We start from the raw sequence: 261,739 nt of genomic DNA on the forward strand, positions 1-261,739 counted from the left end.
TTTTTAACGACTGCTTCTGTGGTGGTGCTCTTCATTTTGTGGACCTCTAGCCAATTGGAATAGGCATCCACAGTTATAAGAAATGTATGCCCCTTGGTAGGTCCCGCAAAATCGATGTGGATACGGGACCAGGGACCCTGGGGTGTTTCCCATTCAGTTGGCGGGGCTTTTGGTGGAGCTGAGCGAGTTTCCTGACACTTGCTGCAAGTGGCCACCCAAGTTTCTATTTGCTTATCTATACCTGGCCACCAAGCGTAGCTCCTCGCTAGTGCCTTCATGCGCACGATGCCAGGATGTCCGTCGTGCAATAGTTTCAGAACTTTATGCTGTAGTCGCTCCGGAATGACGACTCTGTCTCCCCACAAGACGCATCCTCTTTGTGAGAAAAGCTCTGTCTGTCGGTTTTTGAACGGTTTGAAGGTGTTGTTGGGTTCGTTGTCAGGCCAGCCTCTTTCCACCCAGCTGAGAACTCATGCCAAACAAGGATCCTTCCTTGTTTCCGAGGCGATGTCTTGTGCAGTCAGTGGTGGTGAAGGAAGGGTTTCGATTTGTAGCGTAGCTAGGGTTGGAGCTGGGTCGTCTATGACTTTGGGTAGCGGCGAGCGGCTCAAAGCGTCAGCGTGGGGAATGTCTTTCCCCGGGCGGTGCAGCAGTTGGTAATCGTATGCGGCTAAAAATTCTGACCAACGTGTCATTCTTGGCGATAAGATGTGGGGCGTTGGTTTGTCTCCCACTAAAATGCCAAGTAATGGTTTGTGATCGGTAATTATGGAAAAGGGTCTTCCATATACATACTCATGGAATCGTTTGATCGCAGCCACAATAGCGAGAGCCTCTTTATCAAGTTGGCTATAGTTTCTTTCGGTTTTAGATAAAGTTCTTGAAAAAAATGCAATAGGTGCCTCAGTACCGTTTGGCAGGACATGGCTCAGGATGGCTCCTACCCCAAACGGTGAGGCATCGCAGGTGACAGTTAAGGGTAAGGTCTCGTTATATTGTATCAATACAGCATCTGAAGTTAAAAGGTCTTTTACTTGCTGAAAAGCTCGCTCTTCCCGATGTCCCCAGACCCAGGAAGCCTTCTTGTCGAGGAGCCTATGCAGGGGTTCAGCAACAGTCGCCTTCTGGGGCAAGAAGATGTTATAAAAGTTAATGAGTCCCAGGAAGGCTTGGAGGTCTGTTTTATTTCTAGGTCTTGGGGCGTTTTTTATAGCAGTCAGTTTTTTCTCAGTAGGGTGAATTCCCCGTTTGTCAAGAAGGTACCCCAGGAATTCAACCCTCTCCGTACATAGTTGGCACTTGTCCTTCTTGACCTTCAGGCCAGCGTCTTTAAATTTCTGGAGAACCATTCTGAGTCGCTTTTTCTAATAGGTTTCTAGTGGGGGCAGCTATCAAGACATCATCGAAGTAGGGCACGACCCCTTTTATGCCTTGTAGCAATATTTCCATCAAACTCTGGAAAATGCCAGGTGCTACACTCACTCCGAATTGAAGTCTATTACACTTGAAGGCACCTCTGTGCGTGACTATAGTTTGGGCCTCTGCAGTCTGTGCATCTACGGGCAACTGCTGGTACGCCTGAGCTAAGTCCAATTTTGCGAATATTTTTCCACCTCCCAGGGAATGAAGAAGGTGTTGGACCACAGGTACAGGGTAAGCGTTCTGCTGGAGCGCGTGATTTAGGGTGGCCCGGTAATCCCCACAAATTCTCAAAGATCCGTCAGGTTTTATGGGGGTTACGATTGGGGTCTCCCATCGGGCGTGGTCAATCGGTTCCAACACGCCCTGGGCTATTAATTTGTCCAATTGTTCATCAATCTTTGGCTTGAGTGCAAAGGGCACTCGACGAGGCTTAAGGCGAATGGGCACAACATCAAGGCTGAGGTTAAATGATATGGGGGATCCGTTGTACTTGCCTAGCTTCTCGGTGAACACGTCCTGGAATTCCTGGACGAGGGCCGCTTCCCAGCCATCACTTTCGGTCTGGTTGATGCCAGCTAGTTCAATTCCTAATGGCGCGAACCACTGCAAACCTAGAAGGCTGGGCCGATCTCGATCGACGACGGTCAGAGGTAGGGTTGCGGTGTGGTCTTTGAAGGATACTCGGACGTGGCTGGAACCGGCAACTGGAATTCTGTTTCCTTGGTAGTCTTTCAATATGATTTTTTGAGTGCTGAGGTCCTGGCGACGGATGTCAGGCATCAGCTGTTTGAAGGTTTTTCCAGGAGACCATGGATAGGGACGACCCGGAGTCGACCTCCATGACACATGGTCGATTCTCAATGGTGACCTTCACTCGGATTTTCCTTGCATCAAGGGATGAAGCGTGGCCGATGGTGATGGTCTGATGTGCCTCTTCTCGTCTGGATGAAGTGGCAGGTGCTCGATTTCTGTAGTAGTGGTTCCATTGATTGCTTGGGCGGTCCCGATTTACTGGTGGGGTGCCTGTTGTCTGTCGGAAATTATTTTCTCTTCTGGATGGGCTGGACCCTCGCTTGCTTCTGCAGACCTTTTCGATGTGGCCCCTCTTTCCACAGGAACGGCAGAGTGCGTCTAGGAATTTGCAGTTTGATCGCGGGTGATTTCCCCCGCATCCAGCACATTGACAGGGAGGCTTGTGATTTCGCTGGTCTCGCTGGTCGCGTTCTTACCTGAGTCTGTTGACCTCCTCTTCCTCGCTTTCTGATGAGGATTCGAGGTCTTCATGGTGGGTGGTCGTTGTGTGCCTCTCGGAGAAAGGCGTAGTGTCACTGGCGAGTTGGTGGTGCGGTGCGTTCGCTCGGCGCATTCGAGCGGCTGACTTCCTGGTTGCTTCTGCTGCAGTAGCATCGGCAATGACATCTGCGAGGGCGATGTCTCCCTTCGCCATGATCTTGCTCTGGGTCGTGGGGTCTTTTAGGCCCAGAACAATTCGATCTCTCATGGCTTCCTCGAGATTTGCGAAGCCACAGAGTCCCCCCAGGTTCCTGAGGTCAGCGATGAAGTCTCCAACACTTTCGCTTTCCTGTTGGTCCCTCTGGTAAAACTCGTGTCTCCTGATGAGTGTTGGCACTGCCGGTGCATAATGGGCCCGGAGGATTGGGGCGAGGTTGTCCCAGTCCATTGTCTTGACTTCTGCTGGTTTCGCAAGTGCTTTCGCCATCTTAAAAACGGCGGGCCTGCAATGGGTCAGGAACACAGCTCGTTTCTTGCCAGGCGTAGCATCTTTCAGATTGTTGGTCTCCAGGAACATCTGGAACCTGTCCATATACGAGTCCCAGTCTTCGTTAGCCAGGTCAAATGGAGCGGGTGGTATAGTGCTGCTGGTCATTCTGCCACTTCTTGGTGCGCTCTCAGCCACGTGCTCTGTTAGCGTTCGGTGAGTGTTCAGTCAGCTCTATCGTCTCCGCATCCCACCCTCGTCACCAGTGTTAGGTCTGGGAACGTGGGTGCAAGAACGGAGACGAGGCATCGAAATAGTGACTCCAACTCTTTATTAGTGACTTCAGAACAGAGAGCAAAAGACTTGGGCAGCAGCAGCTCCTTTTATAGAGCTGGCTGCTGTCACAACAACCAATGATTTGAGTTTGCCGCGCTGGTAGCGTCCAATCATTGGCTGTCAGCCAATCAGATCAGCCAGAACGACCAATCACGATCCGCTGTTCGCGGGCCAATCAGAAGTGCAGGATTACGAGCCTGCCGTGGAAGCAAAACTATTTAGGATTTTGAACTAACGCGTTTGCTTAGTTCGTAACAACACCCTTCTCCAAACCCATGCTTTCTGGGTGAATTGAATTACAACCCCAGTCACATCTAGCAGAGATGTAACTGATGGGATCTATAAATAAATAAAACCGGAAAGGCATCATGCAGGGTCCCTGATATTGAGAAAATTTAAAAAATACAGTAAAAGCACAAAATGTTCAGTATTTTTGCCTGTAGGATTCAGCAGTACTTAAGAACATCCCAGCAGTTTATCTAAAACCTGAAGAAGTTCAGATATCTAAAATTCTATAGTAAAAAACAACAACTTCGTTTTATGCTGAAGTCATGGAACATGGTTCTCACACAATGGCTAATGATAGGAATTGGAATCCAAGACAGTGGAAATAATTATACTGAGAATTTTCACTAATGCTTTTTACCACTACGTTAGGGCAGAACTTGGTTGTTTCTCCTATACACCCATCTTTAGAAAGACTTTCAGAAAGCCTGCAACATGGTCAGGTGCTGGTCTATGGGAGTTTTGCCTGGTGAAATGCAAAGCAACCCACCTATTTCCCAGAGATCTTTGTCTGAGCACAACTATCCTTTAAGTTGCAGGCTTCAGCTCCCCCCAATTCAACTGCAAAAGGGCCTTGATTTCTCATGTTTGAGAAATGCTGCAAGAAACATAGAAATCAAAGTGTTCTGAGGCATTTGTGATGACGCGCAGCTTTCTCCTACCTTTCCATCCCAAGTGGGAAGGGAGAATATTTTTCTCAGTTTCCATGACAACAGTGTCTCCTCTGTCTCTTATTAGATGCCATCAGCTGTTTAATTTTTTAAACCAATCAGAGAAGCCTTTAGAGGGTTACCGGTTTCTGCGGCCATTCCCACTCCAAGGGTTACTTGAGGCATCTGCCACAAACGAGAGACTGAAAACCTTAAAAGGGCTTTTATTTTCCTATAGTTTGACATCATTTTATTACTATTAATAAACCTGCTATTAATAAACCTTGAGGAGGCCTTTTTGAAGAGTAACGTTTGCTACCAGAGCTCATCTGCTTTAAAAATACATCAGTAGCAAACTTTTTGGGAGAGTTCATATTTAATGTTTGATTTTACTATGAATTCAATTTGAATTTTGATAAAAGGGGTTTTTGTTAATCTTTTTGGGTAAAGTTTGGGTAATACCTTTGCAAGTATAGGACAAAAATTGTAAAATAGTATGTTTGTAACATTAAAACTGTTCCATGTATTTTCAACTAGAGTGGAATAGCTTATGTAAAAACAAATACAATATCCAGTGGGAAGCCTATGAAAATTAGAGATCAATATTACAAGCTTAGAAGGAGGCTAATTTTAACTAAATAGGATGACCTCTCAGCCATTCTGTTATCAGTAGCTGAAAGGATCAATGGGTCTTAGCTAACATACAACTTATGAATATACAATTATAAATATAGGAAAAATAGGACGAGCTGGCCTATAGTAATTTAAATTCAGTGGAGTCATCAATACTAAAAAAAATATGCATGTTAATAGCTAGATCAAATTTTGCTAATTAATGTAGTGCCACAGTTCTGACAGTCTCTTTAAGTTAGCTGCAAAATTGCAAAATTTAATATATAAGTAGTTGCAATAATTATAAGAGTGCAACTGAAATGTTTTTGTAGAAAAAACAGAAGATTTCTAGACATAATATTTAGTGATACCTAAAAACAGTAACTCTAGGAAAAATGATCATTCAGAATCTCTGTATTGGGAAATGTTATTTCATAAGATACGCCTCTATATCAAGAAAAAATGACAGGATTTTATTTCTTTCAGTAAAAAAAAGTATTTCCATCTAAAAAAAGTATTTCCATCTAAAATAATGTCTTAATTTAAAAACTGTCACAAAATAGCAGTAACAGCACTGTATTTATCACAAGCGCTACAACTTTTGACACGTTCTTATCACAAAATGCCAAAATCCAAATACTTGAAGGGAGACTTTGCCAGCCAACTTGGATGTCTTTGAGTGTTATGCTTGGAAAATTCTCTACATATTGTCCTGAAAAGGTATTTATAAAATGCATTAATTAAACAGCAAAAGTTAACAAGTTAGACTTTTTTTCTGCCTCAAGTAAAAAAATGATTTCCCCCCAAAAAAAACATGACATTCCTCTAGGCAAGACCTTCAAAAGTTTTACTACTCTTATTAAAATTAACTTCAGTGAGTGAATGAAATAGGATCAGCGCTGTTCCCATAATCACTTGAGTACGAGCTGCATGCTGGTTATCTTAAAAATCAAGGACATGTTAGGAAAGCAGATGCTGACAGTGTACAAACTTTAGAATCCAAGCATGCACAAATGCAGCCGCTTGGATGTTTTATAAGCTTTAATGACAATACTGGATCCTCAGCCAAAGATTTAAAAACAGGAAATGAGAACCCTTTCAGTTACCTTTAATCTTCATATGTGTGGCTTTGTCTCCCCCCCCCCCCCTTTCTTTTGCTTTAGTTGCTTTTGCAGTTTTTATTATATTCACACAGTTAATCCCTTCATTCTGCTCTTGTTCATCATTTGGAAATTATCCCCAAAGACAAAACCACAGCCCTAACCCAGATTGTATGTCTTGTGTCAAAGGTACTGTAAAATCACTGAAAAGGGGGAAATCTGTGGGGTCCTAGTGCTCATTTTGTCTTGCAAATTATGTGACAGTTATTTAGAGCTGAGGTGATTTCTCTGAAATAGCTCTACCCATCTCCATAGACATGGAAGATTCTTAGACATTATGGACACAATGCAGCTGAAGTTTATCCCTGGTTTTATGGGTAAAATAAATATGTTAAACTCTTCCAGTTAGAGCAATTGGAATTTGTTTAAATGATGAGGGTCCTTTGCTCAAAGCCACTTTTATGGCAATTTCCCTTATTTTATTTCCATAACAACAATCCTGCAAAGGAGCCTTGACTGAGCAAGAATAATCAGTCCAAAGTCTCCCAATATACTTCCATGGCTGAGGAATGGACCTGAAGCTTTTCTTACTCAATTCTATAACAGCTTTAACAGATGTTATGCTTGTGCTTCTGTGTGCTGAAGCACTTTTTTGAAGTTAAACCAAAAGTGGTGTGATTGTAGGATTTATATGAAAGAGGTGTTTAAAATATATTGGAAAATGTATTCTTTGGGCAACTTATGTCTAGTTAGCTGGTTGCATTTTGTTCATGAGAAAGAAGACCTGAATAAAAGCTGAAGCCATCATGTGTACCACCTCTTTATCCAGTGCTGTGCCATGGCACAGATGGCACTTCACAGTTGGTGCACTGTCAGAAGATGTCACTAGTGATCCTCCGCAAATGAGACTATGATTTTACCATAGATAAAAAGCATCGGTGACTACAGCTGTGTTCTGTCACTTGTACATAGGAGCTTCCTTCCTGAACTGTTTTTATCCCTTTAAATAGAGAAGATGGCCTTGTATTTTCAGGCTTGCTATCACTAGATATTTGGGACTGCAACTTTCAAAATTCTGAGTGTGGAGGCCATTTCATGATTTTAAAGCATCGGTCATGATTTAATTGACTATCTTTGTACTTATTTTCAAGAACATTTAAATCACCTCTCAGGTTTTTTTTTCATTTGGGCCCAAAAATATCTTGGAGAACTCTATCAAGAACCTTCAGAACCAGTATAAGAGGAACACTGCCATTTTCTGAAGTTTACCCATCTAGCATGTATTTATTTATTTTATTTATATGTTGCTCATCTCACTATCAAAGCAACTCTGGGTGGTTTACAATGCACTCTGACAAATATTAAAATTCTAGAAATGAAAAATTTATTTCAATTAAAACCAACACTCATGGATTCCTATCTCGTTGGCATGCCAGCTTTTGTTCAGATGTCTCAAGAATCTTTCACTGCCTACTGTGGATCAAACATCAGGACAACCTTATCTGTCCCAGTGTGGACTCTTCTGTTTTACTGATAAGGTTAATTTTTTTTTTATAGAAATAAGGGGGAAAGCCCTCAGAAGTTATTTCTGATAATACTTTATCTATTAAATGCCTGTCAATATAACCACTTATCCTGAATACATGCTGCATAAAAGTTCAATATCACCACTGAGACAATACAACATTCTTTCAGAAAATTCATGTGAATTTACCACTTAATCTGAAAAACAACACACAGATCTGGCTTGTGTTTGTACCTTTGAGGTATATGGAAATCAGATAATGCTGTTTAGTTTCCACAACAAAGTAATAAATATTTCTACCTACTGCTTATTAAAGGCATAACTTTGGTAGCCTGCAGAAAAGTTAGCAATTTAATGTACAGCAGTATTTCTTTGGATATCATAACATATAGGTTTGGTTACTTTTCTATCTCTCTTGATTAACCCAAACAGAATTGTAATAGACCTTAGTTCAAGAGTCCCCAACCCCAAGTCCATGGACTGGCACCAGTCCGCAGCATGCTAGAAACTGGTCCCGTAAACAAGTGAAGCCCCATTCATGAGTTCCAGGCAGCACATGAAATCACTCTGCCTCTGGTCTGTGGAAAAATCTCTCTCCATGGAACCGGGGCCTGGTGCCCAAAAGGTTGGGGGCCGCTGCTTTAGTTGACTACAATATTACCCTTGCCACTCATTTAAATGTGTAGATAAGATAATGTGAATATTAAGTTCTTCAAAGCATCTGAAATAAAAAGTAAAAAGAGAAAAACATTTATATTAATGCAGAATAGGAAATTCTGAGTCCTAACTTATTCAAGCACTATTGTGAGTTTTACTATATTTTGGCTCGCAGCAATATCAATTGCAGTAATGTAGGCCTTTCTTTGAAGCCATTTATGTATAAGATAGCAATAGCAATAGCACTTAGACTTATATACCGCTTCACAATGCTTTGCATCCTTCTCTAAGTGGTTTACAGAGTCAGCATATTCCAACTATCTGGGTCCTTATTTCACCAAGCTTGGAAGGATGAAAGGCTGAGTCAACCATGAGAATCAAATTGCCAAACTGCAGTCAGCTGGCAGTCAGCAGAAGTAGCCCTCAGTACTGCATTCTAAGCACTGTGCCACCAAGGCCCATAAGATTGTAAATTTACCCTGCAAATTTAACCAAATATATAATAATAGATTAGTGACCAAAGCAAGATGGTGCAGTGATAAATCTTAGGTTTGATGTTGAAGTCCTGGATTTAAATTGTTCCTTAATAATAATAAAAAAAACATTAGCTGTCTTTGAATCAATCATTGGATCAGTTCCTTCCTTGTGATAGGCATAATCTCTATGATTATAATAGAGTATGTTATAGCAGCTCAGCTATTTTGATTGATTTTCTGTTTTATAATTTGAATGTCATAACAATCTAATTACCAGTGAATTGTTCAGTCTACCATGGTTAAGCAAACCATGATTTAATTCAAAGTGTTATCTCAGTCATGTCTCCCCTCTTAAACTTCCTCCTAAGGCAGCTGAGATGATAAATGTAATATTGCAAAACTCCTTACAAATAGGGTTCTTCAAACTTTTTATAAATGACTGGATAAAGAAACAGAGGTAATGCTCATCAATCTCTAGATGGCACATAATTGGGAGATGCATTTAATACCCTAGAAGAGAGAAATGAAATTCAAAACAATCTTGATAGACTGGAGAAATGAGATGATAAACATAGAATGTAATTTAGCAGGGATCAAGCATTGGCATCTGTTCGTAACCATAAGGTTGCCAAAACCACAGAGCAACATATTATGACATAACAGGGCAAGTCCATCTTTCTTTTCATACTTACATTGCAGCACGACATCCTTTGTCAGAGTTTTTATCACAACATCATATTTTGTTACTCCCCACCCTTGCACATGGCTATAGAGACAATGACAATGTTCTTCATTTAGGTAACAGAAATCTAAAATAAGATGGAAATAGAATATTGGCTAGGTTTAATACTTTTGAAAAAGAACCTAGAATAATAATCAACAATAAATTGAATATAACTCACCTGTACATACAAAGTAAGTGTGATTTTAGGCATTTTCACATCGTGGGATGTAATCATTCCATTTTATTCTGCTTTTGATGAAAATGTTAATCTAATATTATGTCTACTTCTAAGTACCACCCTTTTAGAAGGATCAGGAATGTCCACAAGGACAGAGAGAGTGTAAAAAAATTCAAGTTGGTGGCCACAACATCATGATTTAAGCTCTGTTTTATATGAATTGTGGCCTTCACTTTATTTAGTATACAGGTGAAACTCGAAAAATTAGAATATCATGCAAAAGTTCATTTATTTCAGTAATGCAACTTAAAAGGTGAAACTAATATATGAGATAGACTCGTTCCATGCAGAGCAAGATAGTTCAAGCCGTGATTTGTCATAATTGTGATGATTATGGCTTACAGCTCATGAAAACCCCAAATCCACAATCTGAGAAAATTAGAATATTACATGCAATCAATAAAACAAGGATTGTATATAGAACAATATCGGACCTCTGAAAAGTATAAGCATGCATATGTACTCAGTACTTGGTTTGGGCCCCTTTTACAGCAATTACTGCCTCAATGCGGCGTGGCAGCCTGTGGCACTGCTGAGGTGTTATGGAAGACCAGGATGCTTCAATAGCAGCCTTCAGCTCTTCTGCATTGTTCGGTCTTGTGTCTCTCATCTTTCTCTTGCCAATGCCCCATAGATTCTCTATGGCAGGGGTCCCCAACCACCGGGCCCCGGACCGGTACTGGTCCGTGGAACATTTTCTACCAGGCCACCGGTTTGCTGGGCGCCGCCATCTTGTTTCGATGAGAAAGTGCTTCGGGTGAGCTTTTCCGGTTGGAAAGCGGCGTTTGGGTCCTGAAGGAATCCTCGCGCCTTAGTTTCATCAAAGGGGGGGCAGCTTCGAACGAAACTAAGGTGCGAGGATTCTTTCAGCACCCAAGGCAAGGCAAGCCAAGCGACTGTCCCGAAGCCGTCCCGAAGCCCATCGACAAAGGTACAAAGGAGGAGTTGAAGGTGGCGGGGAGAAGCGGGGGACGGCTGGCTGGCTGGTCGCTCGGCTTGCCTTGCCTTGTCATGCGTGCTGATGCTGGTACCGGGCCATGGATCATTTTGTGATGCCGGTACCGGGCCGTGGCACAAAAAAGGTTGGGGGCCACTGCTCTATGGAGTTCAGGTTAGGCGAGTTTGCTGGCCAATCAAGCACAGTAATCCCACGGTCATTGAACCAGGTTTGGGTGCTTTTGGCAGTGTGGGCAGGTGCCAAGTCCTGCTGGAAAATGAAGTCAGCATCCCCATAAAGCTCGTCTGCGGAAGGAAGCATGAAGTGCTCCAAAATCTCCTGGTAGATGGCTACATTGACCCTAGACTTAATGAAGCACAGTGGACCAACACCAGCAGATGACAAGCCTCCCCAAATCAACACAGACTGTAGAAACTTCACACTGACTTCAAGCATCTTGCAGTGTGTGCCTCTCCATTCTTCCTCCAGACTCTGGGTCCTTGGTTTCCAAATGAGATGCAAAAGTTGCTCTCATCAGAAAAGAGAACTTTGTACCACTGAGCAACAGACTAATTCTGTTTTTCTTTAGCCCAGGTAAGACGTTTCTGACATTGTTTGTTGTTCAGGAGTGGCTTGACAAGAAGAATATGACATTTGAAGCCCATGTCCAGGATCTGTCTCTGTGTGGTGGCTCTTGATGCATTGACTCCAGCCTCAGTCCACTCCTTGTGAAAGTCCCCAACACTTTTGAATGGCCTTTTCCTGACAAACCTCTCCAGGCTATGGTCATCCCTGCTGCTTGTACACATTTTTCTTCAACACTTTTCCCTTCCACATAACTTTCTATTAATGTGCTTTGATACAGCACTTTGGAAACATCCAACTTCTTTTGCAATTACCTTTTGAGGCTTTCCCTCCTTATGGAGGGTGTCAATGATGGTTTTCTGCACAACTGTCAGGTCAGCAGTCTTTCCCATGATTGTGATTCCTACTGAACCAGACTGAGAGACCATTTAAAGGCTCAGGAACCATTTGCAGGTGTTATGGCTTAATTAGCTGATTAGAGTGGGACACTTTGAACCTAGAATATTGAACCTTTTCACAATATTCTAATTTTCTGAGATTGTGGATTTGGGGTTTTCAAGAGCTGTAAGCCATAATCATCACAATTATGACACATCACGGCTTGAACTATCTTGCTTTGCATGTAATGAGTCTATCTCATATATTAGGTTCACTTTTTAAGTTGCATTACTGAAATAAATGAACTTTTGCATGATATTCTAATTTTTTGAGTTTCACCTGTACGTATGTATGTATTTATTCATATATATTGTTTTGCTTGCTTATAAGATGCATATGGCAATACATCTCTGGGTCACTTACACCTTGAGTTTTAGACAAGCTTCTTCCCCAGACAGGGATTCGGACAAACTTGAGAAGACTGTAAGAGATATGCAAGCATTTTTCAAATATGAAAGAATGACCTACAGAAGATCAAGATCTGTTTCTGATTACTCCAGAGTGTACGTTACGAAATATTAGAATCATATTGCAAGACTGCAGATTCCAACTGTGTTCAAAAAAACATTCCTAATTATAAGAACAATTAAAGAGTACAGGTAGTCCCTTCTTAATGATCACAAAAGGGGCTGGCAATTCCATTGTTAAGCAATGCAATTGTTCAGTAAGACATTATGGAACTGCCCTTCTTAGTGACTGCTGTTCTGGCAGTCCCTGTTACCATTATTAAGTGAACCAGTAGAGGAGCCATCACAATCCAAGCCATTCCCAGCATGGTCCCTCCCAAGTCTTCCAAAGTAAAGGGCTGCCCTCTTTTCAACTCCCCACAACCACTTATCTGCATCCCTCGTGTTTGCCCTCTTGGTTTCCTTGCATAGTGGCAATGGAGGCCCAGGTCCTGTGGCAGTCTCAACTCACTGCTGTAATCCCTAGATATCTACTAGAGCTTCATCACTGCTGCCAAGGAGTGCCAATCAAGCTTCACACTGCAGACAGCTTCCCCAGCATGCATTGAGAAGCTCCAGTGGTCCAGCCCCACAGGCAAAGCCCCAGTCACTCCACCACCATGATGCAAAGCAGCAGACATAGAAACGAATAAGAACAGCTATTGGTTACTTTCCCCTTTCTTAAATTATTTTAGCTACAATGCTACTAGTTGCAATATGAAAAACAGATGCCTGATTTCTTATTTACCTCAAAGCCGCTTTTACATATAGAATGCTATGAACATTTTCCTGAAAAGAGATTTCATTTATAGTAGCTCAACAGTACTTTCTTCCAAATTAATTCACACAGGGCTGCGTACTTAGAGGGGTAATTTTCCATAATCCTTCTAAAGAAAGGGATTAAAGGCTCTTTAGAGGAAGAACTGCTACTCATGAATTATAAACATAGGTATAGTTCATAAATCACACAATGCCATGATGTGGTTTACTTGATGATGACCTAGTACAATATGTGAACTCAACTATTGTATCTTTTAAACAATACTGTATGGTTTATTGTTAGATGTAAAGCCAACCAGTATGCTTACTGGTTAAAACAAATCATACTTTAGTTAGTGTGCAAATGCTGCCACGCTGTGTTTTATAACTTTGCATATTATTTCAAAATCTATAATTCATGTTCAACCAGATATGGTAATACATCAAGTGAAATAGGCAAAGTTTCTCTGAAACATTTTTCAAATCTTCAAAAACATTTGTCTATGGCAGGGCTGTCAAACTTGCAGCCCACGGGCCAGATGTGTCACACGCTGGCCACGCCCACACTCAGTTTAGCAAAGGGGGGAAAGGCACAATCTACATCACGTGATGATGCCGTGATGTCGTGAGTTTGATACCACCAGTCTATAGGTATTGAAACTGAAAAACCCCTCTCACAGCTGATACAATCTAATCTAGAAGAAATAAAGCAGTTGGTCACAAATGCTTATTGTCCACAAGTTCTCCTTACACTGACTATAGTGCTGGATCACATAAAATACCGCTCTGGTCCAACATTGTGATCACACAAAAATGTCTGAAAAGCCCAGCAGGAAATGACATTAGGACTATGTCTTCCTTCCATGGCTATTAAGATCAAATGGGCAGGTACTAATAAAGATTTTCCTTGATATAGGCTGATTAAAGAAGATACACTGAGGAAGTCAGCAGAAAAACTCTGCAGATGACAAAGTTAGGGAATGAATTACTAATAAATGAGACTTATTTATTTCAGAAGATCTGAAATTGTTATTCCTACCACCTGCCAAAATGTATGTCTACCTAATTAGTCTCCCATTTGACACTTATATGTACAGAAATCCATTTTGCTTGATGTGTTATTATTCAAACTCAGCTGAGCCCATTGACAGAGGGAGATTACGCATCTATAAAGCCTAATGAAGTTGCTGTTTCTATTAAATTCGGAATCACCTTTTCATGTTAGCCTCTACAAAGCAGAAACTGATAATTTTATCAGTCCTGCTTTTCCTTATTAAAGTTATCTTAAAAATAAAGCTTACAGACTAGCTCATTAATAATACACAGTACAACTAATGATGCAGTTAACTAGAATATGTGTTCCCTCCACCTCCATCCTCAAATGTAGTCCCACTAAAGTGTTTATCCTTGTAAACTGGTTTTCTGCTGGTGTCAAATCTTTCCCACCCTTACAGTTAAATACTCAAAGCTCCAGGACTGATCTTGAGCATTGCCAGGCAGTTGAAGAAAAGTTTAGACTTAAAAGAACTCAAGGCATTACAGAATGTAACCTATGGTCACAAGCCACAGTCATCCCCATCTTCAAAAAGGGAGACCCAAGCCTAGTTGAAAATTACAGACCAATCTCCTTATGCTGCGTCACCTGTAAAGTCATGGAATCAATTATTAACCAATCCATCATCCTCCACTTAGAGACAAACAACCTACTCTCCAATAAACAATTTGGTTTCAGAAAAAAACTATCCTGTAATCTGCAACTCTTACACTGCAAAAACATATGGACGACACAACTCAACCAGGGCAAAGCAATAGACGCAATCTACATAGACTTCTGTAAAGCCTTTGATTCAGTGGTACACGACAAACTACTCCTAAAAATAAAATCCTATGGTATCTCTGGACAACTGAATAACTGGATAGAAGCATTCCTGGCAAACAGACAACAAATGGTCAAAATTGGGAGCGTCCTATCAAATTCTGTACCTGTCAAAAGTGGTGTCCCCCAAGGCAGTGTTCTAGGACCAACTCTCTTCATACTCTACATAAATGACCTCTGTGATCATATCAAGAGCAATTGCGTTCTTTTCGCTGATGATGTAAAGCTGTTCAATACCACAGACAATACTGCTACCATACAAAAAGATCTTGACTATGTATCAGAATGGTCAAACAAATGGCAACTTCAAATCTCAACAAATAAATGCTCTGTCTTACATATTGGCAAAAAAAAATCAGAAAATAAAATACAAGCTGAATAGTCAAGATCTTGTTGATGACCCAAGCTCTGTAAAGGACCTTGGAATACTCACCTCTAATGATCTAAGTGCTAGAGCCCACTGCAACTACATAGCCAAAAAGGCATTAAGAGTTGTTAACCTAATCCTACGTAGCTTTTTCTCTGGCAATATCACACTACTAACCAGAGCATACAAAACATTTGCTAGACCAATACTCGAATACAGTTCATCAGTCTGGAACCCACATTACGTATCTGATATTAGCACAATTGAGAAAGTCCAGAAATATTTCACAAGAAGAGTTCTCCACTCCTCTACTCGTTGTAGAATACCTTATGCCACCAGACTTGAAATTCTAGAACTAGAAAACCTTGAATTACGCCGTCTTCGGTCTGATTTAAGCATGGTATATAAAATCATACATTGCAATGTCCTACCTGTCAATGAATACTTCAGCTTCAACTGTTGTGAATCAATAAAAGTGAATAACCTAAATGCAAATTAGGGGTTGAAAACCTGCACGCTTGATTGGTCCTTATACAACAACTTGGGATTGGGCCAGAACCAGTCCCTGATTGGCCACTTTTTGGGACTGTTCTTATTGGTTAGTAGTTTGAACTGATTGCACATTTTCATTGGTTAATAAGGCAGCAGCTAACCCTATAAAAGGGTTACTGCTGCCCATAGCATTGCTCTGTTCCATTCTGATTCCTGTTATTATTAAAGAGTTGAAGTCACTGGTCAGATGTCTGGTCTCCTTATTCTCCAAACTTAACATTGGCGACGAGGATGGGATTTGGAGACCGAAGAGCTGACTAAACCTACAGAGCAACCTACAGAGCACGTGGTTGATCACGCACCATCAACGGCAACATGGCCAGCGGTGTCGTACCACCCGCTCCATTCGACCCAGAAACCGAAGACTGGGAGTCATACATGGATAGGTTCCAGATGTTTCTGGAGACCAACAACCTAAAAAATGCAACAGCGGGGAAAAAAAGAGCTATCTTTCTAACTCACTGCGGGCCGACTGTGTTTAAGATGGCAAAGTCACTTGCCAGGCCAGCAGAGGTAAAAGAGATGGACTGGGACATCCTCGAGCCTTTACTACGGGCTCACTATGCACCTACGGTGCCAACCCTCGTCAGAAGACACGAATATTACCGGAGGGACCAACAGAAAGGTGAAAGCCTTGCCGATTACATCGCGGACCTCCAAAACCTGGGAGGCCTCTGCGGATTCGCAAATTTAGAAGAAGCTCTCCGGGACCGCCTGGTTCTGGGCCTAGAAGACGGCGCTATCCAGAGCAAAATTATGGCTAAGGGGGACATCAGCCTCACCGATGCCCTTAAAGAAGCCTTGGCAGCGGAGGCGACAAAGAAGTCGGCAGCCCAAATGCGCCGCACCAACGCACCGCTACATAAACTCGCCAATGATGCCTCGCCTTGCTCAGAGAGACACCCGGTATCAACTCACCACAAAGACCTAGAGTCCCCGTCCGACAGCGATGAGGAAGAGGTCAACCGACTTCGAACGGAGAGAGACCAGTCCACACAACACTCGTTTCGACCGTGTGCCGGCTGTGGAGCAAATCACCCACGATCCGGCTGCAAATTCCTTGACGCACTTTGCCGCCATTGCGGGAGACGTGGTCACATCGCAAAGGTTTGCAGGAGCAAACAGAACTCCAAACCCCGACAGGCCGAATTCCAGTCTTCCGGATTCTTCGGCACACACCGAGAAAAATTGAACCACTCCTACAGAAACAAGCCGTCCACCACTTCCACCAGGCGTGAAGAAACCAGACGGGAAGAGACCCACCAAACAATCACCATAGGCCACGCTACAGCCCTTGATGCCGGGAAAATCCGAGTAAAAGTCGACATCGAAAACAAACCTTGCGTGATGGAGGTAGACTCGGGATCTTCCCTCTCGATGGTGTCGTGGAAAATGCTCCAACAGCTTATCCCGACGATTCGCTGCCAAGACCTTAACCCTCAAAGGGTTATACTCAAAGACTATCAGGGCAACCGAATTCCCGTCGTCGGGTCCCGCAGATTCCAGGTCTCATTCAAGGACCGCACCGTCGCACTACCACTGACTGTCGTGGATCGAGACAGGCCTAGTCTTCTGGGCCTTCAATGGTTCAGGCCGCTCGGAATCACGGTAGCCGGAGTCCACAAGGCCGAAAGCATCGATTGGGAAGAAGCACTCCTGCAAGAATTCCAAGACATTTTCGCGAACGGACTAGGCAAGTATAAGGGGACCCCAATCTCGTTTAACTTGAACCCTGAAATAGCACCCATCCGCCTTAAGCCGCGTCGGGTGCCGTTCGCCTTAAAGCCTAAAATCGACGAACAACTCGATAAGCTGATAGCGCAGGGCGTACTGGAACCCACCGACCACGCCCGTTGGGAAACCCCGATAGTGACGCCTATCAAGCCTGATGGGTCCCTAAGAATTTGCGGAGACTACCGGGCCACATTAAACCACGCACTGCAGCAAAGTGCTTATCCAGTACCGGTAGTGCAACATTTACTCCATTCCCTGGGCGGCGGGAAAGTTTCGCCAAACTAGATCTAGCCCAGGCGTATCAACAATTGCCTGTAGACCCAACCACAGCCGAGGCGCAAACGATCGTAACACATAGGGGCGCATTTAAATGCAACCGGCTCCAATTCGGGGTAAGCGTCGCCCCTGGAATCTTCCAGAGTTTAATGGAAAGGTTGTTACAAGGGATAAAAGGCGTTGTCCCATATTTCGACGATGTACTCATCGCCGCACCTAACAAAGACATCCTAGAAAAACGACTCAGAGAGGTTTTACGAAGATTCCAAAATGCAGGCCTCAGAGTAAAAAAAGATAAATGCCAGTTATGTACCGAAAAAGTAGAATTTTTGGGATATCTCCTGGACAGCCAAGGAATTCATCCCACCGAAGACAAATTACGAGCAATTAAAAAGGCACCCACTCCAAGGAACAAGGCAGACCTACAGGCGTTCCTTGGACTTATCAATTTCTATAATGTGTTTTTACCCCACAAAGCAACAGTAGCTGAACCATTGCATAGACTATTAGACAAAAAAGCAACGTGGGTTTGGGGACAACGGGAACAACATGCTTTCCAACAAGTAAAGAAATTGCTAACTTCTGATTCAGTACTTATGCAGTACAATGAGACTCTGCCACTCACTATCACGTGTGATGCATCACCTTTTGGGGTTGGGGCAATTCTGGCCCACGTGTTACCGAACGGAGCGGAGGCCCCCATCGCATTTTTTTTGCGAACCTTAGCTAAAGCTGAACGAAATTATAGTCAGCTGGACAAAGAAGCTTTAGCTATTGTTGCTGCAGTTAAAAGATTTCACGAATATGTTTATGGCCGTGTGTTTACAATAATCACTGATCATAAACCGCTACTGGGGATCATTGCGGGTAATAAACCAACCCCGTATATATTGTCCCCCAGAATGACCCGTTGGTCTGAATTCCTGGCGGCCTACAACTACACCTTGCAACACCGCCCGGGGAAATCGATTCTCCATGCCAATGCATTGAGCAGAACACCGCCCCCAGACGCTGTTGTGGATCCAGCCCCAACCCTCTCAACACTACAGATTGAAGCTCTACATACACCACCATTGACGGCTAGAGACATTGCTTTTGAAACGAAACGTGACCCAGTTCTGCAACACATACTACGCTGGGTTGAACGGGGGTGGCCGACGGACCAAATTGCACCTGAATGGGCGCCTTTCAAAGCCCGCCAAACCGAGCTGTTTTCCCAAAAGGCTGTATCTTGTGGGGCGATCGAGTCGTAATCCCTGGCAAATTGCAACAGACTGTGTTGGCGGTATTGCATGAGGGACATCCGGGCATTGTGCGGATGAAATCACTCGCACGCAGCTATGCTTGGTGGCCGGGAATCGACAAAAGAATTGAGGCCTGGGTCGCTACGTGCCAACGTTGCCAGGACGTCAGCAACGCCCCACCTAAAGCAACCCCAACCGAATGGGAACGCCGAGGGACCGTGGTCCCGTATTCATATTGACTTTGCGGGGCCTACCAAAGGTCACACTTTCCTGATTACTGTCGACGCCTATTCTAACTGGCTCGAGATTCATCGAATGCACACAACTACAACTGACTCAGTTATTAATAAATTAAACAGACTATTTGCCACACACGGGTTTCCAGACGTGTTGGTCTCGGACAATGGCCCACAGTTCACTGCATTGCCCTTTGAACAATATCTTGCTGATCGGGGCATCCGCCATGCGCTAACCTCGCCCGCGCACCCTGCGGCGAATGGACGGGCAGAACGCATGGTACAATTTGTGAAAAAGACCCTGCACAAAATGGAATTTGGCAACATCGACGAGAAAATCAATCGCATTCTCTTATTGCAGCACATCACGCCCCACAGCGTGACCAACAAAACACCCGCTGAACTTCTTATGGGGCGGAAAATACGATCGCACCTTGACCGGCTCCACCCCGCTTTCGCACCGGAAAAACCTTTCGGCTCCAGCAGCAAATGCCGGGAATTTAAGGTAGGCGATTTAATCTTTGCCAAAAACTTTTCCGGCGACCCGTTATGGATACCCGCAACCGTTACCCACCTCACCGGGCCTAGATCTTACCGCCTGCTAACAGACGATTGGAGGGTGTGGAAACGCCACATAGACCAGCTCCGATCGAGATTACCACCCAGCGGCCATGACTTCCCCGGTTCACCAACTCAAGGGGGAGGGAGTATCGAGGGAATTGACTTTGATACAACTAATAGCAGGTCAACGGGAGCCCTACAGCCCAGCGAAGCACCGGAACGAGAAGCGGGGAGGGAGTTGACACCTTCAGGGAACTTTAATACGGGGGAAAACGAACTGCAAAACCCCGAAGAAACACACAGTAGCAGAGACAACCACAGTGAATGCAGCACGGAATCGCCGTGCAGCGAAATAGAATTTAACAAAGGTCATCCAAACGCTCCACCGGAACCGGACATTAGACAAAACCGGTGGAGCCTCGGAAATCATCCAGGCAGACCAAACGGCCTGCCTATCTTGAGGATTTTATTACAGCTCCCTCAAACGGAACCCAAGGGGGAGGGGTGTTGTGAATCAATAAAAGTGAATAACCTAAATGCAAATTAGGGGTTGAAAACCTGCACACTTGATTGGTCCTTATACAACAACTTGGGATTGGGCCAGAACCAGTCCCTGATTGGCCACTTTTTGGGACTGTTCTTATTGGTTAGTAGTTTGAACTGATTGCACATTTTCATTGGTTAATAAGGCAGCAGCTAACCCTATAAAAGGGTTACTGCTGCCCATAGCATTGCTCTGTTCCATTCTAATTCCTGTTATTATTAAAGAGTTGAAGTCACTGGTCAGATGTCTGGTCTCCTTATTCTCCAAACTTAACATCAACCATAACAACACAAGAGCACACAATAGATACAAACTCAAAGTTAACCGCACCAAACTTGATTGCAGGAAATACGACTTCAGCAATAGAGTGGTCAATGTCTGGAATACTCTACCCGACTCTGTAGTTTCTTCCCCAAACCCCAAAAACTTTAACCTTAGACTGTCTACTATTGACCTCACCCCTTTCCTAAGAGGTCTGTAGGGGGCGTGCATAAGCGCACCAATGTGCCTACCGTCCCTGTCCTATTGTTTCTCTTATTCTTCTTTTATTTTTCTTATATGTACCCATTTCATGTATTCACAACTATGTATACACTTATACTTATTATCTTGTAAACAATTGGCAAATCAAATAAATAAATAAATAAATAAATAGAATGGGTGAGACGATTATACATTTCTAGAGTAAGCACCTCTGTCTTCCTTTCAGCTACTTCCATTTCTTTGTGGCTGCCAGTATAAGTGCAAATTCAGGTCCTTTCCTAACTAGCAGCTCCTCTGTCCTGGATTCTTCCAGTGCAGTCCATTGATGCTTTAATTATGCAGCCTTCCTGCCAAAAAGCCATCAAATGGGATGTTTCTTTATGTTTATGATTTATACAGAACACAACTGGAGAGTTTGAGATGACAATATATATTTATTGCTTTCCCGACTTTTCTCATTCTCTCTCTTCTTGCTTTTGATTTTTTTTTATAACACTTGAACACGGGATCTGGAAACATTTGCCCCCTTCCTGTCTGGATTGCTGAAAGCAGTTCCAATTATCCAGAATAATAAAATCTCAGTCTTCTAGGCTGTTTGCCACCATGCTAATGGTAATGACAAAAATAAAACAGGTGGCTTGCTATAAGTTGTAACCCAATAGGTAGTTCAACCCTCATGTGTAATCAGGCCTCAGGATGTGTAACTACTAAGAATAGAATAGAATAGAATAGAATAGAATAGAATAGAATAGAATAGAATAGAATAGAATAGAATAGAATAGAATAGAATAGAATAGAATTCTTTATTGGCCAAGTGTGATTGGACACACAAGGAATTTGTCTTGGTGTAACTATAAGAATCATGTCCTCTTTCCCACTGTATGTCCACCTCCACTTATCTCTCTGCTGTTTTTATTTTCTCCTGGGTTGATATTTAGGCAGTAAGCACTTGGGAAATACTAAACAGGAGTAAAATAGATAAATATATCCCTAGGATATCCCAAAGGTGCTTTTTCAGGTGGCAACTGGACTTTCTTGTTTTTTCTTTGAAGATGTTTCTCTTCTCATCCAAGAAGCTTCTTCAGCTCTGACAGGATCCTGAAGAAGCTTCTTGGATGAGAAGCGAAACGTTTTTCAAAGAAAAAACAAGGAAGTCCAGTTGCCACCTGAAAAAGCACCTTTGGTACAATCATGACCTGGATGACTGAGAATGTCTACAGACTTTTATCCCAGGATAGCATTACTTTCAGTCTGAAAAACACTCAAAACCATTTTAAGCAAAATAGGCTTGTCATAGCTTATATCCATGTGTATCTACCATGGTCCCACTCCAAAAAGTGGTCAGAGTGCATAATTAGAGGCCCATCCTTTTTCTGCAAATATTGAGGGGTTTTTTTGTGACATTCATTCATTCATCCATCCATCCATCCATCCTTCATTCATTCATTTAGTTCACAATATGAAAACTGTGGATCCAGTTTGAATATGCACAAGTGGTCCCTTTTTAGTTATATATTTTTAACTAGTGTGGCTATATTGGGCTCTGCCCAGCATCATGTAGTGGTGAGTTGGACAAGTTTATAAATGCTTTAAATGAATAAATGGACTACATCCACTAAAGTATTTTGTAAGAAATTATTCTGCTCACCCCTGAAGCTTGCTGTTTAAAAACACAATCAAATTTCTGTTGCCTCAGGGTAAAACACTCACTCTCACTCATTTATTTATTCAATATTTAAATCACACCTGCACACTTATACTGGCCTTCAAAGTAGATTATGCAGCTACAATTAATGACATAGTACATTAAAGCAGCAAAGCAGAAACAATAGCCATTAAAGCAATGAATGATTAAATAATGGATAAAAGTATAGTAATCATAAATTAAAATCCATGGAAAGGTTTGTGAGTTGGTGAAAAAAATGTTAAAAATAGAAACAAAAGCATGTTATAGTTTTGTGTCAAGAATTTTCATAGAATGGGTGAACCCAACTAGCACAGGTAAGAGTCTTTCTTAAGAATTACCTCATGGTGATAAGCTAGTTTCACCCAATTAGTCATGAGGAAACGGGCAGGGTTTTTGGAGCTGTAAATTCAGTTATCTGCATTTTAAATCCATGATCCTTAAGAGCTCTCAGGAGATGATATGTGGTTGGGTCCACACAGTTGTGAATGCTTCTTTACAGGAGGAAATGGTTCTACCCAACTTGAAAAAGCAATCATCTGCCTCCTTACTGAAACCTATGGATCCGGACAATATTTGCCCAGTCTCAAACCTTTCCTTTCTAAGAAAGGTTGTTGAATAGAAGGTAGCCTTACAGTTCCAACAGATAATCCGGACCCTTTTCATTCCAGATTTAGTCCTGGTAATATTACTGAAGCAATACTGATCATATTTGTCAATAATCTTTGGTGAGCTTGGGATGGGGGCAGTATATGCAACCTGGTCCTCCTTAGTCTCACAACAGTTTTCAACATCATTGTGGTATACTTCTAGGCTCATGGAGGTACAAGTAGGCCACTGTATTGCAGTAGGTGGGGACATATTAAGCCTTAGGATCAGGGGTGGGATTCTATGGGTTCTGTCCAGCTCTGTAGAACCGGTAGCTCTGAAGAGCAGCAGACATAGAACTGGTTCTATACCTGCTGCTGTTTTGGTTCACCTGCCCGCCCTGGCTCTTACTTAACCATTATTTCCTGGTTTTTCAACCTCAGCTGCTTTGTGCGGCACAGCTGTGGTTGAAAAAGCAGGAAAAAAGTGCTTTTACAACTGCTGCGCACTCACGCACAGTGCTGCTCAGCTGGCCAGGCAGCAAGCCGACAACGATTCACACACCAGTCAGATCCCACCCCTGCTTAGGGTCCTGCTTTATAAGGCACTTAAGGTTTCTGTTCTCTCCCCACTTCTATGTAGCATTTACAGGAAGTTGCTAGATGAGGTCCTCTTTTGACACATAGCAAGGTACTGTATCATCAATACACTGGTGATATCTGGCTGTATATTACTCCCCTGTATGTTTCTGACTGTAAAAATCGACAAGATTGAAAAACGCTATATTACTGCATCTTTTTAGAATCTCAGAAAGAAGCATCTTCTATTATCTGTTCTTTGAAAATTCTAGGAAAATTCCAAGACCTGAACCTGAAACTTATATTATGTAAAGCACTTATCAGGGTTGGAAAGATTTGTGGTGCCTCAAAAACTCCTACAACCATTTTTTGGTAATAGTTAATAACAGAAAAGAAATCAATATGTAAATCTGCTTCTTGCAGCTTTGTGCAATTGGAATGTTTTAGGCTACAACTCCCAGGAGAAGCTTGGCTGTTGTCAGATTAGGAAAGATTTTATGTCTTTGTCATACTAAGTTCTGTCTTTAAAATGACGTATTCCATATTAACAATGTGCATTATATCCATACATCCTACCTTTTGACTGACTGTTAATTCAGAGCTTCTGGCTAAAACAACTGTTCTAGCTGTTTGCTTTCTTCCATATTTCCTGTCATTTGTATCAACTTGCTTAACGAGAACATCTGAAGAACTAAAAAATGTACAAAATCTTCATCATCAGCCAAATAATGATTTTACCTACTTGTTAATTTAGACATACAAGGCATAACTGGGTGGATCACAACAACAGTGACAGGAACATTTTAAAAAACCACTCAAAACCAATATCACGTCATAACAATGGATTTAGGGTCCCTCATTTAAATGCTATGCAAACATTAAATGTGCCTGCTTCATAATCACAAAGTTATATTACTTCCAGTCAGATTGCTTCAACTCTCCATAGACTTTTGACTGTCTCTCATGGATTGAAAATTGATCTAATTTTACAATTAGATTCAGAATAAAAAATGCAATTGAAAGCATCTCATACAAAATATTTATATTTGTAGCAATGGAACTGGTCTGTAAAGCAGTTTTTCTGACTACAATTTCTCTTGTTTAGTGGAAACAGGATAATAAAAGTTTGAGCAAACGATCCATTTCAAACTACATTTCTCAAATTGTCTTTGATCTCAAATTCCCCAAATGTTCATGGAACCGTCAGGTGTTTTATTTCTGAAGTATTAATTCAGAAGAACCTACTTCCACCTGGCATCTTCCAGCTGTACAGGTAGTCTTCGACTTACAAGTAACCTTTCGGAGTTACAACGGCACTGAAAAAAGTGACTTACAGCCATTTTTCACACTTATGACCATTGCAGCATGCCCATAGTCGTGTGATTTACATTTGGATGCTTGGCAACTGGTTCATATTTATAACAGTTGCAGTGTCCTGAGATTATGTAATCACCTTTTGCGATCTGACAAGCAGAGTCATTGGGAAAGCCAGGTTCTCTTAACAATGGTGTTACTATTTTAACAACTGCAGTGATTCACTTACCAAATATGGCAAGAAAAGTTCTAAAATGGGGCAAAACTCACTTAAAAAATTTCTCACTTAGCAACATAAATTTTTGGCTCAATTTTGGGCGTACATCAAGGACTATCTTTATTGGGACTACAGCTCCGATACTTCACAGTTAGCATGACCTGAAAAGCACCAGAGTAGGGAAGGTTGCCAATGAAGAATAAATACACTTTTATCTACTTGGGCTGTTAGCTTTTATTTTCCTTCTCTAAGTTGCTATAAATATTTTCATTGGGCCATTCAGTTTTGTTGTTTTATTGTGAGATTGTTACTGCTTTACCACAGGTCATATACAGCACAGCAGAATGCAGGCTGCAACATTTCATTAGGGAAAAAAAATCAAATGAATTTCAGAAACAACCGCATCCAACAACCTGCGTTAGCTTTGTCTGCTGGGAGACATTAAAAAAAACAATTCAGAGATTCTCCAAGGTGCTGGAGCTCAAAGCATTGCATGGCTAGCCGAGGTTAAAGAGCAGCGGCATTTCTTGGTTTTGTGAAAGAGCAAAGAGTAAATTAACCAGGCTCTACTGTATATTCTTAGCTCTTTCTGCTGGGAATTATGCACTTAACTCCCATTAACACTCTTCAGCATGGAGATGATACCATTTCCCTTAGTCTCAATCACTGTCAGTAGATTCCCTGCGGGGAGATGATGATAGGTTTGAATAAAAGAAAACAGGAATCTGAAGAGGGAGAGCCTTTTGTATCAAGAGAGAGAAATGAAAGGGGAAGCGAGAGCAAGGGAACCAGAGCATCCTCTTGAACAGAGAACACAGCGGAAAAACCACTTGTCATGCTGCTGCACTAAACAAATTACACATCTTTATTTCCAAGGCAACTGAGCAGCATGTTTCCAAGAAATACCATCAAAGGAAAATGGATGAGATCAAATTTGCTTCTAGGGTCAAGAGAGAGATGAACTAGACTGGGCTTTCCTTCCTGTTTTCATTGACTCATATTACAACATTCAGGGTTGTACTCTAAACTCCAGCAAATCATTATTAGTTCTGTACATGACATGGTAATGTCTATCATTGTGCAACTGGGGAGGGGTGTGTGTGTGTGTGTGTGTGTGTGTGTGTAGGTGGAACTCGGCATTGCAGATGTGCTCTGAACACAAATATGCATTGCCTGGAAATGTTGCCTGTTCTTCTGAAAACAGAGTCTCTACAAAAATGGAGAAATTAAATGGAGATAGAGGGCAAGTTTCACTTATAGAAGCTGTGCAGGTATTCTGTAAGATCTCCCCCATTGCAGATACTTGGCTTTGGGCCAAGGTAGCTCTAAAACTAAATGCTTTGTATAGTCAGCAAGTGCAAGGCATATTTCAAAAGCCTTTTGAAGTGTTGAACAGAAAATACCCAGTATGGAACTATGACTGAAGAGTCCCAATAAGGACAAAACTAGTTCAGTAGGGCCTTCTACAGTCAGTAGATAATATAACATCTAAAGTTTCACTTGTATTTAAAGGTAGTTATCTAACTTCTAATTTGCCCATCAGAATGCATTTCAGGAATTCTCTTGTGTTTGTCACTGGAAGAACACATATATGTTAAGATATTTAGTTAAGATAAGAGAAAATCAACTTTTTAGTTATCTCTATGGATGTCAAGAAAACAAGGGTATTCCAAGGATCTTGGATACCTGATTATTTCTAACATCCTCTCTCACTGACTGTTTAATTTTGTGAAATTTAAATGCAGGTATACTGAAGTTAAATCCATTTCTTTGCTAAGATACTTGAGAATAACTTGATATAAAATTAATTACTGGAAGTAATTTAGTTGAATTTTAAAGACTATGAAATAGAATTTATCTTCAGTGAATCAGCTAAGCAGAAAATAGAGGACAGCTGTAGGACTTGGAAATCTTCAAGACCATTTTGCTATATTATTAGTCTCTTCAGCAAACTTGAATATGACAATTCTTCTCTTTCATTAGAGAATTAGTTCATCTAGGTGAAATTTTGCATTTCTATAAATAGTAATAAAATGTAAGAACACCTTTTAAATTCTGCTCTATAATTCCAATGGGTCTTGATCTTTTTGATGTTGGCAGCCATTTTGTAATAATTTTACATATTTTGAATAATCAACTCTTCTTAATCAGAATGTTATTCTAAGCTTCTTATTGCTTAGGAGATGGAAAAGTAGTGGGCTAAATGCTTCTAAATAAATTTAGACATAAAGGTAGAGAATTTCATTTTAATTTTTTTTTTTTTTGTTAAAAAGCTATCTAGTAATAGAAATGATAATAGCCTAAGAATGTGGAGAGCTATGGTAAGGCAGAAATGATAATTCTGGGCCAAATGGCTACAAAACATTCTTCCGATTACATACACATATTGTGTTCCTTCAGAGGTGTGATATCGTGGTTCTTCAGTGAAAGGCTGCCTATGAACTATGAAGTTAGCTGGTGGCCAAGATCTTTCTACAAGAGTTGTTTAATTCATCTTGCTGTAGCTCAATGGGCTGCTAATTTGAAGAGAAACATTCTTAAATCTCAGGTGTGAGTATGATGCTACCAGACAGTAAACAGTTTAGGAGGAAAAGGATTTGAAGAGTATGAGCTTATTGCTTTTAGAAGTTATTGTTGCCTTTTGTTGCCTTTTAAATGAAACTTGGCTGTTGTATTTGCATCAGAAAAAGAATCTTCTCTGAAGCATTCATTGTAAGCTGTTTGGCAGTTTTGTTCAGGTCGGTCACCAGTTCTTTGTTTTCTTTGTTGTAGTTTTACCACAGAGGAGAGAATAGCTTCTCTGCAGGAAAAAGTGCTTTGCCAGGATGCTAAGGAGGAACAGATGCAGCTCACCTAGTTTTTGTAACCCTATCCTCACTTCTGCAGAGAACATCCTACATCAACCCAAATAAACATGTGAAGTCAAAACTGTTGACTGTCGGAGAAGTAAAGACTGTTTTTTTTTTGAGCCTATTTAATGCTTTCAAAGATTTGCTTTCTTAAAAAAAATTGTTTATTTAAATATTTTAATGAAATTGTAAATACGTAGTTTCATGCACACATTTGGCATTAAGGGTTGATAGAGGCAATACAAGAAAGTTACATTTATGCATTTAATCACTGGTTTGAAACATTCCATCTTAAATGTGTTGGTCATTTTCTTGTTTTCATATGATCAAATGGAATTCTTCAAATTGTATACTTCACAGGTGTCAAACTCGTGGCATCACATTGCCGTCATTTTCCCTTCACAGAGCTGGGGTGGGCGTGGCCTGTGAATGATGCATCCAGCCCATGGGATGCCAGTTTGATATCCCTGGACTATACTTTGTAAAATTCACAACATTCAAATAAGTGCTGCCACAACTAAGTTCATTATAGACCTTAATAACATTCACAATATAATGCTTCTGTACCATATCTGTGAATATGCACATCTGTGCCTCATATATGTAAACTTTACAAACGTGTGAAGGATCCAGTATTGATATAGTTCTCTCCCAAGGCTGGATATTCTCATATCCAGATAATGTGAATAACAGGTGTATTCAAATTATTCAGATATTTATTATACTAAAAAATTAGTAATAGAAAAAGTGGGTAAAGTGTCCTAACAACATGGCAAGCTGTTACTAGCAACTTGGGTTTCAGATTACTTTTTTTTTCTTTTCCTATTCAATATCTAGTTTTGGAATTGAAAAATGGGCTTATCATAACCACAAGAAATTCTAAATGAACGATGAGAAGGGCACAGAAGTGATTGTGGAGCTGTCATTGTGTATTTTAAAGACAACATTGAATCCAATGAACAAGAACTCTGAATTAAGGCAACATCTCCCCAGAATGTTGGGTAAGGGTTTATAGCAGTGTTTCAAAGACATTGGAGAACATTTGTGGTGTCATTTTTTTTGGAAAGATTTGTTCATTGGAGTGGCAACAAAAGGGCTGTTTGTATCATGCCTGCCACCCAACACTTGGACCAGTTTTCCTGGATTCATGTGTTTATGTCAGGTGATATTCAGCAGGTTCTGTCCAGTTCTGGAGAACCGGTAGCGGAAATTTTGAGTAGTTCAGAGAACCAGCAAATACCACCTCTGACTGGAGATTTTACAGCATCCTTCCCCTGCCACGCCCACTAAGCCATGCCCACAGAACCGGTAGTAAAAAAAATTGAATTCCACCACTGGTTTATGTCTATTCCAGATAACTGCATTAAACTGCTTTATTACAATGTAGCATGTTATTAAATGAACTGGTTACTTTCTAAATGGCTATTTTTAAATATAGTATGTTATGCTTATATTAAATGATCCTTTGTGATGCATATATTTTAGTGGTTTCATTATTAATATGTCTCATTCTTATGTATTAAAAAAATCCTGGTGGCTGTTGTGAACTGATTCTAGATATTCTGTTTCATGAAGCAAGATGTTCTTGTATTTATTTCGAAGCATTATAAAGAAACTTGTGGGTCTGACACCCTTTAGCTTTACAGAAGGCAAAAAACCCGACAATGTTATTCAGCATTATCTTAGCCATTTATTTTTGTCTGTACATTTTTTTCTATTTGTTAGCTATGGCAGAAAAGTGTTTTCTTTAGAAGAGAATCCATATTTCTGTTAGCTTCTTATTATAATTCTTAACAATCATTCATTTAAAAAACTATGTCCCTGTTTCATTTGAAGTTCCAAATGTTGGTGCTTGTTTACGCTCCCTCTCTATTACCTCTAGATAGTTTTTTATTGCCTAATATTTTCTCACTTGAAAGATACTCTGTATACTTAATTCCTTGATAAACAAAATACATTTTTCTTAATTCTTTTCCTAAATAGTATCACTTCCTAAAATTATTCTGATGGAGATATTGTCTTATTTAAATCAGAATGATAATTTGCCACATGTGGAAAACAGTGGTTAGGTTCACCACTGCACCATGGTTTATTTTGTAAGTCACAATTGATTAGGTTCCAGCAACATGCTAAGATACAAATAATGATTTACAAATCTCAATGACTGGATTCACACTACACATTAAGTCACAAATGAAAGAGTCACATTAAGCTTTGGTTCATCAAGGCCATTACAAAAGCCAAACATAGCACAGCTAGCTTTAAGTATTGCAGTTCAGTGTGCTATATTTGATTTTATCTCTTGAGGAGGCCCATTTAATCTATTATAGGTTATACTTCTTACATAGATAGATAACCACCAGTCAATTCCAGAAGAAAACTCTAGCCTTCCAGTTCACAGTGACCTCTAAAGCATTTGATCTAAGTACTGCATTTAAACCATTTTATTTTTATCCTGTTAGTTTTCCCTTCTTTCTTGTTCCTCTCTCCCCATTCCAATTCTTCTTCACCCTATGCCTTCAATTGGCTTCTTTATGGATGTCACAGAAGAAATTGTTTCCAAATTAAACATTATTACAACCTGATAGTTTTGAAGTTTTGATTTTTCAACGTTGCAGAAATTAAGTATTGCCCAAAAGGAATGTAAAATGGGAACAAGGAAGGCCACATGGGGACTTGGAAAATTTGCTCCTTGATTTATTTCTTTTTGTTCCTTTATTTCTCTCTCTTTCCAAAATGGATTCCAGAAAGTCTGGCTGATGGTCTTGAAGAATTCCAGAACAGTTTGTCCTTCTTTGACCCAGTTTGACCGAAAGGAAGAATTTGGCTCCAAGGTTTTTGTCGCTAACCCTTCTTCTGCCCAATGCTGATACCTGCAATGAAACTTCCTAAGAACTGGGCAACTTAGCACAGGAAGCTATTGTTTAAATTATTCACTATTATCCTTCAGATTCTTAGAGAAATATAGATAGCAATATCTACTAAAGCTATCTACAGTCCCCCTATTAAACCTGCAGTCATCAATATATTTAGGAGACAGTCTATCAGAGGACATTTTCCTAGGAATAGAGTTTATATTTGCCTAATTTCAGTGCACAGGCAGTTTCAAAAAGAGAGCAAGTGAAAAAGTTGGTCAAACTAAAGCTTGTGCAACACACAGAGCTTTCTCCTATGCTTCCAACAAGGATAATACCTGGTGGCTCTTGTTTCATCAATATGACCCCATTTAGCATGGCATTCTCAACTGGGTTATAGGGGAGGTGGCAGGCCATAGGAACAGTTAATCCCCATTAAATAATCTAATTAATTATTCCCAAAGTGACCTGATCTCATTTGAGACCAAATTCCCTCTCTGCATCATGCAGACTTCTCTGAAAGTCTACTCTATGGAAACAATGCTCTCTAGCCTTCTATCACTATGGCTGTTTTAATTTTCCCATAGCTATATAAGAAAATGAAAAAGAAACAAATCTGTGTGATAGGTAGGCACCCCTGAACCTGTCTATGATGGCTCTGACCTCACTGCAACTCTCTGGATTTTAAAAGCTTATTAAAGAAGCAGAAAGGATGGAAAAAAGGGATATCCAGGAAAACTAAAACCTGGGCACTGGTCAACCAACCAAACCATATTATACAAATTGAGCTGTGTGGTGCTAGCTCATCCAGATGTGATGGCATTGTTGAGTAAACATGGTCAACAGTTTGGCTTACCCAATGGCTAGATTTGTGTAACATGCTAGATGCAAAATATGGTTGTCGTGTTATGTCTCAGTGTGTTGCGTAACTTGTAGTCAGAGTGAATAGTTCATGATTCAATGTGTTATGTGAACCCAACCAATTAAATTAATCCAACAAACCATGACTGACCCATATTGTACAAACACAAATCATTACTTTAAGATATTATGAAATTATGTCTACCTCTCCTCTCCGTTTCTCATTAAGGGAACATCACAACTGGGGGGAAAAGAAGATATTTACATGTGACAGCCACTGTAGAGTCACATACATGTGGACAACTTTTCTTAACTAATTTATGCATACCAAGTTGCTGTGAACAATCATTAAGAAAAAGAAGATAATACAGTGGCCTACAATAAAGCTACAGCATGGAATGAACCTGAACATCTAAAACAGTGGTAGTCAACCTGGTCCCTACCACCCACTAGTGGGCATTCCAGCTTTCATGGTGGGCAGTAGGGGTTTTGTCCCCTACTTTATAAATCACCATTACTGTGGAACTGGTGGGCGATTAGAGAAAAGTTTACTTCTAACAGAGATACAAAAGTGGGCAGTAGATATAAAAATGTTGATTACCCCTGATCTAAAACATGACAGGAAAGAATTTAAATCATGTATGAGATAATTTACTCAGATTTAAAAAAAAAACAGATTCCTTTTGGGTTTTCTTTCTTAAGGTAATAATACTGTCAAACAATCATTAACTGTAAAAATCTTCTGTTGACTCAGGTAATTATCATTACACAATTGATCAGGACAACTTTTAAAAGCAGACAAAAAGCACAATCTGTCATTGAGATAATTTTATCTGTATCTTTATTAAAAATGCCTCCAGAGTGATGCCTCTTACCCCAGCATATTCAGTGGAAGGTTGAAACTGAGTCAAATGATTCACGTTGCGTCTATTTATGCATGTGAGAAGCCCAATTTTAAGGATAGGAAAAGGACAGTAACAGAAATCCCATTTGTTGAATTATTGGGAAGTATTATTATGAGTTGTAGAGGGTGCTTAGCTAAACATTACTAAAACTGACTATTTAATTACATTTTTATGCCACCCATGACTCCTCTACAAGGTGACTGGGCAGCTTATTTACATATCATCCTACCTATATAAAAATCTTGCAGGTAAATCCAAACTTTTTTTTTTGAGGCAAGGAAAAATATCATGTCAACTGCTATGGCATGAGTAAATTATACAGTGTTTTGTCATCTATTCAGTCCTGGGGAACACCCCTGCCAACTCACTCCCACTACCTTCTTTGAAACCTCTTCATCCAAGAATACTTGAAAAGATGGATGAGAGAGAGTGACTTTGGAATCTGGCTTCACAGATAATTTTCTACTTTGTTGTCCAGACCTTTCACCTCAGAGCTAGAATTTATCATTTGATTGTTCAAAGCAAACATTCCCCAAGGCTGAATTTTACTTATTGCTTCATTCTATAAATCTGGGAAAGTATAGCTCTTAATGGAAGAAGAAGACCAAGAAGAATGTTGTGCTTAACAACATCTAACAAAGTGGTCAGAAGGATCTCACTCTCTGTAATTAACTCTATTTGCCCTAAAAATCAAGGTTTTAAAAAACAAATAATATGTAACTAGCTAAAAAGTTCACATGACATAGTAAACCACAAACTGCCCAATCTATCATGATGTATGAATATTGCCTTATACCCTTTGAACTCAGAAAACTGAGTTGAGTAGAACATATGTGAGCTAATCATGGATACCATGTAAACAAAGTCATTACTTAGACTGATTTTTAAATTTATATTTGTAATCTTTTGCCTGTGAATTGCCTTGTCTTCTTATTTTCCTTTCCCAAAATACATTTCTTTTTTACCTAGAAATTTGACTACTTTGTTTTAAACTGGGAATTTTTCAATAAACCTTTCTCACTTGCAAGACTGTATGGTTGCACGGCTACCTCTTGTGTTCACAAGGTTTTGTTCTATATTTCTGGTTTTAGGCAGGAAGATCTAAAGGAGTTTTTTGTTTTCTAGAGCAAAAATGAAGGTAGAAGCCGTGAACAGAAGGACTAAATATTCTCCAATTGGATGGATCAAGACATTCAGTATTTTCAACCTATCTGGTGCCACCCTGTCATTATTATTGATGCACCTATGACCATCACAGTGTCCCCACTGGTCATGTGATTAAAATTCAAATGCTTGACACTAGTTTGTATTTACAACAATAGCAGTCACATGATCACCATTTATGATCTTCCTGAAGGCTTCTGTCAACAAGTCAATGGGGGAAGTTAGGTTTGCTTAATGACAATTGATTCATTTAATGACCACAGTGAAAAAAGTCATAAAATTTAATGATCGCTTTGCTTATCAACTGAGGTTTTGTCCCAGTTGTCGCTTTAAGTTGAGGACTATTTGTAACAGTTCCAGGATGGACTGTGATGGTCACATAGAAAATAGACAGAGTCTTGACAAATATATAGGAAATATGGTAGAGGCTATAACTCATAAAGCATATTTTACATACAGAAGAACCAGTTTGGTCTACTGGTTAACTATTGGCCTAGAAACCAAAAGACTGTGAGTTCTAGTCCTGCCTTAGACATAAAAAAAACCTAGCTGGTATACTTTGAGGTCATCACCTCCTTTCAGCCCAGCTGAGCTCATAGGGTTATTGTTATTGTAGGGAAAATAGGAGGATGAAGTAGCATTGGTATATTTGCTGCCTTGTGTTACATATGAAAAAGGTGGAATAAAAATCTAAAGAAGGAGTTCAGATTCAATCACTGCCATTTCCAGGTATGCATGAAAAGAAATCTACCTTAAATTCTGTCATTGCCAACAGTGCTCTCTATCTTTCTACATTGCATGTCCAAGTCAATGTCAGGAATAAAATCAATGGACTGAAAAATAAACCCTCTGATTTTTATTCATATGAGCTAAAGTTATGTGGCCCAACAAATCTGATGCAATCCCCAGGAGGCCAAATGGAAATTTTATACAGAAAACCTCAGATGGCCAGCTGAATGATATGAAAGGTTTCCTCGATTTCTGATTATCCCACGAGAAAGCTCTTGTTCTGCCAAGCCATTTTCCCAGTCTTTTAATGCTACCTTATAAATCAAGTTTTGTGCAGAGTGCATAATCTTACCTTGTAATATGCTGCTGGAAATGAATCAAGCCCCATTCAATAAAAGGCAGCAAAATAGATAACAAAAAGAGCTGGCAGATCATGGGGGGAAACAAATCTGCCATTCCCTTTAAAAGACAAATGTTCTGACTTGGTAACAAATTGGCTACTTTATTTTCGTTGGGAAATTGAAATTGCAGATTCCTCTGCACTTGTAGTATACCTTTATAATTAATAGTTATTGCTATACCTTGTATGTATGTGCCTCCAAGTCAGTTTCTGGCTCCCGACAACTGCCTGGACTAATACCTGCAGGTTTCTTGGCAAGGTTGTTTGGAAATGGTTTGCCATTGCCTCCTCTCTATGGCTGAAAGAGATTGACTGGCCCAAGGTTACCTAGGGGGCTTTGTGCCTAAGACAGAAGTAAAATTCACAGTTTCCCACAGTCTCTTCTAGCCCGGTGCTTTAACCACTACACCAAACTGATTCTCTATTGCTATATTTATCTTCCATTAATTTGCTTCTATAAAGTCAACTAAGTCAGCATAATATTAATGGCTGTCATTAACTTTTGTTTTATCAGATATGATGATAGCCACACATCTGTAGATGAAGCTGACAGCACAAACAGCACAAAAGTAACACCCATATCTCTATTGGGTAACTTAGTATTTTAGAATTAAATCAGAAAAAGAGAAATGTCCTTGTCTGGCTTCTGTATATCATATAGAATTTCATATATTGTTTTATCCTGCCTTTCCCCCTAACTCTATACCATAATTCCTTCCATTTAGCATTGTTTTATCTCAAAAAATGATGAACTAACAGTGAAAAGGTAATATGACATCAATAATGTTGATATCAATAATGTGGTTGCTATGTTGACCAACATGGTACTACGAGTAGAAACTCTGAAGAGGAACTTTCTGAGGAGAAGCATAGTAGCCACAAAAAGCTTCAATAGCACTTTTTCTATTACAATAGACAGGTGAGCCAAGCATTTTTATTTTAAAAATTGCATCAACTGTAATAGGATAGAAATAAGCCCAGCTAAGCTACTTAACCCCAGATGGATTTCTAGCTTTGTCAATAAGCTCTGCCAGTTTAAGTATATACTGCTCTACCTTAAGGATGTAATTTTCTGCTTCCTCAGATTTATGCTCTCTGATAGCAATTCCAGATCTGGTCTGCAAAGTCCAGATGACCATTCAAAAGGCAGAAAACTCTTCGCTGCTAGTGGCTGTCTGGATTTTTGCAGCCCAGATTTAGTAACCCTGGTGATAGCTTTCCTATTTATCCCCTCTTCCACTTGTATATCTTGAACAAATAGATTTTTATACAAGTCCCTTGTACTTCGAAGATATTGTTTATGTAAAGCAGCCCTGGGGTATAAAACAATCTACTGTAGTGACTGAGCAGGAGTTTTACCTGTTTTGGAGTGGCTAAATAGGAAAAAAACAGCGAGCAAACAAAATATCCACTTCCAAGCCTGTTGCTCCTGTTGATGTAATGACAGCTGAATCGTGCATTATTTCCTGAGCACACCCCTGGGAGACTTGTGTTCAGATGAAAAGGCAGAAAGGAGCTTCCAATGCGCTGCCATCTGTGACTGTCACACTATAGCTACAACCAGCAGCCATGGTTTGGCAAGAGGCTAAAGGATATCAACCAGGAAAACAAGAGCTTGTTGTAAAATAAAAACATTTTGGATTTATTATATACCTCTTTGTAAACATATATAAGAAACCTGGTATCACCTTAAATTATATATTAAAAGAAACCCTGCAATGCTTCTATGCCCTGGGATTTTTAAATTACTTCTATCAGCAGGCATCATTACATAACCATAACACCACTGAAAAGATGAACATTTTGTTTCATGTTGACTGAAAATTAAAATGAAATGATGAAAAGGTTAAATCCAAATGCAAAATAGATTGTAGGATGCATTGATGTAGACACAATATTCAAGGGGATAACAATCGGGTATAATTGAAATTTGGTAGGAATGGAGAATGTTGTGAAACATGAGTCTCATTTCCACTAAAAATTCAGTTGATTACATTTACCACAAACATCAAATATAAACTTGATGGTTAAAGTTATTGTTGCTAATAATGTGCCTGAAACCTATCATTCTGTTCTTGAAAATGTTAATGGTCTGATGGATTAAACTGAGAGTTAATAGGGAGAGGCCTATTAAAAGAAAGATAGCAGAGCCGCACTGAAGGCTCCGGATTCCTGTTTGAGATCTGAAATACAGTATGTCCATCAAAGATCTTAGATTTGTAACATTATTATTTAGTGTTATAGCATTAGAACATTTCTGAACTAAAAGCTGAGGCAACACATTGGAAAACTACAGATTGTGTTTTGGTTTCAGTTTATGCAAAAGCATGAAGGAAAATGCAAACAATTAACATTATCATTAGATTCTAACTTGTGGTAGTCTAGTAGGATGTGGCTGTACCTGTAATCATAAGTGAATGCAGCAAAAGTCCTTCTAATCCTCTTTTTCCAAGAACAGTTGTCCATAGCCAGTCTTATTAAGGAGATCAATAGGCTTAATTGAACTTATCCAGGAGACAGTTTCAAAGACTCCCATTGGTTAGTATGTGAAGCTCACTTGAAGAGTTGCCTTAATTTAGTCTCCAACCCTGACCAGGACAAGGATATAAAAGTCCAAACATTTTATCTTGGCTCTAGTTCCATCTGACCTTTTTTTTTTTTTTTTTTGCCGTCCTCCTTCTTCTGGACAAGTGGATCCAGAGATCTGGATCACAACTTTATAGACTCTTAACTCTTTCCACACTTCCTATTACTTTCAAATTTTATTTTCTTAGTTTGCTATTATGCTTCAGTTATTTCAGCATCAAGTTCTATCCTATTTGTGTTTAGCAAAATGTAGCAATAGCTTGCCTTCAGTTTTTCAAATGAAGTTATGTACAGAAGAAAGTCACATATCAGAAGTTTATTTTGCATGGCTTGATTGGATTTTGAAAATGCAGAGACAGGAGAAAGTAACAGAGAATTTCCACTTCAAGATCTGAAATGTGAGTAGAGAAGAAAAGGGAGAAGTATCATTTAACCAGCTCTGCTACAGATCCAACTTGCAGTTTACTTTGGTATTAGTAGTTTTGTCACTTGTATTACTTTTGATTTATCTCAAATGCTAATTTAATAGTTCCTTTTATTGATCCCCATGTAATCAGATAAGAGCTACAATGCTATCAGCTCCTACATAATATGTGTAACAAGTCATTAAATGTGAGTCATAAGATTGTATCAAGATTGTCTTTTCTTGAAGAATACATCCAACGCTGAATCTGTAAGGCGTGTTTCGATTACATGGCTGGTGGTGGAGATCGCAACAACTACTGTTTTCCTGACAAAATTACAAAAGTAGATTTGTAGAAGTGTGTTGCAAGCTCCATCCCTTTGGAATGTGTGCATGATGTTGTGATACTTGTTTAGAAAACAAAATGTTGCACTGTGATGTCTCTGTTGACCTAGCCCACTTCTCCCCCTCTGAATGCTGCTGGGGGCTGAAGATTTTGGACCATACTACTAGTAGTACATACTAGTTCAAGGAAACAAGGCCAAATTTGCAGAGCGCTATGTTTCCTTGAGCTTGTTACAATTGTCCAAGGCATAATTTGGTCCTTAGTAAGGTAAACTGTATTTAAGCAGGTGTCTTGGAATTGTTGCATATCATCTTCTCTCATATCTTGTAAAAACTATTAAGATTAAGGGATGAATAAAATGCTAAATATAATTATCTTTATTGCCAGTATTAAGGTGAGCACCACCGTTTATAAAGTCAAGGTGGATAAGATATACACCAAAGGGGAGGTAGCAATTACTTGAGAAAATACCAATTATTATTAGAAGTATCACCCCAAAAAACAGAGTAAAACCCATGCCTCAATTTTGGAGCAAGACAGAAGGTAAATATTTGTCGGGGTTCACATAGCACAACCTAGTTTCTCAATTAAACCACTTTCTGGGTTTGTATTATATATTTAATAAAATAAATAGCTGGTAACAACAGATAACTAAGCTAGTAAATAAGTGCAACATCTTGTATACCTATAGTTCCTACAAAAAGATTTTTTAAAAAATTTGATTTGGTTAAGTGTACTCTACAAAATTGGTGTGCACAGAGCATGGGCAGGCATCATTAAATTCCTTAATGCATGTTTCCAGATATCCATATTGCAATTTTCTATTGCAGTCCCAATTGTAAATACTATTTTGGACTGTACTTACTATTATTACTGTATTTTTTTCATGCAAATCTATGTATAATTTACTAGTCATTAATAGCAATGTTTTAACAGATCAGTTTTTTCCTATTTAGATTTGTGCTTCTATAAACATACACTTACAAAATCATTAAAACTATTAGGTTAATATTTAGTCAATCAGTCAGTCAATCAATCAAATTATATTTTAGTTTCTAACCGGCATAAATTATAACATAAAATATTGTTTTCATATAGTCATAGCTACAAAATTTGTCACAGAATTATCAGCTATGGCTTAAAACAATCTTTGTTTATAGATTGCACAAAACTGACTATAACTTTAAGTCATATTACCATAAAATATAGGTACTACAGTATGGCTATAAAGCTAAAATTTATCATAGTAAAATTATAAAACATTATAAAATGGATTAAAACCAAATTAAAATACTAACCAATTAAATTAAACTGTGATTTTGTTATTTCAGAATGTTAATATTATCCAAGAAACTCTAAAGCTATGAATACATGAAAACAATATTTTTCATGCTGTAACCAAGAACATGGTAATGTTGTGAAAGAAGCATTATCCAGAAGCAATCTGTAGCTATAAAATTGATCTGTACAGCTTGGTAAGAGATCTATGTACTACTGATATATAGAATTTATGAATTTATCGTTTGATGGTTTCAATCTGTCCATCATCGTAAAAGCAAAATTATTTCCTCAAAGGAATCCTTCTATAGCTTCCCCATAGGACAGAAAACTGAAGGAAAATGTATGCAGGTACTATAGTACAGTACTGCATATTTCTTTAAAAAAAAAATTTATTGAATATAAAATTAAAATAAACAAACAAACACATACACAACATAGAAAAATACAGAAAACAAAAAAAATGAATAAAAGGCAATTCCATTATCAACAGTTTGTGGTTCCTTATTTGTTATCATTTGTTATCATTATTGGTGTCATATTTACAATTAAATCTTAATGCGGATATATAGTTACTAACTCCTACTGTACTGTATATTTCAGCTAATAGAAAGATTTAGAACCCTAGCAAGGTCAGATTGTCTTCCTATATCCACTATAAACAGCTTCAAAAGATTTATCAGTGGCTCTACTGTTGGTAATGGTGCCTCTAGAATCACTTCTAGAATCCATCTACGGTACACTCCCAAAGGCCATAAGATATAATAAACTCACTTTTGCAATGAGTTTGCAATTATATACCACATGTGTGGTACCAGATAACAGAGATAACAGATAATCAGAGTTGGAAGGGACCTTGTAGGTCATCTAGTCCAACCCCCCGCTGCCCAAGCAGGAGACCCTACACCATTTCTGAGAAATGGCAGTCCAATCTCTTCTTGAAAGTCTTAAGTGATATATAAAGCACTTGGCTAAAGGAGAAGCAACCTTCTCTAAAGCTAGTTTTGCTCTTCAAAATGTACTTGTTCTAGCCTGTCTTTCCATCTCCAGTATGAGTGCCTAGCATAAAATATCTTGACTGTATTTAGCAAGGCATCCCTCCTATCTTTTAAAATAATGATGGAAATGATTGCTAAATTCATTTAGCAGGGGTTTGTATATGCTTATTAATGTTTATAAACAAGTAAGCTAAGATTGAAGTTTATCATGCTGAGGTTTGGGTTGGTTTGATTTTTCTCCTGCTCAGGTACAATTACCTCATTTCTGAGAGTCTTTCCAGGCCTTAGCCAAAAATCAATTTTTTAACCTTTGCAGTCATTCCTGGTAGCTAATCAGACAAAGTCTTTAAATCCTGCTTGCGACAGTCATAAGCCAAGACTTCATCCCTTTAGAATTCACTGAAATATCATTCTTCTAAAATACTTGTTCCACTGCCTTGGACCATAATTAGGGGAGCCCACAGTTAAATGCCAAAATGAGGTCAATGCCCAATTGTTCTTCAATTGTTTCTCTTCTGTCTTTGAAGCAGTTATTTATATGAAGGTGTGGGGGTTTTTTTTGTTTAATAAGACATTATCTTAATGTCCATTTTCTGTGCATTCAACCTTGCAATAAGCTTTTTTTTTCTTGTTCCAAGTAACCATTTGAAATCAAACCACAATTTACAGAAATGACATTTGTCAGTTCAGATGAACAGAATTTACACTGGTTAAACGCTTTTGTAATTTCCACACTACTTACTGCAGCTCTCTTTGTTGTAAGTAAGAAATTCAACTAACAGCAAGTAAAGATGAAAACAGAAAATATGTTTTCTGAAGCAGGATTATTTTTATCAAAATAATTCTTTAATAGTTCTTTAATAATTCTTTTAGTTCTTTTATGAAAGAACAATTTCATATGTTGGTCTCTTCCTGATGGAAAAATGGGTAAAGACTTCAGCATAATCTTGTTGGTCAAAATGTTTGAAATGAAAAATGCCTGGGAATATATAGCTGCTGAACTAAGGAGAAATTCAAAAGCAATCTAAAAAGCAAGTTTCTACAATATAAATAATAACATTCATTGTGCACCTAGCCCCAAAGGTAAATTCAGACAAGTGGTCATTTTCAAGAGATATATATAAGTTGGAAATTAAACCTGCTAACCATATGGGCCAAATAGAAATTTGCTTAAACCCATTTTTTGTCTTTTGAACACAGCATAAATGGTCGTGCAAGGGCTTCAGGAACTAGCAGACAAAACCAATGATGTGCATATAAATTATCATCAGGATCCATCTGTCCTGAATCACTGAAATCTCCACCTACTACAGTATACACTTTGAAGGAACTTTAGTTCAAAGCTTCCCAATTCAGTTTCTTGACATATTATTTGCACCAGAGATATGTATATTGATGATAATTAGAAGGATACAATTTCTGAAGTGGTATACCCCATAGTGTATTGTGTAAATGAGAACAATCTTGGTGTTGTGACATGCAGAGTGGTAGAGATAAAAAGACTTCAGCTGCCTTAAAAGTTCTTCTTCACATTCTACTTCTGCACCAAATATATATGCACTGTTAAAGAAAGGGTCTTAAAATGTGCAATCTTATTGCACTAATTAACATTCTATCTGGGTATCAGTATAATGCACAGGTGGAAATTAGATTTTTAGTAAGGAGACCAAAGTGACACCATGTCATACAATTTTTTTCTACAGTGGGCCTGGAAACATTGAATATTATTTCAACATTTAAATTGTACCTGATGCTCAATCTATTTGGAGAAAAAATGTTTCAAACTAATTAGCAGATTAGCTACTTGGTGGAGGTGAATACAATATACTTCACTTTAAGTAGCTTAACATGGAAATAGAAATGTCTTGATGTGGCTGAAACATCTTTCTTTGAGCCGTCTATGTTCCAAGATCATTGCTACAGACTTGTATCAGAAGAAATATAAAAACAAACTCAATACAGTAAAACGAGCTACTGTACATAAGAATGTGTGGTAAAACAAGAGGATAGGTCAAGAATGCATGGATGCTGAACGAATGCAGATTGAATTTAAAACCAAAGGACATATATGGAGGCACAATGAAATAGATCAGATAGAGGAAATCATGGAGTGCAGAACAAGTATACAAAGTAAAAATGAATGGATTGAAAAGGAGAGTAAAACTCAGAAATTTATAGCCATATTAATTTTATGATATCCCAAACAAGTGGCAAGATGTTTAAAGAACTAAAGGCCAAGTATGAAGAATTGTATGAAGTGGTGCAAGCAAAGTTGGAAAGATGTGAGATATAGAGCAAAACTGATGGTGACCAATTTTTTTTATCATTTTTATTAGTATTTCTGACTTCGTGTCTTATGTTTGCAGAACATTATTTATCCTGAAAGGGAATAACTTGACCAGTATCTATTAATGAAGAACTGATTTGCTTTTTGCTTCTTTTCTTTTCCGTTGTGCATTTTGCTTTGTGGATGTCTAAGTCTGATGGCTGCTTTTCCCTCCAAGTATGGCAACGATCTGAGGAGAAAATAATCAGGATAACAATACATTAAATAATTATAAAGAACAGGATTTCCTTATGCTTTACTAGGATTTTTTCTATATCAGAGCACTGCTGTATGGAGGGATGTAAAGCTCTTGAACATTGTGCCTCATTGTTTCAAACTTTTGAGACATCTGTTTCCCCTAAATAAATATTTTGATGTTTCTTTCATAATCTAAGAACTAGGCTAAGACCTAATCTCATTGATTTAATGACTATCTCCTTTTGTTAACTGAAACTGTCTCCTTGGCACATTATAAATAGCCTGCTGTGTGCAACCATCTTGTACTGATTAAAACATTCTGTATGATGCTCTGCCTTTCTGCCATGGTTCCAAACAGAGAAAAGCCACAGAGGCCAAGAAGCCAAATGGCTGTTGCCTGTTCTCTACACTTCACTGGGTGAGCCACTGCTTTCAACAAGTGCCAATAAAACCCAGAAGGGAGGCAGGTAGCAGGTGTCCAAAGTATACAAAAACTCCTGGCAAAGAAGAACAAACAGGAAAGGTCTTTGTCAGAAATTTGTTTACCTCTGTTTATAGATACTGATGCACTTTTTTTGGCCCCATTCTTGAAGGCACAGGGCATGGGGTCCATGTTCATTGTTAACACATGGCTTCATATCTGGACGCCTTATCCAAAGATCAAGGAGATGGGATTTTCTTCTTAAAGAGAGAGGGGATTCAAGGCACCTGCCCCATGTGGAGCAGTTTTAGTGGAAGTATAATTTAAAGTTTGAAATTATTAGTTGGAAATGTCTCATTCAAAACAGTGGTAAAGCTAATCATTCAAAATACAATGTCACAGTTACTTCGGTATTACAATATTAAATTCCCAGTTACTGGGCAGTTGACCTCAATGGACAAAAAGAAACAGAGGAGAAAATAGAGGAAAGAATGTAGGATGAGTGTTCAAGGGAATATTGCGCCAGTGCCCCTCAGAATTGTGAAAAGGCTACCCAGAAGGATGTAAGAGATTATGTTTAACTAGGTCAGTTTCTAATCCTAAGGCTGTCAAACTCCCGGCCTGTGGGCTGGACATGTCATGCGCTGGCCACGGCCGGTTTAGCGAAGGGGGGGGAAATTCCTGATATGTCATATGATGCTACCATGACGATGTGAGTTTGACACCCTTGCTAAAGATTATATTTCAAGTTATTTTCCAAGTGGTTTGCTAACAGAATTTAACACCAAATTTCATTGTCACCAGCATTGGCAAGAACATTTGGTGGCAAATGTGGGGAGGAATGGAGGTGTGGTGAGTACCACAATTTAGATAAGCTAAGTGTGATCCATATTTAGCCCAACAAGCTGGAGGTTGTATCAGTTTCCCCACAACCTGACTGCCTTTCAGAGGTGATATCCAACTCCCAGAATTCCCTAGTCTACAACAAATCTGACATATCTGTAGGACAGACAGACTGGGAGAATTATGTTCCTCAAGAGCATCTTCTAACAACTGATTTCAAACAGCTTCAATAAATAGTGTGTTTGTAATTTGTGCTAGAAAAAGCAGGGAGGAGAAGGTATCTAACTTTTCCTTCTGTTAGTTCTGCACTCTAACTTCTCAAGGCTTTTCAGAAAGGAAACAGGCCCTCGGAATGTAGTGCAAAAATTTATATGGAATATTTAGTTCAGATTTTACTTTTTTGCTATTCTTTGGTTATGTTACTTTTCTGACAAAAATGCAACAGTTATCAAATGCTCATGTCATGAATCAGAGGAGGAAAAGCTCTAACTTTGGCAAAATAAATATTCCTGTTTCTGAGATTTGTGAAAAAGGGCAGCATTTTGAATTGTGCATGAATTAAAAGGGATAAAATTTAAACAAAGTTGATCCCTTCTTTTAGAAAAAGTCATTGTTTCTAGGGAAGCTGCAGTCCACATATCTGGGAGCTGTTCTTAAGTAAAAGGAAAACTTCTTTAGGTCAAATTGAAGTTCCATCTAATCTTTTTTATTCATATAACACAGCTTCCATTACTGCTTAGGGTTGGAATGCACAGACCTAACAGATTAATGCGTTTCCTCTCCATAATTTATGTAATGGCAAGCTGAAGCATTAACCTCCCCATGACAGTTTCTCTGAAATTCCAAAGTTGTGAATGCATTGAACGTGCAAGGAAACAGAAAAAGAATTAAACAAATCAAAAGTGAAGTATTTGCCTAATTAAGTCAGAAAAGATTATCCAGCGCCATGTTTATTCAGAAATAAGGACAATTTAGTTTAATGGAATACATACACACATACATACCATACATACATACACACACACACACACACACACACAATTTCAATATCTGTAGTTCTTGCAAATAATTTAATAAACACATTTAAAAACTTTCCTCAAGTATAAGCCTTTGTTTCTCTGGAAATGGGGGAAACATGTCTCCCATTCCCAAATAGGATGGGATCAAACTTCTAGGTTCCCTGTTTTACATTGAAAAGGTTGGGTTATAAGAGGCAATGCCAGTTCTCATAAGCCTTGCAGATGCTTAGGAGATTTATGTTACCTTGAACATCTTTAAATCCATTACCAAAGTGAATACTGACACATACACACACCCATATGGAGTATGGCTATTCATATGTTGCCCAAAGCCTGGCATATCTCTCAAGTTGATAGGTGATGCATAAGCCAGAACTACATGCTTAGTGTTTCAGGAAGGAGGTTGATTCAACTCTATACACAACTATTTGCCTATTATTCATCCTTAATAATTGCTTTATGCCTGAGACGATGACATTAACAGATTTGTCGAGCTTAGAATGTATTGATCTAAGTATATATGAATATATTTTATATCACTATTTTAATTTTATTCAAAAAAAGTTAAAATACAAAACTCCAAAAAATTTTTTTTAAAAAGAGAAAAAGCACAGAACAAACAAGAAAAAGATACATTAAGAAACCCCAGCAGATATAAACATTTTATCCCTCCTAATTTAATACTCTTAATATTATTACAATATTGGTTTTGCACTCCTTGGAACTACTAATTCTGACCAACTTGTAAAAAAATTATTACAGCATCTTATCTATACCATATTGTCCCAAGAGTTAAGAGTAATTTGGATCTAAATCCACATTTGTTTCTTAATATCATCTCTTAATTGTTGTCTGATTAAACAAATAAATTCAATCCTTAGTATCAGTCTATCTTCCCAACAAGGTCCAGATGAAAGTGGTTTCTGATTACTTTACTTTATTGTCATTGCACCTCATACAACGAAATCAAAAACCATCTTTAGTGCACATCATGACCATGAAAATAAACACAAACACACATCCTTCACACTCCATACATTGAACCGAAAACCCCCAACACTGCACTATACAGTAGAATTCAAAAAAGCTACTGCCCTGGGATAGAAGCTGTTTTTCAGTCTATTTGTCCTTGTTTTTATTATTCTGTACTGTCTGCCAGATGGTAATAGTTCAAAAAAAGGGTTCCCAGAATGAGATGGATCTTTGAGAATGTTTTGAACTTTCTTAAGGCAGAGGGAGCTATAAAGCTCTTCCAAAGAGGGGAGAGGGCAACCAATGATCTTCTGGGCAATGACGTTAACCCTCTGGAGTGCTTTCCTGTCTGCCACTGTGCAACTGGCAAACCATACAGAAGTGCAGTAAGTTAAAATACTCTCTATGGTGTGTAGTGGTAGAAAGTCACCAGCAGTTTTTCATTCAGTTGTTGTTTCCTGAGAAGTCTCAGGTAGTATAATCTCTGCTGGGCCCTTTTGACCAATGCTGCAATGTGAGCACCCCAGGTCAGGTCCTCTTTTAGGGTAACACTCAGAAACTTAAAACTGGCTACTTGCTCCACTCGATCTCCATTGATAAGGTTGTAAATTAAATGTGATAAATTCTTTTCCTAACTTTGTCCAGTCCTCCTGGAGAAAACCAGTTTGTTATTTCCTTCATTCATGCTTCTGCTTTGGGAAAGAGTAGTGGCTTGAATTTCAGAGAGGCATAGCTAATCAACTCAGTTAATTCTGAGTCTATATAATCTATATCTCTTTCCAATGGATTTCCTTCATTCATGCTTCTACTTTGGGAAAAGAGTACTGGCTTGAATTTCAGAGAGGCATAGCTAATCAACTCAGTTAATTCTGAGTCTATATAATCTATATCTCTTTCCAATGGGCCTGAGCTTTCAGGTCACATTCCTTTTGTGAATTTTGTGGACAACTCACATGTTCTCTCACATGTTCTACTTAAAATAAACAAGAATTGGTTTAACATCAGTGGATGTTCTGTCAGAGGTCAATGCCAGAGTCCCCAGAAAGACTGATAGAAAATAGTCCTCAACTTATGCTCAAAATTTATGTTGTTAAGTGAGAGATTTGTTAAGTGAGTTTTGCCCCATTTTACAACCTTTCTTGCCATAGTTGTTAAGAGAATCAGTGCAGTTAATGTTAGTAACCTGGCTGTCAAGTGAATCTGACTTCCCCATTGGCTTTGCTTGTCAGAAAGTCGTAAAAGGTGATCACATGACCTTGGGACATAGGAACGGTCATAAGTATGAATCAGCTGCCAAGCATCTGAATTTTGATCTCATGATCACGGGGATGCTGCAAAGATTGTAACTGTGAAAAACAGTCATAAGTCACTTTTTTCAGTGCTGTTGCAACTTTGGACAGTCACTAAACAAACTGTTATAAGTCGAGGACTATGAAAGTTAAAATCACATCTAGGTGTATGAAATTGCAAATATGCCATAGCACAACCCATTAGTACCTTGGGTAGATAATTGTGTGACAAACTGATCATAACAATTTTGGAAAGAGCTATAGTTTCAAGGATATATAGAATATCTGGTGCCAAGTCATTAATTAATGAATTTCACAGGTTTTCATACTGCTCTAATCTGTTAATTCTGAGTAGCTTGAAGTTTGACAATTACAGTTAAAAAACCTCCAGTGAAACAACAACAAAATGACAGTACTTCTGCAGGAGAACAGCCCCCCCCCCCCTCAGTTTATTGTTATTGGCATTCTTTTGGCATAGGAAAGCCCGTCTTTCTTGGAACCATTGAATTCAGGTTCCACATAGAGTAGGCAGCCATTGAAGGTAACAATCAGTATCATGTCTTCACCTAAGAAGAGATTGACCACAAGGGCACCTCCTAAATAAATTGAACTTGTTACTATGGTAGTGCAGCTGCTTCATTTCAATCCAGTTGAAACTTTTGGGTGGTCTTCAAGAACAGGCCCGCAAAGATTAAATTGAAGTAGCCAAATGTGGGATTTTTAAGGATGGGACTTAAAAAAAAAATTTCTGCTTTTTTCCTTTCCCAGAATTTAAACATATTTTTGTAAGTGGTACTGAATAGTTTCTCCAAGGTCATCTCTGTAGCTGCCTATAATACAAGACCAACATCTAATGCAAATTGTGTTCCTCCTCCTCTTATTTTGAAAGCAGGAAAAATAAAGTGGAAAAACTGCCAACCACTATGTCTCCACAAAGCAGATAATATTTAAAAACTCGACCCTATTCCACAGCATACTACAAAAAAGTAAAGGACAGATTATAGGGCAGCAGTACTATATTTTATATATTTCTCATGCTTCAGTTGGCACATACTTAAGAGTCCCAATGAGATGGGAAATAGGGAGAAAGCACTTTGCATACAAAAGGAGCTTTAGCACAAACCAACCTGACCTCACAACATACATAAGAATTGGAGCATGATGCTGATATTTCTCTGACTAGAATTCCAAAGAAATCCTTGCCTCGGGGTGTCAGAAAGCAACAGCTAGCATCACTCCACAAGCAGGGCAAAAGAGCTTCACAGCGATAAGGAGAGCTGAACTATTTCCTGTGATGCAAACTTATTCTCAGCTGTTCACTCACATCCACCAGATTAACAACAAGGGTTGACTTTTTCTGTGATCACATGATACACGGACATTGCCTGGTGGCATTTTCAGGGATTTGTAGGCAGTTTTTAACGCCATTAAAATTTGCTGCAGTACATGCTCATCCCCTCTCTTCCTTCACCAAGAACTTTCATATTGCTGTAGCTTAGCTCTAGGATTATCACAATGTGGGGAAAAACATTTCTCTCCCAGTCTTATTATTTGGTTCTTTATTGGTTTATAAGATTGAAACTTAACAGACACTAGTCAACTTACAAAATTCACAAAAAATAACTCGATCAATCCTGTCATTAATTAAAATAGTAAAGGCCTAAATGTAATCCCCTGAGTTAGGTACAAAAATTAATAAGCTAAGATTTGTTTGCTATGTCATTACTGGTTATAATAATTAATCTCCAAAGTAGCTGATGCAGATGGTAAAGAGTGTTAACGTTTTCATTTTTTAAAAAAAAGATTTGAAACTGTGACAGAAGAGACAGGCTCTCTTCCCAATAGCTTTTCATTATCTCATCACAATGAAATCATCATTGCTGTACAGAAAGTATTACATATTAGAACAATTACTTCTGTTACAACAGTTTACATCAGTGTTTTTCAAACTTAGCAACTTGAAGAAGTGTGGACTTCAATGCCCAGGTTCTTTGTTACCTTAGCCAGTTGGCTCAAAGATTGCTTTGCTGTGCTCTTACGGATTGCCTAAAAAATTAATTGATTTCTGATGTCCAATTGCAAAGGAAGAAGCAACTCCTAACTGCAGATAGCAGAGAATTGGCTGAATGGTAAATTAATTTAATATTTTTACTATGAAGGTTGTTTTTGTCCTTAGCTGGTGGCCAGAAGAGCACACTGGGGGAAGGTAACTGTTCTATATTAACATACTCCAAACCCTGAATCCTGATTGGTCCACACGGACCGCAACCTGATTGGACAACTAAACGGCCGTGATTGGCGCACTAAGAATCAACCGCGATTGGCCGAGCCGATCACGGGAGATTCAAAGCCCTGTCATTGGCTGCCGAGCCGCGAGCAATCCCTATATGAAGGGTTGCCGCGGATCGCAGGTCTTGTACAGAACTGTATACTGAATAAAGAGCTGAATGATCACTTTTGGTCTCGCGTCTCTGTGGGGACCGATCTACCCGATTTAACAGTAACGCTTCTATTAATAAAATAGGTAACAAATAAGGATATTCAGAACCTTAGAGGAGAAGAAAAAGAAATAAGCTACAAGGAATGAAACTGTCAGATTAAGTGTATGGGTATCAGCTGTTTGGGCCCCAGGATTTTTCTGAGTTTCTCATCCACTTTGCCCTACTATATTGCCTTCTTTTGCAGCCAGTTTTCCAAACTGTAGGGAGAATGTTGCCATCTCTCTACTGCCACCTAAAAGTCATTTAGAATTTTGCAGTATGGATAAGATAGTCTTAGAATTTGATAGGCTCAGCAACTCAAAACCTAACAGTAAATTTATGCTAATCTTGAACATCAAATATTAAGCAACTCTAACCCTTCATCTCTATTTCCTTCCTTCCTTCCTAGATTTTGCCCCAGCAACTCAGAACCCAGAAGAATTCAACTGGTGACAAGCAATTCAGAATTCAACTGGTGACATTACACCTCAGCACTACAAACTCAACTGAGTGCCAATTTGCTTCTTGGTCCAATGCAAAGTGCTGGTTTTAACCTTTAAAGTCCTTCATGTCATGGGACTGAAGTTACCTGGGATCGCCTCTCCCCAATTACACAGCCTGTCCCACTAAATCTCAGAGAGTAGTCATATAGTACCATTGGCTAGGCCCCTTCATTTGATAAGACCCAAGAGACATTCTTTCTCTACCATGACACCTGTCTTCTGGAAAATTCTTTCCCTCAGAATTAAATTAGCCCCATCCTTTATGATATTCTGTAAAGGTCTCAAGTCATAAAAAGAAATTTGCTAAGATGGATCCATTGTTGAGGTAGCTTTTTTTTATCCTTGCAGTTTTTATTGTTCACTTTTGTACCTATTAATAAGGTATTTTATATTGTACCATTTGTTTTATTTATTCTTCTTATTTCATCACTGAGTCACTTTCAGTAAGATGGATGCCTATAAAATTTTGATAAATTAATACATACCAGAAAAGAGACTGCATCACTTGTGGTTGGTCTTGTTTTTTCTGCATATTTTAGCAACATACAGTAACTGACACAGAAGAAAATAAATGTACTTTTCTGGAACACATTTCTGTCTCTATGCTAAAACATGGCTATCGTATTTTAGTTTCTACTGACATCCACTAAATTCATGGAAGACAGCATACATGAGTGTATTTAACAAGAATGACAGGTTTCCCTGCAGCTACTTCTGCCTTCACCTATGAAAGTCAAGCCTAAAATTACTGATCCTAACAGATTAAAGGCCAGCAACTCTTTGCAACTTAAAAGTAACCACCACGAGGGAGGAAGGCACCAGCCTCTATAGTTTGGCAGAATATAAATGACTCTTTCTGAAAAGCTTTTGTACGTTTATGTAACGAGCATATACAGTCTGCCTCTTTTTATTCCTCAGTTAATAAACTAAGCTGGCAAACTGAAGAAAGATTCAGGTAAAGTGCAGGGCAGTTGAATTATGGCAGTTGGTCCACATCTCTTAAGGTTCCAAGTTTGAAAATTCCTGCCTCTGAGGACACAAATTCTACCATTTGTGAGCAGTTATGAAAAGTCAAAATGTAGAAAATAAGAATGGATTGTATCTGTTTTGGGATCAGCCTCTAAAGTACCATAGTAGTTCCTCTCTGGCTTGTACTAACTGTCAACAGTGATTTGATAGTAATATGTTTACTAAAAATTAGCATATAACAGTTGTGTGTGTCCAGATCTTGAAGAAAGTCCCAAAACACAGTGGAGATGAAGGTACAATTGTAAGTTGTTATATTTGCTAGTGTCTGTCTTCTAGTGGTTAATAGAAAGTATAGCATTTTATGAGAAAAAACTGTAACCCCTCCTCAAGTGGATTGGTCTTGAGACCTCTAGTGTTAAGACTGAGACAAACGTGTTCTAAATCTGATCTTTGTAGCATCTTTTTTATTAGTGTTTTGTGGTTACGATATGAGATGTGGAGGATTCTTCTCAAGCAGTGTTGTTGGAAAACATTTAACTGTTTAATCATCTTGGCTGTACACTTCCATGTTTCATATATTGCAGTTGGTATAACAACATTCTTGAAGAGATTTATCTTTGTGGTAATACTTATAGCTGCCATAGAGGCAGTAGGAGAGAGAAATTGTCAGGATGTTTGAAGTTGTACATCTTAGCAACAATGCAAACATGGTGAATAGGGTTTTAAAATGGCAATGAATGTCTGAAAGCTAGTAAGACCAACATCATTCTGGACAGTGAAACCAAACTATGTTTGCAAAACCCAACATCACTGCCTGCCAGATGGCAGTATTTAAGGAACTGGTTCAAGTAGAGGAAACATTTATTAAATTGGACTAGAATGACTGGTTGATACCTATTGTCCTTGTTCAGAACAAAAATGAAATTGTGAAGGACTGCAGAGAATTTAAAATTATTATTAACCTTGTGCTTTGAGTAGAATGCTATTCATTATCTTAGACTGAGGAGAACAAATTAGATCTGGCATAGGCTTACTTTATAGAGGGAACTGGTAATAGCACACAGAGGGTTACACTGATGGGATTGCAGATATGGGAAATGGCAGAACCTGGCTGGGGCTTTTAAGAATCAGTAAATTCTTAATTTATTAGATGTATTAGTTATGACTGAAAGTATTTGCCTAATTTGGAAATAATACTTCATTCATGAGTTGAAAAGGAGGAGGAGGAGAAGGAGGAAGAGGAGGAGGAGGAGGAGGAGGAGGAGGAGGAGGAGGAGGAGGAGGAGGAGGAGGAGGAGGAGGAGGAGGAGGAGGAGGAGGAGGAGGAGGAGGAGGAGGAGGAAAAGTAGTAGTAATAGTAGTAGTAGCCCCCATTGCTGGAGACTGAGTCACTGATTCCTTCTATCAGGGGCAGTAGAAGAAGTATAGGATTGGCAGGTTACAGGGATGAGACAATGAGCAAACAGAGAGTTAATGGGGGATGTTGATAGAGTTGATTCAGCAAGCTTGTTCAAAGGGGGACCCTTAACAATTTTTTCTTTTTACAGTGTGAACTAGCTGATTTGAAAGTCTGAGAAGGCAATGACAAAGGGAAAAAAAACTGGACAGAGTTCTGTAATTATGACTTGTAAAGCTTGAGGCATGACTGAAAACCTGCTGTATTTTATTATTGATCCATTTATTCAACAAATGTGTATTTATAGCTGATGTGGACTTGCAGTTGTGTTTAAAGAAACAGCCAGAATATTGGTCACATTTCACCTAGTGCCATAGCATGGTCATCTATCAGAAACAATGGAAGGATTACTGCAGGGGATGCTAGAGGAGTAAAATCTCCCTAAGGAGGAAATTTAAACAAAGGAGTAAAATTCAAACCATGGATGGGAATGACAACCAGAAGTAAAAGTAATATTCAGCACAACTGCTTTCAAGCATTTGCAAAACAAAAACCACCAGACTCCAAGTCTCCAGGGTGTGGAAAGAGATAAAAGGAAACAGGATTTCATGACCTTAAAAATCAGAGTAGAGAAATTCATGCCCTTCAAGAGATTGAAGAGAAGAGTCATGGTCGGTGATAGCCCACTACAGTACTATGAAGAAGTGAAACAAATATATGCCCCAAGATCTGGCTTGTCAGGGGCATTGTCTGCAAGAAATATGGATCAAGTAAATGACAAATAACTGTCATGATTTATCAGATGCACTCTTCACATCAAGTATATTTTAATATGATTCCTGTATTTAGTATGGGATTGGACCCTTCCAACCATATAATTTAAGTTTTTAAAAAACCCAGGGTAGATATAATTGATTCATAGAACTATCAATAGACTGTGGATCGATTCACTTTGATGTTACAAGCCCATCCTTAAATATCTCCTGAGCAATGCTAAATAAATCATAGGAAGTGTATTTGTTTAGCCTGTAAACTTTCTTTTGGCTTATAGAAATTCTTTATATTTGTTGACCAATGAAAAACCTGCCAGTTAGTTAATTAGATTGAACTTCATATCCCATTAAGGGATGTTGTTGTTGTTAAAATCTGACTCAGAAGGATGTGATTAACAAGCAAATTGGATTGAAAATGAGACGTCTTTTGTTAGTTCAGCATGCAAATGGATTCATGAAAGGATTTATTAGGTCATATCCTTATAACACAAATGCAGAACTAGCTATTTATTTATTTACCTATCAAATTTAGATCCTGCCCTTCTCACTTTCACTCATATAACTTGATATTGTCATTTTAATCAGATAGAAGAATTAATGTTCTCAAGACTGCCAATGCCTCAGTTAGCAACTCTAACCAATGAAGCTTATTATTTAGCGAATACAAGTCGTAGAATGATTTAATTAGGTAAGAAGCACCTGAAAAGGCATCTGATATCATTAACAGCTACTGATATTTGGAATAACTATTTTTTTTATGTCAGGAGGTTGTCTACATCAGAAACTGACTAGAAAACCTATTGATGCAAAATCAATGAGTTTTATTATGAGTTCTATATTATTGCTGATCTCTTTAAACCAGTATAATAATTTCTCCAGAGCTGTATCTGACCCTGGATCATGGATAGGACAACTAACATGAAAGCCAGTGAGGTTATTTTTCTTGCGCAGCAACTGGTGAAAATGACTTATGGTGGAAGTCGAGAAGAGAGTGCAACTGAAGGGAGTGCAAGGAAGGTAGGTCAAGACCAATTCTAGTGGTGTTGGTCTTGACCTATCTCAACTACCCTCGTCCCTCTCTCTTCAGGGATTCTTCCCACAGAATAATTGCATTGCAAAGGCTATGTGGATACATGGACCATGTTTATGTATTGGAAGAAGGAGACATTCTAGCTGAATAAATTTCTGGGTTTATTCTGCCCCCCCCCCCCTTTACTAGCATTTCTTTATTTGATTTCATTAGGTTTTTCATATATGAAAGGAATGGAAGATTTGTAATTGTTTTTATGAACATTATTCATATGTCTCATTTCATAGAGCAAAAAGTGTTGTCCTTCTGTTACTTCAGTCTGGCAGCAAACAAAATGTTATCCTAAAGCAAGCATCCTAAAGACAACCTTCAAATTATACTAGCAACTTTGACAACCTTCAAATTACATTATCAACTTTTGACAGTAGAGAGGCTCAAACTTTCACAGGATATTTTCTTGCTTTTCTGACACACAAAATGCCATGTGAGCTCTAAAACAAGTCCTAGGATAGCTTTAACATACTTTAAAAGGACAAATACAAAGACAAAAATTAAACACCCCTCCAAACTGGGTAAAATTAGAAAGAAGCCATCCTCTTTCCCACCCCTGAAGAAAACTTTTGGCACTGTCTCTAGCCTCCACCTTAATGTCACTAGATTTTCTGCTCTTTTTGTAATTTCAAGTAAATATCCAAAATACTTCCTTGCTATTTCAGCAAATAAAAATTGACTAAAAGATATGTTTTCATAGAGAAATAGCTTTGCAGTCAAGCTTAGAATCTATGCTTTTTGCTTTTGCAAAGTCAAGAAATCTTTCCTTTAATACAACCCAGAACTATCAGGTTTCACCAAGAGATTTATAGAATTCTCATTAACTGAGATTTCCTGTAGGAATCCTGCTAGGATTACCTGTGCTTACCAGTAAATCACTTGCTCCATTTGGTAGATTGAATTCAAAGAATAAAGATCCTCCCAAGAGATAAGATTTTATCACAGTGTTTTATTATCTGATATAGGTCTGAATAATAAATAGAATTTTTCTTTGAGTGAGATGAGCAATCTTTAAATTTGACAAATAAATACACTGATTGCAGTCCATCAATCATATATGACAGGCTTTAAAACAATAAATAAACACCTCTGGTTTCTGAGATCTGTCTGTGATTGAGAAATGATTGAAATCATATCAAAGAACTGTCTTAAGTCAGATCCAGTCCTATACAATTAAGTTTTGCAATTAGCCAGACCCTCCTTCAAGTCCTGCTATGCTGACTCATCAGGACAAGAGGGGGATTCTTGGAAGAGATTAATAAAGGATGCCAGGAGTATATAATTCTCGGCAGGGCCACCCAAGTCATGAAGTCTCAGCTGATCAGATAAAACAAGCCCTGGAGGTGCCTGATTGCTGTAGTCACAATAGCAAAGGCATCATTTCATACTGTGCAGGAGAAGACAATGCTCCACTCTTGCATTTTACTAAATAAATTTCATGGATGGAAAATATACAATAGTGTTGGATGACAGGCCCCTCAACTCAGATGCACTTAACATGCTGCTGAGGAAAAGGATCTTTGGCCTGATATAATTTAACAATAAAAGTACTGTATAAATTATAAAGAGAGGGAAATAATAGTAAGAGGAAAAAGAGAGAAGAAATATATAACTATTTTCAGTTGTAGGTATGTGAGTGCACAGTGGGACTAAGAAGTTTGTGAATCTTTTGAATATTCAATATTTCTACATAAATATATGATTTAAAATGTGATATGTTGTCCCCACATGTTACGTTGTTCAAGAAATATCCTTCTGGGTTCAGTTCCAAGTGGGGAAAAAGACACTGGAAACATGGAGGCTATTTGGAAAGATGGTTTAATGGTGGACAGCAGGACCACATGGCTTGGAGCTCCAAAGTGAAAAAGAAAGGATGATCACATACTTCAAGGTGAGAAGGTCAAGAAGGGAAGACCAAGATGCTGAGAGACCCTTATATAACCTCTGTTGGGCCCCACCTTAGTGTTTCCTGTTCCTGTGTAAGAAATATATCCCACTGGCTGTCAGTCTTAGCTAACTTTGTAGGCTTTGTCTGGACCACATGGCTTCACCTGAGTGTTGGCTGATACAATCTTCCCAGGCCAGGTGGTGAGATGGGTAGACCCTTTATTATGTAGAATACTCTTGGCCTAAGCCTTAATGGCCCATTAGCAAAGGTGTGGGGGGGTGAGTTTCTGCTTTTCTGAGTTTCTACTTTACTCTTTTTAGGGGAAATATTCTGCCTTTTTAATATTTCCTAGGATATTTCATTTTTCTAGGAGAGGGGTGAGTGCTAACTTCCTACAATGTATTGAGAAAAATTATCCAAAACTAAAATAAATAAATAAAATGGCTTTGATTCATTTTTAAAACTGGGTTCTCAATATTTAGTTTTAGAACTTGTGTGGAGGGTTCACAAACCTTAAAACACCATTCTATATAAGGAGTAAATTTCGATGAGTTCTTAGGACTTACTCCAATGCACACATGTATAGAACTGCAACTATATAGCACAACACAAAGGTTATAGCACAGCACAAAGCTTGGGAGTTGTGCCAAAGAATAACATTAACAGTGCTTCTGAATATATCTAGCATGCCAAAAAATAAATACAACCCCCTGCATGTTTTATGTTAGGATAGAATTCCCAGAACCAAAACAACAGTAGGAGTGATTTTGGGGCCACACTAAAACCCTGATCTTATCTTCAAGGTTAGACGTAATGACTATATATTACATTTGCTATCAGAAGCAAGCTGCTGCTGCTAGATAACAATTGCTAGGAACACAAGGAAACACAAGTGTGGAACGGTAGTTGTATTCCTGTGTCACTTGTAGGCATCCTAAAGACATTTTGCTGGTCACCATGAAAAGAGATTATAGAACAGGGGTCTTCAAACTTGACAGTTTTAAGACTTGTGGCTTTCAACTCCCAGAATTTCTCCTCCAGTCATGTTAGCTCAGGAATTCTGGGAGTTGAAGTCCACAAGTTTTAAACTTGCCAAGTTTGAAGACTCTTGTAGAACGTGTCCAATACGGGTGCTCTTATATTCCCATAAAATATTTTTATTTATTTTTAGAAACATATTGTAGCATTTTTTTCAATGACAATTTATGAGTCTTTTTTAATAGGCAGTATAATTCATGTTTGTACCTGAAATCTGGCAATGGGTGTTCAAATCTCTTAGTAGCTATTCAGATATTTAGTGGCCATTAACTAACTTGCCTGATATTGTAAGGATAAAAGAGGGGGGGGGGATCTACATATGCCAATCTAGCGTTCCTTGAAAAAGAAATCATATTTATGATGTTAGAAGTTCAAAATTAAGTTTAATAAGTGTGTAGTCTAGTTTTAGGGTTGCATATCCTTCAAAAGCAGTTTGGAAGAAGTGCTTCAGAATGCAGAATATCACAGGAAGAACATTTCTTTAAAGTGGGAATGCGAAAAAAATGCGTTTTTTAAAGACCTACTGAGCAAACACACTTCCAAATAATTTTCAAAAACATGCACAGCTCTATCCAGCATATTAATCTCAGCAGAAATCTTGGCTATGTTCTCATATTGCCATATTACCATATTAAATCATGGTATTGTTTTTTTAAGTTTTAGTTCAGTCTAATTTGTAACTGAGACTCTACTGCTTGTATGTGCCGTTATGGAAAAAGCTGTTAAGAAAACTATCATGAGACAGATTGTTTTCTTTTTATAATAAATACTTAATAAATAAATATGATTATGCTTTCATCTAGCTGCAGTGAAACTATCTTGATGTTAGATTATGAATATTTGGTTTTGACATAATCCTACATCATGGCTATATAATAAGGGAGAATCTAATCTGAAAATCCAAGCCAAGGTATTTTGCAAAAAATATATATAGCACCAGGTCGTCTGCAGAGAATGTTTTTGAACAATTTATTATTCAGGCTATGTTAGTGCTCATTTAATTATTCATTTTGTTTATTTATAGTGGAGCTATTACAGATAATATGGTGAAAATCCCCAGCAACCTCAAACACCAGATGTTAGTTTTCTATCTGAAGTCCCGTAAGGCAAATCTAAGCACCAGCAAGAGAACTTTAAAATAAGCCCAATTACTTTTATGCTAGCATGTTAATTTGCCTAAAAGAAAATAAAGCAAAGAAGCAACAAGCCTGTAATCAGTGCTCGCTCCTTCCTCCCTTCCTTCCCTTCCCTTCCCTTCCCTTCCTTCGCACATAAAAACATAGGAAAGGGTCTTATTCTAAGCAAAATGTTGGCCTCATAACCACGAACGGCAGAAAGTGTCAATTTGGTGCCCTCCATATATTTTGGAGTCTAACACTCATCGGCTTCTACCAGTATGGCCAATAGCAAAGGCAATTATCCAAAATATCTGGAGGATTCCAAGTGGCTTACTACTAATTTAGTAGTAGCTCACCAAAATGACTGGCAAAAATCTTTCCCAGGGTTACCTGGGATTACAGTGACTTCTTTTTTCTATACCTTGTTAAATCTTATGAGAGACATTGAACAGAAATCTTGAATGAACCTCTGAAATCCAGGTATGGATAGATTTATTGAACAGAAGAACAAGTCCCAATTCACTAATAGCAGTGGGATTCATATCACTTGAGTTTCAGGAAGGTTGAGATTTTCTCAGTGGGTTTAAGATATTTTTCCATTCCTTGGCTGAAAAGATTATTGCAAAGAATTGTCTTGTTTGGCTACATTCAAATCATAGTTTGAGGCTCTTGATAAGTAAAATGAAAGTTCTCAATAATCTGTATTTAGTATAGACATGTGACATGAATCCTGAAAAAATGCTGAAAGCTTTATAGATTGGCTAAATTTATACAAGCATATTCTGAATATACTTTGATCAAGTGCTAATTACACGAGCATGCTAGCTCGTTCAGATTAAACTGGCATTTTCCCAAAAATCTGCTTTGTTGTGATTGATGAATCTTCCTAATATGTGGTTTCATATTAGAATCAGTAACAGTGGTGGTATTCAGCAGGTTCTGACCAGTTCTGAAGAACCAGTAGTTCGGAAAACCGGTAGTGGAAATTTTGAGTAGTTTGCAATTCCACCTCTGACTGTCCCCGTCCCCATCTATTCTCTGCCTCCTGAGTCCCAGCTGATCGGCTGGGTGTTATTTTGTTGCCCTGCACAGGAGAACGGAGCTGGAAATCAGGTTAGTGGGGTGGGGAGGGAATGGAGATTTTACAGTATCCTTCCCCTGACATGCCCACCAAGCCACACCCATCAAGCCATGCCCATAGAACCAGTAGTAAACATTTTTGAATCCCACCACTGGTCAGTAACCAGCAACACATAGACTTTTTATATATTCCTACAGGGTAAGCTTACCATTCTTATCCATTTGGAAAATATTTTCATAGATATGGCATTAGGCATACTAAATAAATCATATTAAGCAATTCAGAATTAGAAATATGACAGAAATAAATAAAGATCTTAAGAATTTTTTAAATAAAACTTTTACTGCATAACATTATTTACATAATAAAATAGAATTTCTAGACACACATATCACAGTAGTAAAAAGATAAACATAAAAAGCTTTCAGAAGATTCTGAAGCAGCATGTGATTACTTTTTTTTCTTTTGAGAAAATTGGTGGGTTTTTCTCATGAAAAAAGAAATCAGTATGACAACCAAATCTCTCCATATTGTCCCTTACGTTATTGCTACATTTTCATCCAATTGCAAGTAATGGGTAGCTTGAAAAAGCCTCTGATTATCTCTTCACAAGCAAAATATTATGAAGTTCAGCTTCTCCCATTTTAGTCAGTTTTAAAATAGTATATTTTTCCTAAATTCCACAACAAGATTTCTGAAACTAAGGTTTTGAGTTTTCTTCCTTCTTCCCAATAAAAAACCTAGCACCTAAAAAACTTTATAAATACTATGTGATTAGATATACCGATATTAAGTAATACAATTACATCAATTTTGTACATATTTTAATTGTAAGCATCTATTATTTAAATTAATTGACAATTTGTACTGATATATAATTTACACATGCTTAAAGTTAAATCAAGTGATTATATCTCATTGCCTCATTCTTTTTATTAATCCAGATACAACAAAAATAGACAATTTCACCAGTTTGTATTAAGTTCCAGTATAAATAACATTTCTTTGAACCTCTTTAGCCATTGCCTTATTGGTGGAATGTCTTATATTATCAGCCTTGTAACCAACTGCTTATGCTAGCAACTTTTAACAAATTAATACCATTCCTTGAATACCTGGCTTTTAATGAAACCTAAGCCAACAATGAATAGATCACTTTAAAATATATCCCACTAATATTTTCTACCATTATTTCCTCATAGAGCCTTAAAAACAATTTTCACTCAAATGTTTATAATCTGTACATGGATTTATATATATTACCCACATTTTAAAATCCTTTTAGTCAAATAGATTGAATATTGATACTTTTTCATACTATTTCATACTATAGAACTACTTTTGAGGCAAAAATAAGTTGATAAAATGGTTCTTTAGATTTAAACATGTGAATTATAAGGGAGCATACATATACCTACTGGAAAGCTGGTTTGATATAGTGGTTAAGGCACCAGGCTAGGAAATAGGAGACTATGACTTCAAGTCCCCACCTTAGATGTGAAACCAGCTAGGTGGCTTTGGGCCAGTTATTCTCTTTCAGCCCCAGGAAGAAGCCAATGGCAAACCATTCCAAAATTTTGTCAAGAAAATGTGACATTATGGGAGTTGAAGTTCACAGATTGTACAGGGGTCATAGTTCCCTGCTCCTGCACTAATCTATGAGGTCGCCAGGAATCCAGACAACAAAAAAATCCCTTTCTTCTAGTTACATTTTTAAGACTTCACTGAAATCAACATAAATGCATTTCCCATTTTTGTTGATATATTTATAGTGTTGGTTGTATTCTTTAAATAATGTGTAAACTTTATCTAATAAACCTTATTTAGGGGACACTAACTTTCAAATAATTTCCTAGAATTGTAGGTTAAAGTATTACTAATTAACAACTTGTCTGCTCTTATGAAATTAATCATTGCAATTTGCATCCATTTATTATTTCCTGCGCTCAGTGGAAAATAAAGTTTCCAAACTTTTATATTTGCACTCTTAAAACATAAGCATTTATGAAGATTCTAGATATCATTCCACACATCTAGAAGGATGCCCCAGACCGGGGAAAGGTGATCTAGCTTCTATCTCTGTTATAAAATATTACACACATTGACTTATTTGTTAAACAAATTTAAATGGCTGTCCAATACACACATGGCTACCATAGATAACTTAACACGTTCAAGGTTCATGGTATAAACCACCACCACCCAAATTAATCCTGTGAACTAATTTCATTATAAGCTGTTTAGGATAGTATTTATTTTCATGATTGCTCCTTGCCACATTGTTTCCTGACTCTCTTCTGATCTAATTCATTTTGGAGGAATTTTCCATAGTGAAGACCAGAGTGAAAAATGCAGGAATGGCAAAACATAGTTTTCAATCAAGTTTAAACTAAGGATAGAGTAATAGTTTCATGTTTTCTCTTTCTTCTATGAAATGTAAATAGCAATTCACTTAAATCCATATTTAGTAATAAGTATGACCACTGTTACAATTGGAAGAATTTTATAATTAAAGAAGCCAAAATAAGAATGCATTAAAACACTACAGAATGATATGGAAATAAAGGCAGACAAAAATAAGGATTTGCACAACCTTTCAACTGACAAGAAATTGTTTTCTTCTTGCAATTAGTGGAATTAGTACCCAGAAGCATCAGCATAGTATAGGCACTAATCTGTTTTCATCTAAGTCCCAGGTCAGCAGCAGAAACTACTACTGGCATCTTTCAACCTTGGAAATATTTAAGCACAATTTCTAGAATCCTTCATGTATCCTTCCCACCGGTGGAGGGGGAAGCACTATGCAACTAGTATCTGCTCGCAAGCACAGCAAAATCCATGCGCAATTGTTAAATCAGTTGTCATCCAGCAAGCGGCATGTGATCTAGAGGCATCAGACACAATCAGCGCTATCACGCAGATCATGGCTTCGGAGTCTCCTCATGGTGATATGGGCTGCAAACAAATTTAATAAATAAATAAATGAGTAGACGGATTTTGAAACTTCCTCCATGTTGTTTCCTTGATAATTATCTTCTGACACATCCCCTTCAGCAGACAAGTGGTGAAGGGAGAAGGTGTTAGGAAGTGAGAATTACAGGTCCTGGCATCACTGTTCTTCACATGCCCTCAGACATGTGAAGAGAGTGCACTAATCTCCCTATCACTAGCACTTCCCAAAATGCAGGACCCAGACAGTTAAACTGCTAATTCATGCTGAGCTGTTAGAGGCGATTACTGTAGTGCAGACGACATGAACAACAGACAAGATCTGCAATGTTTAGGCCGGTTTCTCTGGACAACCAAATCTTAATCAGATGGCTTTATAGTCACACACAGTTTGCAAACATGGGAAAGTAGCCTGTCAGGTACAAATTGCTAGCACTGACTCATAGATTTCAACTGTTTGTGCAGGCAGCTCTTCATTTGGAAGGAAGTAAAACCAGGATCATCTCCATTGGCACTAAGTTTGCCACTGACACTTTTACAGAAAAGTGCTGAAAGACTGCTATCTCCACTGGAGTCCAAAGGAGAAGTATACATTAGACAGGCACCAGATCATCTACTACACGGACACCTGATTTTCTGAAGGCTGTCCCCCTGGAATTCTGCCAACCTGCTCAAGCAACTGGTTAATCATGACACAAGGCACGGTTGTTCTCCCCTCAATCAGAAGATGAGACCTATTGCCGAGCTGGTTTCTTAGGCCATTCTTTGTGATAAATGTAACTGCAGGGAATCATGCTGAACTAGGTTATGCTCTTGGTTATTTTTAAGAACACTTCGGAAATTAACTCCAGCAGAAAGTGAGCTCTCAAGAATGGCAGAGGCTTGGCAGGCTGACTTCACACTGGACTCAAACAGTGGCTAAAATGTCCCAAGGGTGCTTTTTCAAGAGGCAACTGGACTTTCTGGTTTTCTTTTGAAGATGTTTCGCTTCTCATCCAAGAAGCGAAACGTCTTCAAAGAAAAACCAGAAATTCCAATTGCCTTGTGAAAAAGCAACTTTGGGACAACCATGACCTGGATATCTGAGAATCTCCATAGACAGTGGCTAAAATACTTGAGCGCCATGCTAGCATGTAATAGAATTGGAAGGGATTGCAAGATTCATCTAGTTTAATCCTTTTCAGGAAAAAAACAATTAAACAATTAACTATGATTTAAGCCTCACCTATTAAAAATCTCTCAAGATCGAGAAGCCACAACTTCTACAGGTTCTGCTATTATACAGGTTATACCTTCACATATGGGCAATGATGATATTGATAATGTCAAACTCTTGATAGTCCAAATCAAGATACTAAGAGGTTTCTTTAAACAGATTTATTCAAAATGGGAGGATTAGGTTGTAGAAATCCTGTCAATATTTTAACTGTTAGGATCCAATTTATCTCCAAATTTATTAGGGCGGTCTTTTTACAAGTTTCCTTGGTAACAATCCTTTGTACAAGTGATGCAGCTATCCATTTTTTTAGATAAGAAAATAATACGGTCAAGAGACCATTGGGAGATGGGCACTGCAGAAATATGAAAAATAAATAAATATATGTAGTTGTTCTTGAACTTGTACTATTTCCAAATTACCTGTTTCCCAGACACCAACAAACCATAACAGTGAGACCTAGAGGTAAGGTCAAACAGGGTGTGCAGGCTCTGAGGTTACACGCACTCATATGACACATGGACATGCAGCATGAAGACATCTATCCAACAGCAGTCCACATAGCCAGGAAGAGGAAACCAGCTTTCCATTGCCCAGTTGCCTGTCTGCTTGAGAAATAAGCTACTGCTGGAGGGGTTTTGTGTGAATTCATGTGCAGAAGCTAAATTTTGGTGGGAAGATTAATATGCTACCTTCAAAAGAAAAGCAGGTGCTGGATGCAAAATTAAAGATATTTCTGCTCATGCAACTCTACCGTGACTATATTCCCACACACAAAGGATGCGAATACAGAAAAGTTCTAGCAGTACGTTGTTTCAGGTTGTTCAGAGTGCACAATGCACTCAGTATGTGCGCATTATTCAAAGTGCATAATATTCGGTATCTATGCCCTTGGTTTCTAATGCTGAGATTTAAACACAGCAAGTGTCCCTAAACAGGAACAGCCAAGAGCATGCAGAGTGGATGTGCACATGTACATTCAGCAAGCAGTCACCACTATCATATCCAAGGCATTTCCTGATGATGGCTGTTTTGCATTCATTGATTCTGGGAGGCATGGCTTTCAGGCTGTTGCTTATTCAACACAATTTGTGTGTTGCATTCTCTTGTTTCGGCTCTTTTGTCTGTGGAAAATTCAAAGCACGTTTAAAAATACAAATATTTGTATTAGGTGGCCTGCTAACTGCTAATTCATGGTCAGAGCATTCTTTTCATACTGTTATGCAATGTTGATTCAGCCCATAGGGCTCACAGGCTTGAGCTAGGTTCTTTTTTTCACGCTGCAGTTCTCTTTTAGCAATTCAAGTGAAATATCCAGCCACAGAAAAGGTAATGATTGTATTTTGACTGAAAGAGTTGTCTTGTGGGATATAAAAAAAAATCAACCAACCAACCAACCCATTCATCCAGAGCCAAGCAGTTTCTCTTCACATTTCTTTCAATTAAAATAGCAATGGCCAGATCAAACAGTTGCTTCTAAGAGACAAAAGCTAAGATTATCAGATATGGACTACAAAATCTGGATGACCAGTAGATGGCAACAAGGAGCTAAGAGTTTTCTTATCTCTGCTATTATCCTACTGGTTGTCCAGATTTTGCAGGCTAGCAGTCCATTCTGCATCCCATTGTTTCCTCTTTACAGAACATCTAGAACCAATCCCACTTCCAGATTATTTAACTCAGAATAGAAAAACTGGATTTAGTTTGTCCAGACTGTGATCGGCCTTCATGGAAATGACAGAATTCTGGGAATGAAGTGTTCAAATAAATTGGGTTTTTTCATTTAATTAAGCAGTCTTTCATTATTTTTCCTTTTCCATGTTCATGCAGTTGTATCAATTAATTTTGCATAAATATTGAGGAAGAAGAACCAAAACTAAAGAAGTAATTAAACAAAGTCAATACATGTCATGGAAGTTTGAATGGATAGGATTTCTCTGTTTCCTTGGATCCTGTGTAGATTTGTAATGCTGAAGAAAAAATGTTTTGCAGCTTTTGGAAACGGCAGTTCTTTTGCAAATTTGTAACAAATTGAACTTCAGGTAAGATGAGACAAATTTTCTTGTCCATACTTCATTGCTGATTCAAATTCATTGAAGCTAATACGGCCATCAGAATCCTGATCAACCTCCCTATAAAAGAAAAACATTTGGATACTTTATTAAAGAAATAGTTCTATATTTTATAGCATGAAAGTATGTTGATTCTGTAAGGCAAAGACTAATATCTAATTGACAAATATCTAAGGCCAGCACTTCAAATGCACAAAAGGACTTTTACAATTAAACGTCCTCTTTCCTTTCATCTACAATATGTCTTTGAATCTATTCCAGAATGCTATTTGGAAACAACTGAATTTCCAGTTCAAGGTAGGTGGATATTTTCCGATAAAACTATTAATCCTTAATCCTATAGTGTTAAGCATATAGGGTGCTATGTACATTGTCAAATGCTCAGGTAATGAATATATTATCTAAACTCAGAACAGTGTATACAACATTTGCAACTTTTAAATATAGCTAGTTAATTATAGGGAAATGCCTAAAAACTGGGTATCTGAAAGCAAAGGCTGTTCATGCAGCCTTTGGAAGCTCCTTTAGGGTTTTTTAAAGATTTTTTTTTAACCCTGCCTTTAATATTTTTTATAAATAAGTCAAGGTGGCAAATATATTTCATACTTATGAATGAAGACAAATATATGTGTCCCAGGATATTATTGCAAGATCCATCCCAGTTCCGATCACTAGAACCAAAGGTTTATTCCTCCAAGCTTTCGGGCTCATGCTGGAGCCTGAAAGAGAACAACTCTCTCTCCAGAATGTATGCACTGGGCTGAACCATTGCTGAAGATAAAGTCCTTGGTGCTCTCTGATAACAACTCTCTGGTTGTTTTCTTGCAGATGTTTCATTACCCAAACTAGAAAACATCATCAGTGCTGGTAGGTCTCAATCTATATTCTAGTGTAGTGATGGCTAACTTCTTCCATGTTGCGTGCCACAAGTGCACCCATGATGCAATGTGAGTGTGACTCTTCCCACCCCCTGCGCATGCACGCAGGACCCCCCTGCACCACACACCTCTGCACATGCGTACGCAACCCCCCCACACGCCGCATGCCTCTGCGCATGCGCTCATGTCTTCTACACGTGTCTCCCCCTGTGCATGCGTGGCAGATACCTGATAACCATCTGGCTGGTGAGGGCACGCGCGCATACGCAGTGGGGCTCTTCCAGGTGACCTCTTGCGTGCTGGCAGAAGTGGCTCTGCATGCCACTTCCGGCACACGTGCCATAGGTTCGCCATCATGGTCCTAGTGGCTTGCCCTGTCAGTGTTGGTGGGAGTGGTTTTGGGAGGTTCTTTGGTTGAGCTGTTTACTATTAGCTTGTTTGGTAGATCCTTGATTGGGGTATTGTTTAGTTCTTGATTGCTGGTTTGATGTTAATCTTGGTGTTCTGGTCATCTGGGTGTTGATTACTGATGGAGAGATGTTTTAGTCTTTTTGTTCCTTTTTCAGCTTGTTGATTATCTCCCTTGAATGTAGATGCTATTTATGTCTATGTGCCAGTTATAACTGATATGTCAGAGTGCCAGACTTCCAGGAATTCTCTAGTGTTTTTTGACTTGGTTTGGTCTAGGATGGTCAGAGTTTTCCAGTTTTCCAATACTATTTATTTGACTATTTTCTATTACAATTTTTAATTGCTATATTGATGGTGGCCAGTAAAAGTCAAAATGGATTTTTGCATTGATCTAGCACAGGTCACACAATACTGTTAAATAAAAATAATGCATCATTAGAATGTGTCCAAGAATGAACACTTACAACTGTTCATCTTGTAAGTTGCTCTACTTTGCTCATTGTTGACTGTTTGTGAAACCAATTATTTTGTTGTTGCTGTGTATCTTTATTTTTCATTGTGAATTATTATGCTGATGTTAGTAACTGTATTCATCACCCAGAGTATGTGCTTCAAACAAACAGCCAGATAAATTGAATAAAATATAAATAAATAAATATTCTGAATGTGTGAGTTTTCAAGTATTATCTAGTTCAAATGAATAACTATGATGAAAATGACATGTTTCATTTAAATGTATCTTTGAAGTAGGAGAAATATTTATCTCTTTGATTCAGTAAATATAAATCAATAGTCCAGAATAACTGCTGTTTATTATTCATCAAATTTTTCTAGTAATTTTAAAAACTATTTATTTTGTGCCACTCAGCACCTAAGGCTAATCTTTTACTAGAATGATAGATGTAATTAGTGCACAACTTAACTCAATGCAGAATATAAATTACACTCTTATTATATTAGGTAATTAAAGCATCCTGAATCACTTCCTACCCTGCCTGGCTGCATAAAGCCACCTCTCCAACTGGAATTTTAAAATCTCAGTGTATTGTCTAAACAGCATAAATAATTACTTTTAGTATGCTCTCTCCAGTTTCTTGATTAATTAAAATGCATATATTATAAATGTTGCAATTGTTCCCCCTCCAATTAATAACCCAATTTCTAATGCAACACATTCTCTTACTCAGTTTTCAGTGCTCTCTTTCCAGATAACATTTTGGATATTTCAGACATTTCTTTAGCTGCTGATCTACCGGATAATTCACTGATACCTGGAAATCCAAGTCAGGTGACAGAAATTGGCAGAAACAGCACAAGAGTGTTTTATGCATACAGAATGAACCACAGAATTTGCCTACCACCAAGTCAGATAATTGGTTGCCAGTATTGTCAGATGAAAGCAATTTTAAGCATGCATCTTCCGCAGCCCTATTTGAAGAACCTGGAGAATTCAAACTATAATTTCCTCCTTGCACAGTTGCAGCTGATCTGTTTACTAGGAAACATATTCAGCTTGCAACCATCATTTTGGTTGTTTTCATTCACTGAACAGAACAAACACTGTTGCATCTAAGGGTTGCTATGTTTTACACCAGGGCTGTCAAATTCGCAGCCTATGGGCGGATGTGTCATGAGCTGGCCATGCCTACCAGTTTAGCAAAGGGGGAAAATAGATTAGATGACCTTTTAAAATTCTCTTCTTCCATAACATACCAGGAAATAGTTGTATTATAATGCCAAATGGCACAATTGTAATTTTACAATACTGCTACCTATTGTTTAAGATTCTGGAAATCTCCTTCAGGAACAAAGGAAATATTTTAATGTTTATCCATATACTTATATTGCTAGTTAGAAATTTCAGGGAAATCAACATGCTGTACAGTGTAAGATGACATCAGTCATTTGTCTGTATCATGTCAAGAAGCAGTCTCAGTTCAGAAGTTGGTCATAGTCAGTGGGTATCCATAGACCATCCTTGCGCTGATCATTCTTGCAATATTTTATTCTGCCTGAATGTGTAGTTCTGCCTGAATATGTAGTCGTTGCTCCATGGATGAATTTGCAATCATGGCATGACTGAGAGGAGGGATGAAAGTAATTTTTTTTGTTGTTTTCAACTAACCATGATTTTTTATATGGAAATAAGGTCAAACTGTGATGTGTTCACCATGTTTTATCCAATTAGCAGGAAATACAAATACAAGTTTTGTGATCATTATATTACAATATAGAGGAAAGATACAAAATGCATCCTACTGCCAGTAGTGTTAATTTCACTCTAAAACAGGGGTGTCAAACTCACATCATCACAGCAGTGTCAACGTGATGTATTGGGACTTTTTCATTGTTCTTTCCAAGCAGATAAATGTACAATTCTTTTTCTACTTGATAATGGTGCATTTTGCCGGCTATTATTATTATATCATCAGCAAATATTGATTATTCTTTTGAACTACCAGCAAATAATAAAACAAATAATGCCATAAAGATAGAGGGAGTATGGGTGCAGAAAGCCAAGATTTTCCATTAAATTTCACCATTTGTGAAACTGAACTTCACCATTAATAAAATTCAACCATTAGATATAATTGAACTTCCCTATTCAAAGAAGGATCACAATCTGGGATCCCTCTTGGATTCACAGCTTCTGCTAGAAAGGCAATTCAAGACTATGGCTAGGAGAGCCTTTGTAGTTTTGTAGATATCTATTGTAGCCATTTCTAATCCAGGAGGCTCTTTTGACAATCACTCATGCCTTTGTCACTTTATGCTAAATATACCACAACTCATTCTACATAAGGCTGCCTTTAAATTCCTTTTAGAAGATATAGCTGGTCCTCAATGCAGTTTCATGAGTACTAATAGAAATATAACCCATATTACCCATCTAACACTACTACTTTGGAAGTTTTACTGGTTTCCCAGTACAATTCAAGGTGCTGGTTGTCACATTTAAATGTCAGGACCTAGGTATCTTTGAGACCACTTTCTCTGAGTGGAACCTGCCTGTCTAGTAAGATCTATCATGTAAGGCAGGGGTCCCCAACCACGGTCCGCGGACCGGTCCGTCCGTGGAACAAATCCTACCGGGCGCTGGTTTGCTGGCGCCGCCATCTTGTTTTGATGAAAAAGTGCTTCCGGTGAGCTTTTCCGGGTAGAAAGCTCACCGGAAGCACTTTTTCATCAAAACAAGATGGCGGCGCCAGCTGATGCCGGCACCGGCCGCGGCGCCCAGCTGATGCCGGTACCGGGCCGCGCATAAAAAAGGTTGGGGACCACTGATGTAAGGCACTGAAGGCTCCCCAGTCTACGGGAATGTTCTCCATAAAAAGGGGATGACTTCCTTCTCCAAGAGCAGCATTCTACTGGAGATAATGGGGAAGCAATAACATATCATTGCTCTGTTGGAGAAGGATATCAAGACTTGGCCTTCTGAAGAGCCTTTGGGAATTAAGTGAGCAACTGAATTGCTTCTGAAGTAGTATTGCCATGTGATTGTTGAGTATTTTAAGTAATATCTCTGTGTGGTAGATTCTGATTTTTTTGTTATGTCACTAGTGGTTTTTTATTTAACTATATTTTAACCCTCCTAATGTAATGAGGAATATACAGCCACCAAGATTCACTTTTAATTTATAAGATATAATAATTATAAGATATAATAAATAATTAAAAAAAATAAAAGACTTATGAACTCTGTTTCTATTGGCTCTGATAAGGTTCTAAACTATTTATCAACCACTTTTTAAGAACTATTTTAACACAATTCTTACAGCACAACAATTCTTGGAAGGCACTCTACCTGGATGACTGAGAATCTTCACACACACACACACACACACACACACACACACACACATACAGGGGGGAAGGTGGAGATGGAGATTGTTTGGGCTGAAATCTTGAAAGAAAAATATATTTTCTCTCTGCAATTTAAAAGGCAAATAGCTTACTTTGTTTAAATACTGAAGGAAAAAAGGGAAGAACTCACAACAGAATGCAGTGCAAATAATTAAGAACGTAAAACCATTCTTGCTTACTTTAATATTCTTAATAAAAGTACTGTATAAACAAGAACTGAACTGGTAATGAATTTATAACAAATCATAGGAACACCCAGGGCTCTTCAGTCATGTTTTGTTTTCTGCACACTTATTCCCACACCCTCATACCTCTTTTACTGGCAATATGCCCTATAGCTATGTATTATTTATTATTTATTTAGAAAGCCCTGTACCACTCATCCAGGTACATTGAAAAACTGGTCCCAAATGAGAACAATTAAAAGCAGTTTATGATAAACTTAAAAAACCATCAATTTATATTGAATTACATAAATAATCCAATAAAAGCTTCTAAAAATAAAATGCTTAAAAGCATAAATGGCTTAAAAGCTGTTGAAACAGGGGAGGGGGGGGGGAATGCCAGATCTGTAGGCGCACCACTTTAATGAGTGCCTAAAAGACAGGATAAATCTTAAATCACTGCCTGAAGGTTCAATGTCAACAACATCAGAATTCGGATGGCATGCCACAATATTGGGATGGCGTGCCAAAGTAACTATTATATAATTTAAGTAGTAATATTTCTTCTTGGAGAATGTATGTTTTCAGATGTCACTCAATGACCACCCTCATGTTTTATCCTTTGTTTAAGCCTTTTAAGCATGCCAGGAAGAGAATGAAAGCCAGGCAAAAGAAGAATGCCACAGAAGGTAATTTTAATACCGGGATTATGGGAGTTGTTAGTATAACGTTTAATACTAAATAGAAGTTGGGGAAAATACCAGCTTGTAATTTTATAATAATATTTATGACAGACATATAGCAATACCACTTAGACCAGGGGTGTCAAACTCGTGTTGTTACGGCGGCGTCACATAATGTATCAGGACTTTCCCCCCCTTTGCTAAATCAGGCGGGGGCAGGACCAGCCTGTGACACATCTGGCCTGCAGGCCATGAGTTTGACACCCTTGACTTAGACTAATATATCACTCCATAATGCCGGGTCCTTATTTTACTGACCTAAGAAGGAGGGAAGGCTGAGTCAATCTTGTGCCCTGTCAGGATCTAACTCCTGGATGTGAATAGAGATAGTGTGCAATACTGCATCATTCTAACTATATGCCAGGAGGGCCCCTGTGATTGGTGTGTGTGTGTTTGTGTGTGTGTATGGAGGGAGGGAGGGAGGGAGAGAGATTATAAAATGCATATTTTTATAAGTTTAAATTGGAAGCTATTATTGCAGGACTACTGAATTGTCAACCTGACTGAACACTTCGTACAAAGAGTGTTGTTTGGGGATGAAATGACCAACCGATATTTCAAGGATGGCAGCTTTTTCAGTAATCTGTATTTTTGTCTAATAAATCAGTCACTGCTATTTATTTCTAATACTTGTATCTTTGTTGATGAGCTTCCTGCAGTGCTCTGCAATTTACTCAGATACATGAGTATTAATTTCATTTTTAAAAATACATATAAAGAAAACCAAATAAATACTTAACAAATGTGGAACAGCTACAAAAAAGATCGTTATGGTTTTTAGAATAATGTAGTATAGACCTAATGACAATCAAACCTGTTATTTTGAGAGGACAAAGTATCAAGGAAACATTTTAATTGCAATAATATAATCAAGATCTGATGTAGATACTCTCTAAAATAGTCTGAAGTGCTCTCGTTTTTCAATGGCAAATTATTTTAAAGTGATGTGATTAAATAAGAAAGGCAATGTATTGTACTGAAGAAAAGAGTTCAAAGATTTAATAGAAATGGTTACTTTTTATTGGAAATTCTTTATTTCTTTTATATAATAGGATCCATATTCAAATAATGTGATTAATGAAAGCAATATTTTATTACTTCTGGGCAATCAGTTTAAATAAAAATAAGGAACTAAGAAGACTCATCTCATTGAGGGCTGGGATACTCATGTAACATTTTTATATAAAAACTCATATGCATATATGTCTTCTATTAAATTACAAGTAGACTTCAACCTATGACTTTAATGGAGCCTACCTGTAAGTCATATGTCATAAAGACCAATCCAATTTTTGTGGTGGTCATTGGGTGAATATCACTGTGGTTGTTAAGTGAATCCACAGTCATTAAACAAACAAATGGTTTTCTTCATGTACATATCCAGCACTTTTTCATCCTATGTAATCAAAGACCTAGACCACTTAGCAACGTGCATTTCTTCATTTACTCTTCCCTTCTAAGAACAAACTGGAGGACCATCTTAACTCTAAAATGATAATATGGTTCGCTAATTCTTGTAAAAGCAATCTTGCCACTACATCATGGGTGTCAAACTCGATCGCGTCACGTGACGTATTGCAATGTTTTTTGCCTTGCAGACTTGAGGTGGGTGGGGCCTGTGTCTGACGCATCTGGCCCACGGGCTGCCAGTTTGACGCTCTTGCACTACATTATCTTGCGGATGTTCAAAGCAGAAGAGGGTTATTATACTGAATTTTCTTGCATCCTGGTTCCCTTGTCTTCCAATGTTAATGATTTATCAGATCAACTATTCCTGTGAAATATAATACTAGGTAGAAAATTACATTCCTTCTTACATTTGTTGATACAATGAATGTTAGAATCAAGTTATAGAAATATATTTTATAAAACAAAATGCTACATTTTGTGATGACCCAGGGCAAGGCACAGAGGCAACACAGCCAGCTGATAGTTCGAATTCCCCTTTATTGCTCCAACTTTCCCCCAAAGGCTGCCATCAGGAAGAGGCGGTCCTTGCTTGTCGCCTGAACTCTATCGCTCCTCATCTCCACTGCTTCCCATTCCTTCTCCCCTCTCTCGGTCATCCTGTTTGTTCTTCCCTGCTGGCAAGCCATCCCAGGCCCGAGGGATGCCTTGTCTTGCTCCTCCCCGTCCTCCTCCAGAGCCAACGAGGCTGCCCCGCAACCTTCTTCGGCCCCAGCTCTGGCTCATCCTCCTCCGCTGATTCAAGCTCCAATGGGGCCATGACACATTTATAGTTATTAACAAAAACCAATACTTATGAGGTCAAAATAGATATGTTCACATCTAGATTTTCTTAGAGAATATTATTTCCTTCCCTCAATGAGTGATCCCCCTTAACTGTTTAAGTATGAAAACTCACTTAAAAGGTTTCAAATAGCTAGATAGATATAGATTGCTATCATAGCTGCCTTCTTAGTAGGAACAGATGGAGCAACAGAACTTTATATTCAGCATATGCAATTGCATAAAATATGAAGCTTTTAAAACACTGATGTGCTCTAATGTTTATTAACAGAAAAATGTGCTACACAGCTACAAATCAGAAAACAGAAATTGTACTATATTAATCTACACTTTCAACATCTGCTTAACTACTGATTAAATTATGTCAGCTTTGTTCTCAATACAACACTAATAGAGACAAATACAAATTTATGGATGCTTTTCCTCTATTAAAAAAAAGCATATCCACTCAAGCTTTTTCAAATTCCATTAATTTCATTAGAAAGCAATGGATATTCTGGGCACTTTGTCACAAAAATCTAAATCACTTAATAAGAGTTAGGATTTCTCTGGATACCTTTTTGTAGTTGTGCTCATTGAAATATTCAGCTTTACAAAACAGTCATAGCAGACTGGATTGCATCAACCAAGGATAATATCAAAATTAAATGAAGTCATAGCAGAGCTCTATACTGAACTACTGAGGTTACATTTGGAATACTGTGTCCAGTTCTGGTCACCATAATACAAAATGGTGCTGAGGCCCTTGAAAGAGAGCAGAGAGGAGCAACTGAGGGAAGACATGATAGCATGACAGCAGCAATATTTGAAGGGCTGTCACAGAGAAGACAGCATCAATTTATTCTCAATAACACCTGAGGGTAGAGCAAGAAGCAATAATTGGAATCTTATTTGAAGAAGGTCCAATTTGGAAATAAGGAGGAACTTCTTAACAATTAGATTCCCAGAGTTGTGGGTGCTCCATTGCTGGAGGTTTTCAAGACAAAAATTAGACCACTATTTGTCTGAGATGGTTTGAGGACTCCTGCACTGGGCACAGGATTGGACAAGAAGATCTCCAAGGTCCCTTCCAACTCCATGAATGATTCTATGATTATTGATAGTGTATTAATCCTAAATGAATTAGCTATTTGTGAACATATAAGTTCATTTTTGCTTAGTTTCAGTTAAACAATTTGAAAGAACAAATTTCTTTAGGTGAAGCTGGTGGGGATTTTATTATGAGAAACTAGAAAGTGTAAACCTTAACTAAGAATGTTTATTATATATATATCTCCTATCTTTCATTCAATTGCTGTCATTTAAAACAAATTTAGATTGTTTAAAAACATCATTTTTCAGGGAAATATTGGCAATATATTTTTTCATCACAAACTGCCCCAATAGTTATGAATATCAGTTTAAACCCTGAATATTTTGCTCATTGCTAAAATCTCATTTACTAACTATGAAAGTGCCTATTATTGATGCTAAATAGAACACACATACACACAGAATTTATAAAGTAAAACATAAAATTTACAACAATTTTATGCTAATATAAAACCATGTGAAAGAGTTATTTTATAACTGTACAAACAAAACTTCTACAAATTCAATACTTTTTAACATCAAAGCAAGAATAAGTCAATAATACACACACATATACTTTCAATTCACAATATTTATATATTTCATAGTTTCTCATAATGTGAGAGAAATAGGTGGTTAATTATTATTGTCATTATCAGAGTATTTTATACAATCATCATACAGAAAAAAGTATTTTTCTCCCTTATTTTCATCATCTTTCAATTTATATGTTAATTTTTCCATTATCACACTAGACCATAAGTTATCATACCAATTTTTCTTATATGCCTTCCAGATGTTTCCAATATTTTGCTATTATTAATCTAGCTGCCATTCATAAAAAAATTAATAGTCCTTTGCATTTCAGATTTGTATTGTTTTTTATATATATATATATATATATATATATATATATATATATATATATATATATATATATATATATATATATATATATATACTACTAAAATGTGTCTGTAAGCTTTAACTGGGCATCATAGAGCAACTACTTTTGAACCAAGGTACCCCAAATGGGCTAACTTACAGAATGCACCCAAAATCTGACAACCCAGACTCTCATGGGATTCAAATTTGGCAAATTTGTGCTTGTTTCAGTGTTGCTGCACCACCACCAGGAGATTAAATACACTTGTCTCACCCTGGCCATCAAGAGGCTGAGCAAGCCAGTCCCTCCTCTGACCACTGGAGATCAAGTAGAGTAGTCCCACCCTAGCTCTCTGGAGGTTGGGTAGATTGGTCCCACCATTAGCTGCCAAAAGACAATCAGTTGCAGTCAAACCAGCAGGAAGTCAGAAATTGGAAGTTGCTCCTGGTCCCACTGCTTTTTTTGGGGGGAAGGGGCCTTGGTCATTCTGTTTCTCTGTTTAGGCAAGGAAATATCTCTGAAATGATGACCCAGTGGGTCACAGATTCTCTATTCACAATGGTAAAAGGCATGAATGATTCCTCTATTCTTTAATTACAACTAATGCAATTTCCTGAAATATCATGTGCTAAAATTTACTAACTTTTGACTTGGAATGGAATGTATGAATGGCCTGGGAAAAAGAGAGGAGATACTGTCTAAGAAATAATCAGACAAGTGAGGCAGGAGCAGGGGTGGGATTCTACAGGTTCGCACCTATTCTCTAGAACCGGTTGTTAACATTCTAAGCAGTTCGGAGAGCCGGTTGTTAGAAAAAATTACTGGCCTAATCCTGTAAGGAAGGCAGGAAGGAAACATTCTGGTGTTGCTTACAGAAACTGCCTCTCTGTTAACCCTTATTACATTCTTGGCAGGACTAGACTTCCTGTCTCTGGAACTTCTCTGGAGGTTTTTTTTCCTCCTTTGCTGGTAATTTGCTTGTGTGGAGTGACCATTCAAAGTTACAATGGCACTGAAAAAAGTGCCTTATGACCATTTTTCACACTTACAACTGTTGCAGCATCCCCACAGTCATGAGAGGCCAGCGAGGAAATGCATGCCTCAATGTGAGTGATGTTGAGTTGGCCAGTAAAAATATTTGCATCCCATCCCTGCTATTAAATGACCTGCAAGCTCCTGCCTTTTTGTCTGTCTCGCTTATTATTAATAATATTGTATTATCAATCTCTTGGCAATAAATTTCACATGTAAATTGACCCTCTAATTATTTATTCTTTTTGCTGCATAGGAGAAGAAACTTTCAATAATATTCTTTCTGTTTTTTGTAATCTTGCTTTTTCTACATAATTTTCCCATTTAAATTTGCCTCAGCTTTTCAGATGTGGGCCTTCATTCTTCATATTTTTTAATCTTGACTTTTTCTTATTTTTATTGCTGGAGATTATTTATGTATACAAAATAGTAGCCAGTTTGTATCATCATCTGATGACAATAAATTTTAATGCAGATGGTTCTCTAAATAGCTTTCTCTTTATATAAAGGAAGATAAAATACATTGTCCAAAGATAGTATAATAAAATAAATAAAATACTCTCATGCTGAGTATCACAAATACTAAAAAAATGCTTCACTTTTGAATTTGACAATGACTGCTATCTTTTCCCTAACAATATTTCCACAGAATGAAAGCAAATGTCTGATGCACATCAGCGTTTTTAAAAAGATATATTATAAACAAAACTAACTGTATTGACTAAATGAAAACATAACCTTTCAGTCTATATTTTATTATTCCATTACTGTTTCTTTTTACAATTTTATTTTCATCCATGATTGAAAACATTTTAAACCTCACAATCAAAGCCAATGAATGAACAAGAGACAAAAATAAAAGCAGACAGCCAATCAATATTATCAACAAGGAGACTATATTCCTTGAAATAAAAATGTGAGGTAGCTGTTCATATTTGTTGAGTTTTCTTGCTGTTTTCATTTGTATACCTAGCAACAGACTATCAGAAAATTAACAAACAGTGATATTTTGATACTGTGAAATAAGTTGCAAAACTGTACCAAAATGCTTTTCCAAAAGATTAGACTTTCTTGGGTTTTTTTTCATTTCGCTTTTCATCCAAGAAATTTACTCCCCAACATTCAGTCAGAACTGTAGAAGCAAGATGTTTTTAAGGGGGGGAAATGCCTGACATTTCCAAAGTTCAATATTAATGTGGATGTTTGACCAACATTATCAAATTTAGGCTCTCTCAGTGTTTCTCAATCTTAGCAACTTTAAGATGTGTGGACCAATTCATAGATTTCCCTATGAATGGTGAATTCTGCGAGCTGAAGTCTACATATCTAGAAGTAGCTAAGGCTAAGAAACACTGGCCTACCCCCAAAAATTATCTGTTATGATATCCCCACCTAGTGGAACTGCAATTACCTATTTTCAAATAGTTGCTTGAAAAGCAAATGGATGTGCAATGTGCAAAATGGTAAAGCAATCAGATGCGTCTTTCCTACAACTTTCAGGAGCAAAGACTCATGCCCTCGGCCTTTTCTGTGCTTAAATCACTTTTCTTTGTAACGATTTCTTTGAGTCTAGAGAAAGCAATGCTATGTCAGATTCTGCCCATGGTGTTTTCTTTAAAATTACATTTTTAAAATATTCAAAATGTATTTAAGGTATTTTTCATATCATTCTATTTCTCAACAATAATAAAATACTGCTTTGATTGAGATGCTAGGGAAGGCTAAGGCAATCAATAATTTAGGTTATTGTTTCTACACTGAACTGAAATGTTTAAATGGCTGCATTTTATTGAGGATGAGACTGCGTATGTTTGCATTTTATTTTTATATGTGCTCACTACAGGTGATGTGATTATGAAACACTGCAGCCATGCTTTTAAAAAATAACCTGAACAAATAATTTTTACTAGTCAATTTCAAGGAAGAATGGTTTCTTACAATTTCCAGAACATCAAAACAACTACCAATATTTTCTATCAAACACTTTCATATCTGTTACTCAGCAACAAGATCATAATTAAGTAGGATAATTTTTTCACAGGTAATAGATAACAGATAATCAGAGTTGGAAGGGACCTTGTAGGTCATCTAGTCCAGGGGTCCCCAACCGCCGGTCCGCGGACCGATACCGGTCCGCGGAACAACTCTTACCGGGCCGCTGGTTGCTGGGCGCCGCCATCTTTTTGGTAAAAGTGCTTCCGGTGAGCTTTTCCGGTAGAAAGCTCACCGGAAGCACTTTTTCATCAAAGATGGCGGCGCGCCTCGTGAGCTTTTCCGGGTAGAAAGCCATTTCTACCTGAAAAAGCTCACCGGAGCGCTGCGCCGCCATCTTTTGACGAAAAAGTGCTTCCGTGAGGTCATCGGAAGCACTTTTTCGCCAAAAAGATGGTGGCGCCCAGTTGATGCCGGACCGGGCCGCGGCGCCCAGCTGATGCCGGTACTGGGCCGCGGCGTCAAAAAGGTTGGGGATCCCTGATCTAGTCCAATCCCCAGCCCAAGCGGGAGACCCTATACCATTTCTGACAAATGGCAATCCAATCTCTTCTTGAAAGTCTCAAGTGATGGTACTCCCACAACTTCCGAGGGCAAGCTGTTTCACTGATTGATTGTTCTCACTGTCAGAAAGTTTCTCCTTATTTCCAGGTTAAATCTCTCCTTGTTCAGTTTCCATCCATTATTCCTTGTCTGACCTACAGGCGCTTTAGAAAATAGCTTGACCCCTTCCTCTCTGTGGCAGCCCCTCAAATATTGGAAGACTGCTATCATGTCTCCCCTGGTCCTTCTCTTTACTAGACTAGCCAAGCCGAGTTCCTGCAACCGTTCGTTGTATGTTTTAGCTTCCAGTCCCCTAATCATCCTGGTTGCTCTTCTCTGTACTTTTTCTAGAGTCCCAACATCTTTTTTATAATGTGGTGAACAAAACTGGATGCAGTATTCTAGGTGTGGTCTTACTAAGGCTTTATAGAGTGGTATTAGTACTTCCCTTGATCTTGATTGTATCCCTCTGTTAATACAATTTAGGATTGCATTAGCTTTTTTGGCTGCTGCTGTTGCACACTGCTGGCTTATATTTAGCTGGTTGTCCACTAAGACTCCAAGATTCCTCTCACAGCTACTGCTATTGAGCCTGGTTTCACCCAGTCTATATGTGTATTTTTGGTTTTTCTTGCAGGACTTTACTTTTCTCTATATTGAATTTCATTTTATTAGATATGGCCCAGTGTTCTAGTCTGTCAAGATCCATTTGGATCTTGAGCCTATCTTCTTGCCAGCTTAGTATCATCTGCAAATTTGGTAAGTTCCCCTTCTATTCCCTCATCTAAGTCGTTAATGAAGATATTGAAGAGTACTGGGCCTAAGACGGAACCTTGTGGCACCCCACTGCTTACTTCCCTCCATGTAGACTTAGACCCATTAAGGACTACTCGTTGAGTACGGTTTGCCAGGCAGTTGCGAGTCCATCTAGAGGTGGTGCTATCTATTCCACTTTTTTCTAGTTTACTAAGAAGTAGGTTGTGGTCTACTTTGTCGAATGCCTCACTGAAATCTAAATATATTATGTCCACAGTATTTTGCTGGTCTACTAATTTAGTCACTGTGTTGAAGAATGAAATAAGATTGGTTTGGCATGATCTGTTTTTAACAAACCCGTGCTGACTGCTAGTTATTACTTTACTTGTTTCTAGATGTTGGCAGATTTGTTTATTATCTTTTCCAGTATCTTCCCAGGTATTGATGTTAGGCTGATTGGTCTATAGTTTCCTGGGTCTGTTTTTTTTTCTCCTTTTTTGAAGATGGGAACCACATCAGCTCTTTTCCAGTCCTCTAGTAGTTCCCCGGTACTCCATGATTTTTGAAAGATATGGTGCAGTGGTTCTGAGATGACCTCTGCCAGCTCCTTTAAAACTCTGGGATGTAATCCATCAGGCCCCGGTGATTTGTTTTCATCAGGATCAGACAGGTGTTCTCTTATTATTTTTTTGTTTATTTTAACTTTTATTTCTGGTCTGTCTTTTACAGTTATGTTTTTGGTGGGTTGAGCTATAGTTTCTTTTTGCGTGAAGACAGAGGCAAAGAATGAGTTAAGCAGTTCTGCTTTCTCTCTGTTGCCTGTTACTTCCTTGCCATCTTCTCTCAGTGGACCAACTGTTTCCTTGATTTTTTTCTTGTTATTTATATGAAGAAACTTTTTTTTATTATCTTTGACTTTTGTTGCAAGTCTTTGTTCGTTCTGAGCCTTTGCTATCCTGACTTCGTCTTTGCAGATTCTGGCTATCTGCTGATATTCTTCCTTAGTTGTATGTCCTTCTTTCCATTTTTTGTACTTGTCCTTTTTTTCTTTCAATTTGCCAGAGAGATCTTTGTGCAGCCATGCTGGTTTCTTCTTGGATTTCTTGTTTTTCTTTCTCAGTGGTATTGAGCTGGTCTGGACTTCTATGATCATACTTTTCAGAGTTTCCCAAGATTCTTGAGTTGTTTTCCCCTTTAGGATTTTCATCCATGGAATCTTTCCCAAGTTTTCCCAAGTTTATTGAAATCAGCTCTTTTAAAATCCAAGACTCTGGTGTCATTATGTTCTGTTGCTTGTGTTTGTGTTATGTTGAATTCTAGTATGGCATGGTCGCTCTCACCCAAGGTTCCTGCAGTTTCAACTCCCTCTATCACATCTTCTCTGTTTGTAAGAATTAATTCCAGTATGGCTGTCCCTCTAGTTTCACCCTGTACCTTTTGGACAACAAAGTTGTCAGCCAGGTTGGTTAGGCACTTATTTGATTTCTCACTTGGTGTAGAATTAGTTTTCCAATTGATATCAGGATAACTGAAGTCTCCCATTACTATTGTTGTGTGTTTCCTGCATATGTTTGTTAGTTGGCTGGCAAAGGGACATCTATATTTTCTGCTTGATTGGGTGGCCTATAATATACACCTATGGCCATGTCATTCTTTTTTTCTTTTATATTGACCTATATGCATTCTAGGAGGTTTTCATCTTTGGTTTCATGCATTTCTGTAGCAATATAGTGATCCTTTACATACAGTGCAGCTCCACCTCCTCTTTTATGAGGTCTGGTTTTTTTGAATAGTTTGTATCCTTCTACCAGTATGTTCCAGTCATGGGTTTCATCCCACTAAGTTTCTGTTATTCCAACTATATCATATTTACCTTCATGTATTCGTAGTTCGAGTTCACCCTGTTTGTTCCCTAGACTTTGCACATTTGTATATAGGCACTTGAGATGTTTATGTCTGACACTGTGTTTACTGTCTACATAATCTGTGTTGTGCCTGTCTGCCCCTACTTTCTTGCCACCTGTTTGATTAGTGCACATGGTATGGCACTCACTATTAAATGCTTGGTTTTGGTTGGCATCAAGGTTGATAATCTTACCTGCACAAACATCTATTTTGCATGCACTGGTATCCTTATTAGTTTTAGGTTGCTGGGGACAGAAATGTTCTGAATCCATTAATTCTCTGTCCCCACTGTTCAGTTTAAATGTTTATCCAGGAAATCTGTGACTTTAATGCCAAGTAACTCAGTCCCTTTCTTTGATGGATGCAAACCATCTCTTTTGTACAGTTTTTCATTGGACCAGCTACAGACATCATGACTAATAAAACCAAAGCCTTCCCTTTTACATCACTCCTTTAGCCACACATTAAACTTTGCTACACACTGCCCTTTCCCTTTTTGTTCCTTATATACTGGTAGAACCTCCGAAAAGATAAGCCTACAACCCATATTACTAAGTTCATACCCGAAACTCTGGAAGTCTTTCTGAACAGAAAGTACATCCTTCTGGGATAGATCATTTGTACCAAGATGTATAATAGTATCAACATCACAGTCCTTGCTGGCATTCTTGATTATCTTAAGAATACGCTTCTTGTCTCTGCTGGCAGTAGCACCTGACCTCTTTCAAAACCTCAGTATCCTTTCCTAAATTTACATCCCTTACAATTGAGTCCCCAACCAGAAGGTGGCTTCTCTTTTTGGATGTCTTGCTCTTCTTGTGTGACTGGTGCGTAATACCTGATTCACACTTTCTCCTTTCCAAAGTAAGTTCTTCTTCTATGACCATGATCCCCGGCTTACTTGAGCTATCATTATCACAGCTACCTTGACCTGTCACTTTAGTGTCCCTATTAAGGTCAGCAAGGGCACTGTATCTGTTATGCTGGGAAACAGCAAAAGCTTTGCATTTATGGTCCACAGCTCTCACCCTGTCAGATCCTACGGTTGTCCATACTGCCCTTTTCCTGTAGGATATTTGTGGTAGTGGGGGCTGGTAGCACGGCAGCTCAATAGATGGCTGGGTTGGACACCTAATTTCTGCTTGGAGAGCACAGATTAGAGATTCTAGATAGGTAATCTGTCCATGTAGACTGGTAATCTTTTTACAAAGAGGACAGTATCCAAGTTTGAAAAGAGTACTGCGAAAGACAGCTGTAAAACAAATATTACACTGAACTAAGCCGGTCATTTTGAAATAAAATAAAATCACAATCTCAAGCGCACTTACCCTAAATGTCTTATTGGTATTCTTGGTTTATAGAAAGCCACTATCTTTCTCCTTTCTACTCACCCTCTGCTTCCTTCACAAGAAGCCAGCAGCTCCTCCCACAACCTCTGGGAATTTGAAATGCAATGGAAGCAATTCAAACTGCCTCTTTCTTTTCTACTCACCCTCTGCTTCCTTCACAAGCAGCCAGCACCTCCTCCCACAACTTCTGGGAATTTGAAATGCAATGGAAGCAATCAAACTGCCTCTTTCTTTTCTACTCACCCTCTTCTTCCTTCATAAGCAGCCAGCAACTCCTCCCACAACCTCTGGGAATTTGAAATGCAATGGAAGCTTCTTCAATACTGAAGAAGCTTCCTGAGTGAGAAGTGAAGTGTTGGAACAACCATGACTTGGATGATTAAAAATCTCCACAGACAAAATACTGGTTTCTACCATCATTTTATGCTGGATTTCAATTCAATATCTTTAGCCGTTGGTTATCACAAAACTATATGTCTTTCAACCTAACAAGTTATCATGGTACCTGTCAAGAATGCTCTTATCTTCTTCAATTTTCAATTTGGTTTTTTAACTGGCTTCAACTTTTAGGCAGTGCCAAGATTTTAAGACTGTGGCGGTATTTAATATTGAATGTAAATTGTTCTTATATGCTGATGAGATGACTATCCTTGAATGTAATGTCATTACTAAAACTTATTGAAGTTGCATAATATGGTTTATAATCTTGCTATTCCATAACTAGAATAAGTCTAATTGGCTGCCTTTGGGATCCACTGTATCTATAGTCTACTGAAAGAGATTGGTTGCTAATGCTGCATGGATAGATTTCGGTTTATGTTATTCTTAAAGTAAATTACGATATGTTAAGTTAAATATATCTAAATATATACAGGCAATTTCAATAGACATAAATGGATTGCTAAAATATCCACTAAGTCTCTAGGGCAAGATTAATATACTGTATATTTTAAGAAGGATTCCAGTGTTAATCCCTTATTCGATATTCTACACGGATAGATAAATTAATGAGCATTTTTTTATGGCAAGCAAAAGCCTCTCAAACATCTTTTTTTATGATGAAGATGATATAATTTACCTAATTTCAATTGTATCACTGGGCTTTTATTTTAACATCTATGTTTTTTCTAGAACGAGACTTTATATGAAAATTTATCTCTCTTGGAGTTTAAATAATACCTAGAAATCTTAGTAGGTTTTACACTCCAGAAACATTAAAAAGAATTTTTACCTCCAGCCTTTAATATGAGGCAATTACATTTTAATCCCAACTCATATGATAAAACTAATATTATTGAATAAGCCATTTGTGAAAATAGTGGAAAACATGCACTGACTTGAAATGTTTGCAAAATAAGGGACGAATACTTTAAACAAGCTAATTGGTTGTTTTAAAGACTTTAAGAGATTACTATTTAAATATGATTTACTTATAACATGTGACAATTCAACAGGCGCATTGTTTGAATTGAAACAAATCCAATTTTATAAGGAATTAAAAAATTAAATGAAACTTAGAATTAGTTATATAACTACATTTTAGAATGTAGAATTGGAATACCTGGTTCTGGAGATCCATTTATTTTTATTTATTTTATTTATTTATTTATTTGATTTGCCAAAGGGTTGTCAAAGGGTTAAAATTATAAAAAAATCTTCTTATGATTTCAATATGAAATTAATTCATCAGAAAATGTTCATGTTTACTTTTTAAAAGGCTGCAGTTTAGAATTTTTGTGCTGATGCTATAAGAAATGTGAAAGCTCTTTAACTCATATAATGTAGTCTTATTTGGTTTTACAATTCAGTCCAGGTTTTACGGCTGTAGCTCCCCAAAGCTTATGCCTTAAAAGTCTTAAGTCTTAAAAGATGTTACCAACTCCTTCTGGATTATAGAAACCAGAATATCTAAAAATCAGTCCCTCCATCCCACGGATAATAGGATCCAAAATAACAGGAAACTTTTGATTTCCATTTTGGAAACTTTTTTATTCCATACCTCTACTTTTAACACCTGCTAGCTATGATGACCTATTAATACACAGGTCATTTTTTAAATTACTTTTTAGTCATTAATTCATATTTTTACTGCTTGTTGCTAAGAAACATGTATAACATTAAGATGAATGAAACTATATCTTAGGTACTTAGACACATCTCAGATACTTCCCATCTCCCATATGTACCATTTTATTGCAATTTCTTTTAACTTTCTCTTTTTTAATACTGTTTAAAAATATTTTGAGAAATATACCACTAATCAACATACATGAATCACTGAATATGAAACTACTAGCTCGATACTCGTGCTTCACTACGAAACTATGTGGTCGGGCTTAGTTTTTGGGGAGGAAAATAAGGGGGAGGAGGAAATTCTGCCTTGTCTACCAGCATCCATTGGTATTCATCTGGCTAGCATCCTGTCAGTATGTGAGAAAGTTGAGGGCTGTTTGTAAATTGAAACAGTATTTGCTATGTGAGCAAGGAGACAACAAAGAGCCTGGCCGTAGCTTAGCTCAATTGTTCTGTACTAAAGCTGGTTGGTGCTGAGACACTAAATTGAAACTGAAACTCCTCTGCTTGTGTTTTGCATTTGGAACAGATTTCTTTTCAGGTGAGGAGGGGGAGTAGAATTCCTTAGCATCAGAGTGTGTTAATAATAATATACGAAATATTAATGCTCTGATGGTCATTTCGAAAAATCCTTTCTTAGTGAGCACCTAGAAGCCAAGAGGAACATACGTGCTAATTTTCCATTTTTCAGGCTTTACGGTTCTGGAGATTTTGTGATGATGCGTGAGTGATATTTCACTTATATATATATATATAGATTTGATACTATAAAAGAGTACCTGAAGTGCTCTTTGAATATTTATATTCAAGTATTTTCACAAATAAGTGTTTTCTTATCTTGACAAAAGCTTAGGTTGTAGTGCAACACAGCCATCACTTACTTTTGACAACTGCTTGTCTAGCTTGATGTTTAAGGTGTTGTCCAAATTGTTTGTTCTTATATATATCCATACTAGCTGTATAATGTAGCTCTTCTGGATTATACCCTTTATGAAGTAACAGCTGAGCATCTGTAATACAATCTCCCTGATTTTAGCAGTTGCTTCCCCCAGAAAAATCCTTTGGAAATAAATATACAGTCTGCAACTTCATCAGACTGGTTTAAAGAAGACAGAACTTGTCCATTAAATTGACCAGTCCAAAAAATATCAATTTGTTTGTGAATTCTCATCCTTATAAACCCATGATGGCGAATCTATGGCACGTGTGCCGGAAATGGCACGTAATGCCACTTCTGTCGGCACGCAAGAGGTCGCCCGGAAGAGCCCCATTGCGCATGCACGTGCATCCCCCACCAGTCAGCTGATTGTCGGGTATTTGCTGCACATGCGTGGGGGGAGACGCACACGTGGGAGATGCGTGCACATGCGCAGAAGTACACGGTGCACATGCAGGGGGTTGTGTGTGCATGCGCAGGGAGCAGAGTTACGTGTACATTGCATCATGGGTGCAGGCATGCGAGCACGCGCACACGAGTGCACTTTTGGCATGCAAAGTGGAAAAGGTTAGTCATCATAGTTATAAACCAGTGAGCTACTTTACTTTTAACATTAACATTTACTAATATAACACTTCTCTATTCTCCAAGTATTGGTTTGGGAGTGAAAATAGCACTATTCCTACACAACAAACACCAATTTGGTTGGGGTACTGCTATGATGAAACATTAGTAAAAATACAATAAAAAAGGAAAACGAAGGAGAGAAACGTCAAAAGCCAAACTGTAAGGGATAGCCAACTGTAAGGGATAGCCAACCAAAATATGGCAATGGAGATGAATTATGAAATTATAAAAATATCTAGCTCTCTAGAAAACTCTATAATGATGGGAAAGATGGAAGAAAAATCGATCAGCAGCCAGATGGATTAGTCCATTACAGCTGTGATATGTGAATAATTTCAAGACCTGAAGAACAATATCAGATGCAGAGTCATAGAGAAAATGTGTCTATTGTGGTCAGAGCCAACACTGATTTGGTGGCACAATCAACCAACCAACCAACCAACCAACCAATCAATCAATTCATTCAAAATATACAGGTAGTCCCTGACAATGCTTTATCAAACTCAAGTTTCAAACTTGCCTCTTCAGCCTGTTATTTACAGTTACCTGTAACAGGGCCTTCTGGTTGGAACAAAATAGGATAGATGGGAGTTGAATGGTTCCGATTTCTATTTGTTATTGTTTACATTTTGTCCTTTTCAATGAACTCTTGATCTTTAAAATGCTTTTTTATTTTGAATAAAAAAGATAAACCCTGGCAAACTTGTAATAGAAGGCTTTTATCTAGAATATTAGGCCACAATCGTTCTGATACAGATGAGGACAAGTAATGCAGTACCACTGTCTATTGAAAAACCAAGATGCATTTCAGTCACATAAACCAAAAGACAAAAGATTCAATACCTAAGTATTAAAAATCGGAACCAACAAATAGAAATCGGAACCATTCAACTCCCACCTATCCTATTTTGCTCCAACCAGAAGGCCCTGTTACAGATAACTGTAAATAACAGGCTGGAGTGGCAAGGTTGAAACTTGAGTTTGATAAAACATGTTCAGGGATTACCTGTATATTTTGAATGAATTCAGTCACATAAACAAAAGTCACATAAACCAAAGGACAAAAGATTCAATACCTAAGTTTTGGGGTATGGTGGGAGGGGCTTATCTGCTTTTGACTATTTATAGAGAAGTCAGTGGATCTACTTTTGACTAAAAAAAAACTTTGAAAACATAAAGGAACACCAAAATAAAGCTTTGAAAATATCTAAAAGTAAATTCAATTAATATAATTGTTACATGACTAAAATCATATTTAATATTTTAAAAACGTATGAAGCATTCTAATGATGTGAATAAATTGCACACACTGCATTTTGCACTGCACACATTGCAATAACAAAATGAACTAAAATCAATACACGGTTTGAAATTGACTGGATATATGTAATCCCCCATATATTGTTTTCTAGAAAAAAAAGCAGAAAAAGCTTCCCTATTTCCCAGCTTCTTGTCTGTTGTACTTCCTTACAGGAATAGGGAAAGACTTTTTACCTGGAATTCTAAAAATTAATGTGAGCCAAATTCTGCAGTGACAAATAATTCTTTTCATAGTAAGGAATGAGAATATTTTATTTATTTGGGGGCACAGATGAACTTTGGCCTATTAAAATACATTTCAATTCTACAGAATAAGTATAAAATACAAGAATTACACAATACTTTAAAACACGCATTAAATTAAAACAATATGCGATAAATCAGCACATAGGTGAAATATGTAAGCCATTAGAGATTATTTTGCAAAGATTAAGCTATGTGAATATTGCTTAAGAAAGAAGATCATTGAAAAGCTGCTGCAGAAATCACCAAAACTGGAATTACATTGCACTGTGTACCACGTTCCCATGGCAACTAGCCATAGGAAGATTAATGTTTCATATTCACTCTGCAGTATATGCCTAAATAAAAATTTCATAGACAGCACAAGATCTTCGCTGAAGGTATCCACACAAAATCTGATTATTTTCATATTTTTTATCTAATTTCAGGTCATTTTGAATGGGAACAGATAAAGACAATGTGCCTCCAAGTGTGTGATCCTATTCATCTAAGCATGTTAACTTAAAATGAGAAACAAAATAGCTTCTGTTCAAATGTTATCTTGCATATCCGGATCAGAAATCCCCACAAAAGCAGCAATAGCTAACAATCTGCATTTGCTTCATGGCATATGCGGCATACATAGGAATTGTTATGGTGTGAAACTTAGGTTCTTACAGAGTACCCAACTACATAGTTTTTAAAGAAAGGAATTCATTATTGAGGGGTCCTTGGTGCTTTCTCTTGTTTTCTTGCAGATATTTCATTACCCAAACTAGGTAACATCATCAGTGCAAGTTTGTTACTCGTCATGAATGCCAAAACATAAGTTTACTTCAATGGATTAAAAAAAAGGAGTAGTAATACCAAAAATCTGCTTCTGCAAATGTTTATACAAAAGACAGCCTGAATTTTAAAACTGGTTAAATAAAAAGAACTTTAAGATAGAATGTGTGTATGTATTGTGTGTTTTTTCTTTGTTTAAGATAAAATAACCTTTATTGCCACTTTTTTTCTGTGAACACACTGGCACATATTAAAAAATGAAATTCTGACGCCTGCTCTCAAAAGAAAATATACTATACTGTATATAATGCTTAGTTTTCCTATTTTGTCAATTTAGGATTGCCATCTTCCAGCTGTAAGTATCTACAAGAAACATACTCATACTCAGGTATTTGTCTATCACCCAGCATACATGCAAGAGAGCTTTCTGAAAAAAGGAAAATATTAATGTTAATTTAAATATGTAAATTTTCTGTAAAATATTTACAGAAAATATTTAAATTAATTGCCTATCATATGTAAATTTTGTTTATTGCTCAGGCGCATATTCACATATAAACTATTTCCCCTTACATATATATATACACACAGTATACACACACACACACATTTATATATACATAGACACACACCATCTTTTATTAAAAGAAGGTGCAGAAAAGACTGTAATGAGTTGAGAAAAGGAAGCTGAATTAGAAAAGAAAAAAAACAAGACAGAGATGAACTGAAGGATGAAATAGCTGAACATGGGAAGATGGGACATTTGTGCTAGGCTCATCAAGCATAAAACCATGAATGCTTACTCCACCCAAATTCCTACTGAGCGCAACGGTTCATTTTTCTAGGTTAGTGTGCATACTTTGCTGCTATACTTAGGATGGAATTGCTTAGACCAGCTCATTTAATGTGATAACAGTGGAAGAAATCTTTGCTGAACAGGAGAAAGAGCTCTTCCTAGTTTGCAAGGCATATATTTTTGTTGCGCTGTTAAAACAAACACTCTAGAATAGTGGTTCTCAACCTGTGGTCTGCAGGCCCCTGGGGGCCCGTGATGTATTTACAGGGGCTCCGCAAAGACTTGAAGAAATGTGATGATTTAAATCTTGAGTTAAGCCTTGGTAGTCCGTGGCCATGCTCCGTGGCCACAAAAGGTATTTAAAGGAGATCCACGATGAAGAAAAAGTTGAGAACCACTACTTAAGGTGCATATGCATACCTGCCATTGAGCAAGAGGGGTAGAAGCCAGTGCCATTATATCTGCCTGAGAACAAGGACACATAATGTGCCAAGTCCAGCCACTTATTTATCTGCAGCTTAGTGACTCCATCCCTCATTTGCACCGTTTGTTTGGCTCTATTTTGCAAATATTAAAAGAAAAATCTTGGGTTCTTTTACAGGAATCAAGATACTTGTGATTACTAAAATGCAGAAGAGAAATCAAATATTTATATATTGCTACGAATCCTCTCCACTTATGTCTTATGGCAAGCACAAAGAGAAGAAACATGCTGACTGGAAAGGTATCTTGGCATTTATTGTAAGCTAGCCAAAGGGAAGGAAGTAGCAATTGAGACAGGCAATTCTGTTACTAAAACACATGGTTGTAAAGTGAAACAGCAAGTGAGTTGCTTAAATTAAGGCATCAGTTCCAAGTGCAGTTGTTAAAATAGATCACTGCAGTTAAGTGTAATGTCACAGGACCACAATTTGTAACTTCCTGCCAGCTTCCCTATTGACTGCATTTGCTGACTGTGAAGGTCAGAAATAGTGATCACGTGAGCACAACATGTTGTGGGCATTGTAAACGCATGCCGGTTATCAGACACCCAAATCATGATGACATGACCTCAGAGACACTGCAAGGGCCCCAAGCTTGAGGACCAGCCTTTTTCAGTGCCACTGTACCTTTGAATGGTCACTGAATGAGCAGTCAGTAATAAGGACTACTTGTAAATAACTTGGAGAGATACAACTTCTTACAGCCTGTTTCCTCACTGGAAGAACATTGATGGTTGTGGTAGCAATTACCCTTATTCCATGGACCAGAGGTGAGAAAAGTACATCATGATGTTTTGGAAAGATACACAACCAGGGAATTCCATGTACTCAGAGAGCTCAAGAACCATGGACACAGATCAGAGGTACACTTGAGTTCTTAACACTATTTACAGTAAATTGATTATACGATACAAATTTGAACAGGGATATAAACTGAAACCTGTGGATTTTGTTGGTCCAATGCAAAATTTCAACACTTGTAAGACCCGCCTCAATGATTTCAATTATTCTCGACAGGACAAATAATGCATGAACAGATCACTAGAATCCTGCACAAATTTTGTTTGCAAAATCATTATGACTATTGGAGGCCAGCAAGCAGGTACTGAAACAAAGTATGTTATGGACTTCTATCAGTTAAAGAAAGTTAAAGAGTTTGGAATTTGTGTACCATTCCAGTGTTGTGGTTTTTGCTTCATTTTACAGTGACAGTTTTGATATGTGTTTAGAACCTGTATCAAGAGGTAGACTAAAGAAAACCTGAAGTGAATTGATATTGTTATAATGATTAAATATATTTGATGAACTATGGCAACGAAGATTTACTTCTCACAAGTTATAGCATTACCTGTATACTAAGTTGTTGTTAATGTCATTGTTAATATGAAAAAAATAAGAATTTAATTTTAAAAAGCAGTATCTAAAAAAAATCTAAGATAAGTACCGCATTGTGAAATAATTTACATTTCTTCCACTGATTCTCTTTAAAAAGCTATTTAGCACCACCACATGGTTCAAGTGATATATTGTCAATTTAAATACATTTTGCTGTTCCACATGCACTGTTAAGATCAATGTACATATTAAAACTTATGTTTACCTATACACATCATCTACAACCCTGCTGTTCTTGAATGAAATTAAACAATTGTTTACAGAAAATTGTTTAAAGAAACACTGTGTTTTGACAAAGCATGTTTACAGGTCACATAAAACTGAAATAGAGAAGTTCATATAGTAAGGCTGTGGAAAAGCCACTGAATCATTTTATAATTAAACCATTAGCTTCTAAGTAGCCAACTCTGCCTTGTGTGAGTCTGGGGAACTGCCCAATTCATTTGAATTCTGAAAAATGAATTAAAACAAGGAATCCCTCCCTCATCACATCCTATATAATATGGGATGCCTAACAGATGTCTACCTCCACCCGTAACTTATTTGTGTTTTTAAATCAGGATGGAATAAAATCTGCAAGAAAGTTATCTATCAGGAGAGAGGAAGCATCTGAAATGTTGTTGAAAGTGTTGCATAGATTTTGAAGTTACTGCAGTGACAGCCTGTCAGACAACTTCCAGAGCATTCCCAAAGCCCCCCATTACCTTTTGCCAAAGTTATTTGACTGCACTTCTTGCACTCAACATCTTCTTGATCTCTTTGGAAACTATTTGTAATAGGGTAATAGAGAAAATAAGAGAGGAGGATAAAATATATGCAAGTGCATGCTGGGAAGAGAGCAGGGACAGAATACAGAGATCTGATTATTTTGCGGGAAAGTACTATACAATGCCTGCAATAGACCAGACCAGACCATGCAATTTTTCAGAGCATCTCAAATAATTCAATTCATCCTACCTGAATGCTTCAACAATGATCCTTTCTGGTAACTTTGGTGCAACAATACTGAAAGCTTTTTTGAAATCTTCAAATGATAAAAATCCTCTACCTTGTTGAAAATAAAACAGAAAAGGGAATACAGGTTGAAAGATACTTAGATGTACATTCATAAACCAAGACTGAAAACTGCAATTATTGATCCACAAGAAATGAAAAGCTTCATAATATTTTGGAAAAAAATAATGTAAGCTTATGGTTTTTTAATAACATTTGTTAATCAAAAAAAGTGCTCTCACAGTCCTTCTGATTTTACATTTTAATTGGATAATATTATTTCTAACCTTGGTAAACTCTGAAGCATCTGGCTCATTAACTAAAGGCAAATATAGAGTCTTGAAAAATCAGACTGGAGAGAATTATGTCCAATCTGTCCACAAGATAGAACAAGTAGTCCTTGCTTAATGGTGGTAATTGGGACAAGAAACTCTGCAGCTAAGCAATGTGGTTGTAAAATGCAATGTCATGTGACCATGCCAACATAACAGCAGTTGTGGTAGTCCCAGTAGCGATCATTAGGTAAATCCTGTGGTCATATGATCACCATTTGTGACCTCTACCCAGTTTGCCCATTGACTTTACTTGTCAGAAGGCAGTGAAGGTTACAAATGATGATCTTGTGATTGTGGTATGCTGTGATGTCATAATTGCAAGACACTTAGTGCCCAAATCACAATCAGGTGATCAAGGAGGTGTTGCGACTGCCACAACTACAAGGACCTGTCATATATTGCCCTGGATCCATGCCATTAACTTTGAACAGATTACCTGTAAGTGCTTTAAATCCCACCCAAATAAGCCCAAAATGCAATTTGCCTTCAATAATTGCCTTGTAATGATATTGATGACAGAAGGAAAAAGATTTTTATGCTGCCCTAACCTGTACAGAAAAAAGGATATAATTAAAATATAATAGCAAAACATTTTATCAATCAGATATTCAAATAAAGTTATTCCACATTGTGGGAAAACTTACATTGTCTGTCAAAAGACATGAATAACCGTCTTATTTCACTATGGTAAAAGTGTACAACCTTCTTTGTAGTCATAAGATTTAAAAATTCTTCAAGTGATAAACCTAAAAAATAGGGTTATGGTTAGGCATGTATCCACAGAAGTAAATAATTATTCTTTCAACAGATAAAATTCAAACAGTCTATGTAATCTTCATGAATTTTTTATTTATTTATAAAATTTAGTTGCTGCCCATTGTGTGGTTCAGGCAACTAAACATTCATTTCAACTTATTCCCCATTGTGTACACAGGATTAATGCATCACAATGTATAGAAATATAAATATATATGTATATAAATTTAGATAAACTAAATACTAATATATTGACTATGTGTATCTTTTCCAAAATAAGTGTTTCATATATTTGCTAAAGAATACTATTTATCAGATACCTATGTATAACAGCAATGCAAACTAACTTTATTATAAAATATGCAAGTATAGAATGGATATTCTTAATTTAAACAAACATTTTTATAAAATTAATAATTAGTCATTAATACATTGTAGCAAGGTTTGTGAGCAAACCAAAATTAGTTATTACAATTAACCATAAACAGGAAAATTGATTCCTTTTTCTAATGATAAGAATATATTGACTCAAAGTTGTTACTACAAGCTCTCACTTCCCTTCTAGAAAACTTAAGTGCCCCCACACCCGGTATGTTACAAGAAAAATGGGACCAAAAATCCTATAATAATCTGAAGGTGAAAGTTAGTAGGAAGATTTAATCAAAATAAAATAAAATGTAAAAATTAGCTTTAATTGAATAAAATGTGGGTTAGTGGACACTTTTAATAAATTCAGCTTAAAAGTAGGAAGTCATAAATATATTTTGCAGCACACAAGAAATATGGACTGAACTGTTATCCATCCATCTATCCATCTTAAAATTCTGAACCAAAACCATTAGTTTCATTTCCATATTAGTTTATTTCAGCCAATTAGAACCATCACATATAATTATTGTTTCACTAAACTGTTAGTAATGTTATTCCCACAATTAATTTATAGAAAGGTCATATTTACAAATATACTTCTGATTTCCAGGATTTATAATATTACTGTGGATATTAAAGTAAACTATTTTTCTATTATGAAGTAAACTAATGCTAAAATGAATTGCAGCTGACTGATATTTCAGAATGAACCTTAGATAAAGAAAAATTATTTTGCTAGCTAAACTATATTTTAATCTCATGAATTTAATATAGGGCAGAAATATATAAGTAAGAGCTTTTTGTGCTAATTACTATCATTAAGCAAAAAATAATTAGGACCATTTTTAAGGTTGCAGCATAGAAGATTTATTCAAGCCTATACACAAGAATCTAATCAACTAACGGTCAGCAGTAAATTGGCATTAGGTAAGGGTCAACAGAATTCAAGGGGAGACTGGACTTGGATCTCTTGTGACAATGCAAGGACTCTAAACTAATGATGTGTTTAACTCTGCCCCTCCCCCAGCTTTGCATGTTCTTTCCGACACACATTTACTTGTTTGTTTATTTGATTTTAACCCAAATTTCTTACTTCTTTATTTTCTTCACTTAAATATTTGTAAATCAATTTAATAATTTATTGAAATCTGAAGAAAAGAACCACTTTTGGAGCAGATTTACCCTTCACTATTGCAGGGCCTTCTTCCCAGTATGCTCAGGACACTAGGAAATAATCTTGAACAGATCTGGGAAATATAGAGACAGCATAAAGACAAGAATTCCTGTTGCTTTACAATATTAGGTTTGGCTCATAGTCTGAAGCTGTAATTGCACAAAGGTACCTATGTGCAATTTCTCCACCTTCCATATTTTTAATGTAAATTATCACAACTAAAAATAAACAAAATGAATATTTGCAAGTTGATGTCCAAAATGGGTTTCAAAACAAAATAAGTACATCAACTTTTAAACTCTCTAGTTTTTGATTAAGCTCTTATCATCAGTGCATAGTAATAGATTTTCATGTTTATATAATACCAAATGGATTTTGTTTCACAGCCATAACTGAATCCACTTCTACCTAAAATAGAAAAAATAGCATAATCAACAAAAAATCCCTTAAATGCTCACATATAAACCAATTCCTCAGAATTATTAGGATAAATACATAATTATCTAATTATTCCACTTTAATTTTTGATCCACTTCTTGTTTTCCCCACAATCATCCTGTAAAAACTCAACATTAAGAGCAAGATCAATCAAAGTTTAAAAGCCTTAACATCTGTAGATTTTAATTGAAAAGTCAAACACATAAATTTATAAAACCAAAATGAATAAAATTTGAAAGTACTTAACTGGGCAGTAATACTGGTAACAATGTCTCTAATAACATATGTTAAAGAGTAGATTAAGAAGCCATTGTATTAAATTCTAAGTCAGGGCCGTCAAACTTGTGGCCCATGGGCCGGATGTGTCACACCCTGGCCACACCCACGCCCAGTTTAAGGGGGGGAAAGTTGCGATATGTCACATGATGATGACGTGACGACACGAGTTTGACACCCCTGCTCTAAGAGAATCAATTTTTCAAATATCAAAATTAAAATTGTTTTTCTCAAGAAGTAATCTGATATAACTAAAATGAAGTTTAAAACTTTTCCAGGCTCAATGCACCCACTGAAATGAAATGAACCTAATCTAGTCATGACCAAATAAATGCCAATTCAACATATTAAATCAAACTGTTTTAACTGTGGATTTAAAAATCAGTGGTGTTGGAATTAGCATGTTAAACTAGTAGTTCTCAACCTTTTCTTCATCACAGACCCCCTTTAAATATCTCTTAGCCACAGATCACCAAGACTTAAGATTTAAATCATAACATTTCTTCAAGCCTTCGCAGACCTCCTATGATGACATCACAGCCCCCCAGGGGTCTGCGCACCACAGGTTGAGAATCACTATGTCAAACAAAAATAACGTAAGAACCAAACTAAGTTAATTCAGATATAATCTGTAATTCAAATTCCTCATACAATACTGAATTATTAGCAACATTACTAAATGTCATTGAACATGGCTTATAATTTTTGAGGGCAATCAACTATTTGCTATACATCATAGCTATACAATAGCATATACTTTTCATCTAGGTTCCGTTAGTTAGGTAGAATCTATGCGATGTGTTTTCCCTGTTGCTGCTCCTGTCCTCTAAAACAATAACTTTGGATTTGTTAGGCTCCAACCCTGCTGATCTTTCAGAAAAACACTAAAGACTGTTTTTTTCCCTGAAGAATTGGGTCTGGGAGTGATATGACCTGTTGGATGACATTTCCTGACACTTTATGCCTATATACATTTCTGTTGTGGATTTTGTTTTCTTGTGTGTTTTGCTGAGTTACTATTGTCCAATATATGCTGACCTGACATGGGCAGCATGGGCAATTATACAAATTAAGTACCTGTATTTTTTGCACTATAAGATGCACTTCCCCCCCGCAAAAAAGTGGGTAGAAATGTCTGTGCGTCTTATAGAGCTAATGTTGCCAAAGCCCCGCCCACCCACCGGCCCCCACCCACCGGCCCCCACCCTTCGGCCTCTGCCTCCCAGCAGTTTGCCTCCTTTCAGCAAACAGCAAGCAGCCTGGTCATCTTTAGCACATCCTGATTTAATATGGGCAGCTGATTGGCACCCATCACCACTGTCGCTGCCCATCACTGATGCTGCCTATCACTGCCTCCGTGTTTCCTGTTTTCGGCCTCCACATGCCCCATTTTCAGCCTCCATGTATCCCATTTTTGGCTCGTTTCCCGCCACCTGGAATGGGCCAAAAATGGGGCATGTGGAGGTGGCGATAGGTGCTGGCGATCCCTGCAGCCGGGAACAGGTGATCAGCGGTATTCCAGACAGCCGATCCAGCTGCCGATCAGCTGCTCGTGCTATATCAGGCTGTGCTGTAGCTGACCAGGTTGTTTGCTGTTTGATGCAAGGAGGCAAATTGCTAGGAGGCAGAGGCAGATTTTTTTTTTTCTTGTTTTCCTCCCCAAAATCTTGATGCGTCTTATGGGCTGGAGCATCTTATAGTGCAAAAAATATGGTAAATAAATAATTCAGAAGTGACAATGGGCATTCAAACAGTATAGTAAAACAACATAAACTCAAGAGCGGCAAAAGTTCCATGTTTGAGCTGAAGTGAAACAATACAAATATTAAATGAATAAATATTAAATCAACATTAAAATCTATGTTGTCATTCTCTTCTAACATCGAAGAAACAATAGTTTCAATAAAAATGAAAACTCCAATTACTCCTATTTTATTTGATTATTGCTGTAGTTTATACTAATACACTGAGGTTTGATTTGCTAAGATCTATTACAATATAAGCTTTTAGCATTATCTCCTCAGAATTTTGATCAACCCTAAGTTAGTCCCAAACCACAGGTCTTCTCACTGACTTTTTGAATTTGGGAGTGATTTCTGTTTTCTTCACCCCACCCCCCCCACCCCCCCATGAATTGTACTTTCAATACTCCTCCAAACTAGTTCTCAGCTCATGAATGACACAATACTAGGATTCAGTTGGGAATCCCAATATTAGAATTCAATCACTGTTGTCTAGTCAATGTAATTGAAAATAACCTAGCTTGAGATTGGACTTTAAATCTAGTAAAAGACAAATGCTTACAATAGTAGTCTAAGATATTTTCCCATTGGCTGAAACCATCAGATATTTAGTCTTTTAAATTTATATACAGGAGTGAATACGAATCACACAGCAAGAACATTTTTCTCTTATCACAATTTGTCTCATGATTACTGATATTTGCACTCAACACTGTAATATATTTGTCAGCATAACTGTCTTTTCATTTAACACAGAGGGAAAAATCCTGTGTACTTATAGTGACAGCAGTGGAATAAAAGCCAAACAAAACTAAATCTACCACAGATGATATTGCAGTAAAGCTAAATGGTATTTTAAAGTATAGAAGCAGTCTGTCTATGGGGATTTTAAGTCATCCAGGTCTCACAGGTGCTTTTTCAAAAGGCACCTGGGCTGTTTTTTTCTTAAGGAAAAAGAAGACGTTTCACTTCTCATCCAAGAAGCTTCATCAGTAGTTTTCTTCTTTTTTCTCAAGAAAAAAAGAGTCAAATTGCCTTTTGAAAAAAGCACCTTTGATACAGAAACAATCCTTTTGATCTGTAAACCAGATTGCTTCCACCACATTTGAGAAGCAGGGAAGTGCCTCTTTACTGTTTGCGGTGCTGTATCCAGTTTGTGTTCTCTCCCTACTAAAAAGTTTATAATAAGAGCTACTGGGAACACCTCCCTAGCTTTTGGAGGCTGAAGCTTAGAACAAGGGAAAACGAGAAACTTATCTGCAATATCTCAAAAAGATAGCAAGAGCCAAATGTTTTATATTTTTTAATAATTCTGAAAAAAATGTTCTTTGAAAACTTCATATTAATAGAGATTATTTAATGTCTTGTATTCAGGATATTGAAACAATAAGCCAATCCTCAATCTATGAAATAAATGGTACCTTTGAGGGCTTATAGCCAAATAGCATCACTATAGCAACTTTATAGTCTTCTCGGTTTAAGTATCCTTTGTTGTTTTCATCACATGCCTCAAAAGCCTAAAAAAAAATAGATAGTAGACATTTAAAAGCTCACTTATCTTGATGTATATTAGAGCTGTGAAAATCCTTCAAAATGTGCTTCAGAACATACAATAACATGGAGTTAAAAATTTTAAATCAACAAAGTCTTTTTACAGCCTTAGTAACTGCTTCAGAAGCTGTTCCTAATTCTATCTTTATGTTTGTGTATGAAAGCAACATAGTTATTTCACCATAATTTTAAATTAATTTATTTGTAAAGGAAATGGTTAGTTTGCAAGACAGTTTTATGACTGTTTTGCAAACTTAAACAGCTCCAATTTAAAATTGGAAATTATATTGTCTGTAATGTATAATGCTATGTATATATTAGATCAGGGATCGCCAACCTTGTGGACCTCAGGGACCACCAAACTCATAATTTTAAATCCCACAGACCAGAGACCCTGGGAAAATCCCCAAAAAAGTCTGCAGGAAAATTCCCCACCCCTTTTCCTACCGATCGATCATTCTTTATTTGGGATCGCAGGATACCGTCTCCAGCTCTGTTCTCAGGGGAAGAAAGAGAGAGACTTTTGGCTTCATGCAAGGAAAGCAGCAGAAGCAACAGAAGTCTTTCTTTCTCTCCCACAAACTCCACCAGAAATGAGTCTTTGTGAGACTTGTCACGCCAGCAGAGCCTCTTGGAGCAGATTCCTTGCAGGGTCCCAAAGACTCATTTCTGCTGGAGTTTGGGGGAGAAAAAGAAAGACTTTTGCTGCTTTCCTTGCATGCAGCCAAAAGCAGAAGAAGCGAAAAGAAGCAGCCCGGTGGCCAGGCCAGGTACGTAGGGCAAATAGGGCAAGTTCTTCCCCTCCGTCCTTTCTCCCCTTCCCTCACTACCTCGTGTTGTTTGCAATGCAATGCAAGCCTTGTGTTCCCGTGGGTCATTTGGGTGGCACAGCCTTATGCTCCCGTGCAGCCTGGATTAATTGCTTTGGGGGGTGCTTTGATGGGTGCCATTTCTCTGCGGACCACCAAAATTTTCTCACAGACCACCAGTGGTCTCCAGCCCACTGGTTGGTGACCACTATATTAGACAACCCCTGTTCTGTAGGTCATTGTTTCAGAGATATTTCCTTATCCAAACAGAGAAACAAATGACTGTGGGGTGTGCAAAAAAAAAAACCACAGCAAAGTTATAATCAGAAGCCAACATGGGTTTGTCAAAAACAGATCATGCCTTTATCAGATATACAATAATCTAGACACAGTAAAACAATTACTTATGAATGTTTAACAAATGGCCCAACACAGAGGTACATATGACATAACTGGCCAGCCCAGTGCCCAACTGTTTACCTCTTTTCTGCCTCTTCCTACTCTTGAACTCCCTTTCTAACTCTCTTGTCTTCTACACTTGAGACTATTTTTAATAAAGCCAATGATGCAGTGAATTTGGCAATTCCAACCATTTAAGACCAATAAAAAAGAATTTATAATGCTCACAGTTTGAATATCTTTCCTCAAAAAATGTTCCTATTTTTTTTCAGCAGCTGCTAAAATAGTCACAAAATAAGAAAATGTCAAAACAATCCTTAATTGGATAATAGTACTAATGCAGTTCAGAAATACTTTGATATTCTTTGAATGTATATGAAAGAGATTAGAGAAAATACACATGAATCTAATACTATATTTCTCATTAAATAAAGATCTCAGCCTCTTTTAGTTACAGAATCATGCAGCAACATGTCTTTAAAATAACCCAAAGAGAAAAGAAAAATGACAAATTGCCTACTGATGATCACTAGAACCACTTTGTGAAGAAAACTGTTAATGAAATACATGAACAAATTATCAGGTCCTGAAAACACACCAAAGCTACTTCAGAATCTTTGAATAATGATAAAAAGAAACAACCAATAAGCTGTTATTTTAAATTCTAGATATCAATTACAAAATACATTAGAGATTATAAGGCTTTTGGAAGTGAGCATAAAGCAATTATCACATTCCAGAGAACTAAGAAAAAGAGATCTAATTCTAACTTCCATTGAAATTTTAATGCTAACATTAATACAACCCGTAAACAAACTTCCTACCTGGCTAGAATAAAACTTTTAAAATCCCCATCTTCCAAGCATAATGAATGTATAAAAATGTTACATCAGTACATTAAGTCAGATTAAAGTTCATTCAACATATGGTGTATGCCATGGTATCACATAGTACAGAAACAGCACTTGTTGGTGATCTTTAATGATGCATCTGTCCTGATTGATCTCTTAATCATGATGTCCTTCTGGACCTTCTGGACTTTGGGATTATGAGAAATGGTGCTGCAGTGATATTAGACTCCTGGGTGAGGTTATCCATCAGTATGGGGTTAAGTGAAATCAGTAAAGTGATGATGGTTCTGTCTCAGCCCCTATTCAGTAATGTTGTCAAAAGTCTGGTCCTACTTCTGTGATGATCTGGATTGAAACAACAGACTCAAGCTCAAAGCTGATAAGACCAAGTGGGTTCATGGACCTTCCATTCCTAGGGATTTCTAATGTTAGTTTTAAATGGAATAATATCCCTCTGTATATAACAGATACACAATTCCGATAACTTTTGGATTCATTGTTCCTGCTTAAGCAACAGGTTGTAGCTGCGGCCAAGATGAGCTTTGCACAAATCTGACTTCTGCACCAGTTGTACCCATTTCTGAACTGAGGGCCCTATTCACAATTATTCATGCATTAATCACCTCTCATCTTGATTCTGACACTTTGCTCTACTGGAGGCTGCCCTTAAAATCCATTTGGAAACTTTAACTGGTGCAGAAAAAGGAAGTACAAGCAAATTATGGTATGTCCATATAAAACTTCTCCACCTCTATCAGCAGGCTTCCAGGTGAAATTCAACATGTTAGTTGTCATATATAAAAGCCTTTTATGTCTTAGGCTCTTTTATTTGAGGGACTATTTTTCCCATGGCTTCTGCCTATTTTTTCCCATGTATTCCTCCTAATTGCAAGAATTAGGTATGTCTAATTTAATGAAAAGAAGGACTAGGGATGACATGATAGCAGTGTTCCAATAACTAAGGGGGGGCATCTCAAAGAAGGGGTGCTTTTTTCCAAAGCACCTGAAGGAAGAACAATAAGCAGTGGATGGAAACTAATCAAGGAGAGAAGCAATTAAAAATAAGGAGAAATTTCCTGACAGAACAATTAATTGGTGGAACAGCTTGCCTTCAGAAGTTGTAGGCACTCCATCACTGGAGGTTTTTAAGAAGAGATCGGAAAACAAGCACTTGTCTGAAATGCTAAGGATTTGCTCCTTGAGCAGGGGGTTAGACTAGAAAACCTCCAAGGTCCCTTCTGACTCTGTTATAATCTGTTAATTTGACACAGTTGGACATACTTTTAGTCACATCTTTCAAGCATGCCTCTCTTACTGGATTGGATGGAGCAGGCAGAAATAACTGGGGAGAGGCAGTCCCACAATTTACCTACTCATGCTCCACCTCAGGCTTTACAGGGGAGAACCAACAGTTCGTATTGCACTTGGAAACATACTGGCAATTTAAGGGCATGCTGAGCAGCCCCCATAACTGACTATCCTGCTGCATTCTGGACCAGCTGAAGCTTCTGGATATTCTTGTAAGGCAGCCCCATTGGAAGGTGCATTGCAGGACCCACTCCAGAGGCGACCAAGGCAATTCCCTCCCAGGAAAGGACGCAACCGACACACAAAACGAAGTTGTATTTTGGCACGTATTTGGGGAAAGTTTCCCACTCCCCCAGTGTTTTCTTGGAATGTATCCTTCGCAGGTTGCATTGGTAGGATTTTAGGGGTCTTCAGCAGTTGGGGATCTTTAGATGAGACGAGAAAATACAGGGACATCGATAATAAAAAGCCCCATTGAAACTACCTACTTCAACCCATCGCTTCTTGCGGTATTTCACGGCTGGGCAATCTTTTGATTTTGCCGCTTCATTAGCAGCCGCGCACATTGCCAACAGCAGAAGCACCGCCAACTTGCATGAAGTTTCCCTTAGCAACAGAGCGACTCTCTTCCCCCAACTTCCTCAAAATGCGGCTTTGTCAGCCGCCGAAGGTGTGAGAAAGACCCGTAGGAGGCATCGGCTCTTATTTCTTGATAAACGGCCCAATCATTGGTAGCGGCGGGATGTCAATCATGGAGCCCAGGGGGGCGGAAGCTTTACCCGGAAGAGGAAGTTTGTCTCCCGAGTGCGGCTTTCCCCCCACTTTTTAAGCAGTTTCGCGGGTTGGTCGCAGTTCACTCGCAGAAGCCACCAGTGAGCAAGAAGTTCCCTCCTGGGTTTTTTTGGGGGGGGGAGTTATTTTTCTGTTTCTTTTCTTCCATTTTCTTTCACATATAGTTTGTTCAGGTTTGATTTCTAGCGCGCAGAGCTTCCCTCCCTTCTCTCTTACATGAACAAGTCCCCACGGTCATTTTCTGTTACGAACTGTGCGACGTGGCTCGCGATGGATTTAAGTATATAGAAGAGGGGAACGATCTAAAATCACTAAATTCGTGACATTGAATTATCCACACGTACTGTCTCTTGCCCAGCATATTTTTTATTAATCTGTTTTATGTCGATTATGGTTTGCCCTTAATAAGGATAGAAAACGAGTTTGCCTGCTACAGACTTACTTAGGAACGGAGGGCGGCGAGTGTATAGAGAACCAAATATAATTGAATTCTCTTTGGATGCCCCTGAATTGGAATGTGTGAAAGCTGAAGGCGCAGCATGATCGGTAATTAACCTCTATTGTGAGAAGGTGAGAGAAGTAGTCTCTTCATTCCTTTGGACTTTCCTGGAGATCTGTCCCCTTTTTTTCTCCTTGATATAGGATATCATGTCTCAGGAAAGTCAGCATGGGAAATGGACATTGTCCAGTAGTGAAGATAGTATGGATGAGTTAGCTGATTCTGAGAAGCCTTCTACCTCTGTGAGGCAGAGAGATCAGGAAATTAAAGAGAGTGGCCGCTCATGCTCAGAGGCCAGGAAAGCTGCTCTCAAGAGAAAAATGTCTCCTCTGAAATACGTAGCTGGAAACTTTTCACAGGAGGAGGCCTCAGATCAGAAATTTGCCCAGGAAGATTTTGGCTGGTGTCTTTCCAGTAGTGAAGATGAGGATCTTAAAAACTCGAGTGGAAATAGAGATGCAATAACTACAGTCAGAAAAGTAGAAAGTGGTACACCCATGGAGCTACCAACAGCTTGTAAGATTTCATCAAGTCACAAGTCTGCAGACCCATCTGAAGTGCAGGACAAATGGGATCTGTTGAATGGGCAGAACCCTTTCAGATTCTTCCTTACCAAAGTCAAAGGAATTAAGTCAAAGTACAATTCTGGAGCCCTTCATATAAAAGGTAAGCAGTATCAAGGCAAAAATACGGCGGGGAAAATGTGCTTAAACGTGTTTGATGCTTTGTTTTTCTAAAACAATTATACATGCTGTTGCTGGCATATAAGCAATGTAGTGCAGTAAGAACCCGAGGCCCTAACATTACCTAGGAAAACTGCCCCCTGCTCAAACTCCCTATTTGTTGATTTTTAAAAAAAAAAAATTATAAAAAAATGGGAAACTAGCATGCTATAGAATATCAATCTCAATGATAGTCTGCATTTTCAACAATGCCTGTGGGCTCCACATAGACCCCAAAAGTATTCTTAAAAACTAAATTGGGGATTCTGCAAAATGTGCCTACTAATTCAAAAAGACTGAAAGAGCTTAGGAATTTCTTACATAATTACCAAATTGCCTTCAACCAATCAATTATATGGCCAAAAGGCCCAAAAGATTAAATTTTTCTGTGCTTTATGACTGGCATTGCAAAATACAAATGAACTCAATTGAAAATAATAAAAAAATAGAATTGCTATATCTTGTTTGATATCTGTGATGGCTTGTTCTTGTAAGTCATTCTTAAAATGTATTTATCAAGATACTAAACATATCTTAATCAATTTTGTGCCTTATTTTGCTCCCAGCATATAGGTGAAACTCAAAAATTAGAATATTGTGCAAAAGTTCATTTATTTTAGTAATGCAACTTAAAAGGTGAAACTAATATATGAGATAGACTCATTACATGCAAAGCAAGATAGTTCAAGCTGTGATTTGTCATAATTGTGATTATGGCCTACAGCTCATGAAAACCCCAAATCCTCAATCTCAGAAAATTAGAATATTACCATGCAATCAATAAAACAAGGATTGTACATGGAACAATATCGGACCTCTGAAAAGTATAAGCATGCAGATGTACTCAGTACTTGGTTTGGGCCCCTTTTGCAGCAATTACTGCCTCAGTGTGGCGTGGCATGGAAGCTTTCAGCCTGTGGCACTACTGAGGTGTTATGGAAGACCAGGATGCTTCAATAGCGGCCTTCAGCTCTTCTGCATTGTTTGGTCTCGTGTCTCTCATCTTTCTCTTGGCAATGCCCCATAGATCCTCTATGGGGTTCAGGTCAAGCGAGTTTGCTGGCCAATCAAGCACAGTAATCCCACGGTCATTGAACCAGGTTTTGGTGCTTTTGGCAGTGTGGGCAGGTGCCAAGTCCTGCTGGAAAATGAAGTCAGCATCCCCATAAAGCTTGTCTGCGAAAGGAAGCATGAAGTGCTCCAAAATCTCCTGGTAGACGGCTGCGTTGACCCTGGACTTAATGAAGCACAGTGGACCAACACCAGCAGATGACATGGCTCCCAAATCAACACAGACTGTGGAAACTTCACACTAGACTTCAAGCATCTTGCAGTGTGTGCCTCTCCGTTCTTCCTCCAGACTCTGGGTCCTTGGTTTCCAAATGAGATGCAAAAGTTGCTCTCATCAGAAAAGAGGACTTTGGACCACTGAGCAACAGACCAGTTCTGTTTTTCTTTAGCCCAGGTAAGACGCTTCTGATGTTGTTTGTTGTTCAGGAGCGGAGGAATACGACATTTGAAGCCCATGTCCAGGATCCATCTATGTATGGTGGCTCTTGATGCACTGACTCCAGCCTCGGTCCACTCCTTGTGAAAGTCCCCAACACTTTTGAATGGCCTTTTCCTGACAATCCTCTCCAGGCTGTGGTCATCCCTGCTGTTTGTGCACATTTTTCTTCCACACTTTTCCCTTCCACATAGCTTTCTATTTGATACAGCACTTTGGGAACATCCAACTTCATTTGCAATTACCTTTGAGGCTTTCCCTCCTTATGGAGGGTGTCAATGGTGGTTTTCTGCACAACTGTCAGGTCAGCAGTCTTTCCCATGATTGTGATTCCTATTGAACCAGACTGAGAGACCATTTAAAGGCTCAGGAACCCTTTGCAGGTGTTATGGCTTAATTAGCTGAAATATTGAACCTTTTCACAATATTCTAATTTTCTGAAATTGTGGATTTGGGGTTTTCATGAGCTGTAAGCCATAATCATCTCAATTATGGCACATCACCACTTGAACTATCTTGCTTTGCATATATTAGGTTCACCCTGGATTGAACCGTGGGCGGCGGGGTGGGGGTGAACGGGCGCTTGAAGAGCTGCGCCGACAGGAAAAGCCACCCTGCCGGCTTCTTTTTTAAAAAAAAACTTTATTTTCAAGACAAACAATACATAAATACACATAAACACAAAAACATAATAACATAAAAATCTCTTTTCTGAAAGTTGCTTAGTCCCGGTTAAAACTCTTGGTACAGACACAAATTCAAATTCATATTCATTTTACATACCATTTCATATCTTATTAACATTTTCAATTTTCTATATGACTTCTCCTCTCCTTTAAATTTTCTCAATTTTAGTTTATTTTATTTATCTCCTCTCAATTCATATCATAATATTTATTATTCTTTGTCTGTTCTATTCCAGCCAACCATTTATTTTTCTTCTTTAAAGAAAGAAAAAAGACTTCTCCTGTACACTATATGGAGTATGATGCCTTTATCTCTTTCCCCACTTAATATAAAACACATGACATACATTGGGATTCTGTCTGGTACATTCTAAAATTATACTATATTATCAAAAGTAATACAAATCTATTCATTAATATTGATATTCATATCTTAAACGTTTAACTCATTGCTTTTCAATTAAATCACATACTTTTGTGGGAGCCCTATTTTCCATAATTATTCCCCCCCCACATCACATATTATAGCTCGATATTTCATTAAAATGTTCCTCCTTCTTCTACTTCAAATCTCATTTCACAAAGAATTTCACTAATATACCATATTCTAATCATTAATATTAACAATCATTTGTATCTTAAGCATTTTATCCCTTTCAATTAAATATAATGCCTTTGTGGGAACACTTATGCTTTCCAAAAATTATTCCCGCCCCCCACATCACAATCTTGAATCATATTTCATTACAGTACTCCCTTTTTCTTAACCAAAAATTTCACTAATTTATATTAAATATTTTATCACATTTTAAGTTACATATTGTTTCTAATTTTCTATGATTACTTCTAAATACAGGTATAAAAATGCAGTCTTATGTACCTTTCTAGAATCCCTTTAACAATAAGATTTATCCATTATCTCTAAAAAAACTTTTGCTTCTTCAAATCTTGCTCCCCACCATTAGGGCTTCTCATCCCTTCCTTTCTCTCTTGCTTCTTCTTCTCCTTGTCCTCTTTAACCCCTTGTCTCTCCACCTCCCTTTTATTCTGCTTTCCCCCTTTCTGTTGTTTCTTAACATAATGTCCCTTTTTCACCTTATTCTTCTCTTTTTGGGCTATTTTTCCAGATCTTAAAGACCTTTTTCCCTTTTTCTCTTGCTTTTTCCCTTCTCCAGTCAAAGTCATTTGTTCATCAAAGATGGCTTCTTCTTCTTTGTCCCCATCATCCTCATTCTGCTTCACATAAGTATAAACCGCCATTTCTAAGTATTGAAAAATAGTGTCAAGACCATCTTCCCCTCCTTGTTTTTCTCTTTCATATTTTTGATATATAAGTTTCAATCCATCCATAGATGATGCCATTGTGTAGAGAAAAAGTTTTTCCAAACAACCACTCAGATGTTTTAATCAGAAGTAATTTCCAAAGGTTCCAAAATCACCAAACAATCCAAACAGACTATTTCTTTTAGATACCTTCTTCTTCTTCACTTTCTCTTTCTGGGGTTAAAGTAATCACAAATCCTTTTCAAATATATTTTTTTGGAAGTTTTTTAATGTTTAAAAACTCTTTGCAATTCTAGGCAATCTTCTCCTTATTTTCAATTTTTGCTCCAATTTTTTTCACTCTCCCCACTCACAGCCAAAAAGGTTTTTTTTTTTTTTTTCCGCTGTCACTTTAGGAAGGAGAGTAGAACAAAGAAAAAACTTTCCCCTTTAGAGTATTCGCAGCTTGTAACTCTCACAAGGAATAATATATACTTAGCAGCCTTCAAAATTCCAGGTCACTTTCTCCCGTCTTGTCCCGGTTAGAAGCAACTTTCACTGTTCTTCCAGCTTTCTCCCTCCTGCACCTGCTTTCCCGGCTGCAGCTTTCTTCGTGGCGGCCATTGCTGACCGCCGTTCCTCCGCCTCGGGAAAAGGGGGTTTAGCCGGCTGGGAAGGGGGTTTGCGGCACCCCCAAACCCCTTGCCGGATCCCCCCTGTCTTCAGCTGCCTCTACGGGGCAGCTATATCCCCCAGATCCAAATGGATCGGGGGAACCTTGGCGGCGAACGCAGCAGGGATCGCGCGGTCGCGAATCCCTGCCGCCGCCGCAAGCTTGCAAACCGGAAATCCCCTGCCGGCTTCTTTGAAGCAGTTTCTTCCTGGGCTGGTGGAGGAGCGAGAGAGCGACTGAGAGAGGAACGAGGCAGACACCTGAGGGATGAGGCTGAGGGAGGGAGGGAGACACCTGAGGGATGAGGCTGAGGGAGGCAGGGCCGAGAGGGGCTTCTCAGCCATCCTGCAGGGACTTGTCCTGAGCCGCGGAGACAGCCGTGGGCCGCCACCGCCCAGCGCTCAGTTTTGAAGGCGCTCCTCAGCCCAGCGCAGTTCCTGAATCTGCAGCTGAAACCCTCCGCTTTAAATGTCCCAATAGAAGATAATATCTGTCGCTCAGGGTTGCAATGAGGAGGCATTGGCGCTCCCTGAACTTGGTGAGTTTGCTGGCAGATTTTATTACCCGACTAGGTAACAACATCAGATGTTACCTAGTCAGGTAATGAAACGTCTGCAAGCAAACCACCAAACTCGACTCCTCCCCGGTCCTTGAAAAAGTGTTTCTCAGTGAAACTGGTCCCTGGCACAAAAGGTTGGGGACCACTGCTATAGAATATCAATCTCAACGATAGTCTGCATTTTCAACAATGCCTGTGGGCTCCACATAGACCCCAAAAGTATTCTTAAAAACTAAATTGGGGATTCTGCAAAATGTGCCTACTAATTCAAAAAGACTGAAAGAGCTTAGGAATTTCTTACATAATTACCAAATTGCCTTCAACCAATCAATTATATGGCCAAAAGGCCCAAAAGATTAAATTTTTCTGTGCTTTATGACTGGCATTGCAAAATACAAATGAACTCAATCGAAAATAATAAAAAAATAGAATTGCTATATCTTGTTTGATATCTGATGGCTTGTTCTTGTAAGTCATTCTTCTTAAAATGTATTTATCAAGATACTAAACATATCTTAATCAATTTTGTGCCTTATTTTGCTCCCAGCATATAGGTGAAACTCAAAAAATTAGAATATTGTGCAAAAGTTCATTTATTTTAGTAATGCAACTTAAAAGGTGAAACTAATATATGAGATAGACTCATTACATGCAAAGCAAGATAGTTCAAGCTGTGATTTGTAATAATTGTGATTATGGCCTACAGCTCATGAAAACCCCAAATCCACAATCTCAGAAAATTAGAATATTACCATGCAATCAATAAAACAAGGATTGTACATGGAACAATATCAGACCTCTGAAAAGTATAAGCATGCAGATGTACTCAGTACTTGGTTTGGGCCCCTTTTGCAGCAATTACTGCCTCAGTGTGGCGTGGCATGGAAGCTTTCAGCCTGTGGCACTGCTGAGGTGTTATGGAAGACCAGGATGCTTCAATAGCGGCCTTCAGCTCTTCTGCATTGTTTGGTCTCGTGTCTCTCATCTTTCTCTTGGCAATGCCCCATAGATCCTCTATGGGGTTCAGGTCAGGCGAGTTTGCTGGCCAATCAAGCACAGTAATCCCACGGTCATTGAACCAGGTTTTGGTGCTTTTGGCAGTGTGGGCAGGTGCCAAGTCCTGCTGGAAAATGAAGTCAGCATCCCCATAAAGCTTGTCTGCGAAAGGAAGCATGAAGTGCTCCAAAATCTCCTGGTAGACGGCTGCGTTGACCCTGGACTTAATGAAGCACAGTGGACCAACACCAGCAGATGACATGGCTCCCCAAATCAACACAGACTGTGGAAACTTCACACTAGACTTCAAGCATCTTGCAGTGTGTGCCTCTCCGTTCTTCCTCCAGACTCTGGGTCCTTGGTTTCCAAATGAGATGCAAAAGTTGCTCTCATCAGAAAAGAGGACTTTGGACCACTGAGCAACAGACCAGTTCTGTTTTTCTTTAGCCCAGGTAAGACGCTTCTGACGTTGTTTGTTGTTCAGGAGCGGCTTGACAAGAGGAATTCAACATTTGAAGCCCATGTCCAGGATCCATCTGTGTATGGTGGCTCTTGATGCACTGACTCCAGCCTCAGTCCACTCCTTGTGAAAGTCCCCAACACTTTTGAATGGCCTTTTCCTGACAATCCTCTCCAGGCTGTGGTCATCCCTGCTGTTTGTGCACATTTTTCTTCCACACTTTTCCCTTCCACATAGCTTTCTATTAATGTGCTTTGATACAGCACTTTGGGAACATCCAACTTCATTTGCAATTACCTTTTGAGGCTTTCCCTCCTTATGGAGGGTGTCAATGGTGGTTTTCTGCACAACTGTCAGGTCAGCAGTCTTTCCCATGATTGTGATTCCTATTGAACCAGACTGAGAGACCATTTAAAGGCTCAGGAACCCTTTGCAGGTGTTATGGCTTAATTAGCTGAAATATTGAACCTTTTCACAATATTCTAATTTTCTGAAATTGTGGATTTGGGGTTTTCATGAGCTGTAAGCCATAATCATCTCAATTATGGCACATCACCACTTGAACTATCTTGCTTTGCATATATTAGGTTCACCTTTTAAGCTGCATTACTGAAATAAATGAACTTTGCACGTTTCGAGTTTCACCTGTATGCAGATTCGTAAATCTGCAGGCAGGTTCTGTACCTACCCGTATCTCAATTGAATATTTGGCTAGAAACACTCAAAATTAAGAAGGGCCAACAAGTCCAAGTTCTAATATTGTTGAAATTATGGCTGCAAAAACCTTGCCAAAGTGTACTAAGACACTCCTTTGAACCTGAAACTTAAACTGTGACAATTCTAATATTCCTGGAAATTAATACTAGAGCTGAACATTGTAATTAGTTTTTTTAGTTACTATTTAAACCAAACCAAAACCAGAAATTATCTTAATTTTATTTTGTTTAAATCATGAAATGTAAGCAAGCTGCATTTTTTCCTAATTTGGATAAACCAGAATATTGCAATTAGTTGAAAATAGACCTAGCTGCTTTTAGTTGGCAACAATGAAGGGAGGCTGTTTAGCAATAGCAATAGGACTTACTGTAGACTTATATATCGCTTGACAGTGCTTTATAGCCCTCTCTAAGCGGTTTACAGAGTCAGCATATTGCCCTCAACAGTCTTGGTCCCTGTTTTACTGACCTAGATGGAAGGCTAAATCAATCTTGAGCCAATGAGAATTGAATTGTCAAATTGCAGGCAGCCGGCAGTACTGCATTCTAACCACTGCACCTCCACAGCTCTTAAATTGTTTATGTAACAATTTAATATGTAATCTGCATATAACATGCAAATTGCATTTATAAAATATAATAAATGATGGTTTGTTTAATATAAATAAAAACAGCTGGTTGAACTCACACAGCATGTTAACCATGACTCAGAAAATTATATCATGGATTTTGTGTTTGCAGTAAATAGGTCTTGCTGTCATATGTGTGTGTTCCTACATCATGGTTATAACTCATGTAATCTGGTGTTTGGTTTGGGTTTCCTGTAATGTATGAACCTGACCTGGGCAAAATCTAGGATTAGTTGCTTGACATTGCTAAAAAAAAATATCTGTTACCACTTCAGTAGATATGCTTGCTGTACTTATAACACATATTTTTTTCTTATAATAGATATTTTATCTCCTCTTTTTGGGACTCTTGTATCTTCTGCTCAGGTATATTTTATTGTCTTTTTAATGTAAAATAGAGATCATATTTTCTATAGCAGTGTCAAAATTCAGAATAGTCTTTTGGAAGTGTATAATTAAAATAGCTGTGTATATTAAAAAGGTTCAAAAGCCATGATAGAATGATAATAAAACTATCATTTTAAAGACCAGAATCACAAAATAGGTGGCAGGCATGAAATTTTGTTTGTGTGTACTATTTACTTTTTATTTTAATGGTATTAAAATATGTATCAATTTATATAAATACATTTATGAACTTAGTTACATATTCATTAGAAATCTATAAACTAGAGATGGTAAGTCAATATTTGTAATGTTTTAACTTAACTACTTTTGTAGTTCTGCTCTTTGATGCTTGCCAGGATCTCTGAGTGCAAAAGTCTAACCAAGCTGCAATATTTTTCTTTTTTTAAAAAATAAATTTTATTCAATTTTCAAAGGTTAAAAACATGAAATAAAACTTTATACACCATTGTATCAACATCAAGACATCTTTTACATTTCCTTACATTTTTCTATATATAATTTCTTATTCCATTACCATTGCATAATTCTTTCCTTACTTTTACTACAAATCAATATATTTCATCTTATATTTCAATTTTCTCCATAATACATATACATATTTACATAATTTCTCATTCTTTACCTAATTGGCATTTTAATTTCTTTTTATTAAACCATTCATACCAGGCGTCCCAGGCTATCTAATATATTGAATCTTCCTTATCTTTTAACTTCATTGTTAGCTTGTCCATTTCTATACAGTGTAATATTATTTACACTATTTTTCATGTGTTTTTAAATTTTCTTAGGAACCCGGATTTATTATTCTCCAGCAAATCAAGATTGTACATTAATAATACAACCAGTTGCTGTTAAGTAATATAAGTTGGGATCGACAGTTTGGAATGCTTGTTTAATTAGCTGTTTATTCTTGAGAGTATATCCATGCATAAATTAATAGAATGTGTACAATTAGGCACAATTAGGAGAAACCAGGACCTCCCATAATCCTGCTTAAATTTTGTATCTGTTTTTGTAGATTGTATAGAATGGCATTTGTTAATTTTCTAATATATTAGAGTGTGTGTGTTTTATCAATAAGGCAGCATAGAAATCTGTATAAACATAGGTACAACTTCCAACATGCTGTCATTCATAGGCATAATATTGCATCTCTTTCTTTTTGACTTCTAAAAACTATTTTCTTTTTCCTATGGCAAAGTTTAATTATTGTATAGATGTGGAATGGCTGGTCCAACAATATCCAAAGGAATTCAGGTACATAAAAGAGCTTCAGTATTTAATTTCAGCTTCCATTTTGTATTTTTAATTTGTGCATGCTAAGTTTACTGTTGTCAGTATTGTGAGATAAATGTGTTATTTGCTACATTGGATAAGAAAAATAAGTTTAAGGATACAGCAACAGTATCAATCTTTCATTAGAAGATTTGACTCTGGAGAAAACAAATGTATTTTTGCATTGAAGAACTTTAATCCTTAGCATAATTTTTATTTAAAAATATAATATGTTTCAAACGTATTTATAAAAATATTTTCTCTTGTTAAATAATCTGTAATCTTCATTGATAATACGAGGATAATATCCACCGGCTTTGAATTAATTTAAAATAGTTGCATTGAAGCAATAGCTGTTTTTGGTATTTTCTGGTAGAAAGGTAGCGTTTACATGTAGTCTCCACTCTATGTAAGAGTTCTGTTTTAGAGAATTTATGTTAGTTGATTTTTAGGCTCCTTGGATTGTGTCTTGTGCACAAAATGGCAGGTGTTATTTTCAGAACCCGATGTGTCATGTTCAAATTACGTTATTCCAGTGCAATATAATCCAGAGATTGTCGGTTACTTGCCTACCAGGTATTCAGATACAAGAAGCCAGTATTGGCTGATGGATATGATTGAAAATTCTGGAGATGTAGTCCAAGTGCATTGTGAAATAAATTTCTCCTGTCTATTTATAAAATAGAGCAACACATAGAAAAGGCATCCACTTTTCCCTCCCCATGAATTCTGTAAGGAAATACATCTGTTCATTTTTGTTCCCTTTAATTTTTCCTACCAATCTTCTTTATATTGTGTGGTGCTGAATTATGCTCTCCTCCTTAAGTCATTGCATTTATGAAGGTCGGGATGAAGACAAATGGAAGGGAAACTGAATTGTGGTTACACATTTCTTTTAGAATCCTTGTGGGAAAGGGAGAATACCCTACCTTATTTTGTGCTTGCTTTACAAGAATAACTACATAATTATACAATGTTAGAGGTTAGCATTTTTGGAGGTGGGAAGATAAAGTTGACCTTCCCATGCTGCTGTGAATGTAAGTTACATTTTTAAAGAGGAAGGTGAAAAAGTGTAAATAAAACTTTTTACAATTATCCTTGAGAATGTAGCTCAAAACATTTCTAAGATAATTAAGCTGTTTCAAATAAATAATAATTAGAAGCTTGTGCAAGTGATTTTTTTATATATATTTTTAAACCTTAGGGACAAACCTTTATTAATAGTCCATGGAGAGAAGCGAGAATCCAAGGCTGAGCTACATGAAGATGCTCACCCGTATAAAAATGTTCGTTTATGCCAGGTAATCACTTTTATTATCACTACATTTACCAAAAGTATAGACAGGTCGTCCTCACCTTATGACCACAATTGAGCCCAAAATTTGGGTTACTAAGTGAAACATTTGTTAAGTGAATTTTGCCCCATTTTATGACTTTTCTTGCCACCGTTGTTAAGTGAATCACTACAGTTGTAAAGTTAGGAGCATGATTGTTAAGAGATTCTGGCTTCCCCCATTGACTTTGCTTGTCAGAAGGTCACAAATGGGGATTACAGAACCCCAGTGACGCTGCAACCGTCATAAATATGAATCAGTTGCCAAGCATCTGAATTTTGATCGTGTGACCTTGGGGATGCTGTAATGGTCATAATTGTGAAAAACAGAAGTCTCTTTTTTCACTGCTGTTGTAACTTTGAATGGTCACTAAATGAACTGTTGTAAATCGAGGACTCCCTGTAGTACTCTAACCTGACACTATAAGTTCATCATCTAGCAAGTATGCTCAAAAAATCTTCTCCCCTCCCAATGTTTTCATGTTCAACTTTTGAATTTTTTTCCGTGTATTAATGTGATCATGTAAAGCTTTTACTGTTTCCTAAAAAAATGTATGTATGTATGGTGTGTGTGCGCGTGTGTTTGTGTGTAGAGGGGGGGGAGAGGGAGAGCAGGGAGAGTAGTAAAATGAAGAAGTTCTTTTTCCTAATTTTTCATGTTCTCTCACGTTGTATTTCTTTTTTCCTGCCTAATAAAGTTGCCTGGGTGACCTTGGTCTAGGAACACACTTTCATCCCACCTCACCTCATAGGGTGGCTGTTTTAGGGAAAATAGAAGGAGGATGTTTTCTGCCTTGCGCTATCTCTAAAAGTAATAAAGGCAAGTTATAGATAAAATAATCTACTTAAATCTTCCCTAACTTGGCATTTTTTGTCTATATTAGGACTGTAATTCTCAAAATTCCCCAGTCATTATGACTATATTCACTGAGAACATTGGAAATTGCAGGTTCAGCTCTGGATGACAATGGCGTTGAGATACAAACTGAGAAATTTAAAATGAATGTGTGACAATTTATTGTACAAAATGATGTGTGAAGTATCTTTGAATCAAAGATTATATTATGTAGTATTAGCTATAAAAGGTCTATTGTGCAGTTTGTGTAGCAGCCACCAGAGTGCATCAAAATAAAGCAAAAAAAAAAGTATTTTTAGTATTATTTACATATAATGACAAGTGCCCAATACTGAAAAACATATTTTTAAACCATGTTCTTATTGTAGGCAAAATTGGATATTGCCTTTGGAACGCACCACACGTAAGTAATTTATCATAAATGCTGAATGTCTGCTATAGAAATAAGGTAATTATTTTGATAAATGCCAGTGTGATTGTAGAAATAATTGCAATCTTGTTGTGTTTGAGTACTGAGAAAATACAAATAAAATGCCAATTATCTTGATATACCAATTGCCTCTTCTCACTACCTATTTTCTCTACCTCTTTTGCTTTACAAAATACTGTTTTAGGGTAAGCTGCTCTTTGAATTAATAAGCCTAATTCATGTAGCATTCCCCTTCCAGAATTCTCAGAAGTAGCTATAGTTGGTGAAGGTTGCTTAGGAGTGTTATCAATATATGAGGAGGTTTTCTCCTGGAAAGGAAAATGCTTTATTATAAGGCAATGAGTTTATAATAAAATGTACAATCCTATGAATCTCAACTCTTAGTGTTGAAAATACAGATGTCAGCTATACTAATGGTTTATTTAAAATAATTTAGGCTCATATAGATTGCCTTCAGATGCATTTTAATTTTGATATGTTTTGTGTTAGATTGACCTGGGGCCCAGTTACATTTGTACATAGAGTTACATACATGGTCTTACAACAATGGATACTTTGAAAATGTATCAGAAAAGAACTTTAATGAGTGGATTTCATTTTAAAAAATGGGTTTTCTTCTCAGGCGTTCACAAAAGCCTGAAAAGGATAAGTTTATTTTAATGAATAGCAGAGTGGTGATCCACTTGCGCAAGATCCAAAGCACTTTTTACAAGTAGTTGTGAAGTGTGTAAGACCTATTCTGCCGTCTTTATACACTGGTCCACAGAAATTACTAGCTAAGATTCACAATTTTATATTCATGGTACTATGACTTCTAACAATATCCTGGCATCCAGGAATATAGCACATTTTCCCCATTATTATAATATTGTGAAATGTTATCTGTTTAAATTCTGGATATCCTTCATTATAAAATTGTCTGTTCTATAATTTCTTTGTAGTATTTTACAAGCCCATCTTAACTGCTCATACCTCTAGGCTATGGCTTGCTAGATTGTGATGCCAAATCCCAATTCTGAAATGACAAAATCCAGTTTAAAAAGTAAAAAATGACTTTAATAGGCAGATAAGATTTTATAAGCTGTTGTAGGATGAGTGGATGGATACAGCTGGCAGATATATTTAAGATTAACACAAAAATATTAAGTAAAAACATTTGCAACCAAATCAATAACAAATCTTAAACATGTTAAACATGATTAGGAAAAATAATAAAACCAGAAAATGGTAAAAAGACTATAATTAAAATGAAAGTTATGTAAAAATGATAACATGAAAGTAACTTTAAAAAGCAAAATAATTGAAATGATAAAAATACAGAATATAAGAAGGCGGCTGGCTAACTTTAACAAAGTTATTGATTGTGTGCTGTCAAGTTGGTGTTAACTCTTAACTACATTTTTCTCCATGACGATTGTCCCTGATGTGGTTCTTCAATGGTGTATCCATTATTGCTGCAATTCAGTAATTTCATTTTGCCCTTATATAAATTATATACACTGCTCAAAAAAATAAAGGGAACACAAAAATAAGACATCCTAGATCTGAATGAATGAAATATTCTTATTAAATACTTCGTTAATTACATAATTGAATGTCCTGGCAACAAAATCACACAAAAATTATCGATGGAAATCAAATTTAGCAACCCATGGAGGTCTGGATTTGGGGTTACACTCAAAATTAAAGTGGAAAAAAACACTACAGGCTGATCCAACTTTGATGTAATGTCCTTAAAACAAGTCAAAATGAGGCTCAGTAGTGTGTGTGGCCTCCACGTGCCTGTATGACCTCCCTACAATGCCTGGGCATGATCCTGATGAGGTGGCGGATGGTCTCCTAAGGGATCTCCTCCCACACCTGGACTAAAGCATCCCCCAACTCCTGGACAGTCTGTGGTGCAATGTGACATTGGTGGATGGAGCGAGACATGATGTCCCAGATGTGCTCAATTGGATTCAGGTCTGGGGAACGGGCGGGCCAGTCCATAGCATCAATGCCTTCGTCTTGCAGAAACTGCTGACACACTCCAGCCACATGAGGTCTAGCATTGTTGTGCATTAGGACGAACCCAGGGCCAACCACACCAGCATATGGTCTCACGAGGGGTCTGAGGATCTCATCTCAGTACCTAATGGCAGTCAGGCTACCTCTGGTGAGCACATGGAGGGCTGTGCGGCCCCCTAAAGAAATGCCATCCCACACCATTACTGACCCACTGCCAAACTGGTCATGCTGGAGGATGTTGTAGGCAGCAGAACATTCTCCACGTTGTCTCCAGACCCTGTCACGTCTGTCACATGTGCTCAGTGTGAACATGCTTTCATCTGTGAAGAGCACAGGGCGTAAGTGGCGAATTTGCCAATCTTGGTGTTCTCTGGCAAATGCCAAACATCCTGCACAGTGTTGGGCTATAAGCACAACCCCCACCTGTGGATGTCAGGCCCTCATACCACCCTCATGGAGTCTGTTTCTGACTGTTTGAGCAGCCACATGCACCTTTGTGGCCCGCTGGAGGTCATTTTGCAGGGCTCTGGCAGTGCTCCTCCTGTCCCTCCTTGCACAAAGGCGGAAGTAGTGGTCCTGATGCTGGGTTGTTGCCCTCCTATGGCCTTATCCACGTCTCCTGATGTACTGGCCTGTCTCCTGGTAAGCGCCTCCATGCTCTGGACAGTACACTGATAGACACAGCAAACCTTGCCACAGCTCGCATTGATGTGCCATCCTGGATGAGCTGCACTACCTGAGCCACTTCTGTGGGTTGTAAACTCCGTCTCATGCTACCACTAGAGTGAAAGCACCGCCAGCATTCAAAAGTGACCAAACCATCAGCCAGAAAGCATAGGAACTGAGAAGTGGTCTGTGGTCACCACCTGCAGAACCACTCCTTTATTGGGGATGTCTTGCTAACTGCCTATGATTTCCACCTGTTGTCTATTCCATTTGCACAACAGCATGTGAAATTGATTGTCAATCTGTTGCTACCTGAGGGGACAGTTCGATTTCACAGAAGTGTGATTGACTTGGAGTTACATTGTGTTGTTTAAGTGTTCCCTTTATTTTTTTGAGCAGTGTATTATGCCTTATATAAATCATCCTAGGAACAGGATTATGTTTTAAACTTATCATAGAAATACTATTATAAATTTCTGTTGTGAATTCTCCATCTGGTATAGAATCTAAGAAAACGGCAAGTCAATTTGTGATTATTTTCTTGCAAAGGTACAACCTTATTGGTTGTCCTGTATGGGGATCTTGTATCACGATGGCATATTTGAATTGTATTGAGACCTGCCCATAGTCGTTTGCTGAGATGGGCGGCTACAGAACTCAAATACATAATATTTGCATTGTACACAATTTAGTGAATAGTGGATTTGTGCAGTAAATTCCCTGAATTATAGAGCATTATAATTCATATATGCCATAATTTCAGATTAAAAACATAAAATATTGGAATATTAAAAATATAGAAACAGTGGTGCTAGATAGTCTAGTTATTTGTTATCCATAATGCCCTGCACAATACTTTAGATTTGAAAGGAAAAGGTTCCTTGGAGTCCATAATGGCATGCATGTATGTATCTTTTTCTGGTGTTATAGTTATTTGTAATTCTGTTTGCAAGACAGATTAAATCATGGATGGCAACAGCCACATTCTGCAGATGTATTCATATTGCTTGGTTTACATACAATGCTAGCCTATTGTGTGCCTTTTCAAATTATGCTATACCAAAAGAAAAAAGCATTACGTTAGCATTATGTGTGAATCAGGTCAATGTGTTTCTTAAAACAAGATAGGACTGATGCTTTTTAAAAAATTCACCAGATAAAAAGTTTGTTATAATAAAGTATGATTTGAGGAATTAAATTTAGCAAACAAATTCATTTTTCTTAAGTAAAGCCTAGTGATATTCATGTTTTTTTTTTAATTAAAATATTTATACAAGCAAGGTAGTTCTTCTCAATCACAGTTGAGCCCAAAATTTATGTTGCTAAGTAAGGCAGTTGTTTAGTGTGTTTTGTTCCATTTTACAACATTTTTTGCCACAGTTAAGCAAATCACTTCAGTTATTAAGTGAATTCAAATCTGGCTTACCCCATTGACTAAAAGCTGTTGGGAAAGTTACAAATGGTGATTTCATGACCATGGGAGAGTACAACTGTCATAAATATGTATCATAAATCAGGGTGAATAAAAATCAACGCTTTTTTAAATAAAAATAAAAAAATCTGTTTTATTTAAATCAGATTTTCTTAATTTAAAGCGGGTTTTTTTAATCAAATTTATTTTAATAAAATGCCTTTGGAATAAAAATCTATCTAAAGATAGTTTTCTATTTAAGATACATTAATAATTTAGTTTATTTAGCATGAAATGGAGCTTAGTTATGTAGCATGAGGCTGTATATTCTGCAATATTGGGACTGTTGGTGAGTCAGTAGCGGATCAGAGGAGGAGCCGCTGCAGGACAGAGATGACAGTTGCTCTTTAAACATGATTTAAATTGAGTTGATTTAAATCGAGCCTTTTTACTAGTGATTTAAAGCATGATTTAAATCGACTCGATTTAAATTAAATCCACCCTGTCATAAATACATGCCAATTGCCAAGCTCTCAAATTTTGATCACATGACTGGGGATACAGTTAAACCAAATCAAAATCTGATACTATAGCTAAACCTTTTACATGCAGACCACAATTTCATCTCATTAGTCTCATCCTATCCCAAATGGCATGGTGGCTTAGAGGTGGAGCTCTTATCTTACAATCAGGAAGCTGTGCATTTGATCCTAAATAGTGACATTTGATCCTAAATTCTCTCTCTGGGTACAAAGAGAAAATATATGGTGTGAACTCCACATAGACGTAAGGCAGGGCAGTAAAGCCAGTAAATGCTCAGTTCCATTCAGTCACCCAAACTCCACCCTGTTGCAAGGGATTACAGGGTTGTTAAAAGAAAAAAAAAATCCCATCCTATCCCAGTGCTTAGGAGAAAAGCCAAGCCTTAAGTGCTCTTCCGAACATTAAAAGGAGGGTGAGGGCCAGCTAAATTTCAAGGGAAAAGGGTGTTCTATATGGTAGAGGCTGCTACAGAAAGCCATATTTCCTAGGGTCCCATAAAATGGCAACACTTAAAAGAGGGAACTAGGAACATGCTCACTCCACCCAACCTCTCCTTATTTTTTATTTTATTTATTTATTTGTATCTCACCTTTATTATTTTTACAAATAACTCAAAGCAGTCCTTAAGGAGACACAGTCCTGTGGATAACCTGGTACCATGCAATATAGGACTTTAATGGTAGCAATCAGCATTTGGAATTGTACCCTGTGTTTAAATTACAAAAATTTGGCCATGGTTGAATGACCACAACATGTTTGCTTTGTTTTAGCTAAACAGCACTACTACTGTATATACTACCTTTATTTTGTTCTGTTCTGTTTTACTCTATACTACTCTATTCTATTCCATTTTTTTAAATGTCTAGGCTATCCATCTCACTATAAAGGGGCTTTTTACAAGATAAAAGCAACAATAATCATTAAACATTAAATAAGATGGTAAATGTTAAGATTAAAATGAGCAAAAATCAACTAAGAAGGAACCAATGTATAATGGGGCGGAGGTGGGATCTTTTTAATCCATTGACCACCTCCAATGCCAACTCTTAGTTGCCTTCAGAAATGATTTTATAAACCATTAATCAAAGTACTGTTTCAAACATGTAAACTCAAAGCTCCTTTGAGTGCCATTAGGATAGAATTAGGAATTGTTAAAATAAAATTTGTACTGTTACTGCATATTTAGTTACAAGTTGGTACTTAATATTTTCTAAAACAATTTTTCCAGATAGTGTTATTTTATTATTATTTTAGGCTTCACTGTTCACTGTATTTTGCAGCATATGAAGCATACTCTAAAGAAGGTTTTGCTTTAATTTCTAAACTATAAATATTTATAACACTAGCAGAACCATGTGTAATCATGCAGTGAGTCAGTTATATGACTAGGTATATTTTTATTTCAGTACATTTTGATTCTCAGGTGCCAGTTTCTAAGGCAACCTAACTTGTTTGGAGGAAAACATCAGGGCAATATCGGACATTTTCTATTTAGAATCTATGGTGATTTAATTACTTTTTTAAGTGTTCACAAAAACAAGTGTACAAAAAGAACATGTGACTATTAGATTTACTTAGCAATTTTTTAAGTGGGTGACCGTAGCAGGATCACACTTCAAATTGTGGGAACAATTGCATATCAGGGAACATTTTAAAATGAAATATATTAAATGCACAGTATTAAAATTAGACTAGCTATTAAAATGACATGCTTTTATAAATATCTTTAAAAATGTATGATAGAATTATATCAGTGAAGAATTCATAGACAATACAGTAGTCAATTATTTGAAAGCCCTATTCTCCAGTAAGCTAAAATCTTTTAATGGAGAGATTAGAGTCCCTGAAATTTGTATATGTGTAATTGATTCTTCAAATAATCAATACAGAGTTTTAAAGTAAAACTAATGCTTTAGACAGGCCCCACTATAGCCAATAGACTCAGTATAATATTTGTCATTAACTAAGAATTTCAAATTCCTAATTTAAGTAGAGCCATTCAGAATGCAAAAGCACTAAAATGGTATTGTAATGTTGTATAAGCCTTCTATGTACCATGTAGCATACAGTGAATGAAGTACATGTTATAATAAATTGTTCAGTATAATGGCAGTTGGTAATTAGGAAGTAAATTTGTTCAAAGTTTGGAAGTTCTTGATAATATAACAGGACAAATACACTAATAGAAAAAGATTAGTAAACCATACAGTATAGAAATATTAGGCACTAGCATCATTGATCCTCTTGTTTAGATCTGTCATGAGTTCCTGCCAATCTAATCTTTTTGACAGCAATACACACACACACACACACACACACACACACACACACACACGTCCCCAAAAATATGTAATATAGAATGACAAAGCAAAAAGAATTCAAGCACAAAATATAAGGAAAGGAAGAAAAGACTCAGACATCTTCATATTTTGCAAGAGTATAAATTGGCAGTTGGGACTTTCAAGATTCTGTTATAATAGCGTGTCTTAATAAAATAATTCTCCCCTCCCCGTAGTTTGCTTCCTGATCTGGTCTACATATGAGGCTGATAAAAATGACATTTAGTCCAGCCAATCAGTTGGATAATCAAGACTAGAATATTGTCACAGAATGTAAAGTGTTCCAAGTAAAGTTGTGTTTTGCATTTAAACAAACAAACAAACTAGAATAGATCTACATTTAGGAAATATCACTCTTGAAGGAAAATTTTAGTGACTCAAATGGATCAATATCATTGCAACTCTTTTATAATTCTATTGCATGGTTTTATGTAAATATCCTTTTCATTTTCGTCTTGGCAGTTAATTATTTTTTATAATTAAAATTAAATTATTAAATTAAAATTAAATTATTTTTATAGGAAAATGATGTTGTTGAATTATGAAGAAGGCCTTCGAGTGGTGATACATACATCTAATCTTATTGATGATGATTGGTACCAGAAAACACAAGGGTAAGAAAAATTATAATTTGATATTTTGGATCATGACTACATGCCATGGTTAATACCTTCACAACAATCATTGAGTCGGTTATTCTTAGATGACACATTCTTGTTTATATATTAGTTATTTCTTGCAGAGTTCAAGGTAGTCTATGTAATACCACTTCTTCCAGTTTTTCCCACAAAAGCAATCCTATAACTCAGGCCCATCCCCCGGTCCGCGGACCGCCCCCCCAGGCAACAAGCCTTACTGGGCCGCGGTTCTCCCCCCATCTTTTTAGTCAAAAAAGCCCCGTTGGTGAAGCTTTTCCGGGAGAAAGCCTTTCACCCAAAAAGCTCCCGCCTGGCCCCGTGACGCCACCGGTGTTTCAAAAAGCCCAGCGACGCCGGAACCGGGCGGCGTCAGGTGGGGACCTATAACTGATCTGAAAGAGAGCAACTGGCCCAAGTCATCTAGTAAACTTTCACTGCTGTGGGTGGATAAGCATCTAGGTCTTCCTAATCTTACTCCCACCACCACATTTTAAATACAATATCATATTGGATTTTACTGGCTTGATTTGTGTGATTTCAAAATATAGCAGCAAATCTCCTGGTCATGCAGATTTAAAAAGCAGTATCTGCAATAAATCCTATTTTTATCAACTAAAGAATCATAAACAATAGTTAATAATGTTACTCAGAAAGAAGCATTTCAAAAGAAAATGTCTTGAATGATATAGCTGACTTCTGAAATTATAGTGAAGCTAATTAAATTACTGCATAATTACTGCATGAATTCTGTACTGCTCATAGAAAAATGCTGTGAATATATTTTCTTACAATTGATGTCTGCAACTGAGAAGGTAGTGTTTTGCTCTCTTTCTCATACAACTCAGAAAGATAAAGAACCTTTTTTTTATTCAGAATAAAGAGTATTTCCTGAATATAGAATGTTTGCTTTTAGAGGGGAAATGACAGAAAATATTTGGCTTTTTTGCACATAATAGCTTATTTGGTCATCTTCATACCCCATTTCATTCATCAGTATAAACAATATAACTCATGGTTGTTGCTTTAATATCCTAAGATTGACTTAATGAGTTGCTTAAGTTCTTGGGTCAGACTGTCCTGAACTTCTATGTCTCCACACGTCTGTCTTTCCTTGCTACAGAGATAAATTATGAATGAGGAAACTTAAAAAAATCATTATGCACCTTATTACTCTTGCCATGCTCTGTTTAGTGATACCTGGGTTTTTGTGAATCTTCATTCCATCCTTGTTCTTCCTTTTTAACACTTACATGGGAGCAACACATTTACAGACTTCCTTTTCTTTCTCCACACAGTGATAGAGTACTCAACAAAAGATTTATAAAAAGCCCAGATGTATTTGCAAATAGGTTGGGGATCCATTAGTATAACAGAAGCCATTTCTTTTACGTAACTAAATAATATTTCCTGATGAGGTTTCTTTGAAAATTTATAGGAAGGCCTCACTTAACTACCACTATCAGGGCCGCACTCTCGGTCGCTGAGCAAAATGAGATTTAAGCACAATGTCACATGATTGTCCACATGACTGGTTTGTTCATTGAGTGCAATGCTGGCACTCCTGGTTGTGGTTGTTAAGCAGACACACACAGATTGTTAAACAGATGGAGTCCCAGCTAAGGAGCAGAGGATGGGAGGGGAACATCCTAGGAGGTTCCACTCAGGAACTGAAAATCCTCCTTGCCAAAATCCATACAGGATTTTTAGCCCCTGAGTGAAGAGACACTTGCATGGGGCCTGCACCAGATCTCCTCACCTACCTGAGGCACCCTACACTCCTTACCTTACTGTGCTGCTACTTTGCTCAGGAGCTGAAAATTGTGCTTGGATTTCAATTCCATCTTGTCCCTAGGTGTTGAGTGAAAGAGCTGTATCCTTGGGGTGCAGATTTGAGCTCTGTTTCTGCACTCTGTGGAAGGATAGCAAGAGCACTAGCACTTAGACTTATATAATGCTTTATAGTGCTTTACAGCCCTCTCTAAGTGGTTTACAGAGTCAGCATATTGCCCCCAACAATCTGGGTCCTCATTTTACCCACCTTGGAAGGATGGAAGGCTGACTCAACCTTCAGCCTGGTGAGATTTGAACTGCCAAATTGCAGGCAGCTGTCAGTTTTTCTCTACATGTAGAAGGGAACTTCTTTGGTGGGGTGGAGGAATAGAGCTTAAATCATCAGGATCTGAGCTCCATTTCTTTGTCCCATTGAAAAAGTTCAATTCCCCTCAGCAGGCAGCAATTTCAGCCAGCCCACAGAGATGAGAAGAAATCCTCTTGGCAGGTGGCAGCAGCTGGCAATCATCCATATCGGCTTCCCCACAGGCTTTCTGGGGTAGCTGTCAGAGAAGATTGCAAATGGCGATCACATGATCATGGGGCATTGGCAATTGATCAAAAGTGCAAACAGATTGCTAATCACCCAGATTGTTATCACATGACATGGGAGGAGGAAATCACGTGATGTGGGAGGAAGGCAGAAGGACATTTTACAATGACCAGTAGGACTTTACAGGCGTAAAACACTCTCTGCAGCCATTGTAACTTTTAATGGACATTAAATGATTGGTTGTAAATCAAGGTCTACCTATATGATTTCAAGACACCGTAAATGTTCATAACTCAGGTTTGATAGAGTATGGTGTCATAACTGAGTTTAACTTTGCTTTGCAAAAAAACACAAAGTGAATGTGTTTATTCTTTTTAAACCACATAATATGTGCTTGTTAATGCTATTTTGTTGCTTTACCTTTTAATATTTTAGAATATGGCTAAGTCCTTTGTATCCAAGATTGCCTCCTGGGAGTGCTGATTCAGATGGTGAATCTCATACAAATTTTAAGTCAGATCTAATAAGCTACTTGATATCTTATAAATCTCCTAGTCTGATGGAGTGGGTTGAAATAATTAAGCAACATGATCTTTCAGAGACAAGGTATATAATTCAATGTATTAAATTATCACAGTTCCAATGTTCATTATACAAAAATAATTTGTTTCAGTATAAGCCATTTTTAAACTATAAAATAGCATTCATTGAAATAGGTTACAGCATTGAAGATGCATTTTTGTAAGTTGGTTACTAAAGATAATGTCAGTATTTCTTTTTGAAAAGCATTTGGTTCATATGTTCAGCAATTTAAATTAGACTCTGGGCAGAAGCTTTTTGTTAAGATGTGTCTAGGTTTTTTAATAAGCAGTAATGCAGTTTGGAGAAAAACTATTTTAAAATAAACTGTATTTATATGCTGTATAATTATGCTGTAATAACATACGCACTATGACACAATTTGGGAAAACACCAAACTCTTTGTGGTTATTTTTTATACAGAGTATATCTTATTGGGTCAACTCCAGGTCGATATCAAGGTAATGCAAAAGAAAAATGGGGTCATCTTAAACTGAGAAAGGTACTAGATGTTTATGCCTGTCATCTTTCCTGTATTTCTGATAAATATTTGTAGAACTATGAAATAGTTGGAATATTTCCAAGTAAATATTTGTAAAATTATTTATTTATATTTCATGTTTCTTAACTGGCCGTCTAGACCACACATCTCCCTTGAGGGAATGTGAGCAGTGAAGATGTATCTTATGAAGACGTAATCTTGTTACTCGTTATTGTTGAAAAATTCATTGCTAGCAGCTTTTCTAATAGGATAGGATAGGATAGGATAGGATAGAATAGAATAGAATAGAATAGAATAGAATACTTTATTGGCCAAGTGTGATTGGACACACAAGGAATTTGTCTTGGAATAATCTTCAGACTTAGAAAACTGTTAAGACAATTCATCATAAACACATAAACCCAGTTTGTTTCAGTGTTAGGCATTTTGGACTCTCAAGTTACGAAAAAATACACAGATGTAAACAAAAATAAAAAGAACAAGAAAAATCAAAACAAAAGTTGAAAAGTATGAACATGTCACTTATATTTCAAGTTTTAAACATGAAAATTTCAAATTAAAATAAAACATATTTTGTAAAATTTGAATTCTGTGTCAAATGAAATGCATTGCATCATTTTTAGTGCAAAAATGATTTTCAAAAATAGATTAATTCTACATCTTAAATTCAGTTCTTAATGTCTGGAATAATTGCTTTTCCAATTTTTCAAAATAATTTTGTGAGCAGTGGACAGTTCTTCAAAAACAATCAAACTCTACATTTCGTGAACATAATTCAATATATTAATATCTTGAATTATCTAGCTAGCTATACAAATGTTGTTCTAAAAATACCAGTAATTTAGAAGACCAAATCATATGTATTAATGTTGCCATAATTTTTTTTACATTGCTGCAGAGAAAACATACATCCTTTCAAATATATTCTTCCACAGATTCAATAAACTTGAAATGGAATCTCTTTATGCTTGGTTTCATAAATGGACTCCATCATAAGAGATAGCACCTCCGATTTCTTTGAAGTAGTTAAAATATTTGGTCCATGTTGAGATATTAAAATATGACTGAGTTGATTATTTTAGGGAATACGGAACTTCCACCTGAAGTTCAGAGAAATCATAAAATAATCAATACAGAGGAATTGCTCTAAAATATTTGATGTCTGATCTGTTCCTTCTATAATCCACTATAAGCTCCTTGGTCTTATTGGTGTTGAGGACCAAGTGGTTGTCTTCACACCACGAAAGCAACCGGTCCACCTCATCTCGGTACGCAGACTCATCCCCCCCCCAGAGATAAGTCCCACCACTTTAGATGGCTCCATTGCTGCAATGACCAGTTTGCATTTTTGTACTTAGAGGTTTCTATATAATTTTATATTTGTGGTTCTTTTCCCATTGTTGTACACCACCCAGAGTCACTTTTGGGGAGATAGATGACTATACAAATTTGATAAATAAATTGGATGATCTGTCCCCAACTGAGCCTTCAGGTGTTGCAACAGTGAGCCCATTATCATTATAATTGGATCCATCCACTCTGCTGCTGTTTGTCTTTTTTTCTGTTCTTTTCATTTTTCCCAGCATTATACGTACACTACATTATACATTATTTAATTAGCAGATTAATAAGAGATTTAGGCTTACTTTGGCAGTCTCTGCAGGCAAGGTTAGAATTTTACACACTGCATACCATCTTGAATTGTTCCAATTAGACAGCCCTGTATTATTGTTATTGTTAGGTAACTCAGAATTTTATGCCAAAAAATTGTATTTGGATTGCTGCAACAATTGATAGTTTCAATTCATTGTCCTTCAGTTTACAAAGGGACTGGAAATTTAATTGGTTTTATATAGAAATTGAACGCTGGTTTTCCCACTAATAGTAGTGGATATGTTAGCCTGCGTCTGCCATAATATAAGAGTTAAAGCTCAACATATCTGGAAGTTATTCAGGAAAGTAAGATTTCAGCACAAGTCTCTGCAATAATTGCAGTATACACTGTTGTATAAAATATTGAACATATGCAACTAATTAAGGAGCAATAGCTTCATAAATGATAATTTGTGCCTTGTCTGCTACTTAATTGAATAATTGAAGGTGATAAAGTGTTAATATTTTATTGTTGTTTCTGTTTTTCCCCCCAAACAGCTTCTGAAGGAACAAGCAACACAAATACCTGATCAAAATTCTTGGCCTATAATAGGACAATTCTCAAGTATTGGATCAATGGGAGTTGATCAGTCCAAATGGCTGTGTTCAGAATTTAGAGAAAGTTTGGGGAGTTTGGGAAGCAATTTGAAGAATCCTCCAAATCAAATTCCTATCCATCTGGTATTGGCCACTTGATACATACATATGTGTGGGTCTGGATATTTATGAGAGAGTGTGAAAATTTAACGTGTTTATAAAAGTTAGAACAGCAGAATATCTGCTACTGGAACATTTATTTACAGAATATACTGTATTATTGTTAAAAATGTACCTGCCCACACACACTGATATCTTCTAGAATCCAGCGTACAGAAAAAAAGTGAGGTTTATGCCCTTCTATACAAGAAAGGTTTTCTTGAATAATGAATGAGTCATAGGCCGTTTATTCCCCTTAAGCCCTCACCCAGAATGATTAGAGTTGACGGCCTTAAGGGCAGGGATTCAAAATAGGGGTACTTGTTCCCATCTCCACTCTTAAAACTGGGGGGGAATCCTAACATATGAAACCAGCTTCCTGAATGGTTGCTATGGAGAGATAATGTATGAAGAGCAAATAATGGCACTACAAAAAAAATGAGCAATTTTGCCATCAAATTTTAAGAGTATAGTCTGTTGGTTGCTCATCCTTACTGAAAAAGCATTTTTCACCTCCACAAAATCTCTACTTTGCTTTTTTAAGTATTCAGATTTCAAAATGTTTATTTAATTCAACCAGTCTTTGCCAAATCAGCACTGTGATTTAGTCAAGCTTTGAATAAATATACAAGTCTATCCAGAAGCTAGTTTCTATGTTACAGATTTTAAAAAAAAATTGTAGCCAAATCTTAAAAATAAACAACAGATAAGTTTTCAGCAAACCAATAGCAGCATCAAACTTGACTGGTATGTACTCATGCTCTGTTTCTTAGTAGTATTTTGATAATTGGTAAATTATATAACATGCATGATGCATTTTTTATTACTACCTGATACTATATTTGCTTTTATTTGTTTAGATTTACCCAAGTGTTGAAAATGTGAGACAGAGTTTAGAAGGTTATCCAGGTAAAATATATATATATTATATATATTTATTCCTGTCTTTGATAATAAAATTGTAAGTCCACATGTCAAAATTAAATAATTAATATTGTCTTTCTTTTTCAGCTGGAGGTTCTCTTCCATATAGTATGCAAACTGCACAAAAGCAGCTTTGGCTACACTCTTATTTCCAGTAAGTAAAAATGCTGTCTTTATGGTTAGTGTTTTAAAATAAAGATGTAATCAAAATTTAAAGACTAACACTTACTGTGCCTTATCTTTGTAAAATGTTTCAGAAAGATTAGTATTAGAATAAGTATTAGTCTTAGAATGTTCATCATAAAAATCCAAACAGAGATTATATAAATTGAGTTTCAGGTGTCTTGTAATTATTAGCCTTTTTAAAATGGCTTAGTTATATGCCTATCAATTGATTTTCCAAAAATGAAACCTAATAGACATCTCATATTTCAAACTAACCCATAGTGGGAAAGATTAGTTATTTTTCTCTAGTGTACAGTAGTTTTGAAAATTCCCTCTAAGTTTATGAAAAGCTGCAAGTTGAATATAATTAATCTAGCCATAGCAGAACAAAATATGTCCAGAGATTAAATGCCAACATATGCATATGTCAAAAAAGTTACATTTTTTTCTTTTCCATATGTATCCCTGTTGGATTCATATACATCCATTCATGTATGTTATACTTCTCAACATTTAAGTATGGCTTTAGGTGTAAAGTATGAACAGCTAAACTGAGAAAGGGAAGCTAAAAAACATGAGTACAATGTTTTCTGTGTTTCTATTTAATCCTAATCTATAATGACTGGAATTGTTGTAGATTACAGTTTTGCATGTCTAAATCAGCCTTCCCCAAACTGGTACTATTCCATGCTGAGTGGAATAGTTCCACTCAAAGTTTAAATCCCAATGTAATTGGAGTACTGGAACATTGTCAGGTTGCAGGAAATTGACCCAAACTATAACTGAAACAGTATCTTGTCTTTTCTATCAATTGGTGGAATATTTATTTATATTACTTTACTATAACTGTGTACTTGAAATCAACCAGATTCTTCAAATGTGTTATGTTTCCCATTATCCCTTGCCATCAGGAATGAACCTTTTTAGTAGGGGTGGGTAGAAACTATTAACTATCAACCAGCTTAAAGTCACCAAACTAGAATATTTCAAGTAACATTCAGTTTAAAAAAAGGAGGAATAAAATACTTCTGGCTATGGATATGACATCCTAGGAATTAGAATCTAAAAACTTATACTGGGTTTAATCTGAAAAACTCCTTTCTTTTGTTTTAACCCAAGCAAATGGTCAGCTGAAACTTCAGGTCGTAGTCATGCAATGCCACATATTAAAACTTACATGAGAGTATCCCTGGATTTCCAGAAGATTGCATGGTTTCTAGTGACAAGGTAAGTCTTTTACAAGTAGTCTTCAGCTTATAATTGGGACTGGAATTTTCATCACAGAGCCATACAGTCATAAAGCAAGATGTCATGTGAGTGCATTGCTCAGCAGCCACAATCCCAACAATTCTCCTTGGCATCTGGCACAGAGAATTTCAGGCACAGTTTGGAGAACAGTGCAAGAGGCCTGGGAAGAAGAGCTGGAACAGCCAGCAGCTGGGTGCAGCAATTGTCAGCAATGGGGGGAATATGGTGAAGATCAGCTGGGCATAGCAGACTGCAGAAAGTGGAGAGGGGCTGATTTGCACTGAGGTGGCTGGCCATGATGTGGTTACTCATAGAGGCTGCACCGAGACTGAAATAGAAGTGGCAGCTGCTGAAGGTCCTGGGCCTCTAGTTCTACCACAGCACTGCCTCCATCAAGGAATGCCACTGTGGTAGAGGGAGTTGAAGCACCCTTATGATCGTAAATGCAAGTAGACTGCCAAACACCCAAATTTTGATCACATGTCTGTTACAACAGCTGTAATTTCAGGCACAGGTTGTGAGTCCTTTCGTTTGCAACAAATATTCTTAAGTCAAGGACCACGTATATGGGTTTTTTTTTCCTATTTTTTCCCTCTCCAAATTCTTGCATTCTGTGCATAAACAGAACTTTTTTCTTCTCTTTTTTGTTTATGCCTGCTTAGTGCCAATCTTTCCAAGGCTGCTTGGGGAGCTTTTGAGAAAAATGGCACCCAGCTGATGATCCGATCATATGAACTAGGAGTTCTGTTCCTGCCTTCAGAGTTCGTAAGTTCATTTTAATCCTACACTGCAATGAATGCAAACAGAGCCAATTTGCTTTTTTTAATCCACTGCTCAAGAATGTCAGAAATGTATTTGCATAAGAAAGTAAAAAGAAAAGTATGTGTAGCTCAGTTCCAAAGAAAATGATTAGTTACTCAATATTATGTAGGCTCATTTAATGGCTGTATTATGCAAAACTACATTATACTTTAATAATAGAAAATGAGGCTTATCTGAATCACCAATTTGTTCATATCTCCCAGTCATCTAATCACTCTTCATCCTTTATTCAGAAGGATAATATTTTTTCTGGACAGTGACTACACTTCAATCTTAAAAATAAATTGTGGGTGCTTTGAGGACTGCAATCAAATGTCCAGTGGTGTCATTACAGACATAACCTTTCAGCCTTTTATTTGAGAAGACAAAGGTGGATGAAGCAAAAATAATAAAATGACATGCTGCAAAAATCTGCTTGCAAATTGATTATACAACCTGGGATACTCCAGATGTGAAAATATACCCAGTTGCATCTTCTTGTCCAGTAGCAGTACTATCCAATACTGTACTGTCTCTTGGGAAATGTCATTAATTGTGATCATGGAAATAAACCTTTTTATTTATCTTATGGAAGTTTATACAATCCCAAGCAACAATTTGATGCTTTTCAAAGGTTTTGGTTATAATACTCAGAATTCCTTGATACAGGCTATAATGGTAGTGAATGTTACAAACTGTGTTAAAATGTCCTAAGCAAGGCAGGTTGCCAATCGCTTCTTTAATCTTTTCAGTTCCTGCATAAAATATAAAGCTGCTTTTTTGCTTAATAGTTTTGCTTAATATGTACTTCTATTATTTGTAGGGTGTAACACATATGGTACTATATACGAGTAAAATGTTGGATATTAAGTATTCTCTTTTGGTTATTTATTTAGAAAAGCATAAGACAACCACTTAGGGTAATATGTATTAAAAGAAAATCATAAAATATAGTGTTTTAAAAACCCAAATCTGGAAGAAAAACAACCAGTAAAAAGTAGTCAAACATGCAGGACCCATCATCCCAGCCTTGGAGATCTAGATTTTAAAAGCTTTTTTACATACGACCAGCATGGGTATCGACTGTATCTCTGTTGAGATTATATTTATTATCCAAGAATTCTGTGTTTCCTTAATGGTATTTTAAGCATGAATATAAAATACATCATTTTTAGTCTTGAAAACCACTCTACATTCATTATTTAATGGAATTAACCTACAGTATGATGTAGGAAATGTCTTCATTTCAAATTAAGAAAATTAAATTGGTTTCTTGAAGTCTTGCTTAGTTTAAAGAAAATAATTACTGAGTAATAGATTATCTGCTTTTAATTGTGGCAGATTGTTTATACATTATTTGATTATGGTTGCTATTTAGACAATCTACCTAATAGACACACATTGGTAGCATATTACTAACAGCACCATATTACTGTATTTGTTTTTGAATTTTGGTTGAATGCAAAACTCTTTTTTTAGGGCTTGAATACAGGATATTTCCAAGTAAAGGAAAGCATGTTTGCTAATACATCAATATTGTCATTTCCTGTTCCTTATGATCTGCCCCCTGAAAAGTATGAAAACAAAGGTAAAGCATTCTCCTTCTATATAATTATTTTTTCTGCATATAAGTAAAATTAATCCACTTGAATGAATGTAAAACCATTTAAAATAATAAAGAACATGCAGTTGTAGATTACTGGAAAAAGAGATAACTCCATATGACAGCTGCTTAAGTTACAATTGTGATAAGGTTCTGTTTTCAAATCCAGCTGAATCCTGAAACTTTTGCACATCATTACCCCTTTGCCAGTGTTGTTACAAGCTTTTTGGAATACAGCTTGAATAAATACAGAATACTGCTTCAAGTGTTAAGATTATCAGTTGTTATTATTCATTTGTGTAATGATACCGCTATTGAACATACCACATTTCACTTGCACTTTACTATAATCTTGCAAATCAACAATCAGCATCCCATTACTACATTCAGTGCACAAATATGTTCCTGTTATTGAACTGCAGCTTCTCCTGTATCTAACAAACAATAGGCTTATTTTGTAGTTCCTTTCAAATTAAATGGGATTTTAAAATATCATTGTGAGTAACAGAATTGATGAGCTTTAAATGTTAATAAATGGAAATGGAACATTATTTTCAAAGGCTTTAATACAGACATTCCTCCTCTTATGCATCATATTTGTTTTCTAAATAAGCACACACAGTAGTCGAAGGGTCATATTATTAATTTATCCTACAGTAGACTTATCTTTTATATATAGAGAGGGGGGGGGGGAGGGAGAGAGAGAGAGAGATTGTGTGTGTGTGTGTGTGTATAAGCCTAAATACAATTTAGAGCCCCTCCAATCTCAACACATCCTGAACACAAACATGCAAATGAACAAAACCATCCAACAGGTGCTCAAAACATTATCCTGCCCAAGAGGTGGGAGAATGGCCATATATTTATAGCTTTCTGAAAATCATCAGGGTAGGAGACATTTGGATCTCTGGAAGAATATTGGTCCAAAGGGCAGGTGCTGCAGCTGAAAAGGCATATTTCCTGACTCCTACTGCTTAACCAATAAGATCTGAAATGTGCCCACTCTACTGGATCTCAGCAGACACACAACCAGATAGAGGAAGTTCCTCAAATAACCAGGATCAGTGCCATGAAGGTCTTTTATAGGCGATATCTAAATTGCACCTAGAAGCCAAACACTAACCAGTGCTGCTCACAAATTAATGGAGTCACATAAATCCAATGAAGCATGCCCATCATTGCCTGTAACTCTGCATTTTGAACCAGTATAGACTCCCAGTCATCTTTAAGGACGGCCCTGTGTTGAGCACATTTGTTAATCTGTTCGTGACGTGACTAAAGCGTAACTGTTAGAAGGGCCTCCCAGTCCAGAAAAGAATGCAACTGTAATGCTAGATGTACCTATGCAAAGGCCCTCTTGGTCACAGCTGTCACTTGCTACCTGAATATGAGCTGTGAGTCCAGAAGAAACCCAGATTTCATGCCACTTTTGTATGCAACTCTATTTAAGACCAAATATAACCAAAGAACCCTTGATTCTGTAATTACTTTTAGGGTTATTATATATAACATAGCTTACTACTTAAAGATGGTTTAAAAGAGTTTATTTTGTGTAATGAAGTAGAAGTTTAAAAGCTAATTATAGTTCAAGTAAAACTTATTCATAAACATTTCTATAGTTTCAAAGTAGCAATACTGAATTATTTAAGATTAACTGGTTGGTTAGAAAACGGCTAGATTTTAAATGGCTAGCTTTTATATAAAGAACTTTAAGAAGGGGGAATCTAATTTAATTTTTCTCAGTTCATCTTTGTCTGTGGTATAAGTCTGTCCTTTTTATTTGCTTTGCAGACCGTCCATGGATTTGGAATATTCCTTACACCAAAGCTCCCGATACACATGGCAATATGTGGGTTCCGAAATGAATAGTTTAAAGTAATTCTGAATCTTTATTCGGAATCATTTGAATACCTGTAAGATTTTATGCTTTATATCTGTACATTTTATTATATATCTGTATACTTGGAAAAAAAATTAAATAAAATAAATATTACAGCATTTTTTTAAAAAATAACCGCTTTGAAGATTAACAGTACTAAATCTCGTGATAAATCATACTTTTGAAATTACATGTATTTAGACAGTCATTGTTTAGTGACCATAATTGGGATTAGCAACTCAGTCATTAAGCGAAGTAGTCACTAAATGAAATAGCTAATATTCTTTTGATCTTACTTCATCTTTCATTTGCTTTACAGCCCTGCCAAGTCATAAATATGAGGATTCTTACATAATATTTTTCGTCACTGTCGTAACTGTCTGGTCACTAAATGAGGCAAATGCTAAACAAGGTCCACCTGTAAATTAGAAAATTTAGAAATGGCCATGTCAGATAGTTGTCTTTTTTAGCCAAATAACTTTAATCTTTCTGGGGAGTTTTGTGAAATTTTCAACGTGATAAAAGAGAAAATTTATAAAAAATTGAAATAAAGTATCCAGCTGTTAGCAATGAAAAATGAGCATTTGGTATATTTTAATATTAATGTGTTTGTGAATTACTTAGACAAGCCAATAATAGAGCAAGAAATATTCAAGTCACTGGGATTACTCATGAATACATTACATAATTGATTCAAGATATTCAACTATATTAGAATTTTGAGGGGGGGGGAACAGTACTTATGGCAGTATTTTGCTTTTATATCATTGAACTTTATGGTAAATATTAAACAAATTTTGGAGATTCAGTGAATCTTCAGATACTACATGTGGCATTTAAAAAAAATTGTTTCCATAACAACTTAGAATTCATAAAAATCTGAAATATGAAAACCTTCAAGTTTAGTGTAATTTACACTAAGGTAGTTAAATCATTTAGAATAAGAGTTTATGGAGCACAAATGCTGTGCTGTACTCAGAAAAAAAAGAACCATAAAATACTCCCATTATATTTCAAGAACTAATGTTTGGGGGAAAACATTTTAGAAAAAATCATTTAAGTAGCAAATAACAGACTGTAGATGAGTTGGGGATTATAATATTATAAATGTATTTTATATGTGTATATTACTTTCCTTTTTTGTTTCTGCTTTTCCTGTTTTTGTATGTAATTAATGTTTGAGCTATTTGATACTGGGGAAAGTTGAACATTAAGTGTACAGATCATTGTGATATGTAAAAATGGGTAGGACTTCAGTCACATCGTTGTGACCACACCCTGACTTATTGCAAATACCCGCTGCATAGATCTTCTAATCAAAGCCCAAGATTTGAATACTTTGCTATTTACATTAATGCAGAAAACTATTCTTCTCATTACTATCTTTACAATTGTTAAAGCATTTTTTATTTTAAGAATTTATATTAATGGAAAATAAAAATATCATTTGCGATAGTGTCGAGTATTGCCTAGCAATAGAAAATTAAGCATTTTTTCAGCTATTTTCCTTGAATTTTATTCAGGCAGTAATTTATTTAAATAAATTATAACTTTGTTAGTTCTAATAAATCCCTCCTAACAGATCTCTTTATGTACCTAAGGTGTTTAACAGGTTTTTATATGAAGACAGTTCTCATCTTCTCTACACACTATTCTTATATTTAATCTGAGCTTTCCCAACAGTTGCCAAGGATTACAGAAAAAAACTTTGTTAAACCCCTCTTTTCCATTTATAAAAGTATCTTCTAAGAGTTTACAGGAATTTCTAATCTAATTCTGCTAATGTGCCACCTAACAAAGGTTTGATCTCTAAAGAAGCACTCTTATTACTTGCTCGTCTGTATTGTGTCTTCAGGAGCTGAGTTGGTGAGAATAGGGTTTGGATCCCTAATCACAGAAATCTAAGCTATCAAAGATTTCAGGCTCTCAAGTCTTTTACTTGTTCATTTAAATTTTCACTTTGAATAGTCCCAGAGACATCAGAGTACTTGCATCAAGGGCAGAGGTAGCAATGAAGAAGGCAGAAGGAACAATTGTCACAGCCTCCTACTCCCATTCTTTTTGCTTGAGTAATAGCCATGAGTAACTACTTGAAGATAATCCTGATAATTCCAGAGGAGGAGGACATGAATTAGGTGGCAAGTTTTCAAGTTCTCGTCTGCTTTCTCTATGGCAAAAGAGATGGTGATCAAATAATCAAGAGTGAGAGTTTGGATATTTTGTAAATTGTTTCTCTCATAATGCCCAGAGAGTTGAGCAAAAGAAAGAAATCAGAATCACCCAGAGTCAAAATAAGAGGACCCAAAGCTGCTATTTAGATGCTTCTGGGTGTGTAGCAATCCTCCCTTTTTAATCTAATGTGCTACACTTAAATGGCAAAGGAATGGAAGTGAGATTGTTTTCATCTCTGTTCTTCAGTCATCAACATAAAAAAGAAATTGATAGTATGAAGCATACTTTATACACACATATTCTAAATCCCAGGTTGCCAGGTATAATGGATAGAATGATCTGAGAAACAGGAGGAAGAGCTGCAACCAAGGCAACAACAAGATAAAAGAAATGTGAGTCCAGACCAGAATTGTACCCTGAGTAAGGATCTCAGACAAGAACCTCTCTAGTTCTCATGAAGACAAAGGGAGAGGGGAAAGTGCATTCATTGCAAGGTTCTGTTACTATACAACCTTATAATAAAAGTAGTACGGGTATGAGGATGTGTGCTTTGGTTTCCTAGTCTGGTATATCTTGAAGACTGACACCAGGATCCATTAATCTACTATTGGAGTCAATCCTCTCTGTCAAAAGCTTGCTGGGCTTAATTCTGAAACATTCAGAGCCCAAAAGAAGTTGGTAAGCTAGAATTATTTAGTGAGAACAATCAGCGTAAGTCGGCCAGTTTCCAAAAGACAACCAGAACTACTGTATCCCTGAAAGGAAATTGCTGGATGAAGCTGGAGGAGACCTTGATGAGTGGAAGAAGGAACAAGGTAGCTGCTCTGCTTTTTTTAGTCTGAAGGAAATGGGAAATGAAATGTTTCTTGATCTGTTTCTTGCAGATCACTCTCTTCTAAATTCAGTTAAACCAGAAAATTCAAGACTAAAGCAAGGAAGCATCAGACACCTGGCACACTTCCTTTTTTAATTTTGGTTCCTTGCAAAGAGAAAGGATTAAGATTTTAAAGCATGCCTAGCACCTCTGGAGACAGGTAATCCTCAATAGTTCATTTAGTTACAACAGCACTGAAACAAGAGACTTAATGACCATTTTTCACAGGACCGTTGCAGCATCCCCATGGTCACATGATCAAAATTCAGATGCTTGGCAACTAGTTCATATTTATGACAGGTGTAATGTCCTAGGGTCATGTGTGATCTGCTTTTGAGACCTGACAAGCAAAATCAATGGCAAATCCAGATTCACTTAACAACCACGGTACTAACTGAAATGCAATGATTCACTTTACAACTGTGGCAAGAAAAGTCGTACAATGGGGCAAACTCACTTAACAAATGTTTCACTTAGCAACATAAATTTTGGGCTCAATTATAGCAGTAACTAGAGGACTATCTGTATTCTTCACAAACAGGATTGTTCGTTTCTGAACGATTATTACCTAAACTGGACCTTTGGGAATTCATTTCATGTGGTTGTAGCCCTAAACGCTACAAATACAGCCCCACTTCCAGATTCTCTCGCCCAGTTTCCCCGGAACGACAGTCCGATCAACCACAACATTGCAGTAAAGTCGAATCCGCGCTTCCGAAGCTCTTCTCCCGCCAAGCGCCACAGCCAGGCTCGCCGCAAATCTCTCAACGTCTTTCCTTGAAGCAGGTCGTAGAGGCGGAGGTGCGGGCACACGCTACGCAGGAAGCGAAAGACCCGCGCTCTGACTCTCCGACAGATTTGGGAGCGTTTTAAACGCCCTGCCCAGTCTCGATTTTCACGCGCGGTTGTCCAAAGAGTCCGGGCGGGGGGGAAACGACCCCTTGCGGACCACATTGATTTCCTGGCGAAGAAGAGTCGCACCGCACGTGGCAAAGGGCGCGCGCTTTGGGTGCTTTTAACGACCTGTTATGTGGGGGTGGGGTTGAGGCCCTGACCCGGCGCCCGGTAATGGTGAGGTCTGACTGACAGACTTCATTCAGTCCCGCGCGCTTCCTAGGAGAACATCGAGGAGCCCGAGTTTCGTCGACAGGGGGACGGCTCGGCGATCCAACGAAGAAAGCTGCTCCGCGCGATCCTAAGGGACGCGCTGTGGGAACTGGCTGCCCATCCTCTGTGGGATTTAGCCGTAGGGGTGTGGCATTGGGGGTCCGCGCTTTGCCCTCTTGCCCCTTCTTGAGCGGGGGAAGTACTTGGAAGGGCGCCCGGGCTTGGTTCTGCCCCCCTTCCAGAGCTGCGGAACCCTACCCGCCGCCACGGACTCCGCTGCCGTCTGCCTCGAGGGGGCGCGAGGAGAATGAGCCGTTGAGGGGAGCTGGGAATCGGGCTGACCTCCGGGGGGGACCCGGCGGGCAGAAAGGGATGGCTTGTCGCGGTCTCTGCTCCTGTTCTTCGCCCACCTTTGGCAACCTCAGCGAAGACACCGCCCGGTTCCTGCTCCTGGCTGTTCTGATTATTCTGTACATGGGTTGCGGAGCTGCCATCTTCTCCGTCATTGAGCGACCCTCCGAGCTGGAAACCCTTCAGAAGTGGCAGATAAAGATTGAAAACTTCTCCCAGAAGTACAACCTGGCTTTGGCGGAGCTGAGGGATTTTCTGTTTGAGTACGAGTCCGCCTACCTGATAGGTGTCCGGGTCAACACAACGCGGCCCCAGTGGGACTTGATAGGGGCTTTTTTTTTTGTAGGCACCGTGGTTTCTACTGTAGGTAAGTGACGAAACCGTCCAAACGCTTCTGCAGTTTCTCTGCCTTACACCCTTTGGATCTTGTACTTTTCTAGCTCAGAAAATAACTACCATTCACAAGAGAAAGGCAAAGCATGAATATATTTTCCATGATCGACATTAGTACTGGAAGGTAAAGCTTGTATGGCTTGTATATTTGTATATGTAACTTGTGAAATGGCTTAGAAGTAAGTACCTAGTAGGTGACTAAAATGTACTTCTCAAAGTCACAAGGTATTTTAGAAGCATGACAGATTTCTTTCCATAGGGCACATTTGTGTGAACTTCACTATGGAAAGCCAAATTTATTCCACACAGTACTGAGAGCAATAAGCAAGTTACTCTTCCTTCATGCTTTTCCCACTAGTTTGCTGTATTTTCAATTTTATAACACGTTTTTAAGAATCTCTGAACATGTTATGAAGTTCATACTGGCTTTTGCCCACTTTAATCTTATATGTTCTTGAATATCTCAGTTTGCCATCCTTCTAAATGGCAACACAATTAGCAGTGTTCTTTCTCACATAGACATGAATTAAATACCCAAAGGTATCACTATTATCTCATCAAGTTTTCATTTCCTCCCACACAATCATTTAAAAACATTTTTTCATGAGAAATAGTATCACAAAAGAACAAGCAATGGTGTTATCTGTACTGAGGAGTCTTTATAATAACTGCATTTAGCAGGTGTAAATTGGCTTTTAAGATGCCCAAATTGTAGAGTTTTCTTTTGACAGTGATTGAGTGAATTAATATGTAGTAGGTTTTTGTGTTGTTTTTGCTGCCTTCAAGGCACCAAAATTAAATCATGGTGACTGCCTAGACTAGTTCCTGCAGTTTTATTAGTAAGGTTTTACAAGTAGTTCCTCGCTGCTTTCTTTGTAGGGCTGAGAGAGGGACCAGCCCCAGGGAACTCACCTGAGTTTGTGCTTAAGGCAGAAGTAAAACTGATAGGTCTCTAATTTCTAGCATGGGGCTTTAACAACTGGCTCTGTTCTACATAGTGTAAATTTCATGTTGTCTCCCAAATTATTTACATTTGGACATGCTGAAGGAATGCTGCTAAACTATTGGGTTGCTTTCAACTACAAAAACAATGTATGCTTTGGGGGGACATTGATATAGCTGTGGATATAAAAATATAAAGCCCCCTATTGACCAGAATATAAACTCCATGCCGTAATACAAAGGATAATTGTCCAGGGCTTGTATTTAATGGGTGACAGTTTATATATACAGTGTACCTGTTTATGACAGCAGTCATAAAAGCTGTGGGTTTTTTTTCAATATATTCCAATTAGTTTTTGCCCCCATCAACAGTTAGAGCATCTTCAGTATTAATTGGTTCAATTAGGTTTCTCTCTTTCTACTTTTTCTTTTTGGGAAACCTTTGGAATTTTTTTTATCTCTGGGCAATTTTTGTATTTTAGCTACAAAGAATAAATGACCACGAATTATACAAAGAATGACTATGATGAATTTGAACCTTGAAGTTAGAGATGGAGTTGTCACTTCATTACAATAATTGGAAGCTTTCAGAATGGGTCTGTAGTTCCCTTCCAGACTCAAAAAACATTCCTAAAAGCATTGGACTGGTCACTGTGGAAACAGAATTGGCTGTTCGTTCCACTACATTTCCATTTTTCCTTTTCCACCCAGGTCATCCAAACCTTCAGAGTGTAGATATACCACTCCAGAGCATACAAAATTTATTGAGAGAAAAGAGCTAGCTAAAGTGATGTTTTCCCAGATTGGCATTTCCCATGGATCTCACCCTTCTTAGATGCACTTTCGTGTGCAGACATTAGAATCTCATGCAGATGTTTCCCTATTACAAATTAAATTGTGCCCATTGTTTATTTGAAATTTCAGGTGAAAGCTTCAAGGAGGCACACATGGTAATATACCAATACTTAGTTCTTAGAATGGATATATTACCATCTCTTGCATTAATAAACAAGGGGAATATCAAACTTACTTTTTATCCAGTTGCTCCACTTCCCGTTGTTTTCCCTATAATTTATTCAGTCACCCATTGTCTTTTTTGTGATTCTGCCTAACACATAGATAGCACAAAACTAGAATAAATGTGAAGTTGAAGCAATTCCAGGACCACTTCCTAAGGCTCCACATATCATACTTTTGAAGTTTGATGCAGTACCTACAGTGATGAATTAGATCAATATACTATATTCATTCAAAATAGTAAAAAAAAAGGAATCATTGCAGCATTTTGAACATTCCTATTTACTGCCTTGTACTGTGCTATAAATTTTGGTGGGGGAAAATGGAGGAAAAATGTGTTGGTTCATAATAGGCTCTGTTGAAAATCTTAGTAGTTAAAAGGAAGGCTGTTTGATGCAAATATGATTGGCTAAGCTGGATCCTGGCTAACTCAGACAGTTTTTCCCAAGCCAACATTCTGAGTAGGACTTATTTTTAACTCATCTTTTAACATGGTTAATTTTAAAAATTAAAGTTTGAAGGCAAAATCTAAAGCAAACTTCTTAGATTTGTAATCTTCATCTTTGAGAATTCCAAGCAATAAACCTCTGTTAAAAGTATTGGTTTTGAAGTCCATAATATAGGGAATCCTTAGATCAGAGAAGGAGTTGTATGAGATCTTTATTTCCTTCCTTCCTTCCTTCCTTCCTTCCTTCCTTCCTTCCTTCCTTCCTTCCTTCCTTCCTTCCTTTCTTTCATGGAGCTACATATGTAGATTACATTCTTGGGTAAGAAGTCACCAAGGGTAATTTATTTAAGATAGGAAGTCACATAATTTTCTGAATAAATAAATAAAATTAAAAATATCTTGTCTGTCACGAAGACCTATTTACTCTTTCATAATATGTCTTATCCTACAGAAAAAAGTTGTGATATAAATCCCTTGAATGAATATGGAAGAAAAGAAAGGCATAGTTTGTTATTTCAAAAAATCTACTATTCTTCAGGTTGTAGTGAATATATGTACAATAGTCCTCATTTAGCAACTGCTGTGTTTAGTAACCATTTGCAATTACAATTTGAAAGTTAGGGATCATGTCTATACCTCCTCTGTCATAAGAAATACTAAAACCCTATTTTTGCAATGTTCTTATAATCTAAATGTAATATCTATAATAACTAATATATAATATCTCTCATATATGAATAAAAAATAAAGACTTTAGATTTCATAATTACTACAAAAAAGCTATAGATTTTGTTACAGGTACTTTTACTTTGATTTTAATATGACATTTCAGTTGCATAATATAAATAGTCACAACTATCCTGACTTGAGTGAAAATTGGTTAGTTTGTCTTGAATGTTGGACACACCACTGGGCTAACTTGTGAGTATAACGTTAAGTGTTACCTTGTTTGTTCTCAACTATCATCCATTACCAATTCACCCCTTTCTCTTTCCAATAGATTTCTAGCTTTTTTTCTTTTTGATATGAAAACAAGTGCAAAAATACTCTTGTAAGACTCTGCTCACTTTGCACTCTCTCCATTCTCTCTCTGCGTATGTATGTATTCTACATTTATGCTTCCAGTTGTCTCACTGAGCTTGAACATTTGCTTCAAGTTTCCTATAAGTCCTTTAAACAGCCTTTTAGAATGGCATTAATAAATCAAATAAGGTTCTGATGCAAAACTAATATGTGGAGGGCTCATATGACTCATCTAATTAATCATAAACCCTTTTTGACAATATACATACTTTGAACTGGGGCCATCCAATATTAGTGCCCAGGGTACCTCAGCTACTCTGTTGTTATGGTAGATGAATTCTGAATATCTGTTAAAAATTCTCTATTCATAGTAACTCTTTTGTATACTATGTGGAAGTTATATAGATTCAAGGTTACATTTTATTGTGTATAAAGCTTACATTCCAAAACCATGGGCATAACATTCTTAAAGTCACATTGAGTCCACAGTTTTACCCACTGACTACCACATAGCACAGGGGTGTCAAACTCATGGCATTACATTGTCGTCATATGATATATTGCAACAGTAATGGCTCACTTGCAATACTATCTAAACACAGCTCAGTTCAAGCTGTAATTGAATAGATGGTGATAGCACTTTACTTTCCCAAAGCAGATATAGTTGTTACTTTACTTTCCCAAAGCAGATATAGTTGTTATGAAATGGTTGCCCATACTAGTCGCCTACTATTAGTAATCTTACTTGCTTTAATGAAGTGCAAGTGATCTCCTATTTTGTCACAGCATGTAACCAGGGTGGCCTTTTTTTCTTTTTCTTTCAAACGACATCTTATCCAGTGGTGGTATGCTACTGGTTTGGACTGGTTCAGCCGAACCAGTAGTAAAAAAAAAAACCTCTGACAATCAGTTGAGAGGACAAAGAAGAGAAAAGTGCAGTCCTCAGCTGGTGTGCAACCATTTGACCAAATGGTATAAAATCTTGCCTTGGGCAGTGGTTTGGACTAGTAGATGTCCAAAGTCCCTTCCTACCTATGATTCTATTATAAGTGTTGATGATTAAACTTAGATTTGCATCTTTATCTCAGACAGTTTGAGAGATGGGATGGAAGTGTTGACCCAGTTCTTGAAGTTATAAGGATGTAGGAGAAACATGTCAAGACTTAACATGTCAAGATGGCATGACTGTTGGTTTAGAGGCTAAGTTCAGGATAATATACTGGCTTTAGTTCTTGATTACTGCACAAATTGGGGTTTCCCTGGTCTTTAAATTTATGAAACATCTATGGAAGCTATAACCAGGAGGGCTTTGATTGAGCTTTAGTTGGTGTACCATTTTCTGATTGTTCGTGGAAAAGAAAATGGTGGTATCAGTCATTGATGAACTAATGTAATGAATTTTACATTGCAATATACCTGAAGATCATCCAGAAACAGCTAGTACAGAATACACCTGTGCCAAACCATTTAATATAACCCTATTACATGTCCTAGGAGTTATATTAGTTGCCACTTGATATCTAAGATAATTTAAAGTGTTGATTATCCATCTTTTATTATCTTTGAAACCATTACTCAAAATGGATTCTTTCAGTATAAGGTATGCCTGCTGAGAATCCACCTTCTATACGAGATAACTTTGCATTCTTGAAACAGGAATACTATAAGTGTATTTACAATGTTGTCGGTGAAAGGGAAGGAAAATCAGTGTAAGATTTCCTTTGGAGACTAAACTGAAATGAAACAATCAAGGTAATTCAGGTGTAAGCATACAAATGATATTTTTACTGTTACATTTTAATTGAATTTTCATCTCATATTGAATGATAAAATATCAATTGTAAGAATTAAAACAATTAAAAGAGCCCTGATGGTCCAGTGATTAGAATGCAGTATTGCAGGCAAACTCTGCCCACAGCCTGGAGTTCTATCTTGATGGGCTCAAAGTTGACTCAGCCTTCCATTCTTCTGAGGTCAGTAAAATGAGGACCCAGATTGTTGGGGGCAATATGCTGATTTTTACATTGCCCAGAGAGTGCTACTCTATGGGATGGTGTGTAAGTCTAACTACTATTGTTACTGCTAAATTGGAAATTGGCATGCACAAACAAAACAATTCCTACCATCATGTTTTATTTTCAAAAATGCTTTTAGAATCTACTTAGGTCCCAGAGTATTTTTACAAAATAAAAATAGTTGAAGGCTGCAACATGGTGCTTTGTTGCCAAGTATATCCCCAATCAGAAAAATAGACAAGAGCTAAGATGGTATAATTACTATAATAAACTGGGACTGTCCTTGAAGATCGTTAAGAAACCAACTCATACAGAAATGTGGTCTCCCATATAATCTCCACTCTGCAGGGGGTAGATTGGAGTGGAGGAGATTTCAAGAGAGTCAGCTGATTGCCTTTCTATACATTGCATCGTAATTGTGTTGGCAATACGAAGGATGAAGCAAAAGAGAGATTGTCTACAGAATTTGCTTGCTTTTTCTCTCCCCATCCTCCCTCACAGAGCAGAGCGATTGGAAAGATTGGAGAGAAAGAGATTTTAAGAGTGTGCTGTAAGCTCTTTGCTTAGTGTACCAGTCAGAGGTGGTATTCAGCAGGTTCACACCAGTTCTGGAGAACCAATAGCGGAAATGTTGAGTAGTTTGAAGAACCGGTAGCAGAAATTTTGAGTAGTTCAGAATACCACTTCTGACTGGCCCTGCCCCCATCTATTCTCTGCCTCCTGATCAGCTGGATCTTCTTTTGTTACCCTGCACAGGAGAACAGAGCTGGAAAGCAGGTTAGTGGGGTGGGGAGAGAATGGGGATTTTACAGTATCCCTCCCCTGCCACGTCCACCAAGCCACACCACACCAAGCTACACCACACCACGCCCACCAAATTGTATAACTGCTTTCTTCAGAAAATTTTAGAAAAAAAAATACTACTCTGTAGAATCGAACAAGATGTTTCTTCATATTTTTTCCAGAAGAAAATATCAAAAAATATTAAAAATTAATTCGTAATCATTTATCGACTAGTAATTATGGAACTTGTACCAGACAGTTAGGGTTTTATAATATAACTCAGATGAACATTTCTAATGTACAGATTTTGTTAAAGGACATCGACTCCTTGGCCTGGATTTTTCTTGTTGCCACAGCTCCACTGTTGCTTGGTGACTAACAAAGTCAGCTTGATGGTTACAATGAATAAGGTGGAAAAAAAAAAAACCAATGCTGCAAGGATTTTTCTCACTGGCATTGCATTTATTGGAGAGTCAGCCATAGTTAATTGATATTTTATATCCACTTTCAGAATTTTGACATACAGGTTACTCTGAAAATGGGGAAGGAGCTTTCAGCCACTCTGAAGATGGGAGGTACCTAATTGGTACATTTATTGTGCATAGTCCCATTGGTTGCTGACTTGGAGAATGGGCGTTGGTAAATTAACCTGAGAACGCCCTTTCTATAGATGCTGCTAGAGAGCCCAGGATGGGTTAGACTCCTCCTGATGACATCATCAAGCTGGGTCTGTCTTGTATAAAAAGGACTGTCTGTAGGAGTTTCCCCCCAGCTTTGGCGAAGGTACTTGACAGACTGTAGGAAGTGTCTCTGAAAGCCAAACAGAATCTTTAACATTAACATTAATATCTTACCATGGTCCAGATGAAATAAGGGAGGGGCTGGGCTCTCTAGCAGCATCTATAGAAAGGGCGTTCTCCGGTTAATTTACCAACGCCCATTCTCCTAAATGCCGTTGCGAGAGCCCAGGATGGGACATACCAAAGCCCGTATGTCCACGGGAGGGTCCTTGTCCGGCAAGTCTCTCTGAAGTTGGAACCACTCACTGAAGCAACCGTCTGTGAAAAGCTGCATTCCTTGAGGCATAGGAGTCCAGACAGTAATGTCTGATGAACACAGATGGGGAGGTCCACGTAGCCGCTCTGCAAATTTCCACTAGGGGTGTCTGGGTGGCCCAGGCAGCTGAAGTCGAGGCACTCCTAGCAGAGTGTGCCGTTAGGCCCTGGCATACTGGAAAGGCTCTGGTTAGGAGGCCTGTGTGATGCATGCCGTGATCCACCTACTCAAGGTGGGAGGAGAGGCTTTGTTGCCCCCAATGGGAAGGGGAAAGGACACAAATATGGCCTCAGTTTTGCTAAATGTAGAGGGACGTCTGATGTAAATTCGAAACACCATGCTAACATCTAGGGAGTGCCACTTGCGCTCTAAGTCATGGAACGGAAGGGGACAGAAATCAGGTAACACTATGTGTTGGGAGCTGAGGAACCCAGTATTAATCTTAGGTACAAAAGGTAGGGTCTAGATGTCTTTCCTGACAGACAAGGCTGCCAGGACCGAAATCCTTCTAGAACGGGTGATCGCTACCAGAAATGCCACCTTACAAGACAAAATACTGCAAGGGAATTGACCTCAGTAGTTCGAATGGGGTCTCAGTCAGTGACTGCAGTACTTTAAAGAAGTCCCATGTGGGATCTCGATGACCACTGGAGGCCTCAGGTTTGTAGCACCCTTCAGAAACCTGCGGACCGTGGGATGTCTAGACAAAAATTCCACTCCCCACAAGGATAGAACAGAGGGCAAGGCTGTAATCTGCCTCCGCAGAGTGTTAGGTGAAAGTCCCTTGTCTAGGCTCTCTTGGAGGAAGTCCAGCATCTGGCAATTAAGGCCCCAGAAGGTCATACTTATGACACCAATCTCTGAAAGCCTTCCAGGTTGCATCGTAGATGCAGTTGGTGGAGGGTCCCCTGGAGGCTTGGATAGTTCTTATTACTCTGGAGGAATGATAGTTCCGTATCAGGGATCCCCACTCAATCTCCAGATGGCCAACTGAAGCCATTGGGGCTCTGGAAGCAATATTGGCCCCTTTCTGAGCGACACTCTGTCTACCAGAATCCTCCTAGGACTGGAGATGGAACGGTTTACTAAGTCTGCGAACCATGGCCTCCTGGGCCAGTGAGGGCTACAGTTATAAGTTCTGCTCTTCTGCCCAGTTTCTGGAAGACCCCTGGAATCAGGGGCAGAGGAGGAAAGGCATACAGGAGTTCCTGTGGCCAAGGGCTGCATAAAGCATTCATTCCCTCCACTGCCGGAACCGCACACCTGGAGTAGAACCTCAGGAGTTGCGTGTTGTCCTGGGAAGCGAGGAGATCCACTGCTGGCAATCCGAAGTGCTCCAACAGCTCCTGAAATAAATCGGGGTGCAAACACCACTCTGCCTGGTCAGTGGTGGCTCTGCTAAGCCAGTCAGTCTTAACATTGACCACGCCTGCAATGAGCTCAGCTCTGAGCAATATCTGGTGTATCTCTGCCCATAAGCAGAGTTGATCTGCCTCTAACATCAGGGGTCCTGAATGTGTCCCGCCTTGGCGGTTAAAATGTGCCTTGGTTGACACCTTGTCCCTATTTGAGACAGCATCCTCTAATTGTGTCAGGGCCAAATGGACCGCTCAAAGCTCTAGCCAATTAATATTATGGGCCAAATTTGCCTGGGACCATGGTCCCTGGACCACCCTGGATTGAAGGTGGGCTCCCCAGCCATACAGACTGGCATCCATGGTCAGCACTAACCTGTCCGGTTCCTTGAACAAGAGTCCCATGGAAAATGCCTCAGATGACCCCCATCGAAAAGATTTAAGGACCAACAGAGTTAATCTGACCTGAAAGAGGAACAACTCCTACCTGTTTTTTGATAAGGTAGAAGAAACCATTGGAGCGACCTGGCATGGAATCTAACCCATGGCACTATATTAATGCATGATATCACTTTCCCCAGGAGCTTGGAAAGCATAGCCAGGGGCACTCTAGGGTTAGATTTTATATGGCCAATTAACTGATACTCCCCTGACGTTCCTGGGACAAGGATACCTTGCAGGAAAAAGTATCTAATACAGCTCCCAGATGGAGTAAGGAATTGGTGGGAGTAAGGTGGCTTTTTTGGCTTCTTTGACAGAGAAGCTGTGCTCTTGGAGAACTTGAATGGTGATATCCAAATCTGCTGCTGTCCTAGATGGGGAAGATGACTGGACCAGTATATCATCCAGGTAACACTGAACTCTTACTGGGATTGCCCTAATAAGGGCTGGCAAGGTTGCCACCAGCTTAGTAAATGATCTGGGGGCTGAAAAAAGGCCAAGGAGCAAGGTCCTGTATTGGTAGTGTCCCCCATTATAACAGAACCTGAGGAGCTGCCGATGGGTCGTAAGTTCAATGGAAGAGAGGAGATAGCCCTCCCGAACACTCTCTAGAATAGAATGCAGCATCTGCATTTTAAGGCACCTGAATGGGATAAACGCATTCAGAAATGTTAGGTTGAGAATAGCTCGCCACCCCCACCCCACCCCCAGGCCTTGGGGATAACAAAAAGCCAAGAATAAAACCCACATCCCCGTTGGAGTTCAGTGACTGGTTGAATGGTCATTATGTCAACTAGGTGTTGAATGGCCGGTTCCATAAGGGCCCTTTTTTGAATTGTCCCGCGAGATGGGGCAGAGCACGAAATTTCCTGGGGGTGATGATAGAAATTCTAGTTGTAACCCTGACCTTACTGTATTGAGTACCCAGGCGTCCGTCGTTGACTCCTCCCATTTGGATGAGAAGAAGGCCAAATGACCTCTGAGGGGAAGAACGAGGGATTATTTAGAGTGACGGAATGAGCGACCCCTTCCCCCACAAAAGGGCCATTTACCTGCAGTTTGTTGTTGTCTGCCCGGTATGTCAGGGCGTTGCTCTTGGCGCTGGGAGTACGCTCTCTGCGGCCTGGAGAAGCAAGAAGTAATTTTGGGCCTAAATGGAGGTGGCAGGTAAGTGGCAGGATGGAAGTCTGCCCTCCAGCCTGGTGAGGAAGGAACTTTTCCTTTGACCCTTGTTTTGACGATGAATGGATCGAGAGCATCATCAAACAGCTTCTCACTGGTGCTGGGGCCCGAAGCCAGCTTCCACTTGTGCCGAGGCTTTGCTGCCAAATTCGTAACCATAGCAGTCTCCTCCCTGCCACAGACGAAGCCATGGCCCTGGAGGAGAACTGGCGGAAGTTAGGGTGGTGTCCCTGTGAATTCCGTGGCTGCTATAATCGTATTGTGATCTTGATGCGATCTCAAGTCTGATGGAGATATGCGGTCTTGTAGCTGGTGCAGCCAGCAGGTAGAGGACCTGTGAAAAACGATGCAGCGGTCGAGGCCCGGAGAGCCAAAGCAGAGGCCTGGTGGTTACATTTTAATGTCTGCTCAGCACGTTTGTCCCCTGCCTAAAGTACATCCTCAGGCTCAGTTGGAGTGCCCAAGAAGAAGGAAGCCACTACTGGAGCGTCTACAGAGGGAACTGTAAGAGCGGCAGCGAGGGAAGGGCCCACATTGTAGAACTGCCTGTCATATGAAGATGGGTAGGGGTCTGCGGCAGGAGAGGTGAATTAATTCTGATCAGATCCAGAAAAACTAGGCGATAGAAGGACCTTCGAGTGGACTATGTTTTTGGAGAAGAGGGAATCCCTGGACCCCTACTGTATCACCTGAGGTTCAGGGGCCGCCTCCTCTGGGGACACTGGGCAGTAACCAGTGCCCTGTGGAAGAGAGGCTTGAATAAAGCTGGTTTGTGGCTGATGGGGATTGATCGGGAAGCAGATCTTTCTCTTCCTCAGAGAGGTTGGGGTCCCAGATTTCTCCCTCCTCCCATTCAGAAGCAGGAGAGTGGCTACGTTCCAATGGTTCTGTATAGTCTCCCTGCTCTAGCGCCCCCCATTCTGATTGAGCAGAAGGGGGCTTGGGCTCCTGTGGGTAAAGCAGTCCCCTCTGGGGGATCTGGCTTGTAGTGGGCCAGCAAAGGGGGGCTGGGTCCTGTTTGAGGGTCGAAAAATTCATAGCAGCCCTTCTGCTAGGCCCTATCTGATGGCAATGGAGACTACATCTTGGATGTAATTGGGTCTGCCACCAAATGATGGATCTGAGGGGTGAAGGGCTGCAGCGGGGGTGAAGGAAGCCTCAAGTTTAGGTTGAGAACACCTTGGAACATGGAGGGCCAAGCTGAAGAGAGGTCTCAAGAGGCCTGTTTAAAAATTGGGGCCTGATCTGCTTAACAACTAGAGGATTGGCTGGTTGGGAAGCCTGTTGTAGTTGATCCCTCATTTGCTCAATAGTTTTGTTGAACTGCCTTTCTAAGGCTGCATGCCTTCATTTCTCTGCCTTTAATTCGGCCTGGGATGTTTTCTGATGGCCCAAAGCTTTGGCCCTAATCTTGGCCACCACCTCCCTTTGAACAGACTGGGAGTGTTGTCTCCTTCTCTTTCTTTTGCCACTTGGGGACCTTGAGAGATCAGGCCTGAAGGCTCTGTGTGGGCCTTGTCTTGATCCATAATGTGCATAAACAGACACAAAGGTGCTGGAAGTGACCCTCACTATGTGTTGTCTGTGCAGTAGCCTGAATAGGAGCTTATGAATAGTAGAAGCTGGTCTTTGGGGAATGATGCCACCTAAAATGGCCGCTCGCTACTATCTTTAGAAGAAGCAGCTTTCAAAATGGCCACTCACCACGTGCGGTTGAAGAAGAAGCCTCCAAATTGGCCGCTCGCAAGAGCTACAGGCTACGCAGTGGTTAAATTGCTCCTTAGGCTGTAAACAGCCCCGAACGGCCGAAATCAGCAATAAAGTGAAAAGTTACGATCAGCTGAGAGGTGCTGTTATCGCCCGATGCGATCTTTACGATCGTGGAGGCCGAAATCGCTGAGGGAAGACTGTAGGGGAGGATCAAGGGTTACTCCCTGTTTACAGTCTCCCTCGGTTGAAGAAAACATTGAATCCTCATTGCAGGAGAGTGGATGCCAATGATGAAGATAGCTTTCGCTTTTGCTAACTAAACTGCTTTCAGACACGCCAGCTTATGGTCATCGCAAGAAGCTGAGTCAAAGCTGGGGGGAAACTCATACAGGCAGTCCTTTTTATACAAGATAGACCCAGCTTGATGATGTCATCAGGAGGAGTCTAACCCATCCTGGGCTCTCGCAGCAGCATTTAGGAGAAGTGAAATGTCTTCAAGGAAAAACAACAAAAGTCCAGTTGCCTTTTGAAAAAAGCACCTCTCATTTAACTGGTAGACCATCTCTTTGGCATTATTGGAGGCATGCTCAAGTAGACGTTGCTATAGGCAACAAGCAGATAAACGCATCTTTCAAGCTCAGAACCACAGGGATGAAAAACTCAGTAGAATCTGATCTCATAAGAGATAGTAGCCACTCATATTGTATTTTTTATTGCTTAACTGATATCACATGGGTTATCCAATATTTTTGAGAATTATCACAACTTTAGCAGTAGAACTACTAGTCTTCCTTCCTTTTTTCTTTCTTTTTCTTTCTTTCCTTTCTTTATTTTTTCTTTTCTCTTTCCTTCTTTCTTTCCTTCCTTTCTTTATTCTTTATTTCTTTCTTTCCATTGTATACATTTTAGTAACCAAAGGAAATTTATTAAAAACCTTGTAAGTAATGCTGTATATTAAAACTCATGTAGAAGTATACAGTGCACGAGTTGAAGCTGCCTTTCAAAATAAACTAAGAATTTCAGCTAATGCCGAAAATGGCAAGTATATAAGCAAGTATAGATTGATATTCACACAGATAACATTTAAAAGCATCAGCCTAGGCTGTCAATTTGTTTCTATACTAACATGTAGTCTGACATCTTTTTGGACTGGCACTCTGTGTTCCTAAATTAATCTTTGTACTGACTTACGATCTGGCACTGGGAGATTTCACAGAAGACCCTAAGATGGTAGTGGTGGTGTTTGGTAAGAGTTAAGTGAGTATGGTTATCCTCCCTTAAGTAAGAGCTGAGGATAAAAAGTGATTCAGTGCTAAGGAGAATGATCAGGCAAGGAATTGTTGGCAAGTTGAGTGGATGCAGGGTGAGTGTGCAGGGAGCTGAGGGTATGTTTGATGTGATTTCTCTGATATTGAGTTGAGAGAAAGTGATGTTGAAGTGTGGTGGCTTAAAGGTGCTAAGGGCAGTTAATACCTGTTGGGTTCATCTTATTTAAATAATTCAATTAAATAATTTAATTTAAATAATGCAATTGTCTATTGGTTAAAGAGTGTTCGATTTTAGACCAATGGAAGAGTTATGCAAATCACAGATGGAATTGCAGGTGAGGTAGGTAACCAATTTGATAGTGTCAGGTAATAGAAAATTTGGCAGGAGACAAGGGGCAAGCCACTCACAAGGAACATTCCCTTGGTATTTGGATCTGCTGATCTGTGGAGGCTCAAGTTTCAGGCTGCTGCTTTTAAACACCAGATCAACCTGTAATAAAATCTGCCTTATCACTGGCTTGATTGTTGTGGAGATAGCTAATCTGGCTTGTATCACCAAGATTTGACTAGTACCAGAGGGTGAGATTCCTCTCAGAAATGTGCCCATTGAGTGACACCAGCCTAGACTGCAGAGCTGAGCAGGGGATATGTTGACATCAGAGTATTTCTGGCAATCTCTAGGGTTCCATGAGAGCCTAATTGTGAGATCCTTTTTCTTATGTAGAGCTTGAGGGACCAGATAGGATTGTTGCTACTCTACTGGCTTCTCTGCTGTGTAGCAGCATCCTTGGAGGTGTTGTTCTTCACACTTAACTGTTTTGTGGGATTTCTATCTGTAATTCCTGGGGGCAGGTTTGGAGACAGCTCAAGAATTCATGGAAACCATGACTTACATGGGCCTGTCCCAGGTCATTTAGGTCTTGACTAGGAGTAGTGGTCACACATCTGATTTGGTGTTCTTGCTGAAACAGTAACTATATGATCTGGAACTGGTGGACCTAGCCTAGGTTCCTTCGTCATGGTCAGGTCACGCTTTAGGCCTATGAGCTTCTCTCAAGCCACATCCACAGGGAAGCAGGACCTATTAGATCAGTACACCCCACCCCCCACCTCAATGACTGATGGACCTGGATGGTTTTCAGAAAGAACTGAGGGTTATAATTGAAAATCTATGTATACCTACCAAGTCTCTAGTTGCCACCTGGAATAAGGTGGCGATAGGGGTTCTGGAAAAGATCAGACCTATGCAACCTCTCCTGACCCGTGAACCTCATCACTTCCTATGGTATATGAAGGAATTGAGAGGGATAACATATATTAAGAGGTGTGTAGAATGCCATGACAGAAGACAAAGAACAAACTCAACTGAACACAGGTAAGAGCTGCTATTAAACCCTACTTCATGGTGATTCAGGTGGCAAAGCCTAAATCCTTCTCTGAACTAATTGCATCTGCAGATAATTGTACAACGACTCTCTATAAAGTGACCTGATTCCTTTGGGGGATGGAGGATACAGACATCTACCTGCAGGAGCACACTGAAGCATTTGCTGATTTTCTGGAAAACAAAATCACTCAATTCATCCTCAGATGTCAGTGTGGCTACTGATCCAGTGGAGAGGTCTGGGGCAGGTGCTTGCCCAGTTATCTGGGAATAGTGTGATGCAGTTGCTTTTGAGGAAGTGAATAGAGTCCTAGGGGGTGTGAATGCAGCCACTGGTGCTTTAGATCAGTGGTTGCCAACCGCGGCCCACTGGTTGGCCGTGAGAAAATTTTGGTGGGCCGCAGAGAAATCTCACCCCCAGAGCACCCACCCAAAGCAATTAATCCAGGCTTTGCAGAAACACAAGGCTGCTCAGCCCACATGGCCCGCAGGAACCCTCCCTGCCCACTCACTCCTTACCCGGCAAACTTGTCTGCTAAGTTGCTATTTTTCCCTTTTCCGACCATCATCTGTTCTGCTGTGCCAGGAGATTTAGATTAGCTTGGAAGCAGGAAATGGTTGGATTTCTTGCTTTCTAGCTAGTCTTTTAAGCACAGCCAAACCTCCCTTAGGACTGAAGGTTTGCTTGCAAGCAAATTCAGTGCAGACTCACGGCAAGCAAATTTGAGAGACTGAGCTAGCCGATGACAGATAGATTACTGAATGATTCTGTGAGCAACTCAATCTGCCTGTTTTGCCTGATTTTGGATAAAAGTTGCTTTTTTTATAAAAAATTCAATATTTACATACATGGTGTGTTGTGAGTTAATTTTATGAGTTTGCTTGCAAGCAAATTTTATGTGACAGACTGAGCTAGCCAATGGCAGGCAGATAGATAGATTTCTGAATGAATCTGTGATTCTGTGAGCAACTCAATCTGCCTGCCTGCTGTGCCTGAATTTGGGTAAAAGTTGCTCTTTTTTATAAAAAAAATCAATATTTATATAAATATTTATAATATTTACATACAAGCCATGCCCAGTCAGTCACATGACCACCAAGCTACACCCACAAATTAGGCCATGCCCACAGAACCAGTTAGTGGTCCCTGGGATCTAAAATTATGAGTTTGGTGGTCCCTGAGGTCCAAAAGGTTGGCGACCCCTGCTTTAGATCTCTGTCCTTTCTGGCTTGTGAAAGCCTCTCAGGAGGTGATATGTAGGTAGGTTCTTGTGATTAATGCTTCTTTGCAGGAGGGGCTAGTGCCCAAACCTTTCAAGGAGGCTCTGGGCTGTCCTCTTCTGAAGAGGCCACTGCTGGATTCCACAGATTAAATAATTTTTGTCCTGTCTCCAATTTTTCCTTTTGGAGAAAGGTTGTTGGGAAGGTGATTATGTTGCACCTCTAGAGGTTCCTGGGTGAAACAAATTATCTAACCCTTTTCAGTTGTGATTCAGATTTGACTATAGGATGGAAGCAGCATTTTTATGATTTCTGGCAGGAAAGGGATGAGGATAATGATCCATTTTCACTCTGCTTGATCTCTCAGAAGCCCTCAGTATCATTAACCATGATATCCTTCTGGAACAGCTTTGGGGATTGGAAGTGGGAGACACCGGTTTTCTTGTTCACTTCTTTTTCTGCAGCCATTCCCAGTTGGTGTTGAATAGGAGTGAGAGGTGCATCCTCCCCCAAGATGGCTGCTGAATAATAGGAACTTTTTTTTTTCTCCTACCAATGATCTGCTGATTTTGCTGCCAAAGCTGGGGAATGGGTTTATCACACTTAACTGGAAAACAATTCCATTTGGACTTTTTTGGGAAAGATGGACTGACTTTGGACATTGGATCTATTATATTTAACCAGAGAACAATTGATAAGAGATGATATTAAGAAACAAACATGGATATTTGGTCAAGGACAAATCAGTGTTCACTCTTGGATGTTTTAGGATAAATAAGAAAGTGTGGTAAATTTTCTATGAGTAGATTACAGAAATAGTAACAGTTTGTTAACTGGGAGGTTTGAAATTTAATATTGTCTTTTTAATATTATTGTTCTTCCTGTTAATTATTTTGTTATTAATATACTAGATAGATGACAGATTAATAACTTGCAAACAGAAGTAATAATTTAATTTGGGGGAGGAGCTGTTTTGCAGGGAGTGAGAAACTAACATTGTAATATATTAATAAGTATTCAGCTAGAGGAGATAATATGTGTATAGTTTTCTTAACGCACTTGTTAATGTGGTGTTTGCTTTATGTCTTTTCTTTCTTTCTTTCTTGAAAAAAACTTTGGAGTTTTGTATTTTAACTTTTTTTGAATAAAACAAAAATAGACTTTAAAAAAAAGGAATGAGAGGTCCAGGCCATGGCCCCTGCTTTTGCAGGGTTCTGCAGAGTTTGGTATTTTTTTCCATCTCTGTATAATATGTATACATGAAACTATTGGATGATGGGATATCATCAGTATGCTGATAATACTCAGCTGTATCTATCAACTCGTGGGGTGAATTTTGGGATGCTGTAACCTTCCTCTCATGGTGACTGGAGGCTGTTAAGGATTGGATGAGAAGCAATGATCTGAAACTGAACCCTGGCAATTCACAGGGGCTCTGGAGTTGGGGCTCTTTGGTTCATGTAGAATTGCCGTCTTTGATCTTGGATAGGGTTGCAGTGTCCCAGTTGAGCCGATGAATAATCTGGAGGTTCTCCTGTACTTTGACTCTTGCTTGAGGAGCAGGTGGCAGTCATGGCCAGGAAGGCCTTTGCATAACTGTGGGTTCTGCATCAATTATTATACCCTTTCTTGGACCAACAGGCCCTACTCATAGTCACTCGTGGCCAGGGTGGGATTCAATTTTTTTAACAACTGGTTCTGTGGGTGTGGCTTAGTTGGTGGGTGTGGCTTGGTGGTCATGTGACTGGGTGGACGTGGCTTGGTTGTCATGTTATTGGCTGGGTATGGCCAACTCAATATCACTCACATCGAGGCACGCATCTCCTCGCCTGGCCTCATGACTGTGAGGATGCTGCAACAGTCGTAAGTGTGAAAAATGGTCATAAGACACTTTTTTCAGTGCCTTGTAACTTTGAATGGTCACTCCACACGAGCAAAGTACCAGCAAAGGAGGGGGGAAAACTCCAGAGAAGTTCCTAGACAGAAAGTCTAGTCCTGCCAAGAATGTAATAAGGGTTAACGAGAGGCAGTTTCTGTAAGCAACACCAGAATGTTTCCTTCCTGCCTTCCTTACAGGATTAGGCCAGTGATTTCTTCTAACAACCGGTTCTCTGAACTGCTTAGAATGTTAACAACCAGTTCTAGCGAATAGGTGCGAACTGGTAGAATCCCACCCCTGCTCGTGGCCTAATTACCTCTCCCCTTATTGTTGCAATGTGTTTTGCAAGCTGCCCTTGAAAAGTATTCAGAAACTTCAGTTGATTCAAAATGCAACAGCCCTGATTGCACATATGTTACCTATCATGCAGGAGGTGCATTGGTTGCTGATTTGTTTCTGGTGCTGGTTATCACCTTTCAAGTACTGCATAGCTTGCAGTCAAATTGTTGAAGGACTGTCTTTTCTCAGTTATATCTATCCAACCCACCAGATCAGGAAGGCATGGTATATTACAAGTCCTCTCCATTAAGGAGATCCTCCAAGTGAGACCACAAAGAAGGTTCTTTTCCATAGTGGCTCCTTCTCTGTGGGACATCATTGCCATGGAAATAAGATTGGCCTCCACCTTTATACTCTTCAATTGAGAAGTCCCTGAAGATAATTTTGCCAGTGGCCATGTGGAGCCCAAATTGATTAGAATAGAATAGAATAGAATAGAATAGAATAGAATAGAATAGAATAGAATAGAATAGAATAGAATAGAATAGAATAGAATAGAATAGAATTCTTTATTGGCCAAGTGTGATTGGACACATAAGGAATTTGTCTTGGTGCAAATGCTCTCAGTGTACATAAAAGAAAAGATACATTCATCAAGAATCATAAAGTACAACACTTAATAATAGTTATAGGGTACAATAAGCAATCAAATCATACTAGGAAACAGTCAATAGAAATCATAAGGATACAAGTGACAAAGTTACAGTCACACAGTCACAAGTGGGAGGGGATGGTGGTTAAGGAGTAATGAGATAATTAATAGTAATATTAGTGTAGACTTTGTAAATAGTTGGACAGTGTTGAGGGAATTATTAGCAGAGTGATGGCTTTCGGGGGAAAACTGTTCTTGTATCTAGTTGTTCTGGTGTGCAGTGCTCTATAGTGTCATTTTGAGGGAAGGAGTTGAAACAGTTTATGTCCGGGATGTGAGGGGTCTGTAAATATTTTCACAGCCCTCTTTTTGACTCATGCAGTATACAGGTCCTTGATTGAAGGCAGGTGGGTAGTAATTATTTTTTCTGCGGTCCTAATTATCCTCTGAAGTCTGTGTCTATCCTGTTGGGTTGCAGAACCAAACCAGGCAGTTATAGAGTTGCAGATGACAGACTCAATAATTCCTCTGTAGAACTGTATCAGCAGCTCCTTGGGCAGTTTGAGCTTTCTGAGTTGGCGCAGAAAGAACATTCTTTGTTGTGCTTTTTTAATGACGTTTTTGATGTTAGGTGTACATTTTAGGTCATGTGATATGATAAAACCTAGAAATTTGAAGATCTATACTGTTGATACTGTGTTGTCTAGTATTGTAAGAGGTGGTAGTATAGGAGGGTTCCTCTTAAAGTCTACCATCATTTCTACAGTTTGGAGTGTGTTCAGTTCCAGATTGTTCCGGTTACACCATGAGGCTAGTTGTACAACCTCGTATCTGTATGCAGATTCTTCGTTGTCTCAAATGAGACCAATCACTGTTGTGTCATCTGCAAACTTCAGTATTTTAACAGATGGATTATTTGAGATGCAGTCATTGGTATATAGGGAGAAGAGGAGAAAGCACACAGCTTTGGGGGGGGGGGCTCTGCTACTTGTACAAGTATCAGATGTGATTCTGCCTAGCTTCACCTGCTGCTTCCTGTCTGTTAGGAAGCTTATGATACACTTACAAGTGTGTTCAGGTACTGCTAGCTGGTTTAATTTACTTAGAAGAATGTCTGGAATGATGGTATTGAATGCTGAACTGAAGTCTACAAAGAGGACCCTTGTGTAAGTATTTGGCGATTCAAGATGTTGTAGGATGTAGTGCAGAGCCATATTAACATCATCATCTGTTGATCTACTTGCTCGGTATGCAAACTGCATGGGATCTAACAGTGGATCTCTCTCTACAGAGAGCGAGAGATGATCCCTTGGAATACAAAGGAAAAGGAATAACAATCCTCAAACAAATGTCAAGAAGAATTAGAGATTTAAGGAAGGAATATCAGTTTTTGACAAAGTGTTTAATTAAAAAGGGGGAGGGAATTTAGATGGCTGATACCACAGGGAATATTAGTGACCTGGCAGGAACAAAGGCATAGACTAGATCAGGGGTTGCCAACCTTTTAGACCTCAGGGACCACCAAACTCATACTTTTAAATCCTGTGGACCACTAATATGATTTTTTTAAAAAGATAATATATTTAATATAAATTTTTATGGTGGTCTGGTTTCTGGATGGTGGTTGTCTTTCATCTATGAGAACCAAATTAATCTCCAATACTGAACACTTCAACAAGAGAATAATCAGGGAAGCCATTGAAATAGAGAAACACTCCCATTACATGAATAAACGGGACAATGCCTCCCGCCTACCACACATCTGGAAACTAGCCCTTACCAACAAACAAGTCCCAGCCACGAAAACCAACACCGAACCCAAAACAACACATGACACCACCACCATTCTCCCTCACCACGCTCAAACCCAAACCCATCCCATAGACGAAAGACAACCACCATCCAGAAACCAGGCCACGGCTGCATCACCAGCTGCCACACACCCTGACCCCCAAACCAAGCAAACGGACACATGCCATGAACACATATCCAGGCCTCAAACTCGGAGCCAAACCAAAACCCAGAACGTCATATCACAGCCACCTGCTCAGGATATCACATCACAGAACTCAGGAGGTTACACCACAAAACCTCAGGATGTTGCAACACAGCCAACCACCCAGGGGATTACAGCACAAGACCCAGGATGTCAAAACAATAGAACTCAGAAGGTCATCACACAGCCCATTACCCAGGTCATTACAACACAGGAGGATGATAGACACACAGCCAATACCTCAGCCACACATGTTCTTATGAAAAAGCCAGCCAATCTGTAAACATCAACTCCATCAAACAATCAAGAAATGACAACACAGCCAACCTCCCCACCAGTATATTTAGGGAGACAGCAGCTCTGATCATGCTTTGCTTGCACAAGCACAAAGCCAAAAGCACCAGCCTGAAGATGGCGAGTGGGACCTCATCGAAACGTTGCCAAGATGCTCTCAATCTTACACGGGAAAAGACCCGAACACACCAAGACCTGCATATATGTATATTCTGTATACAGAAGCCTGATGATGGCAGATGAGATTCTGCTGAAACGTTGCTACAAGTTTAAAAGCACAACTATAATGACGTTGGAAAATACCCAAACAAAGCTGAATACCATACATATAAATACCCGCGAAAACTTAAGAAAAATAATAATATATAACTTATTTAATTATAACCAAAAAAATATAACAACAAAAACAGAGCTCCCACACACAGTCTGGTCTCCTGTCATCTCATATCTCCCCCAAGAGTTAGGGGAGGGAAGGGGGCCGGGCTGGAAGGCTCTCTCCACCTGGAAGCCTCCCCCACACCCCAGGTTTTTAAAGCCTGGCTTGCTTCTCCACTACTGCCTCCTTCTCCTCCTCCAGCACCTCCTCCTTCGGGTAGGGCGATTATGAACTAACTTTTTTGGCTACACTGGTACTCCAGCTGCTCTTTTTCCCATGGTAAGACTGGTGTATGGAGAAAGGAGCTGGCAGCTGCTCCTTAGTGGTCCCGTGGGCAAGGCAAAGTCATCCCGGTCTCAGTTAAGACATACCAGTCACAAACCCAGAGTCCAAGCCGTGGTGCAGGCAGCTCAGCACAGTGGGCAACCTCCACTCTGGAATGACAAGCCATGTGCTGAAGACCAGATTGCTATCGGGAAAGTGGTGCAACAGGGGTGATACTGGCTGTGGATGGACTCATATGTGTGGGAGATTGCGGCATAGGCCTGGCCTGCGAAAGGGTGGGAGTGGGGGGAAAGGAACCTCTGAACTGATGTTACCTCCTGCCTCTTGGCTCCACGCATTGAGGAGGTTGAGCAGCTGCCAGCGATGTCCTCAGGGAAAGATGTTGCAAAGGGGACGCTTGACCTCCCCCAGGAGCTTCTCTTCCTCCTCAGCAGAAACGCTCACACACAAAGCATTCACCGCCCCTCTGGCCCCCGACAAGCTGCCTCCTTCCTGCTGAACATGTGAGAGCTTCTGGTGAGGAAGAAGAGGGGGTTGAGCCTCCTCTTCCCAACATCTTCACCTGAGGGCAGCTGCTTCCTGCGGCTTAGGAGGTCCACATTTTCCCACTGCTGCTCGGCTTCCTCAATGCGCTGAGGCAGGAGGCAGCTGCCACAACACGGCTTTGCTAGGGAGACTGCAAGATTTCCCCACCTCAGCATGCTGCCGCCCACCAAAAAATTTTCACGGCCCACCACTGGACTAGATTCAAAAGAAAAGGCAGAGCAATTTTATGACCATTATTTTAGTTCACAAGAGGAAGAGAGAATGAGGGAGGAAGAAGAAATTAGACGTCGAGAGGAATCCATAGGAGAGAAAGACAAGCAACAAAAAGGAGATGAAAGAGATCAGGAGGAAATAAGAATAAGAGAAGGAGCAAAACCAAAAGAAGCAAGAGAGACCAGAGTGATAAGAGCAACAAAACCCAATTATAAATAAAGCCATGGAACAGGAAATAAAATTAATATCAATTAACCTAAACAGATTGAATCCGGCAATGAAAAGGAAAAGGACTTTTAGCAAATTAGAAAAATTAAAATTGGATAAAATTTATCTAGAAGTTCATATTAAAAAACAACATAATAAAGTATTGGAATATCCTAAAATTGGGAAACTATATACCTCCCTCTCACAACAAAGCAAAAGAGGAGTAGCACTCCACATTAAAGAGAAAATAAATGCAAAACAATTTTTATGGACGAGGAAGGGAAGGTTTTAATGGTGGAAATAATTATGAATTAGATACTTTTTGTGGCAATATATGCACCAAATAATAACCAAGAGGATTTTTATGATAAACTTCATAAGAAAATAATAGAATTGGAATATGAAAATATATGTTTACTAGGAGACTTCAATGCAATAGTGAATGCGGAACTGGACTATAAAACAAAAACAGGAAAACGCTACCAAAAATCTTTTTTAAATTGGCAGAAGAACTAGCCATCCAGGTCGTTTGGCGATAAATACCTTCCAAGAAAAATCAATATACATTTTGTTCAAGCAGACATTTGTCTTGGTCCAGAATTGATATTTATTTATTTATTTATTTATTTGATTTGCCAATTGTTTACAAGATAATAAGTATAAGTGTATACATAGTTGTGAATACATGAATGGGTACATATAAGATAAATAAAAGAAGAATAAGAGAAACAATAGGACAGGGACGGTAGGCATGTTGGTGCGCTTATGCACGCCCCCTACAGACCTCTTAGGAAAGGGGTGAGGTCAATAGTAGACAGTCTAAGGTTAAAGTTTTTGGGGTTTGGGGAAGAAACTACAGAGTCGGGTAGAGTATTCCAGACATTGACCACTCTATTGCTGAAGTCATATTTCCTGCAATCAAGTTTGGTGCGGTTAACCTTGAGTTTGTATCTATTGTGTGCTCTTGTGTTGTTATGGTTGAAGCTGAAGTATTCATTGACAGGTAGGACATTGCAATGTATGATTTTATATACCATGCTTAAATCAGACCGAAGACAGGCGTAATTCAAGGTTTGCTAGTTCTAGAATTTCAAGTCTGGTGGCATAAGGTATTCTACAGCGAGTAGAGGAGTGGAGAACTCTTCTTGTGAAATATTTCCGGACTTTCTCAATTGTGCTAATATCAGATATGTAATGAGGGTTCCAGACTGATGAACTGTATTCGAGTATTGGTCTAGCAAATGTTTTGTATGCTCTGGTTAGTAGTGTGATATTACCAGAGAAAAAGCTACGTAGGATTAGGTTAACAACTCTTAATGCCTTTTTGGCTATGTAGTTGCAGTGGGCTCTAGCACTTAGATCATTAGAGGTGAGTATTCCAAGGTCCTTTACAGAGCTTGGGTCATCAACAAGATCTTGACTATTCAGCTTGTATTTTATTTTCTGATTTTTTTGCCAATATGTAAGACAGAGCATTTATTTGTTGAGATTTGAAGTTGCCATTTGTTTGACCATTCTGATACATAATCAAGATCTTTTTGTAGGGTAGCAGTATTGTCTGTGGTATTGAACAGCTTTACATCATCAGCGAAAAGAACGCAATTGCTCTTAATATGATCACAGAGGTCATTTATGTAGAGTATGAAGAGAGTTGGTCCTAGAACACTGCCTTGGGGGACACCACTATTGACAGGTACAGAATTTGATAGGACGCTTCCAATTTTGACCATTTGTTGTCTGTTTGCCAGGAATGCTTCTATCCAGTTATTCAGTTGTCCAGAGATACCATAGGATTTTATTTTTAGAGTAGTTTGTCGGTACCACGACAAACTATGATGTGAGGAAACTATGATGTGAGGAAACTATGATGTGAGGAAATATGATGTGAGGATCAACAGAATTCATCTATACATGAAATAAACATTGAAACAAGTACTTGGGCAGATCATAATCCGATAAAAGTTATATGGAAGGGAGAAAAAAAGAGGTCAAGATGGACAATGAATGAATCAATATTGAAAGAAAAGGAATTCACTCAATTTATGGAAAGAGAACTGGGTTTTTTCCCCCCAAAGAAAACAGAAAAGAAGAAACCTCATTACAAAATGTATGGGACACAGTAAAGGCATACATAATAGGGTTAACTATAACATATGTGAGAAAGAGAAATAAAAAGACAAGCCCAAAAGACATTAGAAGAGGAGTATAAAAGATTAGAGATGGAATTATACAAAAGTCCACAAAAATATAAAAAGTCAGATGATTTTAACAAAACATAAACTGTACTTAATAGACAAAGAAAAACTAGCACAAAAAATTAAAAGGTCTAAACAAAACTTTTTTGAAAATGTAAATAAACCAGGAAGAGGGCTGGCATACAGACTGAAAAAAGGGAAAGAAAAGAAATTGATTAACCAACTAAGAGATGACAAAGGAACTCTTTATTATAGAACTGAAGACAAAAAGGAAATAATTCAAAAATATGGAAAACTCTCTCAAGCTTGCATACATTGGTATATTAATAGTGATCAGCAGTTTATAAGGAATAAGAATAATATTGAGAAGCTGTGAAATTTTACATAAGTGCATATTATAACTATTCTAATATTACCACTGATAGACAACTCTAATAATACACTGACTTCTTATGTGCAATATCTTAATGCTCAGAAATCTTGTTTACATAACATTTTTCTATTTTTATCTTCCAGGATTTGGCAGAACTACACCCACTACCACAACAGGAAAACTTTTTCTGATATTTTATGGCCTTATTGGCTGTGCAGCAACCATCTTGTTCTTCAACTTATTCCTAGAGCGTCTAATCACAGTCATAGGATGTGTTATGAAAACTTACCATAAGAGGAAGCTAAAACAAAAACTTCCTAGAGATGTCCAGCAGGCTGGGATTGATGAAATAGGCAACTTAGCTGGATGGAAGCCCTCTGTGTATTATGTCATGCTTATCTTGTGTTTGGTATCAGTAATTGTTTCCTGTAGTGCCTCTGCTATGTTCTCGGCAACAGAAGGATGGAGTTACTCTGATTCCCTTTATTATTGTTTTGTGTCCTTCAGTACTGTTGGTTTTGGTGACATGGTGAGTGGTTGGAATCCATACTACAAAAATCAACACCTTTATCAGTTTGGCAACAGTGTTGTTATATTTACAGGGATATGTTTTGTATATTCCTTATTTAATGTGACCTCCATTGTTATCAAACAATTCTTAAACTGGATATTAAAGAAAATGGGCATCACATGCCATAAGTGCCGAAGAAAACTCTTGAGATCACAGACAAATGTGATGCCAGGGACTATGTGGAGACAGCACAACGTATCAATTGAGTCAGATGGTGTCCTTGACAGTGAGACAGAAGGACCCAGAATATCTGGTGAAATGTCTATGAAAGACCCCTTAGCTGTTAACAAAGTATCACTTGATGCCATGCAAAAACAATTGGATGAAATTCCTTTTCACAGACCATCAGTCTCACCTGCGCAAAATGGATTTGCAGGTGGAGTAGGTGCTTTGGGAATTATGAACAATAGGTTGGCAGAGACAAGTACTGATAGGTAAACATTAACACTGGAATATGTCAGTAAGTATGGGAAGATAAAGATCAAATCACAAAGACAGCTAACTGAACAAGATGATTTTCAGAAAGGCAATCCCTAGTTTTGTTGTTAGCAGTATGTATTGCATTTTGCACATAACGGTTTGTTCTTGCTCAATAGCCCCTGCTGAAGACATTCAATGGTATCATTTCATGTAGCCACACTTAAAAGCTTCAGCAATATATGACAAAAGCATGAGAAAGTAAACAAAACACCCAACAGACTAAATTTGCTTCATTAGTAATTTAGTCTTAAAAACTGCTGTGTTGTTGTAGCTTATCAGCTTCAGCACAGAGTGTAAGTGTTGGTGTGAAAAAGACATCTCCTTGAACCAATATGGAATCTTCTCCATCCCATATCACTGAAACAGCTGCTGCCATTGACTGCTTATCCCGTTTGTCATCCTGCTTTTGATTAACTGCTAATCTATCCTCATTGCTCTAGGCCAATGTCCTAGGATAGCAATCAAGAAGGTTGTACAGCAGACTAGACATCCCTGTGTCAAACGTGTTTTTACATTAGATGGCATGTACAAACCACAGTTTTCTCTGTATCAGTCAAAAGACTACTCATCGGTCAACTGACAGTGTGAAATTAATTTCAGCTAAAAATAATAATTGTTCTAAAGGCTAAGCTATTCTTTTAATTTATGTCACAGGAAAACGTGCATCAGAAAGTACACTACAAAAGAATAGTTGTGACACAACAGTACTTGTTGCAGGAGGTAAAGTCAAGAATCAAACAAATCATAGAATGAGTTCTAATGAATGCTCAGAAGCAAACATTTGCTTTTGAATTTTTATGTGAAAAGTTCTTCACTGCTTATTCAGAGATTTGTTGCAGGAGATCTTTCAGGATTATTTGTCATTTCTGCACACATCAGAATTCTGCGCTGTATAATGTGTTTGCAAGAGTTAATAATTAGGTTGATATGGAATTACATGTTAGTGCACTGTTTTGCCCATATTATCAGGACCAAGTGTATATTTCTAATGGCAAAGTTCTTCCACCAGAAATAGTGAAATAAAATTAAGCTAAACCCATTAGAACCATAAAATATCTTAGCTTTCTAAATGTATCTTCTAATCTCCGGTTCCAAAGCCTGATCTATTTTTTTAAATTATTATTCAGGGGCTGAACTCTTTGGAAATGTTGCTACCCAACAGCAACTGCCTGCAATTAGACACTTATGATTAGGCACTTGGTTTTATGGATGCTTTGTTTTAAGGAAATATTTTAGACATTTTGTATTATTTCATAAACTATGATAATTTTAATTGTATAAACTCTGCTAAATTTCAGTTTCATGGGAATCATAGGTCCCATATTTTTTATGCATTCCTAAGTGAATTTAAAAAGTAAATTATAAAGGGTAAGTAAATTCAGTACTGAATTAATTTAAGGAACAAGATGTCAAGAACTTATCATGTAAGTATCCATGGACAGGAAATGCTGGGCAAGGAGCATTTTAACATACTAGTATGTATATTCTCCAGCCTTTTTCGTATAGTAGTTCTTGATGATAATAACGGCACTTTGATTAGGAAAGATGAAAATTCCTCATTCTGCTGAATAAAATCACTCAAGTGCTCAATGTGACATGTGGACAACTAAATGAGAAGTAATGATGAATTAAACAAGGAAACCAGAAATCAAATGGATAGATAATGACTGGAGAACAGCATTTTACATTAAATAATGAAATAAATTAAATAGAAGGGGAAAAGGTGGTAAAAAGAGTCATATAATAATGAGCCCTCTTAACTCAAGCATGGAGATGTTAAGAAGACTTAAGAAGACTTCATCTATCAAATTATTTCACAACATTCTATTCATGAAGCAACAAAAGCACCGGTCCACAATGCAACAAATAGTCTCCAACCTTTCTTCTTCCAGTCCCCTGAGTTTTATAGATCCTGTTTCACCTTTTTGCCATAGTACAGGACGTTATAGTAATTCCAGCTGCTACCACCCATCTGCTTTGGTGTGGCTTTATGTGACAGCTTCCTTCATGACCCTAGGATGTGGGACATATAGGGATCCACCCCCAGCACTTATTAATGTTAATTGTATACACTAACTTAAGGCCTAAAATAATGAGGGTTATAATGACCAAAATTAAATTCTGTAGTATCACCTAATTTTTATTGCTTTAAGGTACATGCCCAGAAAAAAATAGTACTCCCTTTTTCATGAGTTGCAAGTCAAAACAGGAAATATAGTTTAAGAATTTTAAAAAGGAACTTTTAAAAATTTGATTACTTTTTAGGTAGTCAAATATTCACAATGAGCACAAGAAATTGCAAACAGGATCTTCAATATCAGTCTTCCATAAAACGTTATATGGAAACAAACAGATCCACAATGGACAAGACCTGAGGCTTACTGCTATATAACTTCACACACATAATTATTAGCTATTAGAGATAATTGCTAGAAACAATCAAGCCCCCAGGAAATATAGCATATACAATTCTGATGGAGCATTCTATCTTTCTAAATCCTGTTCAGGACCATGTGATTGAATATTAATTAGATAAGACTTGCTTCTTCCAGACGCTCACCTTTTAATTATATGCCTAAGAACAGTTTAATGTTACTCCTTTGTTTTTTCTGGAGAGTTGGATCCCAATTCCAGCATTCCCTCACTCATTTTCATTCCAGAGAAATGAGCTTCATTCTTCAGTACAGATTTAGGCAGTTTTCATCTCCATTAACCTGAAGTCCTCTTAATCCTGTTTCAAGCATTGACTTTCTCTATTTTCACTAGAGACAAGCTCACCGTGGGCCTTTTTTTCAGCCTCCATTTTAGCTTACATATTTCATCAATCTCACATCTAAACACAAGACTTTTTAATGAGAAGGCGTGGGGCTGAAGAAACTGCTTTTGCTTAAACAAATTATTTTGTCCCTCCCCCTCTATCCTAACTTTCAATTACCTTGAAGTTAGGATAACAGATTGGTGAACTTTTGTTCTCTTTTGCCAAAGGGGTTATGACTCATAACTTCAATATATTAGCATGTTTCAAAAAAGTGATTATCTAATAGAACATAAACTACTAAACAAGGATGAGTGTTGGTTGTTTGGCTGAGTGTCCAGCTTGTCTATTTGCAACAAATTCTAGAATAAATGAGGCTTGTCACTTCATGAAACAACCCAGAATAAGATAAACTGCAAACCTTGATTTTTTTTTATTTTATTTTATTTTTGGCATTTTGCTGTTGAGAATTGGGGTATGTGAGGGATCGGATTTTCATACTTTTCCAACCTAATAGAATATTATAAAGAAATTATGAAAAAGTTCTTAGGATTCTGTCTCTGAGCAAGACAACTATTTGAAAACAGAAAATAATTTGATATAAGAAGATGGCAAAAGAAATACTAAATTTGAAAATGGCCAAATCCAGCTTGGACTGTGAAAAAAATATTCTAAGAAATAATATTCTAAGAAATAAAGTCATAGTGTAGCAATAGTTGGGGAGTGACACAATCACTTCCCAACTATTGCTACACTAAGGGGCCCTTCCCTCCTCAGAGCAGCAGGGGAGAGCACATGCAGATCACTCTGTGCTTCCTAGTACATACCTGCATGAAGAAAGAATAAACAGATGAAACACATGGACCCATCCTGATTAGACTTACATACATTCACAAAATACACCAAAATAAAACAAGCATGCACTCAGATTAGAAATCCTACCACGCACACAAACAAGTTGACAAGTTGATGTTATCAATTTAGCCATTGTCTACTGCAGGATGAAGGCCTCTTCCTCATGTTTCCAATCAATATGGTCCTAAACTTTCTTTTGCCCATAATATTTGCTGATGTCATTGATTCATCTTGTTTTAGGACTCTTTCATGGATACTTTTTATTAAATGGGATCCATTTTGGCCCATCTGCCAGCAGTTCTTGCTATGTGACCAGTGTTTCCTTATTATATAGAAGAAAACACAGAGTTTCTGCTCCTGCCAGTAAAAAGGGTTCAGAGAAATTCCAAAAGCCATGTTGTACAGGCCTGTAGACAAATGAAGTAATAAAGCAGTATATACACTGAAAACCTGCCTACTGCATTACAGTTGTAACCTATTTATAGGTCTCTGTTCTAGAGTTGAGTCACAGAGAAGTAACTAAATGTCTCAAAAACAATTTTGTAGTGGTAAAGTTGAATGATTTAAAATAAAAGAGACTTGAAACTGCAGTCTTTATCCAGCTGTTACATTAACTTTGCCATCAAATGGAATTCAAATTTCTTAACAACCGATTCTGTGGGTGTGGCTTAGTTGGTGGGTGTGGTTTGGTGGTCATGTGACTGGGTGGACGTGGCTTGGTGGTCATGTTATTGGCTGGGCGTGGCCAACTCAATATCACTCACATCGAGGCATGCATCTCCTCGCCTGGCCTCTCATGACTGTGGGGATGCTGCAACAGTCGTAAGTGTGAAAAATGGTCATAAGACACTTTTTTCAGTGCCTTGTAACTTTGAATGGTCACTCCACACGAGCAAAGTACCAGCAAAGGAGGGGGAAAAAAACTCCAGAGAAGTTCCTAGACAGAAAGTCTAGTCCTGCCAAGAATGTAATAAGGGTTAACGAGAGGCAGTTTCTGTAAGCAACACCAGAATGTTTCCTTCCTGCCTTCCTTACAGGATTAGGCCAGTAATTTCTTCTAACAACCGGTTCTCCGAACTGCTTAGAATGTTAATAGCAACACTTGCTAAGTAGGACTATGCTTGCTTAACACTTGTATGGGAGACTAAGAAACATCCTGCAAAAGAACAATGTCAAACCGCACCTCTGGTATTGCTGGGAAAACTTCGTAATGTCAGGTTGAAGGAGAAATTATTTATATTATCAAAAGCAAAGGTTTCACCAATGCTGATCGTTAACCTAACACCCCTCTCTCCCATATTTTCTTGGCTACTTTAGTTTCAGATGAAATATTCTGACAAAAGATTAAAGAAGCTGAACTGTATTCATATTACCACTTATCCATAGTTAATTTAAACTTGATTTGTTTAACATGATTTTCTGGGGTTTCATAATATAGTGCCCCTTTTCACATAACATTTTAATCAGCAGTCCACTCAAATCATCTTAGTATTGGTTCCACAAGTATGTGATCCGCCTGTGTTCAAACTTGTCATTTTGAGAAGATAGTGTCCCTCAACTCATTCCCCTGAAAGTATGTGTTACTATAGTTCTTGTGTCAAGAGAACAAGCTCCATTATATCAGTAACCTTTTTTTTTTTTTTTTGCATGAGGCAGGCAAATAATATTGCCTATGGTTTGGCCACTGAAATCAATCCTGCTTGAAAGGTGTCAGATTGCCAGGTCTTGGCAGCATGGTCTCCTATAGAGCCACTTGTTTTTTCAATTATCTTTTGCTGTTATTTGTTTTTTTCCAAAAGCCAGGCAGGTAAAACAGGATATTTGTGAGTTTTTTCTTCTTACAGTAGAGCTGCCTAAATAGTGTTAGTTCACACCTATAAAGCTATATTTGACTCCCATGTGGTTAATTGTTGAGGTTTGTTTGTTTATTTGTTTAGCATATTTATGAAGTCACTCATCCATTAAAGCACTCAGAATGGCAAACAAATAAAAGTAATCACAATCCATAACAGTAAAAAAAAGTGGTGCTAAAAAAGAAATAGTGATAGCAGTTGATCTCACAATAAAACAGGTAGACCCACACTACATCAGAGCTACTATTAACACCATGATCCCTGTGTGTGGGGAAATCGGCAGATGTTTGTGCTGCTGTGAAATTTAAGCCATTTCTGTTCTTTGTTAATCTGCCATACTTTGTCCTTTTCCCATTTATTATGTAGTTTATAGCCTTAGTTACAGTTTTTAATCATATTAAGAACTGACCATTCAGCCTACTTGTCGCTGATAAGAATAATAGCAAAAGACTTTTGTATCTCAAAGCATTTAGTTCTGCAATGTCGTAATCACCAGTCAGTCAAATGTACTTTGAGCCTTTAAAACTGATGAATATTTATGGACTCTCCTGAAAATTTGCTATTTGATTTCCTTTGTATAACTTGGTACCCTTTTAACTCCCCATTCAATTGTCAGTAGAACCAGTTAATGATCTGATGTACAACAGCAAAATGGATTTTTGCAGCTTTTCATATCATAGTGTACTTCACCTGATTGGAATTGAGATGATTGTAGGTTATGGTATTTGCTTGATTACTTGCTAGAATGAAATCCTGAGAATATATTTACATTAAAACAGACTTTTAAAAAATCCTTCTTCCTTCACTTAACATTAAAAAAATAAAAGCATTAGGGTTTTGTTCATAAATGGTTTAAGAGCCAGTTTAGTCTAGTAATTAAAGTATCAGGCTAGAAACCAGGAGATTATGAGTTCTAGTTCCACCTTAGGCCTGAAAGCCAGCTGGGTGATTTTGGATCAGTCATTCTCTCAGTCCAACCCACTTTAACAGAGTTGTTGCTGTGGGTAAAATAGGAGGAAGAGGGAATATTAGGTATGCTTGCCACCTTCAGTTATGTATAAAAATAATAAAGGCAGAGTTAAAATGTAAAATTAAAAAATTAAATTAATCAAAATATAGTTTATTTAACTACAGTTTATAAATTTCAGTTGGCCAGACATATATAACTTGCTAGGCTGCAAACTAGGATGGCTGGGATCAGACAATGTTGGTAAACCAAAGCCAATCCAAAAACTCTGGCAAAAAAACTTCCTGAATATCTATGTTGAATCTATTATGCCAATAAAGGCTAGTGGAGGTGTGGTAACCACAATAGTTCTTTCTGTTACTCAGGTTGTAATTTACATGTCAGTAAGAGAGTGTAATTCTACTAAGTGAAAAACTTGCAGATGTATTTTAAATTATGTGAAGCTTCACTGAATTTGCAGCTCTTGAGAATATTTCAGGTAACTGAGGCTACTTGAAATGTTCAATTGTTAGACATGCCCTGGTGAGGAGAGCAACCACTATTATGACTTCTCTGAAAATAATCAACTAATTTAGTTGTGTTCTTCTGATACCATTTTTATTTATACTTGCAGGCTAGCAATGAGATAAGTTCATAGAACATTAGGATCTCAACAGAATTTTGATCAAGGAGACAAACCAACAGAGAAACAATCAAGTAGAAAAAAATATCCTAATGATGGAACTATCAAGGAAAAGAAACTATATCCCCACCAACACTGGCAGAGCAAGTTACTGTATATAAATGGAATAAATCTCACACAAGCACAGTTCCTAGTCAGTTCAAGGCCACCATGGCAACCCTGGACCTAACCCAAGTCATTAGGGGCCAGGCACATTAATGGGAATAACGTATTTCAGTGTTACGCAGTGGCAATATGATCTGGAACTGGGAAGTATTTATGTTTGTCCCTTGTCATGGTCAGATCACTCTGATCTGCTCCTCATACCAGAGCGGTAGCACCTAACCCATCTAGTCGTTTCAGGTGCCTCATGGACCCAACTGAATTCTGGAGAACACTTGGTGGAACTCCCAAGAATCTGGTGTACAATTTGCTGAAACCTTACTTATTACTTGGAATGAGAGGATAGCAATAGCAATAGGAATAATTTCACCTTTACAGTTTCTCTCTGCATGCAAATTCCCAAAAACTATTTTGTTTTCAGAAAAATTCTGGGAGATGAAATGGTTGAAGAGATGGTTACAGTGTCACTGGAGGACCAGATAACAGATAATCAGAGTTGGAAGGACCTTATAGATCATCTAGTCCAGCCCCCCGCCCAAGCAGGGGACGCTACACCATTTCTGATAGATGGCAGTCCAATCTCTTCTTGAAAGTCTCAAGTGTTGGCGCTCCCACAACTTCCGAGGGCAAGGTGTTCTATTGGTTGATTGTTCTCACTGTCAGAAAGTTTCTCCTTATTTCCAGGTTAAATCTCTCCTGGTTCAGTTTCCATCCATTATTCCTTGTTTGGCCTACAGGCGCTTTAGAAAATATCTTGACCCCTTCCTCTCTGTGGCAGCTCCTCAAATATTGGAAGACTGCTATCATGTCTCCCCTGGTCCTTCTCTTCACTAGACGACACATGCCCAGTTCCTGTAACTGTTCTTCATATGTTTTAGTCTTCAGTCCCCTAATCATCCCGGTTGTTCTTCTCTGTACTTTTTCTAGAGTTTCAACATATTTTTTATAATGTGGTGACCAAAACTGAATGCAGTACTCTAGGTGTGGTCTTACTAAGGCTTTACAGAGTGGTTTTAATACCTCACTTGACCTCGATTGTATCCCTCTGTTAATGCAACTTAGGATTGCATTAGCTTTTTTGGCTGTTGCTGCACACTGCTGGCTCATATTTAGCTGTTGTCCATTAAGACTCCAAGATCCCTCTCACAGTTACTGCTATTAAGCCTGGTTTCACCCAGTCTATATGTGTACTTGGACCACAAAGAGTAAATCAAACAAAATAATTAAGAGACTTTATTAAAGATAACACCATGGTGATAAGAATAGCAAAACTTGTTATTGGTTTTACTACATCCTCAGATTGCCATCTGAGCTGTATTTAAAGGGACTTGGTCCCTGCTTTTGGGGGTGGGGACTGAGTTAGAAAATTACTGCAGGGCCCTGAGAGGGTATTTTATGGCATATGTTAGCTAAAATCATTCAGCTCCACTCGGAGTTGCACTCTGGATGCATAGGTCCTCTGAAGTTTGTTGAAACACAAATTGACATGTATATTTGGTAAGAGTGATTCTGTTGGCTCTGAGGAAATAGCCACAATCCTTGAACTTAGGGTGTTTCTGCCTGAATTTTAAATCCATGCCTTCTTAGCTGGCTAAAACCCCTCAGGAGATGCCAGAGGAGGTGGTCCCACCTGCAAATAAAGAGGGAGAGGTCCATCACTAGCTCAAAAGGTCACCCATATACGTATCCGTATATGGATTGCAATTGCAGCCAATGCCTCCTTATCTAGTTGGCTGTAGTTTTGCTCCGCCAAAGATAGGGTCCTTGAAAAAAACGCTATTTTTTTAGAAGTCCCAAGAAAGCTTAGAGTTCTGTCTTGCTCATCGGGGTCACTGCTTCCTGGATTGCTTTGATTTTTTTCTTTTGTGGGGTGCAGTCCCAATGCATCTATGACATATCCCCTGGGTGACTGCTATCTCACACTTCTTCCTTAATTTAAGCCCTAGTTCTTGGAATCTTTGCAGTCAGTCTAGCAGCTCAGTTTTATTCGTGGCAGACACAAAACGTCATCAAAGTATGGGACGACGTCTCAGAATGCCTTGTAAAAGGCACTCCATTAACCTTTGAAACAGTCCTGGCACTACGCTTACCCCAAACTGCAGTCAGTGGCATCAGAAAGCCCCCCGATGGGTCACAATCGTCTGGGCCTTAGCTGTGGCATCATCCACAGGCAGTTGCTGGTAGGCTTGGGCAAGGTCTACCTTACTCTTGCCCAGAGAATGCAGTAAATGCTGCACCACTGGTACCAGATATGCATTTTGCTGTAAGGCTTTATTGAGGTTGCACTTGTAGTCTGCATAATGCTCCCACAGCTTCTCTTGTAAAGTGTCCCATGACACCGTCTGCAAAGGTCGGGGAGCGATGAGGGCTCTAAGCCATCTCAAATATCTCGGTGCTGCAGTAGCTCAGGAACAGAGCCCATTTCCTGTTATCCATGATATTTGTGAAGTCGTTGGCTTCTAGGATGCACTCCAAATGGACCATAAAGGAATCCCACCCTTCTGATGCGGGGTTGAATGGTGTGAATTGCGGGGGCACAGCCATCTCCAATAGCTCCATGTGATTGAGGTTGCTGCCAATGTTCGGTTTGTCTGTGTGCGCCTCTGCTGCACAATCAGTTCAGTTGGCTCCCGTTTCCATCCTATTCCACTTTTGTCGCCAGGGTTAGATGCGGGTGATGAATGGAAGAAATAGCCAGCAGTTGTAACAGTTTCTTTATTAAAGTGGTAAACAGCTATATAGTAATGACTGACTGACTGCAGGCTGGCAGCACTCTTTATAGAGGGCTGTCAGCCGTTGGCCAATGAATTCAAAGTATTTTCCCACACATTGCACGGACCGAAGTAAAACCTGCCAGCTGCACATGCGCATGTACAACACCAGGTAAATCTGGAATTTATGTTAGAAGTCTTTACCCTTTTTGCTGTAGCTCACTGAAATGCATATTGTATTCTGGGGTGGGGTTGGAATTTTCTTTATTAATATGTAATGTTGAGCAATGTCTAGACTATGTGAGAAAATAGGACTGTGTACTTAGAAGGGGTGGGAAGCAAATGAAGTCATCTTGCCCATATGTTCTTGTACCCTGTAAGTATATTGATGGGGAAATGTGTGTTCTTTTCCTCTATAAGCTTTACAAGTCTCAGGAATAGAGCACCTCCTCCTCTGCTAGGAAAAGCTAACAATGAAAATGTGAACTAACAACACTAGTTTGTGTTTCCTTTCCCTGTTTCCTGATGTTTCAAGAAATTATGACATCCGTTCTGGCTTAAGTGTAAGTAAATAATAAAGGATTTACAAGACAGGTGACGATTCATTGACTTCATTCCAAGCCATTCTGGGACTTATGCTCATGCACTGTATCTGTTTTACAAGCATAAAATGGAAGTTACGGTGAATGATCTCACATAGTGATAGTGAAGATTAATTGTAGAAATTATGTAAGTCAAATTCTAAGGAAAAGTAGTTGTCTGTAGGCAAAAGCTGTGGTTTGTTGTGAAGCTTCAACTGCTTTGGGCTGTCTTGCTATGCCTTCTCTATTTCATGGCCACAATTAAGGCCAAAGTATCATGGCCACCAAATAACAGCACTGCCTAAAAAAGTAGCAGTAGCTTCCTCTGATTCAGTCTTATTAATAATGTTATACTTTGTTTAAGGATGGAAGTACAGTGTCAGGAAGTATTTACAGTAGCGGTCCCCAACCTTTCTGGCTCTGCAGACTGGCAGCGGCGGGTGCAGGGGTTGATTTCACATACAAGGCTGCTGCTTGCACAAATGGAGCTTCGTGCTTGCCTGCTACATGCACAGCCCAGTTCCCAATAGGCCATGGACCAGTACGACCTGCGAACTAGGGGCTGGGGGTTCCTGATCAACAGTACTTGGATTACCACTATTCAGAGATAGGTACTCACAAAATTGAATCATCAAGCAAAAGTCATCCGGACTGCAAATCCCTGTCTATGCATCCCAATTTCATTTTTCTCATAAATAGTTTGCAATGGTTCTATCATGCTAACTTGCCCTTTTCACTAAACATTTTTCAAGTACATTAGGAACCTGGACATGACTGGAATTTCTGCAGTATATCCAATTGTTAAACATTAAAAAACATATTTTAACAATTTGAATATGATGATAGTGGGCTTTCCTGATAAAGATGAGAGCAGAAGAAACTTTAGGATGTAAAAATAGATATGAGAAGAAATAATGACAATGAAGAGGAACGAGGGAGATAAAGTATGGCAGCGGATGCAAGCTTGGAAAATCCAGAAGTGAACTAATTGGCTATGTTATCTGAATATTTACTGGAATTCCAGGATGGACCAGAGAACAAATTCCTATTAGCAAGGAACTAGGTTTAAGAGGCCCATGTAGCAATTACTTCCATTATCCCAAACAATTAAAATAGCCTCTTCATTTTCTTTTTTCCATAGAATAGGTATAAGAACATAAGGGTTTCTAGGCTTTTTGACTTAAGACTTCATGAAATAATTCATAAAGGATTTTTAACAGGTGCTGTTGAAAGCTGGAATAAAACATTGTTTCTTATGTGATAGCATGTAAGATTGGGTTACAACGACAGGTTGCTTATGAATTTTAAGTGATTGAATGATTTTTAACTGTTTATACTCCATCCCATTTACGTCTTACGTTTTAAATAAAATTGCTTGAGGAATTGTTTATTTTCTTTCCCTGCAAGCATTTTTCTTGTCATTCCTTTTTAACTATCCAAACTAAAGGCAACCAACCAGAATCTAACACCCATCCTATCTGTGCTGAGTCAAAAGAACACCACTATTGCTACAACTTTAAAAGCACAACTACAATGACGTGGGAAAATACCCGAACCAGCATCCATTGGTATTCATCTGGCTAGCATCCTGTCAGTGTGTGAGAAAGTTGAGGGCTGTTTGTAAACTGAAACAGTATTTACTGTATGAGCAAGAAGGAGACAGCAAGGAGCCTGCGCGTAGCTTAGCTCAACTGTACTAAAGCTGGTTGCTGCTGTGAAACTAAAACTGAACCGAAACTGAAACGCCTCTCCTCTGCTTGTGTTTTGCATTTGGAACAGATTTCTTTTCAGGTGGGGAGGGGGAGTAGAACTCCTTAGCATCAGAGCATGGTAATAATAATATACGAAATACTAAATCTCTGATGATCATTTTGAAAAATCCTTTCTTAGTGAGCACCTAGAAGCCAAGAGGAACATATGTGCCAAATTTCAAGTTTGTAGGCTTTATGGTTCTGGAGATTTTGTGATGATGCGTGAGTGGTATTGCGCTTTTATATATAGAGATTTCAAAGGACTTAAAGTGTTTTAAAATAGTATCAGAAAGAAGGAAAATGAAAAGATATAAATGTGCAGTCAACACAAAATACATATAAGAAAATAAAAATCTACAAGTTAGTCCAATCTCCATTAGCACCTCTTTACCCTGCAGTATAAAATATTGTTGTCCTCAACTCATTAATATTTGCTGCTGTTATTATTTACTTGCTTATCTTTATTATTCAGTTAGCTTTTATATGATGACAATGATGATATATTTGAAAAGTATTTTACAACTACTACCGTAAAACAGATGGAAGAAAAAAAAAGCCAAATAATCAGAGGTGGGATTCAAATTTTTTAACAACTGGTTCTGTGGGCATGGCTTAGTTGGTGGGCGTGGCTTGGTGGTCATATTATTGGCTGGGCATGGCCAACTCAATATCACTCACATTGAGGCACACATCTCCTCACCTGGCCTCTCATGACTGTGGGGATGCTGCAACAATCGTAAGTGTGAAAAATGGTCATGTCACTTTTTTCAGTGTCATTGTAACTTTGAATGGTCCACACAAGCAAAGTACCAGCAAAGCAGGGGGGGAAAACTCCAGAGAAGTCTAGTCCTGCCAAGAATGTAATAAGGGTTAACAGAGAGGCAGTTTCTGTAAGCAACACCAGAATGTTTCCTTCCTGCCTTCCTTACAGGATTAGGCCAGTAATTTCTTCTAACAACCAGTTCTCCAAACTGCTTAGAATGTTAACAACCAGTTCTAGCGAATAGGTGTGAACTGGTAGAATCCCACCCCTGCACATAATAAATAAAATAAAAGCCAAACCTAAACAATGCAAGAAGCTTCACTCATCCTTGCCAAAGAGCAAAGAGCCAAGTCTTCAATAAACAGGATTTGACTTCCTAGCAACCACTATTCTTTCAGTTCAGAAGGTTCAGTGGTTTATCCTTGGGGTGGACAAGCTTCTGCCTTAGGGTATCTTGAGTTTAAAGTGTGCTCATAGCTTGTGTTGGTTGAAAACCCTCCTGAGTTTTCAGATATTCCTGCAATGTATTGAATGACAACATTATTTGTCTATTGTTTTCTTCTTTGTTGGTTATGGAGGAGCTCCTTCTATATCTTTTTCTGGATTTGATAAAGGTCCAGGTGGGGTAACCACAAGTTCTGAGAGCTTCCTTGAAGTGTTTCAGTTTGTTTTCCTTTCCCTCTTTCTGATAGACAAACTTCACACACACTCTTTTCTGTTCCAGTGGATGGTGAGAATAAAAATGAAAATACTGATTTGGGTGTGTGGATTTTCTGTAAACCATTTCAAGTCAGCTTTTATTTACCATAAAGCATTAAAACATGATAAAAACAGGAAAAAAGAATAAAAATACAGAATGACCCCAAAACTAAAGGCAAGATGATGCTCATTCACTCCCTTTGGAGCAGCACAGTCTTTAACAGTTTCAAGAAAACCAATTGTGGGGCACCAATCAAATCTTTAGAGGGAGGCTGTTCCACAGTACAGAGGTAATTAAAAATATTGCCTGCAAGCTTTAACTGCCTTCAACTCCCAAAATTGGGGCTTTATACATTATTGGTGGGAAATTAGATTTGCATTAGGCAAGTCACCTCTATGTGGAGAAGATGGTCCTGGGAATTATTTGCGGTCAAGAAGAGCTTAGATTAAACCAACATTTTGAACTGCATTCAAAAACATAGGGGTAGGTAGTACAGTGATCACAAAACAAGTGTGATGAGACTATAACAACTCTAATTCATTAATAAATAGGTTGTTGTGTTGTGAATCAATAAAAAGTAACTAAGCCCAAATGCAAAGCGGGTTTTGGAAGCCTGCACACCTGATTGGTCCTTAAACAACAAACAAGGATTGGTCCATAACAAGTCCCTGATTGGCCAATATTAGGACACTTCTTATTGGGTATTAGTTGAACTTGTTGCACATATTATTGGTTAATAGAGTAGCAGCCAACCCTATAAAAGGGTTACTGCTGCCCATAGCCTTGCTCTGTTCTGTTCTATCTACTGTTATTAAAGAGTTTGAAGTCACTGGTCAGATGTCTGGTCTCCATTATTCTCCAAACGTAACATGTTGCATTTTGAAGTAACTGCAATTCGGGGGTGATCTTTAGAGGCAGCCACTTATAGAACACATTAGACTAATCCAAATGGGTGTATATTTTTAACCAAGAGCTACCTCCCTCCCATCAGCATGCAAACCATAAGCAGAAACAGACCTTAGAAGGCTTCATCTGCATCTTGTGCAAACAGCCCCCTTTCCTAAAAAGCTGTTATGCATCTTTGTTTTTTATGCTCATTTCATATACAGAGAATGTGAGCTATTACTGTCATCCATATTTTACCTATGGGTTTCAATTTGGAGTTATCTTAGCATTATGAATTTTCCCTTTAGGTCTATCTCATAGCCTAGCCTGGTTTTTACCTCCAAGAGCACAAAAACACATACAATATCATTAGGTATTTTAACTAGATATTGCAGGATTTTTTTATGAATACATTAAAAATCAGTCCAAATACTGTACAGATCCTTGGGGTACATCATTTCTTTGATCTCATAAAATACACTCATTTCTATTTTGTTTCCCAATTATTGATTGCTTATCAGTCTATGAAAATGTCTATAAAGTACATTTTCTGTCTCATTATAATTATTTTTACCAAAGAAACTCTGGTGATAAGCTTTATTGTGAGCATTTGGGAAATTTAAAACAAGTTCTTAATTTAATATACTTTAGGCATACAGAGAAAATTTTCTTCCAGACAGCACCCTGAAATTACAAATGTGCCCAGCTATTTGAGAAACCAGACTAAAAAAATAGTTGCTGCTTCTCCTAAATAAAAGATATGCCCCTTTACGTTCTTCATATTTGAGTTCAAGATGACAGAGGTGCTAGGAAAATTGGCAGCATGTACACAGAAGGCAAAATGCAGACAATTATTAGGAAGACTAATCAATAGGAATGCTAAGTCGGTAGATATATGCTAGTGCAGTATTTCCCAATTTTGCCAAACTTAAGATGTAGACTTCAACTCACAGAATTCCGCAGTCAAACATGCCAAGATTGATAAATACTGTGTTAAAGTCAAATATCAGCAGAAGCAGCCATTCCTTTCTCCCATTCCAAGATATACAGCATATTAAGACTCACCCTTATATATTAACTTCTCAGATTACTTTTAGATATCTTTAAAACAGAGCTTACTTTTGCAGAAACAATGTTAATTCTTCAGAATAAAAAGAAAACACCATGTTCTTTGTGTCATTTTTCTTTTACTTGGGCACTCTTCAAATGTGTGGGCTTTAATTCACAGAATTCTCAACTATGTTGCTACCAAGATACATAGAATTATGGACGTGTTGAAGGGAAGAGAGTAAGTTTCTGGTCTTCATTCCTTTGGGGCCCAGATTTAGGAGATGAATAAGTATGTTAGTTCCCCACAGATGCAGCTTAAGGCAGTTAAGAGGCTTTCAAACAGTGTGTTATATTAATATCTTACATTTTTTAAAAAAAATAGAGTAACTGAATGTACAATTAATCCAATGCATTATTTTTCTTAATCTTACTTACCGAGTTGCCAAATTACAGTAACAAGGCAGTTAAAGGCAGCATAACTGCATCTTGTGTAATTTTCACACACAAACAAAAAACTACAAAGACAGGAGCATGGAGTCTCCTCTCTTAACCCTTTGCTTGAGAGACTTAGAGGTCAATTCTACTGTGCATCAAAAAAAAAAACTAGCTTTCATACTATTTGAATAAAGGTTCTTGCTTCTGTTCAGATTTGCTAGGACTAAGTCACATACATTTGCCCTCCAAGAATATGTCATAGACATGTCTAGAATATTTACTCTGGACATGTACCAAACTTTGTCTTTTAGAACATACTTTGCACATGTTTGCAGATGTGAGAATATGTCTTTCTCAGTTGCAGACCTGTTGTTCAGCCTTTTGCTGATAAGAGTTTAATTTTTTTTACTAGTTTTTATTCTTCCTTCAAAAAGGCTCAAAATAGAGGTGGTTTGCTATGTATGTTTTTTTATTGCTGGCTAGAGGTTTTGAGGGGTGTATGTGTTTCAGTTAACTTTGAAAAAATATGTGATTTTAATTTTCAGAAATGACAGAAATGCAGGATGGGAAGGGAGGGAGGGAGGGAGGGAGGGAGGGAAAGGAAGGAAGGAAGGAAGGAAGGAAGGAAGGAAGGAAGGAAGGAAGGAAGGAAGGAAGGATATAAGCCAAAGAACAGCTCTACCCAAACATCACCAGCCATAGTGAAGGTTGAGGGCAATAAGGAATAGCACTGAATAGCTAAATTATTTCTCCTTTTTCTAGGGAAGACAAAGAGTTGTGACAAATCAAGAGGAGAAAGAACAAAAGAAACTTCCTTAGAAAAGAACATTAAACCGTAGTGTGAAAAAAGCTAAAACATTTTGTTTCTATATTCTTTCTGCTGAGACTAACATTATTTGGAATTAATCATGATTGGTGCAGCTTTAGCATGGGGATTGCAACACTAATTTAATTTACAGTTTACTCCAAGATGTATGTGATTGGAAACTAGAACGTCCTTTGTTACAGCCAGCATCAAAAGCAACTTAGTTATGACCGACATTCACAATCAAAGCATGTTTGAAAACTGTGTAACAATACATTGGTAGTACATGATGTGACACTGTTAAATTAATTATAAGGAAAAGATGAACAAGGACATGTATGAACATGTGCGGATAGATAAATAGCTAGTTATGATGGTACTATAAATTTTCCAATTAAAATTGTGACTTGATATTCATAAAATTAAAAAACACCCAGCTACCTCTTGGACTTTCAGCAACTTATAAACCATTTCAATGCAAAAAGTATGTGATATACCCCAAATGATTGAGTTGTGAATAAATAAGCTTATGACACTGTGCAAATATTGCTAAGAGAAACAAAACCAGTTGAGAATGAGAACAATTCTTTGTGTATCATGTAATTCTCACCACAACCAGGGATATATATCAGAGAACATAAATGAAAGAAGGGAAGTATAGCTTTTAACTGTGACTAATATCAAAGCCAAGTTTTCTTTCTACCCAGGTAATATATTTCTTTTGATATAGTTTTACTTTGTGCACTCACCAAATGTCACAATGCTTCTGGATAGACTATTATTAAGGTAAGATTGCTCAAAAGTCAACCATGTCTTATTTTAATTAACTTCCTTTTATCTTCTTAGAACTGTGACTTCCATTGCACTGACTCTTTAGCACCTTACAATTTCCAGACTACAAGGGATAGGTGGTCTAGATAGAGAGATAGAAAGTTCTTCTGTTTCTCATTTTGTCTATTTTTTGCCTATGAAATTGCTATATCTCAGTCATCTTCTTTCCTATTTTTATCTTCCCAAGCGCACTTCTTCTTTGACTCTTTGCCTGATCAGATGTAGTAGGTTCTGCAAGCCTTCATGAACAAAGACTAGCAGTATAGCAGTTTCCTGTAACATTAATCAAAATGGGTTATCACAAGAAATACAGTCCAATCTGATATTAGTCCTGAAAATATCATTGTCTGATTTTAATTAAGGCTCCAATCTCTCATGGATTTATTTGCATGGCTTGAAGGACAGTGAATTGTTCAATTGGACTATTACAAGCACTTTCCTAACTATCAGTTCTATTTATTTACAGTACATAATAGTGGATTCACATTTTATTATACCAAGTAACAAAAATTCAGATGATTACACAATGGTAGCAAAAAGACATTGCCATTTAGGGACGTATGGATATTTGCAGCCCATGCATGAAAGCCTACTAAAAAGTCATCCCAGGCTGGCACCCAAACACAAGAATTTATCATGTGCCGAGCCAGGTCTTGAGATTACTCCAGGAGAGGAAAATGTCAACTGATTAAGCCAATTCAGATTGAATTATTAACACTAAATATAATTATATATGTATGTCAACATATTACTGTGAGATAGCACTGCAATCAGGGGTTCATTAAAACTAAAGATTCATTTATTTAAGGATGAATGTGATGAAGTTACATGTGGCACAATAGATCCACAACTTATTAATCATAAGATGTATTTTTGAGTGTCTGCACAATCAACAGGCTGAAGATAGACCAAAGGTCTGTATCACATAGAACCAGCAGTTAAATTATTTTTTTCTGTCTAAGGAAGAGAGAGAGAGAGAGAAAGGTTCTAGGAAAGGGAGTTGGATGATCAGGGGGTAAAAAAAAAAAAGCACTAGAGTATTAATTTGAGAAATATATGTTATAAATGTAGCAGAGGATAGAAAAAGTAATTTTTTCCAAAGCATTCATGATATGTGGTAAATATATATTTTTGACCCTGGGTGGCATGTCTCTCTTTCCTCAATGGCAATAGTAACCTTTTCTTCTTACCAGGTCAGCTCATTTGGGGATCTCTTGCCTGAGGAAGATACAATATCTATCCTCTGCTACATTTATAACATATATTTCTCACCTTTCTTCCAATGGCTTTAGAGCAGTGCATCAAAATATATTGTCATTTCAGAAAATGTCCTAGCCTTGAATCTAACAATTCATTTTTCCTTTTTTTTTTGTTCCTGAGGTTAGGCAGCCCACATCTTATTGTTTAATAGTTCTTACTATATTGGTTGTACATATAAAAGCTCTTTAGTGAAATAAATTCCTTTTATTTATGCATGTACACTTGCAGAACAAGATAAATCATGAATTATAATGGGAATTCTGTTTTCCATCTAGCAGAACAATACAAACACAAATCATGAGCTATTGCTGCTTAATTAGATATAAATAGTGCCATACACTCTACCAAAGTCATCTTGCAGCACCCAATACAGTTTTGCAGGCATTTTTAGAACTGTATCTCCCAACAGAAAATATATTATTTTTCCATTTACTAAATTTGGAATGTCAACTGCACTTGGACATTACTTTTAATTCAATGCCATTTTTGTTTGACCAATTACTCCTTTGAAGAGCTAAGATCCTAATAATAATTTTGGATATGCTGGAAGTCATTTCTTGTAACTTGTAGGAGAAAGAGGTGGCAGAGCCTGAGGGTGGAGTCAAAAGATGGATAAACCTAGAGTCACTACAGAGTCACAAACAGACCAAGTCTAACCCCTCTTGAGTTCAATTGACCCTTATCCAGCACCAAAATAGTGCTAACCATTAGTTGAGTTCCTGTGTATAGGCATAAGAAATAATAAATCAGTTTAATTGAAACTTTACATGTGATCCTGGTCTTTTGCGCCTGACAAATCTAGCTTTAACTGTGAACTATCTATATTGGAAAAGCAAAAAGTTAAATTGTTTGATTTATGCAACGTTGCTTTCTAAGCACTGAGCAATGTCCAATGTAGCTATGGAGAGACCTCTGCTGGTTTATTTTTTATCACACTTTTAACAGCAATCAGTATTTATTTATTGATTTGATTTGATTTGATTTGATTTGTCAATTGCTTACAAGATAATAGGTATAAGTATATACATAGTTATGAATACATGAAATGGGTACATATAAGAAAAATAAAAGAAACAATAGGACAGGGACAGTAGGCACGTTGGTACGCTTATGCATGCCCCCTACAGACCTCTTAGGAAAGGAGTGAGGTCAATAGTAGACAGTCTAAGGTTAAAGTTTTTGGGGTTTGGGGAAGATACCAGAGAGTCAGGTAGAGTATGGTGGAAGTATGGCCAATTTTATAGGTGTGTTCTTAAAATTCAAATTCCAGCAGTCCTGTTCAAGGAGAGAAAATAGGGAGGGGATAATTAGATAATTACCAGGCAATAGTGAGGAAGACAGGACACTTTAATACATGTGCCAATATTATATTTTGTATTTAAATCTCACATTTCTTATGAGTGGTCAAGGTAGGATACATGGTAGTCTCTCTGATATTATTTCTCTAATAACCCTATGAGATAAGAGATGGAAGAGAATAATTGATCCAAACTTAACCTGTGTGGTTAAGTCAGTACTTTGAGCTGAATCTCACTAGTCGAAGTCTACTATTCTAACTATATTATATTATTAAGAAGAGAAATAGACATAAGAAATCCAGTTTGCATATTTGGAGGTCCTTTATTAGTTCCATGGGGGCGGGGGGAGTGAATTACCACAAGTTTGGCTTAAAAATACAACCACAATCGAGCCCATAATTTCTATGGAGACATTTGTTAAGTGAGTTTTGCCCCATTTTACAACATTTCTTGCACAGTTGTTAAGTGAATCACTGCAGTTAAACAACCAACACAGTTGTTAAGTGCATCTGGCTTCCCCATTGAATTTTGCTTCTCAGGTCACAAAAAGTGATCATATGACCCTGGGACACTGCTACTGTCCTGAGTCAGTTGCCAAGCGTTTGAATTTTGATCATGTGACCATGGGGACATCGCAAGGGTCATAAGTATGAAAAATGGTCATAAGTCATTTCAGTGCCATTGTAACTTTGGTCACTACATGAACTGTTGTAAAGTTGAGGACTACCCGTATGTAAGAATATAACTAGTACCCTGCTGGATCAGATCTCTGACCCATCGAGTCCAGCAATTTGTTCACACAGTGGCCAACCAACTTCACAGCTGCTCACAGGTCTCCCAGCATATGGCTCTCAGAGGCAGTCACACTGATCTCAGAAGGCTAAAAGTCATTGATTCCCATGTTTTCCATGAAAGGGTCCAACACTTTTTCGAAGCCAACCCAATGGGTAGCCAGCACTACATCTCACAGCAGTGAATTGTAAAGTATTATTAGCAGGTTGATTCTTCCAGGATTCAATTTCATTGGGTGATCTCTGGTTCTGATCCTTTAGGAAAACGGTTCTCCTACTTCCATTTGGGTGTCCTAGCTTTTAACCTATGGACATATTTGCTTCTCGAGAGATTATCGTTAAAATATTATTTCATTTAGGCTCCTGCTGACTTATCTCCCCGCGGTTCAAAGCAAGACAAAATTAGAGCTATCACGGACCACTGACACGGCATATGAAATATATGTTTCATATGCCGTGTCAGTTTTTTTTTAATGCATTTATTTTATAATTCATCTCTTCGTCTCGTAGATGTCGAAAAAGGAGCCATTCTGCCACAAGCAGCAACACCATGATATGCTGCGTCCTCCCACCTCCCGACTTAGTACGGATTTCTCGTCTCACCAGGTATGGTTAGTTATAGCACGCATACACACCTGTCACAAACCAACGGCTAAGAAGCTTTCTCTACCCACCAAACGGCCAATTCACCCTTTCCACCCTCAACTTTCCCTTCCCATCTCCGCCCTCTGGGAGACGATGACGATCGCCTAACTCCGCCCTCTTTCCTCCCCCCCTCTTTTTTTCCCTCTCTCTCCCGAACTGAGCCTCCTCGCGCCCCGTATCGCGCTTACTTCCGCTCCGGCTCCTCTAGGAAGCCGTTCGATTTCCGGGGTTGGACTCTGAGGGAGCAGGATGGTGAGGAAAAAAGGGGGGTTGGGGATGGGGGTGGGGGGGCTGCGGGTGGTCTTCTTAAGGCCCGTTTGGAGCCTCTTCCAAGTGTCCGTTGGCTGAGACCGATTCCCTTAAGCCAGGGTATCCTTTTCTCCCGGCCTGGGTCCTTTCGGCGCTGTTATGCGATGTCATGATCGCATCGTTTCCATGGCTGAGAAGTGCGGGGAAATGGCATTTGGAGCGGGGCGGGCGGTTAAAGCCAAAGGAGCCTTGGGTACCGATTTTCTTACCGTCTTCGGGTGACAGTCAGTAAAGAAAATCAGGCACTCTTCCCGTCACCACCATTTAAACGACTATTTTTCTTTCAACTGCTGGGCGGTTGTCCAGTGTGCAGGTCTTGTGTATATAGCCCTCTGTGTGGATATAGGTACTTTTCCCCATATATATACATACAGAGATAAACACGATATGCATTATATTTACACATATCCTTGTGTGGCGTGGGAATGTTTACATTTTCTCTTTCTACACCAGGGTTGCATGAGACACCAAAACAGAAAATTCTTGCTTATTGCTACTTGGACCAGTCAACTTCAAGCTACCGTGTTTCTCCAACAATATGACCTCCCCCAATAGGAAGACCCAGCATGTTTTCTAGGCATAAAATGAAATTAAACCCCTCCCCCCAAATTTAAGCCTATTTTAAAACATGCAAAATGGGGGGAAGGGCGGGGGGACTTGCCGTTAGGAGCGCCCCACGGGCAGCAATTCCTCGCCACCAGCTGTTCCTAATGGGTGATCATGGCAGAGCGCGGAGAGCTCCCTACTCCTGCCAAGCACCTTTGCGGCAGACCCAAGACCTTCAGCACCCGCCGCTGTTGATTTCCCTTCTGCCCATGCTGCCGCCGCGTTTGGAGCTGCCGCTTCCACGTTTGGAGCACCACTGCTGTTTGGAGCACCGCTGCCGTTTGGAGCTGCTGCTTCTGCATTTGGAGCTGCCGCTTCTGCATTTGGAACTGCCACTGCGTTTGGAGCTGCCGCTGCAACAGCGGCGGGTGCCAAAGGTCTTGGGTCTGCAGCAAAGGTGTTTGGTGGGAGTAGGGAGCTCTCTGCGCTTCGCCATGATCACCCGTTAGGAGCGGCTGGTGGCGAGGCTGCCCGCGGGGCGCTCTAGATGAGGTTGCAAGGAGGGGAATTAAGTTACCCCCGAAAAGACGGCCTAGCCGTTTTTTCGGGGCTCAAAAAAATATCAGACCCGACCTTATTTTATGAGAAACACGGTATATATATATATAGCAATTAAGTGATTCCAAAGAGTGTTTTTGCTATTTATTCCGTTAATTATGTCCAGTGTTATTTAGTGACCTTAAATGCACAGATATTCTTGACTGTGATTTTTTAACCAAAATAAACATAGTATTTGTAGAAAAATAGTTGTTTAAATAAATTGCCATGCTGCCTTGTGATTTCTCCAAAAATTAACTGATAAATGGGTTTCTGCAGATAAATTAGGATGCTTAAAGTATAACTCCTCCTCCCTATTTTAATCACCATTTGCATAATACAACTCAGAATATGATTCTTGTTTTTCAGAATTTTTGCTGAAGTGGTAGTCACCAAAAAGACTCTTAGAAAGTCATGTCTTGTTTATGCTTAGAAGTTCATTTCAACAAAACGAATTGGACCCAGGGGGAAATCAGTGTTCTCTGTATGGGTTTCTTCTTGCACATCAAAAGCATTTTCTTTGTTGTGTAGCATTTCCCTGTTCTGGAGAGTTTTCTGGATTTTTTTTTTAATAGTGTCAGAAGAATGAAGGGGAAATTACTTCTGTCTTCATTCTTTTGACAGTTGTTTCAGAAGGAAAAACTGAATTTGAGTTTGTACATAGTTTATAGTTAAGTTGCCTCCCCCCCCCCTTTTCTGAGTTTCATTGATGTTTTGTCTCTTTGAATGTAGGGTCAGAGTCAGAGTGGTGGACATGGTCCTGGAGGTGGCAAGAAGGATGACAAAGTAAGAAAAATAACTTTTACCTGGTGTGCTTTCTTAAGAGAATATTTGTAGAATACATCTTCCATGCTAACTAAGAAGCTAAAATATATATTTACCCTCAGTTATCCTTATTATATAAAAACTAAAAAAATCAAATATTGTGTTTTTTATATATTATGAACCGATGTTACATTTTCATTGCAATGATCTCATTTTCAGAATTATGCAGTTGCTTTTATTGTAGTGTATATGGATAAGTAGTCAATTTAAATATGCCATGATTTATGTGCCTTTCTCTTTTATTTTTATTTATTATAGTTTGTTATTTAATCTGGACCCTATGATTTAATAGAAACTATGGGTCTGCTCAACATTTGAAACTGTCTTGTTTCTAATAACTATAGTTAAGTTAACTCATAGTTCATAAGTCAATGTTGAAACCTTCCCTGTAGGCACACTAATAATAATTATAATTGATTACGCTGTATGCTGCCAGACTCCCAGTAACTCTGGCCAGCTAACAACTATAAAATTATTAAATAAAAATGGAAAGTGGGGGAGACCACAAGGAATGAAACAAGTCCCAAAGGACTGGGTAAAGAGATAGGTCTTCATACCTCTTCTAAACAGCAACAGATTGGAGGCCATCCTAATTTCAGAGGTCAGGCACTGCTACAAAGAAGATGTGTTTCTGTGGTCCCAATAGATGACATTTCAATCTGGAACGTGCCAAGGTCGAATTGGCGTGAGCAGACACTATGGGAGAAGGACAATCCCTCAAGTAATCAGGCTCTACGCCATGGAGAATTACGGAAGTGAAATCCCAATTTATCTAGAAAGCAATATAATGACTTTATAATTTGGTTTAGATGATTTACAAAATATTGGGCAATTTAGAACTTTTGAAATATTTGACAAAACCTTTTGGAACTTGTGTTGGAATCTTAGATGCACAGTACTTTCTATAAATTACTTTTTAACTTGTTTTTTAAAATAAAAAGGACAAAAAGAAGAAATATGAACCCCCAGTTCCAACCCGAGTGGGGAAAAAGAAGAAGAAAACAAAGGGACCAGATGCTGCCAGCAAACTTCCACTGGGTAAGCATGGTTTGTGCCATTTCCCTGAGTAGCTATAGTTAATATATGGGATAGTTTTTTCAGCATGCAAAAAGCCCCCATTTCATACTTGAGCAACTTAGTTTTTAAAGCTCTCAGCTTGAAACATTGAAGGGCTAAAGAGTTACTGGGACTGAATTAGGTTACACAGTGGATTGTTCCAAAATAGAGCAAACACTTAGATATTTTCATCTTTAGGCTACTATATCATATGATCCAGAACATTATTTAATCATAGAGTTGGAAGAAACCACATTTTTAATTGATTTCAGGAATTGATTATTTTACAAACATAAAAACATGATTTATTGTTCCTTGGAATAAGAGGCAGCCCTCTCAAGAATTTATTTAAATCATGTCCTTGGATTTTGTTTAGACTCATGTATTGCTACATCAGTTCCATGCAAAAAAGACAATTCTTCCATCAAAAAGCAATGCCCAAAATAATAGGAACAAGAAGCATCCCAGACAAAAGATAGAAATTTCAAAATCATTTTAGTTCGCTGTCCCTTTTTTCAATTCACCTAAACAAGTTGAATGCATTATTCCAAACCCTACATTTAGAAACTCTTTTATTTAATTGTAGTCACTCCTCATACTCAGTGCAGACTCAAATTATTGAAGCTGGAAAGAATTAAGGATTATCTTCTGATGGAGGAAGAGTTCATTAGAAACCAGGAACAGATGAAACCTTTGGAAGAAAAGCAAGAGGTATGTATGCTTTGAATAGGAAGAAGAAACTGCTTAAATTTGTCAGGTTTTTGTTATCAACTTACTTATCCTCTATTTTGTATCTTCTAACTTCACCCATATGAAAAAAAGACTATATGAAAAAGAATAAATGTTAAATCTCTAAAATGGCATGGTACTCTTTCATACCAATTGATCTGAATTTTAAATAAAGGTAGACTGTAACTTGCAAGCACAATTGGGACAAGAATTTGATTGCTAAGCAAGGTAGTTTTTGAGTTGTACCCAATTTTACAAAAGATTTAATAACCTTTTTGCCATGGTTGTTAATCAAATCACTGCAGTTAAGTGAGTCAAATAATTGTTAAGTGAACCAGCTGCTCCTATTGACTTTGCTTGTGAGAACTGGGAAGATTGTAAATCTTGACTCATGACTCACTTTTTTTCAATGCTGTTGTATCTCTGAACAGTCATTGGATGGTTGTAAATTGAGGACTATTTGTACACTTTGATCTATTTGTTAAACTTTCTATTTAGCTAATGTGATATAAACTAATTTTAGTAAGACAAAATATAGTTTTTTTAAAAAAATAGTGTTCAAAAACAAATTAAGATATATAGTCTTGGTGGTATTCAAAATTGCCAATAAACTCTCAGGATTTTGCAATGTTTTTGAACAGCTTTGCTTTATTATAAAATGAACAAATATTGCTTCTATGTTTTTAAAATTGAATGCTTGGTTTTTTTTTTAGTTTACTCCATTAGCAAGAGCTACACATGTATAAATTTTAGGATTTTCCAGAGTAAGAGACTTGCTAATCTGCTGTAAGTGAAGATAAATGGCATTTGTGTGAGGTCTTAGTATTGAGATATTAGATGCTGAATACTTAGGTGTTAATAGTGAGATAGTTAATACTGAGAATACTAGGACAATTCTTCTTTGCGGGGATTGTTGAGGATGCATAAAATTGTTATTTCTTAATTGTGTAATAGATATAGAAATTGTTGGGATGCCTGGCAATTTGTAATACATAATCATAGCCTCTTTTTGTGTACTTTGTTTGCAGGAAGAGAGGTCAAAGGTGGACGATCTGAGAGGGACTCCAATGTCTGTAGGGACCTTGGAGGAGATAATTGATGATAATCATGCTATTGTGTCCACATCCGTGGGATCAGAACACTATGTCAGTATTCTTTCTTTTGTAGACAAGGATTTGCTAGAGCCAGGATGTTCAGTTCTACTTAATCATAAGGTAATTCTTGCTTTTTCGACTGTAATTGAAAGCACTAAAAGTAGATAAATGTTATGAATATCTTAATATTCATTATCTAGATTAAAGCTGTTAAGATATAGAGTTTTACCTTGATGAAGACAGTGTGGTCTCTCTGTTCTGATTGTATATGACCAGTAACAATAGGAGATTCCCTTCTACAGAGATAAAAGAGAAAAAGAAACCACTCAGGCCTATATTTATAAATTATAGCATTCTTACAGTATTCAGATTAAAAAGAAAAAATTAATGAAATTTGGTGGCCTGTTGGTTTATTGCCTCCCCTCCAAGCTGTATGCTAGGTTTACAGCTTACAAGGAGGGTGTTTTTTTTTCTTTTGGTTATGATTTTTTTTAAAAAAGCTACAGACTTAACAAAAATTAAACAACCTCAGTAACAGAGATGATAATGCCCTTCGTCGAAAATGAAATGAAGCAAGTTAAGATGAAATTCTGATCTTTTGTTTATCAGAACCAACCAACGTTGTAGCATTCTTGGACAAAAAATACAAATGATGACAGGATCATAATTTATCCACTACTCTGTGTCCAGACTAAGACACATATTAAGTCAGACCAAAGTGGCAGTTGAGACCAATTCTATCTGCTGACCTGTAAAATTATTTGTATTTGTGCAACCTGTCATTAGATAGAGAATATAAGGCGTGATCTGGCTTATCCGTGGTACTTGCTCATCCCTTCCCAAAAAGGTTGAGGTGTGTCCCCATAACCTTCAGATTTACCAGGAGGCCTTCTCTTTTTCTGGTGGTCTGGGAAAGAAACTGTCAGCAACTTAACTACATTTAACCAGAAGCTACAGAGTACCATTCTCTAAGAAGTAGATTTTAGGAGCTGAATTTGACCTTGTGAAATGTCCTATCAGTCTGCAATTTCTATTTTATGCTAAACCTGTAATAGGGCAACAACTTAAATGCTTTCCTACTATTGGATGCTTCTGCCCATTTCTTTTAACAGGTCCATGCTGTGATTGGTGTCTTGATGGATGACACGGATCCTTTAGTTACAGTGATGAAAGTGGAAAAAGCCCCACAGGAAACATATGCAGATATTGGAGGCCTGGATAACCAAATTCAAGAAATCAAGGTATTAATATTTCTTGCATTGTCCAATAGGGGGGTAATGCCAGAACATTTTATTACTAGATGATGCCTTAGAATTGCAATACTTCTATTTCTGTTCCATGAGACTTTTATTTAAATAGCTTTGGTATTTTGCTTATTTCAATTATTTGAAATAATAGTTTGATAATTGCCACTGCCACCATCTCTTCTTCAGGGAGATGGAGGAATGTATGCATATATTTTCCATTCATACAAGTCTTTGTAGATCCCATGCTGAGATATGTTCACTGACCCAGTATCTCAGAACTTTCCTAAAGGCTTCCCAGTTTAAGACCCTAAATTCTTAGACCAGCTCTAATCTCTAGGTATGTCAATCAAAAGGGTACAGAGAAATATTTTTAAAGAATTTTCTAAGATGGAGTAACATGCAGTATGTAGCATAAAGATATATGACTAGATGTGTCAGTCCTTCCTTCCCTTCTTTGATAATGGATCAATCTCACCAAAAATAAATTTTATTGATTCCATCATTTATAGCTCTGTAATTTCTTTTTTCAACACTATTTGCATTTTGAGTTATCTTTTGTTTTCAAACATTTTGTGACTGAAATATGATACATGTATGGTGAAAGCCAGGCACAGCTTTTGAAGGAGTTGTGTAAAAAAAAAAAAAGGCAATGTAATTATTTGAAGTGCACCTAATTCAAATGAACAGTAGATTTGAGGAAGGAAACAGTTACTCCAGAATAGAGGAATTCAGGTTGAAAATTATTATGTGTTCATCTTGAATGGCAAGCACATTTATTTAGTAAATGTTAATATTGGCCATTAGAGTGGTGCCTTCATCTGTGATTTTCTAACCAGGAGAAGCCTTAGATTGATAAAAGGCTTGATCAACCTTTGAAGATATATGTAATTTCTTCCTTCTAGGAATCTGTGGAACTACCTTTGACTCATCCTGAGTATTATGAAGAAATGGGAATAAAGCCACCCAAAGGGGTCATTCTGTATGGGCCTCCTGGAACAGGTAATTTTTTTTTCTTGTATTTTTATATCAGCATGTGGCAATACATTTATTACATAATATTATATTGAAGTGTTTATATCAATAAAGCCAATCATTCTGCCTTAGTACATGTCTCATTGTATTGGCTGAAAGCTATAATGAATGTATTGTTGCTGTTTTTGAAATTGGTCTTTATGATCTGATGGTCTTCAAACATGCTTGAAGAAGAGCTAAAGTGTAACATATTTACATCTAGCTTGTTTACCCCCATCAGAAAGAAATCAGATAGTTGCAAACAAAACAGATGATGTCTTCAGGATATGTGATGCAGAAACTAACAGATACTGGTATTTCTCAAAAAGTGATATGAGTCACTAGTGACAGAAATGAAGAAAGTTTCCATGAGGGGAAAAGTATAGCAGGCAGGATCCAGTAGAGCATCCTGAGGTAAAGGGAAGAGAGCATTGTGGCAGAAATTCCTAAATTTGAATTTAGGAGCCAAAGTCAGATCTCTTCCATTATTCAGATGTATTTTTTAGCTTAGACTTAGGACAAGACTACTTCCTCAGTAAGTAATGCTGCTACTTCAATGCAAATGACCAGCTATCTGCCAGCAGTATGAATCCTTCCATTCCCCACTATCCAGTCAGAGCTGAAGAAGCTTCTTGGATGAGAAGTGAAACATCTTCAAAGAAAAGCAAGAAATCCAGTTGCCTCTTGAAAAAACATCTTTGGGACAACCATGACCTGGATGATTGAGAATCTCCATAGACATAATGCTACTTCAGTTCCTATAAACTTTTACTATCTTACAATTAAAAGAAAAAAAATTATCAACATATTTATAGTAATTTTAATGACCTTAAAAATTATAACTAATAATACCAGAATAGCTATAAGAAAGCTTTTTATTTCTACCTTGAGTTTTTGATGAAACAATTGGTTAACTTAAAACATGGACGTTTAGAATCACTGATAAATTTGGAATCTTTAGTGAATTGATATTGTTTAGTAAATCTATATGATGGTTTATTTTCATTTTGGCTTTCTGTCCAGTTTATACAAAGTGGTAATCAATTTGTGATTAACATCCGGGTACTTGTTTAGATCCATTCCACAGAGTTCTGAAAGCCAATCAGGCTTCATTCTTCAACTTTGGAGGAAAAAAAAAGGGGGGGTGGGGTATTGGTTTTTGGGGCAAATTTTATCTAGCAAAACATGGTGTATCCATAGGGAACCAGAGGTCAGTTACCTTATCAAGCCAAATCAGATGTTGTTATCTGTTTGGAAAATGATAATGCTAGAGATATGTGTGTGCGCATGTGCACACATGCACATACACACATGGAGAAAGTAGATAGAAATATATGAACCGAAACGCTTCCCTTCATATTAAGTATGGAAAATTACGAGAAATGTTTTTGAAAATTAGGACATTATGGATGATTCTGCACCCCAAGTGAAACTATACTTCTCATATTAACTTGCATAGACATAGTGTGTGAGATCTGTCAGTTCTTTGATGCTGAAACTGCTGTCTTTTAAGGAAATATGGTTGATTTGATTAGTTCATTCTATTACTTTCTTTGCATAGATTCACCATGTAAAAATAAAATAATTTCCTACTCCAAATATGAAAGTGACAAAGAGTACTTTCTGAGCATCTTGTTAAATTGACAGGAAATCAGTTTATCTGTTTTTACTTCTTCTGCACTTCAAACAGTGAATTCAAATAGGAAAAATCTGTTTATGTGTCTCAAGCATGTAAACACTACTAAGGTATAATTCCATTGTTTATTGATTTAAAATGCCAAACTTGATCTATAGTAGATAGCTTGTGGACTTTTGTCAATATTCAATTTGAGTGGTTGCCTTCATGCATGTATACGTAACACAAGTTGAAGAATGTGCTAACTTTCTGGCATTTTATAATTAAACAGGTAAAACATTATTAGCCAAAGCAGTGGCAAATCAGACTTCTGCCACCTTCCTGAGAGTGGTTGGTTCTGAACTTATCCAGAAATATTTGGGAGATGGACCAAAGCTTGTTCGAGAACTTTTTCGAGTAGCTGAGGAGCATGCCCCGTCAATTGTCTTCATTGATGAAATTGATGCCATAGGTACCAAAAGGTAGGATGTCATAGTCATTCCCATGCTGAGCATCACATGCATATCTTTTAACACTCTTTCCTTTTTGTTAATTGGTTTTCAGAAGTAATAGTTTGAGTCACTAGGAGTGGCTTGTATGCTGCCATCTTCAGTTGTAAGACAATGGTCAACCCTTATACTTGTAGGGGCACATTAATGCTAGCATGCTTCAGACTAAAATGTCTGAGCTATATTATTTCTTTAATTTATAAAATATTTTACTAAAACCTGACATTTTTTAAAAAAACAAATGGAGCAGGGCTAATGTGGAATGGGTAGTGAGAAAGCATTTTTTCTTTTTAGTGAATTCAGACTCAATAATTATTTGTCAAGTATTATACAGTTATTACTGTGTTTCATTCCTGTATATTTTTTTAGGGGGGGGGGGAATTCAAGACTGGGAGCATTCCTTTGCTATTATCCTCACCATACCCTTACAAATTCAGTTGGGGGGGGTTGAATTTGGGTATTTTGCATCCCGTCCAACATGTTGATCACTTGGTGCACTGAAGGAGTGGAACATTATGTTTGCCACGAATAAAGTAGTAGAGGCAAGAGATAGGCCTGAAAATGAGATGGGTGGGAAATACTTTATTGGATATATTTTCTTAAAAGAAATAGTTGGAATGGAGGAGTCAGGAGAAAGGGAAATACCATTGTGATTATCTTTGTCAGTCAATTGAGTTAATGAGAGTATCACTCTGTCCTCCCCTTTGAATGTAGAAAGACTCTGGCTGGATTTCATAACGTTTCTGGAAGATTAGAAATCCAAAACACCTTCCTAGGAGTACAGTACCAACCATTCACTTCAATAACGTTTACTACAGATTAAGTCTGCATAAGTTTTCATCTGCCATTTTTCTTCTCTTTCTTCCCATAGCCCATGCTCATTCTGTGTCCTCTCTCTCTCTTTTTTTTTCTGCTGCTACAAGGAGGCAGAGTATGTGTGTATATGCAGATGGAGGAATAGATTTAAGAACAAGCCTTTATTTTACAGTCAGTTAACTTTAATTTGTTATTGATACATTTAATATTGACTTAATTTTTACAGCTTCATCCTTTTTTGGAGTTTACTTTGTGGCAAATATATGCATAAATAAAAATACATCATGTATGTTTGTTGAAGAAAGATAATCTTTAATATTGACTGAGTGAACAAGGAGAGGAAAGGAGGTGATGAATTCTGTATGTGCTTATAATAATTTCTTATCTAATATTTAATTTTTGAAGGTTCATCCTTTAATAAGAATCACTTGGAACAGGCAAATAGCTACAAATACAAAACTGCTCTAATGGATTAGTGTTATCTTAACTTGGAAATTAAAAGGTGCTGCTCATAGCATTCTTTCAGCTGCAGAATCTGTTGTACTCTAATCCGAGAGTTTTTAATTGACCTTCAGAAATGATGTCTTATCCTAGGCGAACACTGTTCTGTATATTCCTTGCTTCTACCAAAATGGTAGAATTGGATTACTATAGGTAAAGAAAAATATTGTTTTCTGTGGGTATTCTAAATTCAACGTAGGTATCTTTTTTCCTATGCCAAAGGTATGATTCTAACTCAGGGGGAGAAAGGGAAATCCAGAGAACAATGTTGGAGTTGCTGAACCAATTAGATGGGTTTGATTCACGTGGAGATGTAAAAGTGATAATGGCTACTAACAGAATAGAAACATTGGATCCAGCTTTAATCAGACCAGGTAAAACGTATGATGGTTATATTTAACTACTTAAAATCTAACTGCTTCTGATGATTAGTTTCATGTAGAACAATGTGGTCTGTCATGGTGTTTCCTAGAGCATTCTGTGTTTCTCATTAGAATGGCCAGTCTGAAAATAATTTGAAAAAACTTGAGAATCAGATCACATTCAAAGCTTGAAATGTTTTGCTCTTTCAAAAGATTCACTTTTCACTCAATTTAGCCTGCTCAGGGAGAAACCACTGTTGTAGAGAATGAATTACTTCATTTTCTATAAGTTTGATAGCTTTCTTCCTGAAGCTTTTAATATAGATAGATAGATAGATAGATAGATAGATAGATAGATAGATAGATGATAGATAGATAGATAGATAGATAGATAGATAGATAGATAGATAGATAGATAGATAGATAGATATATGGATATATGGATCTTTGGTTATTCGGGTTTTCTCCCGCGTAAAATTGGAAGTATCTAGGCGACGTTTCGATGAAGTCTCATTCATCATCTTCAGGCTTGTGTCTTCGGCTCTGTGCTTCTCAGAGTAATGTGAGCTTGCAGCTGCTTCCTTTTAACTGCTAGTGGGGGTGTGACTTGATTGGGTGGGGGCTTGGCTGTGTTCTGATTGGGTGGGGGTGTGTTCTCATTGGTTGGGGGCTTGGCTGTGTTCTGATTGGTAGGGGGTTGGCTGTGTTCTGATTGGCTGGAGGTGTGTTCTGTTCAGGTTGTGCTCAGGTTAGTCTTAGTTGCTGGGGGATTTGAGCTGGTGAGCTGTGATCCTGCTGTTTGGCTTCGTGGTCGTGCCGCATCTTCATGGTGGGCGTCAGTTCGCTTCATGTATGGCTCGGAGGGGTTTGAAGCGGGTAGTGATGCAGCTGCGGTGCGGCTTCTGGTCCGTTAAAAGGAAGAAGCAGCTGCAAGCTCACATTACTCTGAGAAGCACAGAGCCGAAGACACAAGCCTGAAGATGATGAATGAGACTTCATCGAAACGTCGCCTAGATACTTCCAATTTTACGCGGGAGAAAACCCGAATAACCAAAGATCCACATACAAATACCCGATTGGGTTTAAATTAGAAAGTTTCTGGAGTGCCTATTCATGTAACTTGATATTGAACAGTACGTGAAATAATGTGAAATATAAATATTTGAATGGCTTATGAAATTTGAGGGAAGAAGAAATGTTTTGATCCAACAATAAGGTGAAATAATTGTATGTGTGAAGTGGGGGGGGAATAAAAAAGAAATTCTACGCATCTAATAACTGTCCAAAGATGCACTAGTATTTTCTGAGATAGTATCAAGGCTAAATAATGGTATTATTTTCCAAGGAAAGCTTTCTATTTTTGATTCCACAGGCAAAAATCTGAAGCAGCTAATTGTTTTTTCTAAATCCTAGGACGTATTGACAGGAAGATAGAATTTCCTCTGCCAGATGAAAAAACAAAGAAACGCATCTTTCAGATTCACACCAGCAGAATGACTTTGGCAGATGACGTTACTCTAGATGAGTTGATAATGGCTAAAGATGATCTGTCTGGGGCAGATATAAAGGTAAAATCCTTGATAACAAATGATTTCTCCCCCCCCCCTCCAAATTGAGTATGTGTGTCATGCAGTATATTGCATCCCTTTCCAATGAAGGCTTTCCTACAAATATCCTTTGTTTAACCTGTCATTAAAGAAATTGTGGCTCTGCAGTTTTGCTTCAGAAAGCCCCAGTCACTGCCTTTGTTTTTTCTTTTTCACCCATTTTGAAAAAGCACTGGATTCTCTACTTCCTGATATAGGCAGTCCTCGACTTACAACAGTTTGTTTTCTAACCATTTGTTTATTGACTCTAAAAAGAGTGACTTATCCCTTTTCATGCTGTCACATGATCAGGATTCAGATGCATGACAACTGGTTTATATTTATGATGGTTGCCATGTCCCTGGGTCACGTGATCACCTTTTGCGACCTCCTAACAAGCAAAGTCAATGGGAAACCAGATTCACTCAACAACCTTATTAGTAACTTAATAACAGCAATGATTCTATGGCAAGAAAAGTCATAAAATGGGGCAAAATCTCGCTGAACAGCTGTCTTGCTCAGCAATAGAAAATTTGGGCTCAGTTCTGGTCGTAAGTTGAGGACTACCTCAAATAGTAAATATTTCCTTGTTACGGCAATGTTTTCTGAATGAAGGGGGTGTTTTCTCTCTCTTCTCTCCCCCCCCCCCCCAATAAATACTTGGAAGGGCATTAATGAACATTGTTGGGAGGGGAAAAGTCATTAATGGAAGAGAAAATGAACATTTGGCCACCTGTATTGAGAGTTGCGTGCTTGATGTAAAAAGCTAGTAAATAATTGGTGGGGCTATTTTCACTAGGAATATTGGTGGCTACATCTATTAAATGTGATTGACCTCTGTTGTGACTAACATGTTACACTCTTTCAGGGGAATTAGAATTAGAGAGGGAAAGTTGATCTAATATTAGTAATGTTTGCTGTGCATTAGTCAGATCACATTAGTTTCTAATTAATGAATATTTAATGCTGTTTTTTCAACCCAATGCTTTCTAGCATACACAAGGGCCACCAGCTTGTTTGAACATTACTGGTTCTTAGCACTTCATGCAAATCATACTCCTGATTTTCTAATCAAATGCTTCCATTTCTAATAGGCCATTTGCACGGAAGCTGGTTTGATGGCTCTGCGTGAACGAAGGATGAAAGTAACAAATGAAGACTTCAAAAAATCAAAAGAAAATGTTCTTTATAAGAAACAGGAAGGCACTCCGGAAGGCCTGTACCTTTAACTTCCCCACCTTTGTTTTGGTCATAGGTTGGGGTTAATTCCTTGAACCTTTTTTTCCCTTCAGAATGTGGAAAAAGGATTAGCGAGCAAGGTGTTAGTGAATACAAAAAGAAGCTTTTGCTGCTGAAAGTATGATCATTCACGTACTGTGAATGTCTGTGTATTGTGGCATACATTCATTGTGAAATATTTTGTCATTAAACATTGATTTCCAAGTGAATTGGGATGATTGGATTAGAATTTTAAGCAAAGAAGGGTTTTTAATGTGTGCCCAGGTGTTCTTTCGCCTTAGTCTAAAAATTGATCTTTTTAGCACACTCTGCAAATGTTCTGTAATTGGTTGTGACTCTAGTGCAGCTAAATGTACGTTTCTTGAATATCCAGAAAGGTACTGAAAAATATAGTGATGGAAATACTGCAAAAGGACCTGATTCGTGGAAAATTCATGCAGTTATCAGAAAGCAAGTTCTGAAACAGAACTCTTTATCTGCAGTGAAAATGGTTTTGATGTCTGAAAAGATTCTTGTTTCATTTCATTTAGCTCTCAGTTCCTTTAGGCTATGGTTTGCCAAATCACACATACATAATAAGCAGTGAGATTTCATTGCCAAAGTTATTTGGACAAATAAGGTAAATCATCTTTAAAAACCACGCCAATTCCTCCCTTCCACCTTTATAGTCAAATTGTGCTGATTCAGTTCTTACAAGTAATGGTAATCACAATTTGTTCAAAGAAGTAGCCATTGTATATAAGAACTTTTTCCAAATTTGACAGGGAAATGTAAAATTATGGAAATAAATTTAATTATGGAAAACTAAACATCCATTCTATTTTTAAATGAGATATTCTGATTAAATTTGTGGCTCAATTCAGAAAGTTTTATTCACTCTAGTGCAGACCTGGGCATTTACGGCCCACAGGCTATATCCAGCCCATTAGCTCTTCCTGTCTAACCCATGGGAGGCCAATCAGAAATTAGAAATTAAATGTAAATATGTGCGCAGCAGAGAGCAGAAGCCAAACCAGGTCTGGCTCTGCATAGTCATCATGCGCTCCTTCAGCCAGGAGAAAGTGCTTTTCTGTGCTAGCACAGCACTCACCCTTTACTTGGTATGCTCCAAAAGAAGCTTCATGGATTTCAAGTGAAAAATTAAAAATCCGTCCTTTTCTTAAAGATATAAATGGAATGTTGGAATCAATTCTGCTCGTTCATTTTGGTATTAAAGATTTGATAGTAGTTAAGCAATGCATAACCTTTCCCAGGATACAGGGCTATATAATCTGATTTTTTTCATTGAAAGTAGTCTTAAATACAGGGCTATATAATCTGATTTTTTCATTGAAAGTAGTCTTAAATCTATCTTTCCTACTTTACTATGCTTGCTCAGAACGGGTTTTTATAATACAACAGCTGAAATTCATCAGAGAATTAATGGATTCATAACATTTCTGTCCCCAGCAACCTAAAACTAATAAGGATACCAGTGCATGCAAAATAGAAGTTTGTTCAGGTAAGATTATCAACCTTGATGCCAACCAAAACCAAGCATTTAATAGTGAATGCCATACCATGTGCATTAATCAAACAGGTGGCAAGAAAGTAGGGGCAGGCAGGCACAACACAGATTATGGAGACAGTAAACACAGTGTCAGACACAAAGATCTCAAGTGCCTATATACAAATGCACAAAGTCTGGGGAACAAACAGGGTGAACTCGAATTAAGAATACATGAAGGTAAATGTGATATAGTTGGAATAACAGAAACTTGGTGGGATGAAACCCATGACTGGAACATACTGGTAGGATACAAACTATTAAAAAAAAAGACCCCATAAAAGAGGCGGTGGAGTTGCACTGTATGTAAAGGACCACTATATTGCTACAGAAATGCATGAAACCAAAGATGAAAACCTAGAATGCATATTGGTCAATATAAAAGAAAAAAAGAATGACATGGCCATAGGCATATATTATAGGCCACCCAATCAAGCAGAAAAAATAGATGTCCTTTTTGCCAGCCAACTAACAAAAATATGCAGGAAACACACAACAATAGTAATGGGAGACTTCAATTATCCTGATATCAATTGGAAAACTAATTCTGCACCAAGTGAGAAATCAAATAAGTTCCTAACCAACCTAGCTGACAACTTTGTTGTCCAAAAGGTAGAGGGTGAAACTAGAGGGACAGCCATACTGGACTTAAATCTTACAGAGTAGTAGTTATAGAGGGAGTTGAAACTGCAGGAACCTTGGGTGAGAGTGACCATGCCATACTAGAATTCAACATAACACAAACACAAGCAACAGAACATAATGACACCAGAGTCTTGGATTTTAAAAGAGCTGATTTCAATAAACTCAGAGAGAACTTGGGAAAGATTCCATGGATGAAAATCCTAAAGGGGAAAACAACTCAAGAATCTTGGGAAACTCTAAAAAGTATGATCATAGAAGTCCAGACCAGCACAATACCACTGAGAAAGAAAAACAAGAAATGCAAGAAGAAATCAGCATGGCTGCACAAAGATCTCTCTCTGGCAAATTGAAAGAAAAAAAGGACAAGTACAAAAAATGGAAAGAAGGACATACAGCTAAGGCAGAATATCAGCAGTCAGAATCTGCAAAAGACGAAGTCAGGATAGCAAAGGCTCAGAACGAACAAAGACTTGCAACAAAACTCAAAGATAATAAAAAAAAGTTTCTTCCAATATACAGTATAATTAACAAGAAAATATCAAGGAAATAGTCCACTAAAGAGAGAAGATGGCAAGGAAGTAACAGGCAACAGAAAGAAAGCAGAACTGCTTAACTCATTCTTTGCCTCTGTCTTCACGCAAAAAGAAACTATAGCTCAACCCACCAAAAACATAACTGTAAAAGACAGACCAGAAATAAAAGCTAAAATAAGCAAAAAAAATAGTAAGAGAACACCTGTCTGATCTTGATGAACACAAATCACCGGGGCCTGATGGATTACATCCCAGAGTTTTAAAGGAGCTGGCAGAGGTCATCTCAGAACCACTGCACCATATCTTTAAAAAATCCTGGTGCACCGGGGAACTACCAGAGGACTGGAAAAGAGCTGATGTGGTTCCCATCTTCAAAAAAGGGGGAAAAAACAGACCCAGGAAACTATAGACCAATCAGCCTAACATCAATACCTGGGAAGATACTGGAAAAGATAATAAACAAATCTGCCAACATCTAGAAACAAGTAAAGTAATAACTAGCAGTCAGCACGGGTTTGTTAAAAACAGATCATGCCAAACCAATCTTATTTCATTCTTCAACACAGTGACTAAATTAGTAGACCAGCAAAATACTGTGGACATAATATATTTAGATTTCAGTGAGGCATTCAACAAAGTAGACCACAACCTACTTCTTAGTAAGCTAGAAAAAAGTGGAATAGATAGCACCACCTCTAGCACCACCACTCGCAACTGTCTGGCAAACCGTATTCAACGAGTAGTCCTTAATGGGTCTAAGTCTACATGGAGGGAAGTAAGCAGTGGGGTGCCACAAGGTTCCATCTTAGGCCCAGTACTCTTCAATATCTTCATTAACGACTTAGATGAGGGAATAGAAGGGGAACTTACCAAATTTGCAGATGATACTAAGCTGGCAGGAATAGCTAACACCCAAGAAGATAGGCTCAAGATCCAGATGGATCTTGACAGACTAGAACACTGGGCCATATCTAACAAAATGAAATTCAATGTAGAGAAAAGTCCTACACTTTGGCAAGAAAAACCAAAAGTACACATATAGACTGGGTGAAACCAGGCTCAATAGCAGTAGTTGTGAGAGGGATCTTGGAGTCTTAGTGGACAACCAGCTAAATATGAGCCAGCAGTGTGCAGCAGCAGCCCAAAAAGCTAATGCAATCCTAAATTGTATTAACAGGGATACAATCAAGATCAAGTGAGGTATTAATACCACTCTGTAAAGCCTTAGTAAGACCACACCTGGAGTACTGCATCCAGTTTTGCTCACCACATTGTAAAAAAGATGCTGAGACTCTAAAGTACAGAGAAGAGCAACCAGGATGATCAGGGGCTTGGAGACTAAAACATATGAAGAACGGTTACTAGGACTGGGCATAGCTAGTCTAGTGAAGAGAAGGACCAAGGGAGACATGATAACATGTTCCAATATTTGAGGGGCTGCCACAGAGAGGAAGGGGTCAAGCTATTTTCTAAAGCGCCTGTAGGCCAGAGAAGGAATAATGGATGGAAACTGAACCAGGAGAGATTTAACCTAGAAACAAGGAGAAACTTTCTGACAGAACAATCAACCAATGGAACAGCTTGCCCTCGGAAGTTGTGGGAGCGCCATCACTTGAGACTTTCAAGAAGAGATTGGACTGCCATTTTTCAGAAATGGTGTAGGGTCTCCCGCTTGGGTGGGGGGTTGGACTAGATGACCTACAAGGTCCCTTCCAACTCGGATTATCTGTTATCTATTATCTGTTACTCTGCTTTAGATGAATAGTAAATTTTTGGTAGTTTAATTCTCTGCTACTGATGGTAAATAAGATAGTTTAATATCATTGACAAAGAGTCCCCCCCTTAGGAAATGTAAAAGCAGCTGAAACTAAAATGAAAGTGTAGCAGGCTGGTCAGTGCACGAATGTTTTGTGTGTATGTATTCAAAACAATTGAGGTTATATTCTTGCCCTTATCATACAGTAGATAAAAAAATAACAGATGCCCTGTTTCTGAATGAAGAATGTTGTAAGCCTGAGGGGGAGTTCTCACGGCTGAGATGTATGATCGATGTTGCTTTCATACTATGTCAAGCTCAACAAGGCAGCCTGTGTCAATATGGGACCTAGAAATAAATGTTGCCAGTAGAGTCATAAATAGGTGCCCCTTTGCCAATTACTGGTAGATTTCAGATAAAATATGATTGTGGGCTTACTGGTTTGTTTGTTTTTTGTCCATTCTTCTAATACAAAGGTAGGTAAGCATGGTGCCCACTGATCTCCACTTGGCTATTCCTAGAATCTCTGCTCAACCCACCTTTAGAGTCTCCATTTTTTCTAAAAGGAGACCCAGCCTGCTACAAATTTCCATCTCCTAGCCTTATTTTGCCAGGAAAATCTAGGTGTCCCATAACCATGATATAAAGACAGCAAATGATTGTAGGCCTGTGATTTATTTTAAAATAGCCTTCATCTTGGGGATACTGTGTCTGGGGTCATGATGGAAGCAATCTCAAATTTGCTTTCTAAAAAATTGCAGGGTAGGAGTATGGCAAATAATTTAAAAATATCTTGTTTGCATATATTGGTAGCAAATGCATAGGCTGATCTCCACATTGCAAGTTTAAACCAGCCGTAACTGGGTCAAATGCCAGAGATTTCTTCAGTGCTCAAATTTCTTTGGCTGTGAATACAGCTGAACAGATTGAACTGTTTAACTTTGGCAATATCATTATTAAGTGTAGCCCAAATTATTTATAGGTGCCAAATGCATTTCTGAACTTGAGTTTAACTTGAATGTAGGTGTTTGATTGGTTTTATGAATTATTTACAAGTCAAAATCCCAGATAATATATCATGCAAGCATTTTTCCAAGCAGATAAAATGCTCATAAGCAAGTGTACTTTCTAGAGCTGTCTTTAAAAAAAACAGTGGGTGAAGCAAACTCCCTTTCACACAAAAGAACTCTGGGAAGACTATTTTGGCTTTTCTATGGCCCTGTTAGGGTTTTATGACCAGATCTCATAACACGCTGACTGAATGTTTTCACCAGATCAACTATCAACAGCATGCAAATTAGTTTTAATTGTACCTTGCAGAGATTGTTTCTCAGGATAATGAATAATTAACCAAAAATTTAGTTTGTTCCTCTTTTCAATATGGTGAACAATCACTGTATTTTATTATGGTTATAAATCTAAAATATACTCGGATGTTTTAGCAGGTTCAAAGCAGAGTTGTTTCAGTGCCTTGGTATATGAAATGACTGCTGTGACTCCAATAGCAGGTGAACGTTTACCATTGCACTTGAGTGAGGCATGACTTAAAAAATAAGAAGAGTTCACAGGCTTCTTACTGAAGGGGCCAGAGCCTCTATACAAAATAAGGGAAGACTTGGCATTACTCACCATTCATGTATTGGACAACCACCTGTACAGTGGTAAAATAGGCTGGCTGGAGCTGCCCTCAATTATTCTCTGAGCTGAAAGCTGTAATGGAGGATTAACTTCAAATTGTTATTTTTGGATTTCCCTAGCATTGAACACACGGTGCTTCTCTCATCTACCAGGAAACAAGAAAATAGTAGCTCAAAAATATTTCCTTTTTCTAGAAAACTTAAGACTTTTAAATTTGGAGAGAGAGAGGGAGGGAGGTGTGTGTGTGTGTGTGTGTGCGCTGGTCCCGCATTGGGAATTAAGCCTTGGGCAGATCACTCAGCCCTAGGAAGGAGGCAATGGCAAAATCTTTTGATTTCTCTCCATCCACTAACTAATATGGTGACTTTTTGTTCAACCTCAGGCCTACCTGTATGAGACATCCACACTGCATTTGTATCAGAACAAGTATGGATTATCAGCCCTACCATCTCTAAATACATCGAATACTGCTCTAAATTAAAAATGGTCTCTGACTAGGCTGAATCTAAAAGCCCTTGTACATTTTAGATCAAGCCACTGAAAGCCACTGCTGATGTGAGTAAATAGCATTTAAACTTATATTGCTCCATAGTGCTTTACAGCATTCACTGAGCAGTTTACAAATGTGAGCCTATTGCCCCCAACAATCAGGGTCCTCATTTTACCGACCTCAGAAGGATTAATCAATCTTGAATCTGTCAGGATTAAACTCTTGGCTGTGGGCAGTGTTGAGATGCAATAGTACATTTTAACCACTGTGCCACCATAGCTCCACACCACCACAGCCAAACATTGTTTTAATATAAACTAGGATCTACTCACATCAGCAGTGTATAGAAACATTGAAAGCCCTAATCAGTGCAATACTAGGTGACTGTATTCCAAGTATTCCACCCTGCAAACTTTTAGAGTTTTCCCCCATTGTGATTAGCTTTGCTAAATTTCTAGTTTTTTAAAACTTATAAACATTAACTAAAGAAGACAGATATATAATTCTAAAAGGGTAAAATAAAGCTTTAAATTTTAGAATCTATATGCATGCATTGTTTTAATTTTTGTTACCTATTTCAGCAGCAGCCTATATAAGCTAATTGCAACATTTCCACACAGTATTATTGGAAAATCCATATTTTCTTCTTGCAAGTCAATGAACAATACAGTTCAATACAGTAATGAAGGAAAAATCAAAACACAAAACATTTTTAGAAGATTCCACATTCCAATAGAACTTTTATATATAATTATGTTTACAAAGATATTTACATTTTACGTGTCCTTGGTCACAATAAACTGATAAAAATTCAGTTACAGGTGCCTTCATTAATTAAAGATTTCTTCTAAACTCTCAAATTGCTGTATATTTCCACAAGTTTAAACTCAACCCAGGTGTTTCAATCTTGAATAAACAGCCAACCATAAAATCGGAATCAACTGGAAGCAAACAACTTCCCATTCAACTGTACTTTATCCTAGATATATTTGGCTTATATATCTGGACTAGTATTTTTAGCAATGAGGCAGTTAACGAGTATTACTTAAAAGCCTTACCCATATCTGCACTTAACAGAACACGTTTGGATTTTTTAAAAAAACTTTTATTCTGTACATTTTTACAGATGCTAAATTAGTCACAAACATTTTCTCCCTAGCTATATTGAAGGCTCATTAAACCAAGACGCTGATCATTTGTCTTCGTATCTTTCTTCAGTCTTCAAGCAGCAGCTCCAATTCTTCTATTGGTACCCGTACTCGCAGTTCTTTCTCAGCCATTAGATCGAGGATCTCTTGCAGCTCATCTGGAAAATATTCTATAGCATCCATATATAATACCTATAAATACAGAGGTCAATAAAGAATTATCAATTCACCACAGTGCTATGATAAATCAGACCTGGTTTTCACTTAATAAAAGAACAAATATAGAGCAATAATTTGTCAAACTTGTATGTTCCCCTGACTCAAAAATTCTGGGTTGTCACAACTAAGAACTTAAAACCAATGAAACATAAAAATGACCGGGTGTGTGTGTGTTTATTATTATTACAAAGTAATGAAACCTACTTTTGCCCAGGGGCAGTTTTGAAGCGCTCTGTAAAACATGCCTTTACTTTTGGCTTTATCTCCCAAAGAAACCTGCAAAGGGAAAAGAAAAGCTGCATTTTAAAAGGACAAGCGTTTAGAAAAGATACAAAATACAGTATCTATTTTTTAATTTAGACATTAAAAAAAAAAGAAATGAATAAACATAACGTTGTGGTCAACAAAAGGGAAGTGAAACTTTTCAAAATGCTTCCGTGCAGCTGGTCCAGAAAAAGGGCAAGGAAACAGTTTGCTAAGGCTCATTCGTATCGTAATGAGTTGTACTTAACATCCTTCTCTGGCCTGATAGCAGTTGTGGTAAAGGATGCAATTTAACTTCCTCACCTCCCAAATGGATGCAGCAGGAGATAATCCCACAATTTTATCAGTTCAGGAACCAGAGTGAACTATTATGGTGTCCCCCCACCCAGGATTTTAAGTGTGGATTAGGAAATCTCTGGTAGAAAGTAAAATATCCACATAACCACCTTTAAAATTGCCCTAATCCCACTCCTCAAAAGACAGAACTAAAGACAGGTGGGATTCAGCCGGTTCTCACTGGTTCACCTGACTCCCTCATTTTTGTAGGAGCCCCTCAAATTTCCTGACAGAACAATTAATCAGTGGAACAACTTGCCTGCAGAAGTTGTGAATGCGCCAACACTGAAAGTTTTAGAGAAAATATTGGATAGACATTTGTCTGAAGTGGTGTAGGCTTTCCTGCCAAAGCAGGGGGTTGGACTAGAAGACCTCCAAGGTCCTTTCCAACTCTGTTATTCTATTCTATTCTATTCTTGAAATTGGAACAGTGCTATTTTATTGTGAGTTGGACTAAAGAGAAATTTCCTAAGGGTGAGACCAATCGAGTTGGACACACCCACCCCAGTCACATGACTAACCAGCCATGCCCACCCAGTCATTAGGGCGGAGAACCGGTTGTTAAAGTTGAATCCACCACTGGAACTAAATTGTAATTTTGAGAATCTCTGAAAGTTCTAAGAGGTTGGGATAGTTTGTCCTACCCTAACTTAAAACAATTTAAGGCTGAAATTGGGCCACAAAATAGGTACATTTGGGGATATAAAGAAAGAAAATGAGAGCAAAAGGCCACATCCTCATTTCTACACTTAAATTGAAACCAAATACTGCACAGCTGGAATTGTGATTTGGGCAACCCAATTTTGGGCTACTGAGAAAGGCTGCACATGGCCCACAGGCTACCCATCCCTGATCTATCAATTACTGGAATTGTAATTGGTGATGGAAGAATGAACAAATCTCACTACTATATAAGTACATAAATAAAATGACAGTCCAATATTTGCTTTCACAGATGAGGAAGCTTTTTTTTTTCTTTTACAATTAACTGCTTCCTCTTGACAATCTGCTCCTAGATCTAGGAACAATATGGGAAGTTAATGGAAAATTACAGTCATTTCTGACTTTAAGGGGGCGGTGCTCATCTGTTTCTTAGCTGAAGGAACTAGCAATATCCAAAGACATTTTCCATGGTCATGTAGGCAGCATGACTATAGGCCAAGGTACACAGAATGCTGTAACCTTCCCACCAAGTGGTACCTATTTATCTACTCGCATTTGCATGCTTTCAAACTGCTGAGTTGGCAGAAGCTGGGAGGAGGACAGGAGCTCACTCGATCCCGGGGCGCTTGGGTCTCGAACCTGGGCTGTCAGCTTTCTAACTGACAAGCTTAGTGTCCCTTACCTTATTTTAATAAAGAAAAGGCAAAATATCAAAGCAAATATATTTAATACATAATTTTCTACAATTCATATACTTCTACTACCCTCATAGGCATAAAACCAATTGTAAAATGTACCGTTCTAAAAGCTTTCAATCAATAATATACAATATTTAGAGGTTACCTACAGGATTAGACAACGTAAGGCAAATGATGGTGCACTCACCATGAAGCATATATACAACCTCCAGAGCAATGGACAATGAGCACCGTTTTCAGTCTGAATTGCATGTTCAAATAAAGCTTTGATTCGATGTGCTAACCCAATTTCAGGAATGGTTGCATACACATCTCCAGTTGGCTCCCTGAAGAAAAGCAAAAACGGAATGGTCACAGGAGAATGAAAAGTCTTCATAAGCGGACAGGAAAAACTGGGCAGCATGATTGCATGTGACTAAGGTTACTCCTGAGGGCTCCAAGATAAACTGCATAAGATATCTCACTTTATTTTAACATTTTTTTTTCATATGAATATGAATTTCATGTTCATACTTTCATTTTGTATTTATAATAACTTTTTTTTTGGCAATGTCTGCAGTAGGGAAAGCTGATAAGGGGAAGAAAGACAACTAAACAACAAAGGTTAAGAACAGAACTTCTGGCTGGATCAGTTAGATCAGTGATCCCCAACCTTTTTTACGCCGCGGCCCAGTATCCCCAACCTTTTTTATGGCGCGGCCTGGTACCGGCATTAGCTGGGCGCCGCCATCTTTTTTTGATGAAAAAGTGCTTCCGGTGAGCTTTCTACCCGGAAAAGCTCACCGGAAGCACTTTTTAATAAAAAAAAAGATGGCGGCGCCCAGCAAGCCAGCGGCCCGGTAGGACTTGTTTCACGGACCGGTACCGGTCCGTGGACCGGTGGTTGGGGACCCCTGAGTTAGATAAACCGTGCCAATTGGATATGCTAAAGCAGCGGTGGGTAACCTTTTCAGCACTGAGTGCTGGAAACTGGAAGCTTAGCTTCCTGGCGCGTGCATGCGCGCCAGCCGCCTGATCTTCTGGTTTCTAACATGCATGCATGCACAAAGGCCAGCTGGCCTGCGCACGCATGCATGGCGGGGAACTGCTCTTCTGGCTTCTGCTGCTCCCATGCATGCAAAGACCAACTGGCCGGTGCGAACCTGGAAGAGCAATGGGTGACAGCTAGAATGCCCTGAGAGATGGCTCTGCGTGCCACTTCTGGCATGGAGGGCATAGGTTCACGGTGCTAGAGTCAATATATGCCATCCTCTCCTGTGCTTGCCCATACATTGCTCATCTCCCTTAGGTGCCACTGCATTGGATTCAAGTGGGGGATATCCAACACGACTGACCATCACAAGGCTAGGTGAATGGATAGGTTCTACTTGAATTCAAGGATGGCAGTGGTGGCAAAGCAGAAAGGCAGAGAGTAGGCTCAACAGCACAACTCTTTTCACCGGTAATTTTTTTTCCAGAATTTGTCTTGGCAGAAACTGAGAGCAAGCAAAATGCTATGGTTGCTTAAATTCAGTCATCCTATCTGGAATTGACAGAATGCGGTTGTTTCAGGTTCAAAACAAAACACCTTTTCTATTTCTTGCATAGCTTTTCTCCAGCTCACCTGACCATTTTTATAGAGATGACATTACCTTTGGACCCTTTCAATCAGTTTTTTCCTCATTTGCTCCAGTTGGACTGCAAACAGCCAAGGCTCCAGCGATTGTGTAGTTCTTGTTATAGCGTCAAAAAAACGTCGGGCTTTGCTAGCATTGTGAGACTTGCTATGGATCTGGACGTATGATCTCCAAAAAGACTGGTTGCTGGGGTATCTCTTCAAAACCTCCAACAGTACTTCACGAAGAGGAGTCAAAGGATACACACTGATTTTCATGTGGAACCTGAGCAAGCTGACATGCATGAGAGAGAGGGCTTCAAGAGATGTAGTGAAATGTTGACCACTAAGCCTTTCTCCAGGATCCTTGTCTTTCAGCTTTTGAGCAACCTGACAGTATACTGACATTGCAGAGTCAATCCCAAGAGTTAAATATTGGAAAAGAGTGTAACAACCAACCAAACCAATCAGATGGCTGGAACCACTAGCATGTTCTTGATTAGAAGTGAGGTTTTCAGTTAAACAATCTTGAACTAGATGCTCATATGTTTTCCGAGCTTTCAAAACATTCACTGATGATACCTGTCCATGATAAGGAACATAATGTCCCCTTTCAGCCAGTTTGGTCAATATGTATGTTGCACGTGATTCTACAGCTCCTTCTAGATTTATTAGCAATTCTGCTTCCAATTTAGCATAAAGAAGGCTAAGATGACAGAATTGAGGGTTTTGGATTCCACTGATTCCAGCCATCCCCAAAGATGTATCAAAAACTTTTCTAGCATCTTCTATATTGCCAAGTAGCCACTCCAGGAAAGCATATAGTTGCCAAAGCGAAACATTGTTTCTGTTGTCAGGTGCCTTAAGAAGATTTTTAGCTAATTTTTTGCCTTTTTTGCCTTGCAATTTTAGTTTTTTTTTCTTTCCCATTTTCAAATACTGAGTGACCTACAAAATAAACACAATCAAATGAAGAAACAATTTAAAAATGTAATGTACTTGTATACAATACAACCATCTTATTTATTTTTATGCATTCTAGCTAAGTCCACCAATCAACAGCCATATATCTTTTATATTTATATTTATATATATGTGTGTGTGCGTGTTTACAAATGTTTTACACCAGGGTTCCCCAACCTATGGGCTATGGCCCACTCCCGGGTGGTGTACTATTCGCAGCTGAGCCATGTGAGTGATGGGCCGGCATGCATGAGTACAGCCCCACTCACACGGGCACCAGTGCTCACAGCCCCGCTCGCCCGAGCAGCGCCCCAAAGGCTTCTCTCTTGCATGAGTTGAGCTGTGCATGTGCACCGGCCCTCTGCTCGCCTGGCCCAGTTCCCCTCTCCCCCTCTCAGATGGGCCATCAAGACACCTGCTCCCAAAGCTCTAAAACCAGAGCAATGAGAGCAGAGGCTGAATGGGTTGAGCGTAACCTGCTCAGCTTCGCTGACTCACCAAGGCTGCCTATACTGGACACCCCATCTGCTTTTGGAGCGGCGGGCAGCCTTAGTGAGTTTGAAGGAGCACAAGGCTGTGCCCCTAAAGGCTTCTCTTCTCCATGCCAAAAGCTTTTGCAAATGGACAATAGGCTTTGGGGGAGCAATTTTGTGCTGCTTCAGGCCTTCCCTGCCTTTGCAAAAGGTTTTGGTGTGACAAGCCGAGACCGGGCCTCGAAGGCTTCTCTTCTTTCCTGCGTGAGTAGAGCTGTGCAAACACACCAGCTGGCCACTCATGTGGCTCGGTTCTCCTCCTCTCCCTCCAGCCAGGCCACCAATCCACAAAGATTGGGGACCACTGTTCTACATAACCTCTGCATTCCTCACTACTCTAAACCCACATCCAGAACATCCCATTCACACCCACCATAGCATATGCTATGCCACAGGCTGAGATGTTGAATATTAAGTTATATTGGACATTCTTTTTCTATCCAGAACTGTCAACTTTAGAAACAGATCTGTAGATATAATGTATACATTTGTTTTCTTAAGTTTTTTTGTCTTAAAACAATGTTGCCAGCCAATCAAAACAATAAAAAGCCACAAAACAGACAGAAGATATTAGAAACACCAATCAAGCAGAACACAGCAAACTCCAAGACCAATAAACACAGACCAAGACTCCCAAACAATCAGGATGAAGAAAAAAACATTCTAACACAGCAGTAGGCTAGCACCAAATTTAAAACAAAAACGGCTGTGAAAGCCTGAATCACAGACGAACACAATACACAAGCCTGATGATGGCAGATGAGATTCTTCCAAAATGTCGCTACAACTTTAAAAGCACAACTATAATGATGTGGGAAAATACCCGAACAAAGCTGAATACCAATGTATACATCTGATCTACTATCTGTATAAGACAAGAGAAAAAACATTACCTTAGTGATTTCATACTGGAGCCAAAAAATGCATAGGTTAGATCTATCTTTGCCTGAAAATAAGGGCAGCATCATATGAAAGAGATTCTGAATAAATTGCTCTTCTTCCTTAGTGTGAGTCACATGCTTCTCTCCTTGGACCATTGAGTCCATATGACCAATATTACTGACTCCAAAAAGAGGCATATCCAAAGAAGTCAGAATTCCTTGGTTGTTATACTCATTGTCAACTGAGTTATTTTCATCCATCGCTATATAGAAAGAAGAAGGCAAAAGTCTACAGGCGCATGGAACTCCTAAGAATTGCAAAAATGAGGACAGTAGTTGAAACTGAAGTTCAGGGCTGGAAAGTCTTATCAATGATGGTCCAAGGTCATCAAATAAGACCTATGAAATATATAAAAGGGCCGTTATTGTAAGGAATGAATTTTAAACAAAAAACCTAGCAAAATCATCACTAGATACACAATCCTTCCAAAATCTGGATGTATGCTGATCAGCCAAAAACACACGAGTGAGGTGTTATAGAAAGAATGGAGCAGATACATTGTATTTTTTACTTTGAAATACAGGGGCTGATACCGCCACATTTTCCATGAAAGGCATGTGTTTTTGAAGATTTGCCCAGCCCACATCTTCCTAGAAGCAGATGTAAGTAGTCATTCAATATCAGCTTCCTTTTTTCTCTGGTAATATCACACTACTAACCAGAGCATACAAAACATTTGCTAGACCAATACTCGAATACAGTTCATCAGTCTGGAACTCACATTACATATCTGATATTAGCACAATTGAGAAAGTCCAGAAATATTTCACAAGAAGAGTTCTCCACTCCTCTACTCGTTGTAGAATACCTTATGCCACCAGACTTGAAATTCTAGAACTAGAAAAGCTTGAATTACGCCGTCTTCGGTCTGATTTAAGCATGGTATATAAAATCATACATTGCAATGTCCTACCTGTCAATGAATACTTCAGCTTCAACCATAACAACACAAGAGCACACAATAGATACAAACTCAATGTTAACCGCACCAAACTTGATTGCAGGAAATACGACTTCAGCAATAGAGTGGTCAATGTCTGGAATACTTTACCCGACTCTGTAGTTTCTTCCCCAAACCCCCAAAACTTTAACCTTAGACTGTCTACTATTGACCTCACCCCTTTCCTAAGAGGTCTGTAGGGCGTGCATAAAGCGCACCAACGTGCCTACCGTCCCTGTCCTATTGTTTCTCTTATTCTTCTTTTATTTTTCTTATATGTACCCATTTCATGTATTCACAACTATGTATACACTTATACTTATTATCTTGTAAACAATTGGCAAATCAAATAAATAAATAAAATAAATAAATAAAATAAATCTTTGACTCAAGTGTGTCTACCAGCGTCATAAAAAAAAGCTTCTCTTAAAATAAACATGGGTCATATTGCATCGTACCAACCTGCCTCTCTGGATCTTCACAATCTTCTAATGATGGTTTCTTGTTTTTTTCTGGACGCCAGGGTAACCAGTGCCTTGCTTCCCGGGAACGTTCCATATGAAGCCAGTTTTGCCACTTTGGTAGAGATCTATCCTTTATTTCTTCTTCATCCTCTGCATCTTCTTCATCTTCATCTATTTAAAAATCATATTTATGAATTTTTCAAAATTGCAGCTGGATATGTAAGTTCCAAAAAGTTTATTTCAAATTAAAAAACACTCGTTAAGATGGCCACGCCTGCTCATAATAACTAAGACTGAGAAGGATGTGGGTGCATACAAATTCAATCTTCAACATCCCTGTCCTTGAATTTATCCATAGAATGACCACCTTTTAAAGACAGGATGCCAAAGGGACAATGAGAATGATAAGATCAGGCCAGGGCAAACAAGTTTACCTAAATAAGAAGAGTATTCTTAGAGAAGAAGAATATGTTTTGAATTATTTCACAAGAAAGGCAAGAAAAAGCAAAAATACTGTATTTCTACAGTAATTTTTAAACAATGGGAAGTAATTCAGGATTTTAAAAAGAAGTCAGGTTTCTCTAGTGGTTAAGGCACCAGGTTAGAAACCAGGAGGCTGTGAGTTCTAGTCTTGCCTGAGACACAAAACCAGTCCTCTCTCTTGGCCCTAGGAAGCAGGAAATAGCAAACCTCTTCTGAAATCTTGCCAAGAAAATTTCAGTAATTTGTCCAGGCAGTTGCCAGGAGTCAACACTGACTTGAAGGAACAAAAAAAAAATAAAAAAAAAATCAAGATCACAGTAAAACAAATGATCAATGTTCATAATTAGTGAGTACCTTGTCCTTCACCAAATCAATGACAAAAAGCAAAGAAACTTAGTCCTCTAACTCACTACATGTTCATATACCCGCCATTCACAGGCTGAATAAATGTTACTGCTAAAAGGGTTTAATTGTGCCAGAACCTTTATGTTGACTTTAATCATCTAAGGCAGTGGCCCCCAACCTTTTTTGTGCCACGGCCCGGTACCAGCATCACAAACTGATCCGCGGCCCGGTACCGGCATCAGCACACATGGCAAGGCGAGCTGAGCGACCAGCCAGCCAGCCACCCCCCACTTCTCCCCGCCACCTTCAACTCCTCCTTTGTACCTTTGTCGATGGGCTTTGGGACGGCTTTGGGACGGTCGCTCGGCTCGCCTTGCCTTGGGTGCTGAAAGAATCCTCGCGCCTTAGTTTTGTTCGAAGCTGCCCCCCCCCCTTCGATGAAACTAAGGCGCGAGGATTCCTTCAGGACCCAAACGCCGCTTTCCAACTGGAAAAGCTCACCGGAAGCACTTTCTCATCAAAACAAGATGGCGGCGCCCAGCAAACCGGCGGCCCGGTAGAAAATGTTCCACGGACCGGTACTGGTCCGGGGCCCAGTGGTTGGGGACCCCTGATCTAAGGGCTTCTGCCTATCCGAAGCAATTTACATAACTGAATCGTCACCAAAATCAGAAGTATACCAAACAACAAAGAAATGTGGGCAACTCTTCAGTTCTTCAAACCATCCTTTGGGACTGAAAACATTTTTTTCCCCTTAGGCTCCACAATATGATTGCAGATGCCTATTTTCCAGCTTAGCCTAACTTAATTAGTGCCTTCAAAAATATTGACATATAATTCTCATTTTTCTGCAGTTAGCCAGACACTGTCTATACTGGCTGATGTAAAATGGGATTTATAATTCCATAAGTCCAGAAAGAAAAGAACTGGAGAATACTGTTCTAACTTGCGGACATAATAAATCATATCAGTGTGATTGAAGCAGTGCAGACATTTCATAAATTATCTATTTCTTTTGGGGAAACCAGAACCAATAGGAGAGTGTGACTTTATCACGTGCCCTATAGCTCCTCTCAGATCTGAAATGTCCTTAAGGTATTTACCAGGTGGGTTGATGAGCACCCAGCCCCCCTTCTCTTGTTGATGCATCCAGGCCTTCCAACCTTTAGCTCCTTTTTCTCCAACTCGAGGCTCTCCGCTGTCCCAAAAGGGCTCAAAGAATTCCCTCTGGAGTTGGGGGTGGAAAATGAATACATGAAATTACAATTGCAATACTTTAAAGAAGACTCCAAAATTCACTAATTGCTTCAAAATGTTTTTATAATATCTCCCATTAAATATTCCATTCAATGGCTGGGATTTTTTAATATAAATTTTTAGAGCAAGTTATTAAAAAAGTTAGGAAAAATATCTTCCAACAATTATTAATGCTGCCACACAAGTTCCTATTACTTTTTTTAAAAAAAAAACTTTTCTTCTTCAAAATTGTCCAAGTCATATACATACTATATAGTCTTAAACAATTGACAAATTGCATAAAAATTGAATGAGTGGCTAAAGTAATATTTAATTGATTAATATCTGCACATATTTTTTTTCTTTCGCCATAAATGCAGCCAGCTTTTTTTTGTTACCAAAGCCTAGCTTGTCCAAAGTCATTCAAACTCGTTATCATGCCTAAAGTGGGACTAGAACTCACAATCTCCTGCTTTCTAGTCCAGTACCTTAACCACTGAACCATATAGGTTCTCAACTATTTATAATAACTTAAATATAAATAAAAGGAAAGGTCACACAAACAAGAATAAATAGAATAAAAGTAGAATAAAAGTGGGAAATAAACATAATATATATATATATAATATAAATATAAATATATAAATAAATACCTTCTCTAACTTAAGGATCACTATTTATCCTAGAGTCAGAATTATTAGTTAGTTTGGCCAAGGTTGGGGTAATGGAAAGGGAGAATGACAGTATAGCATCATTCTTTAAAGAATTTGATGGCCTAAGACAGGGTATTTTAAAGACTGATAGCTTCTCTATCAGTCTTATCCAATTTAGGTGCCCTCTAGATTTGGGACTTGAACATACAGAATTCCCCAGCCAGCATGCATTTCATCTCAGTTGTTGGCAAAATGAAGGCTCTTTATTTTGAAGGAAGTGAAATACTGGCCAATTTAATTTTTGACACAAAGCCGTTTTTAACCAGAGCTGAGTAAACCAAAAGAGAGGGGTAATGGTAGAAAAGGACAACGCTTAACAAGAAAAGATTTTTAAGATGGTTCAAATATCAATTTTAAAATGAAAATGAAAATTCTAGTTGTCAGGCTGCTTATAGTCATCCAGTATACTCAATTAAACCATAAAAAGTGATACATAACTAGTACAATGGGCCAAGTATTCCAAAATTACTCCTGCTTTTTTCATCCACAATGCAGTCCTGAGAAAGGAACCAGAATTTGGAAGCACTCACATTCTGAATTAAAGTGATCAAATATGCCTTTTATGTCTGTACTGAGATTCCTGATAAATTTATCCAACAGATTTATAGGATTAAACCAATCACTGATCCTGGAATGTTTTAATAAACAAATAGCTTGCCATTTCTGGATGTAAAGATAAATCATGGGGTGGCCCCCCCAAAAAACCAACCCACCAGATGTTTCCAATTCCATCTCTTATCCTCTGTGGATGGCAAGCCCAAGCCTTGTCATATAATAGTAAACAACTGCTTAGTTGTTCAACAAACCAAGTTAATGAGTTTATGGTTAAGACAAGATATAGACTTGGGACATCTCAGCTCATCATTACTACTTATGCTCTTCATATAAAAGAAACAGTTCCAAGACATAAAGAGAAATTTGTATTAACTGTGTTATCTACATTGGTATTCTGGTTAGAAGCCACTTTAAGGTTTGAATCCATTCCTGATTGAAAAATGATTTTAGAATTGCTTAGCTTATATAATCTTTCAATCTTTCCAGTTTTGGAGTTATCGTGACAATAAAGCACTGTAATCACCTCCCTTACCTCAAGCAATAAAAACCAATAAAGAAACCAAAGGATTAATACAGTTAGTAATGCATCCTTGTGGCATTTTTTGTTTGGTCTTTATTTCATTGTTCTACGTTGGCGATGACAACACAAAACCCAACCATTAATATATTTGAAACTCAGCCTTGTGGGCATTTTAACTATAAACAACTATAAAGCAACCTTGAAACGCATAAAAGATCATTGCAAAACTGTGTTCACTTATTACACTATTTATTGCTAAGTAAAGCCTCCATCTTCCAAGCTGGTGAGGCACAGATTCTCATTACATCCCAAATCCATGAGCTGTAGGGCACAACCCATTTGCAAGATGCAAGTCCATTTGGTCTAGGCTTGTCAAGTTGCAGAAATACTTACTGAGCTATTCATGATCATACAGTTTGGGGCATACAGTCTAAAGTATTTTCAACGTTAACATGTTTTCTAGTTCAAGAAGCAAATCAGAGTTAATATATCCCTCAAGGACATCCAGCAAGATCATTAGTTTATTACACAAAGCATGCATTCCTATATATATATTTGTGGAACAAAAAGCAATAGCATGACCTCTGGGTATTAGAAATCATCAGCTGTGTTCATATATTTGTCAGGTTATTAGCTTGTTTTAAATATGTTAGTTAGAAAAGAGAAATCGGAAGGAATGAGAGAGGCTGGTTTTTACCTGTCCTCTTGTTGGCAGGTCCTTGACATTATCTGGTTTAAAAAAAGTAAAATCAAGCAGGGCTTGGAACAGGGACACAGCCTTTTCTGAATGGCCAGCCTGCCTAAGGAAATGGCACTGCTGAAGAAAAATGTCTTGGGAGAAAAAGAAACAACATTTCATGTAACAGCTGTTCAAATACAGATGGCAATTTCCCTTTTTGTTATTTATGACTGCATCTCTATTAGCAAGTCCCAGAGTTTGAATTACAACAACCTTATTTTAAAAATGTAGACATATAACCACTTTGTGTAATGTTTTTTTTAAAGAAATCAAGATTGTCAACCAAGATTAATCATTTTCTTTCAGTTCAGTCGAACTTAAATACTCCAAGATTTTACAAAACTACAAACAGAAGTAACTTTTTTGAGAGCAGAAGTCAAATTAATGAATGCAACCAGGAATATCAGTTAGGTGTATAGCCAATTGCACATTATACATATTTTCTATTTCAATTTTTTTTAAATCTTGTCACTTACTTGAAAACATAAAAAACTTTTATCTGATATGTTAGAAATGGAGAAAAAAATGGCTGAATTAAACTTAGGGACAGAAGAAGCCACCTCCTTCCATATCAGGTGATTTTTGTCACTCATTCAAAGTTGTAGCAGCTCATCATAGGTCCCAAAGATAAATGTTGTTTCAGTCAGATGACACAACGAGTGGGATTGCACTCATGGTCATGTGCATACAAGGCAATTGTCAAGTCACGGAGTTATTGAGACAGTGCGTCTTGTCTTCTGACAATAAAGCCAAGTAGACGCATTTGGATCAACTCAGAGTGACCCCCATCTAAACCACTTCTTAAAGCATCCAAACTCCACTGTGTTCCTTTCCGACAGGTTGTCACTATGACAGGCAATAAAAGAAATAACCACTAAGTGGCAGAAGCCTTCAGTGTACCTTTCTTCATCATTCCCTGTTCAAAGACTCTCATTTAAAGTCTGATGTATCTCAACAAGATTTTTTTTAAAAACCTGTATAAATGATTGACAACTGCTCAATATTCTTAATCAACAAATGAGACTGTCAGGCAAGATCTACTCATTAGAGGCACAATTTAAAAAGGAGCCCTCATTAATTCTGACACCAAATAGCGTTTTTTCTAACACTTTCCCATCTGGGAATGTCTACCAACTTTAATACTCCAGTCCTGGCAAATACTGCTGAGATTGAGCCCAATGTAGTTCTCAAAAAGAAATAAAATTCATAGAAGAAAGGATTCCGTTAGGTACCTGGAAGTATTTTTAAATACTGTGGCTAACCTAACAACAAGCTCGTCTTTCAACTATGTTCACTGATATCAAAAATAGCCAGCCCAGCTTCCCTGATCTGAGGCCTCCAGGAACTATTACACCATAACTCTTGTAAACCCCAGCCAGCTAGTACCGCACCAGGAATATTGAGGGTGATTGGAACTGTAGTCCAACACTCTAGTCCAAGGTCAACAAACTCCAACAAAGGGGCCCCTGGCTTCTAGTGGGTTTATGTTTTAAATATATAAGCATAATCTTCCCCAACATATACAAAGAACGAATTCTCACAACTACTAACCAGCTTGGCAAATAGCGATGCTGTGAAGAATTATGAGTCTTACAGCCCAAATGCCAAACTGGAAGACTAGAACAGGATTCAGGGGGACAACCCTTTCGGCTGAACAGGCAGGCTTATTTCGGCTGAACAGGCAGGCAGGATCATTATTAATGATCCCATAATACAGCAGAGGATGCCATAAATTAAAATCTCTCTAAAGAAATTACTTTAGATCTGTGTGGAAAAAGCAACCGTAGGGGACTTTTAGATAGAAAGGACCATTTGGCTATGATTCAAAACATGGTTTTTTATTTGTTTTTTCACATTTTCTCCCACCACCCCTCATATTAAAACATACGTTTTTGATTGAATTTCATAAGTTTCTGTCAGCTGTAGCACTGTCTACAAAAACACTTTGATTTATAAAAGGGTCACAAATCAAGAAAAAAAGAAAAGGGGAAATTGGGCTCCCAAAACAGCCAACGAGAACCAACCATGATCTATGCAAACCAAAAACTGAGATGAGATCTGTTCATCATCATCATCATCATCATGCCCCATAAGCAAACACAAGCAAACATAAGCAAACCCAAAGACCCAAACATGTCATGACAGAAGAGGGGATTGGTCTTTTAAAAGGCCAAAGAAGCTCAGATACCCTCTTACCTAGCATGGCTTCCTCTGTGCCTGGTACTGCAGGATGGGATACCATACTGCCATCATACACAGCTGATAACGTGCTCAGGCATTTTCCGTAACAGCCGTGTGTTTTGGAGACAGTGAAGGTGCTGAACTGACTTTGGCAGAATAAGAGATATTTCTGCCACAGGGCTGGGTTGTTTGGATGCAAAAAAATCAACTTTTGCCATTCCTTCACCACAGCAGATGGCTCCCAAAACTCTATGCAAAGTTTTAGCCGTGCTAGTTTCAGGTCCACTTCATTTGGGTTGTTTTCTATTGCTCTTTCCAAAATAGCCAGCTTCTTCTCTAGTATTAGCTTCGATGATTTCTTTCTCGTTTCCCGTTCTCCCTCACTGATGGCATAACAGCTAGGGTGTCTCATGAGCTCATCCTTAAAAATAAAAGGAACAAAAAAAAAAAAAAGAATCTAAGACATTTTAAGTAAAATTGAAATGGAATTGAATGCCCTTTGGAAAAACCCACAGCCAATCCAACTGCTGGTTTTGAACTGGGTACTGGAGAAAGTGAAATCAACAGCCAAGGCACATGCACAGTCCTGTTTAATCCCCTCCTTCCAAACTGTGCAAGCCAATCCTATCTGGTTCCCTTACTTACATTCCAAAAGGCCATTTGACTTTTAAAGAAAAATATATGAAGTTTATTAATTTTACATTAAGGTTTCTTCATACAGGAAGTTCTTGGGTTACAATGACAATTGGGTGTGGAATTACTGTCGCTGAGCGATGCGGTTCTTAAACATGTCGTGTCATGTCATGCATCACTTAGCAACAACAATCCTGGCAATCTGAGTTGCTATCATAAACCCAAGACAAGTGGGTTGTTAAGCAGGAAGTGGTGGGAGTCTCGGGAAAGGAGCACAGGGGTGTTGCAGAGTATTTCAGGGGAGTGGGAGGGGCCCATTGCAGGAGTGAGCGCAGGAAAGGCAGGGAAGAGTTAGCCTGGGCTGTGGTGATGTGAGTACAGGAAGGCTGACGATGGACAGTACAGAAACGGTGAGTGCACGATGGCTGGGAGCTCTTACCAGAATGACTTGCAACCTTCTCTGCCACCTCTCCATTGACTTTGTTTGTGGAAACCTGGCAGGGAAGGTCGCAAATGGCAATCATGTGACTGTGGGACATTGCAACTCTCATAAATGCAAGCTGGTTGCCAAGTATCTAAATCACAGTCATGTGACTATGGAGATGCAGTGATGGGTGAGAAACTTTGAATACCACTGGTTCAGCACCATCACAACTTTGAACAGTTACTGAAGCGATGACTACTTCTACCTAGATTCTAGGGAGATTCTCAAGTCATCCAGGTCATGGTTGTTCCAAAGGTGCTTTTTCAAGAGGCAACTGGACTTTTTCTTTGAAGACATTTCGCTTCTCATCCAAGAAGCTTCTTCAGCTCTGACTGAACGGACTGGATTCTCTACTTCCAATCCTTCAATTCCCCATCATCCAGTCAGAGCTGAAGAAGTTTCTTGGATGAGAAGCGAAACGTCTTCAAAGGAAAACCAGAAAGTCCAGTTGCCTCTTGAAAAAGCACCTTTGGGACTACTTGTATCCTCTTCTTTCCACAAAATATAGTGTGGCAAACCAGTGCAGGAATCGGTAGGAAATTGCACTGACAACGTACTAAGCATCTGTCAATTTCTGAGACCTGAATAGAGTGCAAATCTGCAGAATTACGGGGAAAGGGGCATTTCATTCAAGTATGTAGAGAATATTCCAAAATCCAATCTGCTCCTTTAAAACAATCACCTTTGGACATAACTTTACATTGCATCCTTATACGTTAATACATGCATGCCTACCTGAAAAGAAACCAAATCCATCCATGCTTTGACATCCCTGGGATTCTCTCTGACTTTGCAGTTATATTCTTCCACCTTTGCCATTAAGGGGGAGTCTACATTCTGGTGGTTCTCTTGAGGGTCTTGCTTATTTGGTAAGCTGTGTTCAGCAGAAGGCCCTTTTCCTTGTAGCCACAGCGTGGTCTGCAGATCATAAACCCCAAGAGGGTTTACCCAGCTGGTAGAAGGAGCCTCTGCTGGATCTAGTTGCAAAATTGGTATCCAGGAGGCTGAGCCAGACGAGGAATCCTGATTTTTACCACTGACATGAATGCCTTCTTCATTCAGGAGTTTCCGACCACCTTTTGTGAAGTAGCGTTCTGGTCGCTTATAGGAAGATGTTTTTTCTGCTGTTGAGCTCTCCCAAATAATATGTTGCCCCTTCGGTTGAAGGCCAAGGCAGAAGTTGCTTCGTCTCTTATACCTTTAAAAGTAATAAATAAAACTGACTATTCCTAAGATCATGGAGAGAGAGAAAACTTTCTCAGACCCTGATTGTTGTAGTTTTAACATTTTATTCTTGAATTTCCCCCCCCTCTCCCAAAATCTTTGAGTCTCCCTCAGAGACTACTGACCTGTAAGACATTAGACATTCACCATAACCAAACTATGAAGTGGGAAAGCAACTCCTACAAATTCTGCATGGCTCCTCAAATGGCAAACATCAGCAGGACTGCCACCTCAGAAAGCAAAATTTAATCAGCTCCTTAATTTTTTCAATTATCTTGGATCCCTTATTAAAATGAATTTATCAATTATTTCAATTATGCCTTGCCTTTTCTACTTAGAAGCAGGACATCTCACTTATTTTTACCTTTAAAAAAGTAAGTTCGTTATGTACGGAAAGTACCAAAAGTACAAGAAGCAAGGCAATGTATATGGGCTCTCTTTAACGTAGTGCAGAATAGCAGCATTATTTTCAAACTCCAACATTATTTTTAAAATATTACAAATGGATATTATATCTATAAACTAAACAATCTCTTGTCAGGTGCAAGACAAGACACTGAGATTTAAATGAGCTCAATCCTATATTTGCTTATATATAATGGTCAGAATTTTGCCAAATTTATGTTAAAACTTTTTAATCTACTGAACAATGAGGATACATCTGAGAGATTCTAGGGGATGACTATTCTGAACCTCTTATCCCTCCTAGTCAGGACTGCAGAGTCTCTTAATTCAAGCTTCTTCTTTTTTTTTTTGGGGGGGACTCTGTGTTGCCAACTCTCCCCCACTGCTTGTACAAATGCACATTCCAGCACATTGCCAGGTTTATTGCCTGGTCACAAACTGGAAGTCTAATGACCAAACTGTTCAGGGCAATTTTCTTGTCCACTATGCATCTCCTCACTATTAAAAAGCAGGAATCCTATTCTGCTGCACATTAGGAAGGGGAGGGAGAAAAGGACTAGGCCAGGCTAGAAAGTTGCAGAAGGAAATGCTGCTGAACAATCAACAACAGAGGATGCAAAACTGACTCCCTCCGATGTGAGACTTAGGCAATTATTGCTGGTCTCTGACTGTAATAAAGTGTGTCATTATTTAGCCTTAGGCAAGTCAACTGTGTTGCAAGAATTGCCGGGTGCAAGACCATTCGACTGTTGGCTCCGCAGAGTCAGCACTTACTAAATTAGAATTAAAACAGGACTCAGGTGGTCATTAGTAAACAAACTCACTGGGCGGAATTACGGCACTAGAGAGCAAATGTCTCTTCCTGTGACAGCAGGCTTCAAAACATTTTTTTAGGACATATTATGAAACTGGAAAGATTCTCAGGGGATTCTGTTATGTGCAAGACGAGTTGCCTATTAAAAGATGTACTTTTTTTTTTATAAAGGACAATCCTTTTTAAAACATCCACATGCTCAGCAGCTTAGCTTTGGTTTTTAATTCTGCAGTCAGTTAAATATCAATACCAACCAGGACAATGCACCTACAGATATTACAGTCAAGTACCCAATTGTGACTACGCAGCAAATTCCCAAGTCCTAACTTCCCCTCTCACTTCCAGATCATGGAGCTGCTTTGCTTCACAAAATTGAGCAGGGCCACGGGCTGTTTATTCTCACATCTAGCCAAAATAAAGGAGGGAGGGACTAAAGGAAGAGAATATCGCTCAGCCTTCTACAAATTGAAGATGCCCCGAGTTCTTCCTGAACAACCAGAGAGGATTAGTATTCTTAAGTTATATTTTACTCTCAACAATATTATCTCAACTGTTACTGCTACCAGGTTACCTTGCAATGTTGCCTCGATATAATGACTTATATTGCCAATTTGCAGGGTCTGGCTTCTTATCTGTTCTGAAGCCTTCCGTTGTCAAGCCCTGAACGTCATCAAGCCAAGTAGAGGAATAGGCCACATTTGTGTTTTTTTCTTCTAAGCTGCAAAAATAAATGTAAAAATGAGGGAAGGGGGAAACAAGTACAGGTAGTCCTTGACTTACAACCATTCGTTTAATGACCATTCAAAATTACAACGGCACTGAAAAGAAGTGGCACGACCAGTTTTCACACTTACGACCCTTCAAACAATCCCATGGTCACATGGTCAAGATTCAGATGCTTGGCAGCTGGCCTGTATTTATGATGAATGCAGTGTCCCAGGGTCATGAGATCACATTTTGCCATCTTCTGACAAGCAAAAGACAATGGCAAAACTACATTTGTTTAATAACCGTGCTACTAATTTAACAACTGCAGTGATTTACTTAACAACCATTGCAAGAACGATTGTAAAATGGGGCAAAAACTCACTTAACATCTGACTAGTCCAACAACAGAAATTTGGGGCTTAATTGTGGTCGTAAGTCAAGGACTACCTCTAGTACCAATCAAATAAAATCTAAAACAAAAATGTAAGCCAACAAAATATTTTATTTTAAATATTAAATTTAAATATTTAAATTTCAATAAATTTAAATTTAAATATTTTAAACCAACTAAAATTTAGGCTTTCTCTTATCCCTCAAAACCAATGAAAAAGAGAAAGAAAAGCCAAACTACTGAATGAAGTGAAAATTTTACACATCGTGTCATCACTAGGATTTATTGGTATCTGCTCAGAAAAAAAGCCACATCAGCTTCAGTGGAGTATGCCACAAGTTAATAGAGATAGGATCCTGAACCAATTCATTCGATATGTAAAGTATTTTCTTTCCTACTTCTGTATTTCCTCTTTCAGAATTAGGTGGATTTGCACTGAGGTGTTGCAAACATAATTACCGTATTTGCCGGCGTATAAGGCGACTGGGCGTATAAGACGACCCCCAACATTTCCACTCAAAATATAGAGTTTGTTATATACTTGCCGTATAAGACTACCCCTCTTCCACACACCTTCCACTTTTGCACTTTTTTTTTTTTTGACGCACTTTTCTGCTTTGGACAATTTTGAAATGAGCTAATCCAATTTTGAACCAAGAATATGCAAATAGCTATGGAGTTTAGAAATGAGTTTTAAAAATATTTTTCATTGCTTACCATTAAGCGTAAAATATGTTGTAAATAAAATGAGAACACAGGAAACGTTCTCTTCTCAATATAGCTGATCTCTCTCTCTCTCTCTCTCTCTCTCTCTCACTCACACACACACACCAAAAACCGGACACTGAAAAGGCTGCCAAGGAACAGTATATTCAATGCCTTCTCTTTAATCAAGAAACAAGGAATTCCTTAGAATCTTTTTTTTTCCCCAAGTGGCCCTCTTTAAAAAAAAAAAATGGAGGTAACACTTTCATTCAAAAAGTCTTCCAGTATCTGGAGTCGCTCAGACATATTGAAGTGAGGCAGGAGAGTAAGTGAAATTTGAAATGATCCAGCTACCGTTTTCTTCCCTCCCGCTCCGAAGGCCATTATCTCCACGTCAAAACGAACGAGGGGAGGCAAAGAAGCCAAACACGCTAAAAGGATCTCTTTATTTTCCTACACAAGGTCACACCTACTTTTCCGCATTCAAAGGACAACCTCTCCTCACCACCACCACACACACACACACACCCCAATACCCGCAAACAATGTTCTGGGCATTAATCACCATTGCTACATTAACCTGGTAAATTTATACCCTGCCTCCCCAGTGTTGCTTTGACGGCAGGATTTCACACAGCGGGCGCTCGCCGCTCTCTTCTCCGCTCTCCCACCGTTCGCACATGTTGGAAGCACCGTAAAACCTGATAACCCACCCGGGGCTCCCCATCCTTAACCCTACAGCCGCCCGCATGCAAAACCTGCGTGCAAAAAAAAAAAAAAAGAAAAAGAAAAGTACGCCGCACGTGAGGATCTTGAATCCTCTCCTCCCCACACCGCTAAGGAAGGAAGAGGGGGAAAGGTTGCAGCAGCGCGTGGCGAGTGACACCCGCCACACACACACACACGCACACACACACACACACACACCGCTCCCCCCATCCTCCCTCCCGGCTGCAACTCAAGCTCGAAGTGGGAGAAGTGGGAGTCGGAGTCCTCCCGGCGTATAAGACGACCCCCCACTTGGAGGCATGTTTTTCAGGGCAAAAAGTCATCTTATACGCCGGCAAATACGGTACCTTCCCACTGTTATTTAAAACAGTACTGGGGCCCAGCATTTTAAGGCACCTTATGCTTTCTTTATGAGTTATATTTCTAGAGCCATCAGTATATATTATTTTTGGGAGGGAAGCATCTAACTGCAGAAGGACAATATGTACCACAGTATCTTTTTCTGATATTTATAAATAATCAGTCACTAACAAAAGCTAACAAATACAAAACACAATTCAATGTGGTATTACAAAACTTAAAGACAGAAATATTAACATGAGATATTACCTTGATATCTACATTTATTTAACATGTGAATAAAATGACTGATGGAAAGGTAGCATTTGTTTTATACTGAAATCATGCTGTGTATTATGCCAAAAGCTATTTCAAAATATTCAAAGAGTACATTTACAGGAAAAGAAAGGCAGGTTAACATCCACATTACTGAAATTCTAAAATGAGTGCTAAATTAATACATCAAGGAGTCCAAAATTATCTGTTCAGAAGCTTTCCCTGCTCCAGTTCATATTAATCTGAACAGTTTGCAAAGGAATTTAAGACACGCTAATAGACACTTGCATAAAACTGTTTCTTAAAATTCCAACCTGGAATTCACATTCTGAAGGCGATAAATGCCAGGTTGTTATATTTAGTTCTATTGCTCATGACAATGGAGAATTTTTGCCCAATTTGAATAACCACAAAAATGTGAATAACCCAAAATTGTTATTCACAGAATATAATTTAGTATAACAGTGCCTCATTCCAAAGACTGAATGATTAACTAACATTAGTCAAATTACAGCTTCTCAAAAATTTACAGCCAATTATTCATTGATTTCAGTGGTATGGAGACTGGCTACCAGTTATTCTAAACATTAATAATACAGCACACACTTATTTTAGATGGCTATCATTACAGCTTGATCTTGACAGTCAAGTCAGGACTTGTATCTCTACATAAAAGTATTATGGATTAGGGAGACTACCTTGACTATTGAGCTCACAATCTGGCTTCAGGCCAGTTCACTCTCTCTCAGCCTATCTTACTTTACAAAGCTGTTATTTTGGTGACAAAAAGCAATAGCTTGCCCCTAAGTGTTATGCCTCGAATTCCCAGATGAAAGAGCTGGTATATATGTAATAACAAAACAAACGGGCCTTTTCCTTTGACTCCACTACAATCCCTGTTCATTTTCCCTGCCCATCAATCCAACAAACCACTGCTTTTTTTATTTTCTTCTCAGAGACACTTCCAATAAGATGACCATACAAATTACACTGTAATCTATTTGTGTCTTTTTGTCCATAAAAGAAAGGAGACATCCTAATTTTAATGCATGCTTTGTTGACAATTCTCACTGATTTGAAGTACAATCCTATACACATTTACTTGGAGTTGCCCCAGACTCAAAAAAGCAAAAATATGCATGAATTATTTTATTCTCATACCTGAATTTTGTCACTAATATTATTCAGAAAAAGGAAGAAATGATTGGATCTACGAGGTGCAAGTTCAGAAATGAAATGTACTTACGTACTTCAATTCTGTTCCTCTTTTTTCATTATTTCTATCCTCTCTCCCATCTTCAGATTCAGACCCACTAGTGGTCCAGTCTTTTCTTTTCTTTTTCTTTTTCTTGTGGTCTCGTTGCTTTTTCTTTTTCTTTCTTTTTTTAGGTGATGCTTGAAAACTTTTGTTGGCTTCATTTTCTCCAGGGAGTTCAAAACTGGTGGCTGTATTGCTTATAAACAGATAAGTCACATTATCAGTGATATTCCTATACCTATTGCAAAACAGAAACATCTAGAAGGTATTCTACAAAATATGTACCTAAATGAAAGTTGAAATCTAAAGAAGGCACAGATTATACAGCATATTTTAAAGTTCTGTTTTTCCAAACACAAAACACATTAAATATGAAAATTTAGGCTGCAATTATAAAGCTCACAGCTAGTTTACATATTACATTTTTCTTACAAATCATGAATTTGCCTGTCTTGGACAAACAGTTACATTCTACTTTGAGGTATCTGAAATCCAATTATCCCAACCACCAATTTTCCAAAATGTCTCACCTCTGGAACAAAGATACAAAGATTTTCTATCGAAAAAAATGAAATTAAGTAGAAAATGAAATTAAGAGGTAATTTTAAGAGTAAAAAAACACTAATTTAAGCAGCAATGACAAATGATCATATTGTTCCATCTTCACCAAAGAATTAGAACTTATCATCTTATTTAAAGGAAGGAGAGAATTTTAAACAATAGTCTTTGTGATTTAGTGTGCATAAATACAGGATATAGCAATTATATAAGCATGGGCATCCTTGGGCTCCTGCCACTGTCACCTGTCACAATCCTGCTTTTGTCAGACTGACCCACATGATGTGCAACCCGCCCCTCCCCCATAGATGCTGCTATTAATATATAAGAAACCAAACTGAAAGGTAAAACTGCCTATATTTTTCTGTTTTAAAAGTACATTATGAACAACAAAGCTAAAGGTATTATACTACCTTTGGAGCGGAGGAGCACAGTGGGTAATTTCTAAAACATTTTGATGCAATCTCAGTGCATCTTCATTGCAGAAGCTTTGGTTTGTGAGCCAGTTCAAATCTAAAGATTCAGAAGAAAGATTGTTAACACAACAATTAAACTGTCATTGGGTTTTTTTTTTAACAGTTATGGATGAATCTTTTTTTATTTTTCTTTGCCTCTTAAATAAATACTAATTTGTTTCAGCACAGATTGATAGGTTATGGATGTGAAGCTATAATTTACCAAAAGTAGGCAGCAATTCTAAACATGCTTTTCAGCCAGCAATAAGATTGTGTCCACTTATGTCCATTCATGAGTTCAGGTAGTGGGGCTGCCGTATCCAGACAACCAGAAGAGAGCACCTTTGTTTCCTCCTGACAATCACCTAAGTTTGCACAGTTCAGATACAGTAAGAAGCCCAAAATCTGTGGAGAAAAATTGATGCTGCTCTGCACAGTACTGCTCCTTGCTTACAACACACATCTACCTGCAAATCCCTTGCTCTCTCAATGTCAATATGCTTGGCCTGTATTACATGAGACCTGACTGGGCAAAGGCAACAAGGATATCTTCCTCCTTGGTCAACAAGGATTTCTTAAAGGAACGTGTAGGATGTCCTCTGCAACTTATGAACTGGAACCCTGTCCTTCTGGGCTTCTTCAAGCAGCTGGGATGGGGAGATAGTTTTCTGAAATCTGTAAGATGTTATTGCCTCATTGAAAGAGGAAATGCAACCAGCAATCTTTAAGGAAGCCCCCACTTCTCAAAAGCCCTCTTTGAATCCAAAAGTATGTGGAAATTGGCCATATGGATTTTTCAGAATTCTTACCATGTGACCCTTTTATCAGACTAATCACAAGACTGTGGAATATAAAGTACCCAATGCATGTTTTCTGTTTAGTCAGATCTCCTCTGTCACTTTAACAGGGAAGGACTATCTGCCCTAGTTTACGGGCAGCTTTGTTAACAGATCCAGTTAATTGTAACTTTGGGCTGCTGCAGCAGCAAGGGCCTTTCAATATGTCAATAAGCTGTACTGCCAATGAATGGTTTCAGAACTTTTTTGCGCACATCAAGCACTACCAGGTATAGATTAGAGGGCTCCAGAATCGCTGGGACTACAGCTCCCAAAAATCCTGGCCAGCGCACCGTAGCCTGGCTCAGCGGGGAGGAATTCTGGGAGTTGTATTTCCATCCATTCGGAAGACTTCGGCTTGGAGAACGCAAAGGGCATCTAAGGAACAAACGTTCACCAAAACATGGTTTCAACGAAGAGGGGCTTCTTTGTCCGCTTGCTACTGAGGCACATAAATAAGAACAACGTCATTACCTCTGTTCGAGTCTTCGCTTGTTTGTACGTCCTCGGCATTAGCAGCATCGGCAAAAGCAGGAAAAAGAGCCATCACGGCAGGCCGCGAAAAACCTCCAGAACGATGATTTCCGCTGCCGCCTCCAGCAATAGGGCAAGGAAGGCGACAAAATGGCGCGAACCCTTTTCCCGAGCATGCTGGGAAATGTAGTTTTGCTGAGCGGTGAGCTCAAAATGGCGCTGCTCCATTCATTCGTGAGAAGATTCTTCGTATTCCCTCCATGCAACGTGGCCTTAACAGATTCTAAAACTGCTAATCAGGAAATTCGTGTTTTCAGATTATTGGATGGAACCTTATTTTTTTTTTAAGAGAATGGAAATCGGTACATATTTAAGCAGAACATCTTAACTTTTGAGTATTAAAAAGAAGGTTGTACATTACTGGGGTTACAAAACTTTAGACAACCTTTTGCTATAATTTATAATTGGTGTGTGTTGAAGGACACGGATTTATCAAAAGGACATTATTGAATAAATTTCGGGGGTTTTCTTTTAAAGGCATCATTAAATTTCCAGAATTTTTAAACAACCTCAAATGAAAGTGTACATTATATTTGCATTCCGCAAGAGGAGAGTTTAACAGGTTAGAAGATGGCATCCAGCTGAAATATTTTGAGAATGAGTTTCTATATAAAAATATGCTCAGGAAGGTGTTACTTTTAGAGCGTTAATAATGTATACTGTAGTGTGATAACAAATCACTGAGGTGTTGAGAAAATGGAAAATTATCTGCAAGAATCAACACCTTTCTTTTAAAACTGAAATACATATGTTTTTTGTTTTTTTTACCCAGAAGAGCTTAGAACAACAAAACTGATTTAGGTCAGGCCTTTATGATTTCCAGTGCTTTTTCTAGTTGCTATTCAGTCAGTGCATGAATATTTCTATTGGATATAAATTAAGCAGCTGTCGATTTCCTTCACTTTGTATAGAATTTTTTTTAAAGGAGGCTATATTATGCAAATACAAAACCCAGAATCTTCTGCTGCTCCTTTCTCCTGTTTTAGAAATTTTGTCTTTTTATAGAACAAACTATTTAGACTTCCTGTGTGTATTTTATTATGGGTATTACCATGATTAAATGAGCTCTGCTTCTGACATCTGCCACCCTAAGCCGCTTCACTTTCCCTAAAGGGATAGTCAACTGAAAATTGTTTTTATTGGTGAACAATATGTTCAGATTACCAGGTGTCTGAACCAGAGTTTTCTAACACTGCATATTATATAAATTTCTCTATTCTCTGTATATTAAATGTAACAGTAGTGGTAAATTTGACTGCATTTACACAATGCAGTGTGAAAACTACACAATGAAGTGTGAGCTATAGAACCTAGCACTGGACACAGATCAGAAAAGTGGCTACGGAACATGTAAAGCATGACTGATGAGAGATGTGCTTTGCCATACAATTTTCTCATTTAAAAAATGTAGAGTTGGCAAGTAGCCAGGCATGTACAATAGCAGATGCTCTTTTTATTAATTCTGCTTATGAATCTATTATCCTTTTCTACAACAAAGTAATCTCCTTTTCCACAAAACAGTGTAAATGTGTTTAAGGGTCAGAGCAGCTGACACAATTCCCCCCTTTTTTCTACTAGGGATTATAATAATGATGCCATAATTAAGGGGATTTTAAAATGAGAAACAATATGCCTAGGATTTTTTTTTCATCACTGATGGGAAGTAGGTGTTTTGATTTGGTTATAAAACATGGATTGGCAAGGAAAAGGGGAGAATTATGTTAATTGGGTATTTCACATTTGAAATAATACACATGATTATGTAAAGGGCCTAGTGAAGCTATTAACTCAAAGTCTAAAAATTTGGTGGCTGTTTTAGTACTACTATATGATTTCATAAATTACTTCATTTACAAAATACTAATCTTTTTTTGCAGATTTCAGATTTTGTCTTCAATGTAAAAGTGTATTTTTCCTCAAAATTCCATTCTTGTTTTGTTCTATTTAACATTGACATTGCCCTTACTTCACTCTGAAAGTTTAATTTGCTTTTCTTTTGATTGTTTTCTATCCAAATACAGTATTTTCTTTTTATATGGCATGTAATTCATTGCATATATAATCCCTCTACCCCCAAAATAGATTTGAACTTTAATTTTGTTTCAGAGTCTTAAATTATTTTTCCTTCATTTCTTTTGTAAACTTGCAATCATTGATTCCCAAGTATTCAGTTATATGTAACTTATTATATACGCATATCCATAAAGCTGTTGTTACTTTGGAAGCTAAATAATGTTATGCTGTAGGAAGTTAGCACCCACCTCTCTCCTAGAAAATTGAAATATCCTAGGAAATATTAAAAAGACAGAATATTTCCCCTAAAAAGAGTAGAAACTCAGAAGCAGAAACTCACTTCAGAAGTAGAAGCTCACCCCCACCTTGGTTAATGGGTGGGGCATTAAGGCCTGGGCCAGAATACTTTACATAACAAAGATCTCCAGGTAAAGCTATAGCAATTGCTGAAAAGCCCTTTCAGTGCATCATCATCCAGCAAGGCTCAACCAAGCCTGGAACTCAGGACAGCCTAAAGAGTTGCCCCTGTATGGCCTCATGGGAGTCTGACAACCAATTAGAAACAAGCTTCAATTCAAATCCCAACAAAGGTTATAAACCCAGGCACTCTCAGCATATCAGCCCTTTTTTCTTGATCTCTTCCTTCACCTTGAAGCATGTGATCATCCTTCCTTTTCACTCTGGAGCTCCAGGCCATGTGATCCTGTCCACCATTAAACCTTCAAAATAGTCTCCATGTTTCCAGTGTCTTTTTCCCCACTTGGAACTGAACCCAGAAGGATATTTCTTCCAACAGTGCAAAGCATAGAGAAAGAAAGAAATTGTAGGAAATAAAGCCATATATGAGGGCAAGAGGAAGAAGTATAACAATCTAGTTTATATCAACTGCACACTCCATATTTCTCTATACTTTTTAATTCTTTCACAAACCATCCGGGCTTCCACTACATCCACAAACATCATCATAAGATTTAACTGCTAGTTTGGCAATAGACCTCCAAAGGTGATGATTGACCCAAGAAATGCAGACACTGGAGCTTTGGGGGTTTCTCACTAGCCTCCAGATTAGCATTATGTGTTTACCATCAGAAGACAGCTGCTGACCTTCCCAGATCAACTGTTTCTCAGGAAAAGTGAAACCTGCATGTCAGGCATTGTGGATGTTTGAGCACTCATACATCTGCATTTCCTGCCTTTCATCTTGGCAATTGATGCAGTCCTCAAGGTTTGGAAGAGAGCCCATGCATTTACTGCAATCACTAAATTGCTGAGTTTATTTTTTAAAACTGCAATGCTGTGTGACACTTGACTAAATCTCCTTATCAGCTATTTCCAAATACAGTTTTAAAGTAATAATCTCAAAAGCATTTTACGCATATTGGCATAATTCAAATTTATGACATATTCTGTCTCAAACTATAAGAATAAAACTCTTATTCTGCTCTGATCAGTAACACCAAAATTCAGAGATACGTTTTGCACTTCAAAAGATAGGGAATTGGTGTCAGTTTTTAGTAGCTGTAGTATAATGGAAGAAATAACACCTTACACCTCTTTTGTCATTTCTTTTCACCCCATAATAAGAAACTTGCTTGCTTAGCTAGTTTTCTGCTCAATTTATGGAATCCTTTTCCTTTTGTAGGCAAATTTTATGAGAAAATAGCAATAGCACTTACATTTATATATCACCCCATAATGTTTTACAGCACTCCCTGGGTGGTTTACAATATCAGCATATTGCCCCCCAAAATCTGGATCCTCATTTTACCAACCTCGGAAAGATGGAAAGCCGAATCAAGATATCCAGATCACCTCTTAATTATCTTTTCAGCTTAGGAGGTCTAGCCACTTAAAACTTTTCATCAGTTTTCATCTTTATTGCTTTTCTTTTGGCATTTTCTGGTCTGTCAATAGGCCTCTTCAAAAAGGACATTTGTGACTTATACCTGCTATCATGAATTAAACATTTCATAACACTTGTCCAGTGGTGGTATTCAGCCAGTTCGCACCAGATCTGGCAAACCGGTCGCAAGAATTTGGCGTGGGTCACCGAACTGGTAGTAAGTTCTGGCTGGCCACGCCCCCCCCCCACCCGGTCGCCCTCCCGCCCAATGCTCGCTCACCCCACCCACCTGCCTGACATTCGCCTAAGGTATTTATTTTTTTCCCCTCCCAATAATCAGCTGTAGATAAGATCAGCTGTGCCAGGATTCCCCTTGCTGAGGCCCAGGAAGGCAAAAAATGGAGGGAGGAGCTCAGCCACCCCCCCCCTCCACTTTTTGCCTTCCAGAGCCCCAGAAAAGCCTTAGGGGAGCAAAAACGCCCCCCAGAGGCTTCTCTGAGGCTAGGAAGCTCCCAAAACGGAGCTTGGAGGGATGCTGTGTGCTCCTCCCATGCTCTGTTCCTTTTCTTCCAGAGCCCCAGAGGAGTCTTAGGGGAGCAAATACACCCTCCCCAGAGGCTCCTCTGTGGCTAAGAAGCTCCCCAAAACAGGCAGGGGCTGCAAAAAAAGCCACGCCCACCCAGTCACATGGCCACGCCCACCAAGCCATGCCCACAAAACCGGTAGTAAAAGTTTTGAATCCCACCATTGCACTTGTCCCTCAAATCATTGACAAGTCCTCTCCACGCAACAGCATGTTAATACCATAAAAGCTATGGGCATTTGATCATTGTTTATAGCAGTGTTTTTCAACTTCCTCTGCTTTAAGATTTGAGGATTTCAACTTCCAAAATTCCCCAGCCAGCCTTTTTACCTCTCTTAAAAACACTGCTGTTGCTCCTAGGTATTTTCCCTTGAAGGGAGACTTCTGGAGGTAGGGAGAGGAGGCTGCAGACCAGTCATGATTCCTGGAAGGTAGACATGAATATTTATACATGTTTAATAAATAGCTTGCTTCTTCTCAAAATATGCCCAAACACCCACAGTTTTGGAAGTGGCACACCCAATTTTCATTTAAAAGGAATGTTTAAAAAGAGGGAAAGGACAGAAGTAATACTTCTATCCTTGAAAACATCTAGCAAATTAGGAATGCTGTGCCTGTATGGAACTTTTATGCTGGATTCAAATTTAAGCCCTCAAGAGGATTACTTTCAAATTCTTTGAAAGGCAGTCATACTGTGTGTGCCTGCCCTCGCAGTCCTTCCTGCCTAATAAGCATGCCTAAAATGCTTGCATATCTTTGCACCTCAGTTCTTCAATGGATAAGTAATTTGAGGGCTGCTCAGGCTTTTGATTCTTTGCAGTATGATCACAAAAGACTACATTCTTCTTGTAATATGGTTGAGGCTGTATGGAATTCTATATGCTTTTATTTGTGCCTATATTATATCTATGGGTGAGAAAATAAAAAATATTTACTGTTAGCTCCATCTTCGTTTAAGAATACAAATTTTAAGGGGGAAATTGTCTTAAGATCCTTTTGTTTCCTTTGGGGTTAGCTAATGCTCAGTGCATAGTATTGTTTAAATTAATGCTTTATTAAAATAAAGCTGTTTGTATGTCACAGAAATGGTGTGATGCAGCTGCCAAAAAAAACCAATGCAATCCCTAGGCTGCATTAACAGAGAGATATAATCAAGATCACATGAAGTTTTAGTACCGCTTTATAAGAGCACACTTGGAATATTTCATCCAGTTTTGATCGCCATGATATAGAAAAGATGTTGAGATTCTACCAAGAGTGCAGAGAAGTGCAATAAATAATTGCAAGAATTGGATATGTCTTAATAAAACGAAGAGAAAGAATAGGGGTCACATGATAGCAGCTTTATCTAAATATCTAAAGGGCTGCCACAAAGAAGAGGGAGTCCACCTACTCTCCAAAGCACCTGAAGGCAGAACAAGAAGCAATGGATGGAAATAAATCAAGATGAGAACCAACTTAGAAATGAGAAATTTCCTGATGATTACAACAATTAATCAGTGGAATGGCTTGCCTTCAGAAGTTGTGGGTGCTCCATCAATGGAGGTTTTTAAGAAGAGATTAGTCTGAAATGGTATACAGGGTTCTGCCTGAGCATGGGTTTGGACTAGAAGACCACCGAGGTCACTTCCAACTCTGTTACTCTATTAAATGCAAAAAAAAAAAAAGAGTCCTGGTGGGATTGATATAATAAAATTACTGCTCTTTCCAGTAAAGAAGAATGTGTATAGCTCAGAGTTGACATGAGGGGTCCTTGGTACGTGATTGTTTTCTTGCAAATGTTTTATTACCCAAACTAGATAAATCATTAGGGGTAGTCAATAAAGTTACTGTTTTTTGTAATCTGTCTACCTTTGTAAATACAATTTTGCACTAGCTATTGTGCTCAACAAATTCCTATCTAACAGTACAAATTAACAATTATAAAGATGTATTTATTATGTAGGGTGCTACTGATTACATTTTAATTTTTCCCCACTGTACACTTGGTTTATTTAAATGAATTGTAGTACATATTTTTCTGGTATAAATTTGTAATACAGAGAAAAAATTCATTTGAATATTACTGTGGATCTACAACCAACTCCTAAAAGCTTTTTGAAAGTTTCGGTGAATTTTTTCCCCAAGCTATTTTATTAAACAGTTTTAATGCTTCAGATCTTAACTGAGTCAACGGTTGAATGCATTGGCCAACTGGATACATTTCAAATATATGCGTATGAAATAAAATAGAAATTACCTTTAAAATGATTCATGTAAAGCTGTAATCAATGGTACACATATTCATATACTATATATATCTATATATATCTATATCTATATATATCTATATCTATCTATATCAATCATCTATATCATCTATATATATATATATATATATATATATATATATATATATATATATATCCTATATATATATATACAATTATTGTTGCTATTTTGTTACTGTTACTTATATTTCTTTACCAAATTTCCAACTAAATGCAAATATTTTGGCTTTGGATATCCATTTGCAATATATCATCCCTATTTATTAATGTAATAATTCATCTTTTATATTGGTTAAACTTCCTTCTTTGAGGCTAGAAGTTGCTTCATATAACTGACCTTAGTGGGTTCCACATTGCTTCACCATATATCTATCGGTATTAGAAGGTTTTTTTCTTAGGTTTGCAGTATAAAAATGTTATTATAAGACAAATGTTTCCTATCTAGATCCTTTTTGACCAATCCAATGACTAGGATAAGGAGACTGTAGGTGGAAATGTTCACTTAATTACTATCCTGGGAAGTTAATTTGGGGTGATACATAGTTGGGGAGCAAATTATTAGAAACATTGAGCTAACTGCCCTTCCCCTCAAAAAAACTCCCATAAAAGGCTGCACTATTGAAAATTTACAATCTCAGTCAGAATCTCTTCAATTTTGCTTTCTCAATGTTTTCATTTATTTTTTGTTTTGCTGGATTAGTTAAAGATAATTATATACAGCAGAGAGGATACCAAAAGGGTCAGAAAGTCTCCCATGGATTAAGCTTGAAGCAAGGTGACTTTACAAATGCATACTGATCTCTGCCAGAGAGCAGCAGTTTTTGTTTTAAACCTCCAAGTATTCATTGCTCAGCTATGCACCCAGCTATGAAATGGTTGATATGGAATGCTTGCTCAGGGAGCAAGAAAATACATTGCTTTATTGCGTGTTTGCTTATTGGTGATATTTATTTGGCATTGGTCACCATTACTTGGTTTTGATTTCCCTCCTGTATCCATTTCACATTTAATTCTAAAACAGTTTTCAATATGGCTATATGAATTTTTATTACCATACTGTCCTTCATGTATTTGTAGGAGTTTAATTTTCATATCCATTCTTTACCAGCTGCACATAATTTTTTCAATACAATTTCAATATATGTTCTTAGTATTTTTTCCATTCCTATCTGTATTGATGGGGAACTGACCTTTTCCCCTCTTTATCCTAATCTGTTAACCTCTTGTCCTGACTTGTATTACCTGCCTTATTAATTGTTCATTATTTACTGGCAGATTTCCAGATTGTTTTAAGCATGTTTTTCTTCAGCCTTTGTGGAAGAAAACTTCTCTGGATCCCTCTTAATGTTCAAGATACTGGCGTATGTCCATGATTCCTTTTTTAAAAATCTGAAGTCCTTGAGACAATTACTCTTATAAAACTGATTCCTCATTTATCTTCCTGTGATCTTCTAATCTATATCAATCAGGTCTGTGGCAGGCCGTTCAATTGAGACAGCACTATTTCTAATCCCGAATAATACTCTGGAAACCAAATCTCAACACTTTCTATTGCTGCTGTTGTTTTAGACTTGATGACACTTTTGATATACAGTATTTGACCATCAAATATTGATTGATTAAATTCTTAGACCAACATAATCTTCTCATAATGGATAGCTTACAGAAATAAAACATTCGCCATACTGTACAACCAAATTAACTGAGATAGTAAAACCATTAAAAACCATTATCATTAATTTAAAATGAAACTTCCAAATAATAATTACCAATTTTAATGGGACTATATTAATGAATTGATTAATTAAAAACCTTCAGAACCCTCAGCTCCAGAAAGGCAGCTGCAGTAGGACAAAAAAACTTCCCAAAGAAAGGACAAACATGTTGATCAGTAGCCACCTCAATTTTTTGGGCCCTCCCCTGCAGATTCTCTTTTAGGTATTATTGATTGTACTGTTGGTTTATTCAAGCATTTTTTGTCTTCCCATTATTTGATTAGTAAGTTAGTACAGATTTTTTTTAAAATTCACTTTATTCAGCTTGGCATTTTTTAGAGTAATATGTTTAATATGGATGTACAGCACTTGGCTATATTACAGGGAGCTATTAAAATGCATGGCTGTATGGTTTGAGTTTCTTGTAAATATATTTTCAGTTGTTCTGATTAATAAATTGTGAAATATTTTTATTGGACATTTTTTGTAGTTATGTTTCCATGCCTGGATAGGGGGACAAAATTAGTTATCTTCATCTTCATAATCAACCTGAGTGGAGACAGAAATTGAGGCAGAGTTCTAATTTCCATGATAAGAATGGTGAACCTACTGAACCTTGAAATATGAAGGGGAGCTAAGGATTAAGGATCAGAAATTAGTTATACTGTGTTTGACAGTAACTGAAAACATGCCCTTAATGTTCATTGCCACCCTAACACCAGAAGAGCAGAGTTTAAAATAGTGTAGCCTTTCCTTTTTGAGAAGCAGGCGAGAATGGCCTCTGCTATTGCATGAACCTTCTGAGGCCCTTGAAAATCCAGCATGGCTCTATGGACAGCTCCACCAATTACAAAGCTTAGAAGAGTTAATGTTGTTTCAGTTAAAAGAATTTTGGTTGTAAAGTTATCTCTAAGAATCCATGTACTAGGAGTTATTCCTATATGTCAGGTGGGATTCAAATATTGTTGTCACTGGTTCGGTGGGCGTGGTTTGGTGGGCACGTTTTGCCCACGTACACACACTTAGCAGGCGCAGAGGCATTTGCGCAGGCACAGAGGTGTTCTAACTTGCCTCTTGCAAGCCTGCACAATCCCGGTTGTTTCAGCAGCTGCCACTTGGCGCTATTCTATGTCGCGCAAAGCAGCTGCGCTTCAAATTCAGCGGATAAAGGTGAGTATGGGAACCCCGGGCGGGCAGGTGGGCCCAACAGCAGAGCCAGCAGAGGGAACCGGTTCGGTCTCCGCTGCTCATCGCTCCCACCGACTCTCCAGAACCGGGCAGAACCGGTCGAATACCACCACTGATGTCAGGGGTGTCAAACTCCATTTCTTTGAGAGCCGCATCAGGGTTGTGCTTGACCTCAGGGGACCAGGGTCGGTGCGGTCAGGGTGGGCGTGGCCAGCTTCATTCATGTCGGGAGGGCCTGTGGTGGCCTGAGCACTGTGCCAGCAAAAGTGGTTTCTTGAGCTCCGTTTTCAGCTGTGATGGCGTCCTGCAACCCTCTGCCAGCAAAAATGGAGCTGGGGGGGGGGGCTGTGCATGGCCCTCATGAGCTCTGTTTTCAGCTGGGATGGCCTCCTGAAACCTTCTGCCAGCAAAAACAGAGTTTTCAAAGTCCGCTGCATGCTCCCTCTTGACAACACAGTATTTTATTATGTTGGCAGTTCTTTCTGTCACCATAGCAAGTGCTGGGTTCTGATAAAGGTCACTAGTAAACAAATGTTGCTGGTGGGAAAAACAGGCCAAAAGTAGCTTTTCCATATTGTAGTATACTCTTCCAAGATGGTTGCAATGCAACTAGAGGGAAGAAGAAAAGTGCCAAAAAATTTCTGGGGCATAGAAACTAGAATCGAATACAGACTCAGAAAATTATTTTTGTACCCATTGGGTAGAATTTCAGAAGAGTTTGCTTTTTTACATGTACATTGGTAGCTTATTTGACCTTTGTTTCATAACTGATTAAATTGTTTTATTCAATTGAAAATATGAAATATTTTGCTAGAATTACACGTGGGATGAGTGGATACAATGACTATTTTCTGGAAAATCCTGGCTTATTATAAACAAGCTGTGTCCATTGCAAATGTGTTTTCACTTGACTTTTTCTAACAATAGCAGCAAATAAACTGGGAGAAAAATAACATATTTAGTAGATCATCCAAGTGGGATTTCTGGTTTAGTTTCCAAACAGCTTGGAATTTGTACATAAATAAGCCTGATTAATAACTCTGACTTTGAAGGGCAAGAAGAAGCTAGAAACCTCAAGTTTCTGAAACACTAAGTTTATTACTGCAGATTAATTTTAGCTTCTACTGCTTGTGAGAAGAACCAAGTGAATACATTTGCCATTTGTCTTGCTTTGCAAAGGACAACTCTGTATTTTTATAATGTTGGAGGCCTGTAACCTTGTAGTTTCCAGAGAGAAAGAGCTGTTACTGCAGAAACAGCTACTGTAAAGATTTACTCTTTAAAATATGTAAGGATCTACTTTATCAGATGCATGATGTAGTTTTATTATATCAGACAAGTCTTTTTGCTACCAAATATCTAAAGCTACAGGTAAGATTTAACCAAAAATTTAAGCAGCATATACTGGCCCTAACAAATAAAAGGCCATGAATGAAACATGTAAATGGGGAGAAATGTAATGGTTAGAGTTAAAAGGAAATGCAATTTTAAAACAATGATCTATGATAATTCAATTAAAACTTAAATGTATCAAAATGACAATTACAGCAATTATTGATATTACTGCAATCATCTTGATATAGCTATTGTAAATTAATAACTATTATGAAACAATAAAGTATTATATCAAGTCATACCCTTCCAAAATAGAATTTTTAATAAGGTGCAAATGTGATGACTCTATTGGATGATTTCATTTTTTTACTTCTATTGTTGCATGTTATTGTGGTAACAATAATTTTCACGTTTTTTTCTATTTTTGATTATCAGTGAGATTTGTGGTCTTTCTTTTTGTTTTTAAAACTTTCCATAGTTGTTTGCTGAGAAGCATACATGAGTGGAAAGATGTGGCTTGTTTTTGAAAAGCACAATCTTTGTTTTTGCAGAACAAATATCTTCTCCAGAATTGTAATCTGCTAATATCAGAAAAACTGCTTTATGTTGTTAGATGAAATATTTTAAAATAAATTGGCTAGTGCTTAATATCCTCTCCAGCAAGAAAACAAAAGACATTTTATTTATTCAGCTCTTTGGGATATATTGCCAATATTATTCAGTGACATCAAATTTTCAAAACTGTGAGTCAAACAATTGGCAGTTGAACTCATAAGAATGAGACTAAGTTCTTACTTCAGCATTTTGAAATGGCAACCTTCCGCAACCCACTGATATTGTTCATCAAAATAATATCTCATACCTACTGGCATTATGCATGAAGCTCTTCTTTTATTACAAAAATGTTTCTTACTGTGAAAATTAAAATATTCGATACCAATTATTTTTGAAGAACTGTAGTCTTCTGAAATACAACAGAATAAACAACAATATTGTATTTAAACAAAGATGTTCAAACATATAAAACATTCATGCTAAAATCTCAAACTTGAGTCAACTTTCTGAAAAAAAATATATAAATGGGGGGAAAGTTCCAGTAATAATCCCAATGACAATCTGACATTATAAGAATTATAAATGGAATAGTTCTATACCCGTGCTTTGCTACAAAACTTATGTGATTGGGCTTAGTTTTTGGGGAGGAAAATAAGGGGAAAAAATTGTGCCTCTGCCTACCAGCATCCATCGGTATTCATCTGGCTAGCAACCTATCAGTGTGTGTGAGTTGAGGGCTATTTGGAAACTGAAATATTTGCTGTGTGAGCAAGGAGACAGCAAGGAGCCTGGGGGTGGCTTAGCTCAACTGTTCTGTACTAAAGCTATTTGGTGCTCTGAAACTCAAACTCCTCTGCTTATGTTTTGCATTTGGAACAGATTTCTTTTCAGGTGGGAAGGGGGAGTAGAACTCCTTAGCATCAGAACGTGTTAATAATATACGAAATACTAATGCTCTGATGGTCATTTTGAAAAATGCTTTCTTAGTGAGCACCTGGAAGCCAAGAACATACGTGTCAAATTTCAAGTTTGTAGGCTTTATGGTTCTGGAGATTTTGTGATGATGCGTGAGTGGTATTTCTTTTATATAAATAATCATATTAATTACTGCGTTACATTTTCTGTTTTGATAGTGCCAAACAGGCTCCATAAAATGGCAGAGCTACATGTATCTAATAAATTTCAGCAATGGTGCCATCTTAAAATATACTTGTACATTTTACCATGAATTTTGTTTGATCATTCAATCTATTATCTTTTTCCCTGTAGAACAAATTCAAGCTAAACTGCAGATTCTAAATTGTGACAACTTTAATATACAAGCATAAATTAAATTGGATAACTCCATGTTTTTCTGGAGGCATATGCTTTTGAAGTGGTGGGATTCAATATTTTTTAATACTGGTTCTGTGAGCCTGGCTTGGTGGGCGTGGCAGGAGAGGGATACTGTAAAATCTCCAGTTAGAGGTGGTATTTGCTGGTTCTCCAAACTACTCAAAATTTCCAGTTCTCCAGAACTGATCAGAACCTGCTGAATACCACCTCTGCTTTTGAATATATAAACGATTAAATATCAACTTGCAAACTACATAGCTGAACATCTTCATTGCAAAATTTTATTGCAAGTTCCACTTATATATTGTTCCAACGTGAAAGTTCCTGCTATTATCATCATTCCCTTTCTGTTAGTGACTGGAAAGGAGAGCATTGTTCCTTCGTCTTTAATATTCTGTTGAAGAGCCTATTTGGCAGAGATGGGAACATCTTTTGGAAATCTCCATGGTACCCAATGTTAAAGATGCCAAGAGACCCATTTTCCCCTGCAGTTGGTCCTCTGAAAAACAGATTACATTCTCAACAGGTACTTCAGTCCTTCAGGAATCTCCTGTATATCTCATAAATATTTCATTTGGAAAAAAAAACAATATAGAAAAGCATCTATGGTTTTAATGTCATTTGTACCAGTAAAATAATCTGATACCACGATCACTTTTCATTTAAATTTTTTAAACCTCATATTGATAAAATGATACCACTGTCCTAGATGACATTACTAAGTAAATTGGGGGGAGGGAGGAGAGAGACTGCAGAAAAGCAACTACGGAACCGGCTGTTTTCCGACTAAGACCAAATCGTAAATACTGAAAATAAGAAAAGAAATAAATCTGTTGAGTCTTGATTTATATTCAAGTTATGCATATGTACACGGAGCATTTAAGGTATCAATCCAACACTTACAATCTGATTTAGGATTTACATGAAGACACTTCTGCTTGTGTTGTGTTTTACATACATATTCAGTCACAAAACCCGTTGAAAATCTTACATTGACGGGCTGATTGCTGACCCGCCCTTACCCCCAACCTGAGATTCTTTGTGTTTGTGTATGCAACGAGACAAGCAGGACTCCTTTCTTTTTATTAAGTTGCAGAACGAAAAGGACAGTAAAGAATAGTTCCTGGTCTCTGTTCAAAACTTGCTCTGTCCGGTCTTATTCCCAGCCGGCTCCAGCTTGGAGGCTGCACGACATCCACCCACCCACCTCCACAGCCTCCCTCGGCCAGAAGGCCACAGGAACGCGTCGTCCGGCCAACAGAGCCTTTCCAAGCTGAGGCGTTTCTCAGTTGGCGCTGTGCAGATGGGAGCGCGGGAGAGAAACGGGCCGTTCCCCGAAACTGCCTCTTTTTCTCAAGGCGAAGCCGCGTTTTTTCTCCGCGGGGGGGAAAAACACGTGGCGACCCACGGTTGGCCACGCAGATCTGATGGGTCTGTCTCTCGTCTGCAATCGCCGTCCCAGCTTTCAAGCCCAGGGGCTGCTGTCCGAAACGCCCACCTCGGGAACGAGGCAAGAAGGGGCTGCTGGTGGTTGTTGGGCACAAACGCCCTTCCCTTCCCTGTCGGGGAGGCAGCCCGGTCCCGAACTCCCTTGGGGAAGGGAGGTCTTTCCCGTGCCTGTCCGTGCAGCCGCAGAGAGGCTCTGCAGTCACATTTGCACTTTTTGGCCCAACCCGCCTCGTCACCCGCCGTTTCCTAAGGCCCGCAGCCTCCCTAATTTCCTCTCGCTCCTTCCTTCCTTCTCCTTCAGCCATTCATACAAAACTCTCTCCAGCACATTCATGCCAGCATCGTTACTTGACGCATTGCAGGTGCAATGCCACCAATCCAGGACCCCGACTCTTCTGTGCCAACCATTGCAGAGTCCCGCCGACCAATCAGAAAGCTCTTCACAAAATGCCAGAGAAGACGCCTCGGCAATCGGATGCTTTATGGGTTGGTCCACTGATTGAAAAATCGGGTAACCCTCCGCGAGGAGATGTAATCCCTTCCCTTAAATTAATTGATCACGCAAAAGCTTCGCTTCTTTGGCGCGGACGCTGCTTCTTTTTTGGATTCAAACCACGGCTGTTGAGAGAATATTTATCTTGACAGTCCAGGCTAGCTTCAGCTCGGGCTCTGTCGCGTGACATAGTTCTGGTTTATATGAAATGTGTGTTTACTAAATATAATGAGCATCTGGAATTTACATGCAGCTTTATTATAGATTGCTACAGAAAAAAGCAAAGAAAACCGAGTGAAAACGATCCTCTAGATTATGTTTTTGGACAGAACTTACTTATCCCTATAAAACTCCTGACGGGTCTCCCTGTTGGATAAACTAAACAAAACGTCCTTCTGCGTAACTTTTTCTCCTGATTGCCCAAGCGTGGGGACAGGCATTTTTAAAAGTAGCAGAGATAAACAAGAAGTGCATCCCAGTGGCTGTATTTCCCACCAGAAACGTACAACACTCACAGCCCCACAACACAATAAATATAATGGATAAGAAGCTCCCTTATTCTGGAGTGTTGGTGAGGAATAGCCAGATTTTCCTCTATTTCCAGCCTTTTAAACAGCAATAGAATCTGATCCCATGACCAGAAAACTGTATTTGAAAAGGTATCATAGTGCAGATTGAAGAGGTACTCCCAGGGGTGGGATTCAAATTTTTAAACAACTGGTTCTGTGTGGGTGGCTTAGTTGGTGGGTGTGGCTTGGTGGTCATGTTATTGGCTGGGCGTGGCCAACTCAATATCACTCACATTGAGGCACGCATCTCCTCGCCTGGCCTCTCATGACTGGGGATGCTGCAACAGTTGTAAGTGTGAAAAATGGTCGTAAGTTACTTTTTTCAGTTCCATTGTAACTTTGAATGGTCACTCCACACAAGCAATGTACCAGCAAAGGAGGGGAAAAAAACTCCAGAGAAGTTCCTGAGACAGGAAGTCTAGTCCTGCCAAGAATGTAAAAAGGGTTAACGGAGAGGCAGTTTCTGTAAGCAACACCAGAATGTTTCCTTCCTGCCTTCCTTACAGGATTAGGCCAGTAATTTCTTCTAACAACTGGTTCTCCAAACTGCTTAGAATGTTAACAACCGGTTCTAGTGAATAGGTGCAAACTGGTAGAATCCCACCACTGGGTACTCCCTGTTAATAGATTATGATTTTATCTGTTTATTTGTGAGGCAAAACCTCAATAAAATCAAATGGCTTACTAATAACTCACCTGCGATAGTAGAAGGGAATTTTGAATGTTAACATTAGCCAAATCAATTAGTAATAGTATTTGTCCATAAATTCCATTTCCCTTTGATTCTTATAAATAACGGGGTTGGTTTAAAAGTGGCACAAGTCAAATTTGATACTTTTATCCAATCTAAGACCAGCCCATGTTCAGCTCTCATTTTATTTTTGAATGACTTTTGTTTTTGTTTCATTTTTTCCCCAGATGAAGAATTCTAGAGAACTAGAAAGGTCATACAATAGTTTGTGGCCTTGTATTAATCAGATGAGGGGTGTGATGGCTAGGAAGTTAAGGCACTTGTGGGCTGGAAAGTCGACAGCCCAGGTTTCATACCCAAGTGTTGTGGGATAGGTGAGCTCCCATTACTTGCCCCTGTTCCTAGCATGCAAATGCAAGTAGATAAATAGGTACCGTCTTGTTGGGAAGGTAACAGTGTTCCCTGTGCCTTGGCATATAGTCATACTGGTCACACGACCAGGAAAATGTCTTCAGGCAATGCTGGCTCCCTCCGCTAAGAAACAGAGATAAGCACTACCCCCTAGACTTGTAAACAACTGGAAAAGGGAAACCTTTACTTTTAGGTTTATTCAACAGATATAAATTTTACTTTTTCAGGATGTTCATAAAGGGAAGTGCAATTGCTCAGCAAAGCAAATACAGCACCTGATCTTATCAGTGTTGGCTATGAATTCCCCTCCCAAAGTTAAAATCTTCAGAATTGGTTCGTCATATTTGTAAACAAGTCTTCTCTGTGTGTTTAACAATAAGGTCAATCCCACAAGTAATAGGTAAATGTCTTGGCTCCAACAATCAGACATTAAATAAAGAATCTCTAGTACTTGTCAACCAGCCTTCTCTTGTTAAGTCTTTGGTATTATCATGGTCCATCAGTACTTCTCAGAGCACAAATGGGAAACCAGCTTCTTAGTCATTTAAACAAAGCTTTCGTTCAGTAAACCAAAGAAATGTGGGTGCATTCAAGTTTTCTTATTTGATAAACATATGAATGAAATCCAAAGAGATAATGGGAAAAAAACAAACTGGCTACACTTTTTCTTACTTTTCATCAAGCAAATAAGTACCATATTAGGTACAAGTAGGTACTGCAACAAAACCTTAGTAACACTGTTTACTATTACTACTAATTTTATATATATATGTGTGTGTGTATGTATGTATGTATGTATGTATGTATGTGTATATGTGTGTGTGTGTGTGCAGTATGTATGTATGTATGTATGTGTATATACAGTGTGTGTGTGTGTGTGTGTGTGTGTATATACACATACATACATACATACATACTGTATACACACACACACACACACACTTTACCATTATCAACTTTTTTGACTTGTTGAGCAATATTATTTGCAGCATACCAGATTTAACAGATAATCAGAGTTGGAAGGGACCTTGGAAGTCATCTAGTCCAACCCCCCGCCCAAGTGGAAGTCATCTAGTCCAACCCCTCTGACAAATGGCAGTCCAGTCTCTTCTTGAGTCTCAAGTGATGGCGCTCCCACAACTTCCGAGGGCAAGCTGTTCTATTGGTTGATTGTTCTCACTGTCAGAAAGTTTCTCCTTATTTCCAGGTTAAATCTCTCCTTGTTCAGTTTCCATCCATTATTCCTTGTTTGGCCTACAGGCACTTTAGAAAATAGCTTGACCCCTTCCTCTCTGTGGCAGACCCTCAAATATTGGAAGACTGCTATCATGTCTCCCCTGGTCCTTCTCTTTACTAGACTAGCCAAGCCCAGTTCCTGTAACCGTTCTTCATATGTGTTAGTCTCCAGTCCCCTAATCATCCTGGTTGCTCTTCTCTGTACTTTTTCTAGAGTCACAACATCTTTTTATAATGTGGTGAACAAAACTGGATGTAGTACTCCAGGTGTGGTCTTACTAAGGCTTTATAGAGTGGAATAAGTTCCTCCCTTGATCTTGATTGTATCCCTCTGTTAATACAATTTAGGATTGCATTAGCTTTTTTGGCGGCTGCTGCACACTGCTGGCTCATATTTAGCTGTTTGTCCACTAAGACTCCAAGATCCCTCTCACAGTTACTGCTATTGAGCCTGGTTTCACCCAGTCTATATGTGTATTTTTGGTTTTTCTTGCCTAAGTGTAGGACTCTACTTTTCTCTACATTGAATTTCATTTTGTTAGATATGGCCCAGTGTTCTAGTCCAGCGGTCACCAACCAGTGGGCTGCAGAGAAAATTTTGGTGGGCCGCAGAGAAATCTCACCCCCAGAGCACCCCCCACAAAGCAATTAATCCAGGCTGCGCAGAAACACAAGGCTGTGCCACCCACATGGCCTGCAGGAACCCTCCCTGCCCACTCACTCCTTACCCGGTAAACTTGCCTGCTAAATTTCTGTTTTTCCATCATCTGTTCTGCTGTGCCAGGAGATTTAGATTAGCTTGGAAGCAGGAAATGGTTGGATTTCTTGCTTTCTAGCTAGTCTTTAGATCTTCAGCTTTGCTTTTAAGCACAGCCAAACCTCCCTTAGGACTGAAGGTTTGCTTGCAAGCAAATTTAGTGCAGACTCACGGCAAGCAAATTTGAGAGACTGAACTAGCCAATGACAGATAAATAGATCACTGAATGATTCTGTGAGCAACTCAATCTGCCTGCATTGCCTGATTTTGGGTAAAAGTTGCTCTTTTTTATAAAAAATTCAATATTTACATACATGATGTGTTGTGAGTTAATTTTGTGAGTTTTCTTGCAAGCAAATTTTATGTGACAGACTGAGCTAGCCGATGGCAGATAGATAGATCTCTGAATGAATCTGTGATTCTGTGAGCAGCTCAATCTGCCTGCCTGCTTTGCCTGATTTTGGGTAAAAGTTGCTCTTTTTTATAAAAAAAATTCAATATTTATATAAATATTTATAATATTTACATGCAAGCCATGCCCAGCCAGTCACATGATCACCAAGCCACACCCACAAATTAGGCTACATCCACAGAACCAGTTAGTGGTCCCTGGGATCTAAAATTATGAGTTTGGTGGTCCCTGAGGTCCAAAAGGTTGGCAACCCCTGTTCTAGTCTGTCAAGATTCATCTGGATCTTAAGCCTATCTTCTTGGGTGTTAGCTATTCCTGCCAGCTTAGTATCATCTGCAAAATTGGTAAATTCCCCTTCTATTCCCTCATCTAAGTCGTTAATGAAGATATTGAAGAGTACTGGGCCTAAGACGGAACCTTGTGGCACCCCACTGCTTACTTCCCTCCCATTAAGGACTACTCGTTGAGTACGGTTTGCCAGCCAGTTGCAAGTCCATCTAGTGGTGGTGCTATTTATTCCACTTTTTTCTAACTTACTAAGAAGTAGGTTGTGGTCTACTTTGTCGAATGCTTTGCTGAAATCTAAATATATTATGTCCACAGTATTTTTCTGGTCTACTAATTTAGTCACTGTGTTGAAGAATGAAATAAGATTGGTCTGGCATGATCTGTTTCTAACAAACCCGTGCTGACTGCTAGTTATTACTTTACTTGTTTCTAGATGTTGGCAGATCTATTTTTTTATTATCTTTTCCAGTATCTTCCCAGGTATTGATGTTAGGCTGATTGATCTATAGTTTCCTGGGTCTGTTTTTTTTCCCTTTTTTGAAGATGGGAACCACATCAGCTCTTTTCCAGTCCTCTGGTGCTCCAGGATTTTTGAAAGATATGGTGCAGTGATTCTGAGATGACCTCTGCCAGCTCCTTTAAAACTCTGGGATGTAATCCATCAGGCCCCAGTGATTTGTGTTCATCAAGATCAGACAGGTGTTCTCTTACTATTTTTTTTTTTTGCTTATTTTAGCTTTTATTTTTGGTCTGTCTTTTACAGTTATGTTTTTGGTGGGTTGAGCTGTAGTTTCTTTTTGCGTGAAGACGGATGCAAAGAATGAGTTAAGCAGTTCTGCTTTCTCTCTGTTGCCTGTTACTTCCTTGCCATTTTCTCTCTTTAGTGGATTGACTGTTTCCTTGATATATTCTTGTTATTTATAGTGTATATTGGAAGAAACTTTTTTTTATTATCTTTGAGTTTTGCTGCAAGTCTTTGTTCATTCTGAGCCTTTGCTATCCTGACTTCGTCTTTGCAGATTCTGGCTATCTGCTGATATTCTGCCTTAGTTGTATGTCCTTTCCATTTTTTGTACTTGTCATTTTTTTCTTTCAATTTGCCAGAGAGATCTTTGTGCAGCCATGCTGGTTTCTTCTTGGATTTTTTGTTTTTCTTTCTCAGTGGTATTGTGCTGGTCTGGGCTTCTATGATCATAGTTTTTAGAGTTTCCCAAGATTCTTGAGTTGTTTTCCCCTTTAGGATTTTCATCCATGGAATCTTTCCCAAGTTCTCTCTGAGTTTATTGAAATCAGCTCTTTTAAAATCCAAGACTCTGGTGTCATTATGTTCTGTTGCTTGTGTTTGTGTTATGTTGAATTCTAGTATGACATGGTCACTCTCACCCAAGGTTCCTGCAGTTTCAACGCCCTCTATCACTTCTCTGTTTGTAAGAATTAAGTCCAGTATAGCTGTCCCTCTAGTTTCACCCTCTACCTTTTGGACAACAAAGTTGTCAGATAGATTGGTAAGGAACTTATTTGATTTCTCACTTGGTGCAGAATTAGTTTTCCAATTGATATCAGGATAATTGAAGTCTCCCATTACTATTGTTAGTTGGTTGGCAAAAAGGACATCTATTTTTTCTGCTTGATTGGATGGCCTATAATATATACCTATGGCCATGTCATTCTTTTTTTCTTTTATATTGACCCATATGCATTCTAGGAGGTTTTCATCTTTGGTTTCATACATTTTTGTAGCAATATAGTGATCCTTTACATACAGTGCAATTCCACCTCCTCTTTTATGGGGTCTGTTTTTTTTAATAGTTTGTATCCTTCTACCAGTATGTTCCAATCATGGGTTTTATCCCACCAAGTTTCTGTTATTCCAACTATATCATATCTACCTTCATGTATTTGTAGTTCGAGTTCAATTCACCAAATACAAACTAGTTGTTGTTTATGCTATTTCACAAAAAATACATTATATTCATATTATAAAAGATGCATGTAATTTAGGTGATGAGGCTGGTATGAAAATTTTTTTAAGAAAAATGTAATCCAAATGTAATCATATTAGGAAACCTTTTGAAATCAATGGGGCTTAAGTGTAGACATTTCAGTTTTATGATTAAATTTGAATCTAATCCTCCATGTTTAACTCAGAAAAACCAGTTCTGGGTGCTAACATTGAAAATTGCCTTATATCATTTAGTAATAAGAGCAATTGAAAAACTTTTAATAAGTAAATAGACCTTGCTATGCTCAATATTACTCATCTAGAAACTTGATACTGTTAAAGCATCTTTTTCCCATTCGGAAGTCTTCTCAGTTGATTCTGATTTTTTAAAAAAGATGCAAAGACAAATTTAACAAGATTCTCATCATTATTTGCAGCACTTTATGCCTGAAGGTATACACATGGACAATCAGAACTGTTGTTCAGTACAGTGGGTAATAATTCTATAAAATATGATGTGGCAACCAATAAAACCAGGGAGTAAGATTTTAGAAAGATGGGCTCTCAGATGCTGGGAAAAGAAATAAGAAGAAAGTTTTGTTGTGTCTATTTCTATACATTCATAACTACAAAAATGGCGTTAGAATATAAAGATATGTAAGAAATTTTACTAATTTAAGTGAAGTGGAACATGTTTGTGTGATAACTATGCAAATTGTTGTCTGGATTAGTCATAATCCTGCTTTAGTTGGTACTAAACTAGAGAGTATCCTTACTGACGTTGGTGGGGCATCTCAGTATTATGAATGCATCCATTCTCTTCTCTGTGCATACATTTGTTGGAGGCAAGGTTATTCTTATTATAATTTATATGCTGCCCAACTCCCAGTAACCCTGGAACAATGGATAATGTTTCTAGATGTGTGACAGTTTGCATTCTGTAACTATATTGATTATTTTTATTCGTCATTATTCATCACTAGTCATTATTCCACGGATATTTTGAATGGGGGACAAAGAATTTTAGAAGCCTGTCTCAATCCATTGAATTAACTGCTTTCTGGAAGATGCTGTTTAAAGAGCCCCTTTGCACATTTGTCCAGCTGGTTTGCATTTAAGAATGAATGCAGCATCTCGCAATCAAATTGATACGTTTTGCAACTTTTTTCCCCATTTTCCAGCAAAAAACATCCATTGGATAAGCTAGATTTAGATTTACAACCACATAGTTGTTTAATGACTGTAGTAACCATTGTAAAAATAGTTGTAAAATTGAGTTTGTCATATGGTGACTCAACTTACAAATTCAATGACTTATGACCAAAAAACTGTTATGAAGTCCTGGAGAAAAAATGGGGATAGATATGTAGCACATAAATATTTAACTTGTGTTAATTGTTTTATTGAAACTTAATGAGCTTAATTATTCTTAAAAATAGTTTCTTGGAGACAAGTCTATTTTTAGAATTAGGCTTTGAAGCTATTTTCTTTCAAGCACCAAAGTAAACTGAAGTTGATTTGAAAAAAAATTGCTTTTTTTGGGGCGGGGGGGGGGGGCTAAATTCTTTGAAAGTATATCAGGGAAAGAGAGAAGGTAGTATGTACATAAACTTTTCTGTGACTCATACTTATCATAGTAAATTGTAGTTTACTAGCAGTTTTGGGCACTAGATTCAGAAAAGCTGCTTAAGGCTCTATTTCTGTTGGCTTCTGTAAACATATGATAATAAAGGGACTCTTAACATCTCTAAATGCTGTCCTCCAAATTGTTGTTATACTGATTTATAACAACAAAACATTAGACCAAGGGTCCCCTAACTTGGCAAGTTTAAGACTTGTGAACTCAACGCCCAGAATTCTCTGCATTAGACAGTGATTTCTTTTGCAATTTATAATAAGAAATCTTTATAATAAGAAATCTATGATTTGAATTTTTTTATGATGCAAGCATAAAAAACAATCTAATTGCACATTCTTGATTTTTTAAATCTTTCCTTCCCTATTGACTTTTTCTAGCATTTAAAAAAATGTTTTAATAAAGTATCTGATTAGATTAGTTTAACAGCAAGCAAACAGATTTGATATATCTTGTTATTACAATACATTGGCTAGGATTTCTGACTACATATTATTTAACAATATCAACGGGAAAATGACATCTCAGTAAATTAGATTGTTAGAATACAGAGGGCGTGGTGGTTTTTTGTATGGGACTAGGAACCCAATTCAGTTTTTGTGATTAAATTAAGCTCAGTCTTCTTTAATATAACAAACTAAGATTTGCTGAAGACTCAAGCTAATGGATTGCAGAAAGAAAAGGACAGCAGAGCAGAGGATGTATAAGTTCTATTCATTTCTGTATAAATTATTAGGAAAAACAACTTATTTGTAAATCATAACATTTCAAATACAGGAAAGAATAAGAGTAAACCATAAAATAATGGCACTTTTGATATTTTATTTAAAAAATAATCCAACTTTATATAAATGTAATCAAGACTACAAATGTGTGTGTGTGTGTATATGTATATGTGATGTATGTGTGTGTGTGTGTGTGTGTGTATATATATATATATATATATATATATATATATATATATGTGTGTGTGTGTGTGTATTTATATTTAATGAAAAAACTACTTTGGACTACAATATGGAAGCCCTAGAGGCAATGTAATGGTAACATTGTGAAATGCAGGAGGTCATTGTGAGAGTATGCCGACATCAGCATGCATCAAAAAACAGCTGTATTTGGTCTCTCAGTCAATTTATTAAAATCAGCATGACTATGATCTATGCAGAGCTACTTGGGACTGAGCTGCATGGAAGCCAGAAGTGCTGATTCAGGACTGCATAAACTTGACTTGTAAAAAGATCAAAGAACGTATCAACAGTAAAGATTTATTTACTTTTTCATTAGAACTACAAACAATTTGCATATATATAAAGTATTTAATTTCAGCCAAAGGAAAGAATGTAGTACCCAGTCTCTTATTATTTGCTTATTATTTAGTTTCTCTTATTTTTACACTGTCAGAATTTTTCACAAACACTAAATCTTTTGCAAACAATGTAGACCCAGTATTAGTCACTTACAGCAAAGAGTAAAGAGATTTGTGGCATCTCAAAGACCAAAATATTTGTTCACCTCACTCACTACCTAAGCAAGAAGGTCCCATCAAGCTAATTTTCCTGACATTCAGATGTTATCTGAGCTCCACTCCCCAACCTTCCATTTTACTACACTGCTATCTACTATCAAGAGATAGGAAGACAGTAGTTTAATTTATAAAGTAATGAAACAAAATTTCTTATTGTAAAATTTCAAATGTTCATTGCCATTTTTTCAGATCTGTTGGATTTAAATTTCAGTGATGGTTTGCATCTTGGAGAAATTGCTTAGCTAATTGTGGCAATATAACTCAGCATTCATCTATATATGACTGAAGAAGTTGAAAAACTACAGATGGTACAGGCTTACTTTGTAGACCATAGTTTGTAAACTATAATTGTTATTTGTAGATTATAAACAAGTTAATATGTAATTTAAAGTAATTCCCTAGATAGGTTTCTGCAGTATTGAAGTATTTGTCTCTGGAAACAGAACAGCTAAGCATACACTCAAAGTCTGAAGTAACTCAACAGATTCTCTGGTCTGTGAATTATACAAGTATACTGGAGTAGAAAGCCTTGGTGACTGTACCTCATACCTTATATTCATTCAGTTGGTCATCATGGGACAGACTTTGGAATGAACCAGACTTTGGAATGAACCACCAGACTTTGTAGTTGACTCAGAATGAAGTGGTTTATTGTTGAATGTGAATCACCATCGCCATGTGATAATCTATGTTATGGGTCCATCAATAATTGATAG

The 261,739-nt window shown here is 38.1% G+C and overlaps 5 protein-coding genes across 11 annotated transcripts; 3 read left to right on the forward strand and 2 right to left on the reverse strand.

Annotated features, from left to right (window-relative positions):
• Positions 1–42,845: 42,845 nt before the first annotated feature.
• Positions 42,846–104,347, reverse strand: EFCAB11 (EF-hand calcium binding domain 11). Of its 3 annotated transcripts, none has more exons than XM_087952063.1 (6): positions 104,142–104,347; positions 100,157–100,252; positions 96,645–96,687; positions 94,625–94,726; positions 93,610–93,700; positions 42,846–43,054 (listed from the first exon to the last, which is right to left on the reverse strand). In XM_087952063.1, exons 1-6 carry the CDS (start codon positions 104,217–104,219, stop codon positions 42,913–42,915), a joined length of 552 nt encoding a protein of 183 aa, XP_087808189.1. In that variant the 5' UTR covers positions 104,220–104,347; the 3' UTR covers positions 42,846–42,912. The 3 variants fall into 3 exon arrangements, with proteins under 3 accessions (XP_087808189.1, XP_026534954.2, XP_087808187.1); XM_026679169.2 differs by lacking the exon at positions 42,846–43,054 and adding an exon at positions 64,245–66,230 and having other exon boundaries at positions 104,142–104,346; XM_087952061.1 differs by lacking the exon at positions 42,846–43,054 and adding an exon at positions 93,181–93,418.
• Positions 104,348–104,448: 101 nt separating this feature from the next.
• On the forward strand, positions 104,449–138,011 carry TDP1 (tyrosyl-DNA phosphodiesterase 1). 5 transcript variants are annotated; one of them, XM_026679171.2, is made up of 16 exons: positions 104,449–105,610; positions 113,478–113,521; positions 114,765–114,820; positions 116,043–116,139; positions 117,396–117,430; positions 124,945–125,037; positions 127,820–127,990; positions 128,387–128,465; positions 130,617–130,799; positions 131,675–131,723; positions 131,826–131,892; positions 133,023–133,130; positions 133,814–133,916; positions 135,432–135,540; positions 137,347–137,468; positions 137,754–138,011. In XM_026679171.2, the coding sequence occupies exons 1-15, from the start codon at positions 105,094–105,096 to the stop codon at positions 137,418–137,420; spliced, it is 1,785 nt and encodes a 594-aa protein (XP_026534956.2). In that variant the 5' UTR covers positions 104,449–105,093; the 3' UTR covers positions 137,421–137,468; positions 137,754–138,011. The 5 variants fall into 5 exon arrangements, with proteins under 5 accessions (XP_026534956.2, XP_087808184.1, XP_026534955.2 ...); XM_087952058.1 differs by having other exon boundaries at positions 137,347–137,430; positions 137,754–137,880; XM_026679170.2 differs by having other exon boundaries at positions 137,347–138,011.
• Positions 138,012–141,572: 3,561 nt separating this feature from the next.
• KCNK13 (potassium two pore domain channel subfamily K member 13) lies at positions 141,573–170,258 on the forward strand. The gene is made up of 2 exons (XM_026679142.2): positions 141,573–142,305; positions 167,615–170,258. Exons 1-2 carry the CDS (start codon positions 141,960–141,962, stop codon positions 168,478–168,480), a joined length of 1,212 nt encoding a protein of 403 aa, XP_026534927.1. The 5' UTR covers positions 141,573–141,959; the 3' UTR covers positions 168,481–170,258.
• Positions 170,259–190,373: 20,115 nt separating this feature from the next.
• Positions 190,374–204,493, forward strand: PSMC1 (proteasome 26S subunit, ATPase 1). The gene is made up of 11 exons (XM_026679173.2): positions 190,374–190,494; positions 192,427–192,480; positions 193,461–193,557; positions 194,162–194,286; positions 195,333–195,518; positions 196,511–196,639; positions 197,548–197,644; positions 199,564–199,753; positions 201,320–201,471; positions 202,873–203,027; positions 204,140–204,493. Exons 1-11 carry the CDS (start codon positions 190,492–190,494, stop codon positions 204,272–204,274), a joined length of 1,323 nt encoding a protein of 440 aa, XP_026534958.1. The 5' UTR covers positions 190,374–190,491; the 3' UTR covers positions 204,275–204,493.
• A 7,108-nt stretch (positions 204,494–211,601) lies between these two features.
• On the reverse strand, positions 211,602–237,049 carry NRDE2 (NRDE-2, necessary for RNA interference, domain containing). The gene is made up of 14 exons (XM_026679172.2): positions 236,718–237,049; positions 235,366–235,465; positions 234,387–234,590; positions 230,560–230,706; positions 228,281–228,743; positions 226,444–226,849; positions 224,206–224,339; positions 221,588–221,711; positions 219,655–219,827; positions 218,204–218,590; positions 215,852–216,762; positions 214,408–214,546; positions 212,464–212,535; positions 211,602–212,232 (listed from the first exon to the last, which is right to left on the reverse strand). Exons 1-14 carry the CDS (start codon positions 236,788–236,790, stop codon positions 212,107–212,109), a joined length of 3,459 nt encoding a protein of 1,152 aa, XP_026534957.2. The 5' UTR covers positions 236,791–237,049; the 3' UTR covers positions 211,602–212,106.
• Positions 237,050–261,739: the final 24,690 nt, after the last annotated feature.

The sequence above is a fragment of the Notechis scutatus genome, chromosome 1 (genome assembly GCF_049901735.1).
Source record: "Notechis scutatus isolate UNSWTSFEM ecotype Mainland chromosome 1, rNotScu1.2, whole genome shotgun sequence".
NCBI lineage: Eukaryota > Metazoa > Chordata > Lepidosauria > Squamata > Elapidae > Notechis > Notechis scutatus.

Excerpts from the sequence above, each read along its gene's own strand:
- EFCAB11 (XM_087952061.1), bottom strand. The coding sequence starts at position 104,219 with ATGTGCGCGGCTGCTAATGAAGCGGCAAAATCAAAAGATTGCCCAGCC. Across the intron at positions 94,727-96,644 it reads TGTGAAACAAAATCCATTTG|GTTTATCACTTGAAGAATTT; the intron begins GTATTATATAAA and ends CCTATTTTTTAG. Across the intron at positions 93,419-93,609 it reads ATCATTGTTGAAGCATTCAG|TTTCCAAAGAGATCAAGAAG; the intron begins GTAGGATGAATT and ends TATTACAAATAG.
- TDP1 (XM_026679170.2), top strand. The coding sequence starts at position 105,094 with ATGTCTCAGGAAAGTCAGCATGGGAAATGGACATTGTCCAGTAGTGAA. Across the intron at positions 116,140-117,395 it reads AAAATGTTCGTTTATGCCAG|GCAAAATTGGATATTGCCTT; the intron begins GTAATCACTTTT and ends TTCTTATTGTAG. Across the intron at positions 130,800-131,674 it reads ATCAAATTCCTATCCATCTG|ATTTACCCAAGTGTTGAAAA; the intron begins GTATTGGCCACT and ends TTATTTGTTTAG.
- NRDE2 (XM_026679172.2), bottom strand. The coding sequence starts at position 236,790 with ATGGCTCTTTTTCCTGCTTTTGCCGATGCTGCTAATGCCGAGGACGTA. Across the intron at positions 234,591-235,365 it reads TGTGCTCCTCCGCTCCAAAG|CAATACAGCCACCAGTTTTG; the intron begins GTAGTATAATAC and ends TCTGTTTATAAG. Across the intron at positions 226,850-228,280 it reads TGGATTTGGTTTCTTTTCAG|GATGAGCTCATGAGACACCC; the intron begins GTAGGCATGCAT and ends TTTATTTTTAAG.
- PSMC1 (XM_026679173.2), top strand. Across the intron at positions 195,519-196,510 it reads CAGTTCTACTTAATCATAAG|GTCCATGCTGTGATTGGTGT; the intron begins GTAATTCTTGCT and ends TTCTTTTAACAG. Across the intron at positions 199,754-201,319 it reads GATGCCATAGGTACCAAAAG|GTATGATTCTAACTCAGGGG; the intron begins GTAGGATGTCAT and ends CCTATGCCAAAG.
- KCNK13 (XM_026679142.2), top strand. The coding sequence starts at position 141,960 with ATGGCTTGTCGCGGTCTCTGCTCCTGTTCTTCGCCCACCTTTGGCAAC. Across the intron at positions 142,306-167,614 it reads CACCGTGGTTTCTACTGTAG|GATTTGGCAGAACTACACCC; the intron begins GTAAGTGACGAA and ends TTTATCTTCCAG.